Source organism: Watersipora subatra, chromosome 5 (genome assembly GCF_963576615.1).
Source record: "Watersipora subatra chromosome 5, tzWatSuba1.1, whole genome shotgun sequence".
NCBI classification, from domain to species: domain Eukaryota; kingdom Metazoa; phylum Bryozoa; class Gymnolaemata; order Cheilostomatida; family Watersiporidae; genus Watersipora; species Watersipora subatra.
In genome coordinates this window covers 17,698,127-17,941,919 of record NC_088712.1, presented here as the reverse complement: position 1 = coordinate 17,941,919, position 243,793 = coordinate 17,698,127, and the positions used below count along the sequence as shown (strand labels likewise).

At 35.5% G+C, this 243,793-nt stretch overlaps 4 protein-coding genes across 5 annotated transcripts; 3 read left to right on the top strand and 1 right to left on the bottom strand.

Annotated features, from left to right (window-relative positions):
• Positions 1 to 21,073: 21,073 nt before the first annotated feature.
• Positions 21,074 to 32,383, top strand: LOC137396406 (mothers against decapentaplegic homolog 7-like). Its single transcript, XM_068082670.1, has 4 exons — positions 21,074 to 21,322; positions 21,708 to 22,387; positions 26,903 to 26,995; positions 31,573 to 32,383. The coding sequence occupies exons 2-4, from the start codon at positions 21,853 to 21,855 to the stop codon at positions 32,127 to 32,129; spliced, it is 1,185 nt and encodes a 394-aa protein (XP_067938771.1). The 5' UTR covers positions 21,074 to 21,322; positions 21,708 to 21,852; the 3' UTR covers positions 32,130 to 32,383.
• Positions 32,384 to 40,020: 7,637 nt separating this feature from the next.
• Positions 40,021 to 121,915, bottom strand: LOC137396125 (netrin receptor DCC-like). Of its 2 annotated transcripts, XM_068082282.1 has the most exons (22): positions 121,664 to 121,915; positions 109,449 to 109,615; positions 104,626 to 104,764; positions 99,389 to 99,542; positions 95,432 to 95,574; positions 70,587 to 70,715; positions 59,650 to 59,820; positions 59,301 to 59,452; positions 56,792 to 56,918; positions 54,582 to 54,742; positions 53,616 to 53,817; positions 52,812 to 52,970; positions 50,307 to 50,411; positions 49,136 to 49,309; positions 47,854 to 47,988; positions 46,020 to 46,177; positions 45,463 to 45,733; positions 44,808 to 44,957; positions 44,096 to 44,243; positions 43,376 to 43,592; positions 41,848 to 42,002; positions 40,021 to 41,298 (listed from the first exon to the last, which is right to left on the bottom strand). In XM_068082282.1, exons 1-22 carry the CDS (start codon positions 121,782 to 121,784, stop codon positions 41,082 to 41,084), a joined length of 3,555 nt encoding a protein of 1,184 aa, XP_067938383.1. In that variant the 5' UTR covers positions 121,785 to 121,915; the 3' UTR covers positions 40,021 to 41,081. The 2 variants fall into 2 exon arrangements, with proteins under 2 accessions (XP_067938383.1, XP_067938384.1); XM_068082283.1 differs by lacking the exons at positions 104,626 to 104,764; positions 109,449 to 109,615.
• Positions 121,916 to 122,551: 636 nt separating this feature from the next.
• LOC137396464 (SAC3 domain-containing protein 1-like) lies at positions 122,552 to 144,577 on the top strand. The gene is made up of 8 exons (XM_068082753.1): positions 122,552 to 122,668; positions 125,749 to 125,805; positions 127,547 to 127,657; positions 128,557 to 128,718; positions 130,092 to 130,281; positions 140,888 to 140,979; positions 142,756 to 142,896; positions 143,693 to 144,577. The coding sequence occupies exons 1-8, from the start codon at positions 122,616 to 122,618 to the stop codon at positions 143,871 to 143,873; spliced, it is 987 nt and encodes a 328-aa protein (XP_067938854.1). The 5' UTR covers positions 122,552 to 122,615; the 3' UTR covers positions 143,874 to 144,577.
• A 26,770-nt stretch (positions 144,578 to 171,347) lies between these two features.
• Positions 171,348 to 214,517, top strand: LOC137396514 (pleckstrin homology domain-containing family D member 1-like). The gene is made up of 14 exons (XM_068082820.1): positions 171,348 to 171,446; positions 174,569 to 174,717; positions 177,781 to 177,964; positions 190,458 to 190,534; positions 196,205 to 196,296; positions 198,342 to 198,373; positions 199,083 to 199,271; positions 205,730 to 205,821; positions 206,603 to 206,746; positions 207,265 to 207,373; positions 208,212 to 208,298; positions 210,491 to 210,578; positions 211,116 to 211,238; positions 213,393 to 214,517. The coding sequence occupies exons 2-14, from the start codon at positions 174,602 to 174,604 to the stop codon at positions 213,548 to 213,550; spliced, it is 1,491 nt and encodes a 496-aa protein (XP_067938921.1). The 5' UTR covers positions 171,348 to 171,446; positions 174,569 to 174,601; the 3' UTR covers positions 213,551 to 214,517.
• The last annotated feature ends 29,276 nt before the right edge of the window (positions 214,518 to 243,793 follow it).

Here is a 243,793-nt window from a genome sequence, read left to right as displayed (position 1 = left end):
GTCATTTTACCAATACTATAAAGATATCCATGTTGTGCTCATCAAAACAAGCCCAGATTTTATACTAAAAAACTTGTTAACCGTATGAATTACGGTGTTAAAGGGTCATTTTGTTTGGTGGTGTGACTCGTGATTTTGTAAAAAAAATTTGCTTAAACTTAGGAAATGTTAAAAGTCGTTGAACATATTATCATTTTTTCACACATCTTTTTAATCTTACCCTAGCAGCGTATCTTAAATATACATTTTAACATTAAGCTCTACAGAGAAAGATCATAAATTGTAAATGTATTTGTGTTATAATTAGCTCAACACATTGAATCTTAAACTTGTATATAGAAGTAGGTCCCCTGATCATAGACTCTATTAACAACTTTCAATAAACTATGAAAGTACTTAGAATATCAGAATTCCTTTCGAACTGAATTTCCTATTGAACCTCCAAGTTTTTACCTTTCGATGGAAATCAAATAGAGAACATAGATTTTTTCACACTCTTTCAAACAAGTGATGTCTTAGAGGTAACTGAATAAACATAGTGATTACACTACACCAAGTCCGATTGAGAGTGTGTAGTGTATAGTGTATATAGTGTGTATATTTGCTATGAATAGACAAACAAATAGCTTTAGTGTAACGCTCTTATTGCTGAGAAGAAACTTTCTGGCTTGGTTTAGTTCTGAGCGTTCAGTCAGATGGACTTCAATTAGTTGATCATTAGATACTAGTGTTGTGTCAGCAGTCATTTTTCATTTCTCTGCCGATTTGAAACGCACTCAGTATATTGGCATTATCTCAGGAGCTAATAGTTGAAACTAAAATAGTTAAATTAAACTAAAATTTTAGAATTGTACTGAAAATGTATCAAGCAAAAATAAGCCAGTTTTGTAATCTGATCTAAATTGGAAGTGGGAGAAAACAAAGCGAATTTAAACAGCCGAGTTTTCTTTGTTGTAAGATCTGGTGAGAAAACAACATCACGAACTATCTCAGGTCTGGACCTGAAAGCGTTATTAGTTTACAAGAGCACTATTCAAGTAAGATCTAAGTTTTCAGGGAAACCGTGTCTCTTACTGGTAAATTGTACTTAAAATCAGCAATATATCTTTAATCAAGCTATATAAACAGCATTTAAATATTTTATATCAACGCACTTACGGTGTATTAATTAGATTAACAAATAAAGCAAAGACCCTTTAGATCATCCTGTTTACGTCCGGTGATGAAATAGAGCAAAGCTCGATAGCCAATCAGCTGTGAGCACTGAGATAAAATTATACAGCTATTAAAGGCAATTAGGTCTCGTATGTCACATTTTATGGCTGTCTCTACCCAAAACACAAATATGCAAAAGTGAGACAAGAAGACTGCATTAATCGAACGTCAAAGTGCTAGCCTAGGTTCTTCTAGACCTTTAGCGATGAGGGTGGGAGAAGTTCCCTCCTCATATTATTTCAACTGAGACGAATGTGTTATACAGAAGTATAGAAGCCTGCCATGAATCACATTTCATTGAAGGCTAGACTTGTGGATGCGGCATCGGATGAAAACAGACGATCTTTTAAGAAGGATGAAAGGTGTAGGTGTTTCATAGGAGAAGTGTTAGTCTGGTGGAATCACCAAGGAGCACTGGATAATGTTACGTCGTTAGCGTATGTGGGGCTGGCAGTTTAACTTTCAGTTGAAGCAAACTGTGTTTTCTGAGATTCTTAAAGATGAGCTTACGAAAATGTTAATAGACTTTATCAGAAGGTATCGGTATTTTTCTATCGTTTGATTGCTTTTTCTATCGGTTAAAACGCTCAAAAGAGAAATCCGTATGAGATGATGTCACTAGTCGCTATAATTGATATCAGCTATTGCGTTCAAGTTGCACTGCTACACTTCTTTAATCTGTTCGTCTTTCTGGGACTATAGACATCAAAATCGCACTTTCGCTTGATCTGAGGGTTTTAACCTCAATCAAGCTTTTTTGATTTTAATCTAAAAACATCCTGGTATTCAGATCACTTCAAACGTCTACACACACTCTATCAGATTCGGTATACTGCAATAATTATGTTTCTTTAGTTGGAAGATTACTTTTTTGAGAGTGTAAACAAAAATTATTTACTCTATTTTATTTCTGTTTTCTATTGAGTTCTAAAAGCTTGGAGCTTCAAAATGATATTCAGTTCAAAAATAATTATGTTATCCTAAGTGCTTTTACAGTCGATGGAAAGTTGTTAATACTGTCTGGGATCAGGAGACCAGCTTGTATATATGACCAAAATAGGATTCAAAGTGTTAATTTAAGAAGCAGTTTAATTTATTCAAAATGCAGTTTTAAAGTTCAGTTTAATAGTTGCATTTTACAGTATCATAATCAAAAATTTCAGTATCGAATATCTAGCTGGTCGTGGAGATGAAATATTTGACTTCTAACATTTGCTTTGGTTGACCACTTTGAAGTCTTTACAATTTTTACACATCAGAATTACAAAAACTTACAGAATTATAAAAAAGAAGTGCAAAAAACCTTTAAATGTTGTGACAAACTTGACATTATAGTTAGGAGTTGTAACAACATGTGTTTAAAGGACAATGCTGTAGTCAATATGTAAAGGTTAGATCTACATTAATAAATCTCAGATTATCATTGTGTCTGTCTGTTAGTCCACGTAAATTAGTCCACCTAGTCCTTTTTTTGTCAGACTTCATCCAATACTTTGCACGAATATTCTCTGTCCCTTTTGCAGGTCACTAAAATATTTGGTTTCAAAGCTTTATCTGGTCCCTGATAACCAGCCTCTTAAACACCTGCAGACTATCTGATTGAGAATTGAAAAAATCACGTCATGTCATTTATAATCTATTTAAGTTAGAAATGTTCAAAGATGCGGCATTACCACTCATATTGTTCGCAGCTTTGTCTTTTAACATCTCCCATTGTTTATGTCATCAAAATATCCACCTATATTGATGAATTATGCTGATGTTAATTCCATCAGCAGTTAATTTTTACGTATATAATTTTAGTGTGTTTCTGTAATATAAACTAAAGTGTATTTACATATCTGGAAATATATTTAATACAATGTTATGAAAATTAAGTTTTACAATAAATAAAAATTTAAATCAAATTTAGTTCTTCAACTAATATGCATAATTATAACAAAGTATTTTATAAAAGATGTTATTAGCTGTTATTTTAGCCACATTTATTAAACATTGATTAATTAAATATTATTAAATTAAATTATTATTATTAAATTAAATTTTTATTAATTAAATTGATTATTAAATATTGATTTCCTTCTTCTCAACTAGTGCACTTAAACTCATAGGTGGCTAAAATTAAACAAGTTTCAATTTCGTTTCAATGAGAACACAACTCTCCCACTCAACATTATTATTGTTGTTTTAAACAAATTATGTTGTAATGTGAAAAATGTTAAAATAGTTCATGTGTTATTTATTACCTAGCACAAAAAATGCCTACACTGTTGTAGGCTATGGATATTATAGTCACTGTCTTTCCATCAGATGTTCTTGTCAATCAAACAGTGTTCTATATTCAAACCTCTGCAGAAATACAGTCAAAACATAACCAGAGATGATAGACATAGTGTTGAGTACACATTGTAGAACTCGGTCAACTCTACAAAACTAAACAGATATTCATGGAATAAATCTGTTTAATATTTTGCTACATGATGTCATTGTTGTCTCCCTCACCAGTACGAGCTCCCAGCAATCACCCAGAGTGTAAGGGTATTACAAGTCTCAGCCATCTAGTTATTCAGTTCACTAAAATTCTTACAAATCTTGCTGAATTGAATAACTAGTTTAATTCGCCAAAATTTGAAAGAACTATACCTTGTTCAACAGTAAAACATCCTATTTCCATGCATTGTTGAATCCCAGTTTCAGCCCACATAATATATGAACAACCCAGTTTCCATTGCTGAAAGGCCACTGGTGGGTGACTCTAAGGATATTTTCTTTAAATGGTTCTCTGTGATATAGCCAATACAGATTAATTCATTCTGACTATCCCGAACAGTTATCCTCTGTAACCTTCTGCTGTAACGGGTACAGATCTAAAGGTACAGCTCTATTGATAAAGGTATGAAAAGACAACTCCAATACATTAATTATGGGCTTTTCAGTAATATAAATAAAGCTTTATTTATCAGTGATTTATCAAGGGTTCAACTAGAAGGGTTACTGTAAAGCTTCTACTTGAACGCCGTGGCGCTCTATTTTTCAACACTCCTTTTATAGTGGCGGTCAAATAGAGGTGGAGTTCTAACAGAGGTTTTACGGACAGTTGACTTAAAATGTTGAGAGTAAAATAGATTTTATAAGAGCTACAGGACTATCACAAACATGTTGACAATTATAGTATAACTCTGTTGTCAGTAGATGAATTTAGTGTTCGGCAATCTTACTCATGTCATAGAATGTATCGGTCTTCATGGTTATCCGATAGCAGGTACAGGTACCTGATCTGAAGAGCAACTAGTTATATAAGAAACACAGTTTGTAGGCTGACAGTACGGTACATGTCTAGTACCTACATATTAAAATACTTAAATATGACAGTAGGTAAGTCTTATAATATGTAATATGCTCACATCCAACTATTAGATGAATTTAAAATTTAAAATAGCTACATGAGTACTAAATAATATTTTCTCACATCTGATTGGCTGGGTGGTTAGCTCAATCAAACACCTAAAATTGTGTATTTTCATAAAGTTGTAAAGAAAGCAGATAATAATAGGAATAAAGATATTTGACAGCAGAGTTACTGCCGTGAGAAGACAATTAGATAAATCAATTCAAATTCCACAACTAATTCATTTGTCTTAAAGGGCAATGATGAAAAACTGGATTTTTTACTCTAATTACATTAAAAACGTATTTGAATGTTATATAAGACGCATTCCATTTTTCTTAGAGAGGCTGCTTACCAGTAGTGTGTGCATTCTTTGTCTGATATGAATTTAAAGAATTGTAATTGCCTTGCCATTCAGCATATAATAATTTTATAAATAGTGTAGATTTAAGGCTGGGAAGTACCCATATCGTTATTGTTCGCTCGTCTGTTTGACTTTTTTGTAACAAGGCGATCTCTATTCTCTGACTAGCTAATTTCCCGATGTTACACAAGGATTAAAAACAGCTTATAAACAGTGGCAGGTAATGTAGTTGCTATTGGCTAATTTAAATAAGCTGGTATTCGTATTGCTAATCTTACTAATAAGAGCTGTGAGAGAAAGCTTTAGTGATGTTGCGCTGTAACGTAACACAGAGTGGCTATGCATATTTTAACCCAGATAGTGACTCATTTCACCTACTGAATCTACTGCATCCTGTGTAGCCTAATGGATTAGCTTGTCACCTTGCTAGTGGGAGGTTTTGAGATCAAATCTTCTGCGATGCAAATTTTTCGTTACTAGATTCTGATCGCTATAGTTGGACGATGACAACAAACTGTGAGATTTATATACTCCTGATTGACAGAATTATTCCAGGGCTTCAAATGGTGGTTGGCAGCTCAGTTGGTTAGAGTGTCGATATAATGGGCTGAATGTCATGTAGCCTGGGCATGGCTCTCGTGGGGGATTGGGAGAGAAAGCCTGGGACACATAGTGAAAAAAAGGTAAGATAACTTCTGCAAAACTAGCGACATATGTTACATATGACGCTCAGACTGATACTAATGGAAGCGTGTCGTTAGATTCAGATATCACGATATATTAGACGTGGAGCGTTTAAAAGTCTATCGTCACGGTCACGTGACTCGGTCTAGTAAAAGGCAGTAGTTCAACGTTTGCAGTTTCATTACATTTCTCTGATAAAAAAGTGGAGCAGATTAAAAATAATACATAATACTCGCGTAGATCATAAATAAAACAAAACTTAGATTATTAGTTAAGCTTTTCTTTACTAGAATTGTGCGTTCTATGTTGTTCTGTTGCCACTTCTTGCCATTTCCGAGAATGCCTCTTAGGGATAGACCGTCACATGATACTTCTTCGGAAATAACGATTGTGGTATTAGCGACTTCAGAAGTCGACTTTTAGAGTTGTCTTCCCTGCGTGTTGCTATGTGTCCCAGCCTCTCTCTCCCAATCTCCCACGAGAGCCATGTCCAGGCTGAATGTCATGGGTTTGAGCCCCATATTGCACCATGTATGAAACTGGCACATGTAATCGAGGCTCAATTATTCTAACCTGCAGGAATAAGGTTGAAGTGGTGGAGTGCCGGTCTACAAAGCCAAATATCATGAGTTTAAATCCAACACGATGCAATCTTTTTTCCATAATCTGCAACTTTGGCTTTAGACAGACGGAAAGGACACAGCTCTTATTATAGTAAAAACTACTGAATGCCCGGTGTTGCATGAGTAATAAAAAACATTTTGTACAAAAATCTACATTTATTTACCAACTAACTTTTAAATGAAGGTGTTTGTTTATTTCTGCGTATGCTGAAGTTTATGCTACATATACATATATTAATAACATTTTGGGGAAGTCTGGGCACATACTTTTCTTTCAGTACTATTTTTCTTCTAGTAAATTAGTTTAAAACCATTAGTTCCCATATACGCCGCAAGCCCCAGCGACAGTACCGCAGGGCTATCAGCGCGGAAATATGAGCCTAAGCGCCAAGTACTGCCGGTAGTTGCCGGTTGTTGCCGGCGGTCAACGCAAAAGTTCAGTGCTGTTCAACTTTTGCGAAGAGTCGCAGGCAAAACCTCCCCAAACTGCACTGTACATGTGAAGGTCAGCACTTTCTAGACGGTATGGCTAGCAACCATTTTTATGCGATCACTAGCGATGCAGCTTTATGTGAACATTAGCCGCCGAGCCTAGCGCCGCAAGTGTTTTGCTGCTCGAGATTACCGCTGGGGTCTCGCACTTGATATGGGAACCAGGCTTAAGCGTGCTAGATGAAGCGCGGGTATGTTAACAAATCGCCATTAAAGGTTGGCAAGTGTAATAAGTATGCGCGCAATCAATCCATAGTATGGAAAGTAGGCCTTGTGGTGTAGTGGTTAGGTCATCTGTTAGCAGAACTGGAGATTACGAGTTCAATTTCAGGGTAAAGTGGATTTTTCGATCATATAACTTTATTGTTATAACTGGACACACGAATGACAGAGCAACAGACACACACTGAGATTTATACAAATAGATTTGTCAACTACGAAGGCCTTTCAACGGAGAGAGCGGTAACTATTTTTCAGCTCAGTTATTTTAATAATAATATAATTTTATTAAAATAAGTAACTATGAAATAATTATGATAGTTAGCTTTCTGACTTAGCAATACGGTCCAAAACTTCCACAGACAACTATTCATTTTCAAAGACTAAAAACTTAGGCGTGATATACATCTGAGCTACTGTTTTTACTATATGTAAAAGCTTTGTGTAGCAACTTAGCATATTTAAAATATAGTATTTGAAAAAAAGTAGCCCAACAATGCTTTATTCTTTTTGAAAGATAAATATACAAATTATATTTTAAAAACTACCACAAGTGATTGTTTCCTCACTAAGCATGTAAGCAAACAGTAAAATTTTGAGACGTAGTTTAACTTATTATTTGATAGGGTTTGTACATTACTAGTGTAAAAATTGAAGTAATATCATTGAAACAATTAAATTAAATAAACCAGTTTTTGAGGAACTCTTCAACCTAGTGAATAATGAAAATTAAAATGTTTGAGTAAGAAATACTTAACTTATAAAACCAAATATAAATTAATATTATATAGAAAAAACAATAATGATATGCTTTCTTGACTTATTGACAAATGAAAGTGATATTACAAGGCAAACATATGTAATATACCTGCTCTTGTTTGCCATGTGTTCTAACTAGTGGAGGCTTCCGCAAACAATGGCTCATAGTCCAAGTTATGACTAATATGGCAGACAAAGATTCGGCTCAATTTCTGTCTCATAAATAAAAAAATTCATTTTATAATTTGCTCGTAAGTATATCTTCTACTGAATACTAAACTGTATGTGCACAAATTCGTATCGTCTCATTGGCTGATTTAAAAAAATTGGCCTATACAACGCAAGCAATGCTAAAACTTTACTAACAAACACAAAGATGTTGTGTCACTACATGTTGATGGCATCAATGAGTAAAACATCCAATAAAACTACCGAGTATAGACAGCGACAAATATTTTATTTGGTGTTGGCTTTCCAAAGTTAAACTTTTGTGACATAAACTTAAAAAATGTTCTCTTGAATTTTCAAAAATAATAGATGAGATATTTAATAAAAAAGCGCTCATCTGAGATTAGCCCAACTTAGTGTGTAGTTGTTGCTTTTTTGTCATGGAGCTTCAATTAAACTTTATGCAGGCTTTTAATTGGCTGCATTTAAACACTAACCAGCCAATAAACAGAGAAATGCATTAGCATTACACATGACATTTATAATTGCAAAGAGACAGACAGAATAGAGACACATAACCCTTAAACTTCAACGCAATTGTAATGTGAACACTGTGAATAGCCGATATCAACTAACAATAACCGATAACAACTAGTGATGTCATTTTGCACAAATTTTTCTTCTGAGCGTTTTAACTGCGATCAAATTTTGTCGATTTTAACCTTGAATCACTCTGGCAGTAAAAACACCTTAAAAGTAAAAAATAATTAATACTTTCTGATACAATCTACTAGTCTTGTGCAAGCTCAAGTTTAAGGACAATTGCTGTAAATTGATGCATTTATGGATTGTTACTGTAAAAGCTGTGTAGCATTTTGTTCTGAAATTACACATTTACTGTGGGTCATCTGATTAAAAATTTTAAAAATCTTAAGCAATCCCAGGTTTTTGGCTATTTTATAATTCCTTCATCCTTTCAGATGTCTCCAACTCGAACAAGCTGGAAGGACTATCTGCCCTTTCAGCACTCTTCTCCTAGTACCAAAAACATAACCAGTCTTCAACTGATAAAATTTCTGATAAAATCTACTAAAACTTGGTAAAAGTTCGTCTTTGAGGCTTCAGGATATCTGAATAAGGATATCTGAATAAGGATATCTGAATAAGGATATCTGAATAAGGATATCTGAATAAGGATATCTGAATAAGGATATCTGAATAAGGATATCTGAATAAGGATATCTGAATAAGCATATCTGAATAAGGATATCTGAATAAGGATATCTGAATAAGGATATCTGAATAAGGATATCTGAATAAGGATATCTGAATAAGGCCTTTCGTGTTATGAGCTTGATCTACTTCTTAATGAGTTTTCCTGTTAGCTATGTCCAGACATGATATCTATATCAATTCTAATAAGTCATTTGTTTTCTAAAGCTAAAATTTTTGAATTTGGCGATCCTTGTAATTCTCCGAATGCTTTATCACAGACGAGAGTCTCGTCAAACGTCTGGCTAATCTACTGTCGTGAGCGGATGAAAAGCTAGATTGAAGCAACAGCCGCGGTATGACAGGGAAGTTTGTCTATCCTTGCTATCTATCCGTCTGCTATCGTCTGCCATTATCACATCCTCCTGTGATATTGTGATGATAGCGGAAGGAACCAACTGTCAGAGCCTCTGATAGTTGGTGCAGCCTGTTTAGAAAATATTTTGATGCCTATAGCCTCTAAAGACATCAAAATATTTTCCAAGCTGGCTGGAACAATGTTATTCACAACTAAGTTTTGTCCGTAGCCAGTAGGATACGGCTTGTTGAAAATAATTTGATTTGGTAAAAGTTGATTCTCGAGAAAGTTTTTTTAATGCTTATTCTAGTTAAGAAGGCTGATTGGCGATGATATCTGAATAAAATAAACATAGTGTATACTGTATAGTAGTGAAAAGGAAATGATAACATAAAATTGAATGACCTAATTTATTTTAACATAAAATAAAAGTGACCCTACATGGCTGTTGCATTATTGAAGTATGAAAATGCATTAGTGCACTTAAAAAGTTGACAATATATGTCTACATGTACATATAAGGATTTCATATCAGCAGGGGCCATACATAGGGGCTATACATAGGGGCTAAACATAGGGGCTATGCTTTACATAAGGGGTTTACATACAGGGTATACGCATGTGGTATACTTACGAGATATAAAAAATGGGGTACACCTAGATGCAATACATTTGGGGTACACAAAGGGGCATTTTTAGGGGTATAAATAGGGGTGTTCACGTATGAGATATACGTAAGAGGCATACTAATGAGATATACATACGGGCTATAGAAAATGGAGTATATCATGAGGCTATACATATGGGGTGCGCTTGAAGCTGTACATAGGGGGCATACGCAGAGAGTATACATATTAAATATACATATTATTTATACATATGGGGTATGCGAAAGAAAAATATATGCGTGGTTTACATAGGTGTATACAAACGGAGTATACGTAAGTTATATATGTACAGAGTATACACTGGTTCTATGTATAGGTGGTATAGATGTGGGGTATACATAGATGCAATGTATAGGTGGTATAGATATGGGGTATACATAGATGCTATGTATAGGTGGTATAGATATGGGGTATACATAGATGCTATGTATAGGTGGTATAGATGTGGGGTATACATAGATGCTATGCATAGGTGGTATAGATATGGGGTATACATAGATGCTATGTATAGGTGGTATAGATATGGGGTATTCATAGATGTTATGTATAGGTGGTATAGATTTGGGGTATACATAGATGCTATGCATAGGTGGTATAGATATGGGGTATATATACTAGATGCTATGTATAGGTGGTATAGACATGGGGTATATATACTAGATGCTATGTATAGGTGGTATAGATATAGGGTATACATAGATGCTATGTATAGGTGGTATAGATATGGGGTATACACAGATGCTATGTATAGGTGGTATAGATATGGGGTATACATAGATGCTATGTATAGGTGGTATAGATATGGGGTATACATAGATGCTATGCATAGGTGGTATAGATATTGGGTATACATAGATGCTATGTATAGGTGGTATAGATATGGGGTATACATAGACATAGTCATTGGATAGACATAGATGCTATGCATACGAATACATCAAGTAAAAAAATGATTCTTTTAAATTCCCCTCTCTGAAAATATTTTTTGTTAAAATAATCAATCCATTTGGCATATCCGAATTTTTGGAGTTATCCTCCACATCCAACTATATGTTATCGTCATGATGAGTACTTTAATTAACAATAGGACGATGACCATGAACAAATGGGATAAAAGCGTCGTTAGCATTCACTGAGCTTCCTTGTTATACGACAAGCAGCAGGTTACTGTAGTCGACAATAATTAGTCGATAATTTGTAGCCGATAATTTGTAGTTGGCAAATATCAACTATTAATTACTATCCTAGGGCACTGTTTTAACCTACTGCTAAAACAGACTCCTACTCAGTTATCACATAGCAAATCGAATCCATTGCGAAAACTACAGTAATTCCTCTACAATTGTTAGGGGCTAGCAAATCGCATTCCTTGCAAAAACTGCAGTAATTCCTCTACGATTGTTAGGGGCCAGCAAATCACATTAATTGCAAAAACTACAGTAACTCCTCTACGATTGTTAGAGGCTAGCAAATCTGTTTCATTGCAAAAACTACAGTAATTCCTTTACAATTGTTAGGGGCTAGCAAATTTCATTCATTGCAAAAACTACAGTATTTCTTTTAAAATTGTTAGGAGCTAGCAAAATCAAATCATTACAAAACTACAGTAATTATTTTCCAATTGTTAGGGGCCCGAGATTGAAAATTGAACGGTAATTTTACAGCTACGATAATATCTCGCTAATTCATTGATCAGCTTTTGTAGCTTCAGTACTCGTTGGGGGCAAAAAATAGGTATTAAAAGCTTAGTAATTAAAGAAAATACATTATAAAAACAAAAGTACATAAATCTCCCACATACTCTAGACCACTGAGATCCCTCCTCAAGCATCGTGGTGATAGCAGTCATCACGGTTCCCTGTTTTCTTGTTACATTTTGTGAAATATACAAGTGTACAGTTCTTGTGACACTCTTCATCATACCTCTTAAATGCCCTTGACCTTCAAAATGATCAAATGAGCTTGAGAAAAAGAGGAAAATGTTTATGATTAATGAAAACGTTACATTGAAAATTTGTTTCTATTTGACAGAATGTTCACTTTCAACAGAGGTGCTGGTCCAGACTAGCAGTGAAAAATGAGAGATGACTCGATATGCATATCCACTACAGATACCCCCTACTGTATATCCACTACAGATACCCCTTATTGTACATCCACTACAGATACCCCCTACTGTATATCCACTACAGATACCCCCTACTGTATATCCACTACAGATACCCCTACTGTATATCCACTACAGATACCCCCTACTGTATATCCACTACAGATACCCATTATTGTACATCCACTACAGATACCCCCTACTGTATAGCCACTACAGATACCCATTATTGTACATCCACTACAGATACCCCCTACTGTATAGCCACTACAGATACCCCTTATTGTACATCCACTACAAATACCCCCTACTGTATATCCACTACAGATACCCCTTATTGTACATCCACTACAGATACCCCCTACTGTATATCCACTACAGATACCCCTTTCTGTATATCCACTACAGATACCCCCCACTGTATATCTATTACAGATACCCCCTACTGTATATCCACTACAGATACCCCCTACTGTATATCCATTACATATACCCTCTACTGTATAACCACTACAGATACTCCCTACTGCATATCCACTACAAATACCCTCTATATACTGTATACATACTACAGATACCCCTTACTGTATATTCAATACAGATACCCCTACTGTATATCCACTACAGAAAATCTCTATGTCGCCAGTGGTTTCCTTTAGTCCGTGATTTTGTCTTTACTTTAGTAAGTTTGAGAGGTAATGATACTCTTCCTTTTACCTGACAGAAGATGCCTAGTTTTGAGACATTTTTAAAACCATAAGAATTTATAGTTGCTGCCAAAAGTGGGTCAAAAAATTGAGTTCAGATAATGTTGGAGAAGATCGCTAAAACTGATTTTTGAAGATGAATCCCAAAGAAAGTCAGACAGACGATTAAACGACAAACAATTCTGGAAACGATTAAAACTTAAGCTGGCTTTAAATTGGAGAGCAGTTTGTGACATCACCCCATAATGAAAACAGGATTGACAACTTTATTTTACTTTGGAGTAGCTTCCCCTTGAAATAGTTTTCAACCATACTATTGTGGACATTACTTTGTATAGCTGATGGTCTGCTCACTAAAATATTCGACCTTTACAATAATGTGAGCCATTTTTGTCCCTTTATCCAAAAAAGATTAGAAAAAAGATTGCTTTTAATAGGATTTGAACTCCCAACATTCAGCTCGCTAAACTGGCACCCTACCACCGGCACATTCTAAAATACTTGTGCAGTTATTTAGAACACATTACATCCCTTTCAGTGCACCCAACTGGCAAGTTGCCAAAGACTTGTATGTTTATTATGAAATATTATTTACATTATTATATAAATGTTTATTATTATATTTATTATTCCTTCTCATTGAGAGAATCTGTGAGTTCATCTTACACACAAGCACCACATACCGGTTGCTTTTGCTTTTTTAATATTTTAATAAAATTTTTAAAGTTTTTAAATATACGTAACATTACTTCATCACTTAGTAATGCTACAAATATTTAAAAGTCTCCGGTTTTAAAAATCTGGGATTTAGATTTAGAAAGTATGGATTTACAAATCCATACTTGGTGAAAAACAAAAAAATTGGTCTAAAGCCGCCTGGAACAGAAGATTTAAAGGCTTTAGATACACAAGCATAAACTTAGTAATGGCGATACCGTCAACAAACTGTGACAGCTAAATCCTAATTAAAAGGTTTTTAATTTTGAATCAGCCAATAGGAGGCGGCACAACTAAAAGTGGCGAACATATTCTCGCCTGCATTAAAGTATGGCAGTTACTTTGCAACATGCTTTGAAAAAAGCTTAAATTTTACGTGCGTAATTTTTAATTCTAATCGCACAAACGCAAATATTAAATGAATAATCATTGAATAACGACGATCTTGTCAAGTTTTTTCTGAAAAAACTTACATGTTTCAAAGTTTTTGCACAGCGATTATCACTCGCTTTCTTATAGTGGTCATGTATTGTTTTTTATATTATATACATGTACTTGATGTCAGTATATGATGTAATTTCTGTTGCTGCCAAAAGAATTCTGTTTATTTTTATTTCTATTTAATTTATAAACATTTTGTTCGTACTATCAGTTACATAAATTAACACACAAAAACGCTAAGCACGAAATATAACAGCAACAATGGTTTTTTCAATGAAATTGCGTAATATGCATTCCTTTGAAAAACTTTCAAATGAGAGAAAAGTTCAGCGGGTTGGCCTTGTGGGAAAGATATTACCAATTGTTCACAATTATGAGCTGTTTTGAGGTATTCTGATAGCAAACGACGCTATGAAATCTTCTGCATGTATGTGTGAGAATCACCAGTATGGTGAATGGTTATTTGTTGTGGTACTCAAGCTGACACTAATCTGCTGTTAATACCGGAATACCCTACAATTCCGGAATATTCTACATTCACTTATGAAAGATATTTCCAAACTAATTAATAGATAATGATACAGGGTAGAATTTATCCCTAGAGATGTGAGCTGTCATTTCGTAGGCAGAAGAGAATTTGTCAGGTTTGACGAAAGGGGGCTTAGAATACAACCGGGCACTAATCCCCATGAGACGAGATGACGGTCAAAGATTATACATGCTTGTGGCATTTGGTTATAGTTGCTAGCTAGTCAGGGCAATGACAATGGACCTATTTGAACAAACGCATCGGCCATTTCTGAGAAAATTGATTCGACGTGTAAGAGGGAATCATTTGCTGCTTCATGTTAGAAGACAGATATTTGAGAAGCATCATGTCCCTATATTAATAAATCTCACTTTGTTTGTCTGCTTGTCTGTTTGTCTTCACATATCTTTTTAGCCAATTTCATCCAAACCTTCCGTGCATATGCTGTGCCTTCCTCCAGGTTGCTAAAAATATTTGATTTTAGAACTTCATCGGGTTCCTGAGGACCAACCTCTAAAGTACTCACCCGTGGGCAATTTGGTTGAATATGCAAAAAATCCTGGGCATCGCTGGCCTCATTGCTAGTATACAATAAATGTCTAAAAATGAGCTACTTTAGATGAACGGCTTAAGGAAATGATCTAAAATTTAAAAACTACATTGTCCGCTATTGAAACCTGAGGAAAAACTTTCAATTAGAGGCTTTCTAGACTATCTTAGACTAACTTAGACTAACTTAGACTATCTTACACTATCTTAGTCTATCTTAGACTATCTGAGACTATCTTAGGCTATCTTACACTATCTTAGACGATCTTAGACTATCTTACACTATCTTACACTATCTTACACTATCTTAGACTATCTTACACTATCTTACACTATCTTAGACTATCTGTCGTATATTGCTTTATTACACAGATCTAAAGATGTCTACCGTTAGATGAGGCTGTGTGAGGAGCCCTTGTTAAAACTTAAACTTTTTCATAAAGCTAAAGATGAATTTATACCAGATTTTATTAGATTTCATGAGAAAGCATTGGTTTTTTCTACCATTTGCGATTTTTTTAGATGTTTGAAGTGATCTGACTGCCAGGGTGCTTCAAGATCAAAATCGATAAAACTTGATCGTGATTAAAATGCTCAGAAGAAAAATATGGGCATAATGACATCACTAGTTGTTATCGTTGCTATAATTGATATCGGCTATTGCGTTCAAGTTGCAGTGTTACGTGTCTCTTTTCTGTTGGTCTCTTTACAACCATACATGTCATAATCGAACTTTCGCTTGAGCTGAGCCTTTGAACCGCAATCAGGTTTTGTCGATTTTAATCTATAAACATCCTGCTAGTCATATCACCTCAAACATCAAAACAATTTCAAATAATAAAAAAATATCGAGAATTTCTGATCAAATTTACTGAAACTTTGTGCAAGTGTACCTTTAAGGTCGCACAATTTCGCCGTTTGTGAGAGTTTTCCTTTCGGCGTTCATCGTCGGTTATGTGAACCGTGAACCGATGGCATCGACAAAGCAAGGCGGACACGTCAGGAAAGTTTGTAGCTGTCAAACTTTCCCGATATTTCCCCAAACATCGACGACTGCCTTTCAAATGTGAACCATTCCGGCGATAGTAATTCGCGGTCACGAGTATTGTGATTTATTCATATCCGTTTACTATAGTCACTGCGGGACTAGTATTTAATTCCAGCACACGAAAACAAAGAGATTTTTTCGTGAAAATTTAAAAAGAGAATTGGGGACACTACACTACGGAGTATTTTCTGATGCAGACGGGATAGGCTTGTGATAGTTTGAACATGGTTATCATCGATGATCACCAAAGTATTGTGGTATCAACGCCGAGATACGACGATATAGTGTGAACCAGCCTTTACCTATTTGTATCGATCTTAGACTATGACCGACAATGCTATCAACAAAGACAACCTGACTTGGTTATTGCGTGTGATGGAGTGCTTCTATTGCTTTACAAACTGCCGTAACATTTTGACACTGTCGAAAATGTCGCGCTTACGCCATTTAGGGCCTAAATACTACCTCAATCAACTATTCATAGCGTTTCACACGGAGAATTTTGTAACTACAGATAACTGTCAACACAAACCGAATGCCTAATCAGGAAATCGCTAGATAAGTCGACTTTACTATCTAATTGCACACAGTTGGTGTGATTTAATTGATCTACATGTGAAAAATAAATAATTATATTATATTAAAACAAATAATTCCATATTAATATAAAACATGAAAGATTATCGACACTTTCTGTCTCTTCTAAGAGACAGAAAGTTCCTTAGACTTTTCAACTCATTTCTGCCCTTTCAACCCATGCCAGGTGGTAAAACCTATTGTCATGGGTTCGAGTCGTGAACGGTGCAATTTTTTCCCAGACGCTCATTGCTTTTACTATAGCAAAGAGTTAATCCTAACAAGTTAATTTTTATAGAGTGGGATAATAGTCTTCACTATATTATAACTAATTGTTGTGTCAAAACTGACAAAGTACATGTATGTTATAATATATTACATACTAATAAACTGCCCAATGCGATTTATTTAACTGGTAACCTAGTTGAGTGGTTTAGCTCTATCTATTTGCTATGTCAGCAGCTCTTTGTGTGATACTATTTATATTTAAAATTTTAGTTGTGATAACGTCAACATTTTTTTATCTAATATAAATTAAATTTATTTATTTTTGTTTAATTATATTTTATTAGACCAAAACATGAAGTTGGTAAAATGGTAATAATGCAGTTGTGAAATAAGTACTTCACAAACATGTTGCATCATTCTGGATAAAAGTCGCGACTATTTCTAACTGCGTAATTATGCTTTTTAGTGGTCAGCAATGTTTCACTGAAAATTGTTAAATATGACGACCCTGATCTTTGACACAAATTTGATTGTCAAACGACGATCTATTATAAAATTTATAAAAATATAGCATTGAGCCGACATCAAAGATCAATCTTGCTGAGAAAATCTTGTTGATAGAAAGAAAACAGTCGACGCTGAGAAATCGACCAAATTGTTCTACCAACTATCTATACCATTGCGAAGCAATAAATAAGGCTGACAATTTGTGGAAGAAGTTATTTATAATAGTAAAAAGTTTCTATGAATGATAAAACAAAACAATTAAGGAATAAACATATTATAATTTATGCAACCACCCTTGACATAGCTTTGAAATTAATACTACAATTATAACTTTGATATTCATCAACGCGTGGAATAACATTTCATCGATCGGATTAAAATGATCGTTAACACTACAGCTATTATTTCGGAGTTCATCATCGAGCAAAGTGAGAAACCATGAAATGAATTAAAATGGATCAGCCCTGTTAAGCGTCGACCAACTGAAAACATCGTAACTGTCAAATTTAGCTTGAACAGTTAAATTTCTAACAAGTTATACTTGATCTCTTAGAAGATCGATCAGTATTTAAACAGCACCAGTTGATAGTCGCAACTCTGAATGAGTCGTCTATTTCATGTATTTGTCAAGTTACCCAGCATCCTCAAATATTATTACAACATAATTGTTTGATCTATTTTAGCTGACCCTCACATAAAAGAATTACAATGAATCGACATTCTTAAGTGTCATGAACTAACTAACAAATACAGTGACCTTTAATTCTAGTAAGGTCGACTTTTTATGAGATAGGTCAAACATTGGTCTAGTAGGTAGTGGCGATGAGTGAAATCTCATATTATATAAGTAGCAGGTACAGACGACCCTACACCATAGCTGCAGTAACCCACTATTAGCTTGATATACCTACTGGTAACAAATAAAGTATTGAATAAGTTGCTTGTTAAAATCGCTTGAAACACTTAACGACTTTGTAATTAGGTCGATATTCGAGAAAGCAATTTGCATATCTTCTGTCCAGCTTGTAATCTCTCTATTGTTCTTCTATGCTTTTCGGTCACTGCGTTTCTATTGTTCATAGATTCGATCTTCATAACGCGGGAATGGAAAGAATTTACTCTCAAAAGAAGCTTTTCTCACGATGTTTATTATCGTCATTCATATTGGTTTGTTCTAATAAAATATAATTTAATTAATTTAAATAAATTTAATTCATTTTAAAAAATGCTGACATTATCGCAACTAAAAATTTAAATATAAATAGTATCACACAAATAGTTGCTGACATTGCAACTCGATAGAGCTAAACCACTCAATTAGGTTACCAGTTAAATAAACCGCATTTGGCAGTTTATTAGTATGTAATATATTATAACATTCATGTACTTTGTCTGTTTTGACACAACAATTAGTTATAATATACTGAAGACTATTATTCCACTCTATAAAACTTAACTTGTTAGGATTAAATATTTGCTATAGTAAATGCAATGATCCTGCGAAAAACAATTTGTTCCCTATAGGACTCGAACCCATAACAATAGGCTCCACCGATTAGCATGCTACCTACCTGCACTAACTAAGGTTTTATAAGGAATGCACTTGTACTTATTTTCTGAGCCAAATATTATTATATTATTATCATTAATAATATTATTATTCACACAGCATATGGGATTGCCAGGATACCAACTAGCTATAATTTCTGGTTATGGATGGCCTTTTTTGCTGGCACTTTATGTTTTTGAAGAGCTGATGACCCTACCAAGGACATCTTCAAAGTGTGTAAGCTCTGTGAGCAAAGAGCTCTTTGCATCAAGAAGCTGTGACTGCTGTGTGTGGAATGCACAACATCAATAAAAGGACCAGTGAGGGCTTATCACAGATCAGAGAGCGAGCAGAGATGAAAGAGGCCTAGAAGGAAAGGTTTTGATTAGTGACACGCCGTATCTTAGACCACGTAACGAATGTGGCTCTACTCCCGACTACCCGGGGTGCAAAAATGTCTGCATTTTCACAGTCGTATTTCATCCAGGCACTCACCGACTAATTCAATAACCCTGTCTTATCGCTAGATTTGCATTCTCTTTGTAATATTTACAGGTACTTCTTTTGACTGAATAAAAATCCATAACAATAGCGGTATGTCCAGCGAGCGCGCTCTATGATATCTGTAGACTGGCTCCTAGTGTAGAATCTATCGCATTCCTGACGCTTGTCATAAAGGCACAGTGCCGGAAACATCAATAACTGTGGGGCAATGGGGCAGTCTAGTTGGTTGAAAGCCATCAACCCTATTATTGTTCTAGTATTACTGGTCTTGCAAATAACCATCACAAAACAATTTTATTGATTTACATGAATTTTCTTTATTTGAAAAGGTGTTGTGGTTTAGTTTTGAAAAATTACTTATGAATACAGAAAATGGTAAACCTTTGGGCATTAACAGCAAGCAACACACGATGAAAACTAAATTTTTTGTTGGATAGTTGATTGTGGTGAATAGCTTACTAGTAGAAAACTCGCCCCTTTCCGCCACTGTGGCAGTAATACTGTATGATACAGGCGGCGCCAACAAACTCTATCTACGCAGTCGGTCTGTCTAGACCGTACAAGATTAGCCAATAGTAGACTCCGAAAATCATTTGTGGCGCTCTGCCTTGTTTGTTTAGGAGCTCATGGAATGCGCATGAGGGGTATCAACTATAAGAAACTTCAAAAACACGATTTTACGGTTGTATGAAAGTTCACAAAGAATTTTTAAGATTGTGTTTCAAAGTTGGGGTATTAGATGCAATTGGTGTTATTTCAGTTTCAAAAAATTCAAATTTGAGCGTATTTCAAAGAAATGCGTATAACACAATTTCATTAAAAAACCATTGTTGCTGTTGTATTTCCTAGCAGAGAATGCTTAGTGCTCTGTGTTTTATCTTATGCAATTGGTAACACATACAAAAACTTTATTATTAAATAAAAATAAACAATTGTTTTTGCAGCAACAAAAAATTACATCATATAGTACTAATAAGTATGTAATAAATAAAGATAAATAACCACTATAACAAAGGAAGTGATAACCGCTGTGCAAAAACTTTGAAATGTGTAAGCTTTTTCAGGAAGAACAGATAAGATGGTTGGTTATCAATGGTCTTTTAATGACGATTCACACAATATTTTAACAATATTTATATTAAAGCATTTTACAAATATATAATAAAAGTTATGCCTTAAATAGTGTGCCTTGTTTTAATAAAGTTACTTTTCCATCAAATTCAAAATAAAACTATATTTTGAAAACCAAGTTTAGTTACTACCCCTCTTTATCCGCACTTAGCGGTAACATAGACTACTCATGCGTATAGCCGTCTACAAACAAGAGAAGTTGCTGTAGCTCCGGACCTAACTATTCGTATACAAAAAAACGCCGGGAGGAAAAATGGACGCCCGCAAAAAATTATTAATCTCATTACTCTTTATGCTGAATGAATGCCTAGGACATGCATTGAGATTTTAGACAGCGAGACGAGTATTAGCCGTCTTATACGCGAGCCAAACTTTCGCAGACAGTAGATTCTTTTATCAGCTGAAGGAAAGAACAGAGAGAATTTTAAGTAGGATCAACGATCGCAGTTTAGTTTCATTTGTTCAACTCGGGGCGAGGCGTGGAGAAGCGAACTCAAATTCAAACAGATCTACACTGAAATCACTCTCACTACGCCGTTGGAGAATTGAAGCTGCTCGTGGCATGCCAAACACCTGAAGGTACTTTACCTTATTATCAGTTAAGTGGCAGTTTGCTTGCCTGCCAGCGTACAAACATGTGTTGATAATGGTTATTTGGGTTAGCCCATTCATAGTAAATGCTAGTTATATCCTATCAGAATAATGTTTACTACAAAGTATGTAATGTACATACATCGATGGTGCGGAGTTAGGAATGTTTCTCTGCTTGTTAGTAGTACTAGCTGTCCTTAATGGACAGTGCTGAATATTTGTCTAGTTTGCTATATCACAGTATACATTGTACGATGTAAAGCGAGTCCTGCCTACCTTCATAGTTGTTATAGTGGTAGGTTTTTGAAAAACACTCTGACAAACATCCAGTTGTGTATTATGATAATCCTATATATGGATGTTTATTTTGTAGGTTTTTGCTTGAGGAAAGAATCTCGGCTAGGAGATTTCCTGTCTCCATTGATAGACAGTCTGAGATAAGTGCAGCCGACATTGCTTGCTTCAGGAAATGCTCAGATCTGTATCAGCGGGGTGATGAGCTAGATTGTCACTTGTCCATGCATCTTGACTGTTTAGGGGTGGATTGCATGTTACGGCCAAGAAAAAAGCACCTTATCAGGGAACTATGGAGAGAAAGCGCGAACTCACATGAAGGTACCGAGCGATCATCGACTATCGGCTCGGTCGAGGCTTTGGATATCAAAATGAAATCGACTTTGAACTCGATTTTAAAATTACTAGACATTGACGAATTGGAATTATTGTTAGAAGCTATCAAATCGAAAGGCAGGTCTCGCAGTGAATGCATTCATTTGAGACATTCGCCGACGAGTGGTTCCCTGGAGGATATTTCCAAACAACCCATTGCCTACGGGCGACATTCGTCAGAAACCCTGATTTCCAAGAAATCCCATACAGACTTTAGCTATACAGTGTGTAAGGTTTGGCGGTGGAAGGATTTAGCTTCCGGTGAGCTGCTTATACCCTTGCCTTGCTGTCAGGTACCCGAAAGCTCTAGTGGCATCGATGAACAAGTCTCTAGAAGTTGTATCAATCCTTATCACTGGTGCAAAGTGATCGATGTCATATCAGGTAGGTGTTGGAGTGTATATAATGCCGTCTGTCATACTTTAAATGGTGAACTTGTACAAATTTTTTGTAGGTTTTACTAGAAAGTAGGCCTATATGTATTTTTTTATGATTTGCAACTGTTTTTTATGATTTGACTGCAAATATGTTTCAAAATGAAAATCGACAAAACTTGATCGTATTTTGAAAGCTCGGAAGAAAAATTTGTGCGATTTGACATCGCTAGTTGCTATCGTTGCTATTGTCGATCGGCTATTGTGTTCAAGTTGCAATGCTACGCGTCTCTATTCTGTCAACCTTTTTCCAACGATAGGCGTCAACATCGCCCTCTCGCTTGATTTGATCTCTTTAATCTGAGATCAAGCTTTATGGATTTTAATCTTGAAACATCCTGGCAGCCAGATCACCTCAGACATCAAAAACAATCGCAAATAATAGAAAAACACTGATACTTTCTGATAAAATCTAGTAAAATTTTGTGTAGAATCATTTGAAAACAGAGATTACTGGAATGTCTGATTGTTACCAAATTTATTGAAATAACTTGGTGCTGCTCCTACTGGAAGTGGCCATTTCACCCCATTTCCATGTAACGACATTGCACTGCAACTACCGTAGGGCATTTTCTATCTAACAACACGGTACTTTCCCTACAGTAGGGTCATTTCTAGTTAATGGGAGTTTGCTGTCCTTACTGTAATGGCCATTTTCATGTAGGCCTAATGGGACTTCCGCTGTTGCTATTGAGGGGTCATTTTTATGATGTTTCTGTGGCATAGTGTAGTTGCAACAAAGGTCAAGGAAACTATTAGTTACATGTAGGACTGGATTTTTTGCATGCAATACTTTACAATATTATGATGCTAAAGACAGAATGGTTGTAATGTTGTTACAACCCCTGGCTATCTTGTACTCAGTAATAACGCTACGATTCTCTTAAAAGCTTCGACAATTGTGATAAAAGTGTTTCTACAGAAGATACATGTACATTGACATAAAACTGCTGAATGAAATCTGAAGTACACGTATGCGCTCCCACAGTTGAGGCTATGAAGGGGTGCATGAGATGATCACTTATTTCTCGTCTGGCAGCTTTTGCCCTGGAGCTCTCACTTGTATCGGCGCTGACTTTTGTCTGTCTATCAAGAGAAGCGCTTGGTTATCCAAGGATGACCCGAACATGGTTCAATGTCCTGACATAGCTCTAAATTGATTTCTTCAGCATTGATCTCTCCAGCTTGCACAAGTCTGATCACGTACTCATGTGCCTTGCTGGCTGCCTCTGGCCAGACACCAAGTGTCGCAGAAATTAGTGCCGATAGTGTTTTTGTTGGTCTACCGATAGGAAATGACCGCGTCTTTGGTTGTTATTCAACTATGAGCAAATTAGATTTGTGAATGGCATTTAAGATATGGAGCTAACTAGAACAAAGGCATTGACACTGTTGCCCTGTCGGCTAGTGCGATCGAACTTTCTTCATACCCCATTCATTTTCTAGCCAACCGATGTCAGAATCTACCTGTGGCTCATTCCTTCAGCTATTTGGGATAGCCTAGCTGATAAAGCATTTGTCAAATCAATCATAAAATAGTTGGTAATGACTCGAGTTTAATATAAAACTCTTTCTAGGATAGATGGTTGTCCAAGTGTGACAAATGGAAGCACTTGCTCAGGTTTGTCATGAGCTTACCTTTAAGCACTTGTTAAGGCCTGTCATGAACTGGGAGGCTTGCTGCTAAGCACTTGTTGAGGTACATGATGCTTGAAGCAGCCAGTCACTGCGTCTGACGGAGGAAGGCTTGAAACCGAATAGCATCAATTGTGGTCGATTTTCGCAACCGACCTTCTCGTTTTATTGGATAATGTTATTAGCTAACGCAATTGTCAGTTTATTTCTCCTTGTTGTTTTTCTACTGAGAATAAAATGGAGTGTACATATTAATTTTGTATTATATTATTTATTATATTTTTAAGACTGATCTGCATGTAGGCTCAGGTTTGTGTGTTACAACTCCCCGCAACTGAGGGGGGAGGTGCGGCTCTTGATTGCAAATGCACTCACCATTAGGAACATGATAAGGTTTTTAATACACTCAGTCAAATCTGTCAACTGCTGGTTAACAAGCCTTCAAGCACTTGCTGAGGTGTGTCATAAGCTCTCTCGGAACTGTCATATTCTGGAGAGTTTGCAGTCAAGCACTTTTTGAGATTTGGTGTAGGGTTTGTTTTGAATATGCCATAGTTGGTGAACCTTTATAAGCATTTAGCTTCATGTAGCCTCTGATCAGACGTTTTCAACTAACCCATCTACTGTCTAACCGTGTGATGGGATTACTTTTTGACACATCTCTCTAACTAGTTTTTACTGTTAAGAATCATTCGGGATGGGATATTAGTTATTCTGCCCATCTACTATCTACCTGTTATGACCAGCTGCAGCATTTACCTTTTCAGTCCTGTAGTAGAACATTTGTTATTGGCTTGGCATTTAACGGTCGTATAAAGAAGTAAAGAGATTCCACTCTGGCTTCACCTAGCCTGCTATTTGAGTTGTTATTGACCGGCTACAGTAACTCTCTCATACATGCCGCACCTCCGGAGTGCCTCTTAATAACGCCGCTGTCTGACCCTTCTCTCTGAGGATTCCTGGGCTCAGCATTCGCTACATTTTACAACAGTCACTATGTTTCCGTGATACGGGTGATTCGCATTTGGAGTTGTGCGCACGTTGAGTAATCATACGATAAGTGTTTTAATAGGACGGATTGAACCGGGCGATTAGTAAAGAAGATATGGATTTTTATACCAGGAGTCGAAGTGGCGCATTCAAAATTACTAAAGAACGATTGAAGTATGAAAAATGTTTAAAATGGAATAGTTTGCGCGACATTTCTTGTGCATCATTTGCAAGAGCTGTTTCCATCTTTCGCAAGCATGAAATATTCAGTGAGAATTTGCAAGTAACAAAACTCGCTGGATATAAACTTGCAGATCAATGCCATTATGGAAACAGGTGCTTGTCAGCTGGGGCCTGTTAGTTTGCTTGTGTTGAAAAAAATTCAAGAATGTTTTTGTGTCTGTTTGCCTAAAAAAATAAAAAGTATGGAAAATTAAACATGAATGATTGTTTTGCGGAGTAGTTTCTGTTGGTTGCATAAAAAACACCAATTTGTTTTGTTCCCCTCCAAAGGAACGCTCTCCTCAGCGTTTAATGAGGCAATATTATATCTCTGCTCTTTCCTCCTGCTGTTGTAAAAAGTTGAAATTAAAAAAGTTATATATTTGCGTTATAGGAAAAGTATAATGCCAAGCGACGATACATTCGCAGGCTGTAGTTTTGAGAACAACTGAGAATTATGGGTAGCGGATTATACTGATGTTACAGTAATACCTTAGGCCTCTTACAAACCACCCGCTGACATTCTAGCAATTGTGTGTATAGAGCTTGCTAAGCTAACATGGCAGTTGCAGAAGAGAAAGCACTTGCTTTTGTTGTCAGTGTAGACTCATATAAGGCCAGTTAGATCTTAGGTGACTAAAATAATAGCGTATCAGCTGCTAGTTACAAAGCCTCTCTAGCCGCCAGCTCGGTCATATCAATAGCGCTGCCACGTTTATTGCTGCCATAAGTTTAACTCGGCTCAATAAATACTCCATTGTAAAGTTGCCATATTAATTATTTTCACCAGATCTCCCTCTCTCGCTTTCTCGCAGTATTTACATTTTAAAATATTTCTAGAGCTCTATGGATCTAGTAGGACTAGGCAAAATGTGGCGTGAAAGCTAGAGCATTCCATGCGTGTTTTAACCTCTCACCGAGGCAGAAGAGAGACGTAGGCCAAGAATGTGTTAGGCCTGGCTGTAGAGCAGCGCTTGCCTATTGGTTTTCATCGCCAAATCCCCTATGATTGACTGACTAGTGCTACCTCGTACCCCCTTGTTTGGAATGAAACAAAAAGGCTCAAATCCTGATAAAATTAAACATATTGGGAATATATGAAAAAATATGTTGTTGGAAAGTCATTCTAAAAAAGGTCATGTTTTCACGCAGCGGTAACGAACAAAAAACATCTATAACTGTTTTCTTGCCTTTACTCTGCTATTATCTAATCTAATGGGTGAGATAAAAGCGCAGATCGTTTTCAGAATTGATGGCGCTACCATATTTATTTTTGATATACAAAAAAGTGATTCCTGTCCCCCCTCCCCATCGTGAACAACAGCTCTCACCCGTAACTGGTGCACCAGTTGTAGAGAAAGGCTTTAGCTGAGTCCTTTTTTCCATTCCTGTTTAAATAATATGTAAGAGAACTGCTAGACTGAAGATGTGTTTAGTAGCTTCAATTTTCATTGTGTGTTCCTGAGGCTACAATAAACTAGTTATAATGATTAAATTATTTGAATTAAATGAAATTGGATTCGCTATATTCGCTTTTACTGAAGACATTTTCCAGGCTTAGCCCATGCTATCAACATATTGCACTTCTTCCTTAGACTCATCAAAGTTGTTTTTGCAGGTTTGAGATTGAGCAAGCACCAAGTAGGACTCGAGGAAGACCTTCTGCCCTGCAAAGTGGATTTAGACAACAATACCGATTTTACATACAATGGTGAGCTTGCCTAGTCGTACTCCAGTGCAAATCTGACCGCATGCACTTTCCCACCCTCGGTTTAGCCGTATCTAATTAATTGTTCTTTCCAGTTTTAGTGTATATTGTTAAGAAATGTGATAAATGGGGACAGCTAATGCATCATTTAACTATATGCATAATTTTATTTGCTAATGTATTTATGGTCTGTTCCTACCCTTTCATCGTTCTTAGGCTTAGCTTGAATTAGTGCAAGTTTTCCGTATCATTTTACACGACTTTTTTGTCAAGCCATCTCTCCTTTCTGTCTCCAGTCGTACACACATGACTGCACGAAGGCGTATGAAGTCCGCTGCCAGTAATGGGTGTCTGCCTGGTTGTCTCTCTTATTGCTAGGGCTCTAATAGTGTGGCTCTTATTCTAGGACACTAGCTATACTAGCTAGTATGTTTGACAAGAGGAAGCAGGTCGCTGCCTCTTATCCTTCCGTTGAGAATGGCTCTTACATACCATTCATGTAAGACTTTGTCAATGATCTACATTTTTAATAAAACTTTATTATTGGTCATTATACAAAATTATTGAAATGGTGCTTAATATTTTTGGTAAATTGACAAAATGCAAAAGTGTGCTCGTCGCTAACAGAATTAGCGAATGAGCTGCGAGTTATGCAAAAATAGTTTGAAGCAATTGCTGCACGGATGCCAACTGTAACATCTGTTCAGAACATCATCCTGTACAGAACATCATCCTGTACAGCTACACTTCATGTGTCAGTCTTTTTCCTACCTCCTCGGCTGTCTGTTACAACTTCGAGGTCAAACATTAATGCAGGTTTCTGTATTACCGTCTTGGCTTGCAATCAAGTCATCTTTCATTTCTGTCTCTAGTCATGTGCATGGCTGCACCTGAAGAGATCTGGTTGATCAGTTTTCTTTTGGAAACACATTGGCGCAGTATTTGTGATTTTTATAAAGTCAATCACTTGCTATTGTATATACTAAATAACTAGCTAGAAAGTCTTGCTCGAGGTAGAATCACTGTTAAAATGCCACATTTACCATGTTTTTCGTACAGCGATAATGTATCGACACCTGGGGGCTCCAGCACAGAAGTGCTGGGTCGACAAGCAGATCATGTTCCCTTAGGCCGCTATAGTAGATAGGTGGTTTTACGACGCGTGTAAAGCTACAGGAAAGCAAGACCTATGAACACGCACAAGTTGGTCGCTAAGGCTGTTTTCATCGTACGAAAATGGGGGATCGCACAGATTTTTCGCTTCTAAACAGCAATGCTGAATCATGACAGAGTGAGGGCGACTTGGCTGTTTTTATGGTGGCATTAGAGGGCCACACGGGGGTGTGTCGCTACGCTGCTGACACAATGGGATAAAGTAATTCTCTACATAAATTTAAAGTGTTGCGGGACGAGCTATCTTAACATATTTTTGTCAGAATCACGTAGATTCGCTACATTCACGATTTTAGGTGATTATTAGCTCATGATTTTTTCCATGGTTGCAAATGTGAACAAACCTGCCTTCCAGCAAAAAGAGCAAAGCCTCGCATTGACCCTTCTTTGAACAAATTCGATTGGTATATCGATATTTATAAATTGTTTTTGCAGTTAAGTTTTATTTTGAAGCTAGAATTGTTTTCTTTTAATAAAGAAAGGAAACCATTTTTTTGCGTATCCTGTGGTAATTTATATTCATTTATCTATCAGTGATACAGGTTTGGCTAGAGATATTGATAACCATTTGCAGTAGAAGAAATATGATATAGATTTGCACTCTTGCTTAGCCTTCCTAATATTACAGGGCAATTCGTTAATTATGAATTATTTTTGCAGCTAGGTTTTATTTTAAAGCTAAAATTGGTTTCTTTTAATCGGGAAAGGAAATCATTTCTCTGCGTATCCTGCGGTAATTTATTTCTCATTCATCTCTCAATGATACGAGGTTTGGTTAGAGATATTGATAATCATTCGCAGGGTGAAAAATATGATATAGATTATATGCGAGATTTGCACTTTTGCCTAGCCTTCCTAGTATTACAGGGCAATTCGTTAATTAGCCTCAGCGAGCCAGCCAGAAAGCTGGTGCCAGCCTTGTTGTTGTAGCGTGACACGCGTTGATTGCCTTCCTAGCTGGCAGACGCTGTGCGTTGATTCATTCACGGAGACAGGAGGATAGAATTTGTTACGAATTGGGGACAGTTGTCTGGTTTGATGTCGGTGAGGGAATTGACTATCCCTTGGATCACATCTAGCATCGAGTTGATAGCTTGTTGTTACAGAGACAGCGGTGTTTTCTCTTTGTAGCAAATTGCTATTTGAGTTGGTAAAATAACATTTAGTATGTGGGAGAATTTATATTTGTGTTTGTTCAAAACCAGCCATTGGCCGAAATGCCACAAAAAATAAGGATTGTCCGTAGCGGAATTTTTCCCTTAGGAGTTGTTCATCCTTGTCAACTATTCAAAAAAGTTGTGTCAGCCAAATTTCCTAGCTTATTAATATGCTATCCAGATAATAAATTGGCAAGGCATGTTACACTTGTTAGACAATCTATTTATTTATTATTATCTATTTCCGGTGGTGAAGATTCGTTGTTTTTAAGGTTCATTTATGGTGGTTGTACTCCTCCTTTTAAATTCAATTGAGTTAAATTTAAATTTTGTTACATAATCTGCTTGAAATTAATAGTAGAAACTCATGGGCTTTTAGTACAAATTGGTTGAGCATAGCTGAATTCAAATCCAATATATCAATATTATGCCTCGTAAGGTCTTTTGTAAAATTCACTTTTCATAAAACATGTTTTATTATATTATTCTTTTGTATTTTTGCATAATTCTAAATCATAAACTTAAATTTTTAGTTTTTCAATTACATGAAGTTAAACTGGATCATTAACATATATTTTTTGTCACAAGCTTTCATATATTGTGTAGAGTTGTGAAGATGGTTATCAAGCCATCATATTGCTTTTGTCAACATGCAATTAATATAAGCTATATTTTAACAAAATAATATGATGGAATGATTGTTTTGAATCTAACGTTTATGGAATATTCGATATACTTATATGTTGATATAACCAATCGCAATGCATAGCTAAATTTTTAGATGTTTTCTTTGGTTAAATTTGTGTTCAGTTGTTATAGAGATTCCTTTAACCGGTGGTTCATTTAATTTCATGTTATATCTTCAGGTGTTTTGAATTAAACCAAAGGGCCTTCGGTATTCAATTGTCTGTTGCTAGACAAGACGTTGACAAGAGATAATTGTGTAAGTTAGCGGATAGTTTTAAATAGCCTGTGACACCAAATGCATGTGTAAACAAGGGCGGCTAGGGGGCTTCTTTAATATTTTCATACTGCTGTGTCAAAAACTTGACTCAATCATTTTTTAACAAAATTTTTAAGTTTCAATTTTTTAATTTTTTAGAGTAGAATTTCTGTGCTCGTTTTTTAGCTGTCTAATAAACTAAAAAAATTCTGTTAAAAATAAAATTAATGGTTTAGCGTATTTATGTCAACTTGAAAAATATTTTTACAGATGTGTTTTCCTGTGAAGCCCTCCTATATCAGCAGCTCCTATATCTGTATTGAATCAGAAGCGCTGCAGTCTAATTCTAGCCCTAGTAATCAACTTCAATTACCTTTTTTGTTCTTTTGAAAGCTCAGACTTGGCTAAAAAAACAAACTATAAAAATGATGTAAATTACTTTTTGGCAAGTTTGCTGTGAGGTGAGGCGATTTTTCAATCAGAAAATCCCATAAGTAACGTTTGTTTTGTAAAAAGGTTCCTCTAAAATATTAAGTGTTCTCGCTAGATCATCAAACTCACTTTGCTGGCAACAATTTCGCTAGAGCTTGTTAAAATTACAAATCGTTTTGCTACATCACACCTGGCTCGTGTCAATACTAAATGTTTATATCTTTAATTATACAGAGTAAAGACACGAGTTTGTTTAGGGTATGCCTTAGCCATCATCCAGAGATGGATGCCATGCGTTCATATGGCTCTAAGCAAGTGCCTGTCTACATTCAATTCTAATGCGCTAGGCTCTTCAGCCCTCTGACAGTGCCTAGTCTAGTCTCGCAGACGCCTTGTCTCTCCATTATTGAGCCAGACTACAGCCTTCACCGCTTATCTATTATATCCCTCTCATTCTAAGCATAGCCTCGGCTCCTGTCTTTTGTCCACCCACAGATCGGGTTATGCGCATCTTCAATCAATGTTGTGTTCACTCGGCTATGCCGATGCCTATTACCTCTTTCCTCAGCAATCTAGGTCGCGACTCTCCCACATTAGGTAATGCTCTGCTATGAGTGAATAACTGTCATCTAAGAAGTATTCAACCAAGCAGAACTTGTAATTGCTAGAGCGTAATCGAAATGAAACAGTTCATGTCTGTCTCTCGCAATAATTGGCCTCTAACAATGGTCGCTTTTGATGCTGGCGACGTGACCACTAGTTTGCTCATAGTGCATGACTCGTTTCGTTGGTAACCTCATCGGGATGTCGGGATGTCGATTGCCAATCCAGTCATCGGTGTCTCATTTCTCATACATGACTTTTCTTATTTTTAGATTCAAGCAATGTAGAGTGGAAGCAAGACAACTGGTGCCAGATCGCGTATTGGGAGTTATCTAACCGCATAGGGCAACTGTTTCCTGTTACGCCAAGCTCTATAGACATTTTCCAAGACATAGCGCAGGGATGTGGAGTTTCACTCGCGGCTCTCCACAAAATACATGCAGCTAAATCCCCTTCCATCGCCTCACTAAGATCCAAAATCGGCGCTGGCATCACCCTGAGCAATGAAGGAAACATCGTTCGTCTTTATAATCGTTCCCAGCGCGATGTCTTTGTAACGTCGTACTGCCTCAACATGGACAAGCGACCTGGAGAGACTTGGCGAGTGTGCAAGGTGACTTCCGGACATGCCCTAGTCATTTACGATTATACCGTAACTAGGTCATGCCATGACCTTTCTTACTTACTTAGTGATGGTCCGACAGATCCGCATAGCATCCACCTGAGCTTCATGAAAGGCTGGAGCGGCTCGTACTCTCGACAGTCAATACTCAGCTGCGAATGCTGGCTCGAAATTCTCATTAACAAACATTGGTTCGAAAATAGCTAGCAGGTCGTACTGCGTACGTTTAAATATATAAGTTTTACTGTGATTCAACATTTCATTCTATTGATGCTTGTCCCTTTTGGTAGGAGAAGGAAAATCTCGATGGAGCCTCGCATACATTGCCTTTATTCACTCATGTTGTTCTTCAATCGTCATTCATTATCCGTACATAGTAGATACCTACCTCACCTTTCAATAATAATTTATTTTCTTACATTTATCTCTTATTTCTGTTGGAATGAAATAAATCATACCATAGTGACACTTTGACTCTCAACTTCTTCACTGGTTTAGAAAGAGTTGTCGCACTGATATCAGCCACCAATTAAATGCCTGAATTATTAGATCGTTCCAGATATAAGTTACTAGCAAGTGTGACGATGCATGGGTTTTCTTTCATTTCCAACCAGATAGCCTGCATGTGGTTATTTAAACAGTTGGTTCTCAGGAACCAGATGGAGTTTTGAGGGCAAATACTTTTAGTAACCCGGTGGCAGGCACAGAGCATGTGCATTGGAAGTTTGGATGAAATCGGGTCAAAAAAGACAACATGCGTAGTGTTTTTGCAGACAATGACAAAGTGAGATTTATTAATATATATTACATAATAGCATACATTAAAACAGATCAAGGATGAGTCCTCCACTAAAAAGGATTCTCTGTCACATACTGTATTAGAACTCCTGAACCTTAACATGACCTCAGGTTTAACTCCTTCGCTACCGTAAGCCGATGAATTGGCTAATCAATAGGGTTTCACTTTTTTTTTATTACGATGCCTACACATTAGCTAGACCAATCAAATTTCGTCTCCAAGGAAACAACATTGTTGCCAGTCTCGTGCAACCAATTGAAAATATTTTGGCTCAGCAATTCCATTTCTCATTATTTTCCAAAACGGGAAAACCAGATCGTTATCGTCATGACAATAAGAAATTCCCCACATTCGTTCAATGCTAAGAAAGCGTCAGAAATTTTGCGAGAGGGGGGTTCACTAAACAATTTTATACTTATCTTGTAGAAAACTTTGTTCTGAATAAGATGCATTTTACAGTAAAACAATATCTGTATTGTTTCTCGAGATATTGCTTAAATACTATCGGTATATCAATTGTTCGAAAGTTCGTTTGAAGTAATTTGGTCCGAATAACGAATTTATCACAGTAGTGAAATAGTTAATAACTACTAGGCCACAAATCCAACTTCGTAACTACAGATTTAAGATGCTAGTTGTCGGTTTATGACCAGTTGGTTAATACTTCAGTTATAACAAAAGGTACTTTTAATATTCAACTATGACTAATGTTTCCAAAATTTATGGTGAATCAGGCTAGCAAACCCAAATAAGCTTTACAGAAATAATCAAGAATGAAACACTATGATCACTGGGTAAGATGCAAGCTTACCAATTATCAATCCTAACTACTCAAAACTTGGAGATGGTCTTTATTACAAAGACCAGCTTCTGATGGACTTTTGAGGAAGCTGTCTGTCATGCAACCATGTCTCAACAGTAGCTTATGGCACCACTCTTAACAAAGAGGTTTGTAGACACCTGCTGCATGACCTTGATAACATACCTCTAACCACAACATCCATTCTTGTGGCAGTAAGCTGCGTGTTCAAGCTGATACGATTTCCGTCAAAAACAGCAAAAGCTTCGTAAAATTTGATAAATTACGACAGTATATGCTAAATTAGTGAAGATTAACATGAATTTTACACGTTGCAGAATTTTCATAATTGAGTAATTAAGACCAAGTAATAAAATCGAGTATTTAACCAGCCTTAATGGAGAAATCATTCCATTATATAGCCTCGTATTTGGTCATCTTAAACCTTTCCCAACCTCAGTCTTTAGATTATACGATGTTGCTAAATCTGCCGGAATTTACACACACTGGCGTCGGATGCTATTCTCACCACATGTGTTAAGGAATTCTCTTACATGACACCTGTTGTTCCACCTAGCACTCTTCTCTTTGTACTGCTGGAACACTGAGTATGTATGCTGTCAGATTTCCTAAGCATAGAGTTACTCAATTGGGTACGCGTGAACCAGCTTCTGATCATGCTAGTTTTAGAATAATTACGAATGATTGGCCAGGGTACTATGATAACATTAGCGCATGCTGTACATTGGCAGTGCCCATGCATGCCAATGCATGACTGAAACCCATTTTGAGATTTACCGTATATTGAATGTTCATGGGCTACGATAAACGACCTCTGGGCATGCAGCAGATGCATTAGGTGTACACTAAAACTTTTTATTGCTGTTGTTTTTGTGTGCCATGAATGACAACTCCAAATTTATAGAGGCATGCCTGACTAAATACATACTAATTGCATAGCCCATTCTGGAATAGACAAATTTCAGCTACAAGTGACAAAAATGCTTGGTTTTCAAAAAGAATAATCTTTACTATGATAAACAGCCGTGTTTAGATGAAAAAAGATTACATCGTACAGGATTTGAACACACAGCTTTCACCTTGGTGTACCAAAAAACAACCACCTGCTTCAGTGTGTTAGTTGTTTTACTTGATGATCTCTCATGGCATACCAGACTGCCAGTGTCCTAGTGTCTATAATAATGGATATAACAAGAATTTAATGGAGTAATAAGGATTTATAACACTATGTTAATGTTTAAGATAATATGGTTAATATTATAGTAATGTCATTTAGTGTCACAAATGTCTTGACTAATTCCACACTGTTAACATGCTGTTGGTAACAGTTTTAACGTCTTATATCTATTGATAAATAGGTAATTAAAGGTGTAAGAGAAGAAAACCTCATTCATATTGTTACCTATTCAAAAAAGTTAAGATTTGTCTCCTTTGTTTCATATTTTGCTTTATAGTAATTCAAAATGGTGTTGACTAAGTCCTTTGCTGTTGTTTACAAGAGAGGTAATATAATTCTAAAATGGTATCATCATGTAACTATTTTAATAGAGATTATAATAACACTTAAATTTTAATAAAAAGTATGGTTATTGAATCCTAGCACATTTTATGGTTGATAGAATACAGCTTGCGATGATAGAGGACATCACATAATAGAATAAAACTCTTCATCAATCGTAACTATAAGAATTAGTCTTAGTAACAAAACACTCTAAAGTTAGAATTATATTTGTTTTATGGCTACTTTAAGACATTAAACAAAATTCTACTAAGCATTATTTAAATTAGAGTAAAATAACAACCTTCTCACTAAATTTCAGTTAGTCGGATGTAAGGGCGTGGTTTGGTTTGGCAGCAAGAGAGAGTAGTTTATGGCCAAACATCCTTTGTGTAACGACAAATTGCCTTTTTTAGAATTGAACCTCAGCCTGTTGGTCACGAGTCAAGCACTCTAAATCATAACCATGGCTGCTTTAGTTAGATAAACCAATTACTAAAAACGAAAATAAAATAACTGCTCTAGATTTGTATTTCCCAAATGCCTAGACTAGGTTAATGACACAAATTTTTTCATAATGTTAGCTTTACCGGCTACAAGCTTTATACATTGTTATACAATTATAACAGTTTCCATATTATTAAAATTATGCAGAAATTAGCTAGTCATGTGAATGCATGGTGCTAGTTTAAATCCAACTTTGTGGCAGAAGCAGGCAACTCCAAAGTTTGTATGAAATGCGCCAATCTAGTTTGCATTTCAGTTTCATGCACAAATAAAAATATTCCTTTTAAGTGAGATGATTACTCCAAATTGCCATCGTTATTCTTTCACACATGTCTTGTGCTCTCCAGATAACAATGTATGTGACAATCAGTCAAAAGCGTAAAACTAGTGGCCATTTTTAAAATAGTTACTGACACAAAATGTAACTGAGATTATATTCGTGTCTGATTTTAGGCAACTTGATGAGTGTCTTTTTTTGCACTTTTTGTCCTCCTGAAACGGAGAGTGAGTAGATTTTAAGGTTTACATGAAGCAGTAAAAAGGTTAATAAAATGTTCGTGCTGGTCAAAAAGCCAATAACCTGGGAATTGGATATTTTTCATTAATATATTTTTTTAATATCATCTGATGCAGTTCAAATCAGTATGTCTCAATTATTTTCTGTCTTGCCCAACCCCCCCCCTTCCCCTAGTAAGAAAAAAAAAACATCTTGATCACCAGCCATGGCTATTTATAGTACCAATTGTCTATAAAATTGTTATATGCGCACCTCTGCATAACACTGTAAACTTATGGCACTTATTGATGTTAAAGAGAAGTAATGAAAGAATAAAATATATTGAAATTTACAACAAAGAATATTTTTATTAACTCTAGCAGAAAAGATTGAGTACTTCATACTCCTGCTGTGTGCGCGGTGTGGAAGCTTAGTTCAAGCAAAATGTCTACACCCCAGAGCAAATGTTCCCTGCACACACTCTGACAATAAACGCTCCACTGCCTCCTAAGGTCATGGAGGTGCAATTGCACTTTACGTTAGGATAATAGAAAAATCAAAATAAAACAATAACAAATGTGCTCTTCTGGGGGATCCTTGCCTGCCTTGGAGAACAGGAAGGGGGGCAGGGGCGCCCAACTATTTAAGAAGCACTGGTTCAAGTTGTCATGAGCTTGACGTGTTATAAGACAACAGGCATGCCAGCTAACTCAACTGGTAATGGCAGAAGCTTTTCAGCAGCTCATATCGATACTACATGTATATCGATTAATAAAAACCCCTGTATGTTGTTAAATGGTTTTCAATAATATTCAATATAACTTTTTATACATATTAAATACTATCAAGTTTTTTTGCTTTTATTTATTATTGGAAAGCAAAACAATATTAATTTATATTAAATACTGTTTACTCGAAATTACTGTCTTGCGCTCAACAATTGCATTCATTCTGTTCACACTAGGACTATTTTTAGTAGAGTAGCGTGACGTCTGACATCATCAGGTGTGCCGACAGAGCACTGTGCGCCATATGACATCATCAGGTGTGCCGACAAAGCACAGTGCGCCATATGACATCATCAGGTGTGCCGAAAAAGCACTGTGCGCCATATGACATCATCAGGTGTGCTGACAACGCACAGAAAAAAGATCTGCACAATTATAGTGAATTATAATATGACGGTTGATTGGTATGAATGTTAGAGCGTTAATCCACCATGCTGAAATTTTTCAGTTCAAATCCCATACAATGCAATCTTTTTTCCACATTCAACCATGGTTTTATTCAATTGGCTTTTGAAATGTACGAAATACTAAACTATAAGATGTTCCAATGTGGAAAGCTTTTAGTCGGCAAACTAGTACAAACTTATCATTTTTGTACTTTGGTGTAATATATAAATGAAACCTTAGAATAAAACATCCCCATGCCATATAGATAGTTACCAAACCTTCACAGTACTGGCTGTTTTGTAAGGTACAGAGATAAACCCATAGAAAGCGAGCTATTAATATTTAGGATATTTTCTGGTTTAAAAGCGTACAGATAATCTGCTTAACTTGAAATATATAATCTGACAAGAAAAGTTCTAGAAAAATGAATTATTAATGGCTGGAGGTCAAAGCAAAAGCTATGCATTTTGTTTTAGTTTGAAATTGAAAGGTTTATTAAAGGATTGATCAATTTTCTATGCGAACATCTGAAGCTCATACTGTGCTCCTGAACACGCCAAAACACATCTACTTGGCAAAGTATTCATCGTTAGATAGTTTGACCGCTAAAAGGCAGCACCCTTTGTCCCTCGACGACTTGCAGCTTTCCAACGACTTGAGCTGGCCAAGTCTAAAGGAAAGCATAAATAACAAAACCAAAAGCTTAAAAGGAAGTGTGACAGAGTAAAACGAACTCATTTTGTGGAGATGGTTACAGGACAGATAAATTTAGTGCAATCAAGAGTAACTTTCATGTAAAACAACTTGTAACTTTCAGCCCTCTGGCACAAGCAGTATTGCTAACCAATCCCAATAAATGAATCTAGTAATTACTGTGTATAGCCAATTATTAAATTAATTAGCGAAAAATGTTTTAGAATTTTACTGTATCTGCATCCTTTTCCAGTGCACTAGACCCTTGGCAAACATTGCTTAACATTCTGAAGTATCATCTCATATACACAAGCTGATCCTGGACACTTTTAACAACTTACAATCAACTGTGGAAGCACTTGGAATAGCGCAATGCCTTTTGAACTAAATATCATTTTGAAGCTCTAAATGTGTAGAATTCAATGGAAAAAAACAAATCAAATAGAGTACATAGTTTCTCACAGGCTTTCCAAAAAGTGATGGTTCTCTAACACAATTAAAATAAATAGATTAATTATGCAACACAAAATTGCATTTTGTAACTAGAATGGAAAACAGGCTCAGTGTGTTGAGCAAATGTTTCGTAGCACTTTCCATCTTATTTCTGGTTTGTGTGTCCAGGCCTATAGAGTTCCACCTAGGAATTCTTTTGAACTAACTAACTTACACCTGTATATTTGGTTTATGTTGGACATTCTGTACTTCAAGGCACATGCTGCCAGAGCTCACATTGATATTGAAGTGGAACAACAAGTGTGTGACAATCAATGTGGACTCGTCTTTGTTCAGAAGTTTAACAATTATAAATTTTTAAAATCTTGTCGCTAAAAGTTTCGATTTGAAATCTATTCTAAATTTTGTTGCAGACAACTTTGCGCTTGAACGTTGACGTGTTTGAACTTTTGTCGTTTTCAAACAACCAGTTGGTCATAGCTCACCAAAACATGGGCCTTGGCTGTCAATTTTTTAGGGTGTTACTGGCAATTAATTTCTCTGCAATTACATGTTGAGCCAATTATAACAAACGTAACCAGATACTGAGCCACCATTAAATATTGGAGCAAGCGTCATTTCCTGTCAATACAGTCAATCTGTTATATCAAAAGTCAAGTGCATTGGAATAAACAATTAACACCAGATGTTGAAGACGGAATTGCCGACACAAAAAATTAATTTAACCAACACCCATTGTAAATGCTTTGCTTTTATTAGACCCTGCTGAATGTAATATGACAGCTTGTGGATTTTTAATGATAAATTGTTTAAAACAGTTGCATAATAAACTTGAAATATCTGGGAGGTACCAGGATCTGACTGGCAAAATTTGTGGTCAATAGGTTGACGGCTGCTCAATATGTATGAAACAACTGAGCCCTTCGAAGGAGTCTTAAAAGAAATTGTCATAACGTGTTTAAAAAGATGTTAAAATTAAAAGAAATTTAACTGAATATAGCACTGCAGAGTCTCATAATGAATTAAATCTATTGTAACAGAAGATTTTCATTTTACGTTCATAAGAATTAAGTAGTTATGAAAGAAAAATTAAAACGACGATTTGTAGGATATTAAACAGAATATTAGGACCATTTTAGCTACTAAAAATGGGTCATTTTCTTGCAACTATTGTAACGGGTTATTCTGCATACCATGTTTATATTTAGCTAATATTTATATATAATAAATATTTATGAAATATACCGTAATTATTAAATCATTTCTAAATTTATTCTAAATAGAATACAGCTTGTAATGATAGATATACTGTAAGTATTGAAATTCTTTCGTAAAATTTGAATTTTTACATTCGATGCGTTGGTCCAGTATGTTTTACTGGTGTACGAAATGAACTGTGCTTTAAAGTCACGGTGTGCAAGGAACAAAACCAATACATTGCATGAACTCACCAAAATTATATCTTTTTATAAAGACATGATCTTGCTAATCAATGCGACTTCTGCTGTTGCCTTTGTGAGATCTCTACCAAACACATGACACTGAAACTGGGTTTGAGTGAACCCAAGTTGGGAACCATTGCTTCAAAGACAACACTGCTCGAGGCATGCAAACGATCGACAATCACTCATCTTTACAAAAATTCAAAATGTTTTAGCAGGTGAAGATTGTATTTATAAACATACAATAATATTTACAAATGTATCACGAGCAGTAATTAAATAATACATTATTTTAAAAGTCTATTGTGATTACCTTGCCATGCGCACTATGTTCAGCAAGGATACCCTGCTCCTAAGTAATACAGCTTTGAATACCCGCTTTGAAAAAACTTGGACTAGATCGACAATCCCGGAACAGAGAACATCTGTTGAAGGATTGCCGATTTTGGCCACCAAAAATAATGATTGACAAAAAAGTCCCTGAGCTAAATATGACAGATAGACAAGGGAGATAACGGCTGACTGGGAGATGGAAAAAGGTGCCAGATCACGGCACATCATAGTTTAACCGCATAAACAGAACGTTATTAGCAAAGGACTATAAAAAAAGTTTACTTATGTACATTAAGTATAAAAAGCAATAACAAAGCCGAAGGCACAACAGTTGTCTATAGTTATGTCTAACAGTCGATGTCTATGATAAGCAATTAGCTCTTCGCATAGAGTTGTCTCCAGGTTACATTATGTTTCTGTAGAGAGTCGGTGCTGATGCAGTTAACAGCTCGCCTTGAGGTGCAGATAATACCGGGATTACTTAAAATGTCATGAACATGCTTGGAACTCAGGCTAAACTGGATACTTCGTCGTAATAACCAAAATCTCTATGTCAATAGCCAACATAAATGTAACAGCCACATAGCGGTAAACTATAAAACATAATTATATGGAAGAGAAACAGCAAAATAAAAAAATAGATGCTAGATTGAGATAAGCCAGATAATAAGGCAGCAGATACAACATTTTAGCAGCTAAACTAGGACAAAAGAATTTCCTGAGGTAGACATTACGTTTTAAGAACAGCCCTGAGTGTCGGTACGAATGAGGAAGACAGTATTACGAGAAGAATATAAGTACAAACTTTGACCAGAGTTGGGATTGCAGGCTAGATTTCCATCCAATCAAATGCTTAGTAAGAGAGAGATTGGCAAGACAGGAAGAGCTGAATGAAATAGTGACCAGAAGTTTAAATTGTGCAAAAATAGTACGAGAGCCGTCATCAAACGCCCGTAATGTGCAAAGTCAAATCTGGTGGATCACATGAAGATTCTGAGTCTAAGCAGTGATAGCCCGAGGACTCTATCTCTTTTTTATGAAGGGTTGGAGGGGTAGCAGGTCTCTGCGAGTCGGTGAGGAGACTGTCGCACTCACTTCCTGCTCTCAGACGGCCCTGCTTGTCAGAAGCGTCAATAGCATAATCAGGATCCCCACTCCACCTGCAATAAAATGTTGCAAAAATATAACCTTGAAATATAATTCGCTAGAAAAAAACCATGATAATAAATATAAAATATAATTAAAATGTCTATTATTATATTTAATATTATTAAATTACCATAATTAATATGTTAGTTTATTACGCAATCCAAATGTTTATATATATATAAATGTCTGTATGAACTAAGTGAATGCCGGGCGTTGCCTGGGCAATAAAAGTCTTTGCAAAAAAATTTATTTGTATTTAACATAATTATAACAAAATTTGCCATTCCAACTTTCAAACTACATTTATGAGGAAAGTGTTTTGTGTAGTTGAAATAATTTAAGAGAGAAAATAAAATCAACTGTAGAGGTTTTCAAACTTTGTCAAACAACTGTACCTTTCAAACTTCATATCATGAAGAAAATGTTTTGGTTAAATAAATTAGGAAACCAAATAAAACAACTATAAAAGTGTTTAAATGTCAATGTGAAACAGTTAGCAATAGCTAAATTAGCCTTACTTGCCTTAGAGCCTTTGACCTTGAAGCTCAAGCCTTACTCACCTTTCAGGAAAAACTGGTTGAGCCGATGTCCCACTGTTTAAACTGAGACTAGAGTTGATGAGGGCACCCCCTTCATCATCATATTCTTCCAAATTTTGTGAGCTCCGATGGTCATCAGCTACCCCATCGATACCACTGTCCTTACCGGAGGTAACCTGGCAAGGAAAATATATATTACACAAGTGATCTACTACATTCACAAGTGGCAACATAATGTTACCACCACAAGTGACAAAAGGTGCGAAGTGCCATTGACTTCTAGTAATATTACTAATAGTGCTAGTACAGTCATACCTCTACATACAAGTGCTCAACACGGGAGGAATTTGAGATACGAGCTGAATTTATAGCAAGTTTCTTCCTTGAGATACGAATAATATTTGAGATACAAGCCGGTTGTCGATGGTCACTATATGGCCAGGTATGCGAGAGGCTGCTTTTAAGAACAGCATCGCTCAGTCTTTATCAGCAACTCAGTATGAAAAGAGTTTTTAAAAGGTAAAAGCGAGGCAAAAAGCACATAATCGGAAACAAATACTAAAAAAATATGATGATGAAATTAAAGTAAGTTTAATAAAAGATTAAAACTTAGCTTCAAGTATGTGTTTAGTAAACTAAATTCATTGAAGTTAAATTCAAAGTTTTCATTACGTAGCATCACAAAGATTTTGCTCTCAAGTTTCTCAGACCCCAATTATCGACAATGTCTGTCTCGAAGGTAAAAGCTCGATTCAATAGTAAACATAGTGATGCTATATTTTATTGCGGATCAAAACAATTAAATAGGTATTTATTACTTTGCTAGAGTAGGCACTAAATTATAACAAATAAAAACATTTTTCATCATAATATCCTTTTTAGGTGGTTTTTCATACTATGGTAATGGATTAATTTGTAGTTCAATATTTTATATAGGAAAAAACGTTTTGTGATACGAGTAAATTGACATACAAACTCAGTCCTAGAACGCATTAGGCTCATATGTCAAGGTCTTACCGTTAATACAATTAGTAGTTAGTATAACTACAATCAACAACTTTGAGATTCCGTTACTTTCGAATCGGGCGAGTTTGACATTTGGTTAGTAATAATTTAGAACAAATAGCTTTCTAATGGAAGCTAATAGTTTCAACTCTAAATGTATATGCAAGCCTCTCTCACGCACCCAACTATGTTTTAAGAACTTAGGCTAAGGATGCCAGATTGGCTTTGGGAGGCCAAGCCTCTGTCTAAAACAGGCCTATAGGATCATGTTGCTTTCTAGGCTCATGCACATGTATATATACCAGGGAATATAAAAGAGTTTTTTTACCATCTAGTGGTGACCGTAGTGAGTGTTTATATAACTTTCATCAAACAAAATGCATCCACTAGCCGCATTTGTTATTGAAATATTAGAAAGTGTTTGAACCGGTTGTCCCAAAGAAAGCATTAACCTCTGTCACAAGCATATCTTTACACGTAAATGACACGTACTACTATTGAGATGCAATGACACAGACTCATGAGAATATTCTAGAAGTCCTACCTGATTTGAAAGAAAAGCCGGTGAGTTGAAAACAGTGAGGGGCAGACTATGCTCGATGTCCCCATTAGCGAGAGTATCGCGAGGCACACCGACTGACAAGTCATGGTTGGATGTGTCGACGGCAAGCGGCTGCTGGCAGCTGTACGATGAGCAGGAAGACTCAAATCGAGACGATCTGTTACGACACTGCCTCAATATCCTTTCCTCTCTTTTGAATCTGCGTGGTTCACAATAGAGAATCAACCGATCAACTTAGAAACATGTTGCGTTTGAACTAAGTCAAATTTTATATATGCTTTTGTGTGGCCACAATAGACAATATCAGGGCTAACATCTTGAAAGTGTTTGCCTCGCGAGAAAAATACTTTTTGGGTAAATGCAATATGATTAGAAGTGTCTTTTATAATCACACCCAACTAAAATATAATAAAACATTTATAATAAAACAATTATTTCATTTCTACTGATAAAAATGAACCATACAATGCAGAACCTCTTACCATTTCAAAACCCACAAAAAACCAAAATCGCTGTTTAACGGTGGAATGACTAAAAAATGAAAAGAACGCCCTGTCATATTTTAAGCAGCCCTGTTTTTACTCCTTTTATTTAATCGATAAAATCCATCCACAATAGGAAAATGGCTCACAGTTCTCTAATTTGAAATGTTTTGTATGCTTGTCTCTCACCGGCACTAACGCAGGATTCGGTAATACTCACCTTTTCCTGGCTATTAAACAGATAAGGGCGGCGATGAAAATGACCAAGACAGAGAGGGCAAATCCAATGATGACCCCGAGCTGTGCATGAGTCAGGGATAACTTTCCTCTTAGGTTTTCCCGAGTTACAGTCGAACCAACATAGACAGCTACAAGCAACGCCACATGAGATATAATAATATCCACTATAGCGAGTAGAAAACCAAAGAAAATATTGAAAGATTGTTATCATTTCTAGAATTCAAAATATGCTGCTTGAGTAAAAAACAAATGCACGAATTGGGGTTTGAACCCAAGCAAAAAATAATAGGGCAACCACAACAAAAATCAGTGACTCAGCAGTTTGATAACAAATCAAACAACAGATAAATGTTTTCGTGAATTATATATCTGCATCAGTAGTTAGCAAGCCAACTACTGAACTATCAGTAGTTAGCAAGCTAACTACTGATAATATCTGTGATCAGAAATTAGTCCCAGTTTATGAAATCGACACACTCAGTTTAATACTTAATAATAATACTTTACTTTAATACTTTAATGATAGTTGTTCATAATAATTTACACATTACACTGCAAGGGTAGGAGCTCATGACTCAGCAACCATAGTTTTTTTGTGGAATAAAAAACAACCTTGGTGGATTTTATTATAGCGTGTTGACTCCTAGACAGGTGTCTTCAGCTAGAGAAATTAGGCTAACTTAATTCCGTACCTGTTGAGGTAGTTACCATAGGTGGTGTCTTAAACACACAGGTGGTCACCCCTCCTGTTCCCTGACTGTTGATACTGCTAATATTGACTGTGTAGCGTGTATCAGAGAGCAGACGAGGGTACTCAACCTTGAGAGAGTCACCAGCCTCCACTGAAAAAGGACAACAACCTCAATTAAGTGTTGATGAAATTTAAGTAACTAAAGATGAAAGAGAACTTATGCAGAAAAATTTTAGTAGATGTTATCAGAAATTTGCAGTATTTTTTCCATTAGTTTCAATTGTTTTTTATGTTCGAGATGATCTGATTGCCAGGATGTTTCAAGATTGAAATCAACAAAACTTTATCACATTTGAAACGCTCAGAAGAGAAATGCGTGCGAAGTGACATCACTAGTTGTTATTGTTGTTATAGTTGATATCGGCTATTGTGTTCAAGTTGAAGCATTACGTGTCTCTATTCTGTTGGTCTCTTTGCAACTATAGACATCATAATCACACTTTCGCTTGATCTGAGGATTTTAACTGCGATCAAGCTTTGTCGATTTTGATCTCTAAACATTCTGGCAGTCAAATCACCTCAAACATCAATCTGGTTTATGCACCCCAAATGCTAGTTCTCAGTTAGTCAAACGTCCCATAGTCGAACATGCCTACCATTTATAGTTGTGACATTAACTCGAATCCATGCGCCATCTCTCCATTCAAAGAGCATAACAACATAGAGGTTTATGTTGTGTCCAGATTGGCCTTTGCTCCATGTGAGCACTGCAGGTCGATTGGGAAATTTTCTCGTGTCCATCATTACGTCCTTAGCATTGAGAGGGGGACCAATAGTGTAGTTGACTATATCTGAGAGTTTGGTGATGTCACTAGTGTTGGTGAAGGCGATCACTTGAAACTCGTAAGTAAAATCAGCCTTCAGACCCTGTGAAATTGAGAACACAGGCTATGAAAAACTACAGTGAACATAAAATAAAACAAATGAATATATGAAGATACAAGCCAATAATCGATTTGGAGTTATGCTCTCCATGTAAAGGAAACAATACAGTGAGCTGCACTCTGTCTGGCAGTGAACAGTCACCTCTGAGATGTACATCTACACAATGTAACAGTAACATTTCTAACTTTTCTACAATAGACATCTATTTCATTACAGTGTATCGCAATCACTCAGGCTTTAAACTGACTTCTATACAAAAAGCAAATACCTCTACTACTGCTCTGTACTTGTTTCTGACTATAAATGCATCTCCCTCGGAGAAGACATCAGCTATTGCTGTCTTCCAGCGCACCAGGTAGTTCACCTCACACGTTTCATTTCTGTGCCTAGCGCTCCAGGTCAATTCCATTGGGTAGCCGAATGATTCTACAATACCCATTATGGCCTGCATTAGAATTCTGTTAATTTTATGAGCTTTTCTCTACTCCGAACCATAAAGAACTCTAATACAGATGAAGGCTTTAAATACGAATAACAGTTGAAGGCTTGAAAGACGGTAGGTATTCGTGAGGTAGACTTAATTATTGCTATATATCTTGACAAAAACATTTTTTAAAATTATATAGAAAGCAACTGCGGTTTTTAAACGACCACAAACCATTACACAAAAAAGATGCTTCAACAATTTTGTGGCTCGCAGAAAAAAGTTAGCTAAAATCGAATCGAAAGAAAGAACCGACTAGTATAAAATTATATTTCATATGAAAGAAAACAAACCTTTCCATCTTCATGAAAACTATTTGACAAGATTATGTTATTTTAAGAAGACTGTTAGGTTCCAAGTTTAACATCGACTGTTCATAGTAAAACCTTTAGAAAATTGATTTTCAGTTGATAGTTGATTGAAGCGAAGTGTCGATTTCAAACAAAAATTTATGATTAGAGTTCCTAGACGAGATTCAACACACATAACGCCTTAAGGTCCAAACACACTAGGCGATTTTATCACGTGCATCATGAGGCGTGTGCCTAAACACATTTGAGCAATTCACCAGTACACGATATAGTGAGCACGTTCACAATCTGCCAATAAACTTCCGTATCATTAGCTTCTTCGTTTCTTCTTTCTTAGTTGTTAATAAATTTAGGTAAGGCAATATGGCGCTGTCTAGGCAACAACGTAAACAACTTTAGCTTTTATTCTTAGGCTTTTATTTCACGGATTGTACACTGCAAGACATAAGATAAAACGATTCTTGTATTTTTAACAGTAATATTTTACGATTTTTATATATAGTTCACTTTGCAGTAGTTTTTTACAATTAATATATTAAATATTTACCATTCTCAAAATGGTCAATCTGTGCAAGGATTGACTTAAAATGTTGGTTTTTAACTGTTTTTTTTGTAATTTTTGTGTGTTATGTCATACAGGACTGGGAGTGCTTTTATTAAATTCATGAACAATTCAGTGTTCGTTCTGATGATGTTTCAATCGTAACAAAATAGCAAAATGTTGCTGTTGTACGTTGGTGAACATCGATAAGAAATAATTACCCGCCATTAAATTGCATTCTGAGAAGAACCAACCGATCGAAATGCATCTCGCTAGCGATAAAGTTGTGTAGAGAATGTCTAGCGTTATCGCTGAGCCAGTTCTAGCGCAACGCAACATTGCGCTAAATATCGCCTAGTGTATTCTCACCTTTAAAGTGACAAACTTCATTGATCTAGCTGTTTATCTCATAATTACCAACTAAAAACTATTGATTGACATAACTATTGCCCAGTTTATAATTCTTGTCTGGCATAAATTTGAAGTTATTGCCAATAAAGTAACAGAGAAAAAATTCAAATTTTACTTCGCCACTTAATATGCCCTGAGCAGACAAATCCAAACATTGGCAAAAATTGTGTGTGGCATACAAAGAGTTGAATTAGATGTGGAGTTGTTTACACAATGATACCCTCAGCTCAATCTAGCTGAGCAAAGGAGAGGCAACAACATTTGTGGTTAAATAACTGCAATTTCACATTTAGACAGAAAATCAATACTGTTGCCATGAGCAACACAATGACAAACGAAAGCATGTTTTACTGACCTTCACCTTTGTAGGGGGATACCCGGACATCAACTGGTGTCGATATAGCCTTACACCATCGATCATAATGAACAATAGCTGCGGGACAGGGCGTCTCACCCACAAGTGGAGCTAGCACCACATCACATTGATTGTCTATAGAAACACATAATGAAAGCATGAATACATCGTACTTTTATTTGCAGTGAAACAAGCTCCTCTAGACTTGTACTTGCCTAGAAGAAGCATGTTCCTCATGTATTCTCATGTATCAAAGTCAAACATTTATAACCTAAAAGTTAACGCTTTCGCTGCCTAATTAATTTTTTTACCGAAACATAATTACATATTCGGTAAAACCTAATATTTGACCTAATATTTCGTATAAATTGTCATACCTTTTGAACCATACGGTCTATAAAAATGTTTTGATATAAAGTTAGTCCAAATAAAATGTTACATCAGTTATGTCATAAAAATGCCACAAATGTGTTGCAGAAACACTGAGCATATGCAAGTCAGACGAATTATCTATATTATTACAGTTTACGGCATTATTATTACTGATAAAGATGAAATGATCATTCTCAGTAGAACTATTGTTCAATAAAAATCACCCAAAGTCCATAGATCTAAAATTAGTGACAATTTTTAGCTGTAATGTGTCTTACACGACTGTCCATTGCTTAGAAGAAATTAAAATAAAATAAATTTTTGCAAAGCGAAACTAGGCTCAGGAAGGTTTGTAACCAAGTTTTCTATTGGCTCAATGCATGCAGATAATTGTTTCCTTTTGTTCAAGTACAGATACAATAAGCTGATTAATTAACTAGTTACTAAACAGAAACAATTCGTACAAAGCCTTCTCAAGTCGCACCATACGGCTCTTGGCCGTCCGGAAACCCTTTGCCGAGCCATATTCCACAGCGAAAGAGTCAATGGGTGACAGTATAAAAAACGTATAACAACTAATAGATAGTCTCAAATAGAAAGTGCAAATCATCATATCTAAGTCTAATGCTTACATAGACACAACTTTGAGTAGTTCATGTTTCTCCGTGTCTAAATTTGATGCACTACTCGGCTCTGTTGACATAACCACATCCGGATGACAAATGACAAAGCATCTATCATAACATTATATCAATCCGAGTCCCGGTTGTACTAAAGCACTACCCATACCAACTCAAGCTGTGATATAACAGCAAACACTAACAAACTCCGTGTTACTTACCTCAGTAAGTAACCTTACTCGCTATTACTTGCTGAGGTAAGTAACACTAACATACTCCGTGTTACTTACCTACTCCTTCTATTGGAAAGAACTGATCCTCCGTGCCTACGCTCACCAGGCTCTCACGGAAATCACAGCGGTACCACAGGTAGTAGCTGCTAGCATTAGGGTAATGAGTCCAGAAGAGCATAACTCCAGTTGATCTCTGCCCACGCACACTAACAGTTGCTGCGGGAGCAGCATCTAAAATATTTTCACACGCAGAGTTAACCATGGAGTTAATCATGGAGTTAATCAGAACCCTGCAACTACAGTAGACACTCGTACAACATAAATAATCCGTTCCGGAAATGTTTACTTTTTTTGATGCTCGAGGTGATCTGATGCCAGGATGTTTCAAGATTAAAACCGACAAAACTTGATGGCGATTAAAACGTTTCAATAGCCGCGATGTGACAGTGATGTCATTTCACATGTGATTTTTTCTGAGTGTTTCAACTCTTTCGTTACTGCGCTAAAATCGCTATTCTGACCAAATTATTTCACGCGGTTTTTTGGAAATTTGATGTACTGCTAGTGTTTATGCAATATCTCGAGAATCAATGCAGATATTTTCTACTGTAAATGCATCTTATTCAGAATCAAATTAAATTGTTTTAGTGTAAAATTGTTTCGTGAATTCCACTCTTGCAAAATTTCAGACGCTTCCTTTGCATTGAATGAACGCGGTGAATTTCTTATTGCCATGACGATAGCGATCTGGCTTTCTCGTTTTGAAAAATGATTAGAAATGAAACCGCTCAGCAAAATAGTTTTTAATTAGTTGCACGTGATTGGCAACAAGGTTGTTTTGTAAGAGACAAAATTTGATTGGTCTAACTAATGTGTAGGCTTCGTTATGGAAATAAAAATGAAACCCTATTGATAAGCCGAGCCGATACATCGGCTTACGGTAGCGAAAGAGTTAACCGAGATCAAGTTTTATCGATTTTAATCTTAAGATGTCCCGGTAGTCAGATCACCTCAAACATTAAAAACAATCGAAAATGATAGAAAAATACTGATACTTCCTAATAAAAGCTACTAAAATGTGTAATTTTCAAGCTTTGGTTAGAATGGTTCTTACTTACAAGGAGTTGTGTGCTCAATCCAAGAATTTAACAATTCCTAACAGCTACAGTGATCTATACTTGCATGTCTCAGACATAGATGAGTTAAAATGAGAAAAATTGTTGCTCACCTTGAAACTTGGATCGATCCACATACAGCTGCACCTCCTGCCTATATCTGATTGGCTCTGGACCTGTCTCCACTTGTATGGTCAAATTTTCTGATTCACTTCGAACTGATAAACATACAAGCACAATGTCAAACACAAAGCAAAACACTGCATTAGAGTTATCCCCTCTTGAGCTAGAATACATACAAAACTTGAAAACGGATGATAGGATGTTACGAGCTTCAGAAGGTAAATATATTCAATTCACGATGTCTATGGCAGCATCATGGATGTGGTTGGTGGAGAGTCATATAATTGCGTAGGGAAAACATAAGTATAAATATCATAATCGTCTGTCTCGCGTTACGAACAGCCAATCAATTGAAACAATGATAACCAGTCATAAGATTGAGAGAAAAGCTAGTTAGCATTTTGAATCTATTTCAGTAACCACATTGCGAGTAAAAATTTATAAATGGCCAATAGCAGACAAAAAAATTAACACACGAGAACAACTGTTTTCTAGACCACTAAGTATAAATAGATATATATACAGTGAAACTTGGATAACTCGCCCTCGGATATAGCGAACACATGGTTAACTCGACTGGATTTGCTTGGTCCGTTCCCACGCAATGATAAATGGCTCTATATAACTCGAACTCAACACTGTTAATTCGAACTGTTTTTTGCCCAACGGCTACAGAAACAGTTGCTATCCCTTTAGAAAATCACTTTATTCCAAGCCATAGAGGTAAACCTCAACTTTTCGTAATTCATAAGCGTCATTACTACCTCCATCGGCAAAATATTTTTGTCAACGACTGTTCTAAAGGTTTGGTGAAATTTGATTTATACTGTTATACGATGAATAGCACGGGCTAGCCGGGTCACGGGCGCAAGGATTTTCGCCGCGCACATACAAAACAAAAAACAGCATGTTGTTTTTGTTTTGTATTTGCGTGGCGAAAATCCTTGAGTGCGTGACCCGGCTAGCCCGTGATGAATAGATTTCCGACGTGGATTCCGTGTTGAATCAACGTCGGAATGTTGAATGTTTAAAACATTTTAAAAATTGTGGTAATTAAACGTATACGTTGTCTTAGCTAAAAAAAACTATTCATCGTTTGACCTAAACACAGAATACGTGTGTACATTCAATAAGTATCCATTCAAAAAACGTTAGTGATATACAATGTACCGTAAAACCTCGTAAAACTTTTAATTGAACTGCCTCGGAGTGTTGCTCTTAACGAATGCCAGGTAAAGTAAGTTAATCTTTGCATAAACTTCAAGAAAAATCGGCAAAATTGATCGTGGGTAAAACGCTCAAAAGAAAAAGATGTCTTTTTTTTTTAGCATTTCAGCAACGATCAAGTTTTGCCAATGTCAATCTAAAAAACGTCCTGGCAATAACATCACCTCAAACAACAAACCAATCTCAAGCGATAGAAAAATCTCTATACTTTTTGATAAAAACGTTTTAAACTTTACATTAGAAGCATTTAATTTGAAACAAGCCATTTGTGCTTTTGATTTATATTATAGTTTGTATATGTTCATGTATCTACTAAAAAATAAGCAAATACATGGACTTGTGACAATGCTCTGATAACTTGAACACTCTGATAATTCGAACACTTTTGCTCGGTCCCTTGAAGTTTGAGTTATCCGAGTTTCACTGTATATATATATATATAATATATATTTGAATATATAAACACACAAATATAAAATATTAATATATTCTTATAAATATACAAATATTATTGATGTAAAAACAATTTATGAATACATATACATCAACAAATATGGGCCTACATGTATAAAATAAAACAAATATTCACAGATATATAATATATATAATGTATACATAAATAAATAAAAATAAAACTTAAAAAATTGCAAGTACATATAAGCTAGTGTTGAAATAAGTAACTAATGCTAATCTGGAGTTGTTGTCACTTTACTTTAGGCCTGAAAACTTATTCACTAGATTTATATATATTGAATTTTATTGTGAGTAGAAAACCGCAGTGCTCAACATAAAATGGAGCAGTATAAATTAGTAATTAATTAAATAGAGTACTTATCTAATTAGCTAACAAAGATAAGTACCCGATCTAGGACTTGTTAATCAATAGTGTTAATCAATATATGTATATAAATTTATACATACATAAATTAATATATATGGCTTATACTAGAATCAGTATTGATCTACCCTGGAAACTGCTTTGTGCATTGGAATTCAACAAACATAAGAAAAAATGATATTTCTTGCTGCAGCTAATTTGGGACCACACAGTCAATTGAGAAGATAACTCCCTGTTTGCCAACACAGAGACGTTACCTTGCTCCTTTTGTTTGCCAAAAAGCTCAAAGTGAGCATTCCAGTGATATGTAACCAAGGACATTTACTCTATACTTTTTACTGTACAATCCCTGATGTTACCAAACGATCGTGTTGTAAGAGCAATTTACAGTAATATTATATATTCGCATGACACGAGAGAGCTTCCTGACCTGGATAGATGTAAAATGGTTGTTGACTTCTTAGCTTTATGACACCTTGCGGAGATATATCAGTTACTATTTTCAGATTGTAATACGCAGCATCTTCAACGGGTCTCCACTGGATGAGAACGATTGAACTAAAGTCTGTTGCAGTCAGGCCCAAAGACTCTATATAAAAAGATCGCATTATGACAAGCTAACAGCAGACGGAGAGTGCATCAGAGTATCAACAAAACCAACATACAATATTAACCAACAGCTGTGATTGTCTGTTGAAAGAATGTCGATTTCATTTTATTTATTTTCAATTTATTTAAGATTCAATTACAACTGACAGAAAAATCCTTATCTGTAATATTCCTGGTTTCTTCTAGTAGAACGGCAAAAACATAAAATTAAAAGGTAAATTTCATTTTATTCAAATACTGGGCGATTTCCTGGTAATAGAATCATTACCTAATGAATTTGAGTAACTTACCTAAAAAGCTGGATTTTGAACCAGCTCAACAATCGTTACAAGCGTAATCGCCAAACGTGCTAGTTATTAACCCCAAGCAACTGCTTTAAGCGCGAGTATCTTAACCATTGTAATTACTATTTGTATTACTATTAACCCATTGTATTCTGTGGAGCTTAATGGTTAAGTTTGCTACCTCTAGATCTGGAGGTCCCAAGATCAAATCCAGTGCGGCGCAGATTTTCCATTGCCAGATTTTAATTGCTAAAACTGGACACAGGGTTTAACAACAAGACAAAAAGACAAACACCGAGATTTATAGCAGTAGATAAAACAATAGTACAATGGAGCCTTACCATTTATAGGAGGTGGAGTTGTTTCCTCATGAAGTGCTAAGGCAACAATAGGAAGGCTCTTTCTGCCTCCTCTGGAATTATATGCTATCAGGTATATCTTATAGTTCTGATAGAGTACTTGTACTTCAAGTGTCAGATTGCAGCATGTTAAAGCACTGCCTTCACATTGCCGACACATGGAAGGCTTTGAGGCAAGCTCGACCTGCACAAAATATGTACCTTTTAAAACACTCGCCAACTTTGAAACAAATGACATCAGTCGAAAAAATATTTATTATCAGTCGAATTATTTGCTTAAGAACAGTGAAGTTTTTACAAGAAAACAATAGAATTCCTAAAGCTATAATAGAGTTAACCTGCGTATATAGTAGTTGCTATGGAAATGAGAATACAGGCAATAGAGTTATCATTAAACAATAGAACTATCACCAAAATAATAACCTTAGTAATCCAACAACAAAATGACTATGAAAATAATACAGCTACCACAAAAAATGGAGTTAATATTACGACGATAAAAACAACATGGATGGAATAGAGTTACCACAATAGCAATATATGTAATATTAGAGCCATAGAAGTACTATGGAAACAATATGAATGCAATAGAGTTATCACTAAAACAATCGAGTTACTCAAGCAATAACATAGCTTTTATAAAAGCAACAGCAATAGAGTTACCACTATAGCGATAAAGTTATCATCATAGCGAAAGAGTTATCACCATAGCAATAGAGTTACCACCATAGCAATAGAGTTACCAATATAACAATAAAGTTACCCCTATAGCAACGAAGTGACCAGAATAACAATAGAGTTACAACCATAGCAATAGAGTTACCACAATAATAACAGTTTCTACCACAGCAAGAGTTACTTCCATAGCAATGAAGTTACCATAATAGCAATAGATGTACTACCATAAAAATAGAGTAACTGCAGGAGACATGGTGCTACCCGACATACCGTTGTGTGGCTAAGAATATCTGGCAAGCACCTATCCTCTGTGTAGACAATACTGTAGAAGTTGATGGGTAGGGGAGTCTGATCCACCTTCCAGTCTAGACGAACATGCAGCGGGCTGACAAACCGAGCACTCGTGAGAAGGGGTGTTTTTGGAATTCCGGCTACAAGTAAAGACAAATTTGAATCTATAAGAATTTTGAATCAATTAAAAGAATCATTTGAATACAATCATATGTATGAGTGTCCCAACATGATAACTCTTATATCATTTGAATACAGTCATATGTATGAGTGTCCCAACATGAGAACTTAGAGATACTAGGAAAACTGAGCAAATTTTTGCTTTGAAATACGAGCCTACGAGATGGTTATTGATGCGGCCGAGTTTGCAAGAGGCTCCATATGAAACCAGAATTCGGTCTTTCTTGTCAGATCATTCGTCGATCTTTCTATTGTTGAATAAGATTAAAATTTTTTCAAAATAGCTGGCTAAAAGTGAAGGCGAGGTGAAAAAGCCAAGCTGGAAGAAGCAATGGGAAAAAATTCAGTTATGTGTAATGTATATTTCTCAAAGTATGTGTGTGGATCTGTCTGTCTGTCATTCCATCTATAGCGCACGCCGATTATTTTACTGATGCGTTACGATGCTCCTGTTAGGAATATTCTTTGTAAGGCTCGATTACTATATCTGAGGTCAAAGCCAATTCTTCTCGTGCGGACAATTATACCGTCTCCGCATCGCTGTGTTCAAAGTTTTGATGGATAGCCTCTGGTGGAACAGAAACCATTTTTATATACACACTTCTATGCAAGAATTGTTATTATTAATTCTACTTATACAGGATTTTTATTTTGTTTTCTCAGTTCGTATTAATTGTATCATTACTGAATCATCTTTTATGGTAATCGCAACAAAACCGACTTAATTTAGCTATTACTTGCTAATTATTTTACATTTATATCTAAACCTTTTTATAGTGGCTTTATTTTTTTAAATTTATTGGACCTGCACGAAACATTTTCCTCATGATAAAAAGTTTAAAAGTTGTTTGACAAAGTTTGAAAACCTTAAGTTGTTTTTATTTTCTCTCCTAATTTATTTCAATTACACAAAACACTTCTCTCATGATATGTAGTTTGAAAGTTAGAATGGCAAATGTTGTTATATGTTAAATACAAATCAACTTTCTGACCAACAACTTTTTTATTACACGAGCAACGTCAGATAGGACAGATAGTGTAAGATAAAACTTACCGTACTTTTCGCACTATTAGCCGCTACATTTTTCTGATGTTTTGAGCCATGCGGCATATATAAGGGTGCAGCTATTCTGTGGCTTTTTCTTTCACCGCTAGAGAGCATCAACCTGAATCTCTGGTTAGTGTGCCTCTAGCAGTGAAATAAAAAACGAAACAATGCCTAATGGTACTGTTCTGTTAGGCACTAGGTTAAAAAGCGTCAGTTAATACAAAACTCTCACCGGAACCATTGCCTGTGTTAACTAGCAAAGTTGCTGCCGTATTAAAAATCCCTGTCCTGAGTTCCGCGGCCTATACAGAGGTGCGCCCTATGTATTGTTTTATTATCGTTTTTTTTAAATAAAGCAGATGCAGCTTATATAAGTGTGCAGTTAATAGTCCGAAAAGTACGGTAAATTTAAACTTGTGTTTTAAGCCAAGTTTGTTCAAAATGTATTTAAATTCTAATGACTTTACATAGCGTCAAAAGTGCGGCATACCAAATGTGTTACTGTTAAGTCTCTCTCACACCGCGGTTAGCTGCAGATACGCCAAATTTGAAAGTAAGAACTCTATATAGTACTGTACATAGGAACTCTATACAGTAGTGTACATAGAAATGTTACATGTTATTGCAGATGATGACAACTAAATAAGTATTTGTTACTGTGTAAGCGTAAGTACTGAATCACAACAATTAAAAATATGTTTTTCCCGTAATATCCTGTTTTTGGGTGTTTTTGTCAGAGTGGAAATGGATTATATTGTATTTAGTTAATTTATGTAAGAAAAACTGATCTAAAATACGAGAGAATCGACTGACACACAAGCTTGGTCTCGCATGTTGAAGTATGGCTGTATCTAGAAACACACAAAAATTTAAAACATTAAAATCAATATAACATGTTGGCCTTATGAACTGGATTGTTCTTGACCTATTATATATTCAGCATGAAAAATATTCTGCTTACTGTAAAGAGGAATTGTGAGTTGGTGGTAAACAGACTCGGTCCCATACACATTGCTGGCCATGCACTGGTAGAGCCCTGAGTCACTAGCTGATACTCTCTCCAATGTCAAGGTACCATCACTGGACATCTAGAAATAACAGAGATAAAACTATAAAAAGGCTGAAAATCATGAGAGTTGCCTCCCCACGCAACAGCTGGTTATAGCGTGTTTTATAAAGACTGGCTACAGACTTCTATAAAGAAAACTTCAAATTTGCTCAAAGAAATTGCACAAGCAGAATTATAAAACATCAGCATATTCTAGCACAATCAACATCCTATTTTCATTGAATGGGTAATCAGGTGTGATATAGTCGGAGTTATAGTACCATGAACTTTTGGTACGACAACTCCACCATGGATAATTAACACTAAATGAGAAAACTTTACGCACTGATAGATAGTCTCTGCAAATTATTAAAACCACTCATCGTAAAATTTTTAAATGGTTAGACTACTCTTTGACCACCTCACTAGAACCATTGCCTGTCCTAAAATAACTATCACAGTCAAACCTCAGTTTCGACCATAATCCGATCTAACAATGGCTGTGCGCAAAGCGATTTTTTGATATCTACAACTATTGTTTTCCATTATAATTAACACAAATAATTTAAATTTGTTCTAAGGCTAAAAACGAAATCATTAAACCAACCCTTTTACCATTTTAAACCCTAAGCTGTACAAACACGTGATAAAAAAGCAGGTAAAATGTGAAATACAGTGATTGTCTCAAGGAAATGTAATGCTAGACAAGGTTAGGTTGAAGAATGCCCTCTCATATACCATAAATAAATTTTTTTTATAAATATATGGTGTGTTTAAGTTTGACAAATAATATCTCACTAGAGAGCATGACAGAAACAGAAAATTTCAAAATTTTATTTTTTACAAATTTTAACCTAAAAATTAACTCATTCGCACCCAGGTGCGAGTTAACTCGCCTATTTATAACGTTGCTAAGCACCCAACGTGAGTTAACTCGCGACTGAAATCTACCGACTCCTTGCATCGTCATTTTCGAATTATCAAAAATAGTTTCTGATTAGTTAGAAAGAAAAATTTCTGGCCAATCAGAGGAACTTTAAATTATGCCTCTATGACGTCCCTGGCAAAAGTTATACCCAAATTAGTACACCCATATCAAAATCTACCAAAGCCGGAAATCACCGTGCCGACTCGAAATTCTATCGTTCGCGATATTTTTTTTTCAACTCCAGAAGTAAATATGCAGATTCAGAAGTGGTAAGACATTGAAAGACTGCATAAATTAAATTAAAACATTATTTTTAATGTTTCAAAGTTTTTATCAACTTTTAATTTGGCCAAATTGAATCGTTATGCTCAAATAAAAATGCAATCTTCAGGCTGCCAGCCGCAGTCAGACTAATGTTATCCTTCAGTTTCGATAGGATCATATTGATTCTTAGAGCTGTCTATGAATTCTGAAAAGTAAACAACACAGTTGGTGAACATATTTTTATTATTTGAAACATTTTTATGACGTTTTATTTGAGTTATATTGGCATATAGATTTGCTATGCTTATGTTTGAAGGATGATACTCGTGAGGAAAAGTTTATATTTTCATGTTCATGACTAACTGCATATGTATGAATAATACTCATAACTATGTATTGTGTGTAATAAATAAGTAATTTCAGTCAAACTTTGTATATTTTGCAACTTTTGTGGCGCAAATCTAACTTTGTTTGAGCAAATGACAATTTTTTCAAAATTGGAGATTTCCTGAAACTACCTTCTTTGAGGCACGAATTTACATAAAAGAGATATGAGTTGTCTATAGTAATATAATATAATTTGAAAGAAGAGACTTGGCTGGTTCTTGTGAAATTTGAATGAGTAAATTAACTCAAGTCTGTCTCCTGTAGTAGTAATTTGAATTACGGCAACTTCCTGAAAAATTAGCGGTATCTGGGGCTAATCGCCTAGAAATTAGTCGGGTGCGAATGAGTTAAAATAGCGAAGGCTAGCCTATGCAAAGGTGATGTTCTGAAAACTGATAAAAAAGGACAGTATCGAATCCCAGCAAAGATCGTATGAACTAAAAAGGCTCCACAAAAACATTTTTTCCTTTCATTTTTACCAGTTGTAATACACAAAAAATGAGAAGATATTGAAAGTTAACCTTATCTTCATTCAGTTTGTTTGAGAGCCGAATTCTAGGTCAAAGTCTGAGGCATAGGAGCCGTAAATCTTCTGGTCGAAATCCGATTTGGATAATATGTGAAAGCCAAGGTATGACTGTCAAGAGTTTGGTTTGTATCCATGACAATTATAAACCATCATTTGAAAATTTTTTCTACTGTTTATTAAAGTTTGGTTAGCTATTCATTTGTTTTAATCTCAGATAACAAGATAAGATAACTCTCATTAAGATAACAAGCACTTTAAAAGCAGTTATAAATGTCATGCATTTGAAAACAGACCTATACATGTATATAACTCACGTGGGCGTCGTGGCAGATATCTAGCTGGGTGCCATCTTTATACCATGTAAAAGAGGGCGGAGGACTGCCCGCTATGTCACATGTGAGCTTAGCAACAGTAAAAGGCTTCATTTCATGTATCGTGGATTGACGATCAGAGAGTGCGGGAGCATCTGCAAAACAAAATATTCAAGTTGTGCTTTCATTGCAAATGTGATAAGAAAGAAGAAAACTTCTTATGCTAATACAATCCACCTAAAACATAATTTGATTTGAAAATATTCTGCCGACTATCAATAAATAAATTCAACAAACACCTGCGCATGAAAGCACATTTAGTAAGAAGGAAGTAAGAGAGGATAACACTCACAGACTAGAGTGATAAGGGTTGCGTAGCTAACGAGTATCTCTCCTGCACTGGAGGTAATATTGCACCGCACCTCCCCAGCAATACTGCCGTCTGTCAACTTCCATTTAAGATACCGATTGGGCTGTACCTCGATGTTATCACTTTCCTCAATCGCTCTCCACTCGGCTACTTCTGTAAACGTTAATCACTTCATGAAACCACGGCAACGGCAATATTTATGCAATGAAAAACTTAGATCGCTTCCACTGATAGATAAAAATTGTTATTCCATATGTGATAGGATAAAGTTTACAGATTTTTATCATGATAAAAAATCAAATAAGCAAAATTGTTGAAGCATGAAACCCTTCGATCTTAACACCAAGGCCATTTACTGACCACTCGTGGTTCTTGACACTTGTTAAAACCAAAATGGACATATTGAGTATTAATTTTACGATACTATAGTCTGACCAAGAGTCAGTAATTTTATTGGGAGAATCAATTTTACATCGAATTATGAAGGAGTCGTATGCAAATGTAAGTGTGATAAAAGTTGAAGCTATTTCATGGACTAGGAACTTCGAGGTATACAGTCAGTCAGACATAGCTTGCAAACAGATTTGAAAGCAACCAACTTTAGCTTTATCATTATTACCACGAGTTCAAATCCCACACTAAGCAATATTTTTTCAGTAGTCAATTGTTTTTTTTTGACAGACGAGCAGAGGCAGCCCTTATTGTAGTAAAAATTTAGCTATCAAATACCCCTAGCAAATGCAACTTCAAGAAAAGATAACTCCTAGCTTCTAAACTCAAAAAATTCTTTTCCCAACATTGAATTCTAAAAGAGAGATTTCACAAACCAACTTCAGCAACCACAAAACGCCTCTAATAAAGGCGTTCTAACATTTGTGAATAATATTATTTCTGAAAAGTTTCTAACCAATTATTATAATAATATTTAACCCTTTTGTGGTTGTCACTCTGTTATAATTTCCTACCCAATCCAAAATAATACACATTTAACAGCTAAAATAACATTAAAGATGAATTTAAACAATGTTCGAGTCATTTTATCGAAAACTATCAGTATTTTTTATCGCTTGCGATTGTTTTTGATGATTTCTACGGACCTCCAATTACAAACAAGTTCGTAGCAATTTTGAAGACGGCGTGAGTTTTCTTTCCTTTTCAAAACTTAAGCAACCAATCAAACGACGAATTTCAGTCTTCTATCAGCAACCAAGTAGTGCAGCAGTAAAAGCATTGTGGGTAATGTCTAGTACACAATATATCACAGTACATCAGTAGTAATCACACAGTACATCGCTGATCGTCTGTGATAACATTGTTCACGCTATCATAGACCCACCTGAGTTTACATCAGCAAAAAGTCTGCGTCATAGAGTTCTCATTATATAATTCGACCCTGAAATCTGAAATAATAATCCCGCAGCGCCTATCAATACAGATCAAACAATCGGTGACAGATGATCACCATCGCCCAAGTGATGCACCTTGCGCAGACTGTGAGGATGCACTGCGAAATATCGGGAAAATTTTGATAGCTGCAATGTTTCCTGACCCATCAGTGTTGCCCTGGTGATGTCATCGGTCTAGGATGTGCATGGTCTACGAAAAATTATGAGAGAACAACTCCGACATACTGCGATACGGAGCGTACCAGCCTTAAAACAAGACTTCAACTAGGTGTTCGACTGATACAAGTTAATTTGTTCCATTCTTCTCCCAGTTTTCGGCTGACATCTTTGTGCCTAAGGGTAATTGTCATCCCTTGTATTGACTTTATATGATGACTTTCCATAATCAAATTTGAAAACTGCAGTATTCCCAAGAAGTAGTCTTGCTATGTATCATAACTACAGATACATCTAAGTTTTGTACTCACACTACAAACAAAAATTAATCGCATGCACATGCCCGTATGGCTTTCACAAAAAAATCCGCATCGCATATAAGAATGAGAAGAAGAGTGTAGATTGATGTTTTATCTATGGTCAGTGGTTAGATGGACAGACACTTTTCAATTGTCAATGAAAACAGGAGAAAATAACCTCAAACTGGTCCTCATCAGCAGCTCGTGATAGATGGTGAAATGAGGAACTCACTGCCCTACTTATTCTGTTTGCCAAGAACATATAATATGCAAATTATAATTTTTAATTAAAATATCTGCATTACAAAGATTTCCTGCTATTAAGGACTTGTCAACGATTGCAAAAGAAATAGAAATGTCGACATGACAATGGATGCAGCGAAAGCACGATAACGGGATTAAATAAGAAACCCCTCATGTAAAAACCAGTCAGGAAGAAACCAGGTAGGGATGTTTGGTCTGTACAGAGGAAACAGCAGATGAGTCATATTCATAACAGATAGAAATCTGCCATATCGAAGAGAATACGGCTAAAGCCAACTTTGGGGGCAAAGAATGCCAGCCTTACGGATATACAAACCGATATTGTAATTCAGATTTACGAGAGTGACCAGAGTAAAAGTATTCGTAGTAAGAAAGAGAGAGAGTAGGTATTACTTGTGGACACTAATCCTTATTGATGGGCTGGCCAACATGAATTAACAAAGAAAACACAGAAGAATATAATCTTCACTGTTTTGTACAACCGAGACAGACAAAGTTTTTAAACATCACGTGGTTCAGTGGTTAGGACACAGTCTTATGATCAGTAGGTTGGTAGTTTGATTCACACCAGATCATTGGCAATGCATGCAACAATCACTCGTGTGCCACACTGCTAAGGGAGACAACCCTGACAGAAAACCCGAGGAAGGCAACATAAAGCCACCTCGGTACTCAAGAAAACTCATGGAATATCCAATCTAAGCAACTGTAGGAGAACATGACATGAGGGGTCCTTTTTGTGGCAAAGTACTCATAAATAACTACAATACGAGTTTAATTCAATACGATACAGTCGTAGCTCTACATACAAGTGCCCCAGATGCGAAAAATTCAAGATACGAGCTGACTTTCTAGCAAGTTTCTTCCATGATCTACGAGTAATCTTTGAGATACGAGCCGGTTCTCAATGGCCACTGCACTAAATGGCCAAGTATTTCAAGAACAGCATCGCTCGGTTTTTCTCATTGACTCAGCTTGAGAAAACTGGCTAAAAGCCAACCTTTTTAAAGGTTTGCTAAAAGTTATAGTGAACGCGAGACAGAAGCGATTAACCAGAAACGGATACTAAAAGAATGACGACAAAATTAAAGTAAGTTTATTAAAGGATTTAAACTTGACTCAAGGTGTGTGTTCAGTAAGCTAAATTTATTAAAGTTAAATTCAAAGTTTTATTGTGTAGGGTCACAAAAAACTAGTGTACTGAAAGCAGTGCAGTCAAGTCTCTCTCAGACCGCCTCTATCCACAACATTTGTCCCAAAGGTAAAAACACCATTCCGTGGTGTGCAAAGTGATGTAGCCTAACATTTTATCGCAGATCAAAACAACTAAATAGGTACTTGTTACTTTGCTATTGTAGGCACTAAATTGTATCAATTAAAAACACATTTTCCATTGTAATATCCTCTTTAGGTGGTTTTCATAACATGGTAACAAATTGATGTGCACATAGTTATTTTATATCTAGGAAACAGCGCCTTAAGATGCAAGTAAATTGACATACGAGCTCAGACCTAGAACGAAATAAACTCGTATATTAAGGTATGACTGTATGGAGATTAAATATTATTTGTAGTTGCTCTCTCCTGCTGAATGAATATATATTGAGAAAAAGGATATTCAATCTTTCCGCCATCACTGACTAATTAAACCACGGTTTGTCACAAGTCTCTTAGAAAAAACGAACGAACGTCTCGCGATCGATAATAAGACCTTTTTGAACGACAGCTCCATGTTATTACTTCCAATACGACTCAACATTCTAGAACTTTCCTTCTTTGCTGCCGTTTACTCTATTGGTCATGTTCTAAGCATTTTAATTATAATCAAGTTTTGTCGATTTTAATCTTGAAACATCTCGGCAGTCAGATCATCTCAAACATCATAAACTATCGCAAATGATGCAAAAGTACTTTTGATAATAATTACTAGAATGTTGTGTAGTTGAAGATGTTGTGTAGTTTCATCTTCAAGTTGAAGATGAAACTACACAACATTCTTTAGCAATGTTTGAAATACTTGAAATTTATTCCAGCTAAGGATATATATTGTTAACTCCGCCCGTGGAAACGTTGACCCAACGGTACAAACAAGTTTAATACATCAATACACCAACATTTAAATCACTGGGTTGAGGAGGCGTTCAACTTGAACTAGGCCAAGAATGGTTCATCTCTTCTACAAACAATGCTGACTTAGCCCCTCCCACAAATAACCTTCAAATTATAGTGCCTAATGGGCATGAAATTGCTCGATTTATCTCTTTACATAACTTTAATTACCAACGACAGCGATGCCACAAGACAATATCAGATATCGAACAACTCCAAATTAAAATAGAATAATTAAATAATTTTAATATACCAATACCCAATAGTTACAATTCTCAAATTAAACAGGGTTACTTGCTGATCTAGGACAGCTCTAAAATATGTCATTGGGCTGTAACGAAAATTGGACGATTGGAAAAACCCATAATATAAAAAGTGCAAAAACGCCAAAAAATTCGGAGAGGTGAGAGTATGGAACGGGCGGATGGCCAAGTCTCATCAAGAACAGAAATGATATTAGAGATAAAGACAATTGTTTCATAAGTAGATTGTGTGGTCTTCATGGAACATTGCCTTTGACAAGCACCCATTTAAAGGATATTTCGTATGAAATGATGCGAAGATTAACAATCACAAAGGAAAAAGAGAATGCATTGTTTGAATTCTGTACCTTTTGGACTTGACCGTAATCTCAAGAAAAATGATATAACATTATTTGTACATGCATAAACATGTCCCGTGAAATGTACATTCTACATGTACACGCCTGGTGAGCAAATATATAAAAGAATGCAAAAGTGACATGCTGTGCAAAAGAAAATGACCAAGCGCATCAAACCAATAAAAGATTTGCTCTCTTGTTTATAATATGGAGATAAACATGAGCTTAAATGTTGCCAAGTGACGTTAGAGGAAAGTTTACATAAGTTGACCTAATGAGTGGTATTGCAATCTCACTATGTACAAAGTTTCTAACGGAAGAATATTTTTGCACAAACAATGTCCTTGAAAATGAGCAGATCACTGAAAATCGCCCTCTACCATTTCCCATTCACCAACATCGGTTACAAGTTCTCAGATTTCATGGTTGCACAAACATGGTCTCTATGAGAATAAAAGCCTCTTTATCCTTGACACATCTGAGACCAGTAACAAGGAAACCTCAAACGTCGAGAAACATGTGCAATCGCAGAAATCCAAGGTTGGATGTCGTATATATATCACCATCAATACCTTTTCTAGGTATTGAACCCTAAACCCAAAGTCTGCAGATCAAGCATCTAGACCATTGGCCCACAGTAGCTTTACAGGTTTGAACAAGAGTGTATGACCAGTTATGCTTGCTGACACATTAAACACATTATGGATATGCTGATGGACATACTTTCAAAATGCTATTGGCTGACCAAGAGTGAATTCCATTGGCTAATATCAAACTCAACGTTAGCCTTCAATTAAGGTATGAAGCGAACTTTTCACAATTTTAAATAGGCAATATTTTCACTCTCCTATTTACCCTAAAAGCAAACTTGAACTTGTCTCCCTTGATACGCTTCTGAAGAGATGGCATCCAAATCTATTGTTTGTGTTGAATATGAGTGAAAGACCAACAACATGTTGGCAGTTGTCAATAATCTGCCAGTTGAGTATTCCCATGATACAGCCATCTGACTGTCCGTACTAGCAATGGTATAGTTTTTGTTAAAAATCTTTGTCACTGACTATACATGCTCACAGCTGATGTGACTAAATACCATAAAAGCACACATAGCCACATAGTGAAACGTTGAAATGTCTTCATATCACTAAATAAGTTAGATATAAGGAATTATAAATTTTTAGTAAAATTAGATGTTTCAAAACAAATTATAAAAATTAACCAGTTGTGTATTTTTTCACGGTCGAGAGAATTAAAAAAGCAGTGATATCGACAAAATATACACAAATTCTCTGCAGAAGAATCTTTCAGCGAGCGATGCGAGTCGGAACAAAAGCTTTTTATGCGCTCAGGAAAAAGCCCTTTTGTAAACTTTAAATCTAAAACTAGTAGAAAACAAGATTTCACACACAATAACTTTATATAACTTTACACAACTAAAGTGATTTGAAACATTATTCGTAGTAACAACAAGGTGTTTGTGAGCTCAGTAAGAACAATACGAAGAGGAGCTCTTCATAAATTTTGGACTAAAAACTAGTTAACAACATGATTTTACAAATAATAATTTAATATTAATATATTAAAAATTATAACAATATATTATACATTATATAATCAGTTTAGTTAATATCATTTAGTAAAATCAAAGTTTTATCAATAAATTGACAAAGAAATAATACCGTGTTCTAAAGTAAAAACTACTTTCACGAGGAACTACAGCAAATTAACACAAATCTATAAAGGTGGTAATTGATTTTGCGAAATTTTCAAACTTCACCGCTGCCAAATCTTCTTTAACACTTACAATATTGACAGCATACAATTGCCTCTTCAAAGAAAACCCCTGATGCTATCCTCAACTTAATCGATGAAGCTGGAGATGATGACCTGCTGGTGTTTGATAGAAAGCTCATAACTGTAGGAGTGTGGGTACACGCAACAAGGTATGATAATCAACACCTCTAGACCTAATGCATCTTATTGATAGTGATGATTGGAAGATAGACTAGAACTATTTCCAGGTCTGCAAGTGTGAAAAGCCAAACTACCAAATCCTGTTGTGAGAATCAGATTTAAACGTCTTTTAAATTGCGTTGAACTGTCATGAACTGCGTCTAAAGTAAAGCTTCACAGTTTCTACAAATCACGAGACAATTCGATAGCATGAGTAGACGATTCTCAAAATATCGCGATATCAATATTATGTGAAAAGCTTGTAATTTTTGTTAATGCTTTTTGTATAGTTCAACTTAAAAAACTGTTTTCCATTCGTGACAATTAGAAAGATTCATTTTATTACACCCGTGTGTGTGTGGAAGGTTATGGAAAGAGCTTATTAAAAGACTAGAAGGCCCTTGCAATTTAGTTCCAGTATCACTCACTCTGAAAATCGTCAGATGTGAGGTGAGATAAGTCGCCATGACATGATTACATCGTATATACGATTGATGATATCTCTTTAAATGGTAGCGATTATATAATCATCTACCTTAATAATTATTATCAAATAATAAAAGATAAACTTACACAAAACTTTAGTCAATTTTATCAGCAAGTATTGAGATTTTTTATCATTTGCTATTGTTTTTAGGTGGTCGATTGTCAGGATGTTTCAAGAATGAAATCAATAAAACTCGATCAGGATTAAAACGCTCAGATAAATCAAAAGTGCGATTATGACATCTATAGTTGTAAAGAAACGAAAAAACGTCTCGCGATCGATAATAAGACCTTTGAATAGAATAAAGATGCATAACGCAGCAACTTGTACGCAATAGCCGATATCAACATTAACAACGAACATAACTAGTCGTTATCGCAACGATAACAACGTTTTGCACGAGTTTTCTTCGAACGTTTTAATTGGAATCAAGTTTTATGGACTTTAATCGTGAACCATTCTGGCAATCAGATCATCTCAAACACCAACAAGAATCGCAAATGCAAATGATAAGAAAATACTGATACTTTCTGACAAAATCTATTAAAATTTTGTGTGAATTCATCGTTAATCAATGTGTTTAAACATTTTTGATTAGTATTAGTATTATTTTGGAGTTTTCAAAAATATGATATTTAACCTTTTTGTGGTTGTCTATCATACTTTTCTAATAAATCCAAATTTTTATGTACATGTATTGAACATCTAAAATAATATTAATTGTCTAATATACAAAACCAATTCTAGAGACATTCATTAAATGTATAAATATGTTATAACCATGAAGTTTGCTTTTCTTCTCAATACTAAACTAACCAATCAGGAAAAGAACTTGTTCTCCGGGATCAATGCTCATCAATGCTCAAGGAAATAATGCTCCGAACATGACACCGAAGAATTTACAGGCTGCGTAAACTATGATCAATGTGACACTGGCACCACGTAAACAAGGAACAAGTAAAGCCCTCGTTCCTGATAATGTCAACATAAGAACCTGCTTGACCTTCACCCATAGCTGACTTGGTTGACACACACGCGGCCACCTTTTGATCTGAACGATTTTAGACATCGCCAACAGGTATGTTTTTACAGCGTTTGCATAAGTGAAAAAGAATTGATGTAATTTTTTGGCCCTCGACTATAAAAACTTTTTTTGGAAAAGCTCAGAACACAAATGACTATTAAATGGGGCGTAAAATCAAAGCTTCTATGGAAGCAGCGAGTGAGACGAATGGATTACGATGAATATGATGTTGTTTCAAAAACAATCAATTTAGCTCAACATAACAGATTCCCCGAATCAAGGACACAAATCATGTCAGGGCTACACGAATCAGATAAAATAGGTCAAACAATTTTGTTGTAATAATATTTGAGGATGCTGGGTAACTTGACAAATACATGAAATAGACGACTCGTCCAGAGTTGCGACTATCAACTGATGCTGTCTAAATACTGATCAATCTTCTAAGAGATCAAACTTAAATTGCCAAAAGGAAATATTTAATAACTCTAACTAAAATATACAATTACGATATTTTAGTTAGTCGATGACACTTAGCAAGGCTGATCCATTTTAATCTGTACTATGATAACGTCGAAATAATAGCTGTAGTGCTAATAATCCTTTTAATCCAATCGATGAAATGTTATTCCATGCGTTGATAAATATCCAAGTTATAACTGTAGTATTAATTTCAGAGCTATGTTAAGGTTAGTTGCATAAATTATATATTTATTCCTTCATTTCTTTGTTTTATCGTTCATAAAAACTTTTTATTTCTATAAATATATATTTTTTGTATATCAGCCAGCTGTTCACCCTATTTAATGCTTTGCAACTATTGAGAAGGTATTGGCACAAATGATAGAGCTTGATATTTCGGAGTTAACTTCCTTCTACAAGCAATATAAATTATTTATTTAATATTGATTATTGATCAAAAAGGATTAATTTTTTAAATTGTATCGCTAACATTCCATCAGTTCAATTTCTATGAATGTTTGCTAAAATAACAATATTATTATCCTATAATCCTATCAATGACATGAATTTATGACTATACAATAGACGCTCCTACAATCTAAACCCATAACAGATAATTCCAGTTAACGTAAAAATTTATGTGAAGTTTTCTCATCATCCTCATGATATGAAGTTTGAAAGTTACAGTTGTTTGACAAAGTTTGAAAACCTTTACAGTTGTTTTTATTTTTTTCTCTTTATTTATTTAAACTGCACAAAACACTTTTCTCATGATATGAAGTTTGAAAGTTAGAATAGGAACTGTTGTTATATGTTAAATAAAAATAAGTTTTCTGTGCAAAGACCTTTATTACCCGAGCAACGCCGAGTATTCACCTAGTAAAAACGCATGCTCATCATTGTTGTTTCGCTAAAACTATAGGATGTTTGTAACATAAATTTCAAACGATAATTTCTTACTATTCGAACGATTAAGCTAAAACTACTAAAATCTACGGCAGCGGAAGAAAGGGTGACAAAAAGCATGACTTAAATATGGCAGCAAATGGGTTACCAAGGAATCCAGCCTTCATTAGTCTTAGATCTAATCTAAATTTTTATGAAAGAAAGGACAACTCCCGTACATAATCAATGTAAAATGCACATTGACCCAAACAACTGTTTACTAACCTAGTTTCAACAGATTATGATGGTGAGTTGAGGTTTTAATGCATAACCATGTGACTCATCTTGTTTGACAAGTGGAGGCCTCATTAACTAGCGTGGGAAGGAACACAGGAGGATTTATCTGAAAAACCTTTTTTATAACACCCTGGCAATAATTTGATAAATTTATGCATGAATGTGTGAAGAAAATATGTAAGTTGGCACATTTTAGCAAGTTAATGCGGATCAACGCTTGGTTGTCATTTGTTTGAACCGCGTTATGTTAGTTAATGACATTCGGCGAAATTGTTACAAAAATACTGATTTCACGCAAATTGTTCATCCGCGAAAAATATGAAGAGATTAATTTTACACTAGAGCAAATTGATTTATAGGTGAACCTAAACAACAGTTTTGTAGATTTTATCAGCAAATATAGGTATTTTTCTATCATTTGAGAATGCTTTTGATGTTACCTGATCGCCAATATGTTTCAAGATTAAAATCCATAAAACTTGATCAGAGTTCAAATGCTCGAAGAAAAATATATGTGAAATGATGTCACTAGTCGTCATCGTTACTAAAGTTGATATCGGTTATTGTGATCAAGTTGTAGCGTTACAAGTCTCTATTCTGTCAGTCTCTTTGCAACTATAGACATCATAATCACACATTCGATTGATCTGAGCATTGTAATCGCGATCAAGTTTTACCAATTTTAATCTTGAAACATTTTAGCAAGCAATCAGACCACCTCAAACACCTAAAACAATCTCAAATGATAGAAAAATACCTTCTGATGAAATCTACAGAAAAGATTTGTGGAAGTTCATCCTTAAACTGACTTTTGGCCGTTTGCTGAGAACGAACCAATCATGTTTGAACCAAACATAATTTTGGTTGTTTACAAACGATAAATGACGGGAAACTAGAAAGTTAAAAAGTCACATAAAATGACAAAGAGTGTCCAACTATAAAGTACAAAGTAGAGATGAAAAGACAAAACACTCACCCTTTTTTAACCATACTACAGTCTCTCCAGCCGAGGGATTCAAAACACATTCTAGTAGAGTCTCTTCTCCCAACATGGCATTCAGTGCGGAAGGCGGAGCCGTGACGACAGAATAAGGTCCTTGCCTCTCTGCAACAGAACACTATCATTACTATTGGTGAATCGCTCAGTTTTTCCACTATTTTTAGTGCCTTTCTTGATCACAAAATATGTTAATTTTATTATGTTTTAGCTTGAATTTTGATAAATATTTTGACTGCATCAACCAGTTTGCTGTTGCATCATGGATTTTTGAAGTTGCTAAAAAAAGAATGACAAATGAAAAAAAGGATTTTTTTTTATACAATAACGAGAGGTGAACAATATTGATAGCTTTCACAGATGAACACTAAAATGAGATCGATGTTCAATCAGAAAGATAAAAACATCCTGGCAGTCAGATCACCTTAGACATGAAAAACAATAGCAAATGATAAAAAAATACCGATAATTTCTGATAAAACCTACAAAAAATGTGTAAGTTCATTTTTAATAGAGAGAAGTAACAATATGCGAGTTGTGGGGAGGCTTGTCAAAAATTTCTGGAAGCAAATTTTAGCGCGAAACAAGTTATCCTGAAACAAACTCAAAATTTGAAAGTTTAAATTTGTAGGAACTTGCTAAAAATTTAAACAGCCAATGTTTGATTCAATGTGCTTGTTCAATCTTAGTCACTCCTAGTGTACAAAGGCAGTGGTAGTGAATGCACTGCTGCCTTTGTACAGGAAGTAAAGCATGCTCTTTACTATAATGCATTGATAATATATTGATAATATACAGTTAAACAAGGATAACTCGCCCTCGGATACAGCGAACACATGGTTAACTCGACTGGATTTGCTTGGTCCGTTCCCACGCAATGATAAATGGCTCTATATAACTCGAATTCAACACTGTTATAACGAACTGTTTTTTGCCCAACGGCTACCGAAACGGTTGCTATCGCTTTAGAAAATCACTTTATTCCAAGCCATAGAGGTAAACCTCAACTTTTCGTAATTCATAAGCGTCGTTATTGCCTCCATCGGCAAAATATTTTTGTCAACGACTGTTCTAAAGGTTTGGTGAAATTTGATTTATACTGCTTTACGATGAATAGCACGGGCTAGCCGGGTCACGGGCGCAAGGATTTTCGCCACGCACATACAAAACAAAAACAGCATGTTGTTTTTGTTTTGTATTTGCGTGGCGAAAATCCTTGAGTGCATGACCCGGCTAGCCCGTGATGAATAGTTTTCCGACGTTGATTCCGTGTTGAATTAACGTCGGAATGTTGAATGTTTAAAACGTCTTAAAAATTGTAATTAAACGTATACGTTGTCTTAGCTAAAAAAACTATTCATCGTTTGACCTAAACACAAAACACGTGTGTACATTCAATAAGTATCCATTCAAAAAGCGTGAGTGATATACAATGTACCGTAAAACTTTTAATTGAATTGCCTCGGAGTGTTGCTCTTAACGAATCCCAGATAAAGTAGGGTAATCTTTGCATAAACTTCAAGAAAAATCGGCAAAATTGATCGTGGGTAAAACGCTCAAAAGAAAAAGATGTCTTTTCTTTGAGCATTTCAGCAACGATCAAGTTTTGCCAATGTCAATCTAAAAAACGTCCTGGCAATAACATCCCCTCAAACAACAAACCAATCTCAAGTGATAGAAAGATCTCTATACTTTTTGATAAAAACGTTTTAAACTTTACATTAGAAGCATTTAATTTGAAACAAGCCATTTGTGCTTTTGATTTATATTATAGTTTGTATATGTTCATGTATCTACTAATAAATAAGTAAATACATGGACTTGTGACAGTGCTCTGATAACTTGAACACTCTGATAATTCGAGCACTTTTGCTCGGTCCCTTGAAGTTTGAGTTATCCGAGTTTCACTGTATTGATAAGGGCTTTATCCATCTACTCTTCCATACAAAGCCACAGTTGGAAGTTACGAGAAAATATTGCATTGTACGGGATTCGAACCCACGACTTTTAACTTTATAAACCGACATTCAACCACCTGCACCAATCGGCCGCTGTCTATCGTAACATAATGGCTGCAAATAATGATTTGTTGTGTTTTATTGACATACCTGACGATCTCTCACAGCACATCGAACTGCAAAGGTGCGAGTGAAAAAGAATTTATATTGTATATCATTACGTATTATACAAAGCTCAATAACAAAATATACTGAATTTTAAAACTACTATTTCTGGGTTGCCCTTTGCGTTAAAATTCACAGCATTGATCTTTTTTGTAAAGACGGCAAAATAACCTAAACACTTCTAGGAATTAGCAGTACACCTTTACCTGTAAGCTGTGACAAGGAGGGGCCACACTGTCAATGTATGACATTGAAACATATTTTCGTCCTTCAATGTGAATGGGACAAAAGCCAAAAACAAAATGCTTCAGAAATGAATGAGTGTTTTGAGACCGAAATTGTGGAGAGTGGGTTGGCCAACCCTTTGATTTAATAGATTTCGTAATGACACGAGAATAACAACCCTCCAGAACGAAATTAATGTGTTTAACACAAAGCTTTGAGTGAGTTGGAGTGTTTTGGTGGATGCCCCAACAAGGACCTGGTTCAAAGTACAAAACAGACCACATTTTTCAAGCTTGCCAACTTGAGCAATACCTTGTCTTTTATAAGGCTAGAAAGATTCTGGAAGCCAATCAATATATCACAAAAAACTGAATATTTTCTTGTTTATTAATACATCGACGATATATCCAGGGTACCCTTCCATTCCAAACTACTTGAGTTGAAATGTTTTCAGGGCAAATAACTAATTTAAATGAGTTCTTTGTAGCATAAATTACAAAACAAAATTTAGCCCTGGTACCTGAGATAACTTAGGAGTACAGATGACGGCCCGTAGCGAGGCAATTAAACCCCATACAAACATAAGACAAACGAAAGGATTGAAGCGTGTGAATCTGCAACAAACATTTTCAGCTGCACAAAATACCAAAGCTTTGCTATTGCGGTGTAACAACTATTACACAATAGCCAAATGTACCAGCTTAATGAGGGACGCATGGACATTCGTCAAACATATGATATCATAGGGCAGAAACCGACCGCAAGTGGATTAACTACAGATGTATAATTTTTGAGAGAAACAAGATTAGGGATGTGAGGGGCTGGATGACTCCCTATAATCAGGTTAGGTAGGCAGGGAGGTATGCCAGTTTATCATTACACCACAGATAACCAATAAGAACCCATTAGCATTTCTGGTTTTACATGACAAACTTGATCAAATCCTTGAAAGTAAGCTTGGTTATGTTCTGAACCAAAACTATTTCTCTCTTGACACTTTTGCATTCACATCCATACCTGTATCTCACCACCCTTTTTTATTAGTAAATGATACAAAATTTTTCATGTTCATTCTATGTTATGTTTGATATTTCCAACTTGTTGTATTATATACAGCAAGTTGTTTGTATTATATGCAGCAAGTTGTTTGTATTATATACAGCAAGTTGTTTGTATAAAGCTTTGTTGTCATGGTGTTTGAAAGGTAATTTAGAAATGAATGAAGTTTAATCGATGTCATTACAATAAACTATTTCAGCCAATCACAGATGGATTTGTTTTATATTTACTGCAATAGAGTGACCTGTTTGTTTTGAAAAAAAAGCATAGACAACACAGTTTCTCAGCAAAAGAGGCAATTCGTCAATGTGTTAGAAGCAGATATAATTTGAATGGTAAAAAAAACTGAAAAAGACAGAAAAGGGGGAAATTTTATTGTCTTCAATTGCTATTCAACCAAATTAGTTGGTTTGACTAGTAAAGCTCTGGAAGACTTTTCAAGTTGTTGGTAAGTCTCATTATTTTCACCAGAGAGCTCAACCGTCGGTTTGGCCGTACAGTGGCGATTGATTTTTATGTTTGAGGTTACCTGTCTGCCAGGATGTTTTAAGATTGATATTGATAAAACTGGATTAAAACGCTCAGCTGGAAAAGTGCGATTATGATGTCTATAGCTGCAAAGAGACTGAAAAAATAGAGACACGTAACAGTGCAACTTAAACGCAATAGCCGATATCAACTATCCCAACGATAATCACTAGTGACAGCATTCCACACGTATTTTTCTTTTGAGCCTTTTAACCGCAACCAAGTTTTATCGATTTTGATCTTAAAACATGCTGGCAGTCAGATCACTTCAAACATCAACGACAATTGTAAATGATAAAAAAATACTGATACTTTCTGATAAAATTTACTAAAATTTTGTGTATGTTCTTCAAAAAGAACAATCGGCGACGTTCACACAAATACCATTATTCAGAGAAATGTAATAACCTTACTAGGACTTAAGTAAAATTTTTTTAGCTAATAGCTAATCCGATGGAATGATTATTAAATAAAATTGTTAAAAAGTGAAATCTGAAAAAGTGCAGGTGGTAAATTTCTCGCTCTACCAGTATAGATATTTTTGGTAGACCAACGGATACATCCACTGCATTCCTCGAGCATGCCACGAGTGCTAGTGCTGGCCTTCTGAGGGTAGAGCTGGTTAAGTAAAACCTACATGTAATAGATCGTGCTGCTGGTACGGATGATCACGTGACCGATGTACCTATGCACTTTTATAGCATCAGTTATTTTCTTGTGTAGGCTGAAGGCCACTAGAGAAACATGGACTAATTCTGCGGGCATTGACACTTTGTTTTCATGGCTATCAGTTTGCACACTCGCGGTATAAAGGTTAACTGACGACACAAGTAGTTTTTATTATTTTAGTTGCAAATAACATAATAGATTAGAGTTTTAATAACATTTCTGCGAAATTTCGGCAAACCACCAGGTTTTATTAACATTTTCAAGTCGCAGAAATGAACAGAAAGATTTGCGGTCTTTGCAAATTTTGATCAGAACTACGATGCCATATAACTATATTACAGGAACTCGTTTTTTTAACTATTTAAAAATGGCTCATTCAAAATACTTATTCAAAAAGCAAAGCATATGTGGATAGATTTAAGACAGACGACTTCCGATAATAGTTGATATTTACGGATAATATTGTGAATTTTCTATTCGTGGGAAAATTTCCACCCGCAACAAAAGATGTACACACAAGTTGATTGGTATAATTTTAGAGTTGATGCTGGACATACAAATATGAAACAGACCTTATTGTTATTTCTGCTTCGACCATCTACATGTTGGATAACCATAGCAATGTAGCGTGACGACCAGATGGGGCAAAATGTATAAGAGTGGTAACAAACAGAAATGTTTCATTCTTAGAGTTCAATGTTTAAATAAATGTTTAATTCATAATGAATATAATGTTGTGAACAAATGGTGATGTCAAAATTTGGATGTCACAGCTTGAACTGCAAAATTTGTGTCTCCAAAACTGATTTTTTGTTTTAACATAAAAATCATTTCTGACAAACAATATAGCATGATTATATAGGGGTAAATACATGTCAATGTATTTTTAAAATTTTGTTATTTAAACATTTAAAATTAAACTTGAAATTCACCCAAAAGGTTCAACTTGTAACAAAAACTGAGCCGCTTTAAAATGACATGATAAAATATGAACAAAAATCACGTCTACCATAAAATTAGAGAAAACTGACTAATATATATTTAGTTTATATTCCAAACATTTTAATAAAAGTTAACATGTATACATGCCAAAGACAACATTTTGCCCATGTTTTTTGCCTCTGGCCAGCTTTGTAGGATGTTTGTTACAGGTCTGAAACTGCACCAGTGTGTGTTTCAGCCTGGTTGTTCCAGCGGTAACTTCCAGTTGAAATCGTGACCCATCTTTGAATTGACTAAAGGTATATTTCACGAATGGCTTTAGCGAGTTCTTATATTTTGGTGATATAGACAATAAATGCCCTTATAACGTAAACCTTCATTTACGTAAATGCTACTAAGTGTAAGGAATTTATATAAAATTTCTGCTTCATATTACATTAGAAATTCCATATAACGTAAAGCGTCAAGCCGGTGCAAATTCTCAATTTTGATTTGAATCCCGAAAGTCTCACAGTTAGCCTTGAAAATATCGCGTTCTCTAGACGTACTTGGGAGAGAAACCGAATCTTTTATCCTGACCTCTAACCGTGATTTCGGATGGACAGACAGACAGACAGTGTGCTTGTTATGGTAAAGATATATATTATTTATACTTTACTTTAGACATACACAACATTTTTTTCTTTCCAGTATAGACTTTACTTGCTGTAAATAAAAATCCATTAAAACTGAAATTGAATATGTGTCCCATTGACTGTCTGTAGGATTATCGCGACCACGGATCATAAACCGAGTGAAGGTGATGAGAAAAAAGAGGAAGGTTGTTGACACAAAATAATAATACAACTGTTTGTTTTTATTTTAAAGGGCCAAAGGGGTAAGTTTGGAAAGATTTTGGAACGGATTAGGCAATTTACATGTGTTCTCACGCGCTGTCGAACGCGTAATCTCTATAACGAAAACATTCTCGGAATGGATTATTTGATGTATTGATATCCAAACAAATGATAACACTAGTACTTAAAACTGTGGTGACAAGAAATAAAAAAGAAAAATGACTAGAGAAAGAACGTAACTTGCAACGCTTCTGATAAACGAAAGGGACGGAATATATGCGCATCGATTACCAACTGGGAATTGTTTGCCCTTGACAAATTTAAACGAAAAGGAACTGGTACAAACAGGTTTCTTGGGAATGACAAAACAAAAATAACTCATCCTTTGCGTGATATTATTGAAACAGGATGCTAATGCTGTTGGCAAGCACATGCCTGAGGTTGTCAGTATTGACTCCAAAATTTTCTCCTCAAAAATTGGCAAACATAGTGAAGGCCAACAACTGACAAGTGAGAATAGGATTTGACACACACAGACAGACAGGTGCTATTTTTGCATCAACTTGTTTAAAGATGGAAAATGACAAAAATAAATCATCTAACATGGTAAACGGACCTTGCTGAAAATAGACCACAAAAAATTAATAATCGAAAATAGTAAAAAATAATCAAATAAAAAAAATTAATCAAAACTAATAATCAAAATGCGTAACGATTATAAACTGAATACTTGTCACATAAAACACTTCTAGCCCAGAAAACATAATAAATTTAAGCAAGTAGAAAGACGCAACTGAACACTGTTAAAAACCAGTGCGAAAAATACTTTTTCATTTGACTTTTGGTTGTGTGACTTGGTAACATCCAAGACGTCTTAGGCGCAGCCGCTCAAAGGTGGTAAAGTTATGCGCACTAAATGATGTCAGCAACTCTGCTTTTAGCTCTGTATAGTTCTCCTCATCCCTTGCCAAGTCCTCATACATGGAAAAGACTGCTCACATAGAAATGTAGCAGAAATGTTGTTAAGCTAGAGTTTATCTAACTGATGACTAAAGTCACTGCTGCCCTTCTGTCACGCCGCTATCTTTATAAATATTAACTGGATCTGATAACCTCATAGACATTTTAATGCAGCCAAAATAGCTTGTCACTCCATCACTAAGTTTCCATGACACGGATTTGGAATTATGTGCATGTTGAATTACCGCCCTATATGTGTTTCAATGGAGATTGGAATGTTGAGGATTGAAGCGGGTGCTTTGTTAAAAAAAACCATTTTTATGTGAGCGGTCATAGTGGTACATTCAAAACTGCTCAAATTGAAATAAGAAAAACTGAAGTATGAAAAATGTTTAAAATGGAATAGCTCATGCGGCATTTCCTTGCACATCATTTCCGAGTTTTCGATCGTTCACAAGCATGAACTATTCGATAAAAATATGCCAGTAACAAAACTCACTCAACAAACTTGTGGATCAACCACACCATAGAAACGTAGTGAATATGTATTATTTTTTAACCTTATACAGGCCTACTTTTCCGCCAAACATGAAAAAATCCTCTTCAGAGAGAAAGCAAATTGCAGTTTTGAGAAAATATAAAACGGGACCAGAAATCCAGAAACAACATCCATGCAAGAAAGTTGTTTGAAAGCGAATGTTAGGACAATCGGACAGGCACAATTAAACACCAATACTGTCGTCACAAAGCTTTATGGGTACATATATTATCACGGCCAGAATGCGGCTAATATTCATGTACCTGTCAAAAATAATCGCCAATCAATTCACTGTTTGTACGGAGAAGGAAGCTGGCCAAATAAGGACAATCAAAGACAATGCATTATAATATCTTTGTTTGGCCAACACTCCATAACAGCTATCAAATTTATTGTATTTAGGATGGGCCTGTTGCCCTTTCTCTGCTCATCACGTTTTATGACATGGAAACTGTTATTGCTTTGTTTCCAGCCCTGGTGTATTTTTTAACCTTGCTACCCAAAGTAATGCGTGAAACAAGATGTACGTACCTCTAGTGGCCCTTTTAGCAATTAGGTAATCTGTCTATGAATACCGTACTTTTCGGACTATTAGCCGCTACTTTTTTCTGATGATTTGAGCAATGCGGCTTATATAAGGGTGCGGCTATTATGTGGCTTTTTCTTCCGTTGCTAGGGCACATTAACCGGAATCTCCAGTTAGTGCGCCTCTAGCGGTGAAAGAAAATACGAAACTATGCCTAACGGTACTGTTCCGTTAGGCACTAGATTAAAAAGCGTCGGTTAATACGAAACAGTGCCGTTAGTCACTGTTCCGTCTTAAACAGCAAAGTTGCTGCCGTGTTACAAAGCACCATCCTGAGTTCTGCGGCTTATACAAAGGTGCGGCTTATGTATTGCTTTATTATCGTTTTTTGGAAAATAAAGCAGATGCGGCTTATAGAGGGGTGCGGTTTATAGTCCGAAAAGTATGGTACATTTTTGTACAAGTTCTTTCAATATGCACTACCAAACCATATTAGTCTATATATAAGCTATATTTTATTATCTATCCTGTAATATACATTTACTTATAATAGTTTATAAGGCAAAGCCTTTACTTTACATAATAGTAAAACTTTGATCATATAGCTGTACTTTGACAAAAAAATTTTTTGTAGATACACATTCAGTATTGAAGTAGACGGACATTTTTTTATTTTATTTACAACATAAATAATTCGTTCCAAAAACGTCTACGTTGTAGAGATTTTATTATACAAAGGGTTAAATACATGTGAATAGCCTAATTCCTTCCAAGATCGTTCTTAGCTTAAACCTTTAGCTCCTCATAATTAAAAAAACTGTACCGAGCTTTTTAACTGTGACCAAGTTTTATCTCTTAACAATCAGCAAGTTTTATGAAATTTAACGAGATTACCTAGTGGCTGTTACCTATTGGCCCATCTTGTGCGTGCTGTAACAAGCTCATTGGAGTAATGTCACACTTTCTTCTGTGTCATATTTAGATGCGCGTAAACATGAGCTCGGCCTTATTGAAGACTGAAGTAACCCAATCTACTCATACAAACTGTATAAGAACATGATTTGTATCTGGGGATGAATTAGGACGATGACATGTTTTCAAAGGTCGTAAACCTGAACTTTCACCTGAAATTTTATCAGAACGTATCAGCATTTTTGCTATCATTTGAGATTGTTTTTGTTGTTTGAGGTGATCTGAATGCCCGGATGTTTCTAGATTAAAATTGACAAAACTTGGTTGCAGTTAAAATGCTTAAAAAATGTGCTGAAATAACATCACTAGTTGTTATTGTTGCGATAATTGACATCGGCTATTGCGTTTAAGTTGCAGCATTACGCAATTCTGTCCGTCTCTTTGCAATTATAATCGTCATAGTAGCACTTTCGATTGATCTGAGCATTTTAATTGCAATCAACTTTTATCAATTTTAATCTTGAAACAACCTGGCAGTCAGATCACCTCAAACATCAAAAACAGTCACAAACGGTAAAAAATACCAATACTTTCTGACAAAATCTGTTAAAATTCTGTGTAAGTACATCTTTAAGTATTTACATAGGCTATAGGAATACGCATATATTGAGATGATCATAGATATGTTTACTGGACTGCATAGAGCAAGGTAGCAGGGGTTTAACTACTGCTGATGTACCATGCCCACGAGCAGTATCTCTACATATCAGGGATAGCAAATAGCGTAAAAGCATTTAATAACAGAACGAGTTGTAACTAGTAATTAATATGCTATCTACTAGCAAGAAAATGATGAAATAACGGATTTGTAGTGAGTATAGCGTAGCGTAGGAAGTTGAATCACTCCATAAATAACAACTTACTTTCCTGGAGAGAAATTATATGCGTAGTTGCAGGGGAGATAGACATAAACGGGAGGTGTGTATTTTTAGAGAGCAATTAAGCCGAGCCTGGTTGAGATCCTAGATGGCAAATAGGGATCTACGGGCCCTTATCAACTCCGACACATCCGTACACAAGAGGTGATCGACTGTACTAGTACTATTAGAAAGACAACATCTCATTTCATCTCCTCATTTCCCATGGGCCCATCACAAATCATGTTGCTAAGGTATTGTTTTCGAGATATCAACTTGCCATGTAATGATTAGCCTGGCAATGTGCAAAAAGGACGGTTTGTGTATGACAAGCTATGGCATAGGTTTGACAAACTATAACAAAATCTGACATTAGGAGTTGTCTGCTTGTTTTACTTCTTTACTTAATAGTAAAAGGTCATGTCCGTTTGTATGAAGCCATACTAAGTGTTAGGAAAAAATATTGCCTTACACAGGAGTTGAACTCAGGTATCTAGGATTTGCAGCCAAACATCTATGGCATCAGACCACCTTGCCGTTTCATGAAATAATTCTGCACATACTTAATACACATGATTATGATCTCTCACGATGCATGTACTAGTGATTTTTAGTAATTTAATACTTTTAAGTATTACTAGTACCTGCGTACTAGTAATAATTAAAATTAAAAAGGTGATAATTTTTAATTTTGATCATTTTAAACTAGTACGTCTTCGTGACCTACTTACTAAGATGTGACCTACATTTAGTAAAAAAGTGCTTAAAAACACATGGCTATTTTTGCGAAAACCCGGACATACAACTTGTCGTCCATCGACTGGTTGGCCACACTGACCTCTTACAGACGTTGAATCAGTGGACACCTGTTGCGTCAACACACCCTAGACAGCTGGTCAGATAACATCCTGTCAGCCGCCGTTGACCAAGTTATATTTGTAGCATCATGACATTCGAATCATACACAGCTATGAATCCTATAGCTTTGTTCAGAGAGAAAATGCAACCTAGAAATGCCAGTCAGTAGGCAAGTGATCCGGTTTCATTTGACAGCGAAATCAACTGCCTTTCACGAATTTACTAACACTCAATATTTATGTTATGTCTTCAGGGCATTGGGTGAGCAAGGGCGGCGTCTAATCATGATGGGCTATGAATCACGGGTAGTTAGATAGCCAACCCTATCCTATAAGCAGTTATGATATATGGTTTCAGGCAATGCACGTAACTTGGCAAAGGCTAGTGGTCTCTAAATTGCACCCTAAATGGAACCTCTGGTTTTGAACTCCATAGGTCGTCAAGGGTATGATATGAAGTGTAAACATGTACCTTTATAGATATCATTGAATTGAAATGTTTATGAAAGTTGAAATATGCTGTAATAGGAATAAAGCAACGCAAACATTAGGTAAAAGCTGAAAATGGATATCTCAGTGATCACTTGGCATACCTGGCATGAGGCAGGTTTACAGGACACCGTTCACATATGCAACTTTCATAGGGCGCTTTTAGATTCCCTGCATGCCATTGAGAGGTGCGCAGGATAAAATTTTGAAAAAAAATGGATAGAGATTCATTTAGTCCCGAAAGTTATATTCCATACATCGCATTCAGCGAAAAGAGATCGAAATGGTAATTATTCTCGTTTATAATTTTAATAATTTTCAACATAAACTGAAGCCATTTGTTACATGACGGTACTATACCTGGGTTCGATCAAACCCTAGGGGTTCGGGGAATCAGCCAGAGATCAAGGCACACAAATACTCTCTCAAAGGCAATAACCGAAGTTACACTGATTTTCAAGGTCGTTTTTATGAAAATATATTTAATTTTTTGAGTGTTCATGCATTGTATTGGTTTGGTTCTATGCACACAGCGATGCTAATGCAGTTTATTTGTTGCACAAAGAAAACCTATAGTGTACCTATGTATTGAATGTGAAAAAATCATATATATTTTTCAACAAATAAGGGTTTGGTGAACACATATGATACTGGTAGGGTTCAGCACGGCCAACAAGAATAATAACCAATGGTACAACACAAACAGTCGCTGTCATACCCAAAACATTACAACACTTATAAATATCTAAGGCCACCTACAGATTCCACCCACAGATTTTAAATAAGCATTGCCACAAATACGCTTTTCCAATGCCAACAAACCCATCTAAGTGAGCTGTGTACCATCATGTATTACAAAAAAGGCAAAAACCACCGCATTTCTTTCAAAGCTTGCGTGGGAAGCACAATTGAAAACTGAATACCACATGTTGAGCCTCTATATGCAAGAAAATCCTAAAGCATCCACAAATCAAATCCCTTGAGAAAGTACCGATGTTAGGTTGGTATGTAATTTAAGAATTAAAATGAGCAATTTTATAGCCTGCAAGGTCAACTTTCACTATGTTTCCATGATGCACAGTACTTCGATGCAGCCCCTCCAAAGTCGAGGGGATTGTACATTTACATGCTGCGCAGTAGTTTTCAGCAAATTAGCCAGAGAAGAGAAATTGTATAAATCGAATCGCCGGATGGAGACATCGAATCGATCATGGATACCAAAAGCCAGAAGCGGTCTTTTTATGCTTTTGTCGTCATTATACTTTTATTTACAATACACATTCACAAGGTTTTACCAACCTTAACACAATTTTTACAAAGTAATATACTTTTAATAAGTATTTTTAAGTAATATATTATTTAAATGTTACTTTAGGACTTGCCACCTATTTTTCGAAAAGTGTTGGTATCGATAACAAAGTTCAGGAAAGTAATCACCTCATCATCCTCGTGGGTGCAGACCATAATTTAATTTAAGTGAAGATCGGAAGAATAAAAAAAAAGCGGGATAACTTTTGTACTAGTTTAGGGCCCTCGATGAATCTGCCTCCACAGCAAGAGAGCTATGTGCAATTGCGCATATAAATGACAATTGCGCAGCCACTGCGCAATTGCTGTTTCCTTGCTGCAAATTTGCACTGGCTTCGCACTGATCAGTACGCAGTGATTTCAGTGCGAAGACGATGATTCGGATAACACAACTCCGAAGTACTGCGCATCATGGAAACATTGTGATTGATTCAACACGCCACAGGTCAATGGCTGGCAGTTATCACAAACGTGGTAGTTTTTTGCAGCGATTTTAAACTTTAAACATATGACTTGATTTGAATCTATTAATCACTCATGAAACTGTCTAGTGTAAAAATTCTTCCATTTCAATTTCTGAAGCAGACTTCACTTTCTATTTTTGTGGTATTGTTTATAACTTAATTACGCTGTTGCATGTCTTATCACATGCGGCAATATGAAACTGCTCTGCAATAGATCATAGCGAATGTTATAACAACGTCATCTTGTGATTCATAATCAGCATAGTTCACCCTGTAGAAAAAAAACTCTCAACTTTGTAATTTTTAATACGAATTCACTTTCATAGATAGCAAACCATTGTTCACGGCTAAGTTAAGGATTTCATAACACATCTCTTTATTATTTGAAACCATGGAGTTGACTACAACAAACTCTACATATTTCGTCGTTGCGACCATACAATTTTTGTAACGGCGGTCAGAGCCGTGATAAAATAGTAAATTTCTACAGGGCAGCATTTCTCAAGGCTAACAGAGTGAGCGTGCTTTGTGTTTATACGCTGCCATGTCTCTTTATCTTTCACTCTCAGTGCAATATGTAATAAACCTCCTTTCTTATCTTTGTGTATAGTTATTCATTCTATATTAGCTGGTGTTTGAGATACTAACCACTGCACCCTAATCCACGCATAAATTTAGACTGCCAACTTTTTAAAAAAGTTCCTCTACTAATCGGTTGATTGTAACTAGTAGTTCTGTACTATTTACTAAGTTTTCTCACAGCGATATTGTACTGACACCTGAGTGCACCAGTGCCGAAGACCTACGTTGGGTCGACCAGCGGGTCATGTTTCTAAAAGGCGTTATGGTAGAGCGATGGTTGTGCAACACCTATGCCAAGGTTGTATTTTGAACTATGTACACATACAAGAGCGACGCCATTGGTCGCTAAATGCTGGGTCACACTACATTCAACACCATACGTCGGAGTTATCCTTTTAGCATTCATCATCGACTATGTGCACTATAATCCGATGGCGACGATGAAACGATGCAGATATGTCAGGAAAATTTACAGCTGTCAAACTCTCCCGATAGTTCGCCGAGCATCAACGACCGCCTGTGCAATGTGATAGTGATTCGCTGTCGCGGATAGCGTAATCTATTTATTTCTGTTTATGATAGTCGCTGCGGAACTAGTATGTGGTTCGAGCACGCGGAAACAATGAGGTTCTTTACAGAAAAAAAGAAAAATGAGAGCACTATGCCGGGGAATATTTGCTGAAACAAACACAGATGGTTTATGATAGTGTGACTATTGTTGTCACCGATGATCACCGAAGTATTGTGGCATCAACGATGCCCTCTCGTGCTAAAGAGGGCGCATTGTACTAGTGTTTCGCTTTCAAACAGTTTTACGGAATCACGACAGAGTGAGAACGACACTGCTGTCTTCATGATGGCCTTGAAAGCCTTAAGGGGGGGGGGTCCATACACTATCACTGCATACAAACTTAATAAATGTAACAGACCCAGAACACCAGATAATTTTCAATAGGAAAGCTGAAGGGAAGTTGATTTGGCCCAGTTAGGAGTTTTTATGATGCAACGAAAGACTATCCACTACCCCAGGTTTATGACAAGCATTTTTTAAATTGCAACACACTAGAGTAGCTTGTTGATGCCGGATGCAAGTAAAATTGCAACCAAAATAGCAACAATGAAGGGTAGAAGGTACATGACCCAAATTTGATTGATGGAAGGTCGAAATACTTGATGGACATCAAAATACGGCCATGAACCAACATAGCGCCAGGAAACTTCAATGAAATTCAAAAGATTCACTATATAAATACGTTAATCCTAGAGTATCGATAAGGTTGCGCAAATAGCGGAGTAAATATGGCACACGATTTGCATCTAATCGAAAAAGAATTTTGGGCAATGAAATGTTATAATAAAACTAAAACAAAATATCGGAAATAACTAAATCACACAATATCTCAAATATGCAATACTGTCATGGCCGCCACAATTATCACTTTGATGTTCATAGGGTGAAACCTCCCAAATTTGTTTGAAATGGTTCACCATAAAGTGTCATGAACTAACAGACAAATTTTCAGATTTTAGCCAGATCAATCCCTTAGGAAAGTGATCACATTTCAGCCATGAATGCTGGGTGTTCGGACAAAAAGCTGAGCTGTTTTTGATATTGTATCATCTATAGCATAGCTTTGCTAATATAGGAGACAAGCTAAGCTGCACCAAAAATAGTTAGAGAGATAGACATGGAACTACCTTAAATACAACAGCAAATCATTTTCTGCTAGAACCCTATTAGTATGCATCAAAGACAGCAAATATGAACGAGGTCAAGGTCATTTTTGTGGCAAAAAATCAATAACCTCTAAAGCGAGGTTATCGTCTTATTTGGCTCACACACAGGACGTTTGCTGTAGAGGCAGTGATTCTTTGATAAGTATGGCGCTTAGTAACAAATCTTTTTAGTGGATGATGAAAATTTTTATAGCGCGAATGATTTCAGAAAGCCATCTGGAAATAAAGCATGAGGTTGAATTATAGGGCATCTTTCATGACCAGGAAAAATTGTGCTGATGTTGAAGAGCTGCCAAAGATTTCTTGGGAGTGGAATTCGTGAACAGGTGAAGCCAAAGTGGCAACTGCAGCTACACCTTCCGAGCAAATGACAAGTCATACGTCTACCTTTCTGTGACCTCATGAACAAAAATCTACCCATTCAGTTAAGATTGCTGACCCCCAGCAGTCTTTCTAATAACGTCCTGGATTATTAGATTTGTAGGAGGAAGGAGCCCGCGGCTAAGATATTAATATCAGCCCACTGGAGCGAAACGCTGCAGCTTGACTCCAATGGGTAGTTTCATGCATCTCCGAGTTAAGCCTGGTTCACACAATATCGCAGTATGTTGGAGTTGTCTTTTTGGCGATTATCCATCGACTATGTGCACTGTAACCGATGGCATCGTCCAAGCAACTCAGATAGGTCAGGAATGTTTGCAGCTGCCAAACTTTCCAGATAGCTCGCTGAGCATTCACGACGGCCTATGCAATGTGCACCGCTTCGGCGATAGTGATTGGCCGCCATGGATTACTTCTATATTTGCTTTCTTGACAGTTACTGCGGGATTATTGTTTAATCATTTCCGTAACCACATGGTATAATGAAAACGCTATACCACAGACTATTACTGATGTGAACGCAGAAGAGTTTGTGATAGTGTAAACATTGTTATCACAGACGATCACCAAAGTATTTTGTGATTAACACTGACATACGACGATATTATAGTATGAGCCAGCCTTTAGTGCAAAAGAGTCCAACTCGAACACATCTATCTTATCCATGCATATTTTAAATTAATTTGCTAAGGCGGATAGAATAGTAATGAGGCATTCTGAATTGAAGCGCTACACCAGCCCAGCGTAAAGGAAATGCAGAAAACCTGTCAACACGGTTGGATCTGCCTTTGTCCCCAATAGAACCTCGCAATAGATATTTCCGTTTTGTAATTAAAAAACATACCAGCTAGTCGCATTCTTATTAGTAACTAGCCGTTGAAGCATTAAAAAAAAACAAGATTGACTCATGAGTGATCCATTTATTAGAGGAATATAGATCTCTGGCTATTTCAGACATTTTATTAAGGGTGCTTTTGGCTTCCCTGTTCATAGGACGTACGTCATCCATCTACAGACAAGTCATTAAGACAGTAATTGCGTACCATCACAGCTTTACGAAAAACATCCAAGTTTTTTGCGTAATTGAGATATTGGCATATGATAATCAAGTCAGGTTCATGGACATCAAATAAAGTGCATCGGTGGTAACTAGGGATGGCATTTGTAGTTTGGAAAGGTGTGGTTGACTATCATTGGAGTTGTCCCACCAATAGCGATCAAATTATCAATGAGCAGACAGAGCTCACCGATAGTTATCGCGTGACTAGGCAGCTGGTAAAACTATCATATTATTGAGTTACCTGACAAGAAAAAACTTCACTAGCCAGATGACCACACGTGCCTGAAAAGATCAATGATTGTGGGAAGGGATAGGAAAAGCTGCAAAAAAAATCTGCGGAAAAAAAAAAAAAAATATCTGCAAAATTACCGGGTTATATTCTTTTTTTATTATTCGATAACGATATATGAGTTTCAGATGTTATGATTGGCTAAAAATAGGCAACATATTCATATTGAAAAGACAACTACCGACTATCGCAGTGGACTATCGAGCTATCGTGCAACCCTGGTGGTAACGCACTAGAAAAAGACGATCTAAGATCTAGTACCCTGTAATAGACCAGCAAGTTTGTCAATAAAGCGCAGAAAATACATACACGCACAATAATTCTATTACAATTGAAAGTCAATACTTAGCGTCAATGGTAGCGCGCCGGCAGTCAAGACACTTGACGTGAGTTCGAATTGCATTAGATGCAATACTTTCTCCAACTTTCAACCATAGCAATGGACGGAGAGTCACGCACGGTTCTTATTATAGCAAAGATTTTCAAGTTTTAGTTTAACATAGAAAAAACATATTTGGTATCTGCCAAAAAGTTTTTTTGGATTTGTTTGCTGGATAATTAGTTTAGCATGTTGGTCGAATATTACTGAAATTAGCATGTAGAGAACAACCACATATTTATTGATTTGAATGCTTATCAGATGCTTATCATGCACCTCAGCCTGTAAAGATGTTTTTTGCTACAATATTTTGTGACTACATAAGAACTCAAAAAATCAAAACAGACTAAAAACTGCTAGCTTTAGACTGAAGGAAAGTTTGAGATACGACTGCCTTATGCAGTACGGGGAAGTGGCCCTATCGGGAAGCTTCAACTTGGCACATGCAGATGTTGATACATATTTATCTCGCCAACATACCAACAAATAATAGGAAAAACTGTGAAAATCTTTACTGTTATAAACACAAACATGATTAATAATTTGGTACATTCTGGCACGCGGTCCAAGATTACTCACTGGGCAACGCTGAGATGTTATGTTGTAAACTATCTTATCTTGGCAATAACATTGATTAAATTAAAATGGTTGAATATATATGTAAATAGGCAGGAATGAAACAGGTGGTCATTAATCACATGGACCTTTGAGAGATGATTGCCTCCGCAAACGCTAGGGCTTGTTGGAATTGCTGATGAACAATTTAGTAGAGAGGTAATCTGTCATCAGTAAAAAAGTTTCAAGTCCTCCTAAACTTTTATCTCTCCGCCTATAAATCAAGGCGAGACTGGATCCTTCAACCACTCTTGATTTCTTCTCATGGATTTGTAAAAGCTTTATATTGATAATTCCTATCTTGCCATTGCGTCGCGATGTCTTTACTAGCCAGTGTAAACGCTATGTTTCCATATTTGTGATGTCATCCAAACTTCACACGCACATGCTCCGTGCTTTACGCCAGATCGCCAAAAACTTTGAAACTCTATGTGCTCCATGAGAACCAGCCTCCTAATGACGAGCATACACAAATTTTAGTAGAGTTTATCAGAAAGTATTTTTCTATCATTTGCAATTGTTTTTAAAGTTTGAGATGGTCTGATTGTCAGGATGTGTTTAGATTAACCCTTTGGCAGGGGAAACGACCAAAATGTCGTTTACTGATTGCGTGGGGAAACGACATTTATGTCCCTTAGGTAGACGTTTATAAAACTGTCGCCTAGTAACGTTAAACAAAGGATATGAACACTAGTAAGTTTTAAATATCATCAACAAGATATCGGTCGATGATTTACAATATGAAACGATTATCTGAGAGGCTGAAAGCTAAAATTTGTGCTAAAAGCTAAACAAATTGCGCATCCTTGGAAAAGAATAAAAGTTGGAAAAATCAGTCAACATCGGCTCAACTTTCAAAACGGTAAAATAAAAGATTATTTGATCCTGCGATCGCTAGTGATTTTTTGTCTGATCAGAATAAAATAATTCAAATGATAGAGGTGATGTAAACTATTTGGACTTTTAATATACTTGAAATATACAGAGAAAAACAATCGTTATGGTGGCTCGCACGGCTACGTTATAGCGTTTTACTCTACCGAAAAAAATGCTTCCAAGCATTTCATACAGGGACAATTGCACATGGTTGTATTTTTTTTTAGTAGTAGGTATATAAATGAATGTTTCTGTACAAAAATTTGTGTTCATAGAAATAAATTTAAGATTTGAGCTATGCATGTTCATACAATATCGATTTTATTGAATTTTCGAAAATAAATTACACGAGTTTCGGATGTTTTTGAGGGCTTTAACCCGGTCAAAGGGTTAACAACAACAAAGCCTGATCTCGATTAAAACGGAGAGATCGAGCAAAAAGCGATTATGACATCAATAGCTGCAAACAGACCAACAGAATAAACAAATCATAAGCAAACAGAATAAAGATGTATAACACTACAACTTTATCAGAATGTATCGGTATTTCAACTACATGTATATAACTTATATAATTTTAACCGGTATTAACTATAGCAACGATAGCCATTAGTGATGTCATTTCATGTATTTTTTTCAAACATTTTAACTGAGATCAAGTTTTGTCGATTTTTGTCTTAAAATATCCTGGCAGTCAGATCTTCTCAAACATCAAAAACCATCGGAAATGATAGAAAAATATCGACTTTCTGATGGAATCTACTAAATTCTGTGCAAGTTCATCTTTAACACCCATCAGATGAGAAACTCAAGAATGCGGCCCTCGCATGCATCAAGGACATTCGCACTCAATGAATAGGTTCATGGATTGCTGATGTGAAAGCGGTGTAGCGATTTGTGTTGAAAATCTACATGCCTACTGCAGGCTATCTGATTGAAGATGAAAGACATCCTGGCCAACGCCGATCTTAATGCTATAGTTATATAGAATGAGAGGTCTTGTTACATAAAGAATGGCAAAGAATGCAAGTGCTAAAATATTGAGACCACCTTTAAGGTGGTCTCAATATTTTAGCTTATATTAAAGCTACAATAAAAATAAAAAATTTTTTTTTTAGAAATTAACTTATATTAAAGGAAATATAAACCAAACACACTGATGAACCGACAGCGTCGGTGAACTATGGAGTAGCCTAATCCGATGAATTTTATATTTACACCTACTGCTTTGTCATGATTGGATAGCTAATTGCTCGCAAGTTCACTAAAAATTAAAAACCAAAATTCTCAAAAAATAGCCCAATTTATAACACAAACAGTTAAACTTTACGCCGTAAGAATCAATACACTTAAAACTTCTAACAAAACTTGATGACTTGTTGGTAAGACTTGTTGTTCGGGAAAGGTTATTGATGATGCACGCTTTTTTAGTTAGTCACAAGCTGCACGTGCTTGGGACTTACATAATGAATGGTTGGACATATTGGGTAGTTGTAATTCTCAAGGGAACGCATATCCGGTCAATCAAGCACATTATTCCGATATCTACCAAATCATGTTCTAATCTCAAGGGATATCTGCCAATAGCTCTATGTCACAGATAGAACACAAAAGATATGGAACTCAAGGTCACAGATACAACACAAAAGATATGGAAAATATGTCAATATCAACTCCTAAAGAATGAATAGATAAGGTTAGCTTGAATGAGAAGTGAAACACTTTTTACCCTTCGGCCACTATGTTTCTACGACGCGCCAATTTGAGCCGATCCGCAAATTAACCGCATCATGGAAATGACATAAATCTGCCAGCTAAGAAAGTTTTGCGATTCGCAAAACTTTATCAAATCTATCATGCTTGCGAATTATGGAAACAACAATTGCGAATGAAGCGCATTAAAATACCACACCGGCTATTCAATTTTAAACATTTTCAATACATTGTATCGAAAATGTTTAAAATGTCCGTTCATCCGTGCGTTTAAAATGTTTAGGATGTCCGTTCATCCTTTCTCGATCGAGTTTCACGTGTTTGCGTCGCTAACTACACTAAAACTAAAAAATGGTTTTAAAAGATAGGTGACACCTTGAAAAAAATTCAAAAAATAGCAAAGCTTGAAAAACAAATGGTTTACGGCTGTATTAAACACGAATAACATCAAGGTAGGGCAGTTACTCAAACCCTAATGGATGATACTTTAACAGAAATCATAAAACCAAAAGATTTTGCCAAAATACACCACATTTGAAAAACATAGCTAACCGATTGGAATCTGTACTAAAGGTGAATAAGAACTAGGTTTATCACTATGCTTCTATTATGCTCATCATGCGAATTTGGAGTTGTGCCCAAGTTGCGTTACCGTGCGAATTACGTGATGGACATTCGCATGATGTGGATTGACTCCGGTGTGTTGTTGAAAAAGGTAAGGACCCGTAGTTAATAATTTTTCATAAGTCATAAGTTAATAAGTAGTGAAACTCGACCGAGAAAGAATGAATGGATGTATTGAAAATGTTTAAAATGGAATAGCTGATGCAATATTTTAAGTGTCATTCGCAAGCATTATGGATTCGATAGTTTTGCAAATCGCACAACTCGCCTAGCTTGCGGATTTATGCCATTTCCTTGATGCTGTTACCTTGCGAATTGGCTCAAATTTTTGCATCATGCGTGGCATGGAAACATTGTGGCTGACACCCTAATCGAATGAAAATCACAATGAAATGGAGGTCAAAAGTTTACCAATGAAGCAGACTATTACGAAGGGAGAAAAAGCGACAAGCCAAACAAGTAGCTACTTGAGTGAGGTGAGATCATTGATTTTTTTATTTCCATGTTTATCCGATTAGACTGAGAAAGAGACTAGAGTATCGGAGTACGTCAGTAGAGAACCGCCTTTTCTAATCTTACTTTATCATTACTTACTGTTGAGGTCTCTTTAACAATGAACTTACGTAAAATATTAGCAGGTTTATCAGAAGGTATACGTAGGTATTTATCATTTGCAATTGTTTTTGACGTTTGAGGTGATCTGACTGCTAGGATGTTTCAAGATTAAAATCGATAAAAGTTGATTGCAATTAAAATGCTCAGATCAATCGAAAGTGCGACTATGACGATTATATTTGCAAAGAGACGGACAGAATTGCGTAATGCTGCAACTTGAACGCAATAGCTGATATCAATTATCGCAACGATAGCAACTTGTGACGTCATTTTGACACTTGTATCTCGTCTGAACATTTTAACCGTGACCAAGTTTTAACAGTTATAATCTTGAATCCTGGCAGGCAAATCACTACAAACAACAAAAAACAGGAAAATGCTGATACATTCGGATGAAATCGTCTAGGATTTTGTGAAAGTTCATCTTTAAAGCCTTTGAAAACATGTCATCGTCCTAATTCATCCCTAGATACAAATCATGTTCTTATACAGTTTGTATGAGTAGATTGGGTTACTTCAGTCTTCAATAGGGCCGAGCTCATGTTTACGCGCATCTAAATATGACAGAAGAAAGCGTGACATTACTCCAATGAGCTTGTTACAGCACCCACAAGATGGGCCAATAGATAACAACCACTAGGTAATCTTGTTGCCTATTAGATGAAATGCGTTGGACTTGTTTACCAATATCGCTTGCTCTACTGACCTCCTTTGAGTCAGCCTCAGGCATATGAAATGACCTCTAACACACCGCTGTTATAGCACGTGAGCTTTGCACAACGACCAGGAAAATATGTCTTGTTGCCGCAACAGCACATAACAGCCTGCAGTGAAGTTGATAGTTCTACTTTCCAAGTCTAGCGATGGATTGAATGAACTGAATGAACGGTGCTTATTTTCAGTGGTAGAGTTGGATTTTTAATTTTTCTTGATTTCGCTAAATTACCTAAAAGAATCTGGGAAATCTGCTATTTATAAAGCTGCTAAACCTAAATTTAGTACTTAGTTATAAAAATCCACGAGGAAAAATCATTAATGAAGTCTGTATTATGGTTAGTAGCGAACTTGCAAGTGCTTCTTCTTAAAACACTGCCCTAAGTCAATATTTAAGTCACATTTTCGTAATAATGCCATTAAACAGGATGAATTTAACACCTTCCGAAAGACCTCCATGATAAGTGAAATCTGCGAAACATAAACTTTTAAAAGTACATGTACGAGTCTAAATTTAATGCCAAAACATTTAAACTGCTTTTCAAACTTTTGTAATTATTGCATTTATTTCCTATGTAATAAGGAAGTAAATTGAAGTTATCTTGATTGACTGTCAGTTTATATATCAACTTCAGTCCCAGTATTTTAAGCCTGGTTCACACTACATCGGCGAATATCGGAGTTGTCCTTTCGGTATTAATCGTCGATTATGTGCATCGGAGATTGATAGCATCGACGGAGCAACTCGAATACGCCTAAAAAAGTTTGCAACTGTCAAACTTTCCTCATCTTTTGCCGAACATCGATGACAGCCTGTTCAATGTGAACCATTTCAACGATAGTAATTTGCTGACGCAGATAGCGTGATTTATTTATTTTTGTTTATGATAGTTGATACGGAACTAGTAATTGATTTGAGCACGCATAAACGAACAAGTTTTTTGGCGAGGAAATCACAAAGAAAAATGAGAACAGTACGTCACGGAGTATTTGCTGATGCAAACGCGGATGGGTTTGTAAAGGGTGAAAATTGCTATCATTGACGATCACCGAAGTATTGTGGAATCAACACCGAGATACAACGTTAAGTCAGAGAATGCACAAATGTAGTACAGGCGTAGTTCGGACTTTATCTGGTCTGTATATTCGTACTTGTGATTAACTGGATTCGTTGTGTGAAGAAAATTACATTTTTTAAAAATTTCTATGTATATATAGCCTACTCGAGTATTTTAAACTTTCAATTAATTTTCTTTATATTTTAAGTTTTTGGCAAACAGTTTTTTACTGCAAAATACCGAAACTTCAAAAGTTAAGCGGCGCAGTAGCAGGGGATTACTGTACAATATACTAATCACATTCAAGAGTGAAAACACCAGATAAATAAAACTGGAAATGCTTCTGATCACTATAATATATATCACTGATCACTTAATATACATGAAGCAACAGCTGAAGTCTTCAATCATTTTGTGAGCTTTGGTAGATGTATGTTAGAATCATTTTTTAAGATGTTGCAACATCAATATGGCAAACTGCAGAGGACTTATTGACATAATGCAGAAAACAACATGATACCTGCACAAGATAACATGACACCTGCAGACGCAATATGGCATATTGGGGAAGATCAATTGACATAACACAGTATAGCAGAGTAGAGGATAAAATGACATGAAAATGAGAATATATTACAGGTGCAAAAGACAATAGGGCCCATTGAAACATCACCATTATCTACCAAACACAAAGAGTACGCCATTTGTAATCATGAGCAAGGATTATCAATAAAATCTATCACATATTGACCGACAAATTTTAACTGAAAAATCATCTGCCTCCCCTCACCAACAGCAGACAGGAAGTAGAATATTTCAAACTGTTACCTGATGATACCAAGGATAAGTTGACAGAGTTATTGCTGGCCACCCAAAAACCATCGATAGTCCTGGAGGAGCATGTGTAGTCTCCAGCGTCTGACTCTGTCAAGTTGCTGACCAAAAGGACGCCACGTGACAGCACTTCAAACCTGCATTTATTCGCGTAAAGGTTAGGTTCTACTATGACCTATTTCATATTTGTGCCTCACTTTCACTAGAAGAACCTCAGCGAAGTTTGGCCTATGATATGGAGGTATTTCTTGCTAAGCCACAAAATATATAACTCGTTTGTCTCAGAAAGTTTTTATAACAGCTGGAGTATATCGTTCATTTTGTCGGAACGCCTTAATAACAGCTCACCTTAGTACCTATATAAAACATTGATCACGAATCACAGAGTAAACAGATTCTACCAAAAATTTGCCATAATTAATTAAGAATAATGGGTTATCATTCGGCAAAAAAAAACCAATCAGCTAGCTTCAATTTTACTTAGAATTCTCAGCATGATATCCAATTTGCAAAATTTTTTATTTTCAGTTTAGGATGGATAAAAACAAAAACTGTACAGAGTGACCTAAATGTATTTCTGTTAGAGAAACTTTAACATTAAGCCTCAGATATTTCTGGAAACTATTTTTTATATTGGAGCCCGCGTTTTGGTCAAACTGCAAAAATGATAGCATTTTTTTGGTAGCCGTATTCACTCGAGTAAAAAAATATTAAACATGACTTTTGCTTGTCGAATATACTGAGTCTTTTGTAGAATTTTCTGCTAATTCCAAAAACTTTAGATTAAAGCTCTTTGACAAAAACTAGCTTTTACAGCATAAATACTGAGTGTATGTCAGCGAAAGATTTTCCGGCATGAATCAATTTTGTCGGAACGAACAAAAAATTCTGTAGTGAAAGAGTTACTATTACCAAATTGCTAGTAGTATTATGAATGTTGTAATAAAATCACTATACCAAATATCCTATCACAGTTACCAAAATTAGGAATTTAGTTTTGTCTTTAAAGACACTAAAATGTTGAGCCAAATATTTTCAGAATGTTACAATTATCTGTATCAAACTTAAGAATCGGTTTTAGAAAAAAAGACTCTTCATCAGTCTTTATCAAATACGTTTTTAACGGACTAAAGGATAGTCTGTTTCCAAGTCCTTAAGAAATGGACTGTTTATTGGTCATTAAAAACAGTTTCTGCCAACTTTGAGAACAAGAAAACTCGTGTACATAGACATAGTCTCAATGTCACGCTAAAACTACCCTTTCATATACTTTATTATAGTTATACTTTTATAGAGAAAAGGAATACTTTTATCTTTGTAGTAAGCAGGTCTACAGAGAGCTTTGCGAAAAATTTTGTTTTAATGGCAGAAAATGATCAGGTTTCCATAGAGTTTCCATAGGTTACTAAGTTTCCATAGAGTGATAGTGTATTAACACCTGGGTGCACCAGTGCCGAAGCACTACGCTGGGTCGACAAGCAGATCGTGTTTCTATAGGGGTGCTATAGTTCAGCGACAGCTATCGCTGTTGTTCGATGCCTTATGCCAAGGTTGTATCTTTGAGAGGTCAAGGACAAATGAAGCGACAGCAAAGCAAGACCTATGCAGCACACAAGTGCATTGACGTTGACCACTAAGGCAATTTCCAAGATGGTACATTGCGCCGAGAGCTGCGCTTCTAAATGGCGATGCTGAATCGCGACACGGCTGTTTTCATGATGGTATTGCAGTGCCATATAGGGGTGGGTCGCCATGCCATCTCTGTATGGAAACTTAGCTTATGTCATGTTGATGCACTCAACAAGCCCTGTGGGGCTTAAGAGACCATGAAAACCAGGCATTAGTTTAACCACTGCTTGTAAGCTAAATATGGTAGCAGGACGCTGGGCTTCCTTTTTTGCATCTTAATATAGATGAATACAGCGAGCCAGCTGTGAGCTGACACAACTCATCAATGCACATATTTCTAGATTTCTTTGTCTTGTTTGTCAGCCATATCAACCTCTGCAATGGGTGGGTAATGCAAAACATGCTTAATGTGACAGCTCACCTGGAAGGTTCGATATAGTAGCAATGCATAATAAAGCAAATTAAAAAAAAATTTGTCTTGGAAATACATTTATGAATTTCTAATTGGATGAAATTATGTTTTGGCTTATTCGTATCGATCAGAAACAATCCAAAATTAGTAATAATGCAGAACAAAAGAGTACATACGTAAATACCACGTACCCTCGGGATACGATGTCCCAATCTTACAATTTTTTTTGCCTTATGACGTGGAACACAAAGTTTTTCCACCTCTCGTTACGGCATTTTTCTGACCATACAGCATCAACAAAGATGTCTTTTGAAATTCAAATTTGGCGATCGGTGTGCTGCGTACGTCGAAGTCACGAAGATGTTGACATGCTATTCGCCAAAATCCCTCCCACGACGCCTGAAAGAAATACGCTTCTCTCCTCCTCTTCCAGTTCGGCATTCTTCGTGTGTCGTAAAGGCTTAATCTTGCGTGATATCATTTTGATATCAAACATATCAAATCAAATTTATCATATCAAATTTGATATCAAATTTATTATGCATTTCAGTGTTTAATATAAGATTTACTATAAACTTCAATTCATTATATATAACTACATAACTTTAATTCGGTAGCCATGGGTTCTATGATTGATAACGATGTAAAGGGGCCAATTAAAAAGTGACATGTACATAGTAATGTTACATTTTATTGCAGATCATAACCACTGAATAGGTAACTATAGCTACCAAGATTAATATAATATTCTATTACTAATTTTTAACACGTACAGTAAGTATATTAAAGTTGGATTTTTTATTTGGCGGGCTCGCATTGAATAATTACTATGTGTGGCTATACCCCTATATAAAACATTTTGGCCTGATGATCTCAACACTAACGAATTACCGGTAATGTTGTATGGCATGGGGATTACTTTATCAATTATTACCGTTTAAAGTAGTGATGCAGGTCCCCATGCTCAATAACATGGCCAATCAAGGTGCTGAATGTTGATTACAAGTTCTAACAATTTTGAATTTTGAGATAATTTCACAAAAAATGATCATCAGGAGTTCATTTTTTTATCCGGACATGCCTTTTTGTAATTGGCACTTGTTTACTAAATGAACAATAATATCAAGTACAACCAAACCAACCTGCTATATTCTGAGTGTACAAAGGTCATTTCAGTCAACAAGATTTCAACTGAAGTGGTAATATTTGTAAACATTACCACTTCAGCTGAAATCTTGTGGACATATCAGTAGATGGAGCTAGAGCGAGAGTGCTACCTACTGATATGTCAAACACAGGAAAAGCAAATCAAAACCATGATTGTAGTCAGACTGGAATTTAGGGATTACATTATAATAAATATATATAACATAAACATTAATATATTATATACCCTCCAGAATAAAATTATTCACGGAATTAAATTTCGCGAAAATTGTATTTTCGTGCATATCGGCTGACTAAATTATTCGCGGATGAACACATTCGTGAATAAATTAATTCGTGAAAGCAGCTAGCAATTTCGATAGTCGTATTTTGACTGCCGCCATAATACTCCGTTACTATTACAGTTTTTCACATGAAATACATGCACTAGACCAGATCATATTGGTCTGTCTGAAGCGAAAGCTGTGTAATTATAAATAAACTAATGCACTGTCTAAAAGCCGATGTATCAGCTTTAGACATGTGTAGTATGTATCGGCTTCTGGCCACAAAGAGAAGGTAACCCGAGCCGATACAACAGCTTGCGATAGTGAAAGAGTTAACAACGCGCTCGATGCTGGGGGTCTATTTAGTTTAAAACACGTCACAAGACCGCCTAGAGTGATCGATAACCCGCTGTCACACCTTAGATAATTACAACACGATACTGAACAGCCACAACAATTCTAAGAAATGGTTCGTACCTGTCATCGCTGCCATCATGAAGAATAGCCTTGGTATCTTTAAACCAGTTGACAGCAAGAATGGGCGCCCAAGAGTCCAAAGGACACATCAACCTCAGCGTGTCGCCGATAAAGAGGGCTACATCGGTCTCACCAAAGACAATCGGAGGTGTTTCTATGAATACAAAAAATTGAATTCCTCATAAACACGACACCTCACATTTTTGAAAAAGCTGGAATGCGCGCTCTCTCAGACACAATGCCATTTATGCAAATACTTAGCTATAGGATGCATAAATTGTGGCTTAGATTTTCATGACGTCGTGTGGCAAGACCTAGTTGCCTATAAGAAAGTATATGGTGGCATGCAGCAATTACGAAACTTCCATGTGGTAGCGCAGAGCGATTGCTACAGTGACAATGTGGGGAACAGCTTCAACTCTAGGAGCAACAAAGGTTACTGTAACATAAGCCAGATTCTAAAGATCACATCTTACATAACTTAGAATTTATCAACCATGTTTCTATGACGTGGATGATACAAATTTGGAGTTAGGTACATGTTGATTTACTGTTCGATAAGTTTTTAATGGACATTCACATGATTTGTATTACCATGGGCACTTTGTTAAAAGAAATAAGAATTTTTATGCCAGAGGTCATAGCGGTGCATTCGGAACTGATCAAATCGAAATAATGACTGAAATGTGGAAAATGTTTGAAATGTGGAAAATGTTTGAAATGGAATAGCTTGCGTGGCACTTTTTGCGCATCCGCATTTTTATCTTTCGTAAGCATGAAATATTCAGTAAAAATGTGCGAATGAGCAAAAACTCTGATTGCAATAGTCTTGCTGCCCTTATGAGTTAAGGCATTTTTCTTCTGGCTAATAATTCTAGCATAATGCTAGCTGAAATGTCTAGCATGAAGCTATGAAAGGTTGGCATGTGGAATGAGTATGTGCATAATTTAATCCATAGTAAAGCCAGTTGGACAGCGGAGTGTAAATGCCTGTAACATAAACACCTGTCTGCAGAACTGGAAGTTCCAAGTTTAAATCTAGTACATGAGCAGATTTTTCATTTCTAAAAGTGAGTTTGTTGCTATGACTGGACACATGGACAAACAAAATATGAAATATATATATGTATACTAGAAATTCCACTGTCATACAGCCCACGACCAAAGGGATATTGGAAAAAAAAAAGGGTACTGATGGTTGAGAAATGCAATATTAGCAGGCAAATGGCACTGCAGTGCAATAGGATAACTGCAATGGTAGCTGTAATGTACTGGGTGTTATTATATACAACAAATAGCAATAATGAAAAGATTATATGTTTATATCTCTCTCCCTGCAATAGGAGAAATGCAATATTGGCCAATATTAGAAGTAAAATGCACTGATATTATTAGAATAACCAATATTATTAATATAGTAATAATATAAAACCAATGCACAATTTTGTTTACATTTAAAAACGGCATAGCTAGCAATATCAAGAAGTTGTGATATTTATATAGATTTTTAGTAGTTTTGATTATTAATATTTATATACATTTTTAGTAGATTGTTCTGTAGTCATCCAAACTTATAATTAAATATTGCAATAACCTCATGAGGTAAGTTAGAAAAAAATCATTGTCATTTCCTTTACTTACACTGCGTTGGACATCAGTTAGAATACCAAAGCACTCAAAAGTGTCTAAAATGTCAGTTACTTTGAAATCGGCAAAAATGAAACTTTCATGAAATGAAATGATTTTAGTACTCCTACATTAATTAGAGAAACCTTCGGCAATTCGACAATGCTATAGACTGGTGAAATGTGCATGTTATTTTTCCGTGACATGCGCACGACTTAATGGTTCTATTCTCTGTCGCTCGGCGTTTCAATTTCCGGTCTTAACTTTTATTAAATCAAGCTTGTCAAGCGTTTTGTGAAGAATTTCAGCCAAATTAATTTGTCTATTTGTGTATAATCCGTTCAGATGGGTAAGTTTTAAGATAATTTCGACAATTTACAAAGACTTGGTAATATATTTGAATAAGTTTATATGTGCTTTGTATCGTTATTATACTTTAACGACTCTACAAAACGATGGTTAAATTTGTTGATGAGATTTCGAGACAAGGATTTATCTCATTGTTGATGAATAATTTTCGTAAGTTGTGTGCACATGCATTTATCATAAAAACTCTCAAACTTCGCTTCCGCTCGTTTGTTCGTGGGATAATAAATATATATAAACGATAAATATATATAAATAATAAATAAATATATATATGGAAGAAATCTAGGGCATCCCCGGGCTTACTGCTGGTTTCTAAAATTGATGATGCTAATTTTCAATCAATCAATAATTTAAACAATCAATTTAAAAACTAATATCATTGCCAAAACATTTGTAAAATCAGCAGAATAAGGGAGCCTATTTGCTGCTCGAAAAAAATACAAAAAAACGAATGTCAGCGTGTTGAGCCTTAAATCCGTCAAACTATATAGCGATGCACCTGCCTTAGGAAACATGGACATTGACAGATAAAGCCTAAATTCTACAAACATACTAGCAAAAAGGGATGCATTTTCGCTGCAAGTATACAACCATACTTGCGATTATTTTCACATTATGTACTGATAAATTTGTTTGTTTAGTATAAAAGGATGATGTATTTGCACATGTGTGTTGGAGCATATCATCGAGTCAACATAACTCAACTTGAATACTGTGAGATCAACAGCTAAACGCTGGTTTATCATAGATAGCCGTTAGTCAGCGTTTTCCATTCCATGTTAATCGTCGAGTATGTGAACTGTGAATCAATGGCATTGACGAAGCATCGCGGACACATCGAGAAAGTTTGCAGCTGTCAAACTTTGCAGATACTTCGCCGAGCATCGACGGACCACTTTTCAAATGTGAACCATTTCGACGATGGTTATTCACGGTCGCGAATAGCATGATTTATTCATATCCGTTTACGATAGTCGCTGCAGGACTAGTTTTTTGTTTTAGCTCGTGAAAACAAAGCAATTTCATCGCACAAATTTTTAAAGATAAATGAAAACACTACCTCACGGAGTATTCCTGATGTCCACGAATGGGTTTGTGATAGTGTAAACATGGTTATTATTGACGATCCCCAATGTATTGTGGTATCAACGCCGAAATACGTCGATGGTGTGAACCAACTTTAGACAGACCTTCCGATGTTCTTATTAAATAGACCAATGATCAAATTCTAGCAAGTCCAACTAAGTGCTAAAGAATTCTCTTTTTCTGTACCAGCAAAAAGCTAAGTACTTAATGCATTGTTCATCCTGCTTATTCATCAACTGCTAAAATGGGAACAAACTTGGCTTACAATCAAACCTCAGCAGAATGTTAATACGCTCCGGTATTTGTTTCACACGTCGAAACTGTCATAACTTGGAGCAACTGGTCATACAAGAATACACTGTGTTTTATTTAAATCATTCCAGAGCAAAAAAGAAGATAAATACCATACGAAAGATGAACGCCATGGCGCTCAAATAAAAATAACGCGATGACGCTCAAGTAATCAGATAGAGCAGTACAATAAATGCGATAAATAGGCCTACTACTATATTACTCACTGACCGTAAAAATCTAATTTACCATAAACCTCTAATTGAACGTCAGCCTCTAATTGAACGTCAGCCTCTATTTGAACGCCACTTCCAATTGACCGCCACTAGTGAGGAAGGGTTGAAAAATGGAGTGCTATGGCATTCATTAGAGGTTTTCAGGTATATGCAAAACAACATTAATAATAGCTAGTAAAATTAGGTTTTAATTGTCGCTTTGATGACACATGAACAGAAATAGAAGGCCCAGCTGTGTCTAAGTTCAGTAGTAAAGTGAAAGAGAGAAATACGGAGCACAAATTACTCTAAATTGTAAACTGAACGCTCTAAACTGTAAACTGAATGATTTAATCTAAGTGAGAAGACGAAAATTAAAGTCACTGATCAGGCCTGGTGAGAAAGAAATATCATTTGGAACATTTCTGGAATGAGCTGCTCTCTGAATAAAGACATCAGTAAAGGACTACTCTATTTAGAAAAGTGCAACTTTTTAGAAAGATTTTACAAGACACATGCCACTAATAAATTTTAAGCGAGCTTTGTCAATAATATAACTATTTATAATGTAAATTGTAGGCACTGGAAGTCAGAACGCCCAGCTTATTTTCTGTTAGAATAATGTTAGTAATTTTATAATTTCTTTGGTCTACCGGATTTCAGTCTTTTGATGGTGCTTCCAGAAAAGCATCACAAAAATACCTTCTAAACTAAAGTGTGGGGATATATGCTTCCTCACCTAGAGTGGCTTACTAGTGTAAACAGCGCAACCCAAATAACAGCTCTCAAAAATCATCTTACACGACAAATTCACCAGCATGACTGAAAATCTCTCATCCTATACAATTTGGCATATCAACTATATTGTGGCCAATCCGTGGCCAATGAAAACATGAGATTTAATTGGATGGCCTCCAATAAGGATTTGAGCCGCGCACCAATACCAACATGTAATATATACAATAATCCCTGACTTTTCATGGTTAGTAGATACCAGCGTCCCCGTGATATGTGAAAATCCGCGAAATGCAAACTAATTTTTAAAGTATAGGTATGAGCCAGAATTTTAACACAAAACCACTTAAACTGCTTTTTAAACAAATTGTATTTATTTCCTATATAACAAGCAAATTGAAGTTTGATTGACTCGATTGACCTTCAGTTTATATTCAACTTCAGTTCCAGTATGTTAAGCCAGATAATGCACTTGCATTGTGTGAGCGTAGTTTGGACTTCATATGGTCTGCATATTCGTACTTGCACTAAGTTGTACCCAGTTGAATACGCAGTACTTCGTACTGCATATTCAGTTGGGTTGTTGTGATAAAATAATAATAATTCAAACAAAGTGATATAGATAATAAATATTGTGAGAAAGAAGCAACAAGATCCAATGTAATGTAGGCTATATATATTTATATATTTTAATGTTTTTTAACGAATTTTCTTCAATTTTTAACAAACATTTTTCAACCTCTAAGTGGGCCGATTGAAACTGTAAAAAGTGAACCATCCAGTAGCCAGTGATTATTGTACGGCGATTTAACCAGTAGCACAGACAAGCGACTGCTTGGAAATCCAGTTCATATCATAAAAATGCGCCCAAAAAAAGTTTGTCAACCACATTCCGATAGTTGCAGTCCTACAAACCTGCAAGTCTAAGGTGAACGGGTAGTCCGGCGAACGTCCCATAACCATTCCTTGCTGCAGCGCAATAATAGTCCCCAGCTAAGTCTTTAGTCAAACTGTTAAAGCTCAGTGATCCATCAACAAGCACTGACACATCTTCCTGCATAATTCAGAAAAAACCATTTTAGCATAGCAGATTGTAATGAATAAAATGTCACGGAAACCACAATAATCTGATGTAATCAAAAATTATGGCATACAATAAAGTACACAGACGCTAGAATCTGTCATTTTGTTAATATTATGCAAATTTTCCTAAGGAGAAACAGCAAGTTAAGCCGTGGTCACCAGGCATGTGGAACAATCCCTGGAAGATCTAGTGTGATGTCTGCATAATTTGCTGCAAGCAGACATCCTACTTTCTGCAAGCAGAGGCTGTGTGTTTTCAAGAGCATTGTACAAACAATGGCTCTGTGATGCTGGCAGGACGTGTCCGAGTCTAGGTGCAAGGAAATCTCGACGACTGGAGACATACTCAGTTGCGAAGAGTGATTACATGTCATTCCTTTTAACGCAAGTGGACTTTTTAGGAATTTAACCCCAACCTGTTGTTTCCCGACCAGACGTTCTAGACAATTAGGCCACCACACATGGAAGATTTAAGATTACAAAGTATATCATGGAACATCTCTTCAAAGTTTTTAAACAAAAAAGTTTTTTATTTACTAAAAATCTAGGAAAGATCGAATTGAGAGAGTCATCTCCCCTGCTTTAGTGATTTTTTACCCATTCATAGATACACATTAAAACCTCTATATAAAGAAAGTGTCCCAATTTCCAATGTAAAGCCATTGAATTATGTGGGAGCATATATTATAATTAATATATACTATAATCCACCAACTCATACCGTAGATCACAAACCTATGATACCCTTAATAACTACCAAGTCGAAGTAACTGAATCAGACATCGTACTGAAATAAAAATCTTAAAAAGACTATTCAAGAAGCTAAACATAAAACAATCAAATCATTGTTGCTTCCGTTCATCATCCTCTAGCTGTTCAATACCTTCCACAGTGTGTTCTGGCCTCAATTCTCATGTACTGCTGAACTAGTTAGTCGATGTTAGCGTCCAAACAATGTTTTAGAAGAGCAAAACTTTTACTCGTCGTTATTTGAAAAGCTTTTCGTGAAGATACTGATTAAGTTTTAGACACATGCTCACTTAGCACTAGTTAGCCTGAAAATAATAGTACATATTCCATCGCAATTGTAAACCATTTTTCACATGCGTTGAAGTAGAAAGACTGCATGAAACAAGGAACTAATAGCCTGATACAGTTATTAATTATTTCTATGGTGTTGCTTTCTAAGTTTTGAAGGAAAAACTGTAAGCGTTAGGTTAAAGTTAGGAAACGGCTTTCAATACGAACAGCAACCGTGAAAAGATTAATTGTTAATCATGTAACCTAGTCATTATTAGCACAAATTGTGACCACTTACATGGATCCCTTTTTATTATTTGTTTGTAAAGATCAAAGAATACCAAAGTGGGGGCCGAATAGAAGTGGCTTTCAAATAGAGGTGACTTTCAAATAGAGGTGGCTTTCAAATAGAGGTTAGAATGTCAAAGGGGCACTCAAATAGAGGTTTTACTGTAGACAATTTTTTTGTCATCATTCTGATTTCACCAACTTGCGAAACAGCCATGTTTTGAGAAATTTTAAACATAATTTTTCTGAAAACTACTTTTTAAGTATGAAACCAAATCTTCACAGAAAATTTGTGACCCTGAAATGATAGTAAGTAAAGATTTGACTATGTATATTATATGTATATAGCAGTACGAAACAAGTGAGTGAGCGTTGTACACTATTCTGAACTGTTCACGGAAAATTTGACGGAGATAGTCATTTTCATTTCCCTTCAGTAATTCCTCGCTAGTTCGCAGCTTCGCGGTGAAAAAACCACCGACTAAAAATTTAAGTAAATAAAAGCAAAACTAAAATACACAAATCTCCAAATACATAAAAAATAGAAAAATACACAAATTTCTTTCATACTCTGACCCAACGAGGTCCCTCCCAAACATCATTGTGACAGCAGTCTTCACTCTTCGCTGTTTTCCTGTTGAGTTTTGTGAAGTGAAAAAGTGTAAAGTACTCGTGATACCCTCCATCAAAAATTTTTTTGACGTAAAGATTACCGGACACCATTATTAATACAACTTCTTGGATGGTTGCTTGAATCTTAAACTATTACCTTCCTGAATTAGGCATTCTACCAAAGAATCTGACACTATTGAACAGCTGCCAGCTTCCATTGTTTATAAAAGAACAGGCAAGAGGTATGCTGCTAATATAAATATACAAAGCAACTGCAACGTAATTGTACATTTGACCAGATGGGTTATATTAATTAATGACGTAAAAAGTACATGGAATTCCGCAGTGTATGATGGCTTGATTAGTTCAACTAGTATTGTGTAATGGAGGCTTACGAATCTAGTTAATTTTTACCCGTTGGCGACCTTCAAATAAAAGGTTTAAGTAAAATGTTTAGTTGAAGGTTGACTCGCAACAAAATTCACATTACGGTTATTTGGTATCAAAAGATTCACCATGTCTTACTCTGCTGCGTTGTAGGTACAAAATATGTGAAAATGTGATTACACGCTCTTAAAAGCTAAAAAAACGAACAGTTAATCGCCGCCATCACGAAACCGCCATAGATTAGAATCTCTTTCCAAAACGGCTCAAATGGGACGGAGTTGGGAAGGCAGGAGCTTCACAAAACAACTTTAATTAGCTTATAACCCAATTTTAAAGACTAGCAAATGTACTCCATATGGATTTTATTTACTACGTAATTTATATCGTACAAAGAAATCCTTGTTTGTTTTAGAATGCTTTTGCAATGCTTTCCTTTCGTCTACACTTGCAGTAGTTCCCAACTATTTTTTACTCCTGTACCCCTGAAGAAATGTTGCTCTAACCTCGCACCCCTAAAAATAAAACACCCCAAAACTCGCAACCCGTAAAATAAATAGCGAGTATGTAAACTACGAGATGTAGATGCAACCTATATATTTTGGCAACTTATACAATCAGTACCAAAATCGCCAGATTTTAAGTTCGAGATAAACTCTTAGCTTAAGGAAAAAAGACGAAGAAGCATTGCGTTGCATATACTTAGGTCCCAAAATATTTCGATGTAAGTGTCCGCGCGTCCCTGGTTGGGAACCCCTGATGTATAGGATGAAGAGAAACAAGAAAATTATTTTGGAATAAAATGTTTACTTGTGATTTATATTTCTTACAGAATCCTAATTACCACTACCAAGTAAGTTAAATGGGCAACATCCACCTTCCCTAAAAAGGTGAGAAAATGTAGCTACCTAATAAAAAATCATGAAAAATAAATTGAGATATTTAATTTTCAATTACCAATTGCCTTATTCACTGTTTTTTCCTAGTTAAAACAGCATACTGCTAATCATATTCACAGTATATAATTATTCAATTATATACTTATTATATACTTGGTACATATTTATTCAATAATTAGTAATTATAATACAATAATTATAGTAATAATATAATAATTGGCTGTCCGTCAAAGTCGACAATGACTTGCATCTTAGCGACGCATGCTTGGGTCGAGCAGTATGGTAGATTAGAGGTGACCCTGTTCTCAGCATCTACCACTTCTGGAACTGTCAGATTAACCTGAATGAATGCTTGTGCAACACATCCAGTCTGACAGAACCAGGTAACCATTTCACTTGCCCAATGTGCGAAAGACAGAGGTGGATCTTTAATGTGCCCAAGTTGTCAGTGTGGTACAAGGGGACTCCAAGTGATGGTCTCGATTCGAAAGAATCAGCAATTTAGGGTTGGCTAATTTGGTCAAAGGCGCTACCACTACCATAATTATAGCATTATAATTATAGTAATATATAATTATAATATATAATTATAGCATTATAATTATATAATACTATAATTATATAATTACATTGACTCTGGACTATCGAGCACTATACTAATCGGACTAATACTAAGGACTACCTCGATTCAATGTATTGAAAAGCGATAGTCAAGAGGTAGAATTTATCGTTCTGTAGACTAACTTTGGAAAATCTTTCTCCTAGTCAACAAACCCCTTCCTTGAATATTTTTGATACTCAAAACCTTTTCACCAAGTTCTGTTCCAAAATTCTTTGAATAAAACGGTCTTTTAACCATGGTATTCCTAGCTACTTTATCGTTCAGCTTTTGCAGCTTCCGTATTTTGCAGGAAAAAAGTATTCATGTAAAAATTGAAAATAATTAAAAATAATAAAATACATAAATCTGTCTAATACTCTGGCCTAATGAGATCCCTTCCTGGTGCCACTGTGACAGCAGTCATCATGGCTCGCTGTTTTCTAGTTACATTTTGTGAAGTTTAAAAGTGCAAAGTATTTATGACGCCCTTCATCATACCTCTTAAATGCCCTTGACCTTCAAAATGATCTAATGAGCTTGAGAAAAAAATGCTCATATATAGATGTACATCAGAATAGGGATGACATCACTTTTTGGATTTTCACCTATCGCCTCGGGTTCTGGTTCCCAAAACCATAATAAATGAAGGAACACTGTATTGTTAAAACCAAAAGGAATCCATTTTTGTCCAACTTGTACTGTTGTACGAATAAGGAACAGGGCAAGGATACGGACAAACAAACACAAACAGGATACAGCGAGCAACTACAATATATCATAAGACTGAGTGAGTAGTGATGGCCCTAGCAACCAACTGACTAATAGCCTCAGCACCAGTCAATAGGACGTACCGTAGTCTCGAGGGGAAGCCGGTCTTTGTACCATGATACACTAGAATCTGTCGGTACTTGTGAATCTAATAACTGCAGGGCTCTACAGGGAATAATCAAGGGGCTATTTACACTACCATACTGAATATCATGGTATGCTGTGCTGTTCAATCCACTGGTCTCTACATCTGCAACAAGAACAGTCAACAAATTAGTTTTAAATTGAGAGAAATTGAGGCTAAAAAACTATTAATCGATCTACCATTTTCTTATCGTGGAATTTTTCGAGACCAAAAATTCGGTCAAGTCATACCAAGAACGAATTCGTTGATGTAGAGCAGCATCTTAACACTAAAACTTTTAGAAATATTGCCAGACTATGCGCTTTAAATATCTATCTAATATATAATAACAATACATTAAAAAAACAAGTAATACTTTGTTATATTTTACATGTAGACCTAATTAAATTGAAGGTTTCCATTGGTTTGTTGTTTATTCAACAATGTGCTGCATGCCTACTATCAACTAACTAAGTTCTGATGACTTGAAATACAAATGTATAGCTACAATCCTTTGCATTGGTAAAGTGATACACTGCATAAATGAGTACAAGGTGTAAGTATGTACTATTATAGCGTGTAGGTAACAATACACTTCAATTATATAAAGGCAAAGACTACAAGTATTTAAAAATACTTGTAGTCTTTGCCATACACATGCACATGCACATCGCTGTACAAGTATACACATGCATTTGTACAGCGATGATTTGTATGTACATAAAGATAGAGGGTGAACATTTGTTTGTATAGCAAAGTAGTGTAGGTATTTAAGGATAACAGATTTGTTTGTATAGCAGTGTATTGTATGTATACAAAGATAAAGTTTATATATATATGTGTTTGTGCAGCGAAGCAATGTGTACATTTAAAGATAATGATTTAAACACAATAGTCGATACCAACTATCACAATGATAACAACTAGTGATGTCATTTTGCACATAGTTTTTTCTGAGCGTTTTAACCACGATCAAGTTTTATTGGGTTTAATCTTGAAACATCCTGGCAATCAGATCACCTCAAACATCAAAACAATCACAAATGATAGGAAATACCGATAATTTCTGATAAAATTTACTAAAATTTTGTGTGAGTTCATCTTTATGTACTAGTCTTGTTACTTGGATTAACCAGCTCAGATGTTATAAAGTTTAGCATCACCATATGATATATTTTACCTGGTTTCAAACATCAAAACAATTGCAAGCCATAAAATACCGTTAATTTCTTATAAAATTTACTAAAATTTTGTGTGAGTTCATCTTTAAAGGTTGACTTGCAACAAAATTAGTTTTTTTAATTTTAGTTTTTTATTAATCATTCAAAATACATAATAAAAACTATTTTTAGTACGTATTTTAATGATTAATACGTACAATACCAAATTTTTATTTTCAGTAGTTGTGAAAACAATTACCGCAGTACCAGCTTATCTCTTGGAGTCACTTATTAAAAATGCAACAATTTTATACAGTACAAACATAACTAGCCAATGAGATGGGAATGATGTAACAGAGCTTCTGGCAAACATCAATATGCTGGTCTTTGTGTTCTTTTCCTTCATGGTACAAAAGCTCTGAATGTGACACTATCAAATAGCCATCTGCATAGATTGCATGTATTAGCGACCAACCCTTGTTCTCCAAAAGCATTATTAGAATAATTGAACTTTACAACTGTCAAGAAAATCTCTATACCTGACACTTTTAATAGCTGAGAGCAAGAGGAAAGCGCCCAGTTAGTTGGTATGATGACACACCCAAGCAAGTGCTTAGACAGACATTAAATATAATGTAAGTTCAAATTTTTATGCCAAGCACCTGCCTTGACTTGTGTGTCTAATTTCAATAAAATTGGCGGACTGAAATTTGTTGTCTCCGTAACACAATGTTAACTAGCGGAAAGAGCTTCTATTGAAAATATTACCCAAGTACTCAAAGATAGTAGGTATTCATGACAACTTTTCCTTTTTAACTATAAGAAATGATGAAATTTTTTATGATTATCATACCAGATGGACACTTGCTTGCCCTGTCACATTCATACCACTATTAAAGATTTAATAATTTCCCCAACAATGCCCATGACAGCTGAGCGCCGCTTCGCTCTATCACTTTTCAAGTAAACAACACACAATTGTGAGTATGAATATGTTTTAAAATGTTGCAACATCAGTGGTTACAAGCCCACGGAGAACTGAACGCGCGCGATGGTGATAAACAGGCAATAGTAGTGTTTAAACACGCGAGCTATCACTCATTCATTTCGTACTACCACTCGCCCATTGTCGTGCTGAGCAAACAACATTGATAGTAAGAGCGTTGCTCCTTGTAGTACCACGAGTTTGACCTGCACTCAAGTTTACTAACAATGGGCTTCACAAACGATGGCCCGCTGATCAACATCTACACAAAGCAACTTTCCTACCTCCTGACACGCTGTTTGCGCCATTTGTTGTTAAGAGAATATAATTACTACCATCTGTAAGCATAACTTGATCTGTGTGGAAGCATGAGATAGTTATGCTCTGTGTAATGCGATAGAACGACGGAGGTGTATGAAGGCTGCTTCAACGTTACATAAAGACTCTGCTGTAGTCGGTAGAAGATTAGAATTCCACAAGTCATGGAGTGCCACTCACTCATCTATCATTTCGGTTAAACGAAATGTTCAAATTCCGTTTCCATGACTACGAGTGCATAAAAATAAAATAAACACATATCAACACTGAGTTGTTGATCAAAAGTTCGGGCTGTTACTTATCAATCCAGAATAGCTGCCAAATAAGCTGTGATATGCCATATTTTGGCTATCGGCAATATAAAGGAGTCTGAATTCGTGATTGTATACTTTGATGTCTCATCCAGCTTCCTGTTTTCCATTTATCTTTTAATTACATTAGTGAGAAATGTCTTTGACGATCAGCGATATTTACCAACCCTTGAAATTGCCGTAAATATATCAAGTGGTCTTCCGAGAATGAATCATTTATAGGACGAGATAATATCTATGTGATTTACTTGCTGGCCTTGAGTTGGCCCCTTGAGTTGTTACTGTTCATTGTTTACACAATTATTGTGACTTGGTTTAAACGCTTTTTCAACGTCTGGTTTGGTATCAGTATCCTTTTAATGGATGACTGTAGGCTGGTTCACACTATATCGCCGCATGTCGGCGTTGATACCACATTAATTCGGTAATCGTCAATGATAGCCATGTTACCGCTATCACACCCGCATTTGCATCAGGAAACACTACGAGATGTAATGTAGTGTTTTCATTTATCTTTTTAAATTATCGTGAAGAAACCTCTTTGTTTTCACGTGCTGGAATCAAAAACTAGTCTCGCAGCGACTATCATAAACGGATATGAATAAATCACTCTACCCCCGCGACTGGGAATTACTATTGCCAAAATGGTTTACATTTAAAAGGCGGTCGTCGATACTCGGCGAAATATCGGGACAGTTTGACAGTTTCAAACTTTGCCGACATGTCCGTGATGCATTGTCAATGCCATCAATTCACGGTTCACATAATCGACGATGAATGCCGAAAGGGAAACGGCCTTTAGAAGTGTATCAAGAATTTTATAAGTTGAGCCATTAGTAAGGGCAAGCAAGCTTACATTGTGCACATTTTGTGTTCACATGAACTACTAGTGCTGCATGAAACTGTTAGTAGTGTAAACATGGTATGTTGCAGGTCGAAAGGTCATCGCTTCCAGTCTATAGCATTGCAATTTTGCTATTTCTCTAACAACTTGTACTAGTTCTTTTGGTTTTTCAAATGTTAACTTTAACAATACTGTTTGAAAACTTAATTAAAGGAAAAAGGACTACACTACATTTTTTTCGACTGAGTCGAGATATCATGAGCCAGAATGGCGATTGGCGCGAGACAAAACAATCTAGAATACCTTTCTCACATGGCACGCTAAATAGCACATACCATGTGACATGCATGCCCTTGATGTTCTGTACCACCATAGCGCATAGATGACATTCAAATTCAATTCATGGAAATAGAGAATAACTACACATCGAGGTGAGGGGAATGGAACATACAGCGAAGGACAAAAATACTCTCATTTGATAGTCTGCAGGTTGTCGGTGCAAACGAAACCATCGAATCCGAGATTATAAAGAATGTAACAGATATTAGCGTAGCCTATATAGGAATGAAATGGCCTGTGAATTGTCCATTCATATTGATAGAGGCCTAATATATGGAATCCAGATTACAACACAAAGAGATTTCTATCGCACATTTATAACCAAATGTAATCAGTCATCTTACAAACTGAACTACCTCTTTCGATAAATTATTAGCTGCAATGACACTAGTTACTGTCACAATTTGACATCTCCTTACTTTGCACTGCCACAAAAACTTGATGGAATGGTGGGAAGAACCGTCATGTAACTTTGACAACGCCTACCTATCAGATTGGTCTTTAGCTATTGCATAATGACGAACATCATTTAAAGAATTGATCCTTATGAATGATGACAGTGATTTCTTTCCAGATGCAATTCAGTCGAAAACATGTCAAAATCCAGGCGGAGTGCACTTGGCTTAAGGTGGTTTACACTATATCGCCGTAGGTTCGCGTTTTCCTTTCGGCGTTCATCGTCAATTATGTGAACCATAAACCAATGGCATCGACGAAGCAATGCAGACACGTCGAGAAAGTTTGCAATTTTCCCGATATTTCGTCGAGGATCGACGTCTGCCTTTCAAACGTGAACCATTTTGGAGATGGTAATTCGCGTTCACCGATAGCGTGATTTATTTATTTCTGATTATGATAGTCACTGCAGGACTAGTATTTGATTCCAGCACGCAAAAACCGAGATGTTTCTTTGCGAAAATTTAAAAAAGGAAAATGAGAACACTCGCAAACGCGGATGGGTTTGTGATAGCGTGAACATCGTTATTATCGACGATCACCGAATTATTGTGGAATCAACGCCGAGATATGGCGATATAGTGTGAACCAGTCATAAGAGGTATTTGCTGGTAGCCTACTGTCAACCACCATCTGTTACGGATTTCATCACTTCCTTGAGTCATTAAAGTGGAAAGAAATGTGCACATTAACGATGAATTTAAACAAAATTATAGTAGATTTATTAGAAAATATCGGTTATTTTTCTATCCTTTGCGATTGTTTTTTTATGTTTGAGGTGATCTGATTGCTAATAGCGATGTTTCAAGACGAAAATTGGCAAAACTTGATCGCTGCTGACGTGCTCAGATTCAAGCAAAAGAATGATTATAACGTCTATAGTTGCAAAGAGACTGGCAAAATAGAGACTGCAACTTGAACGCGGTAGCAGATATTAATAACAAGAGAGAAAGGCAGCTGCATTTCGGCCTGTAAAGCATTTTAACCGTAAAGCATTTTAACGGCGAACAAATTTGGTTGATTTTAATCTTGTTTAATCAAACATCATAAACAATTACAAATATTAGAAACACACCGACACTTTCTGATAAAACCTACTAAAACTTTGTGTACGTTCATCTTTAATGATAGTATTTATAGTGCAACAAACATAAGAAAAACATAGCTTATTTTCACCAGAAATGATTCAATTTGTGCCAGAATCTACAAGTTTCAAGCAAACAAGAAACAAACTATGATGAAAATCTGACATGCAATCATTAGGTTAACGACAGAGTTTCTGCCAACGGGAAGCTTATCGCTGCAGCAATGATGAATTGCTGACTCCAGCTCTAACAAATGAGGTCACTGTATTGATCTCTCCGTTCAGCGCCTACTCAGATAACCACAAGTAGTCTTAACCTTTCACTTTTGTTTAACCCCTAATTTTGTTTAACTTTGCGGGAGTATAGATTGAACGAATGTGGGGCCAAGTTTGGCTACAGACCTAGCGAAAGTCTGCCCAAATATTCATAACACATGCTGTAAACTACAAAAACTAACCAAACGATATACACCCAAACATTGAGGCGTTTTGGGGATGTTTTGGAAAGTACCAAAACATTTGTTGTGAGATGAATCCTCGTAGCTCAAAAATAGGAAAGAATCTGGCCTATCTAGAAAGTTATCCATGATACTGTGAACTGCTATGCAACTGTCATGTCTCCGGAATGACTTGGATGTTTTACTAGGGGAATGCTTCAGGGTTTTCAATATCACTACAGTTTTTCCCATGAACTTCGGTTTATGAGAGGGCCTATCAACATGTAGGCAATAAAATTCTAGTCGGATTGATTGACGCATATTATCAGTTTAAGTACAATATTTGTATGTCAAGGTTTTGCGCCGATCTCACTCAATTTTCTCAAGAAAAAATATTAGACTTTTGTGATAATCTCTCGAGTGCGATACAGTATTTCCGCCTCCGGTTGGCTGGTTTTGGTAAATGCCATTCCATAAGGAGAGTTTACCGATACCCAGTTGGAAAAGACAGATTTCTTCCTTGCATCTGAAGAGCTCTTTAACTCCATGTCATTGATATGCTTATTGAGACATTGACCTAATAATCTTCGGTGGATGCGAACTTGCCATAGACTGCACTAAACCAACTAGTGCACCATCTTATAAACTTATAACCGGTCTAAATGAGGCGCTATGCCACCAATAGTTACGTAAGTCAATTTATAAGGCATGCCAACAATCTATATAGATTGTTGGCATGCCCAGATCCAACCCGATTGCATAACGGGTAAGTGACCCTGCAAAAGTTATAATAGGAATGCAAATTCCACAATGGCGGTTTCCATGCTGTAGATGATGCGGGTTTGGAGTTGTGTACACATTTAGCTACCGAGTGATGTTTCAATGAATATTCACGCATTGCGGAATAATGCAGCTCTTTAATAGAAAAGATGGAATTCCTCGGATAGAGGGCACAACAGCGTATTTGGTACCGCTTACGTCGAAATAGTAATAATTAAGGTGTATAAAGATTTAAAATGGAATAGCTTGCACAGCGTTTTCCTGCGTACCATTCGCAAGTGCCTATTCTATTTTTTGTAAGCAATAAACATTCGCTAAACGTTTGCGAGTGTCAAAATGCGTTTGATTTACGGATTTGCGCGGTTTCCATCTCGCAGATGAAGCGAACTCGTGGATTAACGTCATCGAAACATGGTCAATGCTACCGAAACACAAGAATGGTAACTCAAGTCTTCTCAACCGTCCGTTACCTTTCAAACAGCTTATCATCAATCAGTGACCAGATTGATTGAGTTAAAGGAATGCCAAATATCCATCTGACACCGAAGCAGGCGTATATCGATACCTTTCTGCGTAACGAAATTAGAATATTCATTACATTACGCAATAAATATAGGCATCATCCTACAGAGTGTGACCTCGGCCAAGGCCATGACAGAGACAGTAAAGCAATTACCAGAACGGCATCTTGAGCAAAAATAACACATCTGTGCACCGGAAGGTCAAAACTATAGGAAGGACGATCACCAAGAAGGCCAAATGGAAACTGGTCGACACATTTTGAGCATTATGATGGTGATAAGAGTGAAAAAAACATATGATTGAAGCAATGCCATATTCTAATGCCGGAGCTTCTCTGAACTTACCTAAAAGCTTGTCCAAGCTTACCATATGCTATAATAATACACATATAGTCTATATATATAGTCTATATATATAGTCTATATATATATAGTCTATATATATAGTCTATATATATATATATATATATAGTCTATATATAAAACATTGTTTCCTCACCCCAGTTAACCCGTATGGGTGGTAGTGTCTGCTCTAACTCTGGGTCTCCTACCAGAGACCTGGGAGTTTGAGCACTCGCCTCAAGATCTTAGCTGTTCCCAGTAGCGCACTTTTCTGCAACTCACCTGAGTTGATTGCTGTTGGTATTTTGGGCAAGCCACATTTTATGCCATATATATATATATATAGTACAGGCCTATAATTATTATATTAGAACTGTTATATATATATTTATATATGATATAGCATATAACTATTACACTAAACATGCTGTAGATATCTATAAATCATTTATAGCATATAATTATTATATTACACATGTTATAGATAACATATATATATATATCATATAGATATCTATAACATATATGTGATTGTGACATACATTAGTGATAGAATGAAATATTGATTGTGTGACGACAAGGAATGTTGTTATAAACATTTATGGTATGCTCAACAAAAACAAAATTTACTTGAAAAATTCCTTGCCACAAAGTCTATTTATTACAAGTCAACACAGGAAGGCACCCAATTACTCGTGGCTCCTATGATTATACGACTGGGACAGGCAAGGGTGTCATCAACCAAATAAACAAACAAGCAATTTGAAACAATGAAGTAGGCTATTTGACAACTGATGAGTAGAAAATAGGAGTTAATGATGTGATGGCAACCCAAGATACGACCACAGCCAACTCCGATATAACAGCTGGAGAATAGAAAAAGGAGAGATGAAAAGAGGTGAGCAACTCATGGATACTTCAAACTCAAATTTAAAGACCGTTTGGCAACATCATTCAGCTTCAATAATTCAGCCCGGGTTACCTGTACTCTACACACGGTCAGGGTGAACTGTTAGTGCAGGGTTACATGTACTGTGTTCAAATGCCTGGAGAGCTGTGCATAGATCACTCAACCTAATTAAAGATAAACTTCAACAACATTTTAGTAGAAAGCATCGGTATTCTTCCATCATTTGCTATCGTTTTTGAGGTGATCTGACTGCCAGGATGTTTGAAGACTAAAATCGACAAATCCCGATTAAAATGGTCAGATTAAACGAAAGTGGTATTATGAGGTCTATAATTGCAAAGAGACGGACAGAATAGAGAAGCATAACACTGCAACTTTAACGCCATAGCTGTATTCAACCGCACAAATTTTTCTTCTAAATATTTCAACCCGCGATCAAGTTTTGTCGATTCTAATCTTGAAACATCCTGACCATAAGATTACTTTAAACATCAATAACAATTGCAAATAATAGAAAAATACAGATACCTTTGAATAAAATCTACTAAAAAATTGTGTAAGTTTTTCTTAAGGAATCCCATTAGAAATCTGCTGTGCATGTGGCACAAAGGCTAATCATAAAGAGGTTAAAAGGCATTGATTCTCTTATCATAAACTAGTTTCCTAGAGTACTATCATATCCGAAAGAAATCTTCCCGTAATGACTAAATGATGAGAACATTAGGAAGCTAGCTAGGTAATTACAAGAAATCGCTTCATTTATGCAAAACAGGGGTGGAGTTTCCTGATGGAATATCAGCTGTCTTGCCGAAAGCGACGAGCACATCGAGGGGGTAGCCTCACCGAAGAGTCTGCATGAACTTATGATGCTCCTTTTGTGTCCGGACTACCTGAAAACATTGCGGTCTCCTACCATCCATGATTTCACTGCGCGAAAGCATTGTGCAGAAAAGTTGGTGAGAAAAAAAGAGAGGTCTTCGCTTTAGGCCATGCATTTGTGTTATTTATAAAGCTAGTATGAATGCCTTGTACTAGCTGACCTTGGAAGGCAGCGGTCCCAGATGATGGCTCGGAGCTCTACCCACTGTATAAATCAATACTCTCCTTGGCTCGGAGCTAGATCTTGCAATCACTTGAGGAACACAACGAGCTAAGCATAATGGCTGTTCACTGAATATATTAATTAACCGCATATGTGTGTATCTTATATTGGCTTCAAACGGCAAGGCTGCCTACATGTGCATATATATAGTAAATTGGGTCCCCAGTTCGCGCAAACACGTCATATGACAAAGGTGATTCCTTGTATCTCCACCCAGTCCACCTTAGTTAGAAAAGAGAAAGGTTAAATTCAATATGCATGCTTCCTAAATAGCACAGGATATCTACGAGTGACACAATGAACAAGCTACCCATTTGTAAATAGTACTTCCTGTTTGCTTCAAGAAATATGCACTGGAGCTAATTTACAGTAAATAGCGACGTATCAAAAGCTGCTTTAATTATCTTTTGATAGTTTTTTTACCAAAATTCAGTTAGCAATTGCCTGTCAGTGAGTGGACCAATCTACATAAGTTAATTCGGAGGAGAGAGCGATTACAAGCTGAACACTCTTCCAGTGATCACCACCAATAGTAGCCTTTTCTAGGAGTTGAACCCAAACCCATCATCCCCTAAACCAAGGCTACTTTGGATAACCACCAACAATTTGTTACAATCTACACATGGTCTACTCAAAGACAAGCTAGATCTGTATGACCTACTGAATACGTAGCGTAAAAAGTCTTCCAGAATGATTCTAAGGAGAGCTTCCATTCAAATGAGTGACCCAATCGGTGCGAAGAAAAACCGTTGTAAATTCTAACGCTCATTGGTTAATAAGGCAACTTTAGCGATGACTAAACCATTTTGGTTCCATACGATTACTGAAAGACCAAACTACGAAAATAAACCTACTAAAAATAAGCTAAGATGTATCGACCTGCAGCTTCTGACATTCAGTATAAGGTTAGGTCTACCGCGCTCACACAACTTGGTTGAAAATTATTACTGGCTCATGTCTTCAGAATTAGTGGCACGCTAGTTGGATTATACCAATGTTCCTAGTAACAACTACCTACCAATACTACATGTAAGTATCCATACAGTGATAGCAATGCCAACATGGAAATAGCTGGTTCTTCTCATTCTGTTGTGATTCAGTGTCGCTGTTTGGAGGCGAAGCACCGTGTGATTCGCCATCTTCGTGCCCCGGAAATGGCCTTAGCGACCAACGACGTTGCACTTGTGCGGGTGCATAGGTCTGGCTTTCCTGTTTCTTCATATACATACATAGGTCTTGACAACCATCGCTCTACCAAAGTGCCCTATGGAAACTTGATATGCTTGTCATCCATAAGGTTTCGGCACTGGCAAACACAGGTGTCGCTACACTATTGCTGTATAAAACCGATATATATATATATATATATATATATATATATATATATATATATAGGCCTATATATGTCTATTCCAGTGTGGCTGATCCATCCCTGTCAATCAACTAATAACTGATCAATAATCTCATTGATCAGCTGACCCTTTTGAAATACAAGTATTTTTGTACATGAATAATTTATATTTGAAAGGAAATGAGATCATCAATTTTTAAATCACTTGTGATAAGTTTTATTGACATTGATATAAACCAGAGCTATCTATCATTGCGAGTTCCTCTAGAAGTTTGACTATATAGCCACCTCTTCAAATCATCTAGTGTAAACTTGCCTTCAGTAGTATAAACAGTAACACCTCTAGTATTCCACGCATCCTCGCTATCTCGACACAATTAAGAACACACGTGTTTATTTATTGAAAGCCAGAAGGCACATCTATAGAACAGCTGGTGCCTGTACAACCCTCCAGTGTCAATACATTTAGCTAGGTTTATTATAAATAGATTTGCATTGACATAATGGAAGTCACTAACCAGCTCCTCTGACAAATATGTAATTCCAGATTAGCTTCTCGTGTGTGCTAAGCTTGAATCACTTCAAATCGTTACTACTGAGTGTGAGTTAGTCATTAAGTTAAACTATTAATGGAGATTAGCGTGCTACTAGCTAGGAGCCATTATAGGGAGTATGTACAGTTTGGAGCTTACATCCTCCAAGACATTTTTGTTTACGGATTGTGAAGTTTCCGTTATAGCTTTAAAGAAAACTTGTTTGTGGTTTGCTTCCGCAGAAGGCAACAATATCAGTTGTTGCGGGCACCATGTGAACGACAAAAAAGTTACACACAAGATTTACATCTCCAGCAATGCTGGCTAGTTTATCGAAGTTGTTAGACACCCAAGCTAAACTGATGTAACAGTTCTGCTTATCAGGCAAGGTAACTTAACTTCACACACTCCTGCAGTTTTAATAGTCTCCCTTTGCTTATTACAATGATATGAGTATCCTAGCAACTAAATGAACTGCAAATCTTTAGTCAGATGAGTGCAGACTTTTTAATATTCTAAAAACATACAGTTACGCATTATGAGGAAAAGAATACAAGATGACAATTTAGTGGTTTCAGTAGGATGAATTGCTAATAAATGATGCTTTGCTTATTTTTAATGCCAACGAGAAAAAGTTACAACACTTTGCAAGTACCAGCGTAAATAACCTTATTATTTAAGGTACGAAGTTGTTTACTCACCTTTCGATGACACATGCGAGAGCTGAAATAACAGCAAGGTGATTTTGAAGAGTAATCCAATAGCAGAATCTATAGATGCTGTCCATTTGGCAGCAGTTTTATTAGAATAATAAACAGTCATGGTTATAATTCGGAGCAAGTATTCCAGAAGTACATTCTATAAAGAGGTAAACGTGTATTGCAATTTGAGGTTATCTTACAAAACCTCCTGTGTTTACTAGGTACACAAACGGTCGTGGCGGTTCGCTCCGGGCAAATATATGTAGTAGCAGTATTGGCATGAGTAACGTAGTAATATATCACGTGTATTTTACCTTCATTGATACCCGATCAACGTACCTAGATAGCCGTGAATGAAGCATCGTTATTGCACAAATACGAAGCCTCGTCAAGCTCCGCCCATATTCAACTAAACTGTTACAAGTTGCAGCGGAGGGATGCATACGTACATGCTAAGCGTACATATAACGATTTTGATAAACTCGCATCCTTCGTTATGTCTATGTGGACATAGTTTTTAAGAAAACGTAAAAACAACTGAAGCGTGCCGTTAGAAATTAGAACGGCTGCAAGAACTAGATCTAGGTTAAGGACGTAATAAACGCACGTTAGTTTTAGGAGGCGCAACTCCGCATGCATATTGAAAAGACAACTTCTGTCATGTGTTTACAAAATGTCGACCAAAGTTCTCCAACCCGTGTTGGAGAACGGCATAGAAGAGAGAAAACACAGGCATAACCAATCCAACCGCAATTAATTTCAAGCATTATTTAAAAAAAAATTAATAGTAACTTACTAATATCTAGTACAAACTGTTAATCTAATACTACAAATGAGTGTCAGTTGTGTCCTCTTGCTACGTTTTAAACACTAAACTACACGCGTACTGTACACGAAAACCGTTCGAGTTTTTAACAATCCTCTAGTTATCATTGAGTTTATCGGTTTTCTTATGGACAAAAATGGCGTTTGCATACAAATGTGTCCTAAGGAAGAAGTTGCTTTGTACGTAATAAATGCATCAAAGATACGCATTAGCGAACTTGTAATTGCTCATTACATATAGATATGTTAAACACTTCTGAATGAATCTCCAAATCGTAGAAGAGTTCTTATATGAATTTTAGTTTGCTCGCGATACGTCTGTTTGTCTGTTTTTGCTTAGGTTACAGAGCTTCCTAAATGTTAATAATTCAGTTTATGATTAGCTCAATTTTGAAATTTGTGTTTATCTAATGAGTTTAATTAAATCATTTTTGATTATGTTTTCTGTAATTCTTTGCATTTGAACCTCGCTTCGTTTACATGCGCATTAATACTATTGTTGTACCGTTGTTATAATAATTAATAATAATAATACCGTTGTTGCAAACTTTGTAATAGAACAGCTCTCGTTAATTTTTAACTCATTCGTTTGTGTACCTTTATACTACTTCTTATGTTTCATAACGTTTGTGTAAGTCGAATAAGCGTTTGCGTCGAATTGCTCAAGCGTTTTACTTATAAATAACTTGCTGTACATTTTTACTGTCGTTCATTACACGCAGTCATACTGCTTAATAGTTAACGATAATTATTTTTTCGATAATGTACTCAATTTGAAGCTTTTATACGTCATCAGTCACACTTAAGCAAGAGTACTTAGCTATTTGAAGAACTGCCATCTGTAATGGGAACAAGGATAGAATGATTTGATCTAAGTAAGGCTAGAATCTCATGTCGAGTTGTTCGTTTTTTTTTCAGCTTCAACTTTCGTGCTAGTGTAAGCAATGCTATGAAATCCCCAAATTGGGGTTTTATATCATTGGTATAAGCGCCATAAAAAGAAGATAGAAATTTACTGTTTATCGAGTCTAATTACAAAAGTTAAAAACATGAAAACGATCACAAGTATTGGCCTTGATTTAGTTATCAGTAGTTTAGTGCTTGCTGGATAAGAGGTCTTTTAGATTTGTTCCAATAGATTGTTATTCTAACTGGTATGCTACACACAGTTTCGCATATCTCAATATATGTGTAGTTACATTGCTAGTTTAGTCAAGTTAGACATGGTTCAACTTACCGCATACATAACCAAAATAAAACTGCTTACTCTGCATCTACAAGGTCCTCAGCATCTTTTAAAGTGGTTCATAATTATAATAATACCTGTATTATCTTATATAATTGAAGCAATGAAAGACACTGCATCAATTATTGTTATAGCAAAACTATAACTTGTGTGTTCAAGACCTATACTGTTGTTTGAAGCACAGAGGTAAGCCGAGGCAAATATCGTTATTCTGAGCTTATTAATTCTATATTTGAGTTTGAAAAGAATGAAAAAGGTTACATGGTAATGACATTCAATTTAGCGAGCCCTCTCATTCACAGTAATTTATATGAACCCTTCATCAGTTTCACCTAGCAACCTTAGCGCTTGTTTTAATTGTCGCCTTATTGTTTACTCAATAATACTGTATCTAAGTTTTGATTTTCAATCAGATTATTCCGAAATGATCATGCCATAAATTCCTTTGTTCGGTAAAGGGTTTTTATATATCTACCAGATATTGACATGTCAGCCATTAAAATGCTAGCTCTGCTAGGTATTCTGATTTAAATGTTTAGATTTCAATATTCAATGCATTGCTGTCTACACTATGTGAAAGTAATATGTTCTGAAGTATGGATTTGGGAATGGTTGTCAGACCATCAAAAGTAGTAGGCCTACCCAAAAGTGTTTTATGCAAATCGTTTGCTTAAACATTGTTAGTTTCATTTGTATAAATGTATGAAATGGTGAGTATGGTCTTAAGATAGCTTTTCATATACAGTTGAAATGGATAACTATTCGTAAAAATTCAATTCAGATCACATCCAATCCTAGTTCTTACTATTTTTTTTTTAAATAATGCTTCTTTCAGACTCTCGGAGTTGTGTTTTAGCATTGTATACACCGGAAAACAATACAAAAACAATCAAATTACTTCTGCAACACATGATAACATGTTAAAACATAAATGATCACACTTTTTATGTCTGTCAAAACAAGATAGCCCTCAGCTACTGGGTAAAGGTGAAGGTCTAAAGACAGGATTTTACCTTTTAACATGAATTGTGGTCACAACCGGAGGTCACCAATGTTTATAACATTTGTGACGTCATGCTGAGGTCACAAATGCTATAAACGTACAATATATAATCTTTTTATCTCTGAAAGTGTTGTACCTTGAAACATTGAAGAACTTGCTTTTTCAGCAGATGAGAATCTGCGACCTGCAACGACTAGCAGATGAATGATATGCATAAAGTTAACCTTTGGTTTATAATTGCTATTTTTACGTTTCTAAGAAACGAATATTTAGGATTGAAAGGGCAAAAAATCAGATTTAAAGTTATGGGTACCAGAATTCTCGTGTGTTATGCTACCAAAACCATAAAAACTCAGTGTTGCTGTACGAAATTCAAAACTGTTTTTCTATTAAACACATACTCAGCGTATTGGGGCAAATTTTGTTTGAATGTCAACAGGAACTGCATGCGTTTTGATATAAAAACAGTTATTTGAGCACATGTTCATGCCAATTTTGAATGCAATGTTACTTTTGCTAAAGATTAGTTGTGTTTTGAGACTACATGTATCTAAATTAACTAAATGTTAGGTGTTAGGAGGATGCAACATGATTTCTAAGCTTCTTCAAGTAGTGATATAAAAATGATTTGATCAAAAACAGTGGTGTCTTTTAAACATTATGTACATGTCTGTCTTAACAGCATATATGTAGGTGTTTAAAATATACTAGCTTGCACGGCATTTTCGTGATCGTCATTCGCAAGTATCGTTTCCATCTTTCATAAGTATGAATGATTGGATAAAATTTGTGAGTAACAAACTCGCTTGACTGGCGGGCTTTTCTCGTTTTAATCTAGCGAATGGCATGAACTTGCGAGTTGACCTCATCATAGAAACATAGTGAATGACTTACCATTTTGGTGCATCAATCAAATCCGTAAATCATCGGAAATGGTATCGCTTGTATGACCTAGTTTTCGTGAATCCATAAATTCATTTCAAAATCATTTAATTAAATTTAATTTTACAGCAGGACAAAAGAAAAACTTGTTCATAGTTTGGAAAAGACAAGCAGCGGTGAACCGGGGTGAGCATCTCTATTCATTGCTCACGATTGCTTCATTGGTTGTGTAATTTAGAGTTATCACGTGTCACATAAAGGGTAGGACAACTTTAGTTTCTTACAATTGAAGTTCTGCATTCTTTGTATGACGGAGTCAGTATTGTAGGTTGTGGTGATGTAAATAAATTTTTACTCACATTATTAAAATATTTATTCTGAGCAAAAAAACGATACAACAATACAACAATACAACACCCACCTTTGACCAACCTTCCTCCTACTCCCCGTGGTCTTTACTGATCCTTGTCTAGATAACCAACGCCACAGATAAACAAACCGTTTTTAGCTTTTGGTTCGTTATTTCGCTCTTTTTCTTTCCATGCCTACTTTTTATTTTTATTAAATAGTAATATGATAATAAAATTCTAACATGTAATTGTTACAGGTTTTAACCGTTACATCTATTTATAATTTACAGAAATATGTCTGAGTTTTGTTGAGGCTTGGAACGGATTGGAGGTTTTATATGCGTTTCTTTATGACTTTTGTAAACTCTAGGGGGTAAAGTGTGGGGTAAAGGAGGGGTCTAAGTGTGTAAATAGAGGCTCCGCTGTCTCTGTATATGCAAAAAGCATGCAAGTTTCCAAATAATAATATTATTGCGCGTTGTGAAATGCAGCTGTGAATTTTAACCAAGTCAAAGTCATTGTTAGCATGATTGTGGAAATGTTTGTCCTGTTCAGGGATTGTAAAGTCTCAAGAGATGCACTTAAAGTAGGAGCTAAGTCTAATTCTGCAGGTTTAGTTCTTGCGTTTTTATATTCCCATAATTTTTCTCATCTCACATTTAATAGTGCTTGGAACAGCCTGAGATCTCTATTCATTTCCTTTCGCTTCATCTGATTGGTTGCTAGAATAGTATTACTCCATTTCATTGGTTAGAAATTTTGTGTTATAAAACAGTCATACCTCGACATACGTGTTTAATGCATTTCAGAACTGAGCTTGTATGTCAATTTACTATTTCCTATATAAAATAACTAGATGTAAATTAGTCCGTTACCATACTATAAATAACCACACAATACAGGATATTACGATGGAAAAATTTGGTTTTAAGTGTTGTAATTCAGTACCTACGCTAACCAAGTAACAACTACCTATTTAGTTGTTAAAATCAGCAATAAAATGTGAAATTACTATGTCCACTACTGTAAGTTTTTACTTTTGAGCCAGATATAGTGATTTATGGGGGACTGAGGGGGAGAGATTTTACGGCAAAGCATTCGGTACACTAACCTTTTGTCATGCTTTGAATTTGAACAAAATCTTTGAAGTTAACTTAACATTAACTTAACATGTTAACTTAAAGTTAACATAAATTTAGCTTATAAATACACTTGAAGCTAAGTTTTAATCTTTTACAAAACTTACTCAAATTTTTGGTTATGTTTCCGGTTTGCAATTTTTGCTTCGTTCACTATAACTTTTAGCCAACCTTTTAAAAGCTGGTTCAAACTGATTCAAAGAGAAAAACCGAAAGACTGTTCTTGAAAGCAGCCTCTTGTATACTTGGCCAAATAGTGGCCATCGAGAACTGGCTTGTAGGCGCATATCTCAAAGATTATTCATATCGCAAGGAAGAAGCTTGATCGAAGTTCTGCTCATATCTCGATTTTGTTGTATGTTTGGGCACTCGCATGTTGAGGTTAGAGTGTATAGCATTAGGGAGTTGTTACTAATTGGTATCCTTATTGTGTGCTAGTGTGCTGGTGAAGGAATACAGAAGGTCTGCTGCGGGGAGAGAGAGAAGTGATGTGAAACAGCTACGGACTAAGAAGGCTTTGATAAAGACTGTGAATTATCTCATTGACGAGTAAGTGAACACCAGATATCAAGTTGCCGTTTTGATCTGTTAGAAGAATAAGATCCTTCGTGTATACCAATATGTTTGCATTATGTGGTTATTCTGCAAGTTTACGTCTTCCGTGGGATGGAAACGTCAACCTGCAAGTCAAGCAAGTTGTTTTAATTGCAAATTTGTATCAAATATTTCATGTCTGTGAAAAATGGCAACGGTGTTTTCTAATGATGTTCAAAAAAATGCTGCACAAGCTATTCCATTTTAAACATTTTTACACTTCAGTCACTCCTATTTTAAAAGTGTGCTGCTAAGCAAGACAGGAGTGCATCGCTATGACCTCAGGCGTAGAATTCCTTTTCTTTTTAAGTAAAGTTCCCTTGTTAATCTGCAACTTGCGATTATCCATCGAAACACCTATCACAGGGTAGCTCAAAGTGCACACAACTCCACAGCCGCATAACCTGTACAATGGAAACATGTATACTGATTCTCAACGTGTTTTGTATAGCTTTGTATGCTTTTAGGTAGTTTTTCTGGTTCTGTATTCAGATTGTGGCTAGTATAGCTCGGTAGCTACATAGCAGCAACATGTGTATCACATCTCAAGTCACTGTGTGAAAAGAGTCGAATAAAGTATGGTGTGCTAAAACCAACAGCTAAAAATGATAGGTAATCTTCGCTTGGTTTGTTGTAAAATTCCTATTTTGGCTTGATGAAATAGTTGGAGTTGTCTTCTTATGAACTAACAGTGCGAGAGAAGAGTAGAAAACGACAAGGTGTGCAAAACCAACATCATCCGCGTTTAAGTCACCAGAATACGTTTATAGCCTGCATGCCTCGACAATACATTGTTAGGTCTATGTGTCCACAATAGGCCTTCAGTAAAGCTTCTAAAGTTTTTGGTATTTTAGGATATGCAATAGGGAAGATGTAGACTGGCCAATTATTTATGAATTCGTTTTTGATCGATTGCGGGCTGTACGGCAGGACCTCACCATACAGTCTATAAATGATGACACCACAGTCTATGTTTTGGAGAAATGTGTTCGCTTTTATCTCATCAGTATATCTAAGTGAGTGTATCTTTATTTTATCCCATGTACATACCAAGGTTTGGCTACACCTCAGATCGTATGTATGCATGTTACCGATAACTTCGTTAACGCATCATGTCATAGATTAGATGATATACATACCAGTAATCATAGGTAGGGTATCAATGTACCAATAACCGTAGCTGGAGTATCACATTTTATCTTGCATGTAAAATATTGTTGAATATCATTCTACAATTCCCCACGTATATCGATCTTGATATTGATCTGTATTTTGTTAAGCTATACTTTGACACAAATAACAAATTGGCGAAACCCGTGAGACAAGTTGACTCGATGTTAAGGTAACTCGAATTGGTCATCACAATTAGATTTTTAAGTAACGCTATTGCGTATAAGTTGATCATCTCTATTATGTAGATATTTAGGTAGCTCTATTGTGTAAAGGTTGATAATTTCTATTATGTAGATATTTAGGCGTATAGGTTGATCATTTCCATGATATATTTAGGTAACTCTATTATATACAGGTTGATCATCACTATTAGATATTTAGTTAGCTTTATTGTACACAGGTTGATCATCTCTATTAGATATTTAGGTAACTTTATTGTATACCGGTTGATTATCTCTATTAGATATTTAGGTAGCTCTATTGTATGCAGGTTGATTATTTCTATTAGATATTTAGGTAGCTCTATTGTATACAGGTTGATCATCATCTCAATTAGATATTTAGGTAACTCTATAATTGTATACAGGTTGATTATCTCTATTAGATATTTAGGTAGCTCTATTGTATACAGGTTGATTATCTCTATGAGATAGTTAGGTAGCTCTATTGTATACAGGTTGATCATCTCTGTCAAATATTTAGGTAACTCTATTGTATACAGGTTGATCATCTCTATTATATATTTAGGTAACTCTATTGTATACAGGTTGATCATCTCTATTAGATATTTAGGTAACTCTATTGTATACAGGTTGATTATCTCTATTAGATATTTAGGTAACTCTATTGTATGCAGGTTGATCATCTCTATGATATATTTAGGTAACTCTATTGTACACGAGTTGATCATCTCTATTATATTAGGTAACTCTATTGTATACAGGTTGATTATCTCTATGAGATAGTTAGGTAGCTCTATTGTATACAGGTTGATCATCTCTGTCAAATATTTAGGTAACTCTATTGTATACAGGTTGATCATCTCTATTATATATTTAGGTAACTCTATTGTATACAGGTTGATCATCTCTATTAGATATTTAGGTAACTCCATAATTGTATACAGGTTGATCATCTCTATTAGATATTTAGGTAACTTTATTGTATACAGGTTGATTATTTCTATTAGATATTTAGGTAACTCTATTGTATACAGGTTGAATCGCCACCCACTCAATATATTTGATCCAAAGATCAACAACAAACATCTGCAGGAGACACTTCAACAGCTTCTTGTCCTCTACAACTCCTTGGACAAGGGAGCCAATCACCAAAGTTCTATGGTAGAAGTGTGTGGAGATAACTCCAGTCGCTCTCCTGTCAACGAGAATGATCACACATTCAAGGTGCTATATTAAGTGGTATTTACAAGTTTATTCATGTATTATCTTGAGTCCTTGGGACAGCATGTTGCTGTTAAACATCGGTGGTGCGTTTGTTCTTCATGCTTGCCCCATCACATGGTTGCTGCTGTATGGCAAGGTGTATATAGTGAGTGCTGTAATGGTTGTCTTTTTTTTCTTATTTTTCTGCTATCATCTCCAGCACAGATAATTCCGTATTTTACCCGTTGGTGATATTCATATATTGCTTATTGATATCCACTAGCAGCCTGAAGTGATGTCATCAACTACACTCACCTTGCTAATGGCCTTGGTTAGGGATAAAAACCTTCGGTCAATAACATATGTAACTTTTTATCGTTCTTTGTAGCCTCGAATGTCGAATGTTGTTTCTTCAATTGTAAAACTAGAGTTGTTTACTCTTGTCTCATATGGAGTAGACAATTCCTTTAGCGCAATGTAACTTGTTTTTGTCGGATTTTCTTATGCTGTAAGTAAATACTTCTACTCTACTTCCACGTCACCTACTAATTTAGAAAGTTGCAAGTATTTTGTGGCGTCCCATTATGTAGGCAGAAATAGCAGGCTTAAAGCTCTTCAGACAGCGAGTGGCTTCTCTTTTAATGAGCAACGGAAGCTGAAGGTGCGTTTACACCAGGATAATTTGTCAGAGTTGCGTTCTCGACACGAAAGTAAGAGCCGGAATGCCTGTTTAGTCTGTTTATGACTTAAAATACGTTTTTGCAAAGAATATATACCAAACCATCTCCGACTATACAAAATGTGTCACCATTTTTAGCCAATGATATACAACATCGATATCCGTTCCATTTTAACCTCTTATTAGCAGAAACACATGAGAGTCACTGCATTGCTACATGCCATGTACATGCATGAGTCATAATTGCAGTAATTCATAATTACTAATTCGTATTTATCTTAAATCATCTTATGTAAACATACCTAATGCTATGAATATTATTTTTAACAGATCCTTTGGTAGAACGGAATATATCGCCATTGTATTCCCAGCAATATTGTGAGATCTGATTAGTCAAATCCATGTTGTTCTATAATGGCCGTCAAAATGGAACAAACGTAGTATGCAGCATTTCATCGATCTTGTGTTGGGGACTGAGACAGTTGTTTTTACAACCATTAAAAATTTTAAAACAAACTGACTTTGCCGGCGTGGAAGCAACTCCGAATAGTTGTCCAGACATGAGCACATCTTAACGCGATGTTCCTTTGGGAATAGTTAAGAAAAGCCAACACGCTTCTTAGCTAATTGCTTTTTCAAATCTTCAAGTGGTTCAAAGTTTTCACTAATTTCACTGGCCAATTGTGCACGTAATTGTAATCTCATTGAATAATTGTTTAGGAATACACCTCTCAATATATCAGCATAGCATGATGGAATTATTCAGCAATATATTTACACCAATATATGATAGCACTATAACAATTTATTAGTATATAATGGAGTATAATATACTTAAGCCCCATTTTATATTTTATTTAATTATGTTAATATAATTAACTATATTTAATTATACTTATTTAATATAATTTCAATATGATTAAAGTTAATATATTAAATAGTTATATAATTAATATAATCTATATATATATATCTCAAAGTATGTCCGTGTGTGGATCTGTGTGTCCGGCTATAGATCTTAAAATCTTGATATTAAATTTTCGCGTACCTTGATCTTCCGTGCATTTGGGTTTGAACTCACGATGAATGCATCAACTGTTGAGCTGGTGGCCATAATAGGCCGATGTAAGCAGATTAATTCTGATGATTTATTTTTAGCAACAAGTACAAAGCATTGCCGAACAGAAACAGGAAACAGAAAATGTGATTCACACAATCATAATACATGAATAGATTGGAGTTGCCTACTCCGTACCGAGAGCATAATTCCTAATTAATAGTGAATATACTATTTATCACATGTCTAGCATACAGTGCCAGATTGTCAGTTCAACATGCCCCCTCAAGCTGGAGCTCGTGTGTTTGGTTGTAATGAGCAATTCGACCAAGTGGTTTAGTTAGGAGGTCAGCTAGGTTGCTCTTAGTATCGACGTGTACATACGATATAGCAGTTTGTTGTCGAACGAAATGGAAACGGATGTCGATATGCTTAGTGCGGCTATGTTTGCTGGCCGTGTCCTTAGTTAGTGCAATAGCACTTTGGTTGTCAACATGTATAATAGTAGGATTAGATTGTGGCATACCAAGAGAAGAACACAGTTGTCGTAAATACAATGCCTCTTTGGTGCCTTCTGCAATCGCCATATATTCAGCTTCGCTGGATGATAATGCAACAGTAGGTTGCTTACGCGATTTCCAGCTAATGGGTGTGCCTCCGAGATTAAAGAGGTACCCTGTGGTTGAGCGTCTGTCATCGCAGTCACCACCCCAGTCAGAATCAGTAAAGCCTAGCAATGTGGCATTAGTTGGTGTGAATGTGAGAGAGTATGATTTTGTAGCTTTTATGTAGCGCAGAACTCTTTTCACAGCAGCAACATGTGACTTAGTTGGTTTCTCTAAAAATTGAGAAAGCTTGGAAACGATCCAACTGATATCAGGTCGGGTTCCTGTCATTAGGTATATAAGGCTTCCTATAGCTTGGCGGTATGGAAAGTTAGTGTCGATATTGTCTGTATCAGTAGCCTTTCTGAGTGTTAATGTATTCTCGGCTGGCGTTTTAGCTGGCTTACAGTCTGTCATGTTGAAACGCTTGAGTATCGCTTCTGCATAACGTTCTTGACACATTTGGTAATTGCCGCTAGCTAGGCGTTGAAAATCAATGCCTAAGAACCATTGTAACTTACCACGGTCATCCATTCTAAACTTGTCATGTAGGGATTGCTTTGTGGTAGTTATCAGCTCTTGGCGGTTGCTTCCAACTATGATGTCGTCTACCCAGAATAAAATGATTATCTGATCATCTCCATCTTGTTTAGTGTATAAACATGGATCAATATCATTGGCAGCGTAGCCTATAGATTTCAGATAGTCGGTTAGCGTGGTGTGCCAGTTCCTGCCACTCTGTTTTAGTCCATATAGTGACTTGTTTAGATGACATGTGAGATGTGTGTTTCTGGCATCCACTTGCTCATATCCAGGAGGCTGCTGTACATAGATATCTTTGTCTATAAGAGCATTTAAGTATGCACCCTTTACATCAAGTTGATGTAGGTGTAAGTTCTCATTTACAGCTTTCTGTAGTAGAATTCGAATAGATGTGAACCTAGTAGTAGGCGAATAAGTCTCGTCATAGTCTATACCCTTTATCTGTGAATAGCCTCGGGCCACATACCTTGCTTTGTACTGTATCTTGCCTGGTTGACTACCTTGTTTAATGGTGTACACCCAGCGGCCTTTGGTCTCCTCACGATTGACAGTAAGAGGTTTTATGGTCCATGTATCATTAGCTTGCAGTGTAGATATTTCAGCGTCCATTGCAGCTTTCCACTGAGTAGAGTTATCAGATTTGATTGCCTCTTCATAAGTCGTTGGTATGAGAGGAACCAGGTTTGTAGTGTATGCATAATCAGTTACTGACAGATAATAATCAGATAGATAAGGTGGAGTTTTCCTCTCTCTACGTGGTCTGGTAGCTACATGAATGGAAGTTGTCTGCTCAGTACTGGTCAGCTTGCTGTAGTGTTACTGGCTGGTTCACTGGCTCAGGTTCCTGGTCCGAAGGCATGGTACCAGAATCATTGTCCCTTGTTATGGCTTGACTTGTACCACGGAGAGGCATGCTACACGGATCTACCTCAGGCATTTCATGGTTTCGGGAACTGTTATCATGTATAGTGACATTACGCGTCGTGATGACTTTGTTGTCACTGAGTACATAATATCCATGGTTTTGCAGATTGACACCTAAGTATATTCCTACATTCCCACGTTTATCTAGCTTTTGTTTGTATCCGTCAATGTAGTGGGTACAAGGGGAACCAAAATTATGAAGTTTTGACATGTCGGGTTTTGCGTTAGTAAATAACTCGTAGGCTGTAGACTTAGTGCGTCTTTGATAGCTCCTGTTTCTCAGATATTGAGCATGTCGCACAGCGTAGGACCAGTAGCTTTTAGGAAGCTCTGTATCAGCTAACAAGCATCTTGACATTTCTAGTAGCGAACGCCAAGACCTCTCGGATTTTCCATTCTGATATGGAGTATGGGGTGCCGTAGTTGTGTGTTTAATACTATTTGATAACAGTATCTTCTTGAATGAGTCAGACATGTACTCACCTCCATTGTCACTGTGTAGTTCCTTTACCTTTCCAATAGGTGCAATGTCTGCGAGAAACTGTTGTAGCGCAATGTGTGCTTCACTTTTAGCTCGTAGTAGATAGATAAATATCATGCTTGAATATTCGTCAATAAAGTTCATGATATAATGATGTCCTTCTCTAGAAGATGGTGATATGGGACCACATAGGTCTGAGTGTACACGCTCTAGAGGTTTTGTAGCATAGATAGGAGGATTGTCATGTGACTTTGGTAGACGTGTCATTTTGTTGGTGGTGCATGTAGTACATGTTGGAGTTGATGTAGTTTGGCTTACTTTCATACCAAGTGTTACTTTTTGTAGGTTGAGAACATCTTCGTGGTTTAAGTGTCCTAGGGCTACATGCCATTCATCTAGTGACTTCGTAACATTGGCTGATTCGTCAGCGGTGTTGATAGTTGATGGCGTATCGGATACAGTGTGTAAGTAGTACAGTTTACCGTGTTGGGCTATGTCGAAATCTGTACCGTTAGCTGTGAGTTTGGTGTTATCTTTCGCAAATGTTATTTCCGCACCAGTTTGCACAGCAGATTGCACCGAAAACAAACTAACTGGAAACTCAGGGGCTAGTAGTGCATCATTTAGTGTCACATTTTGTTGCCTGCCTTTAGAATCGATTATGGTAAATTTAGCTTTACCTTTGGCTGTCACCAATTCATTTGTCTTGTGTCCATCTGCCATTTGTATGAAATGTCGCTTCGGGTCGAAACTTCTATCGTAAGATACAAAATGGCTGGAGTTGTTGACCATGTGGCATGTGGCCCCACAGTCTACTAATAGTTTATTGTCATTGTGATATATTGTGTTGGCGTATTCAGTGTCATCTGCGCTGACGGTGAATGAGAATTCAGTTGATTTTGTAGCAGTATTTGCAGTTGAGTTAGAACCTGTTTTATGGGCTCGTTCTTTGGTACGACATACCTTTTCAATATGTCCCTGCCTTAGGCAGAAGGTACATTTCAGTTTAGACTTAGAACGGCATTCAGATGAAGTGTGATTGGACTTACCACATGCCATACATCTTGGTTGTGTAGTAGTGGCATTGGCAGTAGCACGCGGTTGTTGTTTTCTTATTGTCGATCGAGTCGCTAGTGCAGATGCTGTTTGTGATGCATAACGCATTGCTTCGGTATTAGCATAGTTGTGGACGGCAGCTTTGAAGTCTGATAAAGACTTTGCTTTGTCTAGCTGTGTGTGTATGACCACAAATGGCTTATATGCTTCTGGTAAACCTTTTAGTATCATAGCAATGATGAGATTGTCGGAAATGGTTTCCTTTGCACTTCTCAAGCCTGTAGCTGCACGCTCAGCTCTGATAATAAAGTCAGTAATATCCTCGTTATCGTGCATACGTAAGGTTGTAAGTTCTTCATATAGTGTTAATACTCGCGGCTTTTCTATAGACGCGTAATGTTGTCTTAGTACTTTGAGAGCATCTCTGCCATTGTCTTTGGCATCATTCATAATTAATTGTAATGATCTCTCATCCAGAACTTGAACCAGTTCTGCATATGCTGTTCTGTTCTTGGTAGGAAAATCATTATCATCATCATCGTCTCCTTTAGGTAATATGGCTTTGTATACTGCCCTATCCTGTGTGTAGAGATAATTGATGAATCTCGTTTCCCATATTGTGTATGATTGCTGATTTCCATCAAAATATAGTCTGCTTCTAGCACTGGGCCCATAACCTGTTGAGCTGGTGGCCATAATAGGCCGATGTAAGCAGATTAATTCTGATGATTTATTTTTAGCAACAAGTACAAAGCATTGCCGAACAGAAACAGGAAACAGAAAATGTGATTCACACAATCGTAATACATGAATAGATTGGAGTTGCCTACTCCGTACCGAGAGCATAATTCCTAATTAATAGTGAATATACTATTTATCACATGTCTAGCATACAGTGCCAGATTGTCAGTTCAACATCAACAAGTTTCTTTTCCGGACGCTCTGCCACTGAGCTAGAACGCTATAGTGATCAGATAGGTTTTCATATAACGGATACATCATGCCTGTGCTAGTTATTTTAGCCTTGCGTCCACGAGTTACGATGCTCTCGTTCAGAAATATTTTGGAACCTAAATATATGCAGCGCAATGCTTATTCGCCTTTTTTTGTTAGGGCTAATTCATTCGGCCCCAGGATATCGACAAAAATTTATCTCAAACTTAAAATTTAGTGATTTGTGTACTGATTATATACAGTGGAACGTCGGTTCTCGACTAACTCGGTTTTTAATCAATAATTTTTAGATTTGTTCGTCTCGGAGCTCGAACATAAATTCGGTTCTCGACCAAACCGGAGCATGCGCATTGAGATTGAAACAGCTCCAGAAACAGCATGGAACATTTGTTAACAAATGGAGAAGCATTTTACGCTTCATAAATTCTTTACAAAAAAGAAGGAACCATTTGGGGCGACATCTCCTTTACCGAAGCCATTTGCTAGGGAGATAACCCCTACAGTCGAGTTACCCTAAATTGGAGGAGGATTCTCCTCTAAAGATGTGAAGTAAACGTGTCATTGCTGTTTATATTTTCTTTTTCTTACGATTTTTGATGTAACTGATCTGTTGCATTTTTCGCTGTTTCGTTATCAATTTAATGCAATTTTTAGTATTGTATCTTAACCTTTAATGTTTTTGATGTTTTAAGAGCCAAACATACGAAATGTTTACTTTTGTTGTTTTTTTCATCATAAATAGAAAACCTTTTATTAAAATTAAACATGATCTATATCTACCCGTTTTTATTTATAGTATGCAGTATACAGTACAGTTTATGGTGTCAAATGTTGAAAAAATACTTTACCGAAGTTGTTTTCTCGCCTTGGAACGGATTAGAATTTCTCTTATATTATTTTAACTACGGAAAACACTTTTCTCATGATATGATGTTTGAAAGTTAGAATGGCAAATGTTGTTGTATGTTAAATACAAATCAATTGTCTGTCCAAATACTTTTTTATTACCCGGGCAAGGACAGGTAGCACAGCTAGTAATTACTAACGAATAATACAATATATTATAATAATATAATATACTAATTAAATATTATTATTATAGTTAATATAATATATTATTGTTGTTATAATTAATTTATTATAATAATGTAATATAATAATTAATATAATAAGATATTTATTTAGCACACCATCTATAATATTTATAAATGGTGTGCATTGCAGTGTGAGTAAAGGGAATGACGATGATATTTTTTCTAACGGTTCTAAATAACTTATATATATAAGTTTATTTATAAAATTATATAAATAAATAAATAATATTTCTAAGTATTATAATATAAATATAATATCATAATATGGTACAGTTATTCACAAATATTGTTATATAATTTAATTAATTTGCATTATACACCTGAATGTAGTATGATAATCTTTACTATAATAAGAGCCGTGCCCGTCTGTGCGAAGCCGCCCTTAAAGCGTTAAGACAAAGTGCATCACACAAGAATTTAACTCGGATGCTTTGTGAACCTACACACTAACCACTTCACCTCTCATCCACCTTGCAGTGTACGGAATAATTGTGCACATACTTATATACAACTAGATGAATGCCCGACGTCGCCTGGACAATAAAAGTCTTTGCACAGAAAATTTATTTTTATTTTTAACAACAGTTGCTAATCTAACTTTCAAACTTCATGCCATGAGAGAAGTGTTTTGTGCCGTTTAAATTAATTAGGAGAAAAAATAAAACAACTGGAAAGGTTTTCAAACTTTGTGAAACAACTGTAATTTTCAAACGTTATATCATGAGGAAAATGTTTTGTGCAGTTCAAATAAATTAAGAAACAAAATGAAATAACTATAAAAGTGTTTAAATGTAAACGTGAAATAATTAGCAAGTAATACCTAAATTAGGCCTGTTTTGCTACGATTACAATAAAAGATGATTTGGTAATGATACAATTAATAGGAACTGAGAAAACAAAATAAAAATCCCGAATATGTTGAGTTAATAATAATTCGTGCATAGAAGTGCGTGTGTGTAATAAAGTTTTTTTACTGTTCCAGCAGAAACAAGCTATCAAATTTTGAATACGACGATACTGATACCTCTCGATACTGGTACAAATAGAAAAATGAGATATCGGATTGTCTTTGTCTGGTACATTGTCCGACTAAACGGAGAGAGAATGTATAGGCTATTCCTACTCAAGATAATACAATTTTTCCGTGGGAAAAGTATTAGCCTTTACCGATTTAATAATCAGACCTTATGAAAAACTGGAAATAGAAGTTTAATGGCACATTTGAAATGGAAATGACACATTTAAAAATTACAAATTGAAAAAATAGATAATGTTAGCAAAAAAATTGTTTTTAAACAATTTCAAAAAATAACAAATGCAAAAAGTAATATTAGTTAATAATCAAAAGTGTTCATTTAGCGTGTGCATATGGTATACGGTGTGGGATTAGAGCAATGGAACCGTAAGAACAGCATAGCTTGGTAGCTAAATGCATGGTTTGAAATTTGCAGTTGCAATCTTTGTGAGTTCAAATCCAGCAGAATGCGAGAATTTATATTCAAGATTTTAATAGCTGTAGCCGGACATACTGAAGGACATACAGACAGACCAACTTTGAGATTTATATATATAGATAGACTAGCTGGATGCCCAGCGCAGCCTGGGTATTAAAAATCAGCTTATAAACAATGAGATGTAATGAGAGTTGCTTGCTATTTGCCTGGCACATTGCCAATGGATAATTTGAGTAAGTTTACTAATAAGAGTTAAGCCATCACCTTGAGTCGTGATGGAAAGCGGTAGCGTATTTGCTCCCATATATCAACATATATTGAATCATCAAGTTATCATGAAAATACAGTCAATCTATCAAGCTTGTGTTGCTCAATTAGTAAAGTGTCAGACTGGTGAACAGGAGGATCCGAGATTAAATCTTCTGCGCTACGGATTCTTTATTCCCAGATTTTAATAGCTATAGCTGGACAGGCGCAACGACAAACGATTACACACTCGACCAACTTTGGGAAATATATATATAGAAGATTGGAACCATAAGAATAAATTTGATACACTGTCATACCTCTACATATGAGCTTAATGTGCCATGGGACTGTGTCACATGCTCGCATGTCAATTTTCTCATATCTCAATGCAATATTGCCTATATAAAATAACTAACTACAAATTAGCATTGTTTTCATTCTATGAACAACCACCTTTAACAGGATATTTCAACAGAAAAACGTGTTTTTATTTGTTGTAATTCACTACTTACGTTCACAATGTAATGAGTACCTATTTAGTGGTTATGATCACAATGAAATGTAACATTACATTGCTCTGTACTGTATGGAGTTCTTATCTTCGAGACAGACGTAATGGCTAACGGCAATATGACTGACTTGACAGCAACGCACTCAGTACACTAGACTTGTGATGTTAGGTAACATAACATAAACTTTGAGTTTAACTTAAATGAATTAAGCTTACTACATGCTTAAAAGCTGAGTTTTAATCATTTACTAAACTTAACTTTAATTTTGTCTTAGTCGTATTTTTTATTATTTGTTTTCGGCTTGACACTTTTTGCCTCGATTTCACTATAACTTCCAGATGTCCTTTTAAAAATTTTGTTTAAACTGATTTGACGAGTTGAACGCAATGCTGTTCTCGAAAACAGAATCTTGAGGGTAACTCCATGACTATAGTTTTTATTAAGATATATCCTTACTCAAGCATATTGTGGTTAACTCTATGACTATAGTTTTGTTAAGATATATTTTTACAAAAGCATATTGTGGTTAACTCTATGACTTTAGTTTTGTCAAGACAACCTTACTAAAGCATATTGTGGTTAACTCTATGACTATAGTTTTGTTAAGATATATTTTTACAAAAGCATATTGTGGTTAACTCTATGACTTTAGTTTTGTCAAGACAACCTTACTAAAGCATATTGTGGTTAACTCTATGACTGTAGTTTTATTAAGATATATCCTTACTCAAGCATATTGTGGTTAACTCTATGACTATAGTTTTATTAAGATATATTTTTACTAAAGCATATTGTGGTTAACTCTATGACTGTTATTTTATTAAGATATATCTATATGAAAGCATATTGTAGTTAACTCTATGACTATAGTTTTATTAAGATATATCTATACGAAAGCATATTGTAGTTAACTCTATGACTATAGTTTTGTTAAGACAACCTTACTAAAGCATCCTTGGTTAACTCTATGACAAGTCTATTACCTCATATCGTATCCAGTGACTTTGATATAATTTTAGCACAGAGATGAGTTTGAGTCGCTATATCTACTTTTTAATCTCGGTCACACGGAGTCCCTCCTGCACTTCATATCTCTGCCAACACATGTCAGGTATAAACTAACGATATCACCATTTTCGATGATCTCGGTATGTGTGCTTGCGTGGGTGTTATAAAACATGTGCCATCTAGGGGTGACGGTGTTGATATAGGAAGACAATTTCGGAATGCAATTGTGCATGTCAGTCATGCCTTTTATCTTTTCTGTTCGCTTAAGATAAAATTGCGTGAAATTAGAACAGGAAATACTAGGGATGACACTATAGTCTAGAGATGTTTATGCCTTTAGACAACCTTTTTTATTTGATTTATTAAAAGCAAAAGAATTTCACAATTTTTTCACTAATGTTATTTACTCAATGCTCATCTGCCCGGTTTCATATGACGATCGCTTAAAACTTACGTCAGTGAGGCAGTTATATCCATCAACATGGTATTTTGTTCAGATGTGCGTCCTCCGAATCGCGTTATCATCTTTTTCATCAAGAATGGAATCTTAGACCTATTCACTACATTTTTGTAAGCAAAACAACAAAAAGTTGTTACCAGCCTGAAGCTGTAACGACAGCACATCAACCTCCATTCTCCCATCAGTCTTCACCACCATGGCGTTATGCGCCTGTAGCGCAGTAGCTACTACCAACCTCATGGAAATACGACAGGCCCAACTGCCAACAACTGCGCTCTAGCCAATAACTGCTCAACAGCCTCCGCTGTCACACGATGGCCTACTCAGACCACCACATGTCAATTCTGCAAAGGAAAAAATATTGCAAAATAGTTTATATGTCTAAAATGAAGTATCACAAAATATATCCTTACAACACGCGTTAAGAGAGGGGTCTGTCTGACCGTCCATCCATTCGTCGCGAGGGTTCGAGATTAGGATAAAGGGTATCTTTCAACGAGACTAAAACTCGTGGCATTCAGCTTGATATATCGACACTCTGATGCCTGTCTTATAGATCGCCTTTAAGTGTTTCGGAATTAACGCACAGCTACTTATTTTCTGTGCTTTTTCTACACACCTGACGATCTCTAATGGCAAACTAGATTGCCGGGTTACTATTATATACAATAGAGATACTTGTACCCCTATACATACGTTCTCTCTCTCAAGTGCAGCAAGGGAGAAAGCAATATTTTTAAACTAAGTATACAAGATTTAAAACTAACAATTGAATTTCCGTTATTCCAATCGAATTTGGAACTTGCACCAGCTTCATACTTAACGTTACATGGAATTCATTATATAAAAACTTATAGCAAACTTTCCTTAAATCTTTTACATTCTGTGGAATTTATTTTATAGATATATGTTATAGGAGCATCTAATGTAGAGTGCTTTTTATGATATTTTTATTTATTTCTATTTCAAAAACATTTAATTGGCTGTGAAAAATTATGCTACGGTTTGCATTACATAAATGATTCATGTCGTTTGATGATAAAGCTGATTTGGAAATTCCCGTTGCACATCTATCATTTGTGAAATTGTCAAAAATGTGGAGTGCAGAATCCTTCGTAGCAATTTTGTGAATGTCTACAAAAATGATTTGAAAAACATACCAAACTTCTATGTGTGGGCAAGCCTTAACTGTTGCTATCGGGTGCCCATTTCAACATTTAACTGTGCCAATAAGTAATTTTTAGTTATCGTTGACAGCCTCATAGACTAATGTCAATTGTTCATATTATACGTGTTAAAAAGAAATGGGGTAGAGTGTATGTTGATATCATTTGTGTCAGTAACACTTGTGTCAGGCAGCATCTTTACTTGCAAAGGTAGGAGAGCCATATGTATCCAAGTACCTGTTTTTATTGGCAGGTCAGGCAGGTGGTGCACAAAGGCATGGAAATACAGTTTGGCAGTGCTGGAACATAACTATGTCAGAGCATTTCGACTACTGCACAGTCTAGAAGACCTGCAGTTATACTCTATTCATTATCATCTACCCAAAATGCAACAGTAGGTTGAGTTCCAGTCGATATAGAGGCGCTATTTTGTTTAATGTTGCTACTTTTTTGTCTAGACATCTGGTTATATTCTGTTTATCACCCATTTTAATTGCGGCAGTTCATTTGGGAGAGCAGATAACTCCAAAAGTATGGAGTTGTTTTTTGTCAGGGCTAGGGTTTGTCCCTCCTAATGCCATTCTAAACCTCCCTATTAAGACTTACTAAGACTAAGTATTAATGTGAATTTTTTAATGATTTCATACAAAATATTTTTTTTGCGCAGTAGGACTGAGTTTTGCGAATGTGTTTTAGTTGATGTTTTTGTTGGGAATGAGAAAATAGCTCCATGAAACCTAAATTGTAATATTATCATGTGACCGATTTTAAATTCCACAACTTTATATATGTACCTTTTGCATTTGTATATAATACAACTAACCTATTAATTACTTTGCATTATGGACATGCCTAATGATCTTGAAGGTGAACATTATAGTATATTAATCAGCGTAAGGAGTATAACCACAATTATTCAACTGTCTAGCACTGTAGTCACTTAGCCTAGTGGATAGCATTTCTGTCTGCAGACCAGCGGGTTCCAAGCTCAAATACAGTAGGATGTAGATTTTCCATTCCTTTAACTTATCGCTATAATAGGACGCACGAACAACATGACAAACACTGAGATTTGTTGACACAATGCGTCGTTTAGTAGCATTGAAATATAATCAGTGTGTGTTGACAACTCCTAACACAACTTATCCATTTATCAGCTTTGAGAAATGAGATTTTCTTTCTATTTTTAGGAATCTTTTACAACGGATGAATGTAGCTTATTCTAGCAAAGCCTGCAAGTTTCCTCTTGCCACACTCTGTAATTTGATTGGTGGAAAAAGCATACAGGAAATGAAGTCATTGCTCACTTCTTATGGCTTAGTTATTACAGAGGATTTTGTTTGTTTCAATAAATCAACTTTCAAAATTTAATTACATTGATGATATATTCATGTATATATAATATATACCTATATATATATATACAATATTTATATACATGTATATATAATATATACCTATATATATATATACAATGTTTATATATATGTATATATAATATATACCTATATATATATACAATGTTTATATATATTGTATATATAATATATACCTATATATATATATACAATATAATATATATATATAATATAATATTGTATATATACATATATATATACAATATTTATATACATGTATATGTATATATAATATATAAATACATATAAAATATATACAAATATATATATATTATATATATATGTATATTAAATCTTAAGATTTAACTAATGCTGAACTGATGTGGGTGGGGCAAGTAATTCATTCGAGAGCTAAACTGGTTAATATAAGGAAAGATTGTCAAGGTTTTTATTGACCTCTAAAGTTTGCTACCCTAGTCTATCTCAACTTCTGCAGCGCCTATACGAGTTATCCTATCATGTGGAAACAACTCTTGTTACAACTATCTCAAATGAATTTAGTTGCAATTATTTTTATTATTGTATCTCCTTTCATTATCAGTGTTTGTTAGTGACACAACTGGCAATGTTTATTTTTATTTGCAAAGTTTTTAACACTTTGTTGTATTTTTAAATTTCACTCAGTGTCGCATTAAAATATAATATACAAGTACCATCGTTGTTTAACTATTTTATTCATGACTACTAACTAAATGCAATTTAGCATTGGTTGAGACAATAAGATATTCTTGTCCTATAATAGGTATAGTTACTATATACTAGATAGCATTTATGATGTTTGTTTGTTTGTTTGTTTATTTTCATCTATAATATAACCACAAAAAATAACATGAAGAGTGTTTCTAACAGTATAAAAAGACAAGAGAAATAGAAAAAAAATGTCACTCCAGGGAAGGTGATGATGAGGTCCCTGTACGCAATAGCAAGGCTAATCAAGGCACGGAACCTGAAAGTAGAGTCAGGAGAAGTATGTCTAGTTGGTTTAGTCGTCTGGTTGTCTGAGGTAGCGCTTCAGTTCATTTTTGAAAGAATTAGCATTTACAATTTTACGCAGTGTAACCCGTAGTAGATTCCATAGCAATGACTCCTGATAATCCAAACAACATTGACCAGCTTTTGATTTAAACAATGGTATTTTTAGGTTTATGTGTGGTTGACGAGTAGTTAAATGTGTTATCGTCCTGTTATTGTTTGTTTCGTAAAATGTGTTGTGTGCTTTTATCAGTACTTTGTATTTGTATAACTTTTTAATAGTTAAAATTCTATTTAGGTTGAATAGCGGATTAGCTGAAAAGTCATAAGCTTTCTTGTTAATTATTCTGAGTAAACGGTTTTGAAAAACTTTAATTTTGTTTAAGTAGCAGTCTGGAGCATTTCCCCATGCCTCAACACAATACGAGAGTTTGGAATTGATGAAGGAATTGTACAGAATTAGCAAAACATCCTTAGAGAGGTACTGAGACAATCGAAAAAACAACCCAGCATAAGGTCTAAAGTCTTTTAACAGTTTGGATATATGATTGCTCCAATTCAGCTGAGGGTCAATAAGTACTCCCAAAAATTTTATATTGTCAGATTTATTTATTGCATGACCATTAATTAGTAGGGATTGTTCATTAAAGTGGTACGAGCTCTGTGGGTTTTTTAATAAAATGTAGCAAGTTTTGTTGAAATTAATTGTTAGTTCATTGTGGTTGCACCAACTCTGAAGGATTTTTAGGTCTTCATTTATCGAATGCATTTGCTTGCGAAGGTCTTTGGATTAAAAAAAAAGATTAGTATCATCTGCATACAATATTGGTGAAAGTACTTTTAATTGACATGCTAAGTCATTAATATATATTAGGAACTAAGTTGAACCCAATACAAATCCTTGAGGAACACCACATGTTATAGTTTGTGGTGTTGAAAGGGTAGTATTTATTTTTGTTCTTTGACTCCGATCTTTTAAGTAGTTTTCTATCCATTTAATAGCTGTTAATTTGAAACCAATAGACTTCAATTTTAATAACAATATATCATGGTCAATGGTATCAAATGCTTTGCTGAAATCTATAAATATACCAAGAACACAATTTCCCTTGTTAAAAGCTTGGAATGTTTTGTTTGTAAAGGAAATAATTGCATCTCTTGTTCCAATACCTTTTCTAAAACCAAATTGATTAGAGTCTAGAATGTTATTGCGTTCAAGATAGTCCATGATTTGGAAATTTATAAGTTTTTCTGTGATTTTGCTAAATATCGGAAGAACTGAGATAGGCCTATAATTTTCACATTTATTTATGTTTCCTTTTTTATACAGAGGGTTAATTCTTGCAATTTTCATACCATCTGGAATATTTTGTGTAGTTATGCTTTTGTTTATGATGCGGGAGCGTATACAGCTTAAAGAATTAGCATTGCGTTTAATAACTTTGCTTGTAATACCATCTAAGCCAGCAGCTTTCTTTTCGCTTAAAGAATTTATTGTGTCTATAATCTTTTGGCTGGTAACTGGATGTAATTCAAAGCTTGGATTGTAATCGGGTAGTCTGTAGCTCAAAATTTCAGTTGGAAGCTTTTTTGCTAGTGAGGGTCCAACGTTAGTAAAATATGTATTTAGTTCATTAGCTATTTCTATATCTGAACATTTTAAATTGGAAGCGTTGGAAATAGCTTCAAGTTGGGTTGGCACTCTGCAAATTTTTGATGTTGATTTGTTCAATATTTGTGTGTTAATTACTTTCCAAGTTTCTGAAGCATTGGAGCAATTATTAAAACTGTCCTTGAAATAAGAAAATTTTGCATTTTTCAACTCGGTTGACAGTTGATTCTTGAATTTGTTGTATTTAAGTTTTAATTTCGTATTAAGAGGAGACTTAGATAGCTGGCGGTAAATATTGTATTTCTTTTTAATTTTATTCAGCAAAGCATTGGTCAGCCAAGGTTTGGTATATTTGAATCTCTTGTTCCCGAAGGACCCAGACCTCTCAAGAGTGGATTTTGCTATCAGATTTTGAAGTGTTTTAATAAAAAGGGTGTAATTTGTGTGGAGACATTCAGAAATAAAAATATTATCCCAATTTGTATTTGTTATATATTGTGCTAATCTATCGTAATGAATATATTGTTTATTTGTGGTGGAAAGGTTACTGATTTGATCGTTAAAATTAGAGTTTTTTTGTACTTATGTAAAAAGTAGGTAGATGATCACCTAAATCACATTTAATAGTTCTTGAAAATATGTTGTTTTCCATTGTGTTTGTTAAAATATGATCTAAACAGGAATGCTTTTGCTTTGATAGTTTTGTTGGAATTGTAATAGCGTTTTCAAAATTATATAAGGAAATTATGTTTTTATAGTTTTCACTTGCTTTTTTATCTAGATAATCAATATTGATATCACCTAAAATGAGGTACTTAGACTCTGAGGTAGTTGCAAGAAACTGGTCAATGTCATTTAGAAATAAATCAAGGTCGGAACTAGGCCTACGATAAATTATAATTACCGTAAGGGAATGAACTGAAGCGCCACCAACTAGTCTAAAAGCGTGTACATCTGCCCCTCTCATTGTGATATCCACCGTCTCAACGGTCATGCCACACCGCACATAAGCCCCAGCACCACCGCCCCTGGAGTGTCGCTGTGTACCTGAGAAAAAGTAATTCTGCAATGTAAAATTTAAAGCTTCATTCTCGTAGAACCAAGTTTCAGTAACACATATCACATCAAAACTAGTGTTAACTGTTGAAAGAAAATATTCAAAGTCAATTTCATTAGGAATTGCTACTACATCCTGCGTACAGCTCTTCACTTGCACCATCTGACTATCTGACTTTTCATCTATTTGAGCCTGGTAAGGGTTTTCTTAGAGAAACCAATTCGATAGGAATAGAAAAGGCTAAGATTGCAGTGTGCGACTTTTTAAAAAGTCAATCTAAATATGTCTACGCTAAAGGCATGAAAAATCTCATGCATGTCATTGCATGGAGGTTATGTCATAAAATACAAATATGTAAACTTCTAATTAACATATAAATCTTTTTCTTAACCGATTCAAGTTATATATTGAATGGCCTTAATGGCCGTACAGAAATGGAAAGTTTGAGAAGAATATTTTAAAAATCGCAGAATTTCAGCCGAGCCTTAAGTACAGCACATCCCAATATAAATATTTGTTGTTAACAATAGACACAAAGGGTCCATGTAGTTGTAACCTAATCACTGAAAGCAAGAAAGGCAACTAAGAATTCCAAAAACTATTAAAAGCTGTATAAATTCAAGAGCTTTTCAATTAATTTGTTTAAAAACGGTTAAAAATAGAATTGTCTTCAAAAACCTAATTATTTATAATTGTAATACAATTATAATTACTCAATGAATTTGAGTAACTTAAACTAGTAACTTAAGCTAGTAACTTAAGCTAGTTTAAATCCTAACTATAATGAGAGCCGTGTCCATCTGACGCCAGCCTGTAAATGTGATTATAATTGTTATGCAGTCTGTCATGATCTCTCAAGCAACCATGATCCTCAAGCATGCTAGCTGCAACCAAAAGTATTTTCACAAGCACTTCAAGTATGCACTTTTTTAACTGATGTAATAACTATGTGCACAATTATTCTATAGTATGGCAAGTAGGCAATGTAGTGGATAAACAAGCCTGTCTGAAGAATTAGTTCTCTGAATTCAATTTCACTACGAAGTAGTTTTTTTGTTCTTAAAATTATATTGCTATAACTGGACAATCGACAAACAAAAACTGAGATTTATATAAATGTGAAGTTAGTAAAAAAAATAAATGATAGTTTTCATCACTATCTTTTAGTTTTAATTATGTGTTAGGGTTATGCTACCTGATAAGGTCAGTTGTGATCAGTACCTAAATGCCCTTATCACTGATGAGCTAATTGTGTTATTATATGTTTGCTCTCTAAAATACTCAGATCGCATCTCCAATCTGCCTGATCATCCATTACATTCCTACTTTCCCAGTATATCCACTACACCTTGTATCATACACCGACACCTTGCCATTCCATCTTATACGTAAAACAGCGTTATGCAAAAAAGCTTTTTTCTCCAATATACATAATTTGGTCTTATTATGTTTTGTATCATAGACTAACTTGCTTTAAACAGCCTAAACGATTCATATCTATCTATTTTATGTGGTTGTAGAAAAAACAAATCCTTTTAAAAGGCTGGCCTCATTGTATCAAGAGAAATGCTAAAATAGTGACTTAAAGTCATGTGCAAAAGTACAGGACCGCCTATAATAGTTTAGTATTTCTGAAATATATATAACCAGGTGTAATTTATGGTAATTTGTCTTAAAAAAAGTACATAAATATAGAAATGTGGTATCAGTTTAATGCTGAGATTTTCCTCTATCTGTTTGTCTTATTTATTAGTATTTAAAAACGATAGCCTACTCTGGCTGCTACGTCGGTAAATGTCGCTAAATGTCGCTAAATGTAAACATGTTCTACTAAAGGCTATCTTGAGACATGAGTGCTTAAAATTTCAAAAATGACTGAATCCACACTGATGAAAAGGTAAAATGTCAAACATTTGAGGAAACTTCATAAAAATTAACACAATAGCTTAAAAGTGATATGTGTGAGAAGTGTGCTATTAACATTACTCTGGCATCCCAGTTATTCCTGAGTATCAGATACCGGGTAATCAAACCTACATCATGGACTCCTGCACCAGTTGGACACATTATAAAGATGTAGCCAATTAAGAATTCTTGCGTAGCTATGCCACACACCGACGATTAAGGGCTAGTGGCATTAGAAATAAGGGACATCCACATTACCCGCATAAGGAATCAGTTACCTACCTCTTTACGAGATACTGCTGTGAGTGGTTGGTTTCAGATCTGCAGAGCTGCCACGTATAGATCAGTTCTGGGCACTTGAAGCTGGACAACCCTCTGAAGTAGACGCACTGACGAGACCTGTAACAAGTGACGATCCAAGTACTTAGTGAGTTATTGTGCTCTCTGGTTAGCATTGACTAAAGTGTGTGTATTTAGAATAATTAATTATCGTGAAAACAAGATAGAGTAAAAGGAAGAATCACCACCTACGAACTAACGCTAATGTTTTGATGATGCAGAGTAGATCTCACCATGTGAGAGTATTATGTAATTAGGAGGAATAAATTCTAACTCGTAACCAATACAATAACATAACAGAAAAGTTTACATTTTAAGATTAAATTGACATATCACTTTATTTTATTTATGTTCATTATATTGGGCTCAAAGATAGCTATACTTTGAGTGTATAAAAATTATCAAAATTATCGATCGGTCTTCTACTTTTTCACATGACTCTAAATGAAGCAATGGTCACAGTAAGTGCAACATGAGCTGAGGCTATGGCAGCTAACCTTCCATCTATCAATGGAAGTGCTCTTGCTTCTATTGATATATTCAGCTGCTTCCAGCCTTTTCATGTTTTGTTGATAATCACGCTTACAGTCGTTATCTACGCCATTGTTATATTTTCAGTACGTTATATGACAGTGCATGGAATTGAATACACGCAAAACTAAATCAATAATCAAGCTCACACTGAAAAAAATTCAATGTTTTTATGTACTGTAACCATATGACAATACCTCTAAAGAAGTTGAAACTGTTGTTCTTGAAGAAATCTTGGCATGGCTAGAACTACAGTAGACATCCATCTGAACGCAATCTAGGTATTAATTAATATTTATATGTTATAAGTTTATACAGAAGATTCTAACTGTAACATTTTATTTATTATCATCTACGGTATATATAAATCTCAAAGTTTGTCTTCATCCAGTCTGTCCAGCTATAACTATTAAAATCTAGGAATGAAAGATCTGATTTGTGCTAGATTTAATATTAAAACCTCCCCTTTACCAGGCGATAACCTAATCATTTAAGCTACGCGAGATGCAATGGATTTATTAGGCGATATAAGCCGTTATCATGGTTAAAATACACATAGCACTATGTGTTGCGAAACATCACTAAAGCTTGCTCTCATGGCTCTTATTAGTAAGGTTAGCAATACGGATAGTAGCTTATTCAAATTGGTCTTTGGCAATATGCCAGGCTAATGGCAAGTGGCAGGCAATTACAGCAATTACATTACCTGCCACTGTTTATAAGATGTTTTTAAATACCCGGGCAACGCCGAGCATTCGGCTAGGAAAATGCTTAAATCTAAGATTTTGCTATCTAAGAGGCTTTAGAAACCAAACAAAGGTTAGTTGATATATGTTATTCATTAGGCCTGCCTCTAGTATGTAACATGCTAAAGGCATTAAAAGGAAATTTAATAGTGATCTCTTATAAAATACTCAAGACCGCTACCATATTAATAATAATATTATTAATATGTTAGACATATTATGTCTAACATGTAAAATTTTAAAGTACATCCCGTGAAATTATACTGTTTCTGATTTTTGATAGCTGGCGCTGGTGACAAAGAGAAGAAACTTTGTTTTGTAGCAACTTATTGACAGCATCATAGCAGACTTGCTATAGTTTTGTCACAGTTATAGCAAGTTTTCTGAGCCTTATTTCCATAAATCGCTAGTAATGATAGCTACCGTTCTAGTATCTGGGTTGGCTAGGTGGATGGCGCCAACGAATGGATGTTCTCATCAGTTGATTTGGTTTATTCACTTTATTCGTTTGATTGTGCCCTGCATACAGCAAACTATGCATAAACACAAAAATAATGTGCACAACATTAAAAAATATATACAGGGTGACTAGTAAAAAACAGGTAAATGCATTAAGTGAATTGAATATATGGTCATAACACTTACAATAGCTAGGTGATATCCTTCGAACACTAGTAAGACTTGCCCCAGTCTAAGGCTGGCAGAACCGAGGTCATCACACCTCAACTTTTTCACTCTGCCAAAGGACACCTCATCAGGGAAGCTTAGAATTCTATCATCAAAGATATTACTGACAAAAAAGGTAAATTCTCATAACTTTCTCTTGTTCAGGATGGAGAGGGGATCTGGTGTGTGGGAAAGTGGCTGGCCCTCAGTAATCCAATGACTCCAAGCTACCAGACCTTGCAGATACTCTTACCTGCTCGCAACACCTTTTCAAGGTTACTCATGAAAGATGCCCATATGGCTAGTGGGCACAAAAGAAGAGATGCAACATCAGCTCGTTTTCGGTTTGATTACTGAATAACTCAAGGATCAAAAATAGCCCGGCAGGTCGTTGAGTCTTGCCAGTTGTGTAGTGTCCGCTAGCCCAAACCTCTTTCCCAGATGATGGGTGCGCTGCCAACTGAAAGACTGACCCCAAGTCCACCATTCAATTAGATAATGATTGATATGTTCGGTCCATGTATCGTAGGTGGATGGAGAGGTGCAAAAGCGAATGTCTGGAAAGTGTATAGCATACTTTTGACAGACATGACCATTGAACTCAAAACCCCTGGAATGGCAAAGGTCATTCGCGATTACGGAAATTCGGCCGACGCCATTTTCAGTTACTGTTTGAGTTAATTTCATTGTGTTCAATGTGAGAAAGAAATCTAATTTCAGATTTAACAGCTATGGAAGATCACGAATACACCGCTAAATCAAAGGAACAGACTACTGAGATTACTACTAATAATTTATATAAGAGAGAGAGAAGGATGTAGGTGCACAGTGCTATTGCTATTCCATGAACTGCAAAAACCGCAAGAATGGACTTTCAAAGGAAAGGGCATGACATTTCACTAGTGAGTCACTTCTACTACTAGTTCTATTATTATTGCTAAAGTCTACGACTACTACTAGTTGTGCTACTACTAGTTAGTACTGCCACTAGTTAGTCCTACTACACTAGTCATTGGGTGAGTGAGAGTTGATCAGTGTCACTACTGAGTGTGCGAGTTTGACTGTATTTTGTCGGTGATTAGATAAATTTATAAGCTAGTGAGTGAAATGTTCTTCCTTCAGAACAAAGTTTTTTTATTATTTAAACTTGGAATTTTTATATATTAATATTTTGGAACTACAAACCATTAGGTTATTTCTAAATATTTATATTTGAAAAAAATGTTTGTAGTGCATATATTATTTATTGTTGTACCTGGATATAGCTAGCAATAAGGAGATGAGAGTAATAATACTATTGTTATTACTACTGTTGCTAACTAACTCCTACAGTTTCATTTTAATTTTTAGATTTCCAAACAAAACAACTGAGAACTCTTGTTATTTACACTGGTATCGCAACCGCAGAAGAGCACTTATCTGCAACGAACATTTCAATGATCCATGTTTTGACAACAGGTTAAAGCGTTCGACTGAAGTCATTTAAAGGTAATATTTTTCTATGTTGAATGATGCTTTTCAATGATTGAATTTAAAACCATGTTGTCAAGCACAGTGCTGCAAGGTTGTTCACTGGTTTTCAGTAAAACCAGAAGTGTTTGTCATAAACTAGTGCTACGATAAGTTTTATATTGAGCTTTTTATTGGCCTTTCAATTCACGTGAGAACATCATGTGACAAGACAATAACCAAACTTCATGGCTACGTCATCGAAATAAAGAGATTCCAATCTACGACGGCTTTTCGTTTTTGAGCTTTTAAGAGCTTGTAATCACATTTCCACATATTTGGCACCTACAACACAACAGAGTAAGACATGGTGAATCTTTTAATACGAAATAACTGTAATGTGAGTTTTAGTACAAGTCAACCTTTAAGCTTTATGCCTAAGATGGGTGTGAATGACTTCCAATGAAAATTGCCACATTTTTATTTTACATAGCGATATAGTAGCATTTTGAGCTGTTTTATTTTCACTTATTTTAATAGTTGTATTGTTGTATATTAAGGGTACTATGTTTATGTTAATAAGACATTCATTTTTGTTGATTTTATTTAATTGTTATAATTGATGCTTGTGTTTAGGTGGTTGGAATAATAATCCTACTGTTACTCAGTTTAAGGCTACCTTTCGCAAACTCATCAGCAAGTGTGGTACAAAATCAGATGCTGGTAAGACAGGTAATGTTACTGCTCAAAACGAGATTCTCATCATACAGGCTACTCAAGAAGTTGATCAGTTTGTGGAACTCAATGATTTCAGATGTCAAATTCTGTTATAGGTAACAGTATAATCTATATAGCTGGCTACATTGTGCAACAGCTAACTAAAGTGCTGTCGTGACATTGGCCGTCAGTCGCTGGTTACCACTAAGTCAAGTATCCAGTACCGACATCTCTATACTTTACTCGAGCTACAAAACAATGGAGGATTGGTGCGTCCATCAGACGGTGTCATCAGGATCCTGCTAGTTGCAGATCAATACTTTTGTATTAATACAAAGCCAGATCCACTCCATTGTGTGGTGTATTTTACCAGTAGTGTAAGATCTAGTGATGTGTTATGCCTTGGGAAACACCTTACAGATACGACAGATGGCATATCCAACCACTGCATTGATGAAAAACCTTATTCAGTCGTTTTATGATCTCTGACAGCATCATTATGCTAAAATCCTACACTCAAACTGCAATTTGCATCTTTGTGGCATACAATACTAAAGTAGTACTTTTTAAAGGCCAGTAACAATGTAATCGCTGTAATATTTATCTGCAGCTGTTGTTGTGCTGTTATTCTTAATCTGATTTCGTTCTAAGAAACTCTGATGCACCTAAGCTCAATGTCCAGTGCTATACAAATCTCCTTTTACACAGTTTCTGTAACGTGTATGTATAAGTTTAATTGTGTGTTTTTAGTTTCCGTTTAGTTGTTGCAGTAGTTCATTCCATCTTTTACAGATACTGTATTATACATATCATACATTCATAAGCTATTATCACTTAAATCTTGAAAACAGTTTCTGTTTTGGCAGCATACCTATGTGTTGTTTTTATCGAAATACTTCATGTGCTAAGTTTTTCCATATGCATTTATGCATATGTAATATAAATTTTAATATAATGCAACAGTTGTTATTTGCCTGAATATATCATTTGCTGGGTTTATGCATCTGTAATACAACAGTTTCTATGAATAACATGGTCCACAAAAATCTATTTTACATCTACTTATCATTTGATATATCCCACTCCATATGTTATAAATAGCTTTTCTTCTATCAGGGCACTCTAAACGTTATGTAGGAAGAGTTTTCATTAACACCCAGCTGGAAAATAACTACTCATTATGTACATTTCTGTCATTTTTCACTGTTTGTTTACAAACAGAACTAGCATTCAATTAGCTCTCCAACATGACGCATACGTTACGTATCACTATCAACGTAAAAGTCATGTGATTGCCATTCCAGAGGTTTTGAGTTCAATAGACATGACCTCCAGAGCAGTGCACATTGAACCAGCCTTTGCCTATGACTCAGAGTCCTTTCTCATGGCTCTTCATAGGTTTACCAATATCCGTGGATAGCCAGAAGTGATCATTTTTTATCCTGGCTCACAGCTTATTGGAGCAGACAAAGAACTAGTTGCAATGTGGAAAGATCTGAGCAAGGAGAGTATTTACAAGTTGAGTCCGAACAGTGGTACTACATAGAAGTTTAGCCCGGCCGACAGCCAATGATGTCAGGGTGCAGTTGAATCACTAATCAAGACGATCAATGCTCACAGGCTTAGTCCTACAGAGCTTTTAACTCTGTGTTTAGATGTTGCCAACATGCCAACATGCCAAACATATGTAACACCATTGAGATTATCTATGACTTTAACTTAGCTTCCAACACTGGTAACTAGTTGCTTTGGAAGGCAACCTCAAAGGATTACTCAAAAGTGTGCCAGTTTTTCAACTTCTCGTCACAAGGAACATCCGAACTTATAAATGATATCTTTACTGACCATACGATTCACAACAACTAGTCTTTAATATATCTCAACTACTTAAACTGAGGCAAGTCTTACCAGATACTAGAACAGCTACTTCTGCAAGTTTCGGATAAGTAATAACTAACATTTCTTCTATTAAATTTTATTTAGCTTTCTATTGTTTAATAAACTTATGGTAGGTTCAAGCAATGAATTTCCATTGATATCAGTACATTTAGCATAGACCTCAATAGCTTTTACATGTTACAATCAATGTTGGGTAATTGGCCAATTTGGCGGACCAATTAGAATACCAAATACTGGAAAATATCATAACCAAATACCAAATAAAATACCAAATACTTGAAAAGCTCAGAGCCAAATACCAAATAAAATATCAAATACTCACAATTTTGTAAATCAAATACCAAATCAAATAGTACCACTGGGAAATTTGTGAACCAAATACCAAGTGAAATACCAAATACTGGCAATTGTTCAAACCAAATACCAAATCAAATAGTAAATACTAGGAAGTCACAGAGCCAAATATCAAATAAAACAGTAATACTGGAAAATCTCAGGACCAAATATGAAATAAAATACCAATTACTAAAAATTCTTGAAACTAAATACCAAATCAAGTAGTAATACTGGGAAATTTCAAAATCAAATACAAAATCAAATACCAAATACTGAAAAATCTAAGAACCAATTACCAAATAAAATACCAAATACTGGAAATTCTCGAAACTAAATACCAAAGCAAATAGTAATACTGGGAAATTTCAAAATCAAATACCAAATACTGAGAAATGTAAGAACCAAATAAAATACCAAATACTGGAAATTCTCGAAACCAAATACCAAGTCAAATAAATAGAGTAATTGGTATTTGAATTTGCAAATAGATCTATTTGGAATAAAATCAATTACCCAACCCTGGTTACAATACAACAGAACCTGTGGCCTATGTAAGAAGTTTACAGTGTACATGCTTATTGAAAGGTTTTGCTGATATGCCTTTAAAGGCTGGGCCACACTATATTTACAGTATGTCGGTACACAATACATCAGTGATTGCCTGTGATACAATTTAGCCATTACTTGCTAATGATTTCACATTTACATTTAAACACCTGTACAGTTTTATTTTTCCTCCTGATATATTTCAACAAAACACTTCTTTCATGATATGAAATATAAAAGTTGCAGTTGTTTGAAAAAGTTTGAAAACCTTTACAATTGTTTTATTTTTTTTCTCAATTTATTTGAGCTGCACAAAAAACACTTTTCTCATGATACATGTATGAAATTTAAAATTTAAAATGGTAAATGTTGTATATGTTAGATAAAAATGAATTTTCTGTCCCAAGACTTTTTTATTACACGGGCAACGCTGGGGCATTCAGCTAGTATACCTTTAAAGGCTGATTCACACGATATCGCTGTATGCTAGTAGACAATACATCAGTGATCGTCTGTGATAACATTGTTCACACTATCATAAACCTAACTTCGTCTACATCAGCAAATATTCAGAGCATATTGTTCTTTTTCTACTATTCGATCTCTGAACCGAAAGAAGGAACTAACAAAGAACGAATGAAAAGACATTGATCAACCAATCACTATTGCCAAAGTGGTGAACATTGCACCAATGCATGGTAAAATATCGGAAAATTGGACAGCTGCGATGTTTCCGGACATTGCCTTGGCGATGCTATTGGCCATTGGTGCACATAGTTGACAAATAATTGCTGAGAGACCAATGCTGACTTACTGTGATACAGTGTATAACAGCCTTTAACAAAATGCAAAATTTGTTTCATAATCAAGCGAAATTCTAAAAATTAACAATGAGCCCATGGTTAGCAAACTTTTAGAACAAAAATGTATGCGCTTACATACAAGTATGTCAAATTTTTATTATCCAATGTAGTATTTGAAAAAATATTCTCTTACTTGAAGGCTAAAGTTATGATTCATTGTATTATAAAATATATATAAATAATAAATAAATTTGTCTAAATTTGTTTAAATAAATTTGTCTGTCGTTCATGTGTCCAGCTATAGCAATTAAAATCTAGGAATGAACTCAAAACCTCTAGGTTTGCAGACAGGCGTGCTAAAACACTAGGCCTAGCGGCTACATTGCCATACAGTAGAATAATTGTGATCATACACATTACACTGGTTAAATGCACATGCTTGTAAAATGCTATTAGCTACTACTAGCATGCTTGTAGATCATGTTTGATGGCATGAGAGATCATGATGCATAACATAACAATCACAAGCTGGATTTACAGCTTTTATTATAGTAAGGTAATTTCTAGCTTATAAGTTAATTGTAGTTAGCTTAAGTTACTAGCTTAAGTTACTCCAATATAACATAATTATTTTACATTATGATGTCTCACTGCACAAGGGACTGCCAGCATCTTAGCAGTAAGCTAAGTAGTGTTTATAAGGAATGCAAGTACAATTACTGTACAATAAATTCTAGTAAACAATCAAAAGTGCTACAGCTTTTACGTTAGTAATTTTAAGTATTTTGGTATCATCCATTATTAAAACAACTATATACAATCTAAACCCTAAGAAGAGAGTGTTGCGTTTGATGGTTTAACGGCTAACAAAGACATTTCTAAAGGTACAGGAAGCAAGAAGAAAGGATCACGTTTTCATCTGCCATAAATCGCACATTTGGTGAGAAGATAATGAAACATTTACTGAGTTTGCATTGCGTAAATGTGTGTTCGGGAAATAATTTGTTAGATTCAGTTTGAGAAGAATTAATTTATATTGTGATTTTAACACTTGGGGAAGAGTGCTATCCAAAATGTACATCAGGTAAGGTAAATGGACAGGCCAGAATAAGAGACACGGTTAGTATATCACCATAAGTTATGCACGTTTTGATCATATGCCTGACAGCTCTAAGTCTCTGACAACCTTTTGAAATTTGGATGGTACCACTTCAAACATGGACGACACCGATTCAGCTGACACTCTACAAATGCAGCAAAGAGACTCTTTTAAGCTAGCCTTAACTTGGATATACATATTGTTTTATTGCACCTTTTTCTAAGCACTCAGTACAGTCTCTTGCTACTTTGCGGTTTAGCTTCCATGGCTCCAGTACTTTGTGGGGTGAAGAATATGTGTTAAAAAAAGTAAAAAAACTTAAAAATACAAAATATAAATCTCTCTCAAACTCTGATCCAGTGAAATCCCTCCCCAAGCATTGTGGTGGTAACCTTCATTGTGGTTCATTGTTTTCCTGTTACGTTTTGTGAAGTGTATAAATGCGAAGTGCTTGAGACACCCTTTATCATGCCTATTAAACTCAACTCCCAAAATTGTTTATTGCGTATAAATGAAAGGGATAACTATAATCCAAAATATATTTTGATTGCAAGTTTGAGGAAAGTTTTCTAACAAAAAACCGTTTTCTCTATTTTGAGGCATAAACTTATGAGACCTGACCTTACTGAGTTAATAAAAGAGGATGTTGAAGAGATAATATCAAATTTACAAGTTAGTCCACTCATCCCATCCGTTAATTTAAGAACGGTATGCCCTACTAACTGCAGTGTTTTTTGATATTTAATAAAGAATCTATTGTAAAACATGAGGGTTGCTTATGATCACTTGCAAGTAAATGTAATAAGACCTTGATAGCTGAGGTTAGCCACTTTAGAGGCCATATGCTAGTTGGAATACTTTGTATAGTTTGATATATCTATATCTTTTTATTAGATATAAGTTTCTTAGCTTCTATTTGACGGATTTTCATCACAGGGCAAAGGTTATGACCAACCATAGAAAGCACGGAATTACTGTACCTCATTCTGCTATGGTCGAGCATTAAAATAGTGTGATGCAGTCCAAATCATAGAACCGTCTCATTTGGTTGCTGATATTCTCTGATTTGTTGAGAAACTCGTCAATATAAATATAAACTCGACTGTTTTAGCTATTCTGTTACCGACAGGCGTAAAAGTCTATCAAATCTCTGTATGCTCGTTAACTGGCAAATTTGATGCAGTATCCTAACTAGGGCTTCGTGATTTCCAAACATCACCAGACGATTCGATATTGCAAATTTGCAATATCGACATTTTTTGATTTGCATTGCAAAATTCGATATTGAAAATTTTTAACATCGAATGGCGATGTATTGTGTTGTTATTACTATATAAAAAGCTTATAAATTTTTTGTAGTTTTATTTGTATATTTTAACTTAAAAGGAACTGTTTGGTGTTCATGATTACTAAAAAAATTCATTTCATGAATGCCCATGTGCGTGGAAGGCCTGAGAATGAGCGTATTATAAAACTAGAAGTCCCATGCGTTTTAGTTTCAGCATTGCTCACTCTGAAAATCCTCAGATGTGAGATAAATCACCATTACACAATTACATATTTATAGGATTAGCCATAATTCTTTGAATAGTGGTGATTTTTAAATTGTCTACCCTCAAAATTGTCACCGAATAATTAAATCGCCACGAACCTCTAATCACAACGAAATGTGACTCTAGTTTTTTATTATTGTTCCTTCCGCTGTGAAGTGAGTTCCTGCTTCTAACAAACACTCTGTACGTTATTTATGTTGACTGTCTTGGGGGAATTGGTTGGCAGCTATCAATAATATCACCTGAACGGAAAGCTGAGTGACTTCTGATTAGAGTAATTTACAATTGGCAAGGTTATAATACATGTCAAGGCCACTTAGCCGGTCTGATGAGGCGGTAAGTGGAGTTATATGACCTTTATGAGAAAAAATGATCAGTGAAATGTTTCTGGAGAAAGGAGAAATGTTTATCTTAGAAGGCTCCAACTTTAACAAATTCTAATAATATAGACAAGTTAAAAAGAGAGATAAAAACTTTCTGGAGAAAAGAATGTGATTTACCTGAAGTCTTAATCAGTTCTACAGTGTGTAGATACATGTTCAGGGAAGGAATTCTTAGTCTGTGTGAGAAGTTGTCTTTTTATGTGATTTCAATTTTTGGGAAGAATCCTAGCCACACATACTGCAGACAAGTCAGGTGGCCATTTTAAAGTTCTTCTTGACACTCAAGAAACTTGATTTTTTTCGTTAAGCGAAAGCATTTAGTTACCAGGTAACCATTCCAGTTCTAGCTGACTAAATTTTTTCTGACTTATTAGGAGTCAAAATAATCTCCCAAATACAATGCTTATTCAAGTGTAATACTGTTCAACTTGAAAAACTGGTATTTTTGACGAATCCGTGTAGAACGCTCCCCTCAGTTTTCAGATATTTTCTTTAAAAAAAGTTGTCTGACTTTTTATGAAACAAAATTTATTTCCGACAAAAAATACTTTGTCTGCATTCTTTGCTACTGTTTTAAAGCTAATATTTGTGCTTACCATGTGTAAGCTGCCCGCATTGGTAAAAGTTTCTCTTTTGTTCCACGAAAATTATAGCAATGCCCAAAAGTTCCTGTTTCTATTGAAATTCACTTGGATGCTGATATTGTCTCATTCAGTAGTGAAGCAGTTTTCAGGTCAAAAGACAATGGGGAAGACTTTGAAAAACCAGAAAAAGCTGAAATGAACCAAAGCTAAAGCAACAGTAGGTAACGCAAACCCAAAAGTTAACGATGCTAAATAATTTTTTTAATTGCTTTTATTTAGGCTTCTAAGAGTATTATGAACATTGTTTGTTTGTCACATGTTTTTATATATATATATTTGTAGCATTTGATAGATTATTATTATACAACTAATTAATCAGTGATTTCGGCGTATTATACTGATTGATAAAACACTGATATACTGATAAATAAACCAAAAAGATTTATTACATAATTAGATTTTACTTACACCAAAGCCCATTTTGCAAATTATGATTTTTTACATACTCAAGTATGCTTCACCAAATCTTTCATGATGAAATTTGCGATGAAAAATGAAGCATTATTCTTGAGTGAATACTATCTTCTCATAGCCTTTGTTTGCCCTATGTGCATTTCGGTCCTTGTCGTACTTTTGTTTGCAGGTCTTTCTAGAAATAATTTTCATATCACATTTGATTAATTACCTAAATCAGCTATACCTTGCAGAAGCAAACTGTTTCAGACTCAAAGTGGTGAGCTGATTGCCTGCAGACAATTATATTTCATTTTCCTTTGTATATTATTTGGTTATCTTCATCATCTTTGATGAGAAATTATTTGACCTTAATATCAGTTAGCATTGATGGCTAATTTTTTCACCTATCTATGAAAATCCATACGGAAACTTGTGAGCTTCTTACGGCCATTGTTCACAAAGAGAGTGGTTGATGAACTCATTACATAAATAACTTTGACCCAATAAACTATGAGATAGAAATAGGTACTATCGTTTTTAGTGATCATTCTGAAACTAAATATTTTTATTGCCATTAAAGTGAAAAAGCAATTTTATTTGAAGTCAACTGTACAAACAAGTGACTATAATCCAAAATATATTTTGATGGCAATTTAGAGGATTTGCTAACAAAGAACTGTTTTCTTTATTTTAGGGCATATAATTATGAGACCTGACCTTACTGAGTTAATAAAAGAGATGTTGAAGAGATAATATCTATTTTACAAGTTAGACCACTTATCTCATCCCTTAGTTTAAGGACGGTACGCCCTACTAACTGCCATGTATTTTTTTGATATTTAATAAAGAGCCTATTTTAGAAAATGAGGTTTGCTTATGATTACTCGCAAGTGAATGTAATAAGACTGTGATAGATGAGGTTAGCCACTTAAGAGGTCACATGTTATATGGGATACTTTGTATAGTTCTCTATATCTATTTAGGGTAACTATGGTTCTATGTCACAGAATAATAAGATAAGGCGTAAGCTTTTAAAAAGCTCTATTACTAGTTAAAAATGTTAAATCATTTCAAATAATTGTTTTGTCTAAATCAAACAAAAGTATTATGAGAATTTGAAAAAGAAGAAATAAACTTTTTACTATAACTGTATATTTAATCAATAACGGTTTTTTGTGTTGTAATCAAAGCTAAATACCATACGGTATTTGCAATACAAAATGCAAGTATATTGATCAGACTTCTACAAAATAAGATTGAATAGGATGGAATTGCAAAGTTGCCTAAAATTAATCTGAGTACAGAAATCACTTGCTTTGATATGATTTTGAGGCAAACCACTAGTAAATGTTTCGGCATGCATCAGACTGCCCATTATGCAGCTTGGTTAATCAATATTGTGGTGATGCCTTCTGGGAGAAACATCGACTGACAGTTAATCTAATGAAACCACAACACTCGTTCGTCTACAAGCACAATTTACTTATCGTTGTGTTCTTAGAAGTAAAAGGGAAGCTTGGTTTGATGTAGACGTCTTTATTGTGAAACCACCTGTAGAGACTGAGAACCATGCATTCGGCCTTCTCTATTTATATGGAACTGTATCCAAATCATGTAGCCAAGCTTGCCTTTTTTCAGTAACCACATGGGAAAACTAAAAAAAGTCGTGCAATCATAAAGTACTGTGTAAAAAGATTGCATAACCAGTTAACTAATCAGTTCATGGTGGAGAGATTTAAAAATATAGTCTGCGATATCATAACACATATCTATGTTAACTACATCATACAAAGCTATAACCAATGTTTGGCAATTAACTCTTATAGTTGCAGTATTAAACAGTAAAGGCAGATGGAAAAAGAGGAACAAACAACAAAGGTTTTTGTAACATGTATGCTGTTTGCAATATGTAAAGGTTTAAAACTAAATGAAAGAAAATAAGTAAGAAATGTTTACTTGTCGACTTTAGAATATCCAGAAGCCTTACTATTCAGGAATATGTTGTTTTTCACAATCTCCCAAATGCCATGTATGATATACTAGCGTGCAATCAGAAACTGTGCATAGATAAAAATGTGATCATGCAAACAATGGCTTGGGGATTGTGGTTAGGTGTGTCTGAGACCTTGGAAACCTTGAATCTGAGATCTGACACCTGAAGCAAAGCAACCTTGGACACTTTGAATCTGAGACCTTGAATCTGAGACTTTGGAACCTTGGAGACCTTGAATCTAAGACCTTGGATACCTTGAATCTGAGACCTTGGAGACCTTGAATCTGAGACCTTAGAGACCTTGAATCTAAGATCTTGGATACCTTGAAACCATGAAGACCTTGAATCTAAGACTTGGGTGTCACATGAAGTTTACTTTCATGAATGGCATTTCCTAATGCAGTCTGAACTCCAACGGCTTTCAACTGTGCAATCATTTCTTCATAACCATCTTCGGCATCGATTGAACATGGAAAATCATTTATACATCAAAACCTTCCTTTTCATCAGATAATTCTGCATCAATTAAACTGTCAAAGTGTTCTTTGAAAATATCATTTATAGCTTTACTAGCTGCATTACCCGTCTACAGGAGCAGATTCACGGGCAGCATAAGGTTTATTGAGTGTTGTCTTTCATACGGTAAAACAACTATAAATATGCAGTCTACTGAAATTGTTGCCCTGAATATGCATACACATATTATGATGTCAATAATGATTGGGGAAAACAATAAAAATCTACAATGTTTTTTACAGCTAGATGCGTGTAAAATCTAGTAAATATTCTAGATTCATGTGTCTAGATTCATGCATCCGTTCATACCCGTCTATGGCCTGGCCCGTCATACCCGTCCATGGCCCGTCTACCCGCCTTGGCTGACCAGTCTATACCCGCCTCGCAGTTGATTATCGCGCTTTTGCATTCGCCTCGCCATCAATCGCCTCGCAATCATCCAGCCCGCATCCGCCTCGCAATCAATAGCCTCGCACTCAATCGCTTCGCAGTCAATCGCTTCGCAATAAATCGCCTCGCACTCGCAACCAATCACCTCGCAATAATCGCCTCGCACTCGCAATCAATCGCCTCACACTCGCAATCAATCGCCTCGCAATCAATCGCCTCGCAATCAATCGCCTAGCACTCAATCGCTTCGCAATCAATCGCACTCGCCAACTCATCCGGAAAGTCGCGCCTGGATACACTCGCTGCACTCGGGGCGAAAAAGGTCTTCCGCGCATCCCCGAGTGACGCCACGGCCCCAAACCGCTAGCTGCATAACCCGTCCACAGGAACAGATTCATGTACAGCAAAAGGTTTATTGAGAGTTGTCTTTTATACTGTAAAACAACTCCAAATATGCAGTTTACTGAATTTTTTTGCCCTGATCACACTATGCATACACATATGCAGTCATATAGGTCAATAATGTAGGGGAGAACAATGTAAATCTGCCATACGTTTTACAGCTAGTCTACAATGCATCAGTCTCAAACCACTCAAATCGGAGTTGCCCTATTTGTGTACAGAGAACTGATAATGAAATTGACATCGCTAGGCAAACTGAAGTTCTTCAAACTGGCAGTATTGAAAAGTTTTGCATCTTTTAAAAAATTATACAAAATATTTTGCTATCGCCAGCATTTATTGAATGGAGACTTCCACATTCTTAAAACACTAATCATAGCCCACCAGTTTTTCGTCTATAGCCTGTGTTTTGACATGGTATATACAAACAGCAATGAGGTTGTGTCAATAAAATTTATAAGTATAACAGCACAGACAGTATGATGTCAAGGCAGATACAGCATTAGCACTTTACAATAGTAGAACAAAGCGCCGACATGATAGCCTTTGTATGAGATACAATAAGGAAAAGAAATGCATGAAAAGATATATATACTGAAAAATATGTTAGAAAATGCTGCATGTGGTATAGCAGAACATGAAGGACATAAAACAATAACACAATGTTAGTTTAACGCAACACTTGCGGATAGACAACATTTTTGGTTTTTCTGTCGGGCGTATGAAGAAACAGTTTTCGGCGTGTGTCTACTTTTGAGCAGGCGACGTATAGCTGGTCATGGCTGATGCAGGGTGACAGTAAGTCGATAGCAGCTGCTCTCTTTCTTTTCACAATAACGTATCGCAACCCTCGGGAGTACTCGTGAAAGTTCTGTAATAGTAAGTTACAGTAGGCCTACTCGTAGCTGGAAAAAATTAGTAACTCGGCTGCTGAAGGAAATGAACATGACCCACTATCACGAACAGCGGCAAATCCAACGTTATTAAGCAGTGGAGATGTGGCAATTCATAGACAATACAACATTGTATAAGAAACACGTACCTTTTTGATGTGGAAAGTGGTGAGAAATGCATTTTTCCAGTGGCTCCAAGAAACAAACGTTTACGTGACCTTCTCGGTACACGTTGGCAGTAAATATTAATTGCATGTAAATAACTACTCGTTAATTTATTTTATTTAATGAATAGTACATTTGTATAGCTGTATAGACACCTTTGTATAGGCCGCAGAACTCAGGAAGGTGCTTTTTAACACGGCAGAAAATTTGCCGTTTAAAAAGCGTGCTAACCGGGGATTTCGGTTAATGCGCCCGAGCGGTGAAAGAAAAACAACAGAATCGCCACACCTTTACATAAGCCGCTTGGCTCAAATCGTCAGAGAAAAGTAGCGGCTAATAGTCCATATTACGATATTTAGTATTCATATTAGTTCGGTTGGCTTCGTTCGACCGAATGAAAAAAGAAAGACCGCTCTATAATTTATTTACTGTTACTACACATATTAATTCAGTTTGCTTCGTACGACCGAAATTCGTACGACGATAAAAGAAAAGACCGCTCTATAAGGCGGACAATCAATCAGACAGACAACGATTGCCGTTTATATAGTAGATTATCGATAGTGCCAATGAAAAAACACTCGTTTGACTAATGCGACGCCATGTTTTATTATTTCCGGTTTGCATAGCAACAGCTTTGGGAGGCAAATTTAGATTGTTTTAAGCTTCTATTAGTTAGGCCGAGTTTAAATTTTTAAAGAGCATACTTGATTGGCTTAAAAAATAAATGTAACTTTAAAAACACAACAAATGCACGTAACATTGAGGTTACTAACTTGCTATCGCTATTACACAAGTTTAATCGTATGACTTATCCCCAAATAACAATCAATAATTCATAGGTAGTAGCGAAAGTGTGTCTGTATTTTCTCCCTGGTCTTCACTCTTTCTATTCGCTGGAGACTCAGCCAGTATTTATAAAGCTGATATCTCCTCTCCTTGTCTTCGCTGAATTGTCTCGGCCGGAATGGGCCATAAAACTTTCTGTTGGCATGTTCTGACACCGAACTGGTCTTGCCGATAATCAACCGGTTTCCTCCATCTAGGCCAAACCGACTTCCTCCACAATGCAACTAAAAAGTAGAAAAAGCATTACACTAAAAGCAACGAATACAACTCGGAAATCCAAACATTATCAACCAAAATCTTTATACCGCAAGATTAAACTTCGTGCATTATAATGCATGCAGCGCCATAAGGATTTGTTGCATAATAAGTGCAGTGAATGCTTATTTCTCACACGCAGTAAATATTTTACAAGTTGTAAAATACTTAAAAAGTTTGTTTTGATGTAAATAAATAAAATATGAATATTGCGATAAAATGACTCATACCAGAACAAGATGAGAATTCAGCGCTAGATGAAGCTATGAAAATTGAATAGAAATATGTACAAAGGGTAAACTTTGGGCTCAAGATCAATAGCTCTTCCCTGCTTGCAATACATAGTCACCTAAATACATGCTAGTCCTGCCTCAGGAAGTGTAAGTATAACTTTTACTCTGCAATGTTTGTTGCAGTAAGACCGATTTACTAGCGGAATAGATTTGTGCTGTCAAATTATGAGCCATAACTCTGTTGTTGTTTATACTTTTTATTGAGGTTAGCATGAGAAAATAGAATTCTGTTGACTTTACTAACGATATAGAAATCTAAATGGAACATAAATGAGTATATGATATGAGTGGTGGAAATGATACGCTACATATGTAAACAACTAAGTACAGGATGGAGTAAATTAGATGCAACTTTAATCAATTTTCCAAATCTTCATGCAGAAATTCAAATACAAAATAATTAAAAGTCCAAACACAATAGGTGAGTTTATCGCGAACGTCATGAAGAGGGCGGAGATATCGCTGGTGTGTGCCTAAACACATTTGAACAATTTACCAGCAAACGATATAATGGGCACACTCACAAACTGCCAATAAAATTCCGTATCATTAGTTTCTTCGGAGTTGTTAATAAATTTATGTAAGTCAATATGGCGTTGTCTAGGCAACAACATAAACAACTTCTGTTTTTGTTATTAAATATATCTCACTTTCATGGATTGTACACTGCCTACACTACAAGAAGACATAAGAAAAAACGATTATTGTTTTTTTAACTGTAATATTTTTACGATTTTTATATATATTTTATTTTGTAGTAGTTTTTTATATTTAATATATTAAATATTTATAATTCTCAAGATGGTCAACCCGCGCAACCATTGACTCCAAATGTTGGTTTTCAACTCAGATTTTTTGTAATTTTTGTTTGTTATGGCGTACAGGACTGAGAGTGCTATTATTAAACTTGTGAACAATTCAGTGTTCATTCTGAAAATGTCTCAATCGTAACAAAATAGCAAATTGTTGCTGCTATACATGAGTGAACATCGATAAAAAATAATTGCCACCATAAAATTGCATTCTGGCAAAACCAACCAATCGAAATGCATCTCGCTAGTGATAAAGTTATGTAGAGAAAGTCTAGCGTTATTGCTCTGCAAGAACACGCTGAGTAAGTTCTAGCGCAGACTAGCACCTCACAGCATGATATCGCTCTAAATATCGCCTAATGGGTTTTCACCTTAAGAAATTTATACGCCTAGCAAAAAATAATGTGGTGATTTGTTCGATGACTGGCAGTCATTGTTTTACTAAGCTTTCGTTCAAGAAATAGCGCATTTATTTTAAGAAGCTAGCACGTGCAGTGATGCGTATTTAGAATATTAACCTTCAAATGTGGTATAAAACACTTGCTCTGTGTGTATCGGTGCTCCCTTTCATCTGTTACTAATCTCTTTCCTTCCCAAACTTCCTTTCGAGACACATGATTTCTGTGAACGAATAATGACATCATAGGGGCCAGTAGTAAATTAGCAAGAAAATTATGAAATAGAATTTCCGCCGCTAAAGCGAAGAAACAACTTTTTATCAGATCAGATGTTGGTGGTCTGAAAGGGGCCAGAGAAGAGTGAGCACAGGCTACAACTATACGTGCACTGGTGAGTCCAGCATCCTATGAGAGTCGGTATTACTGAAACATGGTGAATGTTGTGGAAGGGGTGCATTGGGACGAGCCACAGCAGACTTCATGGGTCGACGGGGTGTAAGCGTCTCGTCTTGTGCTGATCGCCATCTTGGTCATTTAGACTTGGGACTCACAGGACGCCACTTGGCCTCTGAAGTATGGCTTGCAATCTTGTGCTGGGCAAAGCTCGGGTTGCCATTTATAAGGACGCTGAGCCCAGCTCTCTCTTATTTCTGTTAAGGTGTCAATGAGCCTCTGGTGGATGGAGTTTTTATGTGTGGTGAGCTTCTCACGCTGGTCAAAATAGCAGTTGCAAAGGATGCATCGATGAACATGCGTACGTTCATGACATCGGAGTGCACATGACACGCAGGTAGTAAAATTGCAATACTTGCAATTAAATGCCATGTTGGATGATGCGTACTAGTATGTTAGTAGTTTACTACATATTTCACTTCAGTTCGAATTGCAGCAAAGCCATTTGATGTTGTTAAAAAAACTATACATTATTTAATGGGCTTAAAATCTTGCAAATTACATCATAGCCACTTTCACATAAAATAAATACATGTTTGCATGTGAAATAAACCCTACTAGGCAAGGGTAAGCAACTCCCAACTCAACAGTGAACTTGCAACAGACTCGAGGGTGAGCTGATAGACAGACTTGAGGGCGAGCCAATAGACAGACTCGAATGCTACCAATAAACAGACTTGAGAGTGAGTCGATAAACAGACTCGAGGGCGTGCCAATAAACAGACTCGAGGGCGAGCCGATAAACAGATTTGAGGATGAGCCAATAAACAAACTAGAGGGCGAGCCGATAAACTGACTCGAGGGTGAGCCGATAAAAAGACTCAAGGGCGAGCCGATAAACAGACTCGAGGGCGAGTCGATAAACAGACTCAAGGGCGAGCCGATTAACCGACTCGAGGGTGAGCCGATAAACAGACTCGAGGACGAGCTAATAAACAGAATTGTGGGTGCATTCTCTCAACTTTTAAATCTTGGTAAGCCAATCACAATAATTCTTCATGTTCAGGCAATATATAGTCTGCTAATATCAAAGCACGCAATAAGAGCTCTTGGTATTCAATCAATAGCATTTATAGTGAATACAGCTAAGATACGCTGGCTGATATTACAATGCTAATGTCAAAAACAGTGACAAGAATTTGATACTCTACTTTCCCTTGGATGGTCAAGCAAAGCTATAATTAAAGAACGCAGTATCTTTATTGGTACTATAACCCACAGCGCGAAACAGTAACACAGTCAGCAATGCCCAAATTGAAAGGTTATTTAACAAACCAAAAGAAGAATCCCCAGTTGATTGGCTGCACAATAATTAGGTCAACTGTTGCCACAATAAGATATTTCGAACACAAAAATAATAATATGTGTCACTAACTAATCACGTAATATGAGTATTAACAATTTGTTGAGTATTTATAAAGTAACAAGCAAGTCTTAAAAGACTATGGTAAAAAAGGGTTAATATAAAAATTTGCTACTATGAAACATACATATACCGTACACTACAACGGAAATGTATTAAGCGAGCCGAACGCATTGTAATTAGACTTGAAAAACTAATCAAACTTGAAAAACTGCACTAAATCAAATCACAACGTAATATAGCTTCTATAATAGGTAATATATATACGTAATATAATCAGCAGCTCTATTAGACTATTATGCACGCTGGCAGCCTATAAATACGGGTACTAACTGATATTAATTTCTTTCATTTTTCTTTTCCATTTTAGCTCTCTACAAGGCCACAATTTTTATCTCAAAGACTCCGTTCCGCGATGATAATGGTGAGAACTCTGAGTCGTACTTATTGCCAACTTTTTTTTTATTACACATGCTAATCAAAACACCGAGTTTTATCAGCCAAGGGTTTCCTTGACACCAGCCTCCGGAAAATCCCCGGGGATTATAGCATCATTCTGTAACTTCTACCAGAGCAACATGTAGAAAAAGTGATGCGACTGCAAAAATCACGCATTTATTCGGTTTTCTGTTACCGACCGTTTCTTATAAAGAATTGTAAACATTTGAGTGTTAGTACAGTAATTTATACGCAATTTTTAAAAAACTTGTAAAACAAAATTAAATAAAATAATACTTTTTACATTTTCTATATTTATATGATCAAATAAAAAATGTGCCTAAAATTTTTTAAAAGCTCTCTCAACGATTATGTTTTACGTATGGCTTCCGGTAACATTGCTTTTTTATAAAGTGCATAGGCTCTTTAGCGAACCACAGCTACGATATCGTTCTGTAGCCTGTTTCCTCATAGCTGCAATAATGAAATAGATTTCAGCAGGGAAGGTTTAGAGCCGATACTAGTCTACAGTTTAACTTCCTTCTTGGTAGCGCGTTCGAAACAGTTTGAGATCACTACTCTTCTTCGCTTTTGCCACGCCGCTATTATTTTGTATTTTAGTAGACTAGCTGCTCACTGTACGTGATTATAAAGTAAGTGATTTTATGATGTGATATGCGGCTTGCTAATAACGTGGAAATCGCTATCGTGTGCCACGATTATTTTATTCACAGTTAGCCTAGGTTTGGTTCTACATTTTTGCATTAGTTGTTCATAATGTTTTGTACGATAAGAGACGGCAGTAATTTTGATTATTATTGTCATGCTTCCGGCTCATTTGCTTCAATCCAAAGCTGATGTGTTGTGATAATTTTCTAATGTTCCAAGTTTTTGTAAATTCGTTTTTGATCTTAGTTGTACAAGATCAGTACACCTACAGCTAATTATTTAATTACTTGTTGTTGATTTTAACAAGCAATTAATAGAGAAACGTGGCTTGTATGAGTTGTACTGGTAGATTAACCTTTAAAAATATGTTTCAAACAGAAACATGATTTTGTAAGGCCTGTTGTATAAATCAATGTACTCACATGTACTGATGTGAAGATCAAGAAGAGCCTCTGTCTTTCGTTACACTTCCTTATATCCTCCCCTATACTGCCTTACACTAGCTTATCTACTAGCTTTACCCACTAGCTTTATCCAGCTTTATGCACTCACCGTAATTACCAAGACCACCTGTACTGCCTTGAGCTCAGACACCAATATAGCCTGAGCCTAACAAATCCCATAATACAACAAGGCCTTACCCATTTTAATCTGGCAGAGTCAAAATACAATATCACAGGTTATTTATGATAAGCTTACTTTTGTTTGGTGTTCAATATTTTTAGTTGAATTTTTTTTCAAATAATTTAGTTGCATTTTCAAATAATACTGAAACTGTTAAGCATTACTGTAGGAAACATCAGTAAAGGCAACTCACCGTATTTATTTAAGTCTGTACATCTGATGGTTCATTTTTTTCATTTTACTATCTTGTTGTTAAGTTAGCATAAGCATGTTTAAATTAACTTAAACATGTTAAGCTAACTTGCTCGAGTTTTTTATATTGACTATGTAGCATGTTTAAGTTAACTTAAACATGAGTCAAAATACAATATCACAGGTTATTTATGATAACCATACTTTTGTTTGGTGTTCAATTTTTTTTAATTGAATGCATTTGCAAATAATACTGAAAGTGTTGTGCATAGAAAACATCAGCTGAGGCAACACTCCATATCTATTTAAGCCTGCACATCGGAGGGTTCATTTTTTTCATTTTGATATCTTGTTGTTAAGTTAGCTTAAGCATGTTTAAGTTAACTTGACAAGAGTTGTAGACACATTACATGTAGGCCTAGGATGGCCTAGTGGTAGCACCTTTTACTGTCAATCATGGATTTGGTGGTTCAAGTCTTGCTTAATGCTGATCTGACAAAAAGCTCTCAGCAAACTTTTAACACGAAATTGCTGGGTCTTTCGGATCTCGACCATAACTTGGAGGCTCCCTGTACCACACTGACAACGTGGGCAAATTAAAGATTCACTTCTTTCCTTCACACATTGGGCAAGTGAAATGGCTACCTGGCTCTGTCAGACTGGACGTGTTGCTTAGGCATCCCTTCAGGTTAATCTGGCAGCTTCGGGAGTGGTAGATACTGAGAACTGGGTCACCTCATCTCTACCATACTGCTCGACCCAAGCATGCATTGCTAAGATGCAAGTCATTGTCGATTTTTGACAGACAGCAAGCCAGCCACATGTGGGCTTTCTGGACACAGTATTTGAAGTGCTACATTTTAGCTTTCTAGTTAGAATAGTGCATCCAAGAGTAATTTCAAATTATGTTGGGATATTCTTGATTATGACGGACATTATGGCATACTAATGCACAAAAGTACGATCATTTTTTACTAGAGTGGTAAGAAAATCAGGGGGAGTTTTTTGTTTCTGAGCTACCAGTTATTCTACTCGCGATTAACTAATTCCATTTAAGCTGGAATTATTGGCATTAAAGTTGAGGGGAGCTGATTGAGCCAATGTGGTTCGACTTGAGAGAATGGATTTCTTTACGGTAGAAGGAAACAAGATTGTGAGAAGTTCTGGATAAACCAAAATTGTTGTTGGGCTAGCAACTGATACTTAGAAGTCTGGGAAAACCTTCACCCGCAGTCTCACATATAATTATGAAGGCTAATGAATCGCATCTTCTAAAGATGAATTTGGAAATGTGATTTAATATGAATAAATGTACACCAGTCATCGCTCATTAGCTTCTTAATGACCTCTGAGTTGGTGTTACCCGGGAACCTAGCAATTTTTCTGTTCATAATCACAGCTTGCTGTGTCTACACACTGACCGCAACTGTATGTGAAGCCTGTACTTACGTAGATCATACGAACATACCAATTTACGAAGAGACTCAAAAGAAAAACTAAATTCAAATAAAACACATTGCATCAACCGAACCTTACACGAAATTCAACAAATCAGACAGCAGATTCTCGACCTTTCATGGTGCAAGTATTAATGTGACAGGTCATATCATTTTCAATACAAATGAGGCATGTCACACAATGGGCTCACATACTGTAACTTGTCCATGCGGCTTAAACTTTTGTGAAGTCTAGTCATTTCTAACATTCATAAAAAATGTAAAGTTTGTAGCGTGCGGTTGCTATGACCTTCCTAAACGTCAACAAATAATACTCTTTAAAATCCAATCTATCTTCTTTGAAGACAAATTTCAACTTTTTTCGTGTTGACCATATTGATCAAAACCACCTTTGATAAAAATCTGTATCTCAAGTTGAATTGCTTTGATTTCAATTCTGAAAACAGTCATGAAAAGCTGAGAAATTTCTCTATTACATTGGGCTCATTTGTATTGAAAATGATATGACCTGACACTTTTGTAAACAACCCCTCGAAGATCAAGTATGGTGTCTGCCTACTGTAAGCTAAGGATATTATAAAGAGCCATATTGCACAAACAATGTCTCTGTAATCTTGGCTGGAAATGTCTGAGTTCAGTAGCAAGGAACCCTCAATGACTGGAGACATGGCCCAGTTGCATAGAGCAATTTAAGGTTGGATGTGATTCATGTCACCACCAGTAGTCTTTTTCAGGAATCTAACCCCCAGCTTGTTTGCAGACCACTAGAACTGCTCTTTTTTCCTTATGCATTGCAGACTTGAACATCATCAAGCTGTATTGGTCTGTTCTAGTTCGCGGTCGCACTATCATTTCCTTAATGAAGAATGCCTACAGCAGACGAAGAATTGGCTCATGTGCAATTGACGGGTGTCTTAAGCAAGCGACCCGTAAACCTTACAAGCCAATCAAGTGGAATCATAGCTAGCAAATGGTCTAAAAGGTAAGAAATCTTCAATCTCTCTGTGTGTTTGGAGAACTAACTCTCACCTAGTAGTCAGTAATTGGGGAAATACAACGATGCGATTTATTTTATTTTTATTGGCCAATAAATGAATTGTAGCTTTGCAACCAAAACAATTCTTTGTATGGATTTTTTAAAAGGTTGATGAGAGTCAGAAAGATGTATTTGTTGAAATTTTTGAGACAAGCATGTGACCATGCTTATTGTTTCAGGCCACGAGCAAAGTAGAAGGCCTATTAGAACAGAATACTTTTAACACCTTTGTACCTAGTGTTGTATATAGAAGCTGGTCCCCTGATCCTTGATCAAATTAACAGCTTTCTATCGACTGTATAAACATATAGAATAGCACAACTCATTTTGATGATTTGGATACGGATATGGTCGGACTCAAGTATTTTGTAGACCATAGATTAGTTGTGAAAAACCACACCATGAATTTTTAGAACACAGGATATTATTGACAGTGTTTTATGATAGATTCATGGTATAGTATTTTCATGGCCGTTAGATAGTTCGATAGTTCATTGTGCAGATAACATGATTTTTATGAAATAAAAAATTATTTCACAGAGTCGTGGAAACACAGTCTAGGCATGTATGTATTAAACTTAGAGCTCAATCTACGAGCTAAAATTTTAAACACTCTAAAAACACTATGCCTACTTGTTGTCGTTGAGATTAGTTTTCTTTAGCTGGATTTGGCTGTATCTGTTAAAGTTTAGATTGTTTTTAATGTGATCAGATTTTCCCAAGCTATAATATAAAGCTTTATATTTTATTTGAAGCTTTATATTTTATTTATATTTTGAGAAAGACTTATTATAAGTTTTTTTTCATAAAATGAAAAATTAAAGGATGTTTATTGGACAGTATTACAAATAATGTACGAGATATACATAATTTTAATTATATTATAATTTCGATATATAGCTAAAATTATAGTTTTAACTAAATTAAAATTTATTTTACATAATTTTATTTATAAGACCGTATTCCAAATGATGTAGAAGATTTACAACTTATGACCAGCTATAATGTGTTCAGTTAACAGTTCATTGAAATCATTGGTGACCTAGAAGATACCTGTGTGCATGCATTTGTGTACTGAGCACCTGCTATTACTAATGATAGCCTCAGGACCAATGTGCCACTCTTGAATTTCTGAGCCGATAGCTGATCAAGTTTGCGAACAGAATCCATCGTTTTTTTGACTTCATCACCCTGTTTGCACATGCGCTCGTTCATGAAAAAGTCGCCATCTTTGTAGAAAACGATTGTCATTCTCTTGATTAATAGTATTTTTCGGTGTTGTTTTGATACTAAAATAAAAAATTTGCAAACAAAAGGATTGTTTGCAATAATTAATTGCAGAAGCTTCATGTTTTTAACAATAAAAGTTGTCCATAAATATGGCAGACAACGATAGAATGACGTCACGAAAGCGAAGGATTATGAATGTAATCCCTAAAGCTTTTCTATAGTAAGAGCGATGTCCATTTGTTCATTCGAAGCCACGCTAAGAAAAAATATTGCACCACACGGAAATCAAACCCAAATCTTTGGATTTCCACCCAGGCCCACTACCATCTGCACCACCTTTCCACATCTAAGAATGATTGTACACATAGCTATTACTATCTCTCATGGCGCACAGGGCTGCCAGAGTAATAGTCTCCCCTATATAGGGAGAGACGTGTCTGTCTAAGGCGATAGTTAGAAGTTATATAAAAGATAGCGTCATTTAGGATTCGAACTCGGACTATTCAGCTTAGTTGGCCAACACTCAAGCACAGTGCCAATCGATTGCCTTCTAGCATATTAGAATAATTTTACAGATAGTTATTATCTGTGCTTTATCTGCGCACCTGGCGATCTCTCACAGCACACTAGACTGTCAGGGTACTAGTTACTAATAGGAGAAAGTAATGTTTTTGTCTCAGAGCAACAAATCACCAAGTTCGGGTTATCCATCTCTGTTTTTTGTTTCCACCTGCTGAAATAACAACACAGTTTTCAGTAACGAACGATCAGTTTTGGTCTTGTAAAAACTTAGGCCACGATTTTACAAGTCCAACACACCTCGCCATTGTCTAGCACGCCTGACCTGCAAATGACAGGTTTTGGGTTCAAATCCCAAATAGACCATGGATGGTGACAGGAATGACATCCAACCTTAAATTGTTCTCTGCAACTGGGCATATCTACAGTCAGTCAGGTTCCTTTGCCACTGAATTCAGATGTGTCCAGTCAAGATCATCGAGACATTGTTTGTACAACAAGCTCTTAACACATGCACAGCCTCTGCTTGCAGTATGCTAAATGCTGGTTCACATTATATCGTCATATCTCGGCGTTGATGCCACAATACTTGGGTGATAGTCAATGATAACAATGTTCACACTATCACAAACCCATCCCGTTTGTATTAGGAAATACTCCATGACGTGTTCCCATTTCTCTTTTTAACTTTTTGAGATGAAACCTCTTTGCAATTAAATACTAGCCCCGCAGCGACTATTTTAAATGAATATGATTAAATCACGCCATCAGCGAGTTACCATCATCAAAATGGTTCACGTTTGAAAGGCGGTCATCAATCCTCGACGAAACGTCGGGAAAGTTTGACAGCTGCAAACTTTTCTCCCGTATCCACATTGCTTTGTCGATGCCATCGGTTCACTTAATCAACGATGAACACCGAAAGGTAAAGACTGACAAACATTGATATAGTATGAAGCACCCTTAAGCTGACATCATGCTAGATCTTTGAGAGGCCCACACACTGCCTTCCTACTCCTTTTTAATGCTAAAATGCTTTGTCACTCCAGGGTATTAAACTAGTATTGCGATTACTTATTCTCTTTATCTTGCCTTAAAGTCTTAATGAAATCATCTCATTCAATGATATTTTCCTCTAATCGCATCGCAGCTTCTTCTTCCTGGTAGTAGTTAATTCTCTCGCCTGTCTCTGAGGTAAAATGTAACAAAAGATTTTTGGATGTTTGTTTTGTCATCTACATAGTATTCGCAATTGCCTAGGTTCTTTGTGGTGAAGGACGGGTTTCTCCTGTACTACCCTGAGAAGGAGCAGAAGGAGTTTGAGAGGAAGAGATGCGCAAATTATCGGCCCCGCGGTGTTATCGCCCTTGGTGACTGTATCATCACAAAACTGCAGGAGCAGGACTTTCCGTATTTGATATCTATAATTAATGAACTCTCTCAGGTGTGTAAATATGTTGTGCAGACAACTCCATTTTTATGAAAGAAGCTTAATTTATAGACTCATGGAAACACATGCTGTGAGGATTAAAGATGAAATACACAAAATTTTAGTATATTTTATCAAAAAGTATCAGAATTTTTCTATCTTTTGCGATTCTTGTTGATGTTTGAGATAATCAGACTGTCAGGATATGTCGAGACTAAAATCGACTAAATTTGATCACGGTTAAAATGCTACGTTTAAGCGTCTAAGTGTGACTAGTTATGATGTTTATAGTTTTAAAGAGACTGACAGAATAGAGACGCGTGACAACTAATAAACTATAGCGACGATAGCCACTAGTGACATCATTTCGGCACATATTTTTCTTCTGAGCACTCTAGCCATGATCAAGTTTTGTCAATTTTAATTTTGAAACATCCTGGCAGTCAGATCATCTCAAACATCAAAAATAATCACAAACAACAGAAAAATATCGATACTTTTTGATAAAATATACTAACAGTTTGTGTACGCTCATCTTAAATGATAGAGTTACAAGGACCCATGCTGGATAAACCAAATGTATCTATGCCACTGAGTGTTTTTTACAAAAGAAATCTTTCTAAAATCTTCATGAAACTCTGCCGATCATTTATGGTCTGCAGTGTTATATGATAACAAAGAAAATTTGGTGGTCTTCCGTTTATACATAAATTTTGTGAATGGTCGTTTTCCATTCACGTTAGTGATCACTTTAAAAAACTTGACTGCTAAAAGAAATATTGTAAGAAATAAGGGTGCTATGCTTTCACGATAAAAATCAAGTAAAAGCATATTGATCCCAAGTTCATAAAGAGTAGCTCTATGTTGTTCATAGAGTTACTAAAGATTTAAAGGTGGTTTCCTACATTTTAGATTTTTATAGTTTCAAGTGGCTCTGCGAGCAGTCGTAGTAACAACTGTATTATCCCGGCTAATCCGCAACTCTGCAACTTCCGTGAAATAGAAACAGCGAAAACCGACAAGACATACAACTTTGGTTACATGTAAATTTTTGTCGAATGTTTCGTGCTTGCGAAAGACGGAAATAACACTTATGATGCGCAAGAACATGCTGTGCAAGCTATTCCATTTTAAACGTTTTTCATACTTCAATCGTTCCTATTTTGAAAGTGTGCTGCTTAGTGAGACACGAGTACATTGCTATGACCTCTGGAGTAGAATTCCTTATCTTTTTTAACAAAACATTCATGACAATCTCCAACGTGTGAATGTCTATTGAACACTTATCACCTGGTGAATACGCATGATGTAAACAGTGCGTATCATTTTAGCACACCCTGGCTAAAAGTGGAGATAACATATGGTATACATGGCAGACCAGGTGGTGTTGTCATGCCACTAGCTCTAGTTCTCGTAGACACACGAGTACAAGTGATTATCATTGGTCAATGCCGGTTGTACAAGTCAATTTTTGACAGTTTTTAATGGAATTTTGCAGTTAGAGGGGAGTCGTGCTATCACAACGTACTAAAAAGACACTCTATTTGCATAATCTAATAGCCTTTGTTGACATGAATGTATTCTACACTGATAACAGCCTTATCTTGGTTCTTGGTACTTGGTCTTAGTCTTTTAACTTTTGATGTGTTGAGAATATTTATTCACTAGATCCACAAATAGATATTCTTTGCATTTGATATTGGATTAAATGACTCTCACAGTCCGCGAACTTGAATTTTCACAAAGCTAGAAAGAATTGGTTAGTCAGAGGTCACTCGTGCTAGGTTTGCCTTCAGTTTCTCAACATGTACACTGACAAAATATGGAAAAGGTGTCCATCTTGGAAACACACAATAAGCATTCGTTTGGTTTTCCGCATACCTATAAATTTGAAGTTATCTTATGCCTACAGCTTTCATCGATATATGACCATCACAGTAGTTAGTTTGTCGATTACTTGCGAATGAGTTCGATACACCAAATATGTTTGTTACATGGCAGATGTTTAGTAATCATGTATATTAGTAAGTCCCACTTTGTCATTTTTGTGTGCGTTCAGAGTGTGTGCGCCCCTGTGAGTGTGTCTGTTAGTATGTGTAGATGCTATGCGTTCCCATATCTTTTGTCCAATTTTGCCCAAACTTTTCTCGTATATGCTCAGCTGTGCCTTATGCCAGGTTGCTAAAATATTTGGCGTTAAAACTCGTTTCTGGTTCCCGATAACCAGCCTCCTAAACACTCACCTGCTGACTCTACTCACCTTCCCATGAACCAGCCTCCTAAACACTCACCTGCTGACTCTACTCACCTTCCCATGAACCAGTCTCCTAAACACTCACCTGCTGACTCTACTCACCTTCCCAAAAACCAGCCTCCTAAACACTCACCTGCTGACTCTACTCACCTTCCCATGAACCAGCCTCCTAAACACTCACCTGCTGACTCTACTCACCTTCCCATGAACCAGCCTCCTAAACACTCACCTGCTGACTCTACTCACCTTTTCGATAACGAGCCTCCTAAACACTCACCTGCTGACTCTACTCACCTTCCCGAGAACCAGCCTCCTAAACACTCACCTGCTGACTCTACTCACCTTCCCAAGAACCAGCCTCCTAAACACTCACCTGCTGACTCTACTCACCTTTCCATGAACCAGCCTCCTAAACACTCACCTGCTGACTCTACTCACCTTCCCATGAACCAGCCTCCTAAACACTCACCTGCTGACTCTACTCACCTTCCCAAGAACCAGCCTCTTAAACACTCACCTGCTGACTCTACTCACCTTCCCATGAACCAGCCTCCTAAACACTCACCTGCTGACTCTACTCACCTTTCCATGAACCAGCCTCCTAAACACTCACCTGCTGACTCTACTCACCTTCCCATGAACCAGCCTCCTAAACACTCACCTGCTGACTCTACTCACCTTCCCATGAACCAGCCTCCTAAACACTCACCTGCTGACTCTACTCACCTTCCCATGAACCAGCCTCCTAAACACTCACCTGCTGACTCTACTCACCTTTCCATGAACCAGCCTCCTAAACACTCACCTGCTGACTCTACTCACCTTCCCATGAACCAGCCTCCTAAACACTCACCTGCTGACTCTACTCACCTTCCCATGAACCAGCCTCCTAAACACTCACCTGCTGACTCTACTCACCTTTTCGATAACGAGCCTCCTAAACACTCACCTGCTGACTATTTGATTGACAATGAACAAATCTCGAGCAACACCTGAGCTTACAGCTAGATCACTTTATATAACACTTACGATAGATTAAAGGTGTTTTGGATTTTCTATGCAAATCCTGGAAGAGTACAAGAGTGACAAAATAACTAAAAAACATTCATAGTGGAGTGGGTTTAGCACTGTTTAAAAGCCGGGCTCGTGAAAACCAGCCTGTTAAACCTGTTAACCCAAAGGCAATTTGATTGACAATGGAAGATAGGCCAGTCATCTCTTGGCCAACTGCTAGTAGCGTATAATTGTTAAAAATATAAATATAGCTTTAAATGACAGGTGGACAGACATGCGCTCATTTGCTGTCAAGGTAATTAAGTTTCCTCAGCACTCTGATCAAAGTGAAACTTATGGCACTTCTCCTAAAGGTAGGAGGGGTGTCCATATTTGTACCCGAACTGCATACCTCAACACATAGGCTATTGGAAAGCATTATTTGTTGGAAAAATAATCATGAAAAACGGTTTTTGACCTTTACAGATGTTTGTAATGCAGTCTGTGTGGACCCTTAGCCTGTTAACCTCTGACCTCTGTTGATCAAAGGTTTTCCATAGTTGATGAATATAGCAGCATTGCTGTCCTTAACTTATCTTCGTGTAGAGCATGACGCTTTCAAGACTGCTGCCGTTCCTCTAGAAATAGAAGAATACTCTTTAACTAGAAATTCCACTGTCATACAGCCCACGACCAAAGTGATATTGGAAAAAAGAAAAAGGGTACTGATGGTTGAGAAATGCAATATTAGCAGTCAAATGGCACTGCAGTGCAATAGGATAACTGCAATAGTAGCTGTAATGTACTGGGTGTGGGTGTTATTATATACAACAAACAGCAATAATGAAAGGAAAAGATTATATGTTTATATTTTTCCCCCTGCAATAGGAGAAATGCAATATTGGCCAATATTAGAAGTAAAATGGACTGGTATTATTATAATAACCAATATTATTAATATAGTAACAATAGAAAACCACCAATGCACAATTTTGTTTACATTTCAAAACGTCATAGCTAACAATATCGAGAAGTTGTGATATTCATATAGATTTTTAGAAAATCTATTTAAAATGTGTTTGGTCATGACAAACAGCAATAATGAAATGAAAAGATTATATGTTTATATCTCTCCCCTGCAATAGGAGAAATGCAATATTGGCCAATATTAGAAGTAAAATGCACTGATATTATTATAATAACCAATATCATTAATATAGTAATACAGTAATAAGAGAAAACAAATGCACAATGTTGTTTGCATTTCAAAACGTCATAGCTAACAATATCAAGAAGTTGTGATATTTATATAGATTTTTAGAAAATCTATTTAACAAAACTATTTACAAAAAATAATAACCGTAACATATTACCCATCATCGATGTTGTTAGTGTGACTATTACACTTCAATAGTCATCTAAACTTAAAATTAAATATTGTAATAATCTCATAAGAATCGCTAGAAAAAAATATCATCGTCATTTCCTTTACTGTCGCTGATTTGGACATCAGTTAGAATACCAAAGTACTCAAAAGTTTCCAAAATGTCAGTTACTTTGAAATCGGCAAAAAAGAAACGATTTCTGTACTTTTACGTTAATTACAGAACCCTTCGACAATTCGACAATGCTATAGACCTGTGAAGTGTGCACGTTATTCTTTCATGAAATGTGCACAACTTAATGATTCTATTCTCTGTCGCTCGGCGTTTTGTTTGCCGGTCTTAACTTTTATTAAACCAAGCTTGTCAAGCGTTTTGTGAAGAATTTCAGCCAAATTAATTTGTCTATTTGTGTATAATCCGATCAGATGGGTAAGTTTTAAGAGACTGTCGACAATTTACAAAGACTTGGTAATATATTTGAATAGGCTTATATGTGTTTTGTATTGTTATTATACTTTAACGATTCTACAAAACGATGGTTAAACTTGTTGATGAGATTTTGAAACAAGGGTTGCGACGTTCTTAATGAATAATTTTTGTAAGTTGTGGGCACATGCATTTATCATAAAAACTCTCAAGCTTCGCTCCCGCTCGTTTGGTCGTGGGATAAGTAGTGTTGGGGTGCTGATCTTGACCTTGCATTCCTTGGGTAAATAAAAAACTAGAGTAAGTTTCCTGAAACCAACGTTCTGTATAATCAAACATTTGGTTGGTATTGCTGGCCCTTTAAAATAGTGCTAAAACATAGGCGTCTGAATCTGTACATATGTGTTTGTGTATATACGTGTTTGTGTGTGTGCATGTGTGTGTGTGTGCGCGTGTGTGTGTGCATGTGTGTGTGTGCGCGTGTGTGTGCGTGCGTGTGCGTGCGTACGTGTGCGTGCGTGCGTGCGTGTGTGTGTGTGTGTACAAATCCAGTTTGCAGCGGATTTCTCATTCTTAAAACTTTATCGCTATAGCTGGACGAACGGATGCACAGACAAACAGACAGACAAACATTGAGATTTATATATGTATAGATATAAAATATACATGTATATATCTGCAGTTTTATTTCTATAAGCGAACAGACAGAGAAACTTTGTGCTATCATGTATAGATGGATACGTACACCAGCCACAAGTGAGTGTATACATCTGTGTTATATATGTGTGTATGTATATATATATGTGTGTATGTATATATATGTGTGTATGTATATATATGTGTGTATGTATATATATGTGTGTATGTATATATATATGTGTGTATGTATATATATGTGTGTATGTATATATATGTGTGTATGTATATATATGTGTGTATGTATATATATGTGTGTATGTATATATATGTGTGTATGTATATATATGTGTGTATGTATATATATGTGTGTATGTATATATATATGTGTGTATGTATATATATGTGTGTATGTATATATATATGTGTGTATGTATATATATGTGTGTATGTATATATATGTGTGTATGTATATATATGTGTGTATGTATATATATATGTGTGTATGTATATATATGTGTGTATGTATATATATGTGTGTATGTATATATATGTGTGTATGTATATATATGTGTGTATGTATATATATGTGTGTATGTATATATTTGTGTGTTATTGTTATAAACCGGTATTTGAACTCCTTTACTTGAACGACACTACAAAAAGGGTTGAAAAGTCGAGATCCACCCTTTACTTGGAAGCCACTTCTATTTGAACGCCACTATTTGACATTCTTGATCAATTGATCTTTACTAACCCATAAAATCAAGTGATCAGTAGAAATGTGTCCACAAAACCATGCTAATAATTACTCAATAACAATAATTCGTTCATTGTTTCTGTTCGTATTAAAGTCCATTTTCCAAGTTCAAGTCTACAATTTTTTCGTTCAAACTTTGCAAGCAACACAATATTAGTTCCTTGTTTAATTTGTTTTCCTAGTTCCTTGTTTTTTATTCTTTGATGTATGTGAAAAGAATTCTCGCTTTTATGATGGAAAGAAAGTGCAACAAAGGCTGTAAGATCATCGTAGGTCAATTGCAAGCAATAGATATCAACTGTTAAATATATGTATCAGCTTTTTCCTGCATATTTATTTGGAGATCTATGATAAGTTGCATCCAAAAGGGATAATGTTGCACCGCCCGAAGGAGAGTGCAAAATATAGACGACATTCAATTCGCCCGTGAAAGGGTTAAATTCATCTTCTCAATATTCTGGTGAGGTGTTTTAAAAATAAAACGCCACCCTTCATTTGATCGTCACCTCTAAAGTGCCACTCCAAGGAAAGGGTTGAAAAATAAATACCCGTTGCGTTCAAATAGAAGCTTCACAGTATATGTGTGCATGTATATATTTGTGTGTGTGTATGTATAATGTCTATGTGTGTCTCTATGCAATCTAGCGCAGCAGTGTAGTAATTCGCTAATTACTATCTAATAAAGATAAATAACAATTGACAATTTATATATATATATATATTAATCTCTGTTATTCTGTCAACGATTTGGACAATCCAGCTGTAGCTATTAGAATTTTGGAATGGAGAATCTTTGCCACAGAAAAGTTGATTGCGGAACTTCCCTTCTACCAGGAAATAAGCTAACCAATTGATACGCAAGATCCATTGAATTCATTGGGCAATATGAGTGGTTAAAAAGGCATAGCGACTCTGTATTACATTACGTTATGGCGCAATATCACTAAAGTTTGCTCTCACGGCTCTTATTAGTAAGTTTAGCAATACAGATACTAGCTTGCTCAAATTGGCCATTGGCAATGTGCCAGGCTAATGGCAAGCGGCAGGCAACTATATTACCTGCCACGGTTTATTAGCTGTCTTTTAATACCTGTGCAACAGCGGAAATTTCGCTAGTCATTGTTATAAATAAAGAAACAAGTTGAAGGATTGAAGGATTTTAATTTTTATGTTAAATGATTGGCTGCTTTCTATTTATTCTAACGGTCGTGTAGTTATTGTATTGATAAGTAAATTGATTTGAACAGGCTGCCCTTTAGTAGACATCGGTTGGAAATGAAGTCATCAGCAGAAAATGGATGTATATTTTGTTATCGACAAGGGATTGCGGAGAAGTCCCTTGGGCACTCCGGTGTGTCTTTTTATAGATGCGCCTTTGGGCTGGTATGTTAATAGCTGTCACTCATGCATATATGACGTAGGAGAGCTGGCTACTCGAGGCATGCTTTACTGACGAGTTATTTGTAAACGTTTTTCTGGAGGCGGTAGAAAACGTTTCCCCACTTGTAACTTTTGGAATCGCTTTGGTTTATAATAATTGCTGCAACTTTGATGCAAAAACAAATATTAGCCATTGATTGAAATTTTTGATTTTATTTTTATCCTGTCAAGTTTAAATAATTTGAGTTTAAACTTTGAAGAGTATTATAGTGATATAATATTAGTGTTAATTATTTTTAATTATTTTATTTTGTATTTGTTATGTATTTTATATTTATATTGTATTCCTATTTTATATTAAGAATTAACCAGGCGGTGCTCTGGATTTGTTTCATTCTCAATCAGATAGTCAGCAGGTTGGTTCAGGAGGCTGGTTCACAAGAACCGGATAGAGTTTTAAACCAAATATTTTAGTGACCTGTTGAAAGCAATGCGTAGCATCTTGCAAAAGGTTAAAATTCCTCATGCAATCATGTAAGACTTAGGTATAATTATTAGGACGGCCATACAGGGATTTCTTTCAATGGGTGTTTATGAAGCTAGTTCTCAGAAAACAGATGGAGTTTTCAATTCAAATATTTTTACCGATCTGGCAGAGGTGCGTGTGAAGTTTAAATGAAGTTCGTCATTTACGGCCATTTGGAGCATTTATGCAAACTGACAGATACACGTACACAATGCCAAAGAGGATGTTTTACTGTAATTTTGTTTCGTGGGTTCAATACTTCACGGTGTCGAAATGTTTATTAAAAGATTGAAGAAAATACATAAAAGTCAGAAGATAAAATACATAAATCTCTCTTATATTCTGGCCCAGTGAAATCTCTCCATAAGCATCATTGTGCTAGCAGCTATTACAGTTTGCTATTTTCCTGTTAAGTGTAAAAGTACACCTTGTGACACCCTTCATCATGCCCCTTAAACACTATCAACTCTCTAAATTGTCTAATTAATTTAAAGGTAGACTTGCAACAAAATTCACATTACAGTTATTTGGTATCAAAAGATTCACTATGTTTTACTCTGCTGTGTTGAAGGTGCCAAATATGTTGAAATGTGATTACAAGCTTTTGAAAGCTCAAAAACCAACAGTTAATCGCAGCCATCACAAAACTGCCGTAGATTAGAATCTCTTTCCAAAACGGCTTAAATGGGACGTAGTTGTACAAGATGGCTTCTGTTTACACTTTTACGCAACCTCATTCGTTGAAATATTTTCACAAATATACTTCACGCATTCAATAAAACCATGTCTATTGTTCTTACGCGTCTGTTTTATCGTCATTGTAATGCTGTCACTTTCAGCAGTGATATCTTATAACTTACCGTAAAAAATTCATTAAACATTTTAACCTTACCTCGAAGGAGTACATATCATTGTCTGATAATCATGACGAGCCTGTTGGTCACCTCTGATAATCGAAATGTGCTGCAAAAATTATTTGCGAAGTATTGGGCGTATTGGATGTATGGCACGTACATCACAACAGAGTAAGACACGGTGAATCTTTTGATACCAAATAACTGTAATGTGAATTTTGTTGCAAGTCATTATTTAAGAAAAAGAGGCAAATGCTTATTTATGATTAATAAAAAAGTAATTTTAAAATTTAGTTTCTATCTCACGGATTTTCGCTCATCACAAGAGGCACTGACCGATCTCTATGATAAGTGAGGGATTTCTCTAATATACAGTCGCAAAAGGAATAATTAAAGAAAAGGCAGCTTTTCAAAATCAAAAAAATGTCCACACTAATTAAGTTATGCAATGAAAAGCTAATAATGCAAATGCAATTTAAATAAACAATACCTTTGCTGACCACGCTGATGCTATTGGAAGTGTTGAACATATCAGCACAAATAACTTTCCAAAATGGCAGTTAAATTATCAGTATGCAACCTCATAGTAGTGTTTCTCTGAAATATCTGTAGTTGTCACAAATGTTGGTTTTGAACATAAATGGGTGAGAAACTTGAACAACTTTTAACCAGCTACACTACTTTTCCAGCAGTTGTACAAATAAGTTTTACTAGTACCCTGGCAGTCTAGTGTGCCGTGGGAGATCATCAAGTGTGCTGATAAAGCAGAGGGAATAAGTAGGTGCACAATTATTCTGATACATGGAAGGTGAATGATTAGTGCGTAGAAGAGTGATGGGAATAAGTTCATGGGTTCAAACCCCGCAAGATGTGATATTTTTTCCCAAACTTTTTCCCAAACACGGCTCTTATTATAGCAAAAGTTTACTAAAATATTTTATGTTCAAGCATTTAGTGTCAGCATCATTTTTTTACAGTTTCTTTTGGTTACCAGGCTCTTTTGGTTACCAGACTCTTTTGGTTACCAGGCTCTCTTGGTTTCAGGTTCTTTTGGTTACCAGGCTCTTTTGGTTTCAGGCTCTTTTGGTTACCAGGCTCTTTTGGTTTCAGGCTCTTTTGGTTACCAGGCTCTTTTGGTTACCAGGCTCTTTTGGTTTCAGGTTCTTTTGGTTAGTTTCTTTTGGTTATGGATCTTTCAATCATAAAAAATCTGGCATCTGTCATCGACAAAATAGTGTTTGAATTGGAAAATTCCAGTGTACTCCGCTTTTTTCCTTTTCCAGTAGTGGTATACCTGTTCTAGCATGCACCAGATAGCTATCGCACTCAGCTATCAGGGTTTGAAAAATCTAGTCTTAGTCTAGTGTACTGTTAGAGATTGTCAGGTGTGTCGATAAAGCACAGATAATAAGTATGTCCACAACTATTCTGAAACAATGGAAGGTGAATAATTAGCCCCGATTTCAGTGTGTCAGGCTGCAAACCCGAATATCATGAGTTCAAATCCGGTACAAAGCAATCTTTTATTGCAACCTCTAACCGTGTCTTCTGACGGAATGCCCTTATCATAGTAAAGATTAACCCAGGATCTCAGATGAATGTGCGGAAATGGTTGTAGGAAGCATTCGTGGAGTACCAATGTATGCATTGATGCAGATCATATACATTATGGGTGCTTTAGAATTCCTTAAACCTAGGGAGCGTGTAGGATATGCATGTGATTCCGGCTCTAGTTAGATACACCAACAATTGTAGAATAGTTCTGTAGTTTTAGATAATTGAATTACATAGTGGTGCCTCTAGCTGTAGATGGTGTAGACATGTTGCATCACAAACTTACCGTCGTGCTTTATTTAAGAGAGATTCAAATTTTTGGCAAGTTTATGGATAGCTTTGTTAACTAGGCCCTTAACAAAATGCGAACACTTATACAATCCTAGCTATGAAACATAAAATCAAGAGTTATCTTCTCTTTCTTTCTGATCATTAATAAAAAAAGAAGGCAACTTTTTACGCTGTATTTTACCATGGTTTGACAAACATACATTGATGCTTGTTCAAGTCTTCTTCCAACAACAGTTAGCTCTAAGCATTTGGTTTAGAGGCTAAATATTTTGTCACTTAAATATATAATTTTTTTACTATAAAATTTTTTTTAATATTTTTACTGTTTGTCTGTCCACATGTCCAAAGCCAACATTACAGGTGAGGATAAAGATTTGCATTCAGCGGGTCTTGAACTCATGACATTCAGCATGGTAGACCAACGCTCTGACAACTGCACTGATTCATGATATTCCAGCATAGAATAGTTGTGCTGATAGTTATCACTGTGCTTTACACATGAAGATCCCTCAGAGCACACTAGACTACCAGGGTAATTTTTATGCATAAAATCAGCCCTGTAGACTTACACACCACCACATATATGAACATCCGCTATATATATTATTTATTTACACAAATAATATATAGATAATATAACAAAAAACAACAATAATTTATAAACTCTTGATCTATCATGGTCTTGACTATCATGATGATTTCCAATATTTAAAATGGAAGTAACGGTTATCACACAATTTCAAAGGGACCATAAACTACTCTATCGTACAAATGCACTGTTGGCGAGACAACTCCTACTTTTTTATTTGGTTTGTATCCTTAAGCAAAGCTTGTTCCAACTGAATCAATCATAGCCCTTGAGATATTGTTATTATTATTATTGAAGAGGCTGTAGTTTCCTCGACTTGTCAGCTCGGATAGTAGAAAGGGTTAAGCATTCCTTATCAACGGTCTAATGTCAAGCAGGAGTGCCTAATGCAAAAGCAAACACTAGCTGATAGCTTATTTCCTCTTTTCATAGCCTTTTTACCAGTTGAAGGACATGGCTCTCTAAAAGGCTTATTATGTGTCAGTCTTTGATCTGAGCTATCCTAAAACGCAAGTCAAAGTTGGCAAATCAACAACAAGCAATTACATTTGAACGAAATTGTTTTATTTTGTTTGTATAGAGTTATATAAATAAAGGTTTCATCAAGCTATTAAAGTTAGAAACAATAAATAAAACATCAGGCCTCGCATGAAGCATAAAAGTTTTAGATTTAACGTGGACACACTGAAAGAGTGTTTTTTTTATAACATGTGTACTGCGGTATATCATGAAGTTATATCATCTATTGTTATTTTGATGTGAAAAAGCTTTTGATTGACTAGAGAATTGGCCAGACTTGTAGACAGCCGCTGCCAGTGTGATGCAACTTGTTTTACAGTTGCTCTGTCTGTATTCTGCAGGATCGGCTGGTTGTGCAATGTGAGACGTCTTGGGAACAAGAACAGTGGATAGAAGCCCTTGAAAAAGCTGCACGAATGTATGTAAACTTTTCCTCTGTTCAACTTACATTGTAGATCAATGTACTTGTATAAGGGTGGACAACCCTCTGATTGCTTACTAAACATCTGAATAATTACCATCGGGTTATAGGAACTGATTCCCTATAGGCTGGTTCACGTTATGTCGCAATATGTCATTGTCCTTGCGTCGATTGCGTTCACTGTAAGCCACCCATCGTCGAGGCAACACAGATACATCAGGAAAGTCTGCAGCTGTCAAACTTCCCCGATAGCTGGCCTAGAATTCACAACAGCCTGTACAATGTGTACCACATCGGCGGTGGTGATTAGCCGCTGCGGATAGCTCGATCCATAGTTTCTTTTATGATAGTTGCTGCCGGCTAGTATTTTGTAGTATTCGGGGCTAGTACTTTGTAGTATTCGGAGCTAGTATTTCATCGTATTCGGGGCTAGTATTTCATCGTATTCGGGGCTAGTATTTCATCGTATTCGGGGCTAGTATTTCATCATATTCGGGGCTAGTATTTCATCGTATTCGGGGCTAGTATTTCATCGTATTCGGGGCTAGTATTTCATCGTATTCGGGGCTAGTATTTCATCGTATTCGGGGCTAGTATTTCATCGTATTCGGGGCTAGTATTTCAACGTATTCGGGGCTAGTATTTCATCTTATTCGGGGCTAGTATTTCATCGTATTCGGGGCTAGTATTTCATCGTATTCGGGGCTAGTATTTCATCGTATTCGGGGCTAGTATTTCATCGTATTCGGGGCTAGTATTTCATCGTATTCGGGTCTAGTATTTCATCGTATTCGGGGCTAGTATTTCATCGTATTCGGGCTAGTATTTCATCGTATAATGAGAACATTACACTATAGAAATTTTGTTAATGTAAACTTGGATGGGTTTGTGATAGTGTAAACATTGTTATCACATACTTTCACCGAAGTATTGTGTGATTAATACTGGCAAACAACGATACAGTGTGAACCAACCTTATGTTAGCACACACTGCTTGTAATGCCACTCTTGAAACCACATTTTTGTGGAAAGATAACTCTCTGATTGATAATAAAACGTTTGAAGGATTACCGTCTATAGCGTCATAGAATTTGATCCCTAAGTTAGCACATGCGTTGTGTGATGTCACACATGAAACTACATTAATGTGGGAGGATAACTCTCAGATTGCTTATGAAACATATGAAGGACTACCATCTATACTCTATAGCGTCATAGGATCTTATCCTTAAGTTAGCACATGTTGTATGATGTCCCTCATGAAACTACATTAATGTGGGAGGACAACTCTCAGATTGCTTACAAAACATTTGAAGGGCTACCATCTATAGCATCATAGGATCTGATCCCTAAGTTAGCTTATTCTGTGCCAAGAATAAGGATTCAGGTCTTTCTAAGATATGTGAGAGTGCTACACCTTGTTTCGCTATAAAGTTTCATGACATGACATGTTTTAATTTTCCTTTTTGCCTTTGCCCATGAGGACTCAGTCAAGGTTATTCTGTAGTCCTTCGTACTTTGCTGTTTCAACTATCGCTGCTTTGCTGTATCACTTAAAAAATGGAGGTGATGCAGCGAATTAGCAATTTTCTTTTTTAATATTAAGTACTTCCTCCAACTCTGCTGTTTCAACTATCGCTGCTTGTCTGTATGAATTACAACATGGAAGGGAATGATGAGCTTGCTGCTTAGTGGTCATCGATTGGACGATTGGAAAAACCACAAAAACTCTCAGAAGCTTGCTTGCGTGTTGAGCACTTTATTTAGAGAAAGTTTGAGAGTTTAAAAACTTTTTTTGTTTTCAATGTTCTTGCAGACTGGATTGAAGGCTGAGGTTTGTGTCCCGTAGTTTGTAGACCCCCCCCGTGGTGTTGCCTAGCTCGAGAGTATTTAGCATTGATTTTGTCTCTTCGATTCTGACTCTAGTCATGCTTCACTATTCACTTCACTTCTGTCTCATTGATCTCTCACAGATTTCACTATTGTATCTACAATTTACTATACAGCCATAACTCGACTTACGAGCTTAATGCGTTATGGGGCTGAGCTTGTATGTCAATGCAATATTTCCTATATGAAGTAACAGAATCCAAACTAATCCGTTGCTGTGCTATGATAGAACCACCTAAAACAGGGTAGTTCAACGGAAAACATGTTTTTACTTGTGGTAATTCAGCACCTACACTCACAAACTTGCTAGTAACTACCTCGTAAATACCTATTTGCTGCTCTTACCTGTTTAGTGGTTATGATTTGCAATAAAATATAACATTGATATGTACAGAACTGTATGGAGTTCTTACCTTTGAGACAGACATGGTCGCTAATGAGGTGTCAGAAAAACTTGACAGCAACGCGTTCGGCACGCTAGATTTTTTGTGGTGCTACATAACATAAATTTTGAATTTAATTTAAATGAATTTAGCTCACTAAACACACAATTAAAGCTAAGTTTTACTGCATTTTTAATCTCTCCCTAAAATTAACTTTAATTTTGTCATTGTTTTAATTTTTCTATTATCAGTTCTCGGTTTGATGCTTCTTCTCTCGCTTTCACTATAACCTTTAGCTGACCTTGTTAAAACTTTTACACTGATGCGACAACCAAGACTGACCGATGCTGTTCTTAAAAGCGGTCTCTCGCATACTTAGTCATCTAATGGCCATCGAGCACCGGCTCGTACGCTTGTATGTCAAAGGTTTCTTATATCTCAAGGAAGAACCTTGCTCAAAGTTCTGTTCATATTTTGATATTTTCGTATGTTGGGCACTCGGATGTTGGGCACTCGTATGCTGGGCACTCGTATGATAAGGTATTACTGTAAAAGTATATTGCCTATTATTTCATTATGCATAAGTATTTCATTCTTGACACTATCACGTTTCAGCCAGTTACGATTGATCTTTCATGAAATTCAGTGTTGTTTAAACAATCTACTATACAAATATTTCACATGTATATTAACATGTACATGTAAGTACATGTTAATATACATGTGCATGTAAGTACATGTACTTACATGTATAGTGATTGTGAAAGTTTAGAAAGCAGTTAGTTTAAATATTCTGAAGTGTTAAAGGTTGACTTGCAATAAAATTCACATTACAGTTATTTGGTATCAAAAGATTTACCATGTCTTACTCTGTTGTGTTGTAGGTGCCAAATACGTGGAAATGTGATTACAAGCCCTTAAAAGCTCAAAAACGAAAAGCCGCCGTAGATTGGAATCTCTTTATTTATCTGACGTAGTTATTACAGTTTGGTTATCGTCTTGTCATGTGACGTTCTCACGTGTATTGAAAGGCCAATAAAAAGCTCACTATAAAACATTTCGTAGCACTAGTTTATGACAAACACTTCGGGTTTTACCGAAGTCCCCGTATCAAATATAGATGCTCGCTACTTTACAGTTTTGTTTCGGCATTATTCAATCGTCAAGTCGTAATTTGATCACGTGACTCAATACTTCGCAAATAATTTTTGCAGTACTTTTCGATTATCACAGGTAACCAACAGGCTCGTCATGGTTATCAGACAATGATATGTACTCCTTCGAGCTAAGGTTAAAAAGTTTAACGATTTTTTACGGTAAGTTATAAGATATCAGTGCTAAGAGTGACAGCATTACAATGACGATAAAACAGACGCGTAAGAACAATAGACATGGTTTTATTGAATGCGTGAAGTAAATTTGTGAAAATATTTCGACAAATGAGGTTGCATGAAAGTGTAAACAGAAACCATCCTGTAACAACTACGTCCCATTTGAGCTGTTTTGGAAAGCGGATCTGAACTACGGCGGTCTCGTGTGGCTGCGATTAGCTGTTCGTTTTTTTAGCTTTTAAGAGCTTGTAATCACATTCCCATATATTTTGCACCTACAAAACAGCAGAGTAAAACATGGTGAATCTTATGATACCAAATAACAGTAATGTGAATTTTGTTGCAAGTCAACCTTTAAAATTATGACTCATACATAGCAAAAATATAGTTTTCATTCCGCAAAAATTCCCATTACCATTGTAACCCCCTACAAAGTATGAGGTGTTATTGTATATGCAAAAATGTTGGAGGGTTACAATAAAAATATGACATATATTTTGAAGAAATATCTTTGAAAAATAATCTTACATATGTCGATTAAGGGTGTATGGCAGTGAGGTATGTATGTAGACATTTTTATTGGCTTGAGCGATGATTAGCAAAATGATGTTTTTTATTACCTGCTAAAAAGATAGAAATCAGGAATTATTGAGTGAGTTGAACAAACGTGTTTTAAAATTTGGTACAGTAGACACTCCTATAAGGTAAATTTTAGATAGTGTGAATAATTTATGTGAAGTTTTTGCTTCGTACTACGTAAACAGTTTCATATAATGTAAAGTGTCAAGTCAGTTCAAGTTCTCAAATTCGATTTGAATAGCAACCTATCTCGCCTTATTTGTGAAAAAAAAATGAAGCGCGTATAGCGTTAATTCTATTATAATAATACAACTTTCATGACATTCTAGTTCATCGTCAGATGAATAGTTCATAGATCATCACAGGTGTGGACAAAACAGAGAATAGGTAGCTGCGCAACTGCTCATAAAAACATTAAGACACTCAATTGATGCAGGTGTTACAGCGTCAGTCCACCTATTTGAATGTCGCGAGTTGGAGTATCATCCAAAGTATCTTTATCCTAACCTTTACCCCTGAATACAGATAGACGACGAACAAGTCATACTGCTCTTTTAATAGTTAAACATTATTCTTTTGTTTTGGTTTATTGTTGATGTATAGAATATTTGTTATTAGTTTTACTTTGCAGAATAGACTTTGCCGTTTAGAAAAAATAAGCAAATCATATTGTAGAATTACAGCAATCATTGAGCTTTGAGGATTTGAAAGGTTGATCAGAAAAAGGTGAAAAATTGTTGATGCAAACCAATAATAGGCCTACTGCAGTTACGGTACAGTCACAAATTGAAAAGTTAAATCTAGTTTTTTCTTTTTGTCTGGTCAAAGGGGTAAGTTTGGAAACATTTTGGAATGGATTAGACAATTTACATGTATTTTATTGTTCGTATAATGTGATATTCCTATAATGTTAACGTTCATGGAACCGATTATTTACGTTTCAGGAGCCATTACTGTAATCTAATATTATTGAGGAGGAGTTGTGATAGTGAATTGTAGGTTGTAACAGAAAGTTCATAAACTGAAATTTATGATGGTAGATGTAGTACGTTTGTGTCACGAACCAGAAAACTATGTTTTATCATATGGGTGAAAGGATAAATAAAACTATTCTGGGAATAGTTTACACAGAATTTTGAAACCTGTAACAGAAATGTGCAAACAAGCAAGTTTAGGATAGGGCAATATGTTGGAGTAAAACAATATGAATGATGATTCATCTGTGGATAAAACGAGAGCTTTACAGATTTTCATTCAAATATGAGTTTTCATTGTGCTTGATCTATTGGAGTCGAGCATGAGCAATCTATTGTGTGGTTGCAAGCTATTTCTCATAGGTTACTCCTGCTGCTTCTTCCTACAGAAGCTTCCGGGATCAAAATTTTCACATCGGTTACCATATGGCCATCATTTGCATTTGCTTATTTTTGTATTTCCACACAAAATCTAGCCGTTCACTCACCCACTCACCTTCTTCCTCACAGATGCTTCAGAAATGTCATGCTAGGAGACACACTCATACAACAACTGCAGGTGCAAGGTGCCAGACTAGCAGAGGAGAGACAAGATGCCTGCAGTGAGTAGCAATAGTTTTCAGGTGGATTGTAAATGGGATAGCTAAAAAATTGCATTTCTGTTTTGTGAAAACTGGAAAAAACTTTACTGAAGTTATGCCTTCAAAGAGAAGACAACTTCATTGTTTGTAAAAAGTTTTTGTAAAAACTAATTAAAGCTGATTTCATATTGTTTATTAAAACCTAACTCTAAAACGTAGTGTTATTTATTATTTTATACAATTTATATTCAAGTGCTCTTAACACATAAATAGCATCATACAGCGTTTGCTATCCATTGAATTCCTCAAAAGACTGGTACCAGCGAATATGTAACAAATTTTAAACTTTAAATCATGAGAAAAACTATTCCTGGATTTTATTGTTGGATGTAATGATACCAAATATGCAAAGCTAGCACAAATTTTATCTTATCTCAGTCGCTGGTGCTAAAGGTGGTGTATTTATCATCTTTAATTTGATGTGACTCGTATTTGTATTTATGATGAAAACATATCTTTTGAGTCATTGGTTGAACTCTCTTCCTGTCCATTGCCAAACATTACTTGCGACAGGATGGGTTGGTTTTCCACAGAAGAAATAACACAAAAGCAGCTGTGCTATGTGACAGGCTTGGCAGGCGAAAGGTTTTTCAATTTAACAGGCATGGCTTGCCACAGATTTGCCTCATGACAGATTTAGTAGGATATACATGAAAGCCGCATAGACCTGGAGTTTGCAACTATTGGCTGATGCTTGAGTTCTTGAAATTCTATTGGTTGAATCAGCCAAATGGAAGTGAAATTGTTGTAACCATGTTTATATGTTGTTAAAATATGAGAGTTGGTTTATCAATGAATGAGGTATAGAGAGTCTAGTCACTGACAGCCATGTGTAATGACCAATAGTAATAACCATCGCGTAATAACAACCATGCCTTTGCCAACAAAATGAATTTATTATTATTTGAGAGTTGTCCTTCCCTAGTTGGAAGGATAATTCTCAATTGTTTGTCTATTCTCAAAGCACAATAGATGCTCCAACAATGTAAACAATCCGTTCCAGCAACGTTTATGTTATAAGGATTTTACATTATAAAAACAGTAAATTACATGTTTCAAGGTCTTCTCAAAATCACCCCTTTGTCCTTCAAAAAGGAAAACGACCAGACTTAGTCTTTTAAGTTAACAACTGTACAGTAACTGTAGTATTATTGGCTTGTATCGACAACATTCCTCCTTTTTCTTATCACTTTCATTGCCCGTGATTGCTATAATTTCACAATGAGTTGAGGAGAACACAAGCCCTCAATGTCGATTCACCTCGAGTGTTTCTTTTATTTTAGACAGTAAGGTCCATTTTGCAAAAGGATAATTAAAAATGTTTTATATGTCTAAAGCGAAGTACAACAAAAATATAACTTGGTTATAATGAAAGCGATGTTTATCTATCTATCTATCTATCTATCTATCTATCTATCTATTTATCTGTCTGTCTGTCTATCTGTCTGTCTGTCTATTCGTCAAAAAGGTTCAAGGTTATGATAAAAGATAACTTTCAACGGTACTCCAATCTCTCCGATCTCTATCGAAAGACTGACACTCTAACACATACACCAAATAATCGAACAGCTACTTTACATATTATCTCTGCTTTATCTACACATCTGACTATCTCTCATGATGAGCTAGACTGACAGAGTACTAGTATATATAATAGAGACACACGTACCCCTATACGTACGTCGATTTCTCTTTCAAGTGCTGCAAGAACGAAAATGCTATTTTTAAGACTAATCATGAGATGTCTGTTATTCAAACTGAATTTGAGAACCTGCACCAACTTGACACTTTCGGTTATATGGAATTTTTTACATTGTACAAAGCAAAAGCTTTGCAAAAATTCTTTACGTTAAATGGAATTTACATTATAGGAGCCTCTACTGTATTCAGTTGTATGCTGTCATACAAATAAAGGTAATGCTATAACATGACCACCTCAACCCTTGCAGTTAGAGCCATTACTTTTGTGAGTCTTTCTTGTTGACTGATTCTAAATTATATTTTAGTGACCTTGTGTGAGGAGAGAACAAGGGCAGAGGTAAGTCAAGTTGAATGCCAGACTGCCATATTTTGTACAGCTTCATCAACAATGATACTTCAGTCTGGAAGCAACAATAAAGTTGTCAGTCTCATTTCTGTTTTTTGCAATTTTTAACTCTTCCGCTACCGTGAGCCGATATATCGGCAATCGCGGTAATAGAAGCGCAGACCGTAAGCTGATGAATCGTCTAATCAATAGACTTTTACTTTCTTTTTATTACGAAGCCTACACATTAGCTAGACCAATCAAATTTTGTCTCCAATGAAACAACCTTGTTGCCAATCACGTGCAACCAATCGAAAAAATTTTTGCCGAGCAATTTCATTCCTACTTATTTTAGTAGATCGCTATCACTCATCGCTATCGTCATGACATTAAGAAATTCACTGTGTTCATTCTATGCAAAGGGTGCGTCAGAGATTTTGTGAGAGTGAGATTCATCAAAAAATTTGTACTTATCTTGTAGAAAATTTTGTTCTGAATAAGATGCAATTTACAGTAAAACGATATCTGCATTGATTCTTGAGATATTGCATAAATATTGCGGTATATCAAATTTTTGACAATCCGTTTGAATTAAATTTGTCAGAATAGTGATTTTAGCGCAGTAGCGACAGAGTTAAGGAAATGCGTAGATAGGGCCATTGTTTTACTTCCCCTGAGTGTAAAGCAAACAAACGTTGGTATAAAGTTTTCCGATGCACAGGAAATGGAACAATTAATGGCAGCCATGGAAGAAGAAAAAGAACGATTGGAGGCAACATCGGACCACCTTCAGCAAGAGCTGTCTAAAGTCAGCGTAGAGCTAGAGGCTACATCCTCAGCTATGAAGGAAGTGGAAAACGAAAAAGACCATCTTGTCTCTCAGCAATCTGAACTCTCTAGCCTGTTTTCAGTGAGTCAGTTTTCAGTGTTAGACGATCTCTGTGTTACCATGCTTCGAATGGCTTCAGAGTTGCCCTACCATTTCACCGATTTGGAGTTGCATTATATAGATCTTTCCAAGATTGGCGATGTATGTCTCAAAACAAAACTTTTTAAAATAGACTTGCTTTCGGGTCATGGTCACTTTTCAATTCATGCGTATTCAACTGCCGTAAAACCTCTATTAGAACACCACCTCTATTTGAACGCCACCTCTAATAGAACACCACTTTTTGAAGAAGGGTTACAAAATACAACGCAACCCTTTAATTGAAAACCACCTCTACTTGCCTGCCACTTTGATGTTCTCTGATATTTACGAACCCATAATATCAAGTCATCAGTAGAGAAGTGTCCATAAATTAGTACTAATAATGACTTGGTTATACTAGTAACAATTAATTTTTTCGTTGTAGCTGTAGTAGTTGCCAAGATTTTAGGAGTGGTGTACCTGAAAAGATCGATCATTACAATCATCAGAACTGGACTCTGATTAAAAGTCACGAAGGTCTAAATCATATCCGTTGTTTTCAGATTCGTCCATACATGTAATTTGGTTTACAATCTTACCTGACGACTTTAAACCGTTTTTTTATGGACAATGAAAATGCTCTTCAGGAACATCGTACAAAGCACTAGCATCCATTACTGTGGCGTATTCTAACATTAAAATGTTGAAAATGTCTTTAAAAATTAAAACCGTTATGTCTGTTTTCCAACTCCAAAGCTTTTAGGTTTTCTCTTTAAAACTTTAAAAGCGACACCATCGAAATACTTATTAATAAGAGTACCACACTAATACTGTATAATCAAAGTGAGTCCTTGCTTCACTCGGTTTGATACTTCGACATATACAAAACACGGTTTAGCAAAAATGCTGAAGCCGGTGTCATTAATGTCGATTTACTCGAAGGAGTGTAAAATATAGGCGACAGTAGCTTCGCTTTGCCTGTAAAAGAGTTAAATTTGTCTTCCGAAAATTCTGACGAGCTACTTAAAAAATACAGCGCCACCCTTTATTTGAATGCCACCTCTAATTAAAGGCTACTATAAGAAAGGGTTGAAAAGTAGAATGCCAAGGCGTTCAAATATAGGTTTTACAGTAGTTCCACTAACTAAGAAAGGATGATCATAATTGATCGCAATACCAAATTATTTTACCTCTACTGGGTAAAGCTTGACCTAGTATTATTGATTTGAATCCATCATTTTATGATAGATTCAACCATTTTATGATGTCGAATAAGCGAAATGCCTTTCACAGCGAATACCTTCACGCTAATTTATCGAAGTGAAATGATGTCAAATGTGTTCAGGTTTTACCCTTTCAAAGCGACTTCCAACCAAGCATTCATTTCAAGCGTGGAAACACAGTGTATATCATGCTTGATGATGTTTTATTATCTCATTTATCATGAGAAAGATAAAGTTGTAATATAAATAATTCAGAATTTTGTAACCACCAGAGTTCCTAAAAAATAAAATGATCAACGATCTTTATTCTAGATATGTGTCATGATCACAGAAACCATGGTTAAGTTGGGATTATAAGATTTAGAGTTCTCTACACTAGCAGAAGGAAAAACTTCTCACAGCTGTTTTGCAAAAAATATTGATTCTAGCTTAATTACAGCAGATTCTATGGTCAAAAAACTGAATGCACGTTTACCATTAGTGCGAAAACATAGTTTCGAGAAAACTGGCGTTAAAGTTTGAGAAACGCAAACTAATGCACAATTTTGTTTACATTTCAAAACGTCATAGCAACAATTATCAAGATGTTGGGATATTTATCTAGATTTCTGTTATTATAATCAAAAAATTATGCTGAATTTAAAAATCTAAACAGATTTTAGCTGGTTGTCATAGAAATAGCTTTATATTTATAAAAACGTATTACTTAATTTTGCAGATGTTACAAATGGCTTGGCAGTATCGCGATATTGGGCACAGCCTCATCAACAAAATCTTTAGAAAAATAACAACAGTAACATATTGCACACCATCGATCACTATATACTTCGATCTTGTAAACTCCAATGATTGTTCTTAAAATTAAATCTGAAAACAATCTTATAAAAGCGAATAATTATCTTTACAATTAAATATTGTAATAAGCTTGTAAGAATTGTTAGGAAAATATCATCGTAATTCCCTTTACTTTCACTGCTTTTTACATCAGTTGGAATACTAAAGTACTCATTATAAGTGTCCAAAATGTCAAAGTTATCTTTAAAATCGACAAAAAAGAAACGATTATACTTATCGGACGCCATTTTTCAGTACTTCCTGTTTAGCATAGCAACGGTTTTAAGGGTTTTTTCTGAGGGTTAAAGACTTCTATTGGCTAAACTGGTTTCAGATTCAGAAAGATCACTCTTTGATTGGTCCAAATGCACGTGTTACAAAAATCGTTACCAATATTATAAATTCAGTTAGTGCAACTTCAAAGTCGGATAACTCAACTTCGTGATTTGCGACTTAACCATGGTTTCTGTGATCGCGACCCATATATCCATATAAATCTCAAAGTCCAAGCGGATGTAGTTCAGTATGTCCAGCTATAGCTATTAAAATGAACGGTCCGCATCGCAGAAGATTTGATCTTGGAACTTTCCATTTCCAGGCAAATGCATTACCAATTCAGTTACGCGAGATTGATGCATTCAGTGGGCAATATATGTCCCTATGTGGGTGAGGTGTAACAGAGGCTACGGCGCAAAGTCATTCTATGTATTAGTAAGAGCCGTAGATAACTAGCTTACTTAAGTTGGCCATTGGCAATGCACCAGACTAATGGCAAGTGGCATTGTTTACAAGCTGAGCTTAAAGTGTGGCATTGCTATCACTGTTTATAAGCTGACTTTTAATACTCGTGCAACGCCAGGTATTCCGCTAGTAGATATATAAATGTCAATATTTGTCATTTATCTGTTTATCTGCCATTTGTATGTCCAGTTATAGCGATTGAAATCTAGGAAGGAAAAATCAATTCGCAATGGACTCTAACTCTGAACTCCCGATTCTGCAGACAGATGTTTTACCAACTACGTTAACCTGTCCTAAATGTTGTCATATATTTGATCTATTTTAATCTAATATCTATTGGTTCAGTATTGTTTTTCCATACTGTATCGGCTCGACATATCAGAGTTGTATTACCCCTTTTATTTTTAGCCCCGATGGCAGGTTACAAGCTAGGTACGGTCGAAAAGTATAAGTCAAAAATTTAATACCAACTTTGAAGCTTAGAAATTTATTCTCGACTTATCTAGCAATAATGTCTTTCATTTCACGAATTATAGTAACATTCAAATTCAAAAAACATCGCAAATCAAAATTAAATGATATGACATGGGGATTTATTTATAAAATAGTAAAATTTTAGTAATTCTACTAAACATGATATGGATGAGACACAAAGTCCTATTAATTATTATCATTATTCAAATTCTCATTGCTAAGATTCTCTTCTAGAATAACCTGTTTTTTTTTGCATTAATGCTTTTTTCGTAGTATCTGCCTACAAGCCTACACTTCGGTAATCCATTTGACACATCCGCTATCATCATTTTTTTTTACATGAAACACGATTCCTTACGGAAATCTGTCTTGCGGTATTCCTTTTCCGTTAAATACGTACAGTATTATCAGAGGTGATGGTGAAGTGCTGTTTTTCTTGCCCTAGAACTATTTTATCTCGTTCTTTTGTTAGTTGCTGTATTGCCGACAGCACCAACAAACATGGGTGTTTTTGCTGATGGCGTTTTTGAATGCCATTTTTTCAGTTATGCGTCGCCCACCTCTGATACCGGCTGAACTACTAGCGAACAAGCGATTTTCGCCAGAGAAAGGGGTCGACTTATATAGCAGGGACATGTCAAAACCAGATTTTTAAATCAAACTTTAGATCTCGACTTATATGGCGTGTCGACTTTTATGCCGAAATTTATAGCGTTTGTATTTTATTATTAATTAATACTGCCTCTTGCGTTTGTTTTTTTTTAAAGATTTTGATAGCCTAATTTTTATTCCCTATTTTTTTAATTTGCCTTTTTCAAGTTTGCTGTTTGAATTTGCACACCTTCAATTTTCAGTAACACTAGCAGCTATTCAAAAGGTCAATCAGTAAAAACTGTAAAAACTAAAAAATCTCACATGGTCAGTTGTATGTTGCGCTATCTTGAGTAGGAATTGCCTCTACATTCTCCACATTTTCTACATTTCAAGGTGCCCTTATGCGCTTTACCGCTTCAGTGATGCCTTAGTAGTTTTATTCTAAAGTTTGATAGATAGCTTCTGCTGCAGCAGTAACCTTTTTTATACACACTTTTATGTACTCTTTGTTATTATTAACTAAACATATACATGGCTTTTATTTTGTTTTTTTCCAGTTTGTATTAATTGTGTAAGTATTAAATGATGTTTCATTGTAGTAGAGCAGACTTTATCTAGCCATTACTTGCTTAGTAGTTCACTTTTAAAACACCTTTACAGCTGTTTTATTATTTCTCTAAATTTATTTTAATTGTGCAGAACACTCTTCTCTTGATATGATTTAAAAGTTAGAATGGTAATTGTATGTATGTAATGTTGTATGTATTAACTGGAGATAGATTTTCCGTGCAAAACATTTTTTTTATGACCTGGAAAATGCTGGGCACTCACTTAGTAGACACCTATAGAAATAATGATTGAATATTTGTAGTTATTCTTTCACAGATATGCAAACATTAGTTTCTATTCCGTCGCACCAGTATGCTACAACCACCATCATATTTTTTAGTTTATGAACTTTCTGTTCTGGTACTACTGTTATTTTAAACCTACAATTTACTATCCCAACTTCCCTACCCTACTATTTATATTACTATATAAATAGTAGTGTGGAAATATAAATATAGATATATAAAGTACATATAAAATAAATATATACATAAAATACTATATAAATATAGACTACAAACTTTCAAAACACTTATGCTTTGTGTCTTCTCATTTTGTTTTGGCACGTGATGAAAAACATCATGTGTTGATGTTTAGTAATGCCAGTAAATTATTCACTCTGTTTGATTTTTTTTGTTTTTTATTGAATTCTATAAGTTTAGTTTTTTGAAACGGAATTCAGCTTGAAAGGAGTTGTGCTGTTTGAATGTGTTTGGATGAAATCAGCAAAAAGAAACGGGAAAATACATAGTGTTTACACATACTAACAGTCAGACACGCGGTGACACAATATGATTTATTAATGTAGATATAACCTTTACATTGTGAACTAAAGCTACTCTGGTTATGTGGGTCCTTAACAAGCAGCTACTTAGCAGGAGACAAAACAAACACGTCTTCACTCACTGAGCTTCTAGTCGTAAGAGAGCGAAGAGAGATTTCCTCCCAGCGGTCTCGCGTCTTTCCCACTTCCGGTCAAGCTGAAGTCATAGGGAGCCGAGTCGATGATATCACAACATAGTGGCTGCAATAATTATTGTCCTTTAAACCCATGTTGTTACAACTTCCAACTATAATGTCAAGTTTTTCACAACATTTAAAATATTTTTCTTGAACTATCATTTTTGTGCTTCACACTCTGTCTTCACGCAGGATTACAAATGTTTTGTCGATTTGTCAGTAATATATTTGCTGTATAATTCCAAAGTTTCCAGTTAATTGGATCAGTGGTTCTTGAGATATCGCCAAAATACTGAGGGCACTTCTAACCAACCGAAAAATGAAAAGTGGCAGCCAACAGAACACTAGTTTCTGATGACATACTGATTGAAATCTTTGGTAACAAATGACCAAAAATAAACAAAGCTGGAAACTTTCTCCTCAGCAACAAGAGCTTTACATCAAAATTATTTGTTTTATATTCATAAATATATACACACTATATATATACACACTATATATATACACACTATATATATACACACTATATATATACACACTATATATATACACACTATATATATACACACTATATATATACACACTATATATATACACACTATATATATACACACTATATATATACACACTAAATATATACACACTATCAGACTCACTGCACTGCAATCGGTGTTTCTTCAGTTACCTCTAAAATACTACTTCTTTGAAAGAGTGAAAAAACTGTCGACTCCATTTGATTTTTTTTATTGAGTTCGACAAGCTTGCAGATTCAATAAAATACTCAGCTCGGAAACAATTGTGCTATTTCAAATGCTTTTACAGTCCAGTGAAATTTCTTAATAAGGTCCAGGATTAATAGACTTGCTTGTATATAGAAGGATCGGCCTACACATTTTAACATAGCTGACTCTGTTTCTTGTCAAAGGTGTTTGTATGAAGAAAGATTGACTTTTTACTATCGGTCGGTTTGGTCCTACCGAATTGTGTTTGAGCTTGAATGTTAGCTCATAGTCTTGTTTGCAGACACTAGAAAAAGAGAAACATGAGACAGAGAAGAAACTGCTAGAAACCCAGGCTAGGAGTGTTCAACTGGAAGAAGACAACGAACAACTCAGGTAGTCACAATAACATTAAAGGTTTTATTTCATATCTTGTAAAGCAACAATGGGATGGTATGTTTGTGTACAATGACTAGTGCTTCACGATATGGCGATATGATGTTTGGTGGCGATTTTGAAGGTAGGCGATTTGAAAATCACCACAATTTAAAGAGATATCATATCGCCAATCAAATAAATGATATAATCGTGTAATGGCGAAATATCTCACATTTGACGTTTTTCAGAGTAAGTGATACTGGAACCAAGATGCATGGACCTTCTATTCTTACAATAAGCTTATTCCAAGGCCTTTCACGCACACGAGAATTCCAAGGCCTTTCACGCACACGGGAATTCCAAGGCCTTTCACGCACACGGGAATTCCAAGGCCTTTCACGCACACGGGATTTTCAAGGCCTTTCCCACGCACACACGGGAATTCCAAGGCCTTTCACGCACACGGGAATTCCAAGGCCTTTCATGCACACGGGAATTCCAAGGCCACGCACACAGGAATTCCAAGGCCACGCACACGGGAATTCATTGAATGAATGTTTCTAATCGTCACATGCAAAATAATTTCTTTTTAAACTAAATATACAAAAAATATTAACCAAAATTATAAGTTTTTGTACATAATAATAATATTGTGATATATCGCGAATAATCTATTTGCAATATCAAATCATCTGGTGATTTTTGTAATTTATGAAGCTCTAACAATTACCAGCAGTTACATGTTTTGGGGTTTTCCTTCCTTTTAATCTGCTTATTTAGGATTTATCCCCTCTTTCAGTTCAAAGAGTGAACAAGCACGAGTGGAGCTCACAGAAAAGATTTCTGCTGAACAGGATGTGAAATCAGAGCTTGAACAGAACCTGGAGTTAATAAAAAATAAAATGCAGCAAGTCTTGACTGACAAGGAACTGGCTGAGAAAAAGTAGGTGGAGTTGCATTTCCTCAACAAGTGTTCATTTTTAATATAAACAGCTTTAACAACTAAAATTTATGGTACTTTCCTTAGACAATCAAATCGGCGGTATTTTTAAACGAACCTTTGGATAAACACTTTCTCAATAATTTAATTGCAAGTGTTAGTTCTAAACAAACCAGACATGAATATTAAAAATGTTGTAATTGGAGTTGTTGATGCTACAGATTTGATTGTAAAAGATGAATACAGTGTTAAAGAACATTATAGGCTTACTGGTTTAGGGAGGTATGCTGTTTTAGCCACCTCCAACTCGCTCTGCAAGTGTACATAATATAACATTCACGCCACCATTTTTTTTAAAGCCTTGTTTACATTACACGTTAAAGTCTAAACATTAACATAATGTGATGGAAATAGGAATGCTTTATGGGGCGAACTTCCATATCATAGAACTAATACAAACGGTGACAGCATCAAGTGACATCCATGTGAGAGGGTCATCTGTGTGGTATTCTGTATGGCAGGGTTGAGGAGCAGGCTGCCTTAGCCAAGCTTTTAGAGGATGAGAAACTTCTCTTCCATCAAGAAGCTACCGAGTTAGAGAGAAACTTGAATGAGCTTAAACATCAGAAGGTAGTTCTATGGTTGGATAACTCTATGTATCAATTCTACTTCATTGGTTGCTGGTTCATGAGGCAAGGATTGAGGTGTTTTCAATGAAGAGCCAATGAAAATTTTCTGTAAAATGTTTAAGATTCTGCAAATAATTTGTATAATTATACAGAAACCCCAATGCTCTTACAAAAGTGTTTCGTGATGAAGCATACAGATGCTTTTACATAGAGTATGCTAGCTTCATGCAGGACATTTGACAGGATCAAAGAGTAGTTTACTGTTTGATCACATTGTTTAATCAAATAACATTCTCTACCCTACTGCCAGTACTAAAAACCTCTAATTTCCTCTATAATTTTTGCTATAATAGCAAAAACATTTCTTTTGAAAATAGCAAAAACTATTATTTGCTCCTGCCATAATAGCAAAACAATCATAGCATTTCCAGGATTAGCAAACAATCCTCTTTGTTCCTTCGAGAATAGCAAAAAAATGTTTTTTTTTGCTGATAATAGCAAAAGCCTACTCGTTACTTCTCTAGGGGTATAAAAAAATTATTTTTTGCTTTTTTGGAAATAGCACGAAATTGTGAATATAGTGTGCAGTTTTCAAGAGTATAAGTATGAGATTATAAATGATAGGAAACTGTTCACAAACACTTCAAAGGTCATTATATATAATACTATTGCATATAGTTACAGTAGTCCTTAACTACTTTGGGATTCATCCTTTGCAAACTCTGTACTTCGCTGGGTTAAAATTTTAAACAACAACAGACTTAGATAATTTAGCAATATATATCTCATGAGGAGTGTTTTGATGGAGAATGTTGCTCCTACCTTCCACACTGTTGCAGGACATGACAGAGGTAGAGCTTAAGGAAGAGATAAAAGCAAGATTAGAGGCAGAGCAGAGACTTGCTGACGCAGAGGCAGCACTTAAGGTACTCCAGAGTTCTTCTTTTACATAAAAAATGTTTATAGGAATAAAATAGTTTTCATGGAAAAGCGCAAAGGATGTTGATGAACAAGAGAGCACAACTCCTCTGAAGTATGTTTGCACTTACAGATGAAAGCAAAACGGAAATGCCTCCTCAATGTAGAACTGTTGATTTATGAAAGATTCGGTTATCCTGTGATATGTTGGCTAATTTAGCAATTGTTGGTCGACTTCTAGTCGAAGAGTAATAAATGATCCACTGGCTAAACGTCAAGGATGATTTGTGGAACACCTATATTCCTTGAGAGGAAACTGATGAGAAAGGGACCAATCATTTTAACTTTTTTGCTGCCAGATAGTCGCACCTTTCGAAACGCTGCCAGCATAAATTCTGTTCTAATAGCTTGTGGTTTATTTTATTAAACATTAGATTACTGCTTGACACCTTGAAGACTGGACCTGAGATAATTCAGAGAAAGGTTTCCCCCTAATCGTACTTCTAAGTAGAGAAAACTCAGCTTCATGGTTTCACATGGTTTTCGCATACTTTCAGTGTACATAGGATTATGCAATTGTGATCAATCTTTACTGTATAGTTTGTCCGTAGAATTCCGAAGTTAAGTTTCAAGTTGATTGAACTGTTAGCTCTTTAGTTGTAGCCAAAATATCGAGTCGAGGGCACTTCAGTTATTACAATCATGAAAGTTTGATCTAGCATGTACTGATCAAAGAGCTTGAATGGATGTATATGGATATTAATCATTGATGTATATGTAGTTGCGTGTACAATGAGCCCTTAACATATGATTTTAATCCGTTTCAGGGTTGGCGCTGTATAACAAAAATATTGTATAGAGGGGTTTAGAAACCTATGGTAATTTTATAATTCAAATGGTAAAAATCATCAAAATTTTATATTAGTACAGGACATATTTAAAATTGGTAACAAAATAGTATGATAACCTTAGTAACTATAGTTAGCTACAATAACTTTAGTGTGTTTAGTGGTGATGATCTGCAATAAAATGTAACGATGCAATGTACTATGTACAGTACATACCATGGGGAGTTCTTACCTTCGAGACAGACGTATAATATAAACTTTATATTTAACTTAAATGAATTTAGATTATTCAACACAAAAACTTAAAGCTACGTTTTAGTATGAGTTTTTAACCATTTTATTTAGCTAAAATCGCTCATCGTTAAAATTTTATCACCTATCGATTTCCAGCTCCTTTTCACTATAACTTTTAGCCGACTTTGTTAAAACCTTTTTCAACCTAACTCGATAAGAAAGCTTGAACAATGCTATTCTAGTAATGAAGTGGATTTTAGTTAGCAGATTAGGGAAGCTGTCTGATCTCGGACCCTCTGTTTGAAAAGAGATCGCAACCACTTTGATACTAGTTTTGAAAGGAAAAGATAATGTACCACTTTTTACACGCTGAACCGAAAGAAATCGATCGGTCATTGCATTTCTTTAGGCATTGTGCAAAGGTTTTCGACGAACAGCATATCGACATCTTTGTTATTTCGATGTAATAAGCACACCGACAGCCAAGTTTGAATTTCGAACCAGATTTTTATTGCATTCTTATGACGAAATAGGATTTGTATGGCAAGGACAAAAAACCATTGCGATTTGCGTTCCTCTTTTTAGGGCGAAAAAACTAATATAACAGGGACATCGTAACCCGGGGGCGCACTGTAATTACTTCATATTAATGCGTGTTTTCACTCCATAAAATTGCATGTTTTTTTCATATTGTTGCTTGTATTTTTTTTCATATTGCATGTAACTTACATATATAAACTTTCATTTTACATGTAACTTTTACTTGTATATGATTTCTTTCATATTTTAGTGAATGCAATCAACAGTTCTGAAAACATTACCGTGCAATGTGAATATCCCACACTTTTAACCAACTGTGGGACATTCTTTCATGAACTCTTTATATTCTTGTGTTTTCTTACTTTTATACTCAAAATTTAAATACAGGATTTTATTGTTTTTATTCTTGTAATAAGTTAGCTTTGTCTTATAATGTGCTGTCTACCTTTGACCGGCAAATTTTTCTTACTTTTGATTTGTGAGCCTTTTTAGTTTGACCAATGATACTCCTTCTACTATAGACGTACAATGTTCGGACATTTGTAGCGCATTGTAGTCGTTCTCTGTATCTCTTGCAGAACTTGGAGCAGAGAATCAATGAAGTACAGACGGTTGCTTCAGATGAACACAGAAACCAGCTGATGATGAACGTAAAAGCCCTCAAACGTAATCCAGCTTTCAGCTTTATTTACATTCAATATATTTCCACGGCAGGGTTAGTTTGTAAGCTGGCCTTATCCACAAGGTTGGCCTTATCCACAAGGTGAACATGGCAAAAAGCCATGAGTCAGGGAATTTTGTTACTCTCGAATTTTTATCAAATTTTTTATGCTTGAGAACGAAAAAAAAGAAAATGGCACTTGGGAAGGATGCGCTAAAAATGCCGCGCAATCTATTCCGTCATAAACATTTTCACATTTCTAGTCATTCTTATTTTGAAAGCATGCTGCTAAGAGAAACAAAAGTGCGTTTCTATGGCCTTTGGAGTAGAATTCCTCATCATTTTTAACAAGGTGCCAGCGTTCAATCTTCAACATGCGCATAGTTATTGAAACACTTGTCACCCGGTTACCTCAATGGGCGCACAATTCCCAATCCTTATCATTCAGGCAATGAAAACAGTGCTATGTCTTCTATCACCTAATTTTATACCTTATGTCAATCTCAAGTGGTTAGCTCACTGCAAAGATTTTTGGATTTTAGGCTACTTTGAAGAAAAAGCTATCGAGTCTAAGGTTGACGCAGACAAACCCATGATAATGAAACGAGCTGTCAACAATAAGAGGAGGAACCTACGGGCCAAAAGTATGAGACTCATTCGTCAAGGTAGGTTATTAGTTGTCTTCTTCTCCACCTAAATGGAACCGCCGATTATTCTTAGGGCGTATGCAGTACTTTTAGAAAATATTTGTAAGATTGTAGGTACTATGCAGTAGTGTTACAGGAAGCAGACAGTTTGTAGGGGTTATACTGTACTGTTAAGAGAAAATAGAATATTTTATAGAAGTTGAAAGGTATTATTACAGGAAATGGAAGATTTTTAAGGCCTATGCCGAAGTATTAGAGAAAGCGGAAGATATGTTGGGCTCATACCATACTAGTTGAGAAAATTGAGCATTTTTCAGGGTTATACAATTGTATTTGGAATAAGGAAAGCTATACCGGTTTAAAAACCTTGCTAGATTTATTGCACAAAACACTCGAAAAAACTCTCATAAGTCATTTTACACAAAGTGTTAGTGACAGGTACACGGGTCATTTCATAAATATTTTGAGCTGTCTCCAGAAACAGGCTTTTTTGTATGTGTTTCTCCACAATAGAAGCATCGGAAAGCATTAGTGTTAAGAGGCCCTATGACAATTTCACCATCTCAACGCGGCAACAGATTAATGTTGTTCTATGGAGTTCTACTGTATGTTAACCCTTTCGCGGGCAGTGCGACGTTTTTGTCGCTTTGCGATACGGCTGCTAATGGGCAGTGCGACGTTTTTGTCGTTTCGGTAACGTATTTTATTATTGCCGTTTTTGGTTAGCTAAATGCCGTTTTTTGTTTACTTTTTTTACCAATAGCAAGCTATGATATAGTAGTTTCGGTTAGCCTCAAAAATTGACTTCAAGGTTGAAAAAAAACGATCGTTTTTAGCAGTGATGAATAAATAAACTTTCGAGAAAAATTAGAAAATTGTTCTAAATAATTTATCAACTTTTATTTTTCTTCCTTCGGTTTTAGCTTTTATTTACCAAATTTTTTGAGAGTTTGACTTTAGTTTACCGTCATGGCGACTTCTAAAAGAACCTCCCGAGATTATTCTCATAAAGCAAGTACTAGTACCGAAATTACTAAGAGATTCAGAGATGACAGTGACTTTTTAGATTTAGTAGCAAGAGATGACAGTGAATCAGGTTTGAATTGTGATTGTAATGACTTTACATCTGGAAGTGACAGTGATGAAAAGGCTGGTAGCAGTAATGATGAGGATGTGAGTAGGAGTGATGCCAGTGCCTGGAAGAATATAACCAACATAAACAGAAATAAATCTCCTATACAATTCAGCAGTTTAGAGCAGTGACAGGCCCAGTATTTACTCCAGTAGATGCTCAACCAGTAGAGTATTTTGAAAAGTTTTTTGAGCCTGTCAATCCAGGAAGTACATTTTTGTGGGAACTCTTTGTTGCACGAATAAGTACATGGTGCAAAGACTGTGATGTGGGCCTTTGTAAAGGAGAATGCTTTCGAAAATATCATTCGTAAATAGACAATTATTATGAAACGCATATATTTTATGTTATACATTTTTATTTGTTTATAATATATATATATATGCCTATGGACATATACATGTATACATATGCACCTTTAAACATAGAGATATGCACATAATAACACACAGAAAAGTGTATGAACCTTTTGAAAAAAATTGATTTTTTGGAAAATTAATTCGCCCATGGGAGCCTGATTTAGTTTTGAAAATTCGCCCACGAAAGGGTTAATATTATTCCATGTCTTTAATAAAAATGAAAAAATTATAGTGGTTTGTAAACTGCAGTACTAGAGAAAATAGAAAATTTTGTATGCATTACACAATGCACCCAGTGTAATCAGCACACCGACTGCACAATTTGAATTTCAAAAGAAATTTTTGTTGATATTATATGGCAAAGAATATTTCATATAACAGCAAAAAATCGTATAACAGGGTCATCGTAACCCGAGGGCGTAGTGTACAATATTAAGAGAAAAGGATACATTTGTCAGGGTTATGTGGTTTCTCTTTCTTATAAACAGAGAAAGTTGCATTAGGCTGTTGGAAGAATGATGAAGTTCTGGAAACTTAACAGTATTTCTAATGGAAACAAAAGATATATAAATATTACAAATATTTCACTGCACAGTATGTTCCGCTAGGACGGCTAATTTATTACTTTATATATATTAATCCTATTTTCATTCATTCGTTTATTGTACTCTGTGTATTTAGACCAGGAAATGGTTCATATGAGAGTTTCTAAAGAAATGGATGAAGAATTGCAGGATTCTTCCACCGTGAAAGTTAGGAACTCGGCTAACAATGTACTCAAGAATCCGTCCCTTCGTACAATGATAGCACAGTCTGTTCACGGAGACGTGCCATTCTAAAACCTACTCAACAATTTCCTAGACTGAGTAGCATTTCTAACCTCTATTGTTGTAGCAATCATTTCATTCTGGTTTTTATTTTGCCGTCAACTCTTTCAGCATAAGTATATTTTCATTGACCTACATCCATTACAGCAGTGGAGGTGCTGAGGCTAAGTGCTGTTGATCACCATAATCTTGATATTATGTTTAAAGATGATCTTACGTATAATTTAAGTAGATTTTATCAGAAAGTATCAGTATTTTTCTATTATTTGCGATTGTTTTTGATGTTTGAGATGATCTGACTGCCAGGATGTTTTAAGATTAAAATCTACAAAACTTGATCGCAGTTGAAACACTCGGAAATAAATACGTGTGAAACGACATCACTAGTTGTTATCATTGCGATAGTGGATATCGACCTTTGCGACTAAGTTGCAGCGTTATGCATCTATATCCTGTCAGCTTTTTGCAACTATAGACTTCATAATCATACTTTTGCTTGATCTGAGCATTTTAACCGCGATGTTTTTCGATTTTAGTCTGGAAATATTCTGGCAGTCTGATCATCGCAAAAATAAAAAAGCATTAAATGATGAAAAAGTATTGATACTTTTTGCTAAAAATTACTAAAACTTTCTGTAATTTCATCCTTAACAGAGACCTTCCAATTCTTTTTGCAAGAATAATTCTGTTCTGAAATGATAAAGCAGTTGTGAGCTTGAGATAGCTACAGCTCATTTTATATGCTTGTTACCATGGTGATATTCCTTTATGTGACGTTTACCAGAGATATTTTATAATTTATTTTGAAATTATATTTACCATGTACATGTGTTTGTAAAGGTAAGTTTCATATTTAAATCATGTTTTGCTCCGACATTCGTGTCTCACCAGTATATACTTTATCTTTAACTGGTATTGCTGTGAGCTGACGATCATTCCAACTGTAATATAAGATATATAATAAATATAATTCATTTAATTTTTTGTTGTCACACAATAAATCGATTTGCCAAAAAGCCTGTGAGAAACCAATGATATACAGCCCCCAAGGATAGGCGACGGCTATCATATGGGCGGGGTTTAATGATCTTTCTCTGTTAGGATTGTGCTAGCCTGGGTTTTTGAGCTAACACAGTTTTCGCGGGGCGGTCGGGTTGCCTTGTTAGGTTTTGGATACCACGACTCGCTGTTATCGTTTCATTAGTTCATTCAGCCAGTAGACCCCGCGGTTCATAATAGCAAACCTTGAATTTCTACAATGTAGGGGTAATACCTAACCAAAATAATGGATCCATGCAAAATAAAACAGTTCAAATTACCTACTTGTACTAATTCTGAAATTGGTAAAGGTCGTAGTATATGCTTAAAGTTTAATATAATTTACCCAAAATTACCCAAACAAAGGCCTTTTTTCCCTAGTTTTTGATTAATATTTTGCCACCCCTAATATGAAATGGCAGTCTTTCTTCGTTGTCACATTGTTTTACCTGGTCAATAAGATGGGACAGCAGGCAAAGCTGTGCAGTGTAGTTTTCATCCTCAAAATCTAAATATAAAACCGAATTTGGGCTATTTTACGATTGTGACTATTAATATCACGAATGCTTGTGAATGGCAACTGACTGATCATAACAGTGACAATATTGAGATACTATATTTATTTGACAACAAAATGAATTCAACAGATCAGTAAAATAACCACTATAGTTTATAATATTTGTAAATTTACAAGGGGCTTTATTCAGCATATTTGTTTGTTCGGGTGCCGTGTTCGGGTTCATCCCAACAGAGCTCGATAATTAAGCCCCACCCACATGATAGCCGTCTCGGCTATTCTGGGGGGGACTGTATATCATTGGAGAAACTGAGATGTCATAAGTGATAGCTTGGTATGTGCCTAGTATTCCATTGCGTAATTATGCCAAAAATAATGAGGCCAAGTTTCATGACTCTGAGCTGTTGTTCCTTCTACACTTTTTGTAAAAAGCAAGTCCTAAAGCTCCTGCTATCACCACTCGCAGCTTCACTATAATAAGAATGGTGTCTAAATGTTTATCTGAAGCCAGTATTAAAGGTTAGAATAAAATATTGCTTTGAACAGGAGTTGAACTTATTGCACCCAGCTTGGTAGACCGATACTCTAACACCTGCACTAACCAAACACCTTGGATTTCAGAATAATTGTGCACATAGTTATAGTGTACTTTGTTTTATTCACACAGCTGACAATCTGTTATGGTAATATATAATCTATATAGTATAATATGTATACATTTATATATAATATATTATATATATTATTAGTATATTATATGACATATAGTGTATTACATAATATTATAGTATATTATATAGTATAGTATAGTATACTATTAAACTATATAGCATACTATATAATATAGTATACAATATAGTCACTATAACTAGTAGCTATTAGCCAAATAAACAGCATTAATCCAAAAGCTATTATATTCTACCATAGACTGATGCTACCTAAATGTTATGACATCATATAGTTGCTGAGACAGCCTTCAAGAGCTAAACAGCAAAATACATTTTTATTTAATTTAAATAATTACATTTACATACTGTGTTAGCAACATGAACCTTTTTATTATCTGCTAACAAGACAACCTGTAACCTTTACTATAATGATAGCTGTGTCTGTCCGTTTGTCTGTTTGAAACATTAGCAAAAAAGCATTAAAAAGAGTTTCAAGGGAATTACCTTACATGGGAATTTAACTCATATGTTCCATTTTTCAGACCATAGCGCTAATTCCGACTGCTTTTCCACTTCCTGAATACTGAATACTTATGATGATCCCTCAAAAGACTCCAAGTGTACTAATAGCCTGTAAAATAGTCACTATATAGCCTAAGGGTTGTATCTTGGGTCAATTCACCAAATATACCAAACTCTTCAAATCAACAAATTCATTATTTCTATGCTGCGCTTCCACAACCTATACAAAATCCTTTAGGGTCAAAGCTGCAAATTGAAGTTTAAATAAACTAGAAATTATCCTGTCATACAGCCCACGACCAAAGTGATAATGGAAAAAGAAAAGGTACTGCCGGTTGAGAAATGCAATATTAGCAGTCAAATGGCACTGCAGTGCAATAGGTGAACTGCAATGGTAGCGGTAAGGTACTGGGTGTGGGCGTTATTATATACAACAAACAGCAATAATGAAAGGAAAATATTATATGTTGATATCTCTTCCCTGCAACAGGAGAAACGCAATATTAGAAGTAAAATGGCAAGCTGCTGTGTAATATACACAGGCTGGGGGAGGGCTGTATACCATTGGTCATAGCAACCAATATCAAGAAATTGTGATATTTATCTAGATTTCTGTATTTATATCTAAAAAATTATGCTGAATATAAAAAGCTAGCAGATTTTAGCTGCTTGTCATAGAAATAGATGTATATCTATAAGAAAATGTTCGCCTATTACTTAATTTTGCAGATAGTAAAAACGGCTTGGCTGTACCGCGATATTGGGTACAGCTGCAGTATCATCGACAAAATCTTTAGAAAAATAATAACAGTAACATACTGCATTGTCACTATATACTTTGGTTTTGTAAATTCGTATGATTATTCTTATAATTAAATATTAAAATAATCTCATAAAATCGAATAACTATTTTTACAATTAAATATTGTAACAATTTTATAAAAATCGTTAGAAAAATATAATCGTCGTTTCCTTTACTTTCACTGCTTTGGACATCAGTTGGAATACCAAAGTACTCATTATAAGTGTCCAAAATGTCAGAGTCTGGTAGAACCGGCAAAAAAAATGATTACTTTTCAGTAATTCTACGTTAATTATATATTGTATCGTTAGAAATCGTTAAAATAGAAAAAGAATCGTTAGAAAAATATCATCGTCATTTCCTTTACTCATTCTGCTTTGTACATCAGTTGGAATACCAAAGTACTCATTATAAGTGTCCAAAATCTTAGAGTCCAGTAGAATCGGCAAAAAGAAACGATTACTTTTCAATACTTTTACGTTAATTACAGAAACCTTCGGCAATTAGACAATGTCATAGACTGGTAAAATGTGCACGTTTTTTCTCGTGAAATGTGCACGACTTGATGGTTCTACTCTCTGTCACACAGCCTTATTGGTGTTTCGTTGGCCGGTCTTAATTTTGGTTAAAATAGGCTTGTCGAGTTTTTATTTCGATTTTAGGCCACATTAATCTGTCTATTTATGTATCATCCAATCAGATGGGTTAGTTTTAGGATATTGCAGAAACCTTTCAAAGACTTGGTAACATATTTAAATCGGTTTATAGGTGTTTTGTATCATTATTATACTTAAACGATTCTGCACAAAAATGGTTAAATTTGTTGATGAAATTTCGGTACAAGGGTTTGGTCACGGCCGTTAACGGATAATTTTCGAGAGTTGTGTGCACATATGCATTTATCATAAATCTCCCAAACAATCGCTTCACTCGTGTTTGGTCGTGGAAATACAAGTTTTGTTAAAAATCTTATAAAATGGTGTAAATGAATGAAAATTGCCTAAAGCTATTTTGGCCAGCCTACTGTTAGTAGTACAATATTGTTTACTAACTAGAAAACATGGTGCCTATCGTTTCCATAGCAGATAGTCATTTTGGAGCCGACTTACAAGTGGAAATTATTGTTAATTAGAATTCAATAAAAAAATGACTGTTGAGTCAAATTCGGGTAATTTTACGTTATATACAATCTTACTTAATATGTACAACTGTGAAAGTAGGTTTTATTTTCTCAATTCTAAACAACTTTAGTGCTCTAGTCCAGTGTTTGTACCTGACCATCAGGATGCTCTAGAGGGCAGGTGCTACTGCTGATATATACAGCCATGTCGTTTCTGCAAGCTTCCTGCACACCTTAATACAATGGGGCTTGTTGTTTTTGCAAATGGACTTGATACTCCTCATCATCAGTGAAGTACAAAAAACAAGCGATCTATGTATCACCTGTGATAGTTTACTAAATGCGTTATATAAGCCTTGGAATAACTTATTATTATTAACATTATTTGGAATAACAATTTTCAAAGGATAATTTGATTTGGAATTTGCCCATTGTATTTTACAGACTGTTGGAGGCATGTCTACATATCTGAGTAGGCTCCGCCTACTCAGTGAACTCTAAGCAATTGTGCGAAAGAATAAATTATTGACCATCCTTCAACGCAAATTTACTTTAGATATCATTGTCAGGTAGGTATCATTGCCAGGCTGAGTTCACTGTACTGCTCAGTACTGTGAATTTATTACTTATAATATATAACGTTTTTAAACATAACAGCAGTGGAACAAAACCAAAAGAGCAAACATTAATTGGTTCGCAATGCTCAGCTCGGTCGTAGATTAAATAACAGATTTAAATGCATTGCTTGTATATTTAAAAGCCTTTGAAATGCACTGAAGTAATTTTGATGTTAAATACACTTTTAACAAAATTTAAGTTTTCTCTTTTAGCATGTCTATCGAAGCCGAACTCATTGCAAATGGTGCTAAAGGTAGGTAAGTAAGGGTACCGTAAAACCTGTATTAGAACGCCATCTCTATTGGAATAGTGTTCACAAAACTGTCCTAATAAAAACTCAGTGACATTCATAACAGCTAATCTGTTTGCTTCCATTTCCTAACTCTAAATTTTTAAGAATTTTTGTCAAAAATATTTGATTGCAACATCATAAAAAATTAGGAATTGTTTCAAGCTAATAGTTCCTTTTTTAACTCGGTCTTGATACTTTGATGTATGTAGAAAAATATTTTTTGCCAAAAATGAAACAATTGTTTCATTGTTTTTGCCAAAAAATGAAAAATGTGCTACTGCATATTTTAGGCTAACATGTTGAAGCTACTTTTGATTAAATGCGGTTTTTCTTTATTTGCACTAAAAGTTTCTATTCAAAATGGCATCGCGCAAAAAGTTTTGCTCTGCTAAAAAATTGTTGGATGCTAATATTGGCTAGCTCAACTCTGCAGAAAACAGGTTGAGGTCAGAAGACATTGTGGAAGGGATTGAACAGCCAAAAGAGTATGAAATGGTGCTATGCAAAAGGAACGATCAGAATGCAACTGGCTGAACAAACGATGCTATTATTTTGGTTGTTAAAATGTTAATCACTGTTTTAAAATGTTAATTTTTGTCGCTGCATGTACCATAGTTATGGTTTGTTTATGTCACTTGTTTTTAAATATCTATTTTTAGCATTTGATAGATTATCATTGATATTACTTTAAAAATTATTAACTTGCATATTTATAGAATATTATTTGATAACATGATTACAGAAATCTGAATTAAGCTTTCAATAGATTGACACTCGTAACTCCTGTTCTATTGCACATGAAAAACGAGTTTTGGCTGCAAACTGTAACAAAGATATCAATGAGTGCAATGAGCTTTTATGCAGTCTTGGTAAATATATTGATAAAATAAAACAATAAAATATGCCTTCAAATTTAAAATAGAATGAAAAACTTTAAAGCCCAAACAAATTGCAATGCAGGATTGCAAGGCAAGATCATCATTGGTTAATTATGAGCAATAGTTATCAACTGGTAGAGATGTGTATCAGCTTTCTCATGTTATATTTATTTTCTCAACATCTTGATGAGGTATTTGAAAGATTCAATGCCACACTTTATTTAAATGTCACCTCTAATAAAGCACCACTGTAAGAGAAGGGTTAAAAAAAGAGCACCATGGCGTTTAAATAAAGGTTTTACTGCTAAGCTGAAAAAGCTGTATATCTTCAATAGAAAAGCTATTTTCAGCAGCTATTCCTGCAAACTATACAGATAACATAAAAGTATAAAAAACCTAATCACCAAAGTGTAAGTCTCCTAAGCTGTACAATGCTGTCTATTAATGCGATAATCTTCTTTGATTTCAAGTAAACTGCTAATTAATTTATCAGAGACGGGAAAAATGAAAGTTGAGGAGCCTTGTTAGATAGCTTTGTTTATTCATTCCCATTCAATTTTTCTATTTAACTTTTAAATATGTTTAATTTCTATTTAATGTCTAATTAATCTATTTGTGACATTTTTCAACTTAGGCACCGACAAGCAAACCATTATTAATGTTCATATACACATTTTTGATCAGGAAATTATTATTTACAAATTTATTGATCATTCTTGACATATAAAAAGCAATTTGTTGAGAAGTATATGGGTGGGCGGAAGACTTTATTTTTCACTTCTGTCACAGAGTATTGACTAATATAAAATGAACAAAAAATTTTGATGTATATTTTGAAACTGGACACAACTAGTTCGGTAAACGATTGAAATCAATTTTCAAATTTGAAAAAGCCAAATTTAGTAAAACCAGAGCTAAAACTACTTAAAATACCAAGAAGAACTAAAATGTTGACTCAAAGAATAAAAAAAATTATCTCTCATTTTATAGGGTTATAAAGAGCCTTTTTATCTTATCATGAATTCAGTTAAATTACGTACCATAAACCAACAAAAACAGAATCAAATAAAAACATTGTTTTTGTTTTTTGAAAAAAAAAATATACAAAGTCCACACAGGTTTTCTTTACAGATTCAAACTTGTTATGAGTGATAATTGTAAGGCAAGGATGCTAGCTATAGCAGAACAGAGCATTGCTGGAATTAAATAACCTAGAGGAATATTTTTGCACTGATCTATGAGAAATAGCCAGTGCCATACATTTTTTTTCTTGCAAATCGCAAGTGGTTTTTTACCTAACAGGCTGTTGTGAAACTCTCAAGTGTTTTTGCGTATATAACTTCAGTTGTTATTCATTGAAATAGATTACATATAAAACTAGAATAAAATCACAACTTGTCTAGGGTTTTTTTACAGTCCTTGCAAACTATTTTTCTGTGAAATTTTACAGATTGGAGTATTCAGCAAAAATGAATTCTTTTATGTACTAAACTCTTTAGCTGACTGTTTTTTTCTATTACAGTGATTGCAAGGACACTGGTACTTGCTACTGCTGCAGCATTGTTCATTAAAGCAATTGCGTGTGGATTTCTTATACTGGTGGCTCTAGCGGCTCTCGACTTTCTCGTCTATGCCATTGCTTCACTTTGCTGAAAAGAATACAAGCCCTATGTTCAGCAAATCGTTGAAGCATTCACGGAGAAGAAACATAAGGCCTAAAAAGCAAGGAATATAAACAACTCATCATAAACTATAGTACTTCATCTAAAAGTCAAAATTCCAGATATTAACTGACAACCTTTCCAAGATTTCCGAAGAACTGTGTGATTAACTATTTTAAATTGTCTCATTTATCTCGATTTCTTTAATGCTAGAAAAGATTTAGATTTATATTTAGCATTTATAATGTAATGGCTAAGAACACTGCCAAAATAAATTGGACTGATTGGTTGAAGTCTCGTGCATTTCTTTTAATGGTATATCACAACTTTAAACTATTCACACTAACTACTTGGAAATATTACAACAGAGTTTGTCCACCACAAAACGGAAAACATTGAATATCAAGTTTTTTATTTAAATGAGTTTATAAAACTAGTGAGTGCCTGCTCAACAAATTCTATTACATTAACGACATATAGTGTAAGATTCTGAGACCTCATTGGTACTAAACTTGACACATCTGCTGTTAGCTATATACACACCTATTCAGTTTAGTAATACAGCAGCCTTAAAACGCTTTCTGCCAATTTTCATGAGTAGCTCAAAACATTTCCATACTGTAATTTGCCTATAATAAGCTAGTACAGTCTCATCAAATGTTGATAAATAATCATGGATGATATGTGTAGTCTATATGGCCTGTTTAGACAATGTTTTACTGAGCACAAGCATTTGGCATACAGGCGGTAGAATGTCGTATTACTGAACTTAGTAGATGTGTATTACTGAACTTAGTAGATGTGTATTACTGAACGTAGTAGATGTGTATTACTGAACGTAGTAGATGTGTATTACTGAACGTAGTAGATGTGTATTACCATGTTTTCATGATGCAACTATTCTGCAAGTTTGTCTCATCCCCAATATTGAAATTGCAGATTTGCAAGTCAAATGAGTTTTTTCAATAGGAAAACTTTCTGCAGAATGTATCATGCTTGTGAATGATGTAAACAGTACTTGTGGATTGTGCGCAAAAAGACGTCGCGCGAGCTATTCAGTTTTATAGAATTTCAACTGACTTCAGTCATTTTTATTTTGATTTACACAGTTACAAATGGGCCTCTAATACTTCTAAGCTTTTCTGATCCTCTTTAACCAAGCTCCTACATTAATTAGTATGAGGCAAATGTCCATTAAAGCACTTATCAGGCACTAAACCAACGTGTGCACAACTCCAAATCTAAATCATCAGCATCATGGAAACAGTGTATAACTAACGGCATAATACTTGTGTCTTGGTATGTGGGCTGTTATGCATCTTGTAAGCAGTTGGTCACTAGGTAATAATGATCTTACCAAGGAGATCTAAAGCATTCACTGGCTTGCAAAACACATTATCTATTTGCTATCTCTAGAATTCAAACACTATATTAGCCTTTTATAGGCCTTGTTAAAGAAACAGTTTGTTTGTCTGGAGAAGAAGAATACTAAAGTCATAGTTATGAAGAGTGCAGATAAGTAAAAAAAGAAACATACATTTTGAGCTGACAAGATTAGGCTTCCATGTAGACAAACAATATGTCTAGTTTTATTTGACAATATTAAGTGTGTATCTCAGATAAAGATGCGTCAAAAACTGATTAGCCATATGTTTTATTTCAATAGAACCCTACTCTATAAATTTTCCTGATGCGCTTTATGAAATTTTGTAAATTCCCCTTTTCTAAAAACATCAAGTGAGCAAACTGCATAAAGATGGCAGGTTATATTTACTTCTTATAATGTAATGAACAGATGGCTTTTTCATCCTTGTAAAGGAAGCTGTCAGTTCTTTTTACTGCACCACAAGAGTAAAGCCACTGAGTGTAAGCAACAAGATGTATATCTCTGTGCACAATATATGAGTATATGTGATCAATATGTGTGCATAACAACGAACACCATGCAGAGAAACTGCCAGCTATCTCTGCCTTTTTTTGCTCATCTTTATATATATAAAACAAACTTCTTATATAGATAACCTTGTGTGTTAGGTTGAGCTTTTTTCCCCCCTTTATCAACTCAACTTATCGGCTTATTCCTTTTTATCAGCTTGTTGTCTCTGCTCAGCGTTCTTTGTTTAATCAGCTACATAGGCCAAGCTGGCTTACCTATGACTCAGTCTCCTTTTGTGACAAAACTCGGCACACCTATGGCATCAGTCTTTGGATCAGCTAGGCAGCCGGCCCTGGTCTCGGTGCTCTGCCACTACACTCTCCTTCCAATGGAAGCCCTAGGGCTGTCCAGTTAGCGCTGAGAGGTTAGATTAGTTGAGGCCAAAGCTGGTGCTGCGGCGCCTCAAACTCGGCAAAGGCTAAATTGTCTCTTCTCAGTCTCGGGTCTGTACTAGGTTGGCAGAACAGAGTGCCAGCGGCTGTCATTAGCGGCTGTCTTTGAGCAACTGTCGGGCTCTCTCTTTCTGCCGATAGTAAAAGGGCTCGTCACTGTTAGTACTCCAAGGAGACAACCCTCTTTTACCCAGTCCCTTGGTCTAACAGGGACATGTGGCCGGTCCTTCATTGCCATCTTCTTAGAGACGGGCTATCAGCTCGAGGCTTGGGCAGTTCAGGCTGGCTCGGACACACAGAAGCAACTTGTGATCTTCGAGTCATTTTGGGTTCTGGCGAGTCTGCAATCCTCTTCAGCAACCTCTCTGAGGAGGCCTCATATGGCCTCCCTTGGCTCCTTTTCAGGCAACCTTCTTAAAGAGGCCTCTGGCCTCCTTTGTTTGTCTATTTTGGCTAGACATTTAAAGAAGGTATACGATTTGTAAAGACTATACAGTAGTGTTAAAGGAAGCAAAGGTTTTTAGGGGTTATACTGTACTGCTAAAAGAAAATGGAATAGTTTTAGGAGTTGAAAAGTACCATTACGGGAGGTAGAAGATTTGTAAGGCTTATTTAGTAGTATTCGCAAAAGTAAAAGATTTGTAGGGCTTATACCACACTAATTTAGAAAATGTGGTATTGGTCATGGTTATACAGTACTTTTTAAGGAAGCAAGAATTATTAATGTTGTACAAGACTATTTAACAAAAGATAAAATATGTTAGAATCACGGGACACTGCGGCCCTAGGTTGCAGTTTTACCGGCTGCGATGTGGAATACAATGCTTTTCCGGCCTTGGTCACAATAGTTTCTTTGCCTTACGATGCGGCCCAAAAATTACTAAAGTACTTTTACATTATTGCCCGGAATCTTCCCACAATGCTTGAAAGCAATCTGAAAGCCTACCAGTTGTTTACGGCTATGTGAAAAATCAACAGGAGGTTTTACACCATGATACCACACTTTTGTTTTGCTTTTTAGTGCATATGTTGAACTTTAATTCGTTAGAACAAACGTCTCTAGCATAAATAAGGAAAGCTATTGGTTGGTTTGAAAACCTTGCGGGATTTATTGCACAAAAAACACTTGGGGAAAAAAATCTCAGAAGTCATCTTACACCAAGTGTTAGTGACAAGTACACGGGCCATTTCATAAATATTCTGAGCAGTCACCAGAAACGGGCCTTTTTGTATAAGTGTTTCTCCACCATAGAAGCATCGGAAAGCATTAGTGTTAAGAGGCCATACGACAATTTTACCATCTCAACCCAGCAACAGATTAATGTTGTACTATGGAGTTCTAGTGTATGTTAATATTATTCCATGTCTTTGATAAAAATGAACAAAATATACGGTAACTGTTATATATTGTGTTGCTAGAGAAAATAGAAAATTTTGTAGGCGTTATGCATTGCACCTTCGCTATGCGATTTTAATTTGTTCCAGAGTTGGCATCGTAAAGTAAAAATGTCGCATGGAGCGGTATAAGAATCCATAGTAAATATTTAATGCAAATGCCCCTATTAAATAACATGGAAATTTTACATACGTACTGTACATATTGAAAAGTAGTAACAAAATAATATGTTAACCTTAGTAACTATTGTTACCTACAGTAGCGCTAGTGTGTTTAGTGGTTTTGATATGCAATAAAATGTAACGTTGCAATGTACTATGTGCAGTATTTACGACAGGGAGTTTTTATTTTCAAGGCAGATGTATAATATATAATATAAATGTAGAATTAAACTTAGATGAGTTTAGCTTACTAAACACATCCTTGAAGCTAAGTTTTATCATATATTTTAACTATTTTACTGAAGTTCAACTTTTTCATTGCTAAAGTTTTATCATTTATCTGTTTCTGGTTCTGTTTTCACAATAACTAATAATGAATAACACCGAACTGAGAGAGATCGAGCATTGTTTCTCTTTCATTCATTTTTAGAGGGATTTTGGTGAATAGCATATTGACATATCTGTTATTTCAACATAATCAGATCAGCACATCGACTGCCAAATTTGAATTTTGAAAGAAATTTTTGTTGATATCATTTGGCGAAAAATAGTTCGTAGAGAGAGCGAAAAATCTATGTGTTCTACACCGCAATGTGAAAAAATCGTATAAAAGGGTCATCGTAACTCGAGGGTGCACTTTACAGTATTAAATGAAACAGGTACATTTGTGTGGGTTATACCGTGGCTCTTTTTTTATAAACTGAGAATGTTGCATAATGCTATTGGGAAATGATTGAGTTCAGGGAACTTAATAGTATTTCTAGTGAAAACTAAAGATATATAAATATTGCTAATATTTCACTTTACAATGTGTTCCGCTAGGATGACTAGTTTATTGCTTTATATATATTAATCATCTTTTTGTATGTTAATTTCTCTGTGTATTTAGGCCAAGAAATGGTTCATATGAGAGTTTCTAAAGAGATGAATGAAGAATTTCAGGATTCTTCCACCGTAAAAGTTAGGAACTCAGCTAACAATGTACTCAAGAATCCGTCCCTTCATACAATGATAGCACAGTCTGTTCACGGAAACGTGCCATTCTAAAAACTACTCAACAATTTCCTAGACTGAGTAGCATTTGAAACCTCTATTGTTGTAGCAATTATTTCATTCTGGTTTTTATTTTGCCGTCAACTCTTTCAGCATAAGTATATTTTTATTGACCTACATTCATTACAGCAGTAGAGGTTCTGAGGCTAAGTGCTGTTGATCACCACAATCTTGATATTATGTTTAAAGATGATCTTACGCAAAATTTTAGCATAATTTATCACAAAGTATCAGTATTTTTCATCATTTGACGTTGTTTTGGATGGTTGAGATGATCTGGCTGTGAGGATGTTTCAAGATTAAAATTGACACAACTTGATCGCGGTTAAAACACTCAGAAAAAATGTGTGAAATGATGTTACCCGTTGTGATAGTGGATATCGACCTTTGCGACTAAGTTGCAGCGTTATGCATTTATATCCTGTCGGCTTATTGCAACTATAAACGCCATAGTCGCTATTTTGCTTGATCTCAGCGTTTCAACCACGATATTTTTCGATTTTAGTCTTGAAATATCCTGGCAGTCTGATCATCCCAAATATAAAAAAGAATCACGAATGATGAAAAAATATCGATAAGTTTTGTTAAAATTTACTAAAATTTTGTGTAAGTTCATCTTTAAAAGAGACCTTCTAGTAAGAATAATTCTGTCCTAAAATGATAGAGTATTTGTGAGCTGGAGATATCTGCAGCTCTCTTTATGTGCTTGTTTCCATGGTGATATTCCTTTATGTGACGTTTACCAGAAATATTTTTTAGTTTGTTTTGAAATTAAATTTACCATATACATGTGTTTTTGCAGTAATTTCATGTTTAAATCATGTTTTGCTGCGACATTCACGTCTCTCCATTATATACTTAACTGGTATTACTGTGAACTGACGATCATTCAAACTGTAACATGAGATATACTAGAAATTCCCCTATCATACAGCCCACGACCAAAGTGATAATGGAAAAAGAAAGGGTACTGCTGGTTAAGAAATGCAATATTAGCAGTCAAATGGCACTGCAGTGCAATAGGAGAACCAGGAATGTAGTGCTAACCGTTTTTAACCTTAACTGTGAAGTTGAGATAAGTAGATGTAGGGGACAAAGAGTCGCGATGCGACTCCACCTGTTGACATTTCATTGACGTATTGACACATTATGCCCCCAGCTGTTCCAACCGCCACGTACTGGCAGTACTTGGCAGTACTGGCAGGCTTGGAGGTCGCTGTAAGCCCACAGTGGGGTCCAGAGCGAAGCCCGGTTTGCCAAAGCCTACAGGGCTTTAAAATCATGTATATGATATGAAAAATGAGCAAATCTTTAGTAATAAATATATTAAGAAAATAATAAAAAATTTGGAAATATAGTGTTGCCAAGAACCCTAAGAAAGACAAGCAACTATTACGTTTAGTACAAATGCTGACTGTCGTTGGTTTGCTGTAATCTGATCTTAGCCTTTGTTGTAAAGAAACAACTAAGATCACTATCTTGTCATGCTACATGAACATTACATTACTGCATTGTAGGCCTACTGTATGCTGCTTTTATATTGAATGGCCATTGAATGTGGACTATAATGACATTGGTGTACTTGAATCAATGAAATAGAGCTATCATATATCTTGAGAATTGATAGCCTAAAATTTTTAAAAACTCTAACAATAGTTATACTTAAAAAACGCACAAATTTTCTAACCATAACTTAGTTAGGGAGAGTTAGGGTGCCACTATACATCACTGAGGAGAACTGCAATGGTAGCTGTAATGGTAGCTGTAATGTACTAGGTGCTATTATGTGCAACAAACAGCAATAATGAAACGAAATCTACTACTATCTCAAACCTGTGTTTTACAACAATAAAATAAATATTAATTCAAGCTGTAGGCCTAACCTACAGCTGTACGTAATTTAGCTAACAACAGCAATAATGAAATATGTTTATTTTATCTCTGAAATGCAATATTAAAAGTAAAATGGCAAACTGCTGTGTAATATACACAGTTTGAAAGTTGGTTGTGTTAAATGTAGAACGGTTTTGACAGCGATATGTAACAGAAAGCAAGCACTAGCTAGCATTCACGCGTCTGGAAATTTTGTGCAAACCAGAGTAAAATAAAGAAATTTTCTTGTCACAAAGGGGCATTATAGTTTGGCCATAGCTTGTATATAAGATGTAATGAAATCTGGCTAATGTTCTAGATAATTTAATGAAACATTTGGTAATTGGACAAAAACAGGCTGATAAACTGTGTACCACATTTTCGTATCTGTAAATCGGTCTATGCCTAAAACTGTCTACGTTAATTACAGAAACCTTCGGCAATTGAACAATGCCATCATTAAATACCTCGATGTTGTAAATTCTAATGATTATTCTTATAATTAAATATTATAATAATTTTGTAAAATTGAACAATTAAATCAGATAATAAAATCGGCAAAAAAGAAACAATTACTTTTCGGTACTTCTAAGTTAATCACAGAAACCTTCGGCAATTGGACAATGCCATAAACTGGTGAAATGTGCACGTTTTCCCTGCAAAATGCTGACAACTAAATGGTTCTACTTCCTGTTCCACGGCCTTATTGGCATTTCATTGGCCGGTCTTAATTTCGATTAAAAAAAGCTTGCCAAGTTTTTATTTCGATTTTAGGCCAAATTAATCTGTTTATTTATGTATAATCCGATAAGATGGGTCTGTTTTAGGATATTGCAAAAAATTTTCAAAGACTTGGTAACATATTTAAATTGGTTTATATGTGTTTTGTATCATTATTATACCTAAACGACTCTACACAAAAATGGTTAAATTTGTTGATGAGATTTCGATACAAGGGTTTGGTCACAGCTGTTCACGGATAATTTTTCGAGAGTTGTGCGCACATTTGCATTTATCCTGAATCTCCCAAATAATTGCTTCACTCGTTTTTGGTCGCGTGATAATAAATATAACTCATTTATTTTTTTTGTTATCACAATAAATTGATTTGCCATTGATAGTTTGGTAGCTGCCTAGTAATTCCGTGGGCAATGATTTGAGAAAAATAATTAGGCCGATCTTCATGACTATATACTGTTCCTTCTACAGTTTTTGTCAAAAACAAATACTAGAACTCCTGCTATTATCACTTGCAGCTTTACTATAACGATAATGAAATCTAACTGGTAATCTGAAGCTAGTTTTAAACGTTGAAATAAAATATTGTTTTGAACAGGAGTTGAACCAAATGCACCCAGCTTGAAGAACCGATACTCTAACACCTGCACCAACAAAACACCTTTTTGGATGTCAGAATAAATGTGCACACACTTATTTTCTGTTTCATTAACACAGCAGACAATCTACTACGACGCTATATATTCTATATAGTATAATATATATAATATATTATATAATATATTAGTATGTTATATAATATATTAGTATATTGTATAATATAATAGTTACTATAATTAGTAGCTATTAGCCAAACAAACAGCAAACAGCTAAAAACTGTTATATTCTGCCATAAACTGATGCTACCTGATGCTACCTAGATGTTATGACATCGTATAGTTGCTGAAACAGCTTCAAGAGTAAAACAGCATAATGCATTTTTATTCACTTTGAAATAAACACACTTTTTCCCAGTGTTAACATGAACCTTCCTATTGGCTGCTATCAAGGCAGCCAATAAGAAGGGTAACAAGGCAGCCTGTAACCTTTACAATAATGAAAGTCGTGTTCATCTGCTTGTCTGTCTGAAACATTAAAAATAACTCTAAAGAAATTGAAAAAAAAAACTTCACTTGGGAGTAGAACTCATAAGCTTCAGTTTACAGACCATTGAACTAACCACTACACCACTCGGCTGCTTTTCCACTTCTTGAATTGATTATGCCCATACTGACTACTTATGATGATCTCTCATGAGACTGCCGAGTGTACTAACAGCCTGTAAAACAGTCACTATATAAGGGTTGTATCTCAGGTCAATTCACCAAATTTGCCGAATTATTCAAATCAACAAATTCATTCTTTCTATGCTGTTTCCACAATCTATACAAAATCCTCTGGAGAAAAAGCTACAAATTAAAAGTTAAATAAAAATACAAGTTTTGTTGAGAATTTTATAAAATTTGTAAATGAATGAAATTTGCCTAAAGCTGTTTTGGCCAGCCCACTGTTAGTAGTATAATTCTGTATACTAACTAGAAAAAAACATGGTGTGCTATCGTTTCCATTGCAAATAGTCATTTCGGAGCCGAATTACTTACAAGTGGAAATTAGATTTGAATAAAACAAAATGTATGTTGGGTCAAATTTAAGCAAAGCGATCTGTTAGCATCATGTTGTCACACTAAGCCTTTTATGTAAAATCATCAATTTTCTGGTCATTTGAAGTTCCAGTTGTATTGTAACTGTTTAAAATGTACCAGCATAGTTAACATGCCTAAAAACAACTACAATTTTGACTATCATTTAGTGATGTGTAAAAATAATTACATTTTATTGTTTAGAGATTTTGATCAATGAATTAGCTGTCAAACCTTACATATAAACATGTTGTGCCGAAACTTGAACTTTTTTAAACAATAATACACAATTATTCACACGACTTGCTGAAAACGCAATGTCTTTTCGAGCCATGGCTAAGTATGCTTTTACATCTTCCATCGTTACAAAAAAAACTTGATGTTTCAAACTACACTAGACGCTCTTACAACATAAATAATTTGATTCAGAAACATTTATGTAATAAGGACTGTAGTTACCCACCACTTGCCATTAGCCCGGCACATTGACAATTACAAAATTTAATACTCTACTATCGGTATTGCTAAATTTGCTAAAAAGAGCCTTGAGAGCCAGCTTTAATGACGCTGCGTAATGCAGAGTGCTACATGTATTTTAATCTACATAACGGCTTATATCGCCCACTGAAATCATTGCATCCCGTGTAGCTTAATAGGTATGATTTTTGCCTGGTGAACCAGAAGTTCCATGATAAAATCCAGCGCAATGCGGATGTTTCATTCCTAGATTTTGATAACTATTATAGCTAGACAAACCGAACAATGGACTTTGAGATTTATGCATATACTATGTGAATGCCTGGCTTTGCTTGACGAATAAAAGTCTTTGTACAGAAAACTTATTTTTATTCAACATATAACAGCAGTTACCATTCTAACTTTCAAACTTAATTTCACGAGAAAAGTATTTTGTGCAGTTTAAATAAATTAAGAGAAAAAATAAAACAATTGTAAAGATTTTCAAACGTTGTTAAACAACTGTAACTTTCAAACTTCATATCATGAAGAAAGTTTTTTGAGCAGGTCAAACAAATTAAGAAACAAAATAAAGCAGCTAAAAAAGTGTTTAAATGTAAAATAATTAGCAAGTAATAACTAAATTAAGTCTGTTTTGCAACGATTACAATAAAAAATGATTTCATAATCGCACAATTAAGTCAAACTGAAAAAACAATCCTGAGTATGTTGAATTAATGCTAATAATTCGTGCATAAAAGTGTGTGTGTATAAAAAAGGTTACTTTTCCAGCAGAAGTAATCAATCAAAACTTTGAATATGATGATCTTGGTACCTCTCAATATTAATACAATTGTAAAGACGAATTATCGGACTCTTTTTGCACGACCGGACGGAGAGAGAATGTAGAGGCCATTCTTACTCAAGATAATACAACTGTCTGTGTAAAAAATATTTGCCTTGACCGATTTACCAGTGGAACCTTATGAAAAACCGGCAATAGAAGCTCACGAAAACACATAAAAGCATTGTGTTTCATAGAGTTGATAGACTTCATAAAGTTTTTATTAATACAAATTAGGTAACTTAAATCTAAAATTTTGCATTGGTTTATGAAAAGTAGCCATCGACATACTTTTCTGTTTTCTTGCAAATTGCAAATAGTTTTTCAACTAATAAGCTGTTGTAAAACTTGCGAGAAATTTCAGCATTTATAACTTTATTGTTTTTTATATGAATAAACCTATATACATATATTTTTAAAGTATGTCTGTCTTCCGTATTTGTATATATGTTGATACGCATTCCGACTATAGACCTTGAACTCAAGCGCCGCGGGAGATTTGAACTCACGATACATATTTTATCTGGACATTCTACCACTGAGTTAGAACACCATAGCGATAGGTATGTTTTCATATAACGAGTGTATCTTGCGCGCTAATCATTTAAGCTTTGCGTCTACATATTACGATGGTCATTTTCAGAAACATTTTGGGGCTTAAGTATATGCAACGTAATGCTTATTCCTTTTTTTTTGTTAAAGCTAATACCATAATTTATCTCGAACTTAAACTTTTTGTTCTGAGTTTATACGCTATCAAAATATACCTTGAATCAACATTTCGTAGTTTACTTACTTTCTAATTATTTTACATCTACATTTATTTTGCTACTAAGTTATTCCAGCTGCTCATAAGACTTTCCCAGCTAAATTATGTTTTTTGGATTTTGATTTGGTATGTTGCGTTCCACAATTATCAAATACGAAAGAGGATTTTGTTCGTATTTAATGATTTTATTTCGTTTACAGAAATATTTTACGATATTTCTTTCAATAAAAATTTAACCATCTTTTGTTTACATGAATATTTTTCAATTGGTTATTTAACGTTTATTTTAAAAGCGATATAGTATATTAACAAGCGCAGTTTCCTTTTCTCAACAGACGAATAAGGTGAACTTCATTTATCACGTGTTCCACAAAAATTGCAATCAGTGCTCACTTTGTGTATTAGCTTACACATCTATCTTTCTAAACCTAACCAATCACATTCCCTTATTACATTCTTAAACTTCTTATAACTTTTGAGGTTTATAATATAAGTTTTAAAAGTTTGTTTCATTATCAATATTATCTCAATTTGCATTTTTGAAACATAATTTTAGTATCGTGTTTAAATTTGAAGCATTATTTAAACATTAATCCTTTTCCTTCCTAAACTAGACCAATTAGTACTTCGTAATTAATTTTACAACAAACATTTGTAAGATTACTGTAAGATTATCTGTTAATTTGTCTGTAAGAATTACTGTAAGATTTATTGTGTAACATTAAAAGTATCAGTTATTTCTCTCTCTTTTACATTTACACATATTTTCATACTGTAAATAATATATTTCAATATTTACATTTTCTTATTACATCTATAAACTCGTTATAATTTTTTAAGTTTATAATATAAGTTTTTAAACTTCGTTTCATTGTCGTTATTATTCCAACTTGCATTTTTGAAATGTAATTTTAGTATCAAAGCTGAAATTTAATCATTATTCATTTTCCAACACTGTTATTATTACTTAATTTCCAATCTTTATTATTAATATTAACTTTTCATTCAACCATTTTTGGAAGACATTGTTCTAATAATACTACAACTACAAAATATTACCATATTCTGTCATATTCTTTTTTAATCTGTTAAATACATGTATTCTCTAAAGCTACACACTGTCTAATGCCTCCAAAGAAAAGAACCTGCAATGATTCATCAGAGAAAAGAGAAGAAACACTTAGAAAAGACAGGCTGAGGAAAGCGGCTGCCAAAGCCTTGGAAACTGAACAGCAAAGAAACGAACGCTTGCCAAAGGCTAGAGAAAAGAGAGCACAACTTCAAACATCACAGACTGAAAAACAACGTGCACGAAGACAAGCGCGTGATCAAGAGAGGATTGCAACTGTGAGATCTTTAGAGACTGACAAACAACGTCCACAAAGACAAGCGTGTGATCGGAAGAGGATTGCAACTGTGAGGTCTTTGAATACTGATGAACAACGTCCACAAAGACAAGCGTGTAATTGAAAGAGGATTGCTGCAAAAAGATGTGCATCTTGGCATCAAAACTTTATTGTAGCATTTTTTATGACTGCTCCTTTAACTATGAGAGTAATTCTTTTTGCTTGATAGGAAGTATGGATAAAATTTGTTGCCATTGCCAAGCACTCAAATAGAAAGACAAAGCCCCAGAAATGTGTTGCGCCAATGGAAAAGTCAAAACACCAGTATTTGCTGAACCCCCTGAACCATTGAACAAGTTTAATGCTTGGAGATAGTAGTTCGCCTCGCCACTTTCTCTCTAATATTTGCAAATATAACAATTGTTTTCAGATGACATTTTTTGAAGCCTCAAAAGAAATTCGCGAGCAAGGTTTTAAACCCACTTTCAAAGTGCAAAGACAAATTTATCATTTGAACGAATCTCTTTTGCCAGGTGAAAATGAAAGCAACAAGTTTTTTGTAAATGTAAATTTTCTTCATGGGCAACTCTGATGATGAAGTGAATCAAAGATGTCAAAATGTTTCAGGTGTCTGGCGTAGCATTGTCCAGGATTTGCAAGACTTTTTTCACCATTACAACAACTATGTTCAGGATTTTAAAACATCCATAGAAAATCTAATAGATGACAGTTTGAAAATTGTAATTGTGCAGACAGGCGGCCAGCTGGCGAACACGAACAAAGATATAATGCACCCAAATTAGACAAACCAGCAAATGTTATTGTAGGACAGGACTTTGATAAGAAAGATATCGTGTTGAACAAGAGGCACTCAAGACTTACAAGAGTTTCTGAAGAGCATACATGTATATCCTACGATGCGCTACAGTACCAATCATATACTGGCAAGACTGGACAAGATGGATATCACCTTACAATTAGGCAGGTGAACCCAAACACAGGCAACGAAGTACTAAAGGAAGACAGTATCTGCCATGAATTTTTATGCTTTTAGGATAATGATACGAAATACAGGATCAAACCACTTACAAAGATGCAGACACTTGCTCCATCAATTTCTGACAGACATATATGAAAAAATTGAAAGTGAAAGATTGGCTTATATTAGACATAACCAAAGAAGACTTAGAGCTGACAGTTACACTCACCTAAGAGATGCTATGCTAAATGATGATGCACAGAACATTGGCCAATTAGTCATTCTTCCTTATTCCTTTACTGGTAGCCCTCGATACATGCATGAGTATGTCCAGGATGCTATGACGTATGTCAGACAACATGGAAGGCCAGATCTATTTATAACACTAACATGCAATCCAAAATGGATGGATATCAGAAAAGCTCTCATAGATGAACAAGCAGCTCATGACAGACATGACATTATAACTAGAGTGCTTGGACCAAAAGTGAAACTACTGCTCAGCTTGCTAAGAAAGGGAAAAATTTTTGGTGATGCGTAAATGTTTCCTTTATTCAATTGAATGGCAAAAACAAGGTCTGCCTCATTGTCATCTTCCTCTTTGGCTGGTGGAAAAAATACGCTCAATTCATGTCGACTCAATAGTATCCGCAGAAGTTTCAGATAAAGAAGAGGAACCAGCTCTGTACAGCATCGTTACCAAGCAAATGATACATGGACCATGTGGCAACCTCAATTGCCTTTCTCCTTGTATGAAAGATGGAAAATGCACCAAACGATACTAGCGAGCACTTATTCATGACACTCCGACTGCTGGTGATGAATATCCACAGTATAGAAGACGAATGCCAGGAATTGTAATACATTTTGCAATCATTCAACAGGGTGGCACATAAATGAAATTGACAGCAGATGGATTGTGCCATACTGCCCTCTTCTATCGAAAATCTTCAACACCCATCTCAATGTAGAATGTTGTCATTTGGTTAAATCCATAAAATGCATTTGGAAATACATTCACAAAGATAGTGATCAAGCAGCTTTTGTTATAGAAAATAACAGGGACAAAGTTACTACCTTTCAAACTGGTAAATATAATTCCAGCAATGAGGCTGTTTAGAGAATTTTAGCTTTGCCGATTCATTAGAGACATCCTGCAGTAACACACCTCACTGTACATCTAAAAAATGGACAGCGAGTATACTTCAATGAGGACAACATCGAACAACGTGCACAAGAACCACCAAAGACTACTTTAACAAAATTCTTTAAAGCATGCCAAAACGATTAGTTTTCTCAAACTCTACTATATCATCAAATGCCTACTTACTACATGTAGACAGACAGAAAAAGTGGCAATCTAGAAAGCAAGGGAAAGTGATTGAAAACTGGCCTCACAAAAGTGCACCAGATGCGCTGGGAAAAGTATATACCGTTCATCCAACAAACGTAGACTGTTTTCACTTGCACATTTTACTACACAAAGTTATGAGACCTACTTCGTTTCAACAGCTTCAAACTGTCGACAGAATGGTTTGCTCAACATTTAAGGAAGCATGTCTCAAACGAGGATTACTAGAAGATGACAGGTAGTGGCACAACACTCTTCAGGAAGCTTCAGTTTCAGATTCACCTCCTCGATTGCGTAATATTTTTGCTGTTATTCTTATTAGCTGCAATCCGTCTGATCCTAAACAATTATTGCTAGACCATAGAAAAAGCATGAGTAAAGATGTACTTCAACAATTAAATCAACTTCAACAAGATCTTTTTAGATTTTACAGCCGAAATTTTCACCAAAGCTTTGATTTTGTTAGAAGGCAGTCATTAACATTTCTGGTTGGAGACTAGATTCACATCACCATGCAGAGATTTAGACCTGCTTCTACAGACAGAATTGCTACGAGAAACCAACTATGACAAGGCAAATTGAAATAGATTTGTTAGCGGCACAGAACCAAACCTCAAACTTGATCAGACTTTAGTTCATGGAAAAGTTTTAAAAGTTGTGGATGATGAACGTGAAGCGATCTTTTTCTTGGACGTTTCCGGTGGAACTGGTAAAACATTCTTGCTCAATTTTTTGCTTGCTAAAATCATATCTAACCAACAAGTCGCACTGGCAGTTGCATCTTCAGGTATAGCTGCTACGTTGCTGGAAGAAGGAAGAATGTCTCATTCTATGTTTAAATTACCGTTGGATACAGGACAGGACACTTGGAGATTCATGTTTGCAACATTCGTAAAGGTGCTGAATTAGTTCAATTACTACAGACCATGAAATTAGTTGCTTGGGATGAATGCACAATGGCACATAAAATAACATTGCAAGCTCTGGACCTCACACATAAAGACCTTTATAACAGTGACAAGCTTATGGGTAGTGTATGTCTACTTCTTTCTGGCGATTTTCGTCAAACCCAAACCCGTCATACTTAGAGGAACTCCAGCTGATGAACTCAGAGCTTGCTTAAATGGTTCTTATATATGCCACTGGGTAGAAGTTTATAAACTAATGACAAATACGAGAGTGCATCTGCGAGGGGATGACGCTTCGGGGGAGTTTTCTGCACAACTCTTAAATGTTGGTGATGGAAAGCTACCAATTAACAATGGGCTAATCTCTCTTCTTAAAAATTGCGAATTTGTTGTAGACACAGAAGACAACTTATTCACGAAAACTATCTTAAAGGCTAAAAGAAAGAGTAATTCTGGCACCTAAAAAAGACACTGTTGACCACATCAATCGACTACTTCTTGAAAAAAATAGCGGGGACTACGACTTCATTTATTACCATAGACTGTGTTGTTGAAGAGAATGACTCTGTCAATTATCCTACAGAATTTTTAAACTTTTTACAGCTTGCCAGTATGCCTTCTCATAATCTTCCCCAGTTATGCTTCTTCAAAATTTGAATTTACCTAGACTTTGTAATAAAACACGACTGATCATCAAAAATCTATCACCAAATCTTATTTGTGCAACTGTGCTTACCGAAGCTGCGATGGGTGAAAAAGTTTGTATCCCTAGAATACCACTAATTCTAACAAATGTGCCATTTCAATTTAACCATATTCAATTTCCTGTTTGACTGTCATTTGCTTTGACTATCAACAAATCCCAAAGTCAAACACTCAAAACTGTCAGCATTTGTATGTTGAACTATCCCGAGTAAACAGTAAAATGGCCTATACATCCTTTCGCCATTCGGTCAGACAAAGAACATCGTCTACCCTCAAGCGCTTCAGTGATACACTAGCGGTATGCTCGGCAAATTTTCAAGAATATCTTCAGCAGCGACAGTGTACCTTTCAATGTTATTATTCATGATTTTTTGGACTTTTCATTTTGTATATCATATTTCCATCAATTAATATTTTTGGCAATCAATGTAGTGGAACAGACTACATTTAACCATTGCTTGCTAATTATTTCACGTTTAAACAGTTTTACCGGTGCCTTCTTAATTCTGTAAATTTTTTGGATTGGCACAAATGGCCTTGCCCATGAAATGTTTTAGAGAATTCATATTTTCATTGTCATGTAATAAGCTTTGTGTACAACAATAAAATTCTAGAGATATTAAATATTGCATACATGTTTAGTGATTTACATGCCTACTGGGGAATCCACCATATCAAAAGAATTGGTAATGAGCCATTTGTCCACCTCTTGGGTGGTGGAAATGACATGTCCACTAACATTAAGAAACTTACGTTTCATTCATGGTTTTTACGTTATTTCTTTGAATTGAAATAACTTCTACAACCAGTTCTTTATAAAAAAGTTCTCTTTGTTTGTATGGATATTTTTCAATTTTTTCAATTAATGTTTATTTTAACCCTTTGTTTTAACATCTTTTAACTCTAGTTTTATCACTTATCTGTTTGCGAACACTTTTTTATTATAACGGATCACAAAAACAGATAAAACAAAGTTCTAACTGTGAAGGAAAAAGGTAATAGTAAAGGGGAAAGATTATTACAACGATGGAACATTTTACGAACAAGGTTCACTCCGAAGCGTGTTAGATAAAAAGTAAATGGGCTTAAGTGATTTCTGATTACTGAGAAAACATCTATAGGTAACCTCTATGTACAGCATATGCAGATTCATAAAACTACCATAGAAATGTATACATTTTTGGTGGTTTATATGCCTACTGGGGAACCCGTAACTTTAAAAAATGGTAATGCGCTATTTGTCTACCTCCAGGGTAGTGTGGAAATGACTTATGTCCAAAAATATTAGAAAATTTAAATTTCTCGAGCAACACTGGGTAGTACAGCTAATTACATATAAAACTTAACTAATCTTACACCTTACAACTTTTCCAGGGTTTTTTACAGTCTTTGCAAACCATTTGTCTGTGGAGTATTCAGTAAAAAATTTTTGTGTGCCGAACTCTTTACCTGACTTTGATTTTTGTATTACAGCAGTTGCCAATAATCTGGAACTTTCAGAAGCAGCAGTGAAATTTGCTAACTCGGCTGCCCTATCATGGTTTTTAAAAGCAGCTGCATTTGGTATAATTACAGTAGTGGCTCTAGTGGCCCTCAAATTTCTCATTGCTGCCATTGGTTCACTTTGTGGAATAGAATACAAGCCTTATTTTGTGTGAATGATTGAAGCATTCATGGAGAAGAAATATATGGCCTAAAGAGCAAGGAATATAAGTACTTCATCTAAAAGTCAAAAGTCCAGACATTATCAGACAATCTTTCCAAGATTTCTGCTGAAGCAAGAACTGATCATGAGTTTAGTCAGTTTCAATAGAACACTACACTTTGGAGTTTTGTGATACGCTTTGGAAAATTGAGGTAATTCCACTTTCCTAGGAGTTTTGTACAGCTTTTGGATATTCCTACAAGACACATTTTCCAGAACTGGACAGTTTTGGAATTTCCAAATCTCAGGTAAATAACAGGGACAGTAACTACAGGTTATTTGATCTACTTGCCTTAACCCAATGACTGAAGCACACATCAAATAGACCGAGTTATTATAATGCTAACTGGTCAAACCGCTTTTCAATAGATTATAAGCTAAAGTGACTCAGTTTTCACCAACTTGGGCGAGTCAAAAGGCTGATGCGGCACACAAACTTATCATCTCAAGATGCACATCAAATGTTTTTATCGACCAAAAAATAATCAGATGTAAGGCATACAATGCTTGTAGAATATTCTGGTCTGCATGAGCTCTAACTTATTCTGTTGACTGATCTATCATTTTACAATTGAAGCTTCCTAGTAGCATTACCTCATTACTATACCACACCAACTTAGCCACTACAAAGTGTTCAGAATTAAAATAGAAAAGTGTTAAGAAATAAATTGCAATGCCATAGGCTTTAATTAAACTGTTAGAAATGCAATGAAAAACTTTTAGGTAATAACATTCAAACGCTGCATAATGAGCAGAAAGATCCCAAAAACGTGAAATAACTGCCTATTTTTTACTTAAAGTTGCTTGTGCGTGAGATGGGAAAGTTGCCATCAGTAACCACAACTGAAATGTAGCACTGTCAATAATTTTTAACACTGCAGTCACCTAAAAAATTTGATTGTTGCCTATTAAATGTAATTTTATATTCACTGCATAAAGAGATTGTGCGATTATTAGGATGCATACCCCTCAAAACTTTTGACGAAGTTTTGTCGTAACATTTGTGGCTGAAGGTTGTACAAAAACAGATACGTACATGATTGAAACTAAAAAATTTAGTCTAGCAGTCCAATACTCCTATGACTGCACCAATCACTAGCATATCAGAATATTTATATTTAAAGCTATTATGACTTAAAATCACTTGCAGTAAACTAGACGACTAAAGGTACTATTCATGAAAATTGAAAGGTGATGAGGTCACACAAGATCTGAGTCAGAGATGGTTGATTGACGGATTGTAAAAAAATAAGTGGCAATACATTTTCAATGGCTATAGTCAAAAACATAAACATTTTAATGTTTTACGCTGAAGTAACTGAATGCTTTCTGCGGACCGAAGGCATGCAATGCAGTGTGCTAAAATATTTCTTAGGAGTCATTTGAGGGCTTCAATAAAATGATTTACAATGTGAGTAATGCATTGTTGAAAGTGGCATGGAAAGCATAACTCATGTTTTGGATGCGCCCAAGCTTAGTGAATACTTACCGAGAAGCCTTTCCACAAAAGGTATTTTGAATATTTTGTCTTGTGTATCTTGAAAAGTCTGAATGTCATTTCTTTCACTCTCTTGCTCGCCTGCTCTATCCTTCTTTTGTTTGCCTGTTCTTTTCCTTTCTTCCTTTCTCCTCTCTCTCCTCCCCTCTTTTCCATTTTTTTCCTTTGTTCTTTTACCTTCTCTTTATTTTTTTCCCTCTATTTTTCTACCCTCCCTCTCTCATCTCTTTTCTCCCTCTCTCTCACCCTCTCTCTCACCATTTCTCTCACCCTCTTTCTTTCCCTCTCTCTCACCATTTCTCTCACCCTCTTTCTCACCCTCTTTCTCACCATTTCTCTTACCCTCTTTCTCACCCTCTTTCTCACCCTCTCTATCACCCTCCCTCTCCCTCTCCTTCTCTCTCACCATTCCTCTCACCTTCTTTCTCACCCTTTTTCTCACCCTTTTTCTCACCCTCTCTCACCATTTTTCTCACCCTCTCCCTCACCCTCTCTCTCACCCGCTCTCTCAACATTTCACTCTTCTTTCACCATCACCCTCTTTTTGACCTTCTTTCAGCCTCTCTCTATATGCGTTCTGTCTCCCTGTTCTTCTATCTTTCTTACTCTTTTGCTGTTTTGCTGACCTGCTCATTCGCTCGTTCAAAATTGTTATAGGAAAAAGTTTTCAAAACTAGACAGTTTTGGAATTCTCTAATCTCAGTCAATGTCAATCATACTAGGTATCACCTAATTTATGAAAATTAGTAGTTGGAGAAGTATCCCAAGTAGAAAGTCGGCTGTTTAAAAACTTGAACGTCGAAAAGCAAATGATTTTCACATTGGTAGTATATATGGTAAAGATTTCAAGATGACTTTGAAACTGTTGTCCATTAATTGCTAAAATTTTACTAATATTTAATATTTGTTTAAAACTAACCACTACCAAATAAAAAAGTTCATCGCATAAACAATTATCTAAAAAAAAGTATTTGTTTATTAATTGCAAATACGTACTTGGACAAGTTCAAAGGCTCGTGTTCTGTTGTTCGTAAATTGATATCAAATGAGTTTAAATTTTAATTAATAACGTGTGTGATAAAATTCAAAGCTTCCTTAAAATTAGCTATGACAAAACTTTGATAGTTTTTATTTCGCTGTTAGAAACCACTAAAATCATTTTTTAAAATTTGGAGTTGTATGTTAGCATTTATAATTTGTATGCCAGTAATTAGTCAGGGTTAAACTATCTTGTAGTGGAACTTAGAAAACTAAGCACCATTTAAGTTGCTGTGCATCTTATAAATTACTTCTAGTTGATCTTCTGTTTCCGCTCATCTGTCCCATGCGTGACAATCACTCAAGTATTATGCTTTTATTGCCAACATCAGTTTTATCGTGTTTATGATCATATATCACTTTTATGGCCTCTGGTAAGCTCGTCTAGTGTTTGCATTTTGCGGCAAGCAAATGAACAAGGTTTAGAGCAATTGAATATTGTGTAGAGTGGTCTGGTAGCTAATTGGATAGCAAGATGAGGATAACTCACCTAGTAGTTTGTTGAAATATGAATAGATTGAATGATCTAAAACTAGTATTGTATGGATTTTTAAAAATGAAAGAACAGACCTAATTTGGCCATCCAATTAGAATGATGAATGATAAACAAAACAATGTATGTTCTGGCATCCTTGAGAGTTGATATTCATTAGTGTCGATGGTGTGTCTGTTTCTCTTCGCAAAAAATGTTTGGGTAGTTTAAATAGCAACTTGCTGTTCAAATATGTTGGTTCTTAGTAAGCTACTAATGTAGTATTACACTATTTACCCTACCTGCCCTAAACTAATGACTGAAGCACACATCAAATAGACTAAGTTACTATAACGCTAACATCCATTAACTGGTCAACCTGCTTTCCAATAGCTTACAAGATGAAGTAAGCTGGCTCAGTTTTTATCAGCTAAGACAAGTTATAGGTCTGGTGCAGTCAACTAACACATCATCTCAAGTTTAACATTGAATATGACCATCTATAAAAAAATAATAAAATGTATGGCATACAGATCTTTTAGAATACTCTAGTCCGATTGATGTCTAACTCATTCTGTCGGTTGGTTTGTTACTTTACAATGAGAATTTTCTAGTAGCATCACCTAAATGCCATATGCCATACCGAATTAACTCGGTACTTAAAAGTGTTCAGAGTAGGATTGTAGCCTTTTTCACAAATCAAATAAATTGCATGCCATAGACCTTATTCTTATTGAAAGAAATAAAATCAATCTTTTTAGCTAATGACACTCAAATACAATAGACTGAGCAAAAAGAAGCCAAACGAACAAGATAACCTGCTTGCTTGTACGTAAAGTTG

Excerpts from the sequence above, each read along its gene's own strand:
- LOC137396125 (XM_068082282.1), bottom strand. The coding sequence starts at position 121,784 with ATGACTGTTTATTATTCTAATAAAACTGCTGCCAAATGGACAGCATCT. Across the intron at positions 53,818-54,581 it reads ATATTCTTAGCCACACAACG|GTCGAGCTTGCCTCAAAGCC; the intron begins GTATGTCGGGTA and ends TATTTTGTGCAG. Across the intron at positions 43,593-44,095 it reads TGTTTAATAGCCAGGAAAAG|ATTCAAAAGAGAGGAAAGGA; the intron begins GTGAGTATTACC and ends TGAACCACGCAG.
- LOC137396514 (XM_068082820.1), top strand. The coding sequence starts at position 174,602 with ATGCCTACAGCAGACGAAGAATTGGCTCATGTGCAATTGACGGGTGTC. Across the intron at positions 198,374-199,082 it reads AGGAGAGAACAAGGGCAGAG|GAAATGGAACAATTAATGGC; the intron begins GTAAGTCAAGTT and ends TCCGATGCACAG. Across the intron at positions 199,272-205,729 it reads AACTCTCTAGCCTGTTTTCA|ACACTAGAAAAAGAGAAACA; the intron begins GTGAGTCAGTTT and ends TCTTGTTTGCAG.
- LOC137396406 (XM_068082670.1), top strand. The coding sequence starts at position 21,853 with ATGCATCTTGACTGTTTAGGGGTGGATTGCATGTTACGGCCAAGAAAA. Across the intron at positions 22,388-26,902 it reads AGTGATCGATGTCATATCAG|GTTTGAGATTGAGCAAGCAC; the intron begins GTAGGTGTTGGA and ends TTGTTTTTGCAG. Across the intron at positions 26,996-31,572 it reads TACCGATTTTACATACAATG|ATTCAAGCAATGTAGAGTGG; the intron begins GTGAGCTTGCCT and ends TCTTATTTTTAG.
- LOC137396464 (XM_068082753.1), top strand. The coding sequence starts at position 122,616 with ATGGACAAAAATGGCGTTTGCATACAAATGTGTCCTAAGGAAGAAGTT. Across the intron at positions 128,719-130,091 it reads TATCTCATCAGTATATCTAA|GTTGAATCGCCACCCACTCA; the intron begins GTGAGTGTATCT and ends TATTGTATACAG. Across the intron at positions 142,897-143,692 it reads CATCTACCCAAAATGCAACA|GAATCTTTTACAACGGATGA; the intron begins GTAGGTTGAGTT and ends TTCTATTTTTAG.